A 288358-nucleotide genomic window follows, 5' to 3' on the forward strand; every position below is an offset into this window, starting at 1 on the left:
ATTTGCAAAGCAGCGCGTTGACCAATCAGCTATCTGTGACAGCAATGTTTGTGAAAAATAATGTAACAATTAGAAGTCGCTGAAAAGGTAATTTAATTAAATTTCAATAAACGATTGCTGTATGACACAAGTTGTAACTTTCCTCCAAAATTTCGTAATTGTATTTTATTGAATACTCTTTCACAGTCAACTGCTTTATTTTAGAAGTTGTTATATTGCTGAAGTTAGTTTTTGGTGTATTTAATATTGGGATATTTATAGAGCTTTTTATTACACATGATGTAGCCAATATTTTTAATAATTAAGGAGAATTTTGTAAGGCAGAAACTTTGATTTTGTAGAAACTGTAATTTATTTAGGTTCCTATTACTTACGGTGTTATAAATAGGTGAAGCATATGGATATACTGGTCGGATCATTGCTTTATAAATATACAGTTTTCCCCTTTAATAAGAATTTTTAATTTATACCAATATATACGGTTTGAGAAATCTGAAGAAGGCGTGAACAATGCTGATAATTTTATTGCTGTATACAGTTATGATATTTCTAAGCAAAACCTCATCTCTGTGTGGTTCTGACGCCATAATGAAACGGGTAAGCAAGGTTTTCTGATTATGACACGTGATAAGAACTCGGTCGGCTATTGGCTATACGCGCGCGTCACGGGCGAAAAAGGCTGAACAGGAGCGTACTCAGTTTTACGTCTTCTGCGTCACGCGAATTTACGCCGGCGTCAAAAAAGTTGCGTCAACTACGTCGCGAGCGTCCTCGTGTGGACGGGCCTTAAAGTTTCTCCCTGCTCTCGTGAAGTACATTATTTTGTTCATGGTCCTGGTATTTGGATAGAATGCAGAGGCAGAATTAGAGAAGATGCAGCATCGCATGACTAGTTTTGTCTTGCATTTATCATTCTAAATAAAACCAATGCAATGCAAAGTTTCATGTATTAATGCGAATTTTACTTTAACGTTGCCATACGAGGTTCATAGATTACCGGTGCAGACGGAACCTCGCTCCCTACCGATCTGATCTGATCGACGTGCCGACGCAGTAAAGTTCCTTGAACTTCAATGGTATAATGCAGCGCTCCATCCTTATTTGTCACTCTGCCAATTTTCCATCGGGAATTTGCCGATCTATAATCCCGAATGGCAACCTTTTCTCCGATCTCAAAATTTCTGTCTTTGAAATCATAAGTATTCCTTCGGATGCGTTCTTCCACTCTTATTTTAAGATTTGGAACAACTAAATCAATTCGGTAAAATTTTTATCTGAAAGATTATCCGGAGAGAGTAAATTTTTCAACAAATTATACAATTTCGCATTCAAACTTGAGATCAGAACTTTCCCACGTTTTGCCTCTGGAACATTTTGAATGTCCAAAAAAGCCTCAAATCGTTCTATGAACAGATCAAAATTTTCTACCATTCCATCGAACTTATCAAAAGAAACAGAAATTTTGTCTTGTTTATGTTCCGATTTCTCTTGCAATGCGACCATTAAAGCTTCATTCTGCTTTATAAATTCTTCAATTAACTTCTCCATCCTTTCAAAATAAAAATCAAATAACTTTCCTACCTTTTGAAGTTTTCGGGGAATACTCTAATGCAAGTTTCGGTTTTGCTACTACTTACGCATGTAACCGAGTGCGCCGAGTCGGGGACGATTTTCTTCTCACACACCTTCGTAGCCAATATGCTGTGTCTTGCGGTGTGGGTCAGTGAAGTGCATGACGCAACCAAACAGACTAGTTCACGGCACAAACATTTATTTCTAACTAAATCATAAGACTTGTGTCGAATGGAAAGAGGTGACAGCGCGCTTTTACTCTGCATCAGATAAAAGAATGTCTGGAACAACAAAAGAAAAATATGAAGAATAAAGATGGTAAAATGGGATATTTCACTTAGCCGCCATCAGTCGGCAAAGAAAGATGAAATGAATGAAAATAGACCAGCAATGTGAAAAAAAAGTTGGATCAGTAAGGTAGTAGGTACTTCAAATAAGTAACAAAATGTTAGGTTAGAATATCCGAAGGATATTTGTGCGTTTTTTTCTCTAGGAAAAGGTGAGCATCGCAAAGAGCTGATACAGCTGTTTCGATGTAATAGTACAGAAAGGAAAAAATTTGCTGCAAGTTTTTTTTATATAATTTTGTATATTATCAATTTGAAGATCTCTGTGAATATATGAATTTGGGATGAAACAGGGTGCATGAATAATTTCACGAAGGGTTTTATTTTGAATAATTTGGATTTTTTTTATGTGGGTTTTAGCGGCATGTCCCCATACCGGACTGGCTTAAAGTAAAGTAGGTCTAAGGATGGACTTGTTGCTTAAGCTTATATTGATTAAACTTATATTGAATAAGCTTATTGTTGATAGTCAGATTGCTATGTCTGCCGAGGAGAGGACGCATAGTAGCTATTGAGATATTGAATTTCCTGACAGTTTCGTGTAAATGTTGCCGAAAAATGAGTTTTTTGTCAAGTGTGACTCGAAGATACTTCACTTGATCCGTCCACTGAATTTCGTCGTCAAAGATGGGATTAGGCAGAAGGAAGTTTGCTTGTCCTTTTCTGAAAATAATGGCTTTGGTTTTGTCAGTGTTAACGGCAATTCTCCAAAGCGTCATCCAGTTTTCAAGAAGCTCCAGTTAGTTTTGTACAAAAATTTGTATAGTATTGATGGTTGAAGCTTGAGATAGGATAACGGTATCATCGCCAAATAAGACGATAGTAACAGGAGATTCTTTTGGAATGTCTTGAGTATAAATATTGTAAAAAAGGGAGAGAGAACGGAGCCTTAAGGGACACCTGCAGTGATATTTCTAGTAGTTGAGAGGGTATTTCCAACTTTGACATCAAAAGTGCGATTTCTGAGGTAAGAGGCAATAAGTCGAATAAAGTGGTTCGGAAAATTGAGCTGAATTAGTTTGAATATAAGTCCCTGGTGCCACACTCTGTCAAAGGCTTTGGCAATATCTAAGAAAATTGCGCCGGTAGAAAATTTTCAATTGAATCCATCAGTAATGTAATTGATAACGAGGAGAAGCTGATGATTGGTGCTGCGCAGATGTTTGAATCCAAATTGTTCATCAGGAGTATAAGAGCTAGGAGGCATGATTCGATTAATATAAAACAGAATAATTTTTTCAGCAGTTTTAGAAATTTGACTAAGTAAACTGATAGGCCGATAATTTTGAGGAAAGGTAGAACTTTGATGAGGCTTAGGGAAGACAACAACAACTGCATGTTTCCATACTTTTGGGAAGTAAGAGAGCTTGATAACTGAGTTAATTATTATAGTTAAGTACGTAATTGCATTAATTGGAAGATGCTTGAGTTCTTTGGAAGAAATGCCATCACATCCAGCAGCTTTTTTAGTTTTTATTTAAAGAGCTAATAAAATCCGCAACAATTCTCGGAGAAGCAGGAAAAGGGAAATTAGGTGGTCCAGGGCTATTCAGGAAAGAATATATTGTGCTATTGACTTTGGTGATATGATCATTATCATATTAGGAAGCATTGGGAGTAAAGGTATCTTCTAGAATGTCAGCGAAAGTATTGGCTTTATCTTCATCAGAATAAACAAGTCCATTGCGACCATGAAGTGGAGTAATCTGCTTGAAAGGCTTTTTGAATTTACGAGCAATGTAATAGTGGGAATTGTCTTCAGTAGCAAGAGTGTTTAAGAAGTTGCTCCATCGTTGAGATTTAAATTCCCTGATATGTTTTTAATGGTCCTTTGAAGAGCGTTTAAGTGAGCTTTAATTCTTGGGTCTCTAGTAGACTGCCATAATTTCCGGTTGCGATTTTTATATTTAATATTTCGCCTGATGTTATTCGGAAGAGGAAGAAAAGGATGATTACTGATGAATTTATTGGTAGCAGAACTTAAAGCTTGTTCAACACTATTGGTAAAATTTTGACTTTCCGTGTCTAAGGCTTCTTTACTGCTAATGCAAAGATTTCCTGGTATAGTTCCTGTCAGAATTTGAGAATATTTATTCCAGTTGGTAATTCCAATGCTGCGACCTAATGCAGGAAGGAAGCAGTTGATATTAATTTCAAGGTATGATTATGATCAGAAGATAAAGCAGGAATAACAGAAGTTTGACTATTGTAACTGAGGTTATTTGAAAGAAAAAAGTTAATGATGGAGGAGCTATGGTAACCAAAATGTGTTGGTTTATCAGGAGCATGTATAACATAATTTTTATCCTGGATCAAATTGAAAATTTCAGTACTTTTACCTTCAGTAAAATTTCAGTACCAGGATTCTAACATTGATGTTTCGCATTAAAATCGCCACCTACCAAGAGAGGGATAATTAGAGTCCAAAAGATGTTCAATTTCAGCCATAATTGGTCTATGATTTGGAGGAATGTAAATATTGGAGATTATGAATTTGTTAGATTCAATTTCAATTTCAATAGAATTACTCTCAAAAGAAGTAGATTGGTTTTGTTTACGTTTGTGCTGTATACTCCTTTTAACGAATGTAATAATTCTACCTCCTCGCCCTGTAGTTCAGTCAGATCTGAAAGTAGCATAATTTGCATATAGTACTTTGTTTGCAGGTTGTAAGTGAGACTCTTGTATTAACAGAACATCCGGTTCTAATTCAAGAACAAGATCACCCAATTCATCCTTTTTGTTATTTAAGCCACTTCCATTCCAAGAAATAATTTTAAAGCTTCTCATATTGACGTTTTTAGGCATATTAAATGTAACTGCAGATTTTATCAATGGTGTTAACTATGATGCTGATTTTGTCAATAGCAGATTTTTTTTTCATTTCTTTTAGGCCTTCGGTCTTTTCTTTCAGTCCATATAGTTTTTAAAGATCCAAGATTGAAAATTTCTGAGAGCGAATTATTTGCTTCTTGGGGTTCAGCGATGTGCGCATTCTGATTATTTTCTAGATATGTACTGAGAGGAGGGAAATCTTTTTTATGCAGAATCGATGGATTTCTGATAGGAGGTTTGCTGGGAGTAAATTTTGATCTATTTTGTTGAGGTCTTGCTGGGCACTGAGAGAAATTTGCCGGATCTGGCCCTTTGCAGTGATAACACGTTGCAGGTTTATTCCTGTCAACAGCACAGTTATTGGGTTCATGTTTATCTCCAAAACGTACGCAAACCCAGTCTCTAGTGCACAGAAGCGAACTATGAAAAAATTGCTGACATCGGTAGCACTGGGGTGGGCAGGGCTTCCGTTTCAAGTATTCAGCAGAAATATTCATATGTCCGATGTGTTTTAACTCAAAGATTTTCGTGGAAGAGTCCGTTTTTTGAATGTGAATTAAAAAGAGCGGCATTGGTTTATTTTCTTTTCTATTACGCATTAAAGTTATATAGCTAACTTTAAATCCTTGGTTATTTAATTCTTGGATGATATAGTTAGTGTTCATCGTAGTTGGTAAACCTCGGATAACGACTTTAAGCACTTTGTCATCTGGTAGTTTTAAAGTGTGAGCTTTTAGTTTAGTTTTATTCAATTATTTTTCGGACGTAGCGCTGAGTATAAATATGAGGGAGCTCAATATGTAATTTTTCACCTTTAAGTGTTTCCATAATCTTTTTGCCAGTTTATTTGCTTAAATTAGAAAGAAACTCGTCAGCTTTAGTCACGTTATCCACTATAATGGGTGGGACTTTATTGCTATTACGAGATTGTCCTTCTGTTGATTGTTTGTTCTCTGATGATTTCTTTTTATTTATTTTAGATGTAGAAGCACTTTTACCTTGCTGACTGATAGTTGGTTCCACATTATCCGCAGATTCTTCAAGTTGCATGGTATCATCGTTTGATTGCAAGGGTTGAAATTTATTTTTAATTTTTAAATTACTGTCTTCATTTTCACTACATGAAGAGTCGGTAGATCGTTTATGATGTATTTTTCTTTGTTTAGAAAAAGCTCCTCCATTTTGTATGGATTCGCAGAATTGTTTTAAGTCTTGAATTTGTTTCTGAAGTTGATCATTATTAGTTTTAAGCTCGTTGATAGTTTGAGCAGCTTGTGCATTGTTCTTGTTCACATCTTGTTCACGAAGTTGATTAATTGCTTTTGCAAATAAAAGATGAAGTTCGTTTGTAATCTCTGTTGGAGGTTCAGAATGGGTTTGATTCAGAGCATTACAGCAGCGATACGTTGTTTACGCAGTTACATTACATTCTCCTCTACTCTCGTTCACAGAGGTTCTCAGGTATAAGAGTACTGATACTCTCGAAATTAGATGCTACAGCATTCCCGTCACGTCAAATTTTTGACGTGTAGCATTCATTCATTCATTTTTGACGTGTAGCATAGTAGAAATCAGATGCTACACCATGCTTATATAAGCATGGGCCAAATGCAACGCATGCCATAAGAAGACGCTGCTGCACACGACGATGAAAGTGGTACTTATCCGCGTGGCAGTTATAGTTTTGAAGATGCTTGTGATGACATCTGCCAGATAAATTGGAAAAAAAGTTTCGTATTGGCTAAGCTTTAAGTGCATTTAGAATCCTTGTATTTCTGATATAATACGGACTATTTTTAATTTGTGCAGCACTTAGTTAAAGCAGTTTCTGTGCGATCATTTTTCAGATAAACTATCTTTTGTCTTCTTCTCGGGTTTCCACCAGCGGCTGAGAGGTTAAAGCCGCTAAATACAGTAGATCAAGCTGAGTTCGAACCCAGGTGAATGGGCTGGCTGCATGATTGGTTTTCGTCATTTTGCCCATATGTAAAATGAGTATGAGCTAGGTCCCTTAAGAAGGCATTCCTCAGCAAACAGGTAGGTCCCCATATACTTTGCCATAATCAAAATAACCTAACTTAGACTTTTTCTCTATAATGACGTGACCGTAGACTTATCCACGTGTGTCATCATCTTCCATTCAGAAATATGACTTCATGCACATTTAATACCAGACAGATCTTCTTGAGATGATCTTCTCTTCGTAACACACTTTAAGAAAGGATCGCAATATAGACTGCACACATGACCAGTACAAGAAATCATGTTTGACTAGATCGCACAAATGTAAATTATAATCACGAAACGACAAACTGACATGCTTACACGTAGCGAAGAGAAACTGTGCGCAACTTATATGACAAGCTAAAAACTATCTTTTAATCGTAGTTTCCACATCATCGATATAGAAAATTATCTCATCGATTTTGAATGCATGTTCTTAGAAATCTCGAAGCTCAGTCAGCGATACTGTGTTGTGGTTCGTCTGGTTATTAAAATCTTGATGGACTGAACTATTTAATGGATCTGTCTATGTTTTACTGCGTGATTATGCTTCGCAGTCAATAGTAGAAAGATCCATTTAAAGAATGATCGATCATGATATTTTCCTGCCTAATAGTTTCTTACTTAATTAGTAGCGTTGAAAGAAGTGGTAACTTGGTCAGCTGTTTATAGTAATTGGCTACATTAGATAAACAGAAAATTAAATTTACCTCTCTTAAGTTAAACCTTATGGCGCCATTGCTAGAAAAATGCCTTTTGCATATGCTATTACTTGAGATGATCTTAAACGTTAATTATATTTACATGTTGATTCATAATTTATAATAAAATACAGAGGGATTCTTTTAAAAATAAATTTCAACTGATTTGGAATGTGAGTAGAAGCTGCATCTTCTGGAATATCAGCTCTAAAGAGTTTTGGGTAGAACAAGTAAGACACGTTTCAAGTTTAATTTTAAAGTGCATTTGACTGTCATCAGTTCTCTTTTTATGCCTCTATGTGTGATGCTATCTAATATTTCTCCATCTCCTAAAGGGAACTTATTGTGTGTTTAAGATGCATAATAAGCATTATTTTTCTAAACTTTATTAACTATAAAGTCACTAGATGCTGTCATGGAAAAAAAAAAAAAAAAAAAAGTCATAAAAATTTAAGGCATGAAAGCTTCCTGCTATGTAATAATTGAGTTAATGTGAAATTTTTAAAGAAAATGGATGACTGCTAATTTTTTCCCATCCTTTTCCTCCCTCTTTCTTTCATTTACTTTAAGGTTTGTTAAATGTCCTATTTCTGTCTTATTTCTTCAAACTCGTGTGCTCCTAGTGAATAATTTACTTAGGATTCATGGGATTTGATCATTGAGTTTCGAAAACAGAACTTATGCTGTTATTGTAGATGTTTTTATGAAAGAAAGAGTTTTTAATTTGCTGAATAACATCAAATGCTTTCCATTACGTCTTAAAATTCTGAGATTTGCATTTTTGAATAACTCAAGTATAAGTGTAAAATTAAGGAAAAAGAAAATTATAAATTTTTTTTTTTTTTTTTTTTTTGTGGAATATATTATAAAATTTACACCAGTGTGAATTTAACACCCATACTGGAATAGAAATAAGAAGACCAAGAATGTAAAATCAATAAAATGGGGATTAAATTTTCAGGTATACTATTTCATTTCGACAATTGCCGTTATGAATATTACCACTGCATGATTCCTTACAGTGTACTTCATCTTTTCTGTAACCTGTTAGAAGGTACTATTTTGTCACAGGAAAATCTTATTCAACTCAAATGATAGGAAAAAATTAACTTTGAAGTAGTTATTCTGTAAAGCTTTATTTTTGAATCTGCTTTCATTGTTTTATTGATTTAGAGGTAAATAGTCGTTTTATTATGAAAGCAAGTGACTTCATTTGAAAAAAAAGCTTAAAAGATCACCAGTCTTTACTTTAAGAAATAGATATATAAATGTATTGTAATACTTTTGCATAATAATCTTAAATGTGTTCGGTTTTTGTTTGTTTCAATTCAAATGTCTTAAGATTTTAATTATTATTTCCTAAATTTAACTACAGTAGAAGACCAACTATATAGCATTAAACTAACCAGAAAGCTCAAGTAACCAAAATTTTTTTTTTTTTTTTTTTTTTTTGGTGTGTGTGTGTGTGTGTACAAAAAATTAAGCAAATAAGAAATTTGTAAAACAATCATGAAACAACTGTAGGATTTGGAAAACAAAAACTGTCACTGAATACTGTGATTTAGCTCCAGTAACAGATAAGCATAATGCCAAAATACTGGACTGTTACAAGATCACTTTGGTTTTATGTAAATACAATTAACTTTTAGTTTCATGGTTTTTTTTAGTGAAGAAGGATGTAAGTTCACTGCTGTTTTATCTGTAAAAAAAAGTTAAAAAATTTGAGACTTGCTCAAAACCGAATAGCATGCAATGGAATACTTATAAAGTATTGCAATTATGTAATCGTAGCATCAATAAAGTATGTGTGTTAATGGGCACGATACGCAACTTTATTGGAAAATTGGGTAAAAGTTTCCAATTGGGTGCCCCTTGTTTTTTTGGCGATTCTTTTTTGATGCCAGGAATCCATAATTTCAAGATGGCTGCTACACAAAACCAAAATAAGAATTAGAAAAATTGCACAAACTCTCTGGCCATGTACACATCGATCTATTTTCACTTAAAAAACGTCAGAGAATTGCACAAACTAGGCATTGCACACTGTCATAACTTAGTCCATGTACACATCAATCTATTTTCATTAAAAAAAAGTCATGAAGTTAAAACTATCATGGTAACCAGAAGTGAGGTTTCATCGCCACAATTTGTCGCTAATCGAAGGGGCACCCAATTCTACACTAGAGCCGAAAAATTTGTATACAAAACATGACAAACTATGATAACTGATTTAAGTTTTTTTCCTCCCACGCTTTTCTTGTAACCTCTGTTTCTTGATTATCTGACTAAAGAGCGATCAGTTCTTTCAAATTTCTACTGAAATGACTGGCACAAATTTGCCTGGATCTTCACCAAGTGTCATGGTCATTGGGATTTCAAAATGGGATTTGTTTTACTTTCATGTTTAAGGCCTATGAAAGTATATTAGTTTTTACATCTGAAATGTACATTTTTCCAAAATCTTACATAATGTTAAATGTAAGCATTTGATATTCAAGCTGATAACAAATAATGTGATTGTTTTTATAATTTTAGTCTGGAAATTTTGTTTCCTATTATTTGTCTTTTTTACCATAAATTACATTTTTTTATGTATTAACTGTTTAAAATTTTCACATATGTGGCATTTGGCCTTCTTTAACTTTGTGGATAACCAAGCTTTTACTGTATTTAATTTCATGATTGTTATTTGAATTTAATTTTGAAAACTGCATAATTGACCCTTTTTGAAGCTTTGGACGCAAATTTAATGATATTAAAAGTTTTGTATGTATCGGAAGTAAAGAGAAGTTTAGAATTCATATACAAAAACAGAGTTTAGTTTTTAAGAATTTTCGGCTAATCTTTAGAACATGGTAACAGGTAGTTTGGGGACATTTTGGTAAGGCGATAAAGGTTACTAGCTAGGACTTTAGCAGTGTACATGGATAAAGTCAAGAATGTGCGCAATGCCATTTTTGTGCAATTCTGAGATGTTTTTTTAAGTGAAAATAGGTCGACATGTACATGGATACCGTGTATGTGCAATTCTTAAAAACACAGCCAGCAGTGGACGATTCTGCACTTTCTCCCAATTTCGCACCTAATCTTCGTCATGATTAAGCACTTTTGTTCCATAAAAGTTCTAGCATAAGTGTAATTCGGCTAGCAGATTGTTGGAAAAAAATGTTGAGTTAAAAAAAAAATGCCTTTACTTCGTGAAAACAAAATTGCGTCCAAAAAAAAAAAAAAAAACTAGCAGGTTGCTGTAGCAGGGTTGGTCGCCAAATTTTCGCCAAAAAATCGCCAAGTTACCATAATCTGAAGATAACCGAATTTTCTTGGGTGTTGCAAATTAATTTGACGTTTATGCTTCATTTGGATACAAACAGAAAGTTTTATATTGAAATTTCTCAGTCTTTGATGAATGTTTAATAAGTATAATGAAAGAAAAAGAAAATATTCTGTTGTCATTTTCTTTCTGTGTCAGAATACAAAATCAGTGTTGGGTGAGAATGATTTTTGCACCTAAAGAAGAACATCATGGAACATTCATCAGGACAAATATGTTTCAGAGTCCCCTTAGCAAAAATTGTCAAATTTTATTGCCATTCCTGTTTACTTTCAATGCCCTTTCAAGTAAAATGGTGTCCAAAACATAGTAAAAACATAAATAAATTAAAATCTCAATAAATCTCAATAAACTGCTTTTTAAATCAAATAAAACAAGGAAATAACACAAAAATGGAAATATGTGTTATCTAATATTGCACAGTACAAAAGTGAAATATCATCTTACCTTATTCAAAAATTTCTGTGTCTTCGGTGTGTCGGACACAGAATTCCTTAACAGCATTCAAAAACTGTTTAAAATTATCTGAACTAGAATCTATATACTGCCGTCTGTATATAAATTGACAAAAGTAAGAATCAAAAATGCCCTCGGTGATGCCAAGCTGTCAGTGGCATTTCTTTCAAAACTCCCTTTTTATTACATCCTGCATACCTTCAGTAGTGTTGACATGAGCTCTGGCTTCTGGATTCTTAAATGTCATTGTGTGACTTACTGAGAGGTCAGCAAAGCCATTTAAACCTTCATTTACACAGCTGTCAATCAGTGCTTTCTTTTCCATTCGTTCCAAATAGTACAGACACTTCAGCTTAATCTTACCAACTTACTACCAACAGCCACTTTGTGCACAAGATAAGCAAAGTACTTCCTAACAGACATCCAATACAGAAATAAGCCTTAAGAAATATTCTCCCAACAATCAAAATCAGCATGATCATGTATTACAACCAATCACACCATAATAGGGTTTCCAAAACATACACCATAATATACTCATGTTACCATAAATGAAACAGCAACCTGATCCTTGGCTAAATCCAAGGGATACCCCAAAATATAGACTACCCCAGTCATTCTCTTCATATATGCCTAATTTTCCTTTATAAGTTCAAATTTAAACATTCAGCTCTGAAGTAGCTTAAAACATAAGTTCAATATTTGGTGGGACAGATAGCTAGCAAATGGATCAGCTCTAGAGTGAGTGTAGTTGTACCAGGTAGCAGAAATTAGGGACAACAAATTTCATAGAATTTAGGCAGATACTGCATGACAAAATTTATAAGTCGTAGAGATTGCACAGGGCAGCAAAAAGCCTAGTGTTGTTTCTCATCATGCCATTGGTTTACAAAATTTTGTTCAGGTGATAAATAATCAAAATTAATCCTTTGGAGACTATTTTTCATCTATTACTATTGTTCCATATCACCAGTTTAGATTCAGGTAAAGAGTATGAGAAATAGGACTAAACTATGTCTTCTGCTAATTAACAGTCTTTTGACATCTTGCTATAACAAGGCTATGAGGCTTGTAGGCTGCTTCTGTTTACAGGAAAATGTGAGGCACATTATTATGTATTGTCCTATCTAAAGAGCTCAGCAGTGTACTGATTAGTGATGCATATTAAAGTTTTTAGGGCAGTTATAGATAGTCTCTTAAGTGCCTTGATGATGGTACTCCAGAAATATGATAGAGTAAGCCTCATGTCCAAAGGAACTGATGTCAACTGTATGTGGTATATGTTGGCATTATCTCTTTCTTTATAAAGAGGTGACTGGTATGATGGAATCATAACAAATTATCAGTGCTCTAGATATGTAGCAAATGCAATCAAAATTGCATGTAGGATATCACTACTAGCCAACAGCCATGACATTGTGCTTTTTAGTGTAATTCTGAGATACATATCTTATAAATGCATTTAAAATTAATTTGTTCTAGGATAAATGTATATTAGCCCTCCGACTGGTAAAGGCCATATATGTATATATATATATGTATCTTAGAATATTTTTGTACCATTTTTAAATAAGTATATATATCTTGAAACATGTTGAAGCAATTAAAGCAGTATTTTAAAACAAAGATTCTAGGCATAAAATACAACTGGCATTTTGGTATTTTAATCAAGTAAGTACTGTTACAAAATGTCCAGGCACCGGGAGATAGCTTCTCCGCAAAGCAGATTTAGAGTTGCCAGAAAATGGCAAGAAAATTGGTGATATGCCATTGACAGATGGAGAACCTCCTGCAGTGGAATTCTTACTGGTTTAGCCCAAAATGTTCTCGAACGCAAGCCAAAAGCTATATAAACCCTGCTGGTACATGGAGAGTCAGTGTCTCGTCTAGCAAGTTGAAAGTCAGAGACTGCCTAGTCGAGTCAGTTAAGAGTTAGCGAGCAAATGTCTCATTGTCTGGTGCCGAGTACATCGAGAGAGTCTCTTAGTGTATCGCAAGTTTGTGCATCATTGAGTTTGATCTAAGAGTGTGTTGAGCTCCGAGAACGACCAAACCAAGTCGGGACCTGTACTCTAGTGTATCGTCAAGTGCATTGCGAGTTGTAACATGGAGAGTCTCAGGAGTACGTAGAGTTCTGAGAACGACCGAGCAGAGTCACTCTGGTGCTTTGCCGTGAAGCTGTCTCCACCGTTATTGCCTGACAGCCTGTAGGTTGTGTCAGCGTGTTTATAGTAGTTCTTCGATGACTGTGTTATTGGAGCCATCTTGAATAATACTGGCCAATAAAGTGTGTTTTGATACTTCACCAAGTGTCTCCAAGTGTCAAATCCACGAACCTGTACGTACGTGAAGAAAGAAAAACGTAACAATTGGTGTCGCAAATAGGATTTGAGGATGAATACCAGTGACAAGAACGATGGAAGAACTATTAAGACAGCTCGTGACTGCCTTTGCTGTATTCCAAGAAGAGATAAAGGCTGAAAGGAAAGCCGGCTGAGATAAAAGCTGGGTGAGAAGAAATGAAAGCTGAGATGGGAAGGCTGGACGAGAAGAGATGAAAGCCAGCCAAGAAAAGGTGCAAGAGCAACTCCAACAGATGAAAATGGAGCTTGCAGAAGAAACTGGAGCCATAAAAGAAGATGTGGAAATGACATTAGTAGCATCTGAAGAATCAAGAAATGATGGATGAAACATCTAACAAGATTAAAGACGGAGATCGAAGAAATGAAAGACGGGAAAGAAGTTCCTGATTCTCGTGGGCCTGAAGTAGAAATAACAAGAACTTGAAAGTGCGTCTATTAAGTTGATAGAAACTGATAGTGAAGTTGCGATAGTCACAGACAGCAAGTGTTGAACCATCTGAAAATGCATGTGATACAAAAATCAAAACTGGTTTTCAAGAAAAAGAGGAAAATAAGAATGTACCAACTGCTAAAAATATCGAGATGAACTGTACACATGATGTGAATAAACTACAGAGTAATGAATAAACTCTTTCAGATCTTTCTGTGAATGAAAAGTCTGAAAGGACCATCTTCAGACTGTGATATGCAAAACAGAAATACATCTGAGAACGGCTGTGAAAAAGTATTTGCCCGGGGTATAACTTGATGAAAAACCTGAGACTGAAATTCATTCTGAACTTTAATTTTATAAAAATTTTAAATTGTTACGTGGTTAATTTGTGTATATAACTTATACATAGTTATATTGTAAGTGTAAATATTTGTTTCTGTAGTTATGTTATTTATTTGTTTCATTATGTTGTGTTTCTATCAAATTTTGCTTCTGACCAAAGATTGTACTGCCCGGGACATGCAGTCCTTGGAAGGGGGCAGTGTTACAAAGTGTCTAGATGCGGTGAGATAGCTTCCCCCGCAATGCAGGTTTAAGGTTGCCAGAAAATGGCAAGGGAAGGCAAGGTTGGATCATTTAGCGAAAAATCGCCCATTTGGTGACATTTGACAACAAAATTGGCGATATGCCATAGATGGATGGAGAACCTTCTGGAACAAATTCTTAATGGTTTAGTCCAGAATGTTCACAAACACAAGCCAAAAGCTATATAAATGCTGCTAGTACACGAAGATTCAGTTAGTGTCTCGTCTAGCGAGTTGATAGTCAGTTAGAAACTGCCTAGTCGAATCAGTTAAGAGTCAATGAGCAAGTGTCTCGTTGGTTGTCTAGTGCATCAAGAGAGTCTCTTAGTGTATCATGAGTTAGTGCATCGTCGAGTTTGATCTTAGAGTGTGTTGAGCTCCAAGAACGACCGAACCGAATTGGTAGCTGTACTCTATTGTATCGTCGAGTGCATTGCGAGTTGTAGCGTCGAGAGTCTCGGGAGTACGTGGAGCTGTACTCTGGTACTTTGCTGTGAAGCTGTCTCTACTGTTATAGCCTGTAGGCTGTGTCGCTGATTGTTTCAGTGTATTTATAGTAGTTCTTCGACAATTGTAAACTTGTTAGAACCGTCTTGAATAATACTGACCAATAAAGTGTGTTTTGATACTTCATCAAGTGTTGTCGTTATTTACCCCAAATCCACGAACCCATATGTACGTGAAGGAAAAAAAACGTAACAATACCTCATTCTTACTGCAGTTTTAGGGAATTTAGGATTTTGGAAGGAAGCCCTTGGTTGGTCGGAGGGTTAATCTAAATGATAATATTTCATCTCTCTAATAGCATTTCTTTCAACATGTGGACCAGTTTTTCCTCCTGAGAGGATCTTTGTTAACCCTCCAAGAAACCATATGTTTTGCCTAAAAAGGCAATGAATGCATGCATTTTCTGGACTACAACACCAAAGTGACATTCCTACTCGTTTTCTTCCTATATGTATTCTACTTTGTCTAGACACATATCAAGATGTGTGTTTGTGTAACAAAAGAAATCATGATTAATATTTTTCACCTAGATATGTATGGTTTGTCCACATGGAGGATTACTAATTAAATTTTTGCTTAATAATTGAGAATTTTATAACTGATTAAACTCTGATTTTCCAAAATGAATTTGGGTGCTCACCAAAGGCTGCTAATTCAACCTAGCTTCAAAGTCCAGTCAACAGGCTGTCTGCATGGCCCTTTTCATGTTTTTCCCCATGTGTAATGTGGATATGAGCCAGTTTCCCATAGAAAATACTCTGCAAAGGCAGGTTTGCAGGCTTTGGCATGATGAAATAAACTAAACCAAAATTAACATGAATAGATTGACAGAAATGTGTTGATGCCCATGACAATTTTGGATTGATTAGCTCCATTTTTTTTTTTTTTTTTTTTTTTTTTTTCTGTTTTATGCTTGCTATCCAGACTTCTATAAAATTAGTACCTTAAATTGCCATAATTGAAAATCTATCTTATGATTAATTTCCTGTATAGTGATTCAAATTATAATCTACAAATATTAATAATTATATGCATCTGAACTATGAGCTTTATTTCAGTAAAACTAGAAAATGTACCTTAACATTATTTTCAGCATAGTTCTCCCCCCCCCTTATAGTCCATTGTTGCATAAACTCCTTTCGCTTTCAGAAAAGAACATTACGTGCTAACCTACCAATTTCTTTGTTTTTTAGGTCTGAGATGAATGTATGGTCCGTTAATGTCTTTTCAGACGGTTGGACAAATGATAGTTTGAAAGGGTGAGATCAGAATTCTTTGAAAAATGAGCCATTATGTCAAACATTAGTTTCATAAATATTTTAGCAGTATATCTGTGGCTGTCATCATATAACTATGCAACGTCTTTCAAATATAATTCCTAGTCTTTGCTTTGAATCGCAGGATTTTGAATGTTAGTAATCATCTGATTGTGAAGAGTGCAGATTTGATCAAACTTGCTGTGAAATATCTTATAGTTAGAGCTATAACTAATTTCACCTGAATTTCATTTAATCAGTAGTTACTAGAAGTGCTTTTCTTTTCTTTTCTGGGGGGGAGGTGCAAATACTCACTACATATACACTATTCCAGCAGTTTCAATACTTTTCACATGTTCTCTTCCAGCATATCCTCATCATTTCTGCATTGCTTTTGATTTCCGTTGCAGAATGAAAATTTCGGAGTAGTCATGAGTCCACATATTTGCTAGGATTAAACTATATAAAAGGCAGCCCTACTATCCTTATAAACATCAGTGCAGACGCCTCTACACGCATAAATAACCTAGATGACATTGCTGTGAACTCATGTGTGAGAATCCCTTTTTGCATTTGCGGGGAGATATTGCAGTTGGATCCAAAGTGCCCTTTAGGAAAAGTAATTTGTCTGAGACTTAAAAGTGCATTTTTCTTGCAAATACACATGGAAACTACAAACTGCTTTCCCTCCCCCCATCAAAATTTCCTTTCTATATTTATAATGTCAGCCCAGAATTTTCTGGCCAGTGTATTTCTAATCTAAAATTTTGCCACATTAAACTAAATCAGTATCATTTCCATCAAGCAGATGCTTTCAAACAGCTTTTTTCTTTTGACTTCTGTAAACAACAGAAGAACTGATTGCAGGACTACCTTTTTCGTTGTTATAGAGTTCATACTTTTTGAATTTTGTATCTTTCTGACTATGGAGAGCCTTGCCCTATCAAGATTTTTAGTTTTCATCCAAAAGCTCAACTGTATTGCGTAGTTTCTTATCTGCTTTGTACAAGTCATTATTTCTGTCTAGTAAATCTAAGCCTACTTTACTAAGTTTTTATAAAGACTCAAGAATAAATATGATGTTAGTTCTCGTAAAAGGCTGTTAAAAATACAGTAACCTGTTTTAGTTCTTCTGCTATCTTCTTTTGCCTTCTAGTATTTACGAATGAGGGCTTGAAGTCTTGTCACAGTACAGAAACAGTGCGAAAGGTAGAGGCAACCCAGCAGGTGCTCTAAATTGTGCTTTAAGTAACCTTCACTCAGTTTAAATATTCAAGATGATTAATTAAGGAGTTTCAACTCGTCTAGCAGTTCAAATTGAGGAAAAGACTCACTGGAACCAAAAATTCAAGTAGTATTCAGATAATGAATCACTGTTGGTCTGTTATTAATAATATTTGATGATTAAACCAGTTTGCTGACAGTTATTTTTAAAAAAAAAGTAATTTCACTCCTGAGGCTGAAGAAGAAGGTTTTTTTTTTTAAACTTTGAAAACTAGTCCTGCAAGTTTATGTAACTTGTTCTGATTCTTGTTGCTTTAGTATCTCTGACATTTGAACAAGTAGAAGAAACTAACCGGCACAGCCATCTGTTACAGATGCATGTAATATATTTGTGTTGTAGTTTTCAGATTTATTTTAACTGAAAAATTGGCTTCATTGGTACAAAAAAAAAAAAAAAAAAAAAAAAAAAAAAAGAGCTGGTAAACTCACAGTTTTTCAAAAATTTCAGGGGAAAAAACCTGTTACCACTTGCTGGGCAGGTCCTCATTAGTACTTTGTTTAGCAAAAGTGTGTCACATGCACATTCAGCATTGTCGGGGTTTATAACCATACATAGGGGTCTGCAATCCATTCTCTTGTGTAACATTGGAAAAACTGTTATTGAGTTTTCAGTGGTGTATTTTTAAATATTCTACAGCAATAAAACCTTATTCCTGCAATGATTTTAACCCTTTCCAGATCAACCCAATCTCCTAGCCTGTCATTGTGAGACAGAGCACTCGTCTTCCGTGATGTCTCCCCAGCTAGCACCAGTCATCCTGCTAGCCTTAAAACACATTTTTATTCCAATTAACTCAATTTCTTTTCAAATATTTCAGAAAATGTGTTTGTCTTTATCTTTGGTGAATTATAGAATTTAATATGTATAACTTTTGCAACTGTTAAAATATAGATGATAAGAGAGGAATTTTAAAATAAATACTCAGCATTTGTTAAACTACAATTAAAATATTGTGTAAAGCACTAAACCTACACAGTCACATCCACACATAAATACATATATTTACAATGAACTTTAAAATTTGTTTCCTATGTGATATATTCTGAAGCATGGGTCCACATTGAGTCTGTAGAGACATTAGGTTATTTTGAAGCAGGAGACAAAAAAAATTAGCAATGCACTCACTGGGACTCGAATCTTGAACCTCTCGAATATGTGCCGAGCATGCTGACCATTACACTACGAAGGTGGAAGAAATACATGTATACTCCCCTTTCTAAAGGGCAACTGGAGATAAGGGGACCCAGTCGCCAAATACTGGTGGTGAAGAATCATCATCCACCACCTTTTTTAGTTCAGGTGGGAATGTAGAGACATTAGGTTATTTCAAAGCAGGAGATATGAAAAATTAGCAATGCCCTTGCCAGGACTTGAACCTCAGACCTCTCAAATACACGCTGAGCGTGCTGACCATTACACCACGAAGGCATGCTAAGAAGGTGGGAGAAATACTTTGTAAGTCCTTACATTACAATCTTTGTACTCAAAGAAAGATGTTTTTTCTGAAGCTCGCTTCCTTTGCCTAGTCTGAGAGCAAACAGTACATCTTCTCATTCAGAATTAGAGATGGAAAATGCCTTCTTAAAAAGCAAAATGTCATCGGTGCAGCTAATGCCCGAAATTCACATTCACCATTTTTTACATCATATAAAAAAACATGAGCATTATAGATCATAATGTCAAGGAGCCTGAAGTCTTGCCACAGTACAGAAACAGTGCGAAAAGTAGAGGCAACCCAGCAGGTGCTCTAAATTGTGCTTTAAGTAATCTTCACTCAGTTTAAATATTCAAGATGATTAATTAAAGAGTTTCAACTTGTCTAGCAGTTCAAATTGAGGAAAAGACTCGCTGGAACCAAAAATTCAAGTAGTATTCAGATAATAAATCACTGTTGGTCTGTTATTAATAGTATTTGATGATTAAACCTGTTTGCTGACAGTTGTTTAAAAAAAAAAGTAATTTCACTCCTGAGGCTGAAGAAGAAGGTTCTTTTCAAACTTTGGAAACTAGTCCTGCAAGTTTATGTAACTTGTTATGATTCATGTTGCTTTAGTATCTCTGACATCTGAACAAGTAGAAGAAACTAACCGGCACAGCCATCTGTTACAGATGCATGTAATATATTTGTGTTGTAGTTTTCAGATTTATTTTAACTGAAAAATTGGCTTCATTGGTACAAAAAAAAAAAAAAAAAAAAAAAAAAAAGAGCTGGTAAACTCACAATTTTTCAAAAATTTCAGGGGAAAAAAACCTGTTACCACATGCTGGGCAGGTCATCATTAGTACTTTGTGTAGCAAAAGTGTGTCACATGCACATTCAGCATTGTCAATTGCATATTTCAAAGCAGGAGACATGAAAAATTAGCAATGCCCTCGCTGGAACTCGAACCTCAGACCACTCAAATACATGCTGAGCATGCTGACCATTACACCATGAAGGCATGCTAAGAAGGTGGGAGAAATACCTTATAAGTCCTTCTTACATTACAATCTTTGTACTCAAAGTAAGATGTTTTTCCTGAAGCTTGCTTCCTTTGCCTAATCTGAGTGCAAATAGTGCATCTTCTCATTCAGAATTAGCGATGGAAAATGCCTTCCTGAAAAGCGAAATGTCATCGGTGCAGCTAATGCAAAAAATTCACATTCCCCGTTTTGTACATCATATAAAAAAACATGAGCATTATAGATCATAATGTCGAGGAGCCCGAAAAATAATTTTTTTATACCATTTGAAAGATTTTCGGTAAGATGGATAATGAGTAGTGACTGCATCACTAATACTCACTCCTTATATATTTTTATTGTACTGCAATATACTGTTGGTTTCTTAATACTTTATCCCATTTTGTTTATCAGAATTATCTTGTTGGTATCCATGCATAGTAATTAAAAGCAATAATTCCTTTTTGTTATCCTTAAATGTAACCGGATATATATTTTTACTATGCATCATCTCGTCTCATCAATTTTCAGAGTTGCCAACTCTCCCAATTTCCGAGGGCCCACCAGCAGCTGAGCGGTAAAGTCGCCGAACACTGGTAGTTCGGTCCGAGGTTCGAATCCCGCAAACGGGCTAGCATAGAAAACCAAAGTAGTTTTATCAGTGAGAAATTATGATGCGCCTTGTGAGTGAAAGCACATGTTTGAAAATGTCATGTTCCACTTCTCCAATGAGCATCGAGTGCCACTACGTGTCATCTGGCACATATTACCCAATGAGCACAAACAAGATCGAGGTTGTTATTTTGTTCATCTTGTTGCTAACCTGTGTGAATGTACGTGCTTTCGAGAAATAGCTTAAGAAATTACGAAATTTCGTATTAGTTATGTCTGCAAAAAAGGTAAAATACTCATGTACATTTCAAGAATCTTGCACAGAGGGCTTTCTTTCTAATATTTCCTCAAGGAAAGGCATTTGCGATGTGTAGTGTTTTTCACTGCGATTTTTCGATTTCGCACAGTGGAGGGTGACGATGTTCTCAAACATGTTCTTACACAAAAAACACAGGGACAACATGAGTTCTCTTGAAGAAAACGAAATTTTTTTCTGTGGAAACAAAGGACCAAAAGGTTGTTAATGCAGAATGTTCTGTTTGTATTTAAGAATTAGTGACTGAACGTTTAGATATTAATTATTAAAAAGTGTATTTTTATCATTTAAAAATCTTTTTGTCGGTGAAAAAATAAATCTCCTGATTTCTAAAAAAATTCTCCTCCTTTTTGAGTGTTTTAGGTTGGCAAGTATGGATTTTGTTGAGAAATTTTTTTAGCAGAATAGAACTAACTTATTGTGTAAAAACAGCCTGCCATTCCACATAAACAAGATTTATCAACAGACACATTCCTTTTTGGTTTGTACACTTTTAAAATGTTTATACAAGCAGATCAATAATTGGTTTCTGTCAATCCAATTTTTTTAGTACTAATGTCTGGTGTAAAGTGAAGATATTGCAATATCTTGAAAAATCTGTCTCTTAACATCATTTTGTTAAAATTGGAGTACCGCTTATCTAATTTGTAGTAAAGTACAGTTTTAGATCTGGTTTTTTGTTATACCTATTAGCATATTTAATGCTAAAAAAATGTTCATTTCTTCATGTGACACGGGACTGAAATGAGAAGGACCAGGAAAATGTCAAGATGACAAACTGAGGTTTGGAGCTTGCTGCAAAATTATTTGTTTTTTCCATAATTAAATTTATAAAGTCATTATCAAAAAATATGTGGAAAAAATCTTTATCGTACTCACCATCTTTTGCATTGTTAATTTATACCATGTGTCCCAATGTGAGCATATGGCTGTAAATCTCTTAATGTATGAGACCAGTTATCATTTACAGATGGAGCAGATATTGAGGTAAAAGGGTTGCAGTTCTGAATCTGATTAAATATCTGTATCAGAATTGGATAATTCACTGTTAAAAGCACTGCTACTCTCAGATCTTCTAGTAAAGCTGTATACTCAGCTTACTTATATATCTAAATATTGCTTTTGTTTTGCAATCTTAATTGGGGGGGGGGGACTTCACTCAAACAAAAGAACACTGTACTCTACATACGAAAAGAAGAAACAATAAAAACTGCACTAATGCAAGATACTCTTCCCTCAAAAAGGCCACTCAAAAGAAGCATAAACTTCTGAGATGCAGATGTTACACATGCCATTGATGAACCAGATGCTACCGTGGCATATATGATACATCCGTACAGAAAAGGTTTTGGGGTCTAATTAATGGCTAGACACATATTTAGAAAAATAAACTCTTTTAATAAATCAAAATATATACATAGTGTTAGGATAACATAAATCTCAGTGATGGCTATAGTGTGTGCATGGACTCGTAAAAAACAGAAAACAAAAGTCCTCTTTTTTGCAGTCACGCAGAGATGAAATTCTTATTGTGCATGCGTGAGGAGAACTCGAGGTGCTAAAGAAATGGGGGGGGGAGGAGGTAGACCCACAAGGTTAATGGATTGTGGCTCCTGATATGCATTCTAAGTACAGAATCCAGATTGCTGTACATTGCTTTCTTCTTGATGCAAACTGAAAGCTGAAAACCCAAGATTAACTATATGGTCAGCCCAATTACTTTCTTCCATCTGATTAAGAATAAAAAAGTACGTAGATAAACTCTGCAGACGATGTGGAATTCCACTTACAAGAAATTTCAAAATTTATTAAATATCTTCTGAATAATAAAGCTCCGGGGACCTGATGGATTAGACAATGGAATTATTAAGATAATTCACCACACAATGCCTTTTCTGTTCCACAAACTACTAAACCTTTGCATCAAATTTTATGTCTTCCCGAATTGTCTCAAAGAGGGACAAACAGTACTGTTCAAGAAAAATAATAAAGATCCAACGGATCCGGAAGCCTTCAGACCAATTAACCTCTTACCTGCAATAGGTAAACTTCTGGAACGTGCAATTGTGGGCAGAATACACCACCACTTATAGAAAAACGGTACCATAAGCCTCAACCAATATGGATTCGGACCTCTCAAATCTATATCACATGCGATAGCAAAACTTCAAGAGTAGATCCATAGGAATAAATCTACCGTTCTCCATACAGCAGTACTTTGTGTGGATCCCAAAAATGCGTTTGACTCCGTATGGTGGCCTGGTATCCTTGAAGCCTTGTGCAACATTAAATGCCCTTAGAACATATTCAAGCTAATGAATAGTTTCCTAACAAATAGAGCAACAATAATCATCAGCAACAACCGCATAATAGAAAGAAGAATAACAAGGGGGTGTCCACAGAACTCTTAGCTAAGTGCAGACCTGTGGAACATCACCTTCAGTTATGTCACCTTCTAACAAGTAGCCGGACCATACAAATCTCATCACCTTTGCTGACGATGTGGCATTTATAACAAATGGGCATTCAAGAGACATACTAGAAAAGAATACTAATGAGACTCTCTCCATTTTCCATTCTCTCTGCGTCAATCAAAAACTAATAATTTCAGAGACCAAATCACATATTATGTTACTTCTAAAGCCGGGCAAATTGCTACAAAGCCTACCTTGCATTAAAATCACTAATAGAAGAATCAAGATCTCAAAAGATATAAAATTTCTTGGATTGAAAATGGGCCAAAAGTTTTCTTGGATCCCACACCTCATGGACATTCGGAAGAAGACCCAGACTGTTTCTAGTGCCCTTGCAAGGATGCAAGGCACAACGCGGGGCCTCAAGTCGAGGATGCAAAACATTCTTTATAAAACTGTGATGGAAAAAGTAATCCTCTGCAGGGCAACAGCATGGGCTCACCCCATGACAGTGAGAAAGAAAAGACTCTTTAGCTTCGATTCAGTGCCCCTTCCTCTTACAAATAGCAAAAGCATACAAAACTCCCTCTGGCAGCACTCTGTGTATTAAAAAGCATCCCACCCCTCAATCTGAAAGCAAAAGAAGATGCAGACTTAGCCACATTATTCCACCACAAGAAAACATAGAGGTAGAAGATCAAGACCTATGCCTCTTGATTTCGAACAGCCTTGAAATCCTTACCTAAGACACCCTGCAGTGCAAGTAAAACTCAGAATATCCACAAAAGAAGAAACCCTCAGTGTACCTATATTTTCAGTTGTGTACACAGATGGGTCAAAGATAAATGAAGAAGTAGTATGTGCGTTCTTAGCACTCCTCTCAGAACAAGAAATAACAAAATGGAAGGGACCCCTAAGAAACAACAGCGTTTTCCCAAGCTGAGCTTTCAGCCATAAAACATGTTATTCTGTGGGCTCATCAAAGGCATTTAACATAAGTTACCATCTGCAGTAATAGCTGAGAGACTGTTGATGCAGTCAAATCATCAATAGTACAAGATATCTACGATTTAATGTCACAGCACAAAAGGACGTCTATAAAAATAAAGTAGGTAAAAGCGCATGCAGGACAAGCCCAGAATGAAAGGGCAGATGCGTTTGCTAAGAATGCAGCTCAAGACCCATCTCTACCTTCAATCAACGTCCCATTCTCAAAATTGTATGCGAAACATATGTTGAAAAAACTACATTAAGAAATGGCGAGCTGAATGGGAAAAGGCAGAAGGCTTTTTAACTTCTACAAAAAAAACCCACATATGATCCAATCTCATATAACTTCTTTATCAATATCTTTTTATCTGGTCCTATCCCCACGTACTACTTTACATGAAATCTGAGCGACTCAGACAAGTGTGTATGTGGGGAAAAAGGAGAGCCATTGCATTGTTTCTTCAAGTTCCAGTTCACAAAAGAGCTACACTGTAAAGAAAGGTCACAAATTTCACCTGAGAACATTAAGTGCTTACTAACGATCCCTCAGTTACAACAAAATATTTCCTTGATTATGAAACTTTTCTCATATAAAAGAGAAGACATGTCAAGATGCTATCGCGTCTGTACAAATACCACTTATTCCATAACTTTTAGAAATATTGCAAATGCCTGAAACAGGCTAAATATGGTATTAATTGTTTTTACAAAATAATTACATTAAGAATTTGTACTGTATTAGGAGATGAGGGGGAAAAATCTTGTAATAATTAAATCATTAATTAAAAAAATTAATATGTGACATAATTAGACATATTAATGTAAATGTAAGCATTATGTAATTTTTCAAATGTATATTTTCTGTAATTATGATACATTAATTTACAAAAATAATGTAAGACTTCAATAATGTTGCAATTGTCTGTAACATGAAAAAAAATTAAAGGAAATGTGTCAACAAGATATTTGCCTTAGGAATACGACAATGTACTAGGAGATGCATGAAAAAAAATGTGTAATGTAATTCGATATACTAAAGTAAATGGGTTGTTTGTATGAAGTACAATGTACAATGAATGTTTGTATTATGTATATTTGAAGTAATTATATTATTCTCCCATAATCCAACTTTTGTTAATCCATTAATTTCTTTGTAATAATTGTATATGCCATACATAAGTCTAGAATTAATGTAAAGTTTCTATGTAAATGCCCTGTTAGGCTGGCATCTGATGAAGGCCAACCAAACGCCCAACGAGTACAGTAGTGCGGCCTTTGACAATACCTGTAAAAGTCACTGATGAAGTTCTGGTGCTCTGTCCACTTTTCCCTGTCCCTGACCAAAAGGGATGCAATAGTATAAAACTTATGCAGAAATGATAAGATGAAAACTGCATGTAGGGATATTGCCACCCATGTGTATTGATATTTATTTTGGTTATTGATATTTTTGTATCATGCATGTGTATCATAACTTCATATGCATAGTGATAAATTAAAATTGTAAAATTTTACATATATTTGTGTAAGAAGCTAAATATGCTTGTATATAAAGAAAAATGTTAATGTTTTCATTTTATTCGTAGTTCTATGAAACATGGGATTTGCCACTGACCTGCAAGGAAAATCATCACATGAAGCTCTGATGTCTTTACAAGATGCTGAATTGAGGCTTCTAGAGAATATGAAGCGATGTATGTCCTTAAGGGTAAAATGTGATAGGGAGTATGCTATTGCTCTAAATTCTGTTTGCATTCAAACATTGAAAATTGACCAAACAGAGTTGAAGGGAAGTATGGTAGCTCGAGTAAGTTTCTTTTATAATATGTTTCTGGGTTTTTGTGATCTATGTGTAGTAAAATGTACGTACGAATTATTGAATGAAAACTTTATGTAATTTTCAACATTCCCTTTCTATTCAAAATTTTTTTTTCTAAAATTATTTGTTTACATTTTAAAGCTGCTTTATGTAAAATTCTTTAAAAGCAAAAAATGTAGCCATGCATTTAAAAAGGGCATAAAATTTTTGAACTTGCAATATGTAAGTAATGTACATAAAAAACTCTTATTCACATGTGTAAGAAAACAGTTTTGGAAAAATAAAAATATCCTAAAGTTTTGTTTTATGCATCTTAAACGGTTTGCATTTGCAAGCCTTAAATAGGCACAAAAGTGATAAAAATGAATTGGTTAAGTATTTCATATCTTTGCATATACAGAATGGCACATGAAATGACATACTCTTTGCTTTGTTTATTACACATTTATTTACATTAAAATATTACAAAATGAATGCCTTGCTAACTGCCCAAAAGTAAGTTAAGGGCAGCAAATGTTCATTGAGCCCACCATTTTGTTTCACAGTTTCTTGCAAGCACACTTTGCCTTTTTCTCAACTCTCTGGCAGTCTTCCAAAACTGCACTGTGTGACACAAACCTTGAATTTTGATGCATTTACAGGCTTCCTTGTGAATAACTTACATTTCAAAACATCCTGTGAAAAGAAAATGCATGAATTAATATCTGGGCTATATGGGGGGGATCAGCGTCTCCCACCTCTATAACATTTAGGAACTTTATGTGTCACTACATGTACACTAAGATCTCAAACAGGAATTCAAAAACAACATGCAGTATGTGCGTAGGTTCCATCGTGTATGAACTACTGAATGTGGTAAGGGCCATTCTGATTGGCAAGGGAGTACTCCTTGCTGCTGTATCATTAGGCTTGGATTTGAATCCTAGACGAGGCATGGCGGTTTGTAAATGTGTAATATCTGTGTGTTATGGAGACACCCAAAGTACACATCAAGCCAAAAGTCCTGTTGTGTGGTTTGGTGGTAGGGGAAAAGGGTGGGAGACCCTTGGAACATCCCTTACAATGTTCTCCATCAAAATTGGCATGGAGCTCAACACTTGTATGATGAATTTCAGATGTCTTGCCTCACTTATACCTGTAGTTGTACCTGAATATATGTATTGCTATTTCCAGGTGTGTGACACTTGATGGGCACGATCAATTCATGTTCCTCCATACTATGACAGGCTTTTTATACGTTTCTTCATGTCATGACAGGCTGTTCAACTATTATGCATGCTACATAAAGAGCAACATTTTGTTAGGAGAGTGGTCATTAATGCTTTGGCTGACCAGCATATGAACAAAATGTGATTTATTCTTTATTTTAGCACTTAACGTTTTGGGTAGGGGGTGAGAGAGACTAATTGGTATGTTGAAGATATATAGTTTCATGTTTATGTAAGTTTCATTATATCACATGTATTGTTATTTTATTATTCCCTGAACTAGACCTTCATGTGAAGACATAAGAGTACAGAAATAATCCAGGCCTCTTAATATGTATACTCTTTGTATGAATACAAAATGAAGGTTTATTTTCATATTGGTATTTACACAGAATAAAGAAAGTTACAGTTCATTATCTTCTGTGTGTTACATCATTAAGAAAGAAGGTCAGAGTCGATTACTCAGCAATAAGTCCAGCTTGCTCTACCATCAGCAGCAAAGAAAAAAGGACTTCTTCGAGTGGAAGCCATGTTAAGAATATATTTTACTTCCATGCTTACCATATTTTTTAATGGATCTATATAACAATGAGAAGAATGGGAAATGTGCTCAGTTCCATTAATAATGTTTTCAGTGGAAGTGTGGCATGGTTTTTATTTCTTTCTTAAAATATAATGAATTTTAATTTTAAAAAAAATTGGGAAAACTATAGATTGTACTGTACAAAGTCTGAGATTCAGATGTCCAATATCTGGAATGATCTAAAATCTGGACTTCAAAACCACCAACAACTTTTTCTTAATGCTTTGCACATGCACATTTGATTTTTCCCACATAAATAAAACATGTGGAGAGTTAGATTCTTAATTTTCCTTCAGCGCTAAATAAATGCCTCCATTATTGAAGCGACAATAATTTAGCATAAATTTGTGTGATCAATAATTTGGCTGTGTAGCTGCATATCTGCTTGGCATACATCTCAAACTGAAACATTCTAGATAAAAACGTTGATTTTACACCTACTAATATTTTATATCCCTGATGCCAACCTGGCAAATCATTATTTATTATGTTTTGCTTTCATCACTCCATGTTTATCAACACATGACAACTTGAGTAATGACTCATGCAGTGATAACCAAAAAAATTTTATATTTATACTTTAATAATGAAGAGTATGATAACCTTTTGTGTTGACATTATACTTGGCAATGATTACAGATTTAAGCTAAATGCACTACAAAATATTGATGAGAAAAAATTTAACAAAAATTTCTTTCCATATGCTGAAAATAGATTTTGTTAATGATACTCATAGGCCAAAAGATAGATTACATTTAGTACTATTTGAATTAAGAATAACTGATTTGTTTTTCACGTAAACCCAGAACCGGCACCAGAACTCATATGGCTGCACCGTGTGGCAGAATTTAGGCAAAACAAGATTTATGGAGTATAGAGAAGCACCAAGCAAAAAAATTAAGGGATGAAAATATTTTTTGGAATTTTGGAAGCACTGGGATCCAAAATTTAGAACTTAGGCACTTGGTGACAGAATTTAGGACCCACAGAGACTGCATCAGGTGGTAAGGTATCTAGTGCCAGCCCTCGAGAAGCCTTAAGTATATGTGGGAATGTATTTATTCATTCAAGACTAAGATAAGTCTTAAGCATGTGCAAGAAATAGATGTAAGTATAATAGATAACTAATACAATCAGGTCTCGGTGCATGATAGAAGCAAGGCAAAATTTAGTGGATGCTATTATGCTAGGCTAAAATTATGCGTTACTGATTCCAAGGAATTTCAGTCAATATAGCAGATTGCACTATTCCTTAACTTTCTGATTTGATCCCGCTTAATTATTTTTGGCAGGCTGTTTTTATTATAGCAATTTTATGAAAATTAAAGTTCAGCTTTGGATTGTGTTGAAAAGAGTTTCTAATTCTGGAGCTGCAACCTGATCTACAAAGCGAAAGCATATTTCGATGTCCATTAAACAAAAAGTGGAATTGCTGCAAAAAATGAGTAAAGATATACCCGACTCTGAATTATGCGAGGAGTGTAGCATTGGAAAGTCAACTGTATATGACATAAGAAAACAGAGAAGGCAACTTTTTGAATTTTTTTCTAGATTCCATCACCACACTCGAAATGAATAACAGAAAAATTATTCATTATGCTAAACATGAAGATCATGACAAAATGATGACTGAATGTGTCAGAAGCATCCGAGTGAGCGTGTGCCATTGACGGGTCAAATGCTAATGGCTCTAGCTAAAATATTTCACTAAGAAATGAACTTATAAACAGAGTGCACATATTCAACAGGTTAGTTAACCAAATTTAAAAATCACCATGGTATAAGGCATTTAAGAATTTCAGGTGTAAAAGCTTCAGCTGATACTTGCTGCTGAATTATTTTTAGTCGAATTCATTGAACTCATTAATAGTTAAAAATTATCTCCATAACAAATTGACAATGCTGATGAAACTGGTCTTTTCTGGCAATGTGTTCTGCAGAATACCTTGGCAACCTCTATAGGAAAGGCTCCAACTCATGCCAAAGATTCCAAAGTGACACTAACAATTTCAGCATGCACAAATGGCTGCAGGAACACGTAAGTGTAAACCCTTCATAATCGGAAAAAAATACACGACCTCAAGCATTTAAAGGAGTAAAGATTTTCCCTGTTATATGTCATGCAAATAAAAGAGCATGGATGGCACAATTGTTAATGATTGTTAATGTTTATGCTGAATGATTGGTTCGGAAATCATTTCATACCAGAGGCTTGGCAACATTTGAATTCAGTTGGTTTACATGATGACACAAAAACTGTCCTGACTGTAGACGACTGTTTGGCTCATACTTAAAGTTTTAAGTGAAAGATAATGTGTCCGTATTATTCTTTCTTCCAAACTGTATGTCCATCATTCAGTCTATGGATATCGGAGTAGTGCACGCGCTGAAATGCAAATATAAAGTAGCATTTTAAAAATCTGTGTTTAAATTTCTTGAATGATGGCAAGCCTATTAAAGAATTTTTGAAATATTTTAGCTTAAAATCTGCTATGTGGAGTATCGCAAGATCGTGAAAGGGTGCGTCTCCAGATACTTTAAAAAATGCTTGGTATAATTTATGGTTAGCTAGCATATTTCATGGCTAGGAGGATGAAAATAATAGCCACGAATGGGGAGGTTTTCGGATATCATTGGCCAAACATTAAATTTTCCAATTAATAATTTTTTTAAAGAAATGTAGAGAAGCTGTAATAAATGAAGATGATATGACAGAAGTTTTTCATTTCAATGACAATGCCCCAATTATCACTAAATTAATGGGTGGCAAAATCCATGGTATGGTTGTAGATCCTGAAAATACTGCTACAAATAGTGAAGAAAGTGACAAAGAAGTTATTTAAAACTATAACATTTTGTTTGACAAGTTAGTTGGAATTCTCAACAGATATAACAAGACTTGAACAATGGAACTTTGTAACTGAATAAGAAATTATGTCTGTCTAACAAAATTAAAGAGAAAATATCAGCACAAAAAAAGCAATATTTTTTTTTTTTTTTTTTTTTTTTTTTTTTTTTTGTAAATTGTGTTACTGTTTAGATCATAAATGCTTCATTATTTCATAAATCATGATTTAATACTTTTAATTTTATAATTTCTACATACCATCTTACAAGTTTTAAACTGATGATCTCCTGTACAAAGTCTTTAATCCAGTCTTTAATCACTAATTTAAATCTGGTAAGATGGCATGCAGAAATTATAAAATTAAAAATATTAAACCGTAATTTATGAAATAAAGAGCAGTTATGATCTAAAGGGTATCAAAATTTATAAAAAAAAAGCTTAATATTTATTTGTTTACTTTATTAAACATTTTTTTCAATGTAAGTTGTTTAAGTTGCTTCATTATATGTGCTAATACTTTCTCTTTAATTCTATAAACAGAATCATTTCTTGTTCAGTTCCAAAGTTCCACTGTTCAAGTCCTGTAATTGTTGTGCCGAGAATACCGACTAACTTGTCAATCAAATTTTTTTCATTTTCACTAACCTCTCTGTCACTTTCTTCATGCCTTTATCCATTTTTTGCAGCAATTCCACTTTTTGTGGGATGGACATCGAAACATGCTTTTGCTTTATAGATCCTTTGGCAGCTCCAGAATCGGAAACTCTTTTTGACATAATCAAAAGTTCAAGCTTACTTTTTATAAAATTGCTCTATCAGTCTGCAAAAAATAATAAACCGGATCCAATTAGAAGATTAAGAAACAACGCAATCTGCAACATTAACTGAAATAGATAATTAGATAATTTTAGCCTAGCTTATACCGTCCGTTATACATTAAACGTGCATGCGTAAATGTATTATGTGCATGTGTAAAGGTATTATGCACAGAAAGTTTGTAGCTTTGAGGTCTGGATTATGGATGTCCGAATTAAAGACTTTGTACTGTATTTATAAAAATCCCAAAACCGGAATCGCTGAAGTCCCAATGAGTCCAGATCTCAGACTTTGTACGCTATTTAGTTTCCAAATGTTCAGAGTGAGAGAATTGTGTGAGAGGAAATTAAATGTAACAAATAATAAATGTATGTGAAGGTTATGTAGTTAATACATTGACCATATTGTAATGTCAGGTAGATAAAATACCACATTATGCAGAACCTTATTGTGGACCTAAAAACAATTGTATTTTGACTTGTTAATAAACTTGTATGAACCTGTAAGCAAAAAGTATAGGGTGTGTATAATTTTCTCATTTTTAGGCATGGAGTGTAATTGCGGAAGAGACTGAAGCTATGGGTCGAGTTGTTAAACAAAATGCTGATTACCTTGCATCTCATACTATCGATGACATGAATGCCTTAATATTAGAAAAGAGAGCTCTGCGTAAACTTTATACAGATGAACACAACAGAATTCATGGTGAACTATTGCGTGTATGGTTATCACATTAATAAGTATATGACATTAATATTTTTTAATGATTTCATTTTTATTTTAATTATATGTATCAAGTAATGTTGTGTTATCTTAGCTTCAAGATGCTGTGAACAAAACTAGGAACCTGTATGAAAAATATTTAGAACTGTGGAGAGTTTCGAAAGCAAAGTATGAAGATCAGTATGTTAAAGGTATATTTTAAATGCTTCATTCCCTGATAAGTCTCATATAATTTTTATTGATATTTCATGTAAAAATGAAGGATTAAATAATGTACTAAATGAAGGACATGTTAATAAGTTAAGTTGGTAAGGTAAAAGTAACTATTTCTCTTTCAGAATAATTAGCACTTTCAGCATGGTATGACTGTTGCCCTCTTAGAAAGTTAATGCTAGAGTGATGATAACAGCCAGTTTCAGCTTTTACAATGGAATGTTTGTATGTTTGAATGTTTTATCATTTGGGTAGTATTTCATTGGTTGATATCTATAGCTTTCTGAATCTTAACTCAAAGAGAAACACACCAATGTAAAATTTAATACAAGACAAATTATACAAATAATGAGTTTGAATAAAACTATTAATTTCAAGCGCAATTCAGATGTAGGTTAATCTTCTTCAGAAGCAAACTGTTTTGGCTGAGGTGGGAGGAGTAAACACCATAATTATATGGAAATCAGTGGCTGGAGAAAAGTGAAGATCAACATTGTGCCATCTGTCGAAGAAAATAATAATGAAACATGAACAAGTTAAATATTAGAATTTGAAAACATTGAGAAGAAAAGGCTTGAAATCAATGCAATTAATTAAAGAAAATACATTTTGTAAATGTAAAAGGCATCAAAGAAATCTATTTGACAAACTAAGTGAAGCTTTGTTGTAGGTTATTTTCAGTGGGCTAAGTTGTGATTAAGTACTTTATTATAGTTAGCTGTCAATGATTATTTATTTCCCCTTTTTGAATAATAGGACTGTGTTTTTTCATGTGAAATTTAACTTTTAGTTTGCCTTTTATATGTGTACCAAAATGACAAGATGTGCAATAAATTCCCCAAGAAATGAACCCAGATGAGATCTTTCAGAAACAGACATAGTATTTTGCTAATGACCTGAAGCTGAGTGAACTGAAAAATGAACTGAGAGTTAAGTTCTTTAAAATCTGAGCAATTTTGTGACTAAGAAGGATATGGGATAACTATACGGTGGTTGTTGTTATTTAGGTGTTATTAGGTGGTTAGTTTCTTGCTACTTGATAACTAGAAAGGTATTGATCTATAAGATCCACACTGCCCATTGTATTATTGTAGTCGATTACTGTATTTGGTTTTGTTTTCATTTTTACTTTGGGTCATTACTTCAACAGTTTCAGAATCATTTCCTTCTTGTCCTTCCATTTGAGAGCAAGGATTTTGCCATGTCTGATATAACTTTGTGAATTTTTAATTTCTAATTTTTCAGTGCTGAAGTTAAATTCTTTTTGTTGTGTCTAACAGTTCCGACCACGTCTGTTTGATAAGTCAAAAGGATATCACATAATTCTGGTGAAGTATGATAATTATCTAATGTAATGCTGTAAACTTGTTTCAATAATGGTATCATCAGAGTCATAACAACTTGTGAAGTTACCGAGAGAGATCAGAATTGAGGATGAAACAAAGTACCTTTCCCGGTATATATAATAAATGATCATATATAATCAGAACTAAATTCACTTAGCCTGTATGATAGCAAATTTTGCTTTTTTCAAGTGTATGTAGTGGTGCCAGGATAAACGTCCTTTGTACAACATCAACGTTTCATGAATGGTAATATCTCTTTCTAGAATAATTGTTTTTTGATATACTTTATTCAGATGCTCACAGATAGGCCAAATTTTGTAGCGTTTTGGGTTAGGATGATTTTCTTGATCATAAGAATCATTATTCCTAAAATGCAAGTATTTTTTTATTTCACAGTATCAATTATATGACATAATCTTACAGAAAAAAGGCATTTCTATTGTATTTTCTTAGTTAAATACACACTTTCTTCAGGTTTTTTTTGTAATACCTTGTAAAACTGAAAGCACAAAGAACAAATGCATTTCCATTCTCTACTACCTTTCAGTTTCCTTTTCCCAACAAATTATACCATTTTATCATTTATAAAATGCTCATAAAATTGTAAAATGCCTGTACTGGCTTGAAATGAAATATTAACTTTAGGCTATAATTTGAACTGAAAACATGGAGCACAAATCTCTGGGACATCCAGCATAATTTGGTTTCATTGGTGACCTAGTAAAAGTTGTGCAGGATCGTCACTATTGTCACTGCCTTAAGAACCTGATACTTGAGAATCAAAAGCATCTGAAAAGAGCTGCCTTCTGAATCACTCCCCGATTCTTCAAGACTTAAATCCTCTTGTTCACCTGAACAACTCATTTTACAAACATTAAACACAAAAAAGCGAAGAACACTGAAACTACATCCTTTCGAAATATGTTCTAACCGAAAGAATATTCTGAATCTACATACTACTGTTATCTAATCAACTTACAAGTACTGTGCTACAATCTGTAAGCTGTCTGTGTAAATAGAATTGATAGTGATGTGATAAAAATTGGTATTCCCTTAACCTTTTGTTACAAATGCAAAGCCCGCAACAAAATTTATTCAGCACTTTGAGATACAGGCGCAACAAAATTTGTTCGTATTGGTTGCCCGTATGAGAGACAGGCGTGACGAGTAAGGGGCTAACAAATAAGAATCTTAAGTTCAGAAAAAGAGTAGTGACAATTCAGTCATTGATGCTATATCCATAATATTCCTCCTGAATGAATAACTATGGTTTTGGGTGAGTTTTCAGGTTTCTTAGTTTAGAAATCGCATATTAATTAGGTTGATTGGTTATTTAAATATCTGTATGACAAAGAACATGGAAGCTATCTGCCTAATGGAAGGAATTTCTTCATGGAGGACATTTCTACAGAAAAGTGGCTTACATTCAGTTTACACATAGGGAAAATCATGAAAAGATCTGGGTTGGACTTAAGGACAAACTGCCAATATTCTGCAGTCTGTTGCTAAAGGATTTAAATTACTAAGCTAAAGTTTTTAAATTACTAAGCCATATTGCTAATGAACGTTGAGTTATATTTGGTATTATTCTATTCATATTCTTGGAATCTAAGCTAGGGCGTGACGATTATCTCCCTGTATTATTCACCCTGGAAAGATTATACAAGTGTTTAGACAAAGTGACATTAGATTTTTCTTAGAAGCTGAACAGTCAAAACAATGCTGAAGTTTTGAATATTAGGCTGAGTAGTGGATTTTAAAAGCTGAAAATTAAGCAGGCACTTTTTAATCTTGTGTTATTTAGTCAGAATTGGTTCTGTTGCATGAGAGCACATTTTCCCACAGACCAATAACCACTTTACCGAGCTGCCTTGTCATAAAAATAAGTATGTGTACTTAGTCATCTTGTGTGTTCTACAGATTTGTCTCATTCAGATTATTTTTGCTTCCTAAACACTGAAGTGTGCTTTCAAATGAATTTTTTTATCTGACATGGAAGAGATAAAAGAAATGCAGACATTCTACTCTTACAGCTGCGCTGAACGTAGTCATCTACAAGCCTTCTCTTATTTGAACTAAGACTGGAAGTTGCATCAATGTAAACTCTGCCACTTTCCTATTTTTTTAAAGCACTCTGATTATTTAATTGCCATGCTATGAATGTACTACAAAACATGATAACTTGAACCAAACTCCAAAACAGTCAAAATTTTTGATGAAGTTCAACTATTCATGATGGAACTAGAAATTAAAATGTAAATCAAAGTGAATATTGAAACTATTGGAAATTAATACTAAATCAAATTGCTTAAACTTGCTTTTTAAGGAACTTGATTATATTTGGATTGATTCTTCACTTTTTTCCAGAAAAACAAAAATCTTATGCTCTGGATATCTATATATAAGTGCATAGTTTCAAACTAAGTATTTAACAACATAAACTATGTTTAAGAGTTCAAGGGTTTTGATCATATCTCATCTTTTAGTAAAAGTACATGAAATATAAATTTTATATTTACACTCTTAAAAGTAATGCTTCAAATTGCTAGTTTTTCCTCATATTATTATAGATAATTTTTTAAAAATTATGCTCTTTAATATGTAATTTAGTGGGCTTTAAAATTATCAAATTTATCAAAATTATGAGAATCTCATACTTTAAGCAAAATTATAATATCTACACTTAGTATTAATAATCGATCAATAAGTGGGGCAGAATAAATGCTAGATTCTGTTGACCAAGAAACTTGAGGAGGTGCTTTATTCCTCTATCATTTGATAAGCGCATTTTAACTCGATTACATCTCCTCCAGTTTGCTTTAAATTTGATTCCCAGTTAACCTATTAGTCGCTGGTGTTGCGTTGACGCAGCGGTCAAAGTAAATGCGTATATAAATATAACTACCTAAGCTATTTTATACCAGCAGATGATTTTGTGTAGGGAATATTATGAAGATTATTTCTGTAAAAAAATATATGCATTCAACAATAATTTTGTTTATAATAATATCTCATACTTTAAGCAAAATTTTCGACCGGGTATTTTTGCTGAAAATATGTAACGAAAGAATCTTTATGAGTGATCTATTTTTAGTCAAGGTCACCATTTATCAGACCATTACATCAGCCAGATGTTTATATTTGTGTTGGGAAGCAAGGAAAAACAGGTGTTGCGCTGACACTCAATCTCCTTTTTCACTCATTCCTTTCAATGTTTTGGTTGTTTAAAAATGCCTAGAATGAGGAATCTTACATTAGGCGAAGCCCTTCAAAGTTTTTTTGATGAAGAACCAGATGATGATAATGTGAATAATGATCAGAATGAAACTGATGTTGTTCCCCCAGAAATTGCAGAAACTACAAGGAATGTTTCTTTTCTCATGAAAATAATAACAAATATTAAATAAAGGGTTATTTTACACTTTTATCTTGTTGAAGATAGTGACGAAAAAGAAACGAATGGCAATGTTTTAAATAATGATAATGATAATGATATTTTACCAAATGATACTGTTGGGGGAAGCTGAAATTCACGTAAGAATTAAATTTCAGCCATCTAAAAGCAGTTATAGTCATACTAAAAAGTTTAAAAAGCAGAAGACTGAAATCTTGAAATGGATAAAAAAAGGAACTGTTAGTTATGTCTCGGGAAGAACATGAAAAAAGCAATAGAAGAGAAATTGTAAAAGACAAAATACAAGGTAAAACTAGCGCACAGATTTTCGATTTTCGTTTTGGTTTAGACATTTACTCTCTTCTCGTTAAACAGACAAATATATACGCTCGACAAAAAAAAAAAAAAAAAAGAAAAAAGAAAAGAAAAAAGAAAAAAAACCAGAATTTATTGCATTTGAAGCCTATATGAGAAGATTGATTGGAATATTATTGCTTACAGGATATCATTCTTTACCTCAAGAAAAAATGTATTTTGATAAGGACATTTTCATTGTATGAGAATCAATATCACGTTTGTAGTACAGGAATATGAGAATATGAAGCAGAATTTGCATTTGACAATAGTCAAATTGACTATACTGATAAATTATATGAGGTGAGACCGTATCTAAACTTACTAAATATCACCACTTTTTACTACTGGAAATATAAAATCTCTGTTAAATTTCAGACGTGAGAATGGATTATTCCTTTTGCAAACTCTTATTGAGAGTGTAGAATTAGCCAGAAATAGATCAGCAACTGGAAGACCTAGTAAATTCAGCTTTCAAAAACCGTTGCATGGAGATGGTAGACATTTTATCGTAAAGTCCGTTGATAACAAAAGACTGTGTTGTAAAGAGTACCATAGCCAGACTGTTTATAGATGCAAAGTATGTAATGGAGCTTTACATCATGATTGTAATCAAGCTTTTCATGCTTGAATCTTTCAATTGAAATAATCTGTATTTGTAAAAGAAATACAATATATATTTTAATATTAAATTAATTACAAGTAAAGTGATTTGTAGATTTATAAAACGTTATACAGCTAAAAGGTAATCCTGCGCTCCACTCAAAAGAAACATCACACAAGTACAATCCTACTCACTAAACATCCGTAGTCTTATTCCGCTGACGTTGCACGAACGCAACACTCGCTTTTTCCACAGGTAAGAGCATTTTTTTTTAAATTTTCAATGTAAATTTATGTTATAAATGCTTAATTTAATATTTGTTATTATTTTCATGAGAAAAGAAACATTCCTTGTAGTTTTGGCGGTTAATGGGTTAAACAGTTAAAATGTCAGAAATTAAAATCCCCCAGAAAGGTACAACTAAAGTTTTAAATATCAATAAAATGCACCGAAAATTGCAATGCATGTGCTCGCCATTGGTCAACAGAAAGTGGCCAGTTCTTCTCCATGACTATGCTCGGCCGCACATCGTGCAACTGCTCCTATAGAAATTGAACGAATTGGGATACGAGACTGTCCCTCTTCCCCATATTCTCCTGACCTCTTGCCGACCAATTACAACTTTTTCAAACATCTGGATAACATTCTGCAGAAGGAATGCTTCAGAAACCAAGACGAGGTCAAAAACGCCTTTGACAACTTTATCGCATCCAGAACTCCAGAATTTTATTCTACCAGCATAAATAAACTTATATCTTGTTGCAAAAATGCATTGATTCGGCTGGTGCTTATTTTGATTAATAAAATTGTTTTTAGTTGAGTTATTTTAGCAATTAATTAGTTCCTTTATTCAAAACATTTCCTTCAAACATTAATTGTTATATACTTGCTTTATTCAGAAACATTACCGTCACCATTACTGCTCAAAAACATTACAGTACAAATTATTACTGTTCTAAAAATAAATGTTGTTGCCAACCGTGAAAATACATTTTAAATAAAATTAATACATTGCGTTTACATTCGGGCATCCTGACTTGGTTACGACCTCGGAACATTAAGAACTTATACTTAAAAAATTAAATCTGTAATATTAATGTTTATAGTTCGAAAGTCTTTAACTGTCATATAGATTCACTATCATTTTCTATTCTTTTTCCGTGTCCTAGTTTTAGTAATATGTGGCGTGTTGTTATCATTATCCCCAGTAACACTAATGTCATCATCGTCTTCTTCTGATTCAGCTTGACACTGAAATGACTTTAATTGGCTCACATGAGCTGTCGTACTAATGAAATGTCCTTTCACCTTCTCTTCTAAATGAGTCACTCTATAGGTATCACTTGGTAAAACTTCTGTAACTACCAAAGGTACTCGATACTTTTGTTGTGTTTTGGTTGATTCTCCAGTTGATTTAGGTACTCTTCTCATAACTACTATTTCTCCTCGTTCGAATGTTAAAGAATTGCTTTTCTTCTTGTCATAATTTGCTTTCATTTTCATCTGCAAATCTTCAATTCTCTTTCTAGCTCCATTCTGTAAGATTACTGGATTCTCCCATTCATTTGCGTCTTCATCTGTAATCATCCTCATCAAACCGTCATTAAATTTTGGTGAATAACCGTGAAGCATTTTGAAAGGAGTTTTATTTGTAGTCTTATTTATCGTATTGTTTAGATTTCTTTCGCATTCCTTAATCTTTTTGTCCCAGTCTCTCTGATTCGGATTTTCCATACTCATTTTAATCATAGCCAAAATTGTTCGATTTGCTCTTTCCACCATTCCATTACCACTTGGATGTTGAGTTGAATTGAGTGTATGACTGATTTCATTATTTTGACAGTACTCTCAAAATTCCTTCACTGTGAAACATGTTCCTCTATCACTGATAATTTTTTCTGGTAACCCAAAATCATCTACAAAACTCTTCAATGCAACTAAACACATACTTGGTTGCAGTACTTTTCATAGGATATAAGCTTGTAAATCTTGTAAAATTATCAATTATTACAAATAATTCTGTATTTCCTCTTGAACTTTTTACGAATGGTCCTAAATGATCTATATGTATGATTGCAAAAGGTCTTCTACCAGGTCTAATTGGATGCAGTACTCCTTGTTTCTTACCACTAGGCACTTTATTTACTAGGCATTCGAAACACATCAAAATTGACGCATAACATATCGTTTCATTCCTTTAAACCAGTATGATTCCTTGATTTTGGCAACAGTTCTGTCTGCTGAAAAATGTGCCAAAAGATGTGAAATTTTACAATACCTTTTCTCATCGATTTAGGTATGGCATATAACAATTTCTCCTTTTCCTGATCTTTTACTTTACGAAACAATTGATTATTCTTCAAGACGTAATTTTCAGTTACATATTTCTCTGCATTCATTCTATCATTTATCTTTTTCTTTAAAATGTCTATTAATTTACGTAATTCTGGATCTGAATGCTGAATCTTATGAATTTGTTCATCTATCGTTAGCATTAAACAAACTTCCAAGTTGTTTTCAATTATAGAGTTTCTTCTGGCTGATCAACTGGCGATCGGCTCAATGCATCTATGTTACTTATTTTTTTACCTTGTCTGTGCTTTATTTCAAGATTGTATTCCTGGATCAGATTACTCCACCTTGCTATCTGAGGATTTGAAGTTTTCTACGCGTTTAAATAAACTAAAGCTTAGCAGTCTGTAATTACCGTAAGTTGGATTCCAGTTAAAAATTGTCGAAGTCGTGTCAGATTCCAAACTATAGCCATTAATTCTAATTTGCTTGAATGATAATTATTTTCTATTTCTTTTGTTCCTTTACTTACACAATAAACTAAATGGCACTTTCTATCTTCACCTTTTTGCAACAGCATTCCTGCCAGCCCTTTGCTGCTCGCGTCTGTGTGCACTTCAGTCTCTGCTTCCGGATTGTATAACGCTAGTATTGGTTCGTTAGTTAAATGATCTTTTAAAGTACTGAATACTTCTTGCTGATCTTCGTTCCAACGAAATATTTCATCCTTCCTCATCAGTCTCGTTAGCGGCTCAGCTTTCTCTGCATATTTCGATACAAACCTTCTAAAGAAACTTGCAAGACCTAAAAATTGTTTAACTTCATGTTCATTTGTTGATTTAGGAAAGTTTAATATGGCTTGTACTTTTTTTGGTCCAGGTTGCATACCATTTGATTTTATTAGAAATCCCAAATACTCAGCTTCATCTTTTCCAAATTTGCATTTTGTCCATCGTTTCTTCCCAAGATTTAGCCAGAATTAATATGTTGTCCAAGTAGCACTATCAGGTTCAATGTTTCTTCTAACCTTCTTCGGAAACATACAATGACCTGACTAGAACAGAGAGCTTACTAAAGCTATGTTCACTAATTGTAGTAAGTAGACAGGATACAGACGAAGGGTATACAAAACCCTTTATTTTTTTCTTTATATACAATGACTTCCGTACTTCGGAATACAATGACCCTCCACTCGGGGTCTAACTTAAAAGATATCAAAATAAAACTAAACTCTAATTTAACTTTAGAATAAGATTGGCCTTATAATAACAGAAAGCGTATGTAGCACAGAGACTGTGAACACTACAATACGTTTAATTTATCAAGAGGATTAAAACCTCTGGCCTGGAAGGCAAAGTAGCAACTGCGTAACTTCTAAGGTAAGCGGCCTGCTTCGAACTCACGGCTTCCTCTCCTCTGCTTGGCAAAAAGGCCACACTTAAATACTTGGCGTTCGCCAGACAACTTTGCATAAACTCCTTCACGCTTATAATTCTGGCCGGAAGTAGAAAATAAGAAGTGATAGTAAAGATTTAAAATAAAATAAACGTTAGTAAAACTTAAGATCCTTACATACTTCCCGCCAGAGTTAATTAGTTTGAAACTGAGGTCTAAAACGACCTTGTTGAAAACTTTTAGCTCTAGAAACTAACGCGAGGCCAAACTTTTACAAACATAACTTAGCTAGAAACTAGAAAATTTTAAAAGAAAGAAATTTGTTACAATAGCAGCTCCCGGAATATACAACAATCTTTTTTCTTTTTCATCTGTACTGCATCAAAACAGGAGCTTTATTCAATTCTGGTTCCTTCCAGAGATCTGGAACCAGAATCTGGAATCCAGAGATCTGGAAGGAAAACTAGTTTAATGAAATGTTACAGAATGACATTGCAAATAACATATAGAATATACTTTTCTTAACATTCTTATTTCATTCATGACTATTTTAATTATCTCTCCCCGTGCTCTCTGACATGTGTTGTAAAAACACCAAACACGAATGTGTTTCTGTCTATGTGTTCAACACTTCCTCCTACAATCAAAACACTAACGTGTTAAAATTCAACATACGAGACCTCTTAACACACCCTAATTTCAACTCTAGACCCTGAGGTACTATTCTGAAAGTGGCTAACTCTAAAGTGTAGCGTCAGAGAGCCTAACTACATCATTCAACCTTTAACACATATTCAGCATGATTTAATCTTTACAGTCACACGAATAACAAATTTTTTAACATTACTTTCACTTTTACCATATCACGGTATTTCTAAACATTCAAAATAACAGTTCACATGTATACAAGAACATATCAGGATGCCGTTAATTTTACACATTTGAAAACATACATTAGTAGTACATTGTTAACTTCTATTCTTTTCAAAGCAAGTGCCAATTCTTTCTACATTGAAATAATACTACATTTCAAAAAGTCTTTCAGACTAAAACGTCTTTCTCGTTAGAATGTTTTAAATAAAATTTATACAATAACTTTTTACAATATTTAAGTCTTTATACAACGCTATTATACATCAACTTTAGTTTTACGCGCGAGTAATTGAAAAACATAATAAGAAAATCGGTCAGAACTCATTTCTCGCCCTTTTGGCGATAAAGGTAGACCTCGCATGAGGTAAAACTTCTTCAAATCTGCCACTTGCAGTAAGAATGAAAGATTAACTTAAGTTTGTAAAGTAACACAAAATTTTACTTATCTTTGTAATATTCAGACATCCTTTTCTGGGCCCAGTCTTTAAAGGTGCTGCAGACCGTAGCTTGGTTGATCCTCCTTCTTGTACGGGCTCGCCCTTCAGTGCTTTCCTCTGGAAGCTTCCGTTTTTCACCACTACGGCCACCCTTGAACATCTTCCTTCTGTCCTCTGCTTGTGGTCTTGGCCGTTTGAAGGCAGCTGGTCTTGGTGGAACCGGGAAACTTCTGTCGTGATCCTGCTTGGACCTCGTTGTTGGCCGTTCAAATTTTTCTTGTACTTTTTCCTCCGCCGCTGATGGCCCTTCCGCAGTTCGGCGACTTTTGCTGCGGAGAGTTCTGTCGGATGAGTCAATCTTCCGTTTCACAGCCGGGTTATAGTTGCCGTCCTTTCTCCCGGTCTTTTCCACATACGTCGTCCTTCTCCCTTCTTCATTCTGGGGGTGTTCGTGAACTCTGTTTTTTGGACGGTGGAACGGCTTCTTTTTCTTTGTACCTTCAATTTTTCCGCGGGGCAATTTTCTTTTCACTTGCTTCTGTCTCTCATTGGCTTGCCCTTGTACTTGTCGTTTTCCCACCTCTGGAACTTGTACCTGCGGTGTCTGCCGTACCGGATCCTGCAAAAGATCTGAAAAGATTTGCATTTTATTACGGTCATAGAATGGTTTTATCTGGTCAATGTTTGCGGAACAGGTTTCACCATTTCTTGCCTTTAATACTACAACAGCGTGAGTTATTTTTTCTATAACATATGGTCCTTCAAAGCGTGGGAAAAATTTGGCAGTTTTATCTTCTGGTGCTGAAGAAAGTGAATGCTTAATTTTTAGTACTTCATCCCCTACTTTATAAGTTACTCCCCGTCGTTTCAAGTCATAATACAATTTTTGTTTTCTTTGTGCTACTTCTGTATTCTTTTTTTGCTTCTTTTATTAGTTTTTCTAATTTAATTCGTGACAGGGCATCTGCTACGATATTTTCCTTTCCGGGGGTATGCTTGATTACCAGATTATATTCTTGCAGCTTGAGTGCCCATCTTATTAACCTTGGGGATAAATTTTTCCCAGAGTACAATCTAGTTACCGCCGCATGATCAGAATATACTGTTATCGGCGCCTTTCCAAAATAGACTCGGAACTTTTGCACTGCTAACAGAACTGCAAGTGCCTCTCTCTCGGTCGCGGAATAGTTTCTTTGTGTTTGATTTAAAGTTCGGCTAAAAAATGCTACTGGCTGCTGATTTTGCGAAAGTACCGCTCCTACCGCATAATCCGAAGCATCCGCTGAAATTTCTAAATTTTCATCCTTTTCAGGAAATTTCAACACAGGGGCTTGCGTTAATGCTTGTTTTAATTTTTCGAAAGCACTATTGGCTTCGGCCGTCCACGAGAATCTTGCCTTTTTCCTTTTTAATTTTAACAATGGCTCAGCGATAGCCGCAAAATCTTTTATAAAGGACCTATAATATGAACAAAGTCCTAGAAAAGAAGAGAGCTTCTTTGCCGTGTTTGGAGTCGGATACTTTTGTACAGCGATTATTTTTGATTCATCTGTCTCGATCCCTTTTTGCGATATTTTGTAACCTAAATATTTTAATTCAGGGGCTGCAAATTTGCATTTTTCGACATTAACTTTTAGACCGGCCTCATTTAATAAAGAAAACACCTGTCTTAAATCCTGTACATGTTGGTCTAGATTATCACTAGTAATAATGATATCGTCTAAATAGATAAATGTGGACTTTCCGAGAACAGGTCTTAACACAATGTCCATGCATCGCTGAAATGTTGCTGGGGCGCCTGAAAGGCCAAACGGCATACGCAAAAATGCATAAGTGCCAGACTTGGTTATAAAAGCAGTCTTAGGCACGTCCTCAGGCCTGACCCCTATTTGAAAATAACCATTCGTTAAGTCTAAAGTCGTCATAAATTTGGTTGATTTTATGTTCCTTAAAATTTCTTCTATAATCGGTAACGGATATACCGGATATTTCGTTATGGAATTTAATTTACGGTAATCAATAGCGAATCTCCACCTTTTTGGATGCTCCAAAGGATAATCATTATTTTTCTTACATAAAACCACCGGACTAGCATAACTACTTGAGATAGGCGTTACGATCTTTTTACGTAGCATATCGGTAATATGCCATTCTATAATTTTTTCCTTATTCTTATCATACCGGTATGGTTTTTGACGAACCGGCAATGCATCTCCGGTGTCAATACTATGGTTAGTAACCTGGGTAAATCCTGGAATATCACTAAATAAGGAAGCAAATTCACTTACCACTTGTCGGATTCTATCTTGCTCGTCATTAGGCAGGTGGTCGAGATTTACCCTTGGCGGTTCAACCTTTTCTACACGCACTGGTTTCATCGTCAACTTAAGAGACGCTTCATTAAAATCCAGTGTAGCTTGTGCGTCTGAAAGAAAGTCTATTCCTAGTATTAAGTGTGCTTGCAAATTCTTTACTATAAAAAACATCACCTTTACTTGTTCGTCCTTGATACGGATGTACAAAGGTACTTTACCTATGCACTTACATTGTTCTCCTTGCGCCGCTAATACTGTTGTATTATCCGCATTATATATGCGGTATTTGCGAAAATACTTTCTAAAAAAGACTTCTGCCACACAGGAACACTGTGCGCCGGTATCCAGGAGTGCGGTGGCCGGGATATTATTTACCAAGACTTCAATCTTCGGAAGAGTTAAATTTTTCACCATTACTGTATTTAACTTGTAGGAAGAGGGGTTTTCGTGGCCTTCGGATTTCCGCACCCTCTCGTCAGCAGAAATCCGTTTTAGTTTAAATTATTTTTTCTTTCGGTGCTTTCCTTCTTTCTCCACTGGCCTTGAGACTTTTTTCCTGGGTTGCTATTGAACTGTCGACGTTCGCCGGCTGTTTTTGAATGCTCGGGTTTCCTTGCCCACTGATTCGCTTTTTCTCCGTAGCCATGTGCTTGAGTTTGCTGTAGTCTTGGCGTACCAAATTGGTTTCGCTGTTGATATTGGCGTCTTCTTTCGACGTCCGCCGTTCTTCTACTTTCAAACTGGATTGCTAGCTCAAATAATTTTTCCAGTGTAGTCGGATTTCTCAATTCAATAAAGTCTTGCACTTGGGGTAGTAACCTCGGCAAAATCACTTGAATTATTTCAGGATCCGGACGGTTTCCATACAAGAGCTTGAAAACGTGAATTTTTCTTAAAATAAACCTGGAGAGGTTTTCCATTCTTTGTTGATATATACTGAAAAGTTCTGTTTCTAATTTCGCACGATCCCTTACAACAGGGAAGGCTTTTAGTAGGGCAGTCTTGAAATTTTCGTAGGTATAGGTGGGACTTCCTGCTTGACCCAAGAGACTTCTGCCGATACATTTGAACCAGTTAAGCGCTTGGCCCCTCAAAGCGCTGGTAGCTAAGGTAACTTTTTGAAACTCGTGCACGGGGTAGAGCATGAAGTGGTCATCCAATTTTTCCAAAAAACTGGTTACCTGTGAGTTTCCATTAAACGTTGCTTCTGGTTTCATCGAAGCGCGCATGGTCTGGACAATATACCCAAATCCTTCCAGGGCGGCAGCTGGCATTTCTGGATTCTGAGCTGTTTCTGCAGGCAGCACAGGTTCTTCTTGAAACTCGGCCATGGTTATTCTTCGTCGGGCGCCACTATCAGGTTCAATGTTTCTTCTAACCTTCTTCGGAAACATACAATGACCTGACTAGAACAGAGAGCTTACTAAAGCTATGTTCACTAATTGTAGTAAGTAGACAGGATACAGACGAAGGGTATACAAAACCCTTTATTTTTTTCTTTATATACAATGACTTCCGTACTTCGGAATACAATGACCCTCCACTCGGGGTCTAACTTAAAAGATATCAAAATAAAACTAAACTCTAATTTAACTTTAGAATAAGATTGGCCTTATAATAACAGAAAGCGTATGTAGCACAGAGACTGTGAACACTACAATACGTTTAATTTATCAAGAGGATTAAAACCTCTGGCCTGGAAGGCAAAGTAGCAACTGCGTAACTTCTAAGGTAAGCGGCCTGCTTCGAACTCACGGCTTCCTCTCCTCTGCTTGGCAAAAAGGCCACACTTAAATACTTGGCGTTCGCCAGACAACTTTGCATAAACTCCTTCACGCTTATAATTCTGGCCGGAAGTAGAAAATAAGAAGTGATAGTAAAGATTTAAAATAAAATAAACGTTAGTAAAACTTAAGATCCTTACAGCACAATACTTCTTTATTAAGCAATGGACCTAAAACTTGATTCATAAATCTCTGAAATTCTGCAGGAGCATTAGCTAACCCAAAGATCATACCTTCAAATCGACCTGGAGTGATGAAAGCTGTTTTCAGTTTCGCTTCTTTAGTTAAAGGAATCTGTAAATATCCATGAGCTAAGTCCAATGTAGTGAAAACTTTACACTCACTAAGACATTCAAGAAGATCATCTATCCTAGGGAGTAGAAATTTATCTTTTAACAGTTTGCAAATTTAACTTTCTATAATCTATCACTAATCGTAATTCACTTGTCTTTTTCCTTACGAGTAAAACTGGACTAGCATACGGAGATCTTGTTTCAGTAACAATTCCATATTTCTTCCATTCATTTATTATCTTCTTTATAGAAACACGCTCTTCGGCATTGGTTTTATACGACTTCATGCAAATAATCTTACTCTCTTCAATTTCTTTAATATCCATTTTTGTTAAGTTTGTACACCCTAATTCCTCCATATATAATGCAAAACAATGTCGGTACTCATTTATCAAATGTAAAACTTCCTGTTTTCTCTCTGGCATAATAGTGTTATTGACTTTAATTTCTTCTAAAGTAATCGGTCTCTTAAACTTCTGAATTTCATTTATTATCATTATTTCCTTTTGACTTCAATTTTCAGTTTTCTGATCTGAACTTGGTTCAACTAATTCTGCTACTTCCACTCTACCGATACATTGATCCTCTTTCAAAATTAGTTTTTGATCACTGTAGTTAGTGACTGGTATCACTGTTTCTCCCTGTATTACTTCCAATAATGAGCCCAACTCATGTTCCGATCCACTTTTCAAAAACATAGCCGTTATTTATTTCATCAGTTTTAACTTTCACGAAATTAACCATATTACTTTCGATGAGTTTCTTGTGAAGCCTTCAGTTTAATTCGTGGAGTGTTGCTATAATTTTGAAATCAATCCATGTTTGACCAACTAATAAGTCACATGGTTGCGTTTCATCTCCTACAATTAGAACTGTAACGTCCTTTCCTTCCACATTATCAATCTCTAAGTTAACAGTTTCTTTTCCCACTGTTTTAGCGGCTGGTTTACTCTGATTCCCAAAGCCAAACAATTCCTCCACATCAGGTTTTATAATAAGATTCAGTTTCTTAGCCGCAGACTGTTTCAATAAACACGAACTAGAACCCGTATTTATGATTGCAGTAATTTCATCTCCGTTATTGATGCGAGCATACTTTAAATATACAGCTGGTGAAACACCTGAATTCTGGTCCACTGATAAATTATTTTTAACATTTGTCAAGTCTGAACTCTTAGACATACACTTTTTAAAAGTATGACCCTTTTCATTACATTTCCTGCAAATAATTTCTTTTTTAGGTTGAGGACAATCCGTCGCTATATGTTCATAATCATTACAATTGAAACAATTCAGCTCACCCTTTTCATTGCGGATGCCAGAATTATATTCCCGTTTCCTTTCGTCTATTTTATAAAATTTATCTCTCAGATTGTATTTATTATCAAAACTGTTTTTAAAACCCACTTTGAAATTACCATCTGTCTGCATAGAATCGTTAACATTTCTGTGTCTTTGAATACTGATTATAGGATCCTTCATAAAATTTAGAACCAAATTTAGGCTTAGAATTATGCCTAAAAGTTTTATTTTCTACTTGAAGTACTTTTATCCCTGCCCGAATATTTTCATATTCATCTAGTTTTTCAGCCAACTCTTCAGGATTAATGAATTTAGACCAATCATCAATGAAATGGTCTCGAATAGCAGCGGGGACCCTTTTCTTTACTAAACGATCATTTATAATTCTATCTAGCATTTGTTTAGTAAAGTCTTCGTTATAGTTCTTACTATTCAAAATCATATCCCTTAAGCCTACAATTTTAATATCAGAAGGGGCATCTACATCAAGTTCCAAAGCAAGTTCTTTTAAGTCACATTTCTTGCCTCTTGCCAAATAAGCCATCTTCAATTTTCAAATAATACAATAATTATACTTAAGTTCTTTCTGTTTAGTACTTAGACATAACATAAACAATTTATAAATTCACATACCTTTCCCCTTTCAGTTTAGGCTTAACGTACATTAAGGCAATACGTTGTTAAATCCTAGATAATAATTCTAGTTAATCCCACTTCTGAAATGTTAGCAATTAATTAGTTCCTTTATTCAAAACATTTCCGTCAAACATTACCGTTCAAACATTAATTGTTAGATACTTGTGTTGTGGTGATCCACGGTTTGAAAATGGTTTCTGAATCAGAAGAGATTCGTGCACTAACCTAGTGCTTCGCATTAGAGAGTAAAGAACATCTATGATATAAAAATATACTTTTATTTACACAGCGAAAACGCGCAGCAACATTATTTACGAAAGCTCATTCTCCTAATAACATACTTCTTTTTTCCACTCCACTTGCGCATGCGCATTGACAATTACCAAAGGAGCTTGTCAGATACTGCCATCTGTTGGATAAACTATTCGCTATATATTCCTCCCACCTGAATTTACTGGGAGGTAAATTCACACATCTGTTAAGTATAATATATGCATAATAGTACAGTATACAATATTGAAGTATAAAATTATGCCTACCAAGATGTTCTAATTAAATTGAAATACAAATTTACCTGGAGATGCAGCATTCCATAATTTTCTAGACATATTAACAGATAATACTAAACCTAGAAAAATAAAAATAAATCAAATTATTAAAAAGTATTCAAACAAGTACAAAACATTTCACAGACGTATCACTGGTTTCACAGTTCTACCACTGCCGGTAGTCATAGGAATATTTTCAGTCATATCCTTTTGGACTGGGTTATTCAGCTCAAGTCTGTACAGTCTTTGCACTGGTCTCAGAAACTCAGAAGTCTCTGTTTTTATGACAGCAAGTCTTATTTGTCCATCACGACCAGGTAGCAGCTTTATGACACGCGCCAGGTTCCAAAAAGCACGTTTTTTGTTGTTATCTTCAAGTAGAACAATTTCACCCACCTGGAGAGGTTTAGCTATAGAGTTTTTAATGGACTGCTGGCGTAACTGTCCTAGATATTCCACACGGAATCTTGCTCTAAGATGTTCTCTCACCTTTTGTAGATACTTAGCTCGTTTACTCAGTTTTTCCTTATCCACTGTATCGATATCAGGTACTCCTGATTTGGAAATCTCCTGCAGGAACATTTCTGGAGTTAATGGGGATGAATCTTCAATGTCTTCCGACACGTAGGTAAGTGGCCTAGTATTGATTACTCTCTCACAGTCGCATAGTACTGTAAGCAACTCCTCGTAATCCAGGGCAGCACGACCTAGAACTTTTCTCAGAATCTGTTTCACCATTTGAACTAAACGTTCCCACCAACCGCCCCACCAAGGTGCGGAAGGAGGAATAAATTTCCACTGAATTCTTTGCTCAGCGGCCTTTGATCGCAGACTCTCCCAATCAATTGTATGCAGAAGGCTCTCCGCTCCTTTAAAATTACTGCCATTGTCTGAGTATATTATAGATGGTCTTCCGCGACGAGAAATGAAACGTCTCAATGACTGGAAAAAAGCTTCAGTTGTCAAGGATGTTACTGACTCCAGATGAATGGCCCTATAGACCACACATGTGTAAAGAACAATATAAGCTTTTCGACCATCTTTAAGGTAGAGGGGTCCTGCCAGATCGACACCCACTATCTCAAAAACATTTGCATCACGTACTCTAATTTTCGGCAAAATTCCTGAAGTTACATCACAACTTTTGGATTTAAATCTTTGACATTTAACACATTTTCTAATGCAGTTTTGTACTGTCTTACGAGTTTTGAGGATCCAATACTTTTCCCGCAAATGAGACATCACCATAGAAGTACCAACATGCAGCAGCTCATTATGTGCATTCATTATTAGTAATTTTACTACTGCATGATCAGATGGCAAAATGACAGGAAACTTAAAGTCATCAGTATCGTCGCGATAAGAAATATTGGTTTTAGCTCTGATCAAACCATCACGATCAACTATAGGTCTGAGGTCTTTAATTTTATCATCGTTCACACTCTTAAATGATTCTCTTTGAACCAATAACATAAGAGTTATCTCAGCTCTTTCAATTTCCGAAACTGACAAAATTTTGGAGGTTTCGTTTGTAATTCTTCGTAATTTAAAGTAAAACCTAAGAATCCAACCTAACATGCGTACAATTTTCTTTATGGATGAAAAGTACTTGTAATACCAATTGTCAGGTTTAGAATCTTTGTTAAGAGTTGTCAATACTGATTTACGCCTTTCTGAATTTATGATCTCTTCGTCCGGCAAATCGGTGCCTCTTGACCATGACGATTCTGGTTCTAACAGCCATGATGGGCCCTCCCACCATTTCGACAGCAAAAACTGTTTAACTGAACAGCCTCTAGAAGGGAGATCGGCGGCATTCAGCTCCGAAGGGATGTAATGCCAATCTTCTATTTTTGTAAGTGTTCTGATTTCTTGGACACGATTCCAAACGAAAGTTCCCCACCGTACGTCTCGCTGGATCCAGCACAAAGCGGTTGTTGAGTCAGTCCAGAAGAATGTTCTTAAATTTGGCATGTTCAAATCTGAAAAGACCATACGTCCCAAGCGTGCTCCGATTAAGCAGGATAATAATTCCAAACGAGGAATGGATATACTCTTTAAAGGCTTAACTCTAGTGCGTGCTTGCACAAAATTTAAATAAACCTTATTTTCGGTCTTCACTCTTAAGAAAATACAGGTAGCATAGGCATGCTTGCTGGCATCGCTGAAAACATGAAGACTTACATCTTCGTTAACCGATCTGTCAATATTAAGCCATCTAGGAATTTTGACATCAGACAGCAGTTTCATTTCCTTTACCCATTGTATGGACTTCTTTTCTAAATGTTCTGGCAACTTTTGATCCCAATTTAATCGTAATTTCCAACACTCTTGCAATATCACCTTTGGAAACAGGGTAACGGGAGAAAGGAAGCCTACTGGGTCAAATAACTTATGCACGCAAGAAAGGAGTGTTCGTTTACTCGCGACAATCTCCTCTTTCTTTAGTGACTCAATTTTACAGGAAAGAGTATCATCCTTCAAATCCCAGTTTAACCCTAAAACGCAAACGAATGTATCTAATTTAGAGTCGGGAATTATTTCGGTTTCACAATTCGACTGCCATCCTCTAAGATTAAACTTTCCCAGTGACAATAACATTCTCGATTCTAGTACAAATCTATTCAATTCTTCAACATTCTTAAAACTAGTCAGGCAATTATCAACATAGAAGGACTCCTTCAAAATGTTGGCTGTAACTGCAAACTGATCTGGGGCACGATTTAAATGATAGTTCAACGTAGCGGCTAACAAAAATGGACTACAGTTAAGCCCAAAAACCACGCAACAATGTCTGTAAATTTTAGTATTCTCTTCTTTTGCACCTTTCCAAAAGAAACGCAAATAATCTCTATCCTTCTCTCTTATACCAATCTGCAAGAAGGCTTTCTCAATGTCTGAAATTACTGCAACAGGATATTTCCGAAAACGATTCAACAATGTTGGAATTATTTCTATTAGGTTGGGACCTTTCTCAAGACAACCATTTAAGGAAAGTTCTCCTTTGGCGTGTGCCGAAGAATCAAAAACTGGCCTTACTCGTGTAGTTTCGCTAGATTCTTTAAAAACCGGCCTATGAGGCAAATAGTGCTCTCTATCTACTTCGCCTTCATTTACCTCTTCAATAATTCGTTCCTTCAACCAAGTATCAAATACTTCCTGATAAACTTTAATTTGATTCGAATCTAATAATTTCCTTCGCGTATTAGTCAGGCGTTTTTCTGCCAACGTTTTATTATTAGACAAGCGAGAGGGGTCCAGTACCCAAGGTAATGCAGTTTCATATCTCCCGTCTGAATCCAAATTCAAATTTTCCTCAAAATATTGCATGGTCTCCTCATGAATTTCAGCTTTCTTTTTAGACTCAACTGGGTCATTTATACCAATAACGTCTAACTTCCACAAGTTTTCTGCTGATCTTTCGTTTAGCAATAAAGAAACACATGCAAGAGAATCATTTATACCCGAAGATTCCTTCGCTGGAATTTCACCCATTAAAATCCGTCCCAAACTTGTTTCCATCGCGACCGGACCACTTTGTAAACATTTAATATTTCCGGTGAATAATTTTCCAGCAATATCAGAACCTATCAACAATTTAATGTCACTTTCGTTTTCGGGAGCATTACCCTCTACATCTGACACTTGAATATTTAATTTACGAAGTTCTTTCAACCAAGGACCTTTAGGTATTTTCTTAACATCAGAACAGATAACAGATTCACTTAAACAATGCACACTACATACATATTTATTATCAAGGCTACTTAAATTAACTATATATTTAGAATGCAATTTTTCTTTTGTTTCTACACCTCCAAATAATTTATGAACTAATGTCACTTCACCAACACTGTTACATTTCAAAGAATCTGTAATATCTTTCGTTAAATAACTTCTCTCGCAACCCGTATCTATAATCCCTCTGACTATCCTTTCCCTGTTGCCATTTTTTACCCTTATGATTAATGTTTGTAGTAACACATCGGAGCTCGCGGATCTGCTAGCCAAAACATTGACCTCATTTTTCGCCACAGGCTCTACTTGTTTAGTCTCTTTCAATTGAGAAGGAACTTGTTGACACATTACTGCCAAATGCCTTTTCTGGCAAATTAAACACTTAACCTTGGACTTACAGTTACGAGAAATATGGTTTTTCTTCAAGCATAATAGACATAAACCCTTCTTAAATATTAAATCTTTTTTATCCTGATATGTAAGCGTACTAGCTTTAAAACATTTTTCTGTTAAATGTGGCTTATCACAAAATAAACACGATTCCTCAACTTTTTTAATAGGAGCATTTTCTTTAAATTTGTCTCCTGTATACAAATCATTACAAGTAGGAATATTAGACTCATCATTAATGTAACTTTTAGATTTTCTACTTTTATCAAAAGAAAAACGCGCTAATTTAATTCTCTCTTCAGATATCACTTCATTTTTCAAAAACAGAAGAATAGATTCAAGATCGCTCTTACCTTGTTGTGACGAGCTCTCCCGTTCCCTCTCCCACACGCGTAAGATGTCAGGGGGCAGGCAAGATTCAACTAACGGAAAAATAACACTAGCGTATTTATCTTCAGTCACACCGAGAGATTCCAGAGCACGCAGTTTTGTTTCTAAACTGTCGTACAACGATGATAGCGCAAAGTCCTTTTTGGTTGCATTATTATTTATCAACACAAGATTCAATAAATCCTGAACGTACACTTGTATAAGAATATCTTCACGTCCAAAACGATTCTTTAAATGTTCGATGACTTTCGGATAATTTTTTTTAGTTGTCGGGAAACTCTGCACTATTTCCCGTGCTTTCGATTTGGCAGCAGTAGCCTGGATCAGATATACGAATTTCAAATGATCATCTAGCACTGGATCTTCGTGTATCTTACTAAAGGTATTCCAGAAATTCAACCATTGTCGTGGATCACCTGTAAATTCAATCAAATTTATTTTCGGAAGCTTCAAATTCGTTGCCGTTGTTCTTGAATCAACAGTTCTGGTTTCATTTACCGATGCATGAGTCAGCAAATTTTTCTCTAGTTTCACAGTGATTTGCTTCACTTTCATCCTGGCTGCTATTAATTTCTCCTTGTAAGTCTCACATGACTCAAATTCTTTAGTATATTCTTCTTGCGAGACTTCTTTCGATTTTGATAGGAGATCCAATATTTCTTCATCCAACTGTTGTAGTCGAATTCCTTTATCTTCCAGAATTTCCAGGGACGATAATAGAACATCACTGTTCAATTCTGACTCCTTCAAATGTCCATGTAGGCTATTATATGCTTTCGTGAAGGCTGCACGCAGTGGTATTCTTACTTTCAAGGCTTCCATTTCTGCTGTTAAACCATCAAAAGTGTCCTTTACCTAACTAATGCGTCCTGTTAGACGGATGCCACTTTTTGTTGTGGTGATCCACGGTTTGAAAATGGTTTCTGAATCAGAAGAGATTCGTGCACTAACCTAGTGCTTCGCATTAGAGAGTAAAGAACATCTATGATATAAAAATATACTTTTATTTACACAGCGAAAACGCGCAGCAACATTATTTACGAAAGCTCATTCTCCTAATAACATACTTCTTTTTTCCACTCCACTTGCGCATGCGCATTGACAATTACCAAAGGAGCTTGTCAGATACTGCCATCTGTTGGATAAACAATTCGCTATAACTTGCTTTATTCAGAAACATTAACATCAACATTACTGCTGAAAAACATTACAGTTCAAATTATTACTGTTCTAAAAATAAATGTTGTTGCCAACCGGGAAAATACATTTTAAATAAAATTAATACGTTGTGTTTATAGTTATGATACTTTAAAGATGTAAGTTGAAAACCTGCATTATTTTCCGGACAACCTAATATCTTTTAATTTAGTTTTCTATATCTTGTATTTTAAGAAAAAAATTACTTTGAGAAAAAGGAGGGTTGGATTAATCATTTAAAAATCATTAAAGAACTGCAAAGAATGCAATGTATAAACTATGCAGTTGAATTATGTGTGTAAAGAGAGTGGGTGAGATGGAAATATTCAAGGGCAGTGGTCTTCAAACTTTGTCAACTCATGGAACCCTTAGAACTATAAGGTTTTTCAGGGAACTCCACCTTCAGAAAAGTATATCTTAAAATAATATTTAAAGCAGATCAATATGTTATATAAAGAAGAGTATAGTATTATTTATTTAAAAAATTTTTTAATATAAAATTAATGTTGTTTACTCATTAGTAGCATTGACTTGTGCTTCAGGTGTCACCTACCCTTGTACAGTACTTGACACGGACGTCCTTGCATTTTTTTACACAAACTGTCAAACTCTAGCTCTGTTAAAGTTGTCTACTGTTGCATTTCATATTCTTCATTTAATTTGTTTTTGTTGCCACATATGGTTGAGAAATACATTACTCTGACTGGCAATAAAATGTTTATAGCTGTGTGAGAAACATTTTTGCAGACACATCGACTGAACAGTTGGAAAACCATAGCTACTTTTGCATGTATGTAGCTGCTGACATCACGTCATGGACTTCGGCAGCCCACACACAAGGCATCTGATTAGTTTTCAAAGATAATCAGTATTCAGTGTATGTGTAATCAGGTTTCAGTATATGTGCTTTCTACAACCATCCATACCTTATTTAACTCATAAACCTTGTTTTTGAAGATTTTTGTTCATAATGCTTGCAAGTTTCTTTTCATCCATATTAATGTCTTCACTCTTATAATGGGCGTAACTGTGTTTTGATTATTTTAGCATCTCAAGAATCCAATAATGGAAATTTTGTCTGTTTTTTCACAAAAATTTTTGTTTCTTTCACTCACTAATTCATTCATAAAATTACTCTTATTCATATTGTATGCCAGTTTAAATAGTTGTCTTGTGGAGTTATAATAATTGGTTTTCAGTCATCAAAAATCTATGGAAATGTTCTAAATTTGAGACAAAAGTATGCCAAGCAAATGAGACAAATCATTGGCGGGATTACATTTTATGATGACTGTTTGCTAAATAGCTGGTGGAACCTGTTACAGTATTGCTCATACGGCATTTGACATCTCTGGCAGTTATTATTAACTGGCTAAGCCATATTTCGAGTGAAATCATACACATCCATTGAAAGGAGAAAGATATCATTTCTCTTCATGGACTGTGAAATGTGCACTTATAGTGTTTGAAACAAATCTGTTTTGAATGCATGAACACAAAATAAGTGTATGGTTTTTCATGAGGTTTTATCACTCAGGTTGATTGTTCATACTCTTCTATTTCATGAATATAGAATATGTTGAATTCATTTTTAAAGGTACTTTAATTTTTTGGGTTTCACAAAGATCTAAAATATAATACTTTTCTACAATATACTAATTTTTTAAAAATTAAATTTTTATTATAAATATGTATTTCTAAAGTGTAAAGCTGTACAAATATTGTTATGAGCTGTGGAATCATTGATGTTTCTTTGAATAAGTCTTTACAAGCAGAAAGAAATAAATAATTTATTAGGAAAATAGGCAAAATATGAAGTATACACTGCATAATAATGGCTAAAAATAATTCAAGGAGAGTACCTCCCCTTAACTCATGAAATAAACTGTAAAATTGCTCAGATCATTTTCGGGGTAAACCCTAACTCATAGTTCAGCCAACTGCTAAGTCTCACAGCCAATTTGCAACTGTTTTACAATTCCCAGCTTCCTCACCCATATTAATACTGTGCAGCAGGGACTCTTAATGCTTCTGGAAGAATCAGTCATAGGGCTGTAAAAATGTGTTTTCACATATCTTCCCAAAAGTTGCCAAGTTAGCAAAAAATTGCAAAATGTTGTCATTGTGGTGATTGTTGCCCAGGCACCTTAGGAATGAAATTTTCTATTTCTGAAGTTGTAATTGAGCTATTTGTACGATTTCGAAACTGCTGCGGTATTAAAAGATGTATAATTCTCTGCAACAAATAAGCATTTAAATACAAAAGATATAAACAAAAATTACATTAAATATAAAATAAATCATAAAATTACTATTATAAAAGGAATAAATAAGTAAAATGTATAAGTAAAACAATATAAAATATTACAACAATATGGACAATCAAAAATCCAATAAAAATGTTTAAATTTACAAATGTTTGCTATATTATTATTTAGTAGGGAGGACTGATGTTGTTAAAATATCTGTTTAAAAAAAGCAAGTTAACTGATTAAACCTAGCTTCTTGGGGGTCTAGTGGCAGGGCTTACGCTTAAAAATTCAATAATGGGACTTAAGAGGTTAATGGCAGGAAAGTGCGATATCAGATGTTCATTATTTTAAATAACTGGTGATATTTGATACTGATTATTCAATAATTAACTTAGCAGTTAATTCAAATAACTGGACAGGTAAAAAATTAATTGTATAACTCAAATGAGTTGCAGTTCATGAATTTGTTGCATAAGCAAAGTGATATCTGAATTTTTTCAGAAAAAAATTTTATAGAGCTTTATGTATGCATTTTAAGAGTTTCCATTCTTATATTATTTGAATTTTTTCATGTAGTATACTTTTGATATCAAAGAAATAACTGTTTTATAAAATGAGGTGTTTATTAATTTGTATTTTCATAAGGTAAGCTGTTCCTTAATTTTACATGCTGCATTTAAGAAATAAGGTAAGTTTCTAAAATGCTGATTTTAATTATTATTTAACCTTAATTTGTATGAAAAATAGATGTAAAGTAATCATACAAAATGCTTATGAATCTTTAGGAATTAATACCAAAAAATGTTTTCACTGGGATAGTTTATTTTTGTAACAAATTGGGTTTAAAATGTGAAGTTATATGTAATGTAATTTAGGAAACATCATTTGCTGTATTTCTCATATGTGTTCAATATTAAATTCATGTTTTTTCTTCTAATTGCTTCTTTCTCTAATGGTTACATTAAAATTTGAGAATTATAGATTTGTTTAAATACTAGAAATGAAACAATTAGACTGTTCCAGATTGTGATTAATTTTGCTATATATCCAGATTTATGCCTTAGACTTCAAATTTTTATATTTATCTCTCTTTCATATTATATGGGATTCATATCTTTGGATCACTACATAAGTGGGTTGGTTAGAGTAAAACTTAAATTCAGAGATCTATCAGAGCAGCTCTAGTCATCCGATTCAAAAATAATGACTTATTTAAAAGCTGTGAAATAATTTGAGAACTGAATCTACAATTGGAATTCGCACTTGTAAATTTTAAGTTTAAACAGCTGTTTCCCAATCAAATTTTTACCTGTGGTGAGAAATGAATCTTTTACAAACAGCTAAAAATGTGAAAGATATTGAACTGATATCTGAGCATATTACTGAACTCATATATTAAAGAGAAGACATTACAGCAATGTTCATGTAGTGGCTAAAAGCAAGTGTAATTTTTTAACAAGGCAACCTCATGCAGCTCAAGAAACATCGTGAAAGCTAACAAAGCTTGAATCGGAAATATTGACTAATTCGTCATATTTTCTTGACCTAGCATGGTCAGATTTTGTGGTTACATTATTGCCTTAAATTACCTAATCACTTTAGAGTAACCATAGAATCAATCTGACAACTTTTTGTTTGTTTGCATTCTAACTAAAAGTATCACAATTCAAGTTAAAGTATAAAATAAAGCTTATTTGTTAGCATCTCAATTTGATGGTCTCAAAAATTCAAATGTTTAACAGAAACTAATCTCCATTAATTTTCAGATAACGGAAACACATGTTTAAATTGGCTCATCCCTAAATGTTTGCAAAGCAGTTGTAGCATAAGCAGATAAGTGTAAGAGCTGGAAACTAAGTAGAGCAAGGTTCAGCCTATGCAGCCAACTGTTGTCTGAAAACTGAAAAACTCTTTGTACTTTAACTGAATTTGCATTTTAGCTGAAACTGATAAAAGTTAAAGTAAAGCAAAAATAATATTAAACTGGGTTAATTAACATTAAACCTTGCAAGATTATCAACTTTGTTGAAACATTCAAAATTACCCAATGAAAACTTTTGAATTCGGAGCATGATGTCAAAAAAAGCCATTTGTACAAAAATACAAGAACTTTCGTTATCAGAATGCTAAGAATTAAAATTTAAGTTGGAAATATGTGACTAATAATGGTAAGTAACCTTAAGCTAAAGGTGATTTTTTTGTTTCATTTGCATGTGTTATAATGAAACCTCATTATAAAAACCTCATTACTTATGAGGATAACCCAGTTAATATAGATTCTAAGTCAGTCATGCAAATATTATTCTGATTTGATGTTTATTATCTTATAAAAGTTCTAGTTACCATTTTCAGAAGCAGAAACTTTTCTGTGTTGAAATATCCAGTTGCATGTATATTTGCATGATTTCCACTGAAGTCCTTTTGGGGGTAGGGAAATGGTACTGTATATTACTTCAGATCAATTTTTTTAAATCAGATGTTTTCCATAATTCAATATAAAGTCCAAGATCCAGACTCATCGAGACTGGTGAATCTGGATTTCGGAATTTTTCTAAATTTTGATCAACAGTTTAAATCTTTTCCTTGGTTTCAGCAATTTAATAAATGATCAGTTTAAATCTAGTAAGATGAGATATATAAATTATGAAATTAAAAATATGAAATAGTTGTTTCCGAAATATTGAAGCATTTATGACCTTATGGGAATCAAAATTTACCAAAAATAAAAAAAGAGCTCAGTACTTATTTATTTCTTTTATTAATCATTTTTTTTTTTTCAATGTAAGTCGTTACAGTTGCTTCATTTTCTTGTGCTACTACTTACTCTCTTCTGAATTTTATAGATAGACATAATTTCTTGTCCAATTACAAAGTTCTATTATTCAAGTCCTCTAATTACCATGTCAAGAATTTGCACTAAATTGTAAAATAAAATGTTTTCATTCTCAGCGGTTTCTATGTCACATTTTTCATTATCAGTAGTGATATTTTCTGCATTTATAGGTATAGTACAGAATTTGCTGTCCGGTAGTTGATTAATGATTAGGGCATTATTGCCATCGAATACTTCTGTTATGTAACCTGCATTTATTACCACTCCATATTTTTTTCACAAGTTCTGTTAATTTTAAAATTTCGCTTTTCGAATGTAATATCTGAAAACGTCAAATTTGCGTCTATAAATGAAGTGAGAATATGCTGTACTCTATTGTTATTGTTTCATAAGATTGAAACTGATGCATCGATAATGATTGGAGGGAAAACTCGCAGCTGGCATGATAGTTAAAATGTCATTTTTATTTTCAACAGGAGCAATTCTTCAGAAATACATTTTTGCTTAATTGGAACAATGCTAGGGATGCTAATGTGAAACTTACGTTTTAGGTAATAGAGGCATAGCAAAGAGACGGAACTTTCTTAGACAGAGTAAGCAGCAAAAAGAGCTGTGCATCCAATTCCAATTGCTTTCGCTCGCACTTTTTCAACTACACAGAGTTATTACCAAAAGTTCAGCGTTGCCAAAGGCCAATCACGGTAGTAAAATAAAAGAGATGTACTTTAGGTACATCTGTCACCCGGAGGCACAAAAACTTTCAGAGCTTGGGTCTTGCATTCCTGGTCGTGGTGGCAAATGTTGCATTCAAAAATAACAAAAGTCATAATTATAAAACGTAGAAAAAAGCTGAAAACTATTTATCTACCAAGACGGGTTGTGATGTATGGTGCGGGGAATTTTGACCACATATTCAACAGTAGAGTATAATCGCACAGGCTTCTAATAGAAGAGTAGGAAGAGATTCTAAGGCTTTCAAAGAAATTATGTGAAGTGATCAAAGTTTGTTCATGCATGGCCTTTACATTCAGATCCTCCTGAATTTAAGAGTTCCTCACAAACCACGGTGAGTTCACAATCGCTCTAAGTATTTTATTTTGTATTATGTCTAGTTTAGCACGCTCAGTCTTGTAGGCTGTCACCCATGCTGGCACTGAGTATAACATAATCGGTCTGATTAAGGAAAGATACAGTGTTCTTTTGATTTTTATCGGTAAGTTAGACTTCCCGCCGATCAAGCTGTAAAGGGCACAGAACGCAGCATTTGCTTTTTCCGCTACGGCTGTAACATGGTATTTAAAGGTGAGCTTGCTATCTAAAATAACTCCTAAATACTTATAGGAGTCAGCCATCGGAATTGCATCGTTTTTAATTTAAATATCCATATTAACAATTACATTCTTCCTGTAGCGTTTGTAAAGCACAACACAGCATTTACTAGAATTTAAATTGATTTTCCAGTCCTCGCACCATTTCGTAATGATATTTACTTTGAATTGCAGTTTTTCCATTGCAAGAGGCGGGCTGACAGAATCCGTAAGTATGACCGTGTCATCGGCGTATTTTAGAACCTTGGAATCCAAGGGATTTGGGAGGTCATTTATAAATATATTGAAAAGACAGGGAGCAAGGACTGCTCCTTGTGGGACACCACTGTAAATTATCTTTTTCATGGAAATTGCATTTCCACACTTTACTAGAAATGTTCTACGGTAAAGATACGAAATCATAAGTTGAATAAAGCTGACCATTAGCAGGAAATTGCTGAACTTATGGATAAGTCCTGCGTGCCACACTCGATCGAATGCCTTTTCGAAATCGAGGAAGCACGCAGCGACTGCCTTCTTTATTTGAAAGTTACCTGCAATATATTCAACCAGATTTAAAATTTGATGTGTAGTAGAATGACTGCTTCGAAATCCAAATTGCAAACTGTCAATGAGGTCAAGTCTCTCAAGGTGATTGGTAAGTCTGATTTTTATATAATATAGTCTGATTTTTAGAACTCTTTCAAAGACCTTTCCCAAAGCAGGAAGCAGACGAATTGGCCTGTAACTAGTTATTAATTTCGGGTCTTTACCCGGCTTCGGAATTGTAATGATGATGTTGTGCTTCCATTGCTGGGGGAAATATCTAAGTCGTATGCAGGCATTAAAGATTTAGCTGTGCATAATAGTTGCAGTAGTATTTATGAGTTCAGAAATTCTTTGTTTTAATCCTGAACAGTGATTGGGCAAAAGTCTACAGCTATGCAGATGTTGCAGGAAAAGCATAATGTAACGTGGTGCTATAGGGAGCTTTGAAAAGGGGATGTATGCAATTAAAATTAAAAATTTTTAAAGTTTAAAATGTTGTTCTGCATTCCTTCTTCAAGGCTCCATATTTCACCATGTTACACCATGCATTCCCTGCAGTAAATGTAGTGCAAAATATTTTGCCCAGTCATTGCTCAAGATTAAAACAAAGACTTGTACTACATCAATTATTATACTTCACACTTTCGCCACTTTGCTTTCCTGCTGGCAACATGTTGCTTAGCCTCTCCTAGTTAATTTCAGTTAGTTAAAATGTAATTGTGTATCTAAAATTGTGGGTCATGTTTAATCCCCCTAGATATGCACTAAGAAATTCATCATAAAAAATAAATGTTTAAATACCAACCTGTTGTGCTTCTTCCGAAATTCTATCCACTACTCCGCAATTTCCATTCATCTGTGCAGCAGTTTTTCTGACTAAAAAGTGACTGGTTTCAAAGTTCTAGCATTGGACCAAAGAATTATTGCATATATGTATATATGATTTTAGTCTGTGCAAATCTTTGATCATGCTTGTGGCTTGATCTAAACTGCCTTTCATGCTATAAAGTCATTCACACTTTTGATTCAAATTTTTTTCTTTGTTTTTTACTTTAGTTCAGCAAAGTGCATCATCATTTTATTATATATAAACGCAGAAACAAAATCAGTTGTTCAGGAACATATCTCGTAATTTTATGTTTAGAAACACTGTTCAAAATGATTATTTAAACATCTTTTCATTAGAAATGTATACATTATAAGTTAAATCATTATTCAGTGTATAAAGTTGACTTCATGATATTTCCCATGAAAAGTAACACAAACAGTGATGGAACAAACTGTAAAGGAGTGTTAAAAAGTGCAATAATGTGACTGTGGAAGAATGTTACAAAACATTTCTATGCTTAAAATTTTATCAGGTAATATACATTTTCTGTATAAACGTGACTACAAATTTTGTGTAGTATAACAGTTATATATTATTTTTGTATAAGGCCGTACTTTAATATGTTTTGTGAGTTTTTGCTCAATAACTTTTATTATAACTTTTATTTTTTGCTAGGCAAAGCTGGAAAGAAACTTGATGAAGCAAAGGAACGATATGTAAAAATTACAAACAAACTTCACCGTCTGCACAATGATTATGTTATTTTGGTACACGAAGGAAAAGAATATGAAAAGCATTTACGTACAACCCTTTTACCATCCCTTCTAGAGTATCACCAAAATGTTCTCCAAGAAACTGTAGATAGATGGTTAGTTTAGTTTATGTAAAATTTTTATCAACGTATCATTACTGTATAATATTTGTAAGTGAAATGTTTAATTTGAGAAACAAATTTGAATTAAAAGTTATTCAAACATGTTTTATGCATTATTCTTAAAATAGTACTTGTTTGGTAGATAGAGCTTGGAAAATGGCTTTTGTTGAAGATATTATTTTTATTTAATTTTGTTGCCTAGTTAGTGTTTAACAGGATTTTCTTTCCTTTGTTCTAAAGGAAAAAAAAAATAAATACACAGTTCTAGTGAATAATTGGTTGTATTACAATTGTTTCATTAGTTTTCCAGTGGATTGTGGGTATTTTAAACACAATATTATGTAAAATTTTTCTTGGATTTAAATCTTATTGATGTATTGCATATTTTGTTATCATTAACAAATTTTTATGTTTTTCTTAACTTCATGTGATTCTGTTTTTTAATCTTTTAATTAGATTAATCAGCAATAAAAATAATATGCATCTTGTTTTTTTTTTTTTTTTTTTCTTTTTTTGTTATAAAAAATGCAATAGTATCCTGTGTATTTTATACAGCTGTTTAAATTTTAATTTTCAGTCTTGTAAAGTCCTAGTTGGAAAAATAATTTTCATACTTTTATAATTTATGATAAATCAATCCATTACATTAATTCTTAATAAAAAAGATACAAGATAGCCTTTTGTGTCATATTTTATTTTATGTCCCTATGTCTATTTCATGGTATGCTTAATTTGCCTTTTTTTCATTTTGGCATAAGGAAAGAAGACTCATAACTATATTATATGTCCACAGCTGGTGTATTCTACAAGAAACGTTATCAACCCTCGAGTATTTGATAACTTTAAAACAAATACATTGGATTCTACAAATTTGGAAAGAAAGTTACGATTTAAATTTATGAATTCCTATGTTTAAAGTTATGGCAAGATTTGTCCTATTTTACATTGCTTTACTTTCTGTGGCATGACAGCTTCATAAGAAACATTTTGTCAGTATTTCATGAAATTTCCACGTGTTTAAAAGTTATCTGATAATTTTATGCTTTGCTCATGATATTGATTGTATATTAGGTGCTTGCAGTACATTTATGTCAGTTGTATATTGCCGTATATGCTTTTTATTACCATATATTTTACACATATACAAAAGTTGTTTTAAACTTGCTTTTACAGGAAAACTCTAATGTTACAGTTTGCTGCTTACACCGACTTTTCAAATGACACATTTCGTTCTTTGAATATAAAAATAAAAAAGAGTATCGAGTCAGTTGCTGGGGAAGATGAATACAAGGATTTTACTGACAAACACAGGTAAACTTTGCTTCTTATGTTATGTTTTCTCGATAAAGGTTTGCTCATTGTTAATTAATTCTTTTCATTGTATGCTTTCTGTTTAGATCAAATCCACCTCAACCTCTTGATTTTAAATTTGATGAAACTCTTTTATATGACTACAGTGGTTCTTTGAAACCAAATCAGTTGGCTCTAGATGATATGACATTTGATGCTTTAAAAGAAAAGTAAGTTAAGGAATTAATTGCTTTAAAAGAAAAGTAAGATTGGATTCATAAATTACTGAACTCAGAAACTAACTGAACTATATGAAAAAGTTCAATTTTCTGAATTATTGGCGCATTTCTTACATGCATCCTTTTTATCTTATTTCGGTGATGACTGATGCAGGGAGTTAGTTTTGTGGATTTTTTAGAGATTATATGTTTTATGGAATAAAAGCTTTAAAATCTACATGTATTTAATTTTAGGTTGCAAGATTTGAAAGAAAAATTGTTCCAGTGTCAGACATTAGTAAAAGAAAAAGAGCTGGAAATAGGCCAGTGTGAAAATGAAATAAGATCTGTACGAAAAACATCGGAAACAGAAAACATGTAACGTTTAATTTTAATCTTTTTAATTCATTAAATCATTTTGGTGATTTAATTTTCTTATCTCATAATTTCTCTTTAGGCATTCTGTGAAGCGACGTGCCATTGGTATATTGCGTAAAGAACTTGGTGAAATCAAGTGCCAAGAGCAAAGGCACCAGCAGCTGTACAATCTTATATCAAGTTGGGTTAACAATGTTGATCCTAAAGACCTTCCTCCTGGTCTTGAACTGCCTGATGTTTCGTCAAGTGACACAGTAAATTTTGATTTTTTATGTGCATAAACAATGTTTTATAAATGGGTCTAATTACAGCGGACAAACTTTATTTTTAACCATATTCTTTAGAAAGAAGATGATGCCTCTAGTCTGAATGCTTTGGGAAGGAGATCTGCACGAATAATAATGTCAAAGTTGCGGCAGCCATTTCATGCCTTTCATAAAAAAGTAAATGTAAGCTCTCATAATAATATTTACTTCTTAGCCTAAATATTATGTGGTTTTCTCTTCTTGTTAAAGTTGTATGTTTTATTGTGTACATGCTTTGTTAATGCTGAGTAAATTATCTCTAAGTAAGCTTACTGTGTTTGAGAATCTGATATCTGTTCTCTCAGCAGTGGAGCATTCTATGTTTGTGAAGAAATCTTCTAATTGCTCAAATTTTGTTTAAATTCCATTACACTTAGATTAATTAATTTTTTAACCAAAATTTGGCTGTGATATAGTATTTCTTATTCTTAGCAGTCACACAAGTTTTGTTGTAGGAACCTGTATGAATAGCTTATCACTGTTTTATATGTTATGAAGAATCTCTAGAAGTACTGTTCTGAAGATGTTTCTGCTATTTGAACTCCATCTTAGAAGCTCAAGAACTTTCTTTAAAGTCATAACTCCATTAAATTCTATCTTTCATGTTGGTCAGTTCTTCATATATTTTTAGAATTTAGTCATTGGAATTTTAAGCAAGTGTTTGCAGAACTTATTTTACTATTCAAACTGACATGTTAGTTAATCTAGTAAGTTTATTGGGTTCTGTTATAGTTTTCTTTATTGCATTTATTATTATAATCACTCAAAGTAGTACTTTCTGATGCAAGTTCTAAAAGAGATTGTCTAAGAGTAGTGAATTTTCATTAGTGTATCATTTGTCACTTCTACCTTTCAGGATTATCTGCTAAGCCAGTGGCTCACAAACTTTTCTGAGTCATGTTAAACTCATGTTATTATTTAACATTTTTTGTTTTACTTAATTAACATTAAATTAGTAAATAATATTACGGATTAGCCAGCAAATCACTGCACATTTTCTCAAGTCATGGAATTAAACTGGAGATGTCCACCCTAATTTCCGTTTCCATGTTGATTTTTGTTCTACATTTGCTTGCTAAGCCAGTGGCTCACAAACTTTTCTGAGTCATGTTAAACTCATGCTATTATTTAACATTTTTTGTTTTACTTAATTAACATTAAATTAGTAAATAATATTACGGATTAGCCAGCAAATCACTCCACATTTTCTCAAGTCATGGAATTAAACTGGAGATGTCCACCCTAATTTCCGTTTCCATGTTGATTTTTGTTCTATATTTGCTTTTTATTACAGCCACCACCGAAAACCCAGCCTCACACAAATCTGATATCAAAAGTGACATTAACATCCACTGATTATTTGTTGATCCATTTATTGAAATCCAAAATTATGTCAATTCCATGTTGCCAAATTTTTCTTTCAAACTGATGAGATTCTTCTTCTGCAGAAGTAAATTCAGATGGAGCACCAATGTTAAATAGATCTTGAGTCCATATAAACCTATTAAAATTTTCATTTTGGTAATATTTCTCAAGCCAGATAATTAGCTGTGATAATTGTATTTCAAACATGATTTTTTTATCCTGAAAAAGAGCAACTTCTAGTGACATCAAAAATTGGTGCAGTATTTAAAAAACGGTGTTTGCCTGCATCTTTATTGAATTTTCTTCTTAAGAATTTGATGTTTCCCCCCCGCCAAAAAGCTGATATTTTTACCATTTGCCTTGTAGAGAATATTATTTTTACTATATATATAACTTGTGGCAATTCCTAAATTAGACTTATAAGCAACTTATTGCTATATCTAAGATGAAACATAAACTTCAGATTTCTTGAAAAAGACCGTTTAATTTAAAACTAACGAAGTTGGAAGAGAAGTCACACCTGGTACTTGCAGTTCAGCCAGCAATTATGGCAAGAACTCAAAAGGAGAATTTTAAAATTTAAAACTAAAATGTAAGCATCTGTTAGCCAAGTCTACACACATAAATTGAAGTGCTAAAGTTGACTCAGGCTTACACTGGTGTGAAAGTATTATTAGCTATAATAAAGCAGTGCTGTCAACAGAAATTTTTATCTTTGAATGACAACTAGTAATGTCGTCTTCGACAGGCAGAACAAGTTCTGTCTAAACAATCTCAAACCCTCACTTAAGTAGACAAAAGCTAATTTGCATTCTGGCAGGAAAACAGAGAGAGGTGACGGTAAATATTCGGAACGTAAAATAACTGGTTAATTAACATTAATAAACCTTGCAAACTTCAAAAGGTGCATGTCTTTTTCCCTGCAGAGAAAGATTAAGGGAATTCTGTTTTTCAGAATTGTCATATAAATATGCCAGTTTTATTAAACAAACGGCTTCAGCAAAGTCCTCTGCATCTTTGTATCCTTTTTTAAGGAAAATAAAAATTTCTTGCCCCAGTTAATGTAAGTGATAAAACATTACCTCGACACAGCCATCATGCTCTGCTGTAATACAACAAAGTCAAGTGTTTGATTCCCATATCCTTCCACAGTTTTATTTTTTTTTTAAAAAAAAAAAACCTTGTTTTCAATGAACAGAATTTTATAAAATTCACAATATTCATCATACACTCCAACACCTGACTGCAGGACTTATATACTTTGATGCAAATGCTTCACTGTTAATAATTCAATACATCCACATTGCATTTGCTGATTTGCTTCAATTAAATGCATGTAATCTTCCATAACAGCCAGACACGGAGTGAGCTCCATCAGTACAGACACCAACACACTTAGGCCAAATCAAATTATTTTCAGGTATGAATGTATCAAGAATTTTGAACAGGTCCTGAGCCTTTGCTCCTGATATTTTTACAAAACAAGTCTTGTGTAATATTATCATCTATAAACCGGCATAGCATATTGAATAAGCATTCTTATTATTATCCGTAGTCTCATCTAGCTGCAATCCAAAATTCACTCATCACACTTAATTTTTTTCAGTTAATTATCCTTGATATCTTCCACCATCTATTGTATTTTCCAACTGTGTTATTGGACAAAGATACTTTTAAAAGCAGCTTCCCTGCAGACTCATCAACCATGATGTTCACCATAGCTGCAGCAGCCTGTAGAATAAATTCTTTTGCGATGGTGTGAGAGTTCTTATATTCCATGATTCTGTAAACTACATTGTTAAGATGATAGCAAAGATTTGTGTGGTATTCATGCAGTTTTTAAAAATATTTTTTTGTTGTTTCTGTTCTTTTTACTTCCTGGCAGAAAAATCATGAATTTTGCCAACCATGCTGTGGTAATTAGCATCTAAATGACACTTCAGTTTACTTAGAAACATACATTCTGCTGCCAACACTTTCATGCACATAGTGGTCTCTTTTCAAAATTCTTTTCTGTTGACATAAAACCAAACTCTTAAATAACCATCCTCATGTTTACAATATTTTTATTTCTTCTCAGTCCTACCACTGGTTGAAGACACTTTCTTTATCTGTACCATTACATTTATTTCTGTTCAAAAATCAGTCCATCATCAAAGATACAAGAGCAAAAAATCACAAAATTATTTATCAAAGACAACAAACAAATTGTAATATAGTGAACTAATTTATATCAATTTTTATTGATATGAAGCACTGAGTTCAATTTAATTGGATTTAGATTATAAACCATCTGACTGAATCGATTGGATAATGCTTTCCGCAAGGTCTTTAAGAGTGGTCCAAATTTGTCAATAAGGATCCATGCATCTCGATATGGCTATATTACTGATCAATCTAATTTGAGGACACTGAATAAAGTAGAAAGTTTATGCGTCCAATGTAGAATAAAGCTCTACCATTTCAAGATGTCATATTGTAAAAATTACACTCTAAATATGAGTATTGTTAAGAAAAGAGAATGGAATGAAAATGTGTGAAATGATAGATTATGTTGTATCCAGCTTTGTATTCAAAAATTTGCTAATATCATGTCAGTCATTCGACCAGTCGGAAGACATCTCTAATTTTTACAATCATAGCATTCCTGATGTGCCAATAAATAAAGACAGTACACTAAGGAGAAGGGGCTCCCAGACTTGGCTTTCATTAAAAATGCATTGCATGTTTGCATGTTTGTTTATAATGCTCTAACCTATAGATAAGATCCAAGGAAGTATAACCTCTTCCATTCAGCCCAGGGGGACAGATATGCTCAAAGTCCGGGAATAAGAACGCTAGTCAATAACACAATCACCAACAGAGAGAACGTAACACAACATGGTCTCTCCCAGTGTTGACCAAGGGGAGCCAAACCCCCAAAGACAACCTTCGATATCTAATCGTGTAACATCTCTGCAACCAAAGGGCAAACAAGACAGTACCAGTAGTCCCTGCCAATAAAAAAAAAAAAGATGGCTCTAGTCACCGTGAAGACTGATTATTTAGCCCAGGAGTCAAGTCTGTCTAGGTACAGGTCCTAACCAGGATACCAGTAGCTGTCTCCCAGATGACCTGGGGGTGGGAAGTAGGTAAAGACAGTTCAGATACTTCTGTCCTGTATGTATTGCCAAAGAAAATAACTTAACAAGATGAGCGTTAGCAGAAAATCAAGTTTTTACCATTGCATTAGATTCACTTGCTTGCAAGAATTCCATTCAACTAGCTACAAATGAGTGGAAGATGATGAGAGAGTTAGTTCTATTTGGTTGCAGAACAAAGCCTTCTATCTCTGTGTAACTTAAGGAAGAATCAGTCTGTAACATATCAGGTTGGTAGTTCTCTGTCAAAGTTGTTTCATTGAAAAAAAAGTGGTCCTTAAGCTTTCATTCCTCGTTGGATACAAATACTGTTGGTTTTTGTAGAATCTCCTTTCATTTGCTCTCCTTTTTATTCCTGACCCAAAAAAATATGGGCATTATGCTTCTACTCTTTGCTTATTAAGCAGAATTATTGCCTCATTGCTAAACATTGAAAACTTTTTAAAAATCATATTTTTCAGTTGATGCAGAAGTTATTATATTACTCATAGTTTGTAGATATTAAAAACTGCAGCAACTGAAGTGAGTGAGATTGCATTTGCTAGAGCCTTCATAACATCATCAGCATCTCTAAATCAGTACTTTCATTTACTGATTCTGCTTTTTCTTCTATTTCAAATGGATGTCCTGAATGTTTTGCTTTGTAGGGTATCCCTATTAACCCCAATCTTTTCTTACAATTGTCTAATACTATTGTGAGATGGGAAAGTCAGTTTAAATATTTTTAATTAGGGTGGATTGAACAAAAATAATTCATTTGCACTTTGTAAAATATAATGCATGAATTGTTTCTTGCTCTGATATCACCAGTTTCCATAGTGCTGTCAGAAAGCAAGTAGAAAGAGAGTAATTGTGCTGGGTGCATTAAAAAAAATTTGCACATGTTCTTTCATAGCATGTGATGCACATGAATTTGCTAGACATATGATATGCCTTATGAAAACCCAGAAGCCATTTTAATACATGTTGTGTGTAGCTTTGTGCAAATTCTAAGGCCTAATTAATATTTTTAAAGACGTTTTGCATTGTAAGTTGTAGATGAAATTAAGTCAAAATTTCCATGCTTTCTGACAGTAAAAAAAAAAAAAAAAATTTGGTTAAAAAAATTTTATTGTTCAAGAAGTGATAAAATTTAAATATAAAATTATATGTTATTCTTTGGGATTCTGAAAGTTTATCAGGATCAGATCAAAAAATAGTTAAAACATTGGAAAAGATGATCATAGTGGAATTGAAGAATTAACTGGAAGTTCATACTTCAAAATACATTATTAAGGAATTTTAGCTTTTGTATACAAGGTATCTGGTATAGCTAAGTGTTTGTCTAGGGAAACATTTTATGCCTACAGGAATCAAGAATTAGGAGCAGAGTGCACACAGAACAATCTTAATAGTTGTTCTGAAATGGAAGTAAAAGGCCATTCTGTACTGCCATCACTTCTTAAATAGCTGCGGGAAAATTCCTTAGCAATGTTAATTAACAGATCAGCTCATACATACATTTCGTTGTGTGAATAATTTAACTGATCTATCACCTAAAGTAAATTTGAAAAAAAAAGTTAACATATTATAATAGATGACAAAAATCATTGAAGTTATTGAAAATAAATTGTTATTTTTTGTCTAAACATTTGTCTGAGTTATTTTTTCAGAAAAACAGTAAGTAAAAATATGTAGTTTGAGATTTAGTATGAGGAAAGAGAATATGAGAGACTAATTTTTTCTTTTCGCAAGAAGACCCACTCATTTTTTAATGCTTTAACTTCCTCCTGAACAACTGTAAGTGTTTTGGCAGAATGCCAAACAGGCTTGTTTATGCATTGTCAGACTATAACCATGCAGAGATATGAGTATACTTAACAAAAAAGAAACTCTGCATATTCCTTTTTTGATCGATTATTGAAATTTTAGCAGCTGTATGATGTGGCCATGTTAAGTCAAAAATTACTATATATTGTTACTTTTATGCCTTATTTTCTGTATAATTTGGAGAAACAGCTTGATATATTTTATATCATATATATATAAAGAATTATGTATATAAGAATACATCAGTACATAATGCATATAAGTATATACAACAGTTTCCAGGTTGATATATTTAAAAAGGAAGAACATTTTAATAATGTTTCTTTCAGTATGATCTCTTTTTACCCTAATATACTTTTTATATCATTGAATGAGGAAATCTGTCCACCTGAAAAAATGGTCTGAAGTTGTGTGCTGAAAATGTTCCGTAACTCTTGTTCTTATGCTACCGTCAAGTCGCTTTGTATGAAGGTGAGATTGCAATTTACAGGCCTCATTTCAATGGATAAGTGGTTAAGTCCTGTGAACGTTGGTAGTTCAGTCTAGATGGGTAAAGCTGGCTACATGGGTGCTTTTTGTGGTTTTCGTCATGTATAAATGGAATTTCCTTCCTCCACAAAGCTATTCTTTCTATTAGGCAAATAGTCATTTTGTGTTTTGCTGTATTCAACTAACCAAGCATTCAATTTTGATCACAGATATAATTACTTAGAAGTAAATATGAGCTGTAAGGGAGGTGGTTAAAACCTTGAACCCACATTATGCATATATTGGTGTTTTTGAATTGCTGAAAGTCAGGCTATCCATCTTGCAGAAACTTTGTTCATGTAGAATATATAAAACAGTTATTTAGACAGATGTAATCTACTTATGATTTTGACTGAATCTCCTATTCCTTAGCATTTCCTTCTGGATAATAAGAGCACTGAGTACTGATAATTTGACCAGACATAAGTTATAACCTAGGCAAACAGATTGGCTACATGGCCAGTGTTCATGGTTTTCCTCATGTGTCTGCATTACATTATAAATAGTATATAAATATCAAAAATTGAATTTAAGACAAGTATTTCATATAATTTTGCACAGTCAATAGTGGATTCTTCATTAATATAGTCCAGGGCTTTTATGGCTAAACAACAAACCCATGATGTAAATCCAATTCAAATTGCATTTTAAACAAATCTAAACTAGCTAAATGTGAGAAGCAATAATGAACAAAATGTTGCTACGGAAGTAAATCAATTAAAAGCAGAAATTGGAATATAATGAGATAAAAATCGCTAGATTTGAAAACTTCATTATAGAAATTATTCAAATTACAAGTAACAATCATAATAAAATACAAAATTCAAAAATGAATTAAATATGTGTATTGCAAATGGTAAATTGAAAATTATAGTAATAATTTCTGAAGCATTTGTTAATTACAGCAAAGTGGCCAAAAGGTGAAAACCAATTCTAATAATCTAAAAAATTCTAATAATCTAAAATCAGTGTATTTACAAATAAATGTAACTTCTATTAATTTGGAGGAAAAATAGAACAAAAAAATAGTAATAATAGACATCATATATACCAGTGGCAAGCTCTACAGATAAGTAAAATTATACATGCATCCGTAGCAAGCATCTAAGACAAGTTACAGTTATTAAAGAAGCAGAAAGTGAAATAAGTAGTCAAGGTGAAAGAACAGAATTCACCTTATATGCATTCCAATATCTTGAAATAAAATTAGCAAGTAGGATATTTTTAAATTATCCTTGCAAAATCCTATTCTTTAATAATAATGGTAACAGTTTTTGAAAAATCCTTAAATAATTGCATAAATTATTCCACTTCACAATTCCATTTAAGGTTCAAGTTTAAACAATCATACGTATCAGTGATTTAATAATTAATTTTAAGTTGACAAGTGTAATTTGGAAAGCTGTTTTTTAATAAAGCTTACAAGAATTTTAATGTCTTTGAGAATATTAATTGATAATTTTAATTCTTTGATAAGTTCATGAAAATCTGTGCAAATATTTTCATCCTCATTATTTTATTAATAACTGAATATGGAATTTTGTTATTAAACATGTAATGATGTAATAGTTTTAAAATAGAAAAGTTTTTTATTTGTTTATTTTCAAAATTTCGATGTAGTTTTAGTTGTAGATTTAATTATCCGAACAGTCCACCACTTTACTCGTTGTTTCAATTAAGTCAGAATTTTTTCTTTCTTTCCCATTTCATTTTATGTATTGAAAGCAGCAATGCAGCAAGTGTAGATGTATGTTTGAGAAAATTTAAGACAATCAAAATTGTATTTTTTTAATCAAAAGAAATAAATTACATAAGATAGTAGAATAATTAGTCTCCATTGGAATCCTACTTTTTATATTTTATGATGAACCTTAATACAGTTACTGTTAAGTATGCAGTTGAGGTAGGTAGCCCAGTCTTCTAATAACACTTTCATTTCCTGGAAATAATTTACATGTCAATGAGGCTGTTCAGTACTTCTTTACGTGGTAAGATCAAGGTTTAAATGTTATTGTTATGATTGTCATATTTAAACCTTGATTTTTGGTGATTTCTCTAATACTTTTTTTTTTCTGTTCTTTTTTTAATACAGTGGTTATGATTGATTAAACTGGCATTTTTTTTAAGAAATCTACAAATGATCTGCAAAAGAATATGAAATATGTTTTTCTGTTTTGTATTTATTCCTAATAAATTGACTGCAGCTCACTTATTATTACATGGGTTTATTTGAATTTGTTTCATTTTTTAATTATTTTACTGCATATGTATGCATCTTTAATGAAAGTAATATATGTACAATCTACTTTTAGAATACATTTGATGAATCTTTTACTTCACAAGGGATTAATCAAAGTTACTCTCTTACAAATCCTGGCCATGATAATGTAAGTTTTATTCACATTTGCTTACAAAAAATTAATATGTAGCTTGCATTTTATTTACATTTAACATTGAATTTTTAAGCTACTGGTGTATTTTTCATCTGCTGCTAAGAATGTTAATACTGTGTCAGTGGATACTGTTATGTGTTGTGAAACTGAATTCCACTCTGTATTGCAAATGGTCCCAAAAGCTGTCGAACAAGTATCATTCTGATCTTAACAAATTCAAGTAATTAAGGTATGATCTAGTCCAGGGATGGGCAAACTATGGCCCGTGGGCCAACACCAACCCGCGGATAGAATTTTAATTTGTCGGTCTGAGGCAAATTAGAAGAACTACAGGGTGTTTCGTAGATCATGGGACAAACTTGGAGGGGTGGTGGAGCGTACTAAAACATGCATTTTTTATAAGAATGTAGGGTCTAAAGTAACGGGTTAAGGCAGGAACGAAAAAAAAAAAAAAAAGACACGAAAGGAAAATGTGTTTATGTACAAAATCAACGCAAAGTGCTTCTTTGTAGCAATGCAATATTCACAATAAATGTTCGAAATTGCGACCACCAGCAGTAATACATGCTTGGTAACATCGCAGAAGGGATTGCCGAACATTTTGAAAACAGGCATTTTGCTCACGTTTGCAGCCGCAATGGACAGTCGTGAAACAAGGTTCTCCAGTGAGTCAACAGGAGTCTCGTAAATGATGCTCTTCAGATGGCCCCATTAAAAAAATCCAAGCTGGAAAAATCTGGCGAACAGGATGGCCATCGAACGAATCTACCATGGCCAATCCATTGGCCCGGAAATGTCCCATCCAAGTAATTGTGGACAAGCACATGGTTATGGGCTGGTGCACCATCATGCTGGAACCACATGCAATCACGAACAATAGCTAGAACATCCTGCAGCAATTCCGGTAGCACCTCTTGCAGAAAAATAATGACATAAGCCATTTGTACATGCAGGTAAAAGATAATAGGCCTATGTAATGAAGTAAATGAAGAGAAGCTTAAGAATTATGAAGATGGCTTGAAAAAACTGCATTTTGAGTTCAAACGCAGAGTTCAAGATTTCAGAACAAATTTCAAAATGAATTGGATATTTTTACCATGCCTTTCAACGTAAATTGCGAAGCAGTGAAGTCAGATTTGCAGCCTGAATTAATGGAGTTGCAATCTATAAATAATTTTAAGCAGTTGGTTTCTAAATATGACAAATTGAAAGTTTTACAAATCATTATCAAAAGCAAGTTTCCCAAATTTATTATCTCACGCCCAGAAAAATCAGTGCTATATTTGCTTCATCTTATATATGTGAACAAGTGTTTTCAATTATGAACCTTAGAAAGAATTATTTCAGAAGTAGACTGACAGATGAGCATTTAGCCTTGTTCTTTAGAAGCAGTACGTCTCACTTCGAACCTCAGTATAAGGAACTTTCAAAAATGAAATTGCAATTTCATTCATCTCATTAATATATTAAAATTGTAATCCTTTTTTATTGTTTTTCAAATTTCAGAAAAATTTTATCTTGGCCCGCCAAACTTTTTTTTTTTCGATTTTTGGCCCGCGACTGAAAAGGTTTGCCCATCCCTGATCTAGTCAGTTAAGATAAGTCTGTATGTATTCTTTGGTATAATCTTTTATATAACTAGTGCCAAACATAGTATTTATATTTTATAGCTTCTTTTAGATAGTTAAGGTATTAGAAAGACTTGCTTTCCATCTTACGTGGTAATACTTTTATATCCATATACTGCTGTGAATTAGTCTTACATTAATGGTAAAGAAACCATATTTTATGTGTGATACAGTAAATGTATGTTGAGCTTAAAAGTTTCAGTAAAAAATTCTGTTTGTTATTACCAGGTTTTCTAAATTATCCACACTAATTTATTACTGTGGATGATTTAAAATACTATGAAGTAAATATGATGACCCCTTCTTAATCAGTATTCCATGTCACGTGTTTGGCGTTTTTGTGCCCCTATGGTTGGCATCGAATGTCATGCGATGAAGAAAAAATTGCACTTTTGGAAGTGAATTCATTGCTACTTACCCATCTCATTGTATTTCATGATTATTTTTTGTGTTTCTGAATATTTTTAAGAGTTGGTGCAACTACTTCTACTCCCTTCACATTTTTTCAGTGAAATTTTCTGCTTCGAATGGCAAACAGAATCATTTCGTAGTTTCTGGAAGTTTGCTTTCTTCAGTTATTGTTGCGTGTCTGAATAGATATTATGATGGATTCAGAGCGAGTCCAAGAGCACTGAATAAAATAGTCAAGTTTTTTTTTTTTTTTTTTTTTTTTTTTTTTTGTCAAAACGAGCAATAAAATAATCTACAATAAATGATTTCAGTGTGTTTTTTACACTCTGATGTTCAAGAAAGCTTAAAGCTGTTTTTACAGTAATGTTGTAAGATCATTTTCATTGTAAAACATACTGTTGCATGCATACGGGTACATAATGAATTAAATGCACAAGTCTGATGAAAAGTGAATAAAATTTATTCTTATCACAACAAATAAAACAAAGTGCTGAAATTTCCTCAGAGATATTCGTACAGTATCGCAATATCTCACAGTAGTTATATTTTAAACTGCTAAAATGTTGAATAGAACTCAATTCAAAACACTGAGAAAGCCAATCAGATTTCACCGTAAATTCGCTACAATCAATAACAGCACTAAGTAAATAACTGATAAACAACTGAATTGAGATGTTTTCCTCCAGCTTTTGTAAACTTTTTAATCATGCACAAGATCATTCCTGTGTTTTCTCGATTTTTCTGGTTAGTAAAAGATTATAATTACGAGATACGTATTAAAATGTGATATGCAAATGCTCCTATATTTTAATTTTTCTGATGTACTTTCTTTTCAAATAAGTCTTGTGCTGCATTGCACAAGAATATGAAACAATTTTAATTACAAATTCTACTAAAAATAGCTAAATAAATACAAAATCTATAACACTGCTCCCTTCCCAAATACTGCACATCCCGGGCAGTACATTTCCTGGACAGGAAGCCAAACTTACAACTAGGACAAAAATGTAATAACAAACAATATAAATGCAATAAATAACTTTAAACAAATCAAATACTAAATACAAATCAAATCAAATACACATTTAGAAACAAAAAGGACCATGGTCTTATACTATCTACAATTATATACCCTACGTACTACGGCCATAGTAAGGAGCTAACCTGACCTAATGAACGACTTTTGGTTTAGAGTTTGATGACTTACGGATTCAAACCACGATGTCATACAGTCTGTTTAGGACTGTGTAAGGACCATTCCAAAGTGACTTTAATTTAGGATTGAGTTCTTTCCGTCGAATCGGGTTCCACAACCACACCTTGTCTCCTTCGTTGAATTGATGTCCAGACGCTCTCATGTCTTATCGGGTTTGGTCTTCACCTTTTGTGTCGCAAAGTTGGCTCGCTCTTCCATCACTTCAAACCAGGCCTGGAGATCTTGGATGTATTCTTCAGGCGATGAAGGTGCATCTGGGGGGGGTTACCAAACAGATGAAGATCACGACCAAAGAGCATCTGAGTTGGAGAATGGCTGGTAGTCTTGCGTTCCTCTTTGACCCTAGTATGGTTTCGGCAGCTTTTGGACAAAGTGTTGGCGTTTCCAGGTGAGGATCCCTTCTGATGATGGATAGTTATGTCCTGTGATTCTGAAAGCAGTCTGTTGCTTTTGAAGTCCAAGGGAAAATTGTATCCTTAAATTCCTTAAAATGTCCAATCCGAATATGCAAGGATCTGTAATCTCTGCCACATATGCCATGTAACGGAAGGCAGCATTTCTAAACATGATGTTCACGTTAAACTTCTCATCTATGTCGATTTTATCACCAGACACATTCTGGAGGGCAACACAGGATTGCATCCAAATGAGTTTATTTTTAAACTATTGAGCTAAATCTTTCCGAATGATTGTAACATTAACTCCTGTGTCAATGATCATATTGCAAGGAACTCCATCGATATGCCCATTGATGGATAGTCCATTACTGTTGCCACTCACTGCAGGAATCTTGAGTGCTTTAAACTTTCGTTCAAACTCCGCTCTGTGATGTTTTCATTAATTTGTTTCCTGCGTCGTTGCTAGGAAATGATCTTATTTTCCATATCCTGGGGCGTTCTGCAGTTCCTTTGTACGTGGTTTTCAGCTCCACAGTTCCAGCACTTTGGTTTCTGTCACTCCTTTTCTATGCCATGGCATTTAATTCTCTGTTTAAATCGTTTGCCTTATTTTCTGTGCTCTGGGGTGTTCTGCAGTTCCTTTGTAGGTGGCCTTCAACACCGTAGTTCCAGCACTTTAGAATGGTTTCTTTTCACTCCTTTTCCATCTCGAGGCACTGACTGGTCTTGTCAAATCATCCTTTTATTTTCCATGCCCTGGGGTGTTCACAGTGCCGTCGTATGTAGCCTTCAGTACCATATTTCCAACTCTTTACAGCCAGCTTCTTCTCATACTTTTCCATATCAAAGCATTGTCTGGATAAATCATCTAAACAAGCCATCAATTGATCCACTGGCTGAGGGCTTCGCACAGCTCTGATTGGGTAGCGATCTCTACGAGTTGCTTGCTGGGCTGCCTGGAATTTCATGGTGTACACCAGAGCACTTTTTTAAGTTTTTTACATCTGCCATTTGCGGTGCTTTCTGCATTTCAGTATCCCGGATGCCGTTGATGAAATATTGCAGTGACAGGATTCCCCTTGTTTCTGTTGGGCAATCCAAGAAGGCGAGGTGGGACAGCCTTTCAACATCCAAGGCAAGCTCCTGGAGTGTTTCGGTGGGCTTCTATTGACAGGATTGTTATTGAAGCCTGCTGTAATCTTTCAACACCTTAAGGACCAGCGCAGGGAGAACGACGTGCAGTCATGGGACTGGACCTGCTGAAATGGATCGTTGCCACTGGCCTGCGCATTTTCAGAAGTTAAGCCTAATTTTACAAAAAAAAATGTATAAAATTACATATTTAATGTACTTGTTTTTATTGTGTACTAATATAAAGAATATCGCATTAATAGAAATAATTATTAAACAGGATAAATAATTAAACAGGCAAAATACTAAAATCATGCATATGCACACAGAAAATAAATACAGTCAAAAGTCGTTAATTCGGACACCCATAATCTGGAATGATCTATAATCCGGACGTCAAAGCTACAAACTTTTTGCGCATGCATCCCATTCACGCATGCACACAGGCATTTACGAGTGCGCGTAAGGCCTTTACGGGTGCGAATATGCGTGTGCGCATGCGCGTTTAATGTGTAACGGACGGTATAAGCTAAGCTAAAGTTATCTAATTCAGTTAATGTTGCAGATTGCATTGTTCCGTAATCTTCGAATTTGATCCGGCTTATTATTTTTTCCAGAGCAATTTCATAAAAGTAAGCTTGAACTTCCGATTATGTCAAATAGAATTTCCGATATATATTTAGTAATATGTAAAGGATCTACAAAGCGAAAGTATGTTTCGAAATCCGAAATCTGTTTATCAATTTCACGCCGCGGCGCGCAATGAATTGGAAGTTGATCTGTCAGCACTATCCTTATCTTCAGGGCAGATATTTTTATTTTGTTTGGCTTATAATTCCTTACTAAATGTAGTATTTAATCTCGATGTACTCTGTCTTTGATATGATTTAAATCAAGTTCCTCGTCATCATAATTCGCTTCCGATAGTGAAGAAAGTGACCCAGAGGTTATTGAAAACGAAAAAATTTTGATTGACAAATTAGTCGGTATTCTCAACACAGCAATTATAGGACTTGAACAGCGGAACTTTGTAACTGAACAAGAAATTATGTCTGTTTAATAGAATTAAAGAGAAAGTATTATCACATGAAACGAAGCAACTTAAACAACTTACATTGAAAGAAATGTTTAATAAAGTAAAGAAATAAATATTAAGCTTTTTCTTTGATTTCCTTTAGATCATAATTGTTCTTTATTTCATAAATTACGGTTTCATATTTTTAATTTTGTAATTTCTGCATGCCATCTTACTAGATTTAAACTGATGATCTATAATCCGGAATCGCCGAAGTCCCGACGAGTCTGGATTAACGACTTTTGACTGTACTATAAACATGAAAAAAATTTACAAATACGAAATTAAAAAAAAAAGAAAAACTTAACAAGACTTACCTGTAGGTAATTAAATTTTAATTTTAAAATTCTGCTGTATGGGAAATGATTCAAAACAAGGATCGAGACACAGTCCTACAGTGCATATTTCGCACTCAAAATACGTTTTTTGCTTTTCCTTGGTTTTAGCGCACACAACACATCTTCTCCTACCTTTATTATCTTTTCCGTCAACGTAAATTTTTGGAAACTGTATTCCAGTTAGATGGAAAGGTGGAGTGTCGAGTGATTTTGGACAAATTTTTAAGTAAGGTCTCTTAGCCATGGCCAATGGAATGAAACTGAATATAACCCCAACACATCTCCCAAAACTTCTTCAAAAGACACTCAGAAATATTTCATCCTCAAACACTCTGTGACATCAGATTTTTATTGGAAAACTTCCTGTTTTTCTAAATCAAAAACAGCGTCCACGATGACCGGAAAGTGATCAAGAAAGACCCCCCACTGGCGGGATATCCATTACTGATCATGTCTCTCTATATATATATTATACGTAAAGTAAATACATTATATACCTAAATATAATGACTGTGTCATTATACATAATGACCATTCAAGGCATTATATATAATGACCTGTTAAATCAAGTAAGAAAAACAAAAACGCTGGCTCTTTCCAGAGAAATGAGTGCGAGAAAGCTGATAGTCTTTTGATGAAATAATGTTGTAATGTTACTTTTTAATTAACCAAGAAAGCTTATGTTAAGTTTCAAAATAAATAGAAAAAAAAATCCTAACGCAATAAATAAAAATGCCTGTTACCTTTTAATTCTGGGGTACACTTATAAACAGACATGATTTCCAGTTTGTTTATTCAATAAATCTGTCAAAACTAGAAGCACAAAACAGAAACTAATGCCAGTCAAATGCCGTATGAATCAATCCATGTGAAAACAGTTACCACTTAGCTCCATTTACTGGCTTTAAAAATTCAAATAAATCTTTCTGTTTTAATGTCACATATACGTGACGCTGGGCTGGTAGGAGTGGAATCATTGCATTGCATATACATGACGTTGGTCCTGATCGGGTTAAACACTTCTCTCCAAAGCTCAGCTCTAACGTGCCAGATAGAAGTCTAGTCTCTGGTTTTCAGGAAGAATCTTAAAGCATATTTGCTGTATCTGCTCTCAGATAAGTGGCAAAATGAAAGGCATTAGCTTGGCTTTAGCTCCATTCACTTCTGCCACTATAAAAAATTGTGTTTTATGCAGTTGTCAAGAGGTGCTTACATCATAGATAGTTTCAGAGAGGGACAAGCAGGCATCAGTAAAAATTTAAAACCATCACTACTGCTCCCTGCTGTCAATACAAATTTCATCAAGGTATCAACTTTGGTGATCATAGTAACCCAGTCATCAATTTGTTATTCCACGGCAGAAACTCTATGTTCTGTTTCTCCAACTCTGTTTTCAACTGTGGTAATTCTGTCTTCTATAACTTAAAATTTGTTTTCTATTGTGCGTGTGATTTCTCTCTTAATTTCCTCTTGGCCCACATTAATTTCTTCTTTAACAACTTCCATCTTTCTTGAACGGCGTAGGTTTCTTCATTAACAGATACTTGACCACTTCCACCATTTTTGAACCACCTCCATCTCTTCTTTAACCCATTCTTGGCCAACTGTCATCTCTCCCTTAACAGATTCTTAGCCAGCTTTCACCTTTCTTTGAACCCAACAAAGGCTGCCAGTAATTTCTTTAATTGTTCTTTCATCACTCTTGTCATTGGCATTCAAATCCCACTTCTGACACCAAAAAGTGTTGCGTGCATACGAGTTCGTAATGTGTGTGTGTGTGTGTGATTATGGCAAAGCCTCGAGGGCTATCTGCCTAAGGAGAGGGATGCCTTCATAGAGGGCTTTCTAAGGGAAACTGGCTCGTATACACGTTACACATGGGGAAAACTATGAAAACGCCCATGCAGCCAGCCCGTTGGTGGGATTCGAACCTCGGACCGAACTACCAGTGTTCAGCGACTTTACCACTCGGCCGCTGTTGGGCCCGAGTTCGTAATGAATTGAATGCACAAATCCAGTGAAAAGTAAATAAAATTTATTCTTATCATAACAAATGGAACAAAATGCTGAAATTTCCTCAGAGATATTCATACAGTACCGCAATATCTCAGAGTAGTTATCTCTTAAACTACTAAAACGTTGAATAGAACTCAATTCAAAACACTGAGAAGGTTAATCCGATCTCACTGCAAATTTGCTACAATCAATAACAGCACTAAGTAAACAACTGAATTGAGATTTTTTCCTCCAGCTTTTATAAGCTTTTTAATCATGCACGAGATCATTCTGGTATTTTCTCGATTTTTCTGGATAGCAAAGTAGTACAATTGCGAGGTATCTATTTATTAAAATGTTAAATGTGCGTGCTCCTGTATTTTAATTTTTCCAGCATAATTTGCTCTTCAAATAAGTCTCGTGCTGCATTGCTCAGGAACGTAAAACAATTGTAATTGCAAATTCTACTAAAAAGTAGCTAAACAAATAGAAAATCCATTAAAATATTTTAACAATAACCAAAATGCTGTAAAGCATATTTTACGTACTTTTAATAGCTGTTTTATGCAGATACTTATTTTAAATACCATAAAGCAATAAATTTGATATATGTGATATCACAAAGTACTTTTTTAATTTAAAATTTGGGTGCATAGCAGGGAACACTGAAGATCAGTAAATATCAATGTATAAACCACCAGTAGATCAAGTAAAGTACTGCTCACAAACAAAAATGTTTTACATTTTTTGATTCAGGATAGAACATATATTAATTTTCAGCAATTAAAAAATGCTTTATTTGGATTGGAAATTTAAAAAAAATCGGAGCTAGAAACGGTTAAGAAACTGAAATTCCATAGTTACTATTTTTCTGCATTGGAACACAAGCAAAGAATTGAGTCAGATTGCATAGAATACACTTGTTGCTTGAAAAAATAAGTTTTGTTCTTTTTTCAGGGACTCAAGTTAGTTTAAAAGCATGAGTATTTGTATCATAATACATGAAAAAAGTTTCTTCTTTCTTTCTTCCTCCCCCCCCCATATTCAATTGATTGCATTACCATTATTGCCATTTAAAGAATTTAAGTTTTTTTCATCATTTCTTTACTTTTCTTCCATTAAGCTTTGCCACATTATAACTTTACAAACATTTTTTTAATATATTCTTTTCCTGTATTCATAAATACTGTTTCATTTTTAAGATATATTTTTTGCTTTGGAATTTCACTTTCATTATAACTTCTGCAGACTAACTTCAGCATTTCTGAGAATTTTTAAATACATCTTAACAAGCATATCGGTGTTTTCATTTCACCCACCCACGTTCTGAACATCCTCTCTGCAGACTAATTCCATTCTGCTAGATAATTAAATAAGCATTGGTGAGAATGGTTAAGAAACTGAAATTCCATAGTTACTATTTTTCTGCATTGGAACACAAGCAAAGAATTGAGTCAGATTGCATAGAATACACTTGTTGCTTGAAAAAATAAGTTTTGTTCTTTTTTCAGGGACTCAAGTTAGTTTAAAAGCATGAGTATTTGTATCATAATACATGAAAAAAGTTTCTTCTTTCTTTCTTCCTCCCCCTCCCATATTCAATTGATTGCATTACCATTATTGCCATTTAAAGAATTTAAGTTTTTTTCATCATTTCTTTACTTTTCTTCCATTAAACTTTGCCACATTATAACTTTACAAACATTTTTTAATATATTCTTTTCCTGTATTCATAAATACTGTTTCATTTTTAAGATATATTTTTTGCTTTGGAATTTCACTTTCATTATTATAACTTCTGCAGACTAACTTCAGCATTTCTGAGAATTTTTAAATACATCTTAACAAGCATATCGGTGTTTTCATTTCACCCTCCCACGTTCTGAACATCCTCTGCAGACTAATTCCATTCTGCTAGATAATTAAATAAGCATTGGTGAGAATGTGTAGAAGGAAACAGTAGAATTCCAGAAATCCACAACACATGGAAACCGAGGTTGTGCGGATTTTAGGATTTTGCGGATGTCAAGACAGAAAAGATTCTGACTAAAAGGACAAAATAAATAAGACTTATTAGATACATTTAATTAAATTATTATATACATTAATACAATAATTAATTATATGCATTAAATTATTATTACATATATAAACTGATTATATTATATTGTTAATTTACATTAGGCTCCTCTATTTTTAAATCAGCATGAATCTGCTTCCCCATTTTTTCACAGGAGTAGTCCTGAAATAGGTACCCCATCACTCCGCCGCTGCCGGAACCACTCGTACGAGACAGTATGAAGGTTTGCCGATTTCGCCTCGTAAAGATTTCCGGTTTCGTATTTCGGTGTTAGAATTACTGTTGCTGTAAAATTTCAATAGCTTTTCTTTATTGTTCCATATATCATACACAATCCGTGTGGCAATTCCATACGATTCTACTATAAAACAAGCCGTAGCACCTACCTCCATCTTTAGCAGAATTTCCACTTTTTTTCATTACCGTCAATGCAGTGTGTTTATGTTTCTCAACATTGCAAGCAGTAAAATCACGAGCACGTTTCTTATCTGTCATTGTATTAAGAAGTGTTGAAATTTAAAATGTTATTAATTTATCCACAAAATATCTGGATTAAAAAAAAACAATATCTCTAAACAATCTTGTGAAATAACAAAGCTCAGAAAGTACAACAACGTGAAGTGTAAACTTGAAAGAAGAGTTGAGTTAATCGTCTGCTTTTTTACCTCGATGCAGATTGGAGGGGGAAAAACTCTTGATGTCAATAATTTGGTATTTCCGTTATGACGCGTCATTATTCGGTAATTATGATGTCATTATCCAGTCAGTATTTTTTCTTCGATATTTCATACTCCATGTTATGGTTTCCGGAACCTATAAAACTAAATGTTTATATTTTGAGAGGCAACCCGGATTTCAGCTCGGCAGATTTTCGGTATTTGACTGTATTTTCGTAATATTTCTTTCATGGTAAGAGCACATTTTCCTTACATAAAATATTTTAGTCCATAAAAACATTACTGTCAGCAATTTGTTGTCTGATTTCTTTCACTGCAACATGAAATTTAACCCTATACTAATGCCTCTAAATAGGGGAAGTGTTTTTAAATTAATGGCATCTTAGAACTCCAGGATCCCCCTTTACTTCTTGGTACAAAGTAAAGGAAGTATTGTAATGAAAAAAATATTTGGGTATCATATGTCAATAGAAACATCCATTTTTGCCATTCGTACATCCATTTGGATCATTTATTTGCATGGCATCTGTACGTACATGCAGAGTAAAGGATTTTTTTTCTTCGAAAGAGATTGTAATATTGATTCAAAAAGAATTTTTTTCATGGCATTTGTACGTTTGTACACACATATATATGTATCTTATATAACTCAAAACTGATTAGCCATAGAGCACTGAAATTTTTAATATGGGAGTGCTATAACATCTATGCAATCGGCAATGTCAAATGTGTTCATATATATGTAAAATATAAAAAAATACGATGGCTTTGCTCTACGCAAACACTTAACCTCCAATTAACTTTCTGCAATTTAGGATCTTCCCCCTAGACCAGTACCTTCTAGAATATCTAGCCTATTATGTAATCGCTACTATAAATACTGAGTATGCGCCATTTTTTAGTCAGACTGCTTCTTACTATCGCTGCTACAAGCCTCTGCGCTGCTCTGTCCATCTTTCTTTCATTTTTAGAGATAGTGATGACGCAAAAAGTTTAAATTCAATTATACTTAGTTAAAATCACTATGGATATGTAATTTAGAGAGTTTCATCTAAAAGGAAAATGATCTGCTAATTGGATTAAATAAAAATGTGCAATTAAAAAGCTAAATCATCTTGTCTCGTCATTTGAATTTCGCCTTACTCTGCAAAAGCAATGCCTGAATTTTTGATGCCAAGCTTTGTCACGACTGCTGAAAAATATAATGTGTATATATATATAATAGAGACACACACACACACATATGTATTGTACATTGGAGTACTGTAACATCTATTCAATTTGCAAAACCAGGCGTGTATATATAAATATATATATGTATGGGTATTCACCCCTTTCCCAACCTTTATTTTTGCAATCATTAGTCATAGTCGTATACTTCTAGTTACAGAAGTGTTTTAAATGATAAAAATATTCATATTTTATCTTACATAACTCAAAACATGTGATTTCTCTCTTAATTTCCTCTTGGCCCACATTTTATGGCTTCTTTAACAGCTTCCATCCTCCTTGAAAAGCCTGCATTACTTCTTTAACAGTGTTGCATTACTGCTTTAACAGCATTACGTTACTGCTTTAACAGATACTTGACCACTTTCATCTTTTTTGAACCACCTGCATCTCTTTAACCAATTCTTGGCCAGCTGTCATCTCACCTTTAACGGATTCTTGGCCAGTTTTCACCTCTCTTTGAACCCAGCAAAGGCTGCTAGTACTTACCTTAATTGTTCTTCCATTGCTCTTGTCATTGTCATTCAAATCCCACTTCTGACACCAAAATTGTTGCGTGCATACGAGTTTGTAATGATGCACAAGTCTAGTGAAAAGTAAATAAAATTTATTCTTATCACAACAAATAAAACAAAATGCTGAAATTTCCTCATAGATATTCGTATTCTTATAAAATATTCATATTTTATCAATTTCAAAATTTAAAAAGAGGAATTTTTGACAAATAACAAAAATCTAACTTTTAATGCAGTCTCCCACTTTGGATTGGATTGGATTAGATTAGTGTTTATATGGCGCACAACCTGGAAGGGTTATTAGCGCCAGACACATGTTCAGTAATAAAACACACAAAACAACTAAAAATCAGCACAAATTTAACACAACATATAAAATCAGAAGTAATAAAATGATGAAATTTGAAATGAAGTTACTTTACTGATTTATATAAAAATATGAAATGTGAAGCAGGCATAAAATCTTAAAACATGAGATATTAAAGTAAATTACATTAAAATACAAGGGTATTGTCAAATTAGATGATAAAAACCTATTAGTATTGACCTCTTTCTCGATAATTCGGTGAAGAGGCAAGTCACAGTTATTAAAATACTTTAAACAAAGTGTGTTAAAATATAAGCAGTCAATTAAAAAGTGGCGCACTGCAGAACACTCCCACAGTAAGAACAAACAGGTTCACTCTTGGCCTTCAAAAGGCACTATGTGTGACACGAGAGTGACTAATCCTTTGACGTGTTGACAACACTTCCTCCCTCAGGTTTCTAGTGCTTTTCCAGTATTCCACCTTAGGCTTCACTTTTCTTAGTTTATTCAGCAGCTGATCATTCCGGAAGAGTTGCCATGTGTTTAGAATCCTGCCAGAGATTGCTTTTTTGATGTCGCTGTAGAGGACAGGCAAGTTTAATAACACGGATGCAGACTTTGCTGTTCTGTCCACTGGCTCATTTCCCTCTATACCTGTATGGCCAGGGATCCAGCAATAGAGAATTTCACAGCCATGTCTCTTTTAACTTTTGATTTAAATTTAAGATGTCATTTATTTGCTCTGTAGATTTTTCGGATTTTGTAAAATCTGGCAAGTACTTTGAAATTTATTATAGCATTATAAACAACATATCAAAACAGCTGCTTTCTAATACTCAGATTATCTCTGCATCAGAAATTGTAACCTTTTCTTGTAACACTCCCCTTTAAGAAATCTGCATCAGAAAAACTTTTTAAGACTTTTAGAGCACTTGATGAATCTGTGTAAATAATAAACTTTTTCTACTGTAACTTAGATATGAAAGTGAGGGCAAGATAAATGGCAGTTAATTCAGCACTATATACAGAGAAAGCATCGTGCAGTCGTTTGCTCTCAGTATGGTCTCCAATTACAAAGGATGTTCCTACATGATCAACTTTCTTGAAACCATCTGTATATACAGGAGTAAAAGTGCTATATTCTTGTCTGTTCTCACGAAAAAGCTGTCAATATACAATCTCGCTAGTATTTTCCTTATGAAATATATTCTTGTCTGTTCTCATGAAAAAGCTGTCCATATACAAACTCACTAGTATTTTCCTTATGAAAATGGTGGAAAATATCCTCTCCCACTTTGTATTATTCGGAAACTTTTTTTTTTTTTATACTTGTAAAAAAATAAAATTATAAAAAGTTTGACTTCCATATCATAAAAACTGGCCAGGATATTTAACCTCAAAATTTGCAATTTTTTGCCATTTTCAACTTCCCCTGAGGGATTGGTTATTCAATTTAGAATAATTTGAGGAAATAAGTTTAAATGAAGTGGAGCAAAAAATGTGTGTAATTTAATTGGCCATGCAAGGATGTTATGTGATGTCCACATTATATTTTTTAATTAATAAAAGGAAAAAATGCCATAGCTTGTAAGGCAGTTAATCCAAAATAAGTTTAGTGTTTATTTAAAATTTTTTCATTACCAGTACTTTTGGTTAGTTAAAAAATAATAATAATAATAATATGGAATGAGATGGCTGTGACGAACTGAACTCTGTGAGGTGACTTATATTCAGATGGAAGTGATGAATAACATCCCTGCTGATTAATAGGTAGTAATGTCATTTAATCAATGCTGTTATAATAATAATTTTTAATTAGGTATATTAGCATTTCACTTATTTGGTTTCATTTGAATCAGAATGTCTTATGCTGTGTTGTTGGTACTAAGGTTTAAAGTTGCAGCATATAATTGAATAAGTCATTAAATCCTAGAAATATGATAAATTGGCTTTCCTTGGCTATGGTAGATCATTTTCAGCCTTTTTATGACTGCTTAATTTGTTTTTAAACTAACCAGATTTTGTTAAAGCAATTTTCAAAAATATGTACATATATTTAGCATGTATGAAATTTTGTTTATTAGTGCCAACAAATCAACCAGGTTTATTAGCTTTATTGATAGGTTTATAATTTCCTGAAGTATTCATAAAACAGTTATGCATGATTCATGATAATTGTTTGAGAAAAATATAAGAGTTTCTATGAAAGCAGGGGTACTAAAAATGGTTGAAAAAGCTGTGAGCTTTTAATGGAAGGACTATCAGAATATTATGGGTCCATCTAATCTTTTATAATTTATCAGAAAGTTGTCACCAATGTGTTTTTGTTTGGCAAGTTTAGGTGTAGATTCTCCTCTGGTAACTTTTCTTTTATCCCAAACTTTTATTTTAGAGGAGTTCTTACTAATTTCCCATATGAATAGTATGAAAAGTTTATACTGTTCATTAGAAAGTAATCAGAAAAATGTGAAGAACTTCAAGGAAATTTCATCAGCTCATTCTTTTGCATTGGTACAAGCTTTTCATTTCATTATCTAGGTATGGATTTGTGTATGTGCTAAATTTCTAATTTGTGCAGTTTGATGAAATTTAACTGCTTTTGGCTTTTAAAGAACGTAATAGGTCTAGATTTATTTCAGAAATTGAATTCCAGTAACTTCTAGTATCGTATTTCATTCTGCATGACAGAAATAATCAGTGTTTTTCCTTTGAATATCATTAAATCTGGAATCTTGAAAGAAAAGGTATTTGTTTTCTGCGTAAAAACAGATTTGAGAATTCAGTTTTGGGATAGAAAGGCAGACATGTTTTTATGCATGACTACAAAATTTAAGGTTAAGTGTTTAGAAATATGCATCTTTGGAGTGTCTTAAATTAAAAAGAATAAAGGGAGCTATTGCAAATTAAAGTTAATATTTTATCTTGCCTGTTTTTTATCTTATATTATATATATATATGTATTATTTTTATTGTAATATAAAATTAACTCTCATTTGTTACTGTTCTGCAAAATAAATATAACGATGTTTAAATTTTTGACATAAATTACCTTATTTTTGTGGAAATGTTTCAAAATAATAATAATTCATCTAAAAGAAGAGATTATTGTTTTTCAGAGATTATAATATTGATTTTCAAGCACTAATATCGAAATGACATGACTGCTGTTCAGGGGTATCAGATAAGTTACTCATTTTAGTGTTAAAGAAATATGGAAATAAATGTTCATGCCATGCAAGAATTTACTTCAGTGTGGCCTGAGTAGTCATTTATACTTAACCGTTTGACTGCTACGTGGTGCAAAAGCGCTGCGAGTTTCAGTGTGTCTTTGGTGCTCCGTGGAAGTGAACATACGTAGTCTGGCCTTACACGTACTTTGTAACACGAGTGCATTCTAAAGTAACTAACTGCATCACGGTTTTCGAGACAAATGAACGCATCGCTTTTGCACGTGTAGCAGTCAAACGGTTAATACTCATGTCATGATTATGCCCATGGTTTTAAACTGAAATAAAAAATTTATGTAGTAAAAATCTGAGTTCAGAATTTAAATTATATGTTATAACTATTGAATATTATTATATAGTAGATTAACAAGAATTTGGCAAAACTGCAGTACATAGTGCATATACTTTACCTGCATCTGAAGATGATAGAAGTAAACAAATAAAATAACTTGTCTCTGTCCTTATATGGTAAATATTAAGTGAGCTCTATGCGTAACCTATTCATTCATGCTAATCTGAAATGGGAAAGTAAATAAACAGATACTAAAGCTCTTGTTAATAATTTGTAATTGAACACTAATTTGTTTAGTATTGGTATTCTTTGCACCATTTGTGTAATTTTTAAGTTACTTTACATTATCTTATATTCTTTCAATTTCAGGTGATTTTAAATCCCTCATATACTAGTCTTCAGGATGAAGATTGGTTTCATGGAGTTCTTCCACGAGAAGAAGTAGTTCGTCTTTTAGTAAATGAGGGTGATTATTTAGTTCGAGAAACATACAGAAATGATAGCAAGCAGATTGTCCTTTCTGTTTGTTGGGAAGGTCACAAACATTTTATCATACAAACCACACCAGATGTATGTATCTAGAAATTTGGTATTTTCTGAAATTAAAGCATGTGCATAAACTGTGGACTATGCATATGTGTTTTAGAATCATAGTTAAGATGTTTTTGTTTTTACAGCTAAGCTAATTTTATTTGTTTTTTTCCTTTTTATATTTTAATTAACAAAAGTGTTTTATTCTTAAAGATGGTATTCGTGTAACCTATGTATAATACGAGAACCTCAGTTTCTCATAATGTGTATTTAATAATTGATAAGTTGTTACGGGGGCATGGTTATAACAGATCTAAATTATGAACCACAAAATTAAAATATAATCAGCCCTAATTAATGAAGTTACTAGTTAATCAGGAGGAAATTTAAAGAATAATTCCCTGTTTGATAGAAGTGATGAGGTTTCTTTCATTCGGCTAAAATAACTTTTTAATTCAGATTGAAAAATGCCTTATTTCGAATATTTATTGTATGTGTAAAAAAGTTATACAATTTAAAATTAGATGCAGGGCAATCATTTTTTGGAAGTTTTTTCCTTTTTTTTTTTTTTTTTTTTTTTTTTTTGTTTAATTCTAATCTTTCATTTTAGTAATTTTTAGTCTACAACAGTGAATGATGATAATATATTTGAATGAATAAATTCAGAGGTTCCAGTAAATTCTTTTTTCAAGCGGACAGTGATTTTCTGCATTAGGGATCTAATTCGGTTTGCATATAGTAGTTTAAATATCAGTACTTCCTCAGAATATCCATTTACCTCTAAGGGGATTAGACTAGAGTTATTTTATGAGAAACAGGTATATAATGTAATCAGTATGATCCATGTTGTGATTAATTAAAAAAAATAATTAGTGTATCGGTATTTAAATGAAAAATGAAGTGGAAAACTTAATATCAATTTGAATGTGTATTTTTTAAGTTTACAAAGTGTGAAAATGGCCTTTTACTTTTTTAAATATTAAAAATAAAACTTACAGGAGAGTTACTTAATTGGGTAACAATATTATTCTCCTAATGTAACCCAATAAACTGTAATCGAGTTTATTTAACACTTTCATTTATCAGTGCAAGACGCTATAAGAATTTTTTCCAAGAAATGTTTTTTTAGTACTTGTTTAAATGGGATTTTTCCAGCTAAAACTGTTGCACATACATACCTAGGAGATTTTATGAGGTTGACGAAAATGTTTTGCCTGCAGTTCTGAGGGAGTATAGAATTACTCCACATAGGTCAACTAATAAGATTTGTTGGAAGCTAAGATCCCCAAAAATGTGTTTTTCAACTAGCAGTTGAGGATATCCAGCAGGTCTCATAGCAGTTTATTAATAGGAGACTTTACCACATTGCATAATGTTTCTAATAAAAGATAGCTCTTAACTCTGAGTACGTACACTGCCGACATTGAAAATGCTACACCAAGAACAAGTGGCCCGAAAATTATGCAAATTTCAGGATAGATAGATGCATGTCACTGAGTTATGCGAATGATGTGAAATGCGCAGCTCTCTAGCGCTCGTTGAAGAAGATATAAGGAAGGAACCAGCGGAGTGTTTAATTTTCATGCTGTTATTTCTGCTAGGGAAATCATCATAGAAAATTTGTTCTTGTCTCAGAGGATGTGTGTAATAGCAAAGAATGCCAGTCCATCATCAACGGAGGCAGTTGGTCAAGTTGAAAAGGGCAGATTTGTCCATACAGCAAATCTCAGCTGACACACACCTGGATGTGTCCACAGTGCACTGGCTGTGGGGACAAAGGCTGGAACAAGTAAATGTGGTAAGTTCGAGGGGTGCCAGAATGATGTCAGTACCCATGAACGGATGCATCTGCCGACAAGCAGTGCCGTACCCGCAAGCCACTTGTACCTCCATTCTGCAGCATGCTCAAGACACCTTGAATGTTCCCACATCAACTAGAACTATTTCCCGTTGATTGGTGGCTAGTGGCCTGCATTCATTGCATCCTTTAAGACAGCCGTAGACCCCACATCATAGATGCCAGTGTTGCAATGGTGCCATGCTCGAGCAGTGTGAATAACAGAAAGCCACTGGGTCATATTCTGAGATAAATCATGCTTCTGTTTCTCTAATGATAATTGCCCTGTATGAGTATTGGAGATACGTCCATTTCGGCAGCACATTGCATGACATCATCTTTTAAGGTGCAAGTGTGTGCGATTCCAGGTTACCTCTAGTTTGTATACAGGGCATTATGACAGCCCAGTGATATGTGGATGATGTGCTGCTGCCAGTGACCCTCCCCTACCTTCAGGAAGTATCCAGTGTCTTTTAACAGCAGGATAATGCCCAACCACATACTGCTCGCATCAGCCAATGTGCTCTGCAAGGACTACAGATGCTTCCGTGGATACCGTTCTCTCCTGATTTCTCACCAATCGGACACATTTGGGATGTGATTGGACGCCATTTGCAGACCCTGTCATTGCAGTGTTCAGAAGACGAACTGTGGCCAATAGTGAACAGGGAATGGAGAGCCATTCCTCAGGATACCATATGTGGTCTCATAGACTCTGTACCTAGATGTGTTGCTTCATGTACCTCTGTCCAAAGTGGTCCTAGAAGCTACTGAGCCAAAGCTGTTCTCACTCTGTATTATGCAAAGCATTTTGAAATAACGATCACTTATTGTTTGTTGCTGTCTCTCTGTTTGTCGAGTTTCATCACTTTCTTGCTACTTCTTCTTGGTGTTGCATTTTCAGGGGTTGGTTAGTGTATTTTTATCTGATGTATTTCTTTTAATATTGATCTTTATTACATTAGATTTGATTTTTAATTGTATAAGAGAATTACAGCCACCTTTCCCAAAGTGATTAATGTTACAGCCAGGTAAAAGTAAGTTTTTAATCAGAGATAATGCTATGAAATATGTAGTACTTCTAATTTATTAATTTTTAATTTCTTTTAATGAAGGGAAAGTTCTAAGCTCCATCAGAAAGATTTAGAAACAAATTTCATTTAATTTATCAATTTTTATGTGAGATGAAAGCAGCAGTTTTCCATCTAAATGCTGTTGGTAAAAATGCCATTACTGCTATTATTACATTGGGGGGCTAGTTATATTTCGTAGTAATTTCAGTGGCAGTGAATGTATTAAAATGCACATTTCAAAGCAGCACTTACTATTTAAAAGAAAATGGTTAAAATAGACTTTAAAAATTTCAGTTACAGAATAATATAAGTATTTACCAAATAGGTCTCCAGAGTTGCCAAATCTCCCGATTTAGGCGGGAGACTCCCGATTTTCAACCGCTCTCCCGCCAACCCGATTTACAATATATTTCTCCCGACTTTTTCTTATTCTTAAAATTTCTCACGATTTTTATGGAACTTGGCTTAATGCTTTGTTATTTGAACAACAAAAAAAAAGTGATTTTGGACGTCTGAAAACAATTGAATTTTCTCTAGCTTATATCTAAAACAAAACCTTGCGAATTAGATAACTTCTGCTTTGTGAGTGAGAGCATATATGTATCCAGAAAGGTCGTTCTCCAGTTCTCCAATGGGCATCGTGCTCCACTGCGTGTCATCTGGCATATGTTAGCCAGTATGGACAAAGCAAACTGTTATTTGGATGTTCTTTAGTCATTTCGGTCATTTTGTCCTGAGTTGTGTGAGTACACATGCCTTCGGGAAATAGTTTTAGAAATTATCATCTTTTGTTATGTCTGTGAGAAAGGTGAAATAATCGTGTACGTTTCAAAAATCCTACACAGTTGACTTTCCTTCCATTATTTCCTCAAGGAAATGTAATAAATTTGCAATGTGTACCGCCTGTCGTTGCGATTTTTTTATTTCGCATGGTAGAAGGGCAGATGTTCTCAAACATCTGCGTACACAAAAACACAAGGACAACATGAGTTGTTTTGAAAAAAAACGGAAAATTAAATTTTTCTTCAGAAACAGAGGACCAAAAAGTTATTAATGCAGAATGTCTGTTCTCTGCATTTTTGCTGGAGTACAACCTGCCACTGAATGCATCGGATCACGCTGCAGCTTTATTTAGAAAAATGTTTCCCGATAGTGAGATCGCTAAGAAATATTCAAGTGCAAGAACCAAAACAGGTGCAATTGTTAAAGAAATTGGAATTTTGAAATATAGTCAACTGTCTAGAATTATGTTGGCCATCTTGACAGTTCCCCATAGTAATGCAGAGTGTGAGAGGATTTTCAGTGTTGTTGCGAAAACGAGGACTAAATTTAGATCTAATATTCGTGATGACACATTAGAAAAACTTTTATTAGCGAAAGCAGGCCTACGTGGCAATTGCTATGAACAAAATTATGACGTTTCTTTCTTAAAGAAAGCAAAATCTGCCACTGTTTATAACATTTGTACGAAAACTGATTAAAGTTTTATTTTTCGTTTTCTTAACCGATTGCAAGTAATAAAAATGTTTTTTATGTGTAAGGTATTTTTTTTTGCTTGCATTTAAGAATTAGTTACTATTTGAAATTAATTCATTATTAAAAACTATATTTTCATCATTTAAAGTCTTTTTAACATTGTGAAAAATCTCTTGAATTTTGAGTGTCATAGGTTGGCAAGTATGAGTCTCAGTCACTTTATAGAGGATTTATAAATTCTCTTATTTCTGTAGTTTTATATATTTGCAACATCATTCTCTTAATAAAAGAATTTGCAAGCAGAATATGTATTGAAATATGCTTCCCCCCCCCTCTCTCTCTCTCTCTTTTTCTCTCTTTTTTTTTTTTTTTATGAAGTATTGTAGTCGCAAAAAAATTCAAGTCTCATATTTCAATGAAAATATCCACTCGGATGATTTTTTTGCATGATCTCTGTACATATAAACAGAATGAAGAACTTTTCTACAAAAGGGATTCTTCATGATGTCTATGCATATGTATGTACCATATGTGTATATTTATGTTGTATAACTCAAAAACGATTAGCCGTAGAAGGTTGAAATTTTGTATATGGGACTGCTCTAACATTTAGTTTGACCAGTACCGGTCCATGGATCAAATGATACTGGGCCACCCAAAAATATTGTAAGGAGCCCAAGGAACAAGGGTTTTCTGCATTGACAGCAACCAAAACAAAACAACAGAACTGGACATAAGCAACACACTTTCATTGTCATTGTCTCCTGTCCTCCCCCCCGGCAAATGGAACCATCTCATTTGCAAAGAAAGAAGCTCAGGTTTCTCATTGATTTAGCATTCTAGTGAGTTAAAATGTTAAATCATTTTGTATTCATTTCTTGGCATAACTGTATTTTATTTTGAAGGCATGTTTAAATACAATTAAATTTATTAAATCAAAATTATATAAAAAATAAACAATCAGCATCCTCCATCAGCAGGCCATGGTAAAATCATCAAACATTGATCAGTGCACGACGATAAAAAGTTTGGGGAGTAATGCTCTAATGCATTGAAGGATATTATTCTGTTACATTTTTGGTAAATATATTGGGATGTTTCAATTTCCAGCATGTTTTAGTGCTGAACTAAAAAAGTCTTGGCACTTTTCTAGATAGTGTGGAATATTGTAAGGAGATATTTTTATATTTGAATGCAAAAGTAAGGCAAGGTCAGTTGTCCAGTGCCATGTGTCTTCTTGTAGCATTTCACTTTTGTGCTTTTACTTATTTCCCTGTTTGTAGCAACTGAGGCTGTTTGCGATTCAGTTTTTTTTTTTTTTTTTCTAAAGTTTGTTTTCTTATTTGATATACAGTAGAAGTCCAGAAATCTGCAACGCTTGGGACGAGAGGTTGTGCAGATTTCAGATTCAGACTAAAAGTGCAAAATAAATAAGGATATTGGATATATTTACTTAAATTAATATATACATTAATACAATAATTAATTATATGCATTAAATTATTATTACATATATAAACTGATTATATTATATTGTTCATTTACATTAGGCTCCTCTATTTTTAAATCAGCATGAATCTGCTTCCCCTTTTCTCACAGGAGTAGTCCTGAAATAGGTACCCCATCACTCCGCCACTGTCGGAACCACTCGTATGAGACAGCATCAAGGTTTGCCGATTTCATCTCATGTAAAGATTTCTGGTTTCGGATTCCGGTGTTAGAATCACTGTTGCTGTAAAATTTCAACAGCTTTTCTTTATTGTTCTGTATATCATACACAGTTCGTGTGGCAATTCCATACAATTCTGCCATAAACCGAGCAGATGCATCTACCTCCATCTTTAGCAGAATTTCCACTTTTTTCATTACCGTCAACGCAACGTGTTAACGTTTTTCAACATTGCAAGCAGTAAAATCACGAGTGCGTTTCTCATCTGTCATTGTATTAAAAAGCGCTGATTTAATAATAAAAACCTAAAAGTGTACTACTTTTATATTATGAAGGGTTTAAATAAGAAATCAAGCTGTTCATGCTACTCCTCTTGGAAACTGAGGTTTGCAGTTTTATAGTGCTGTTAAAGTGTGAGGGTTGTACTGAAACTTGAATTGCATTATTTGTATATCATTATTTGTATAAATCATAAGCACTAGAAAAAAGCTGTCTGAAAGAAATTTGTTTGAAGTGCATTGATAGCTGATTCTTTCAAATGAATTGCCCACCAGCGGCCAAGCGGTAAAGTCGCTGAACACTGGTAGTTCGGTCCGAGGTTCGAATCCCGCAAACGGGCTGGCTGCATGGGCGTTTTCGTGGTTTTCCTCATGTGTAACGTGTATACGAGCCAGTTTCCCTTAGAAAGTCCTCCACGAAGGCATCCCTCCCCTTAGGCAGATAGCCCTCGAGGCTTTGCCATAATCACACACACACACTTTCAAATGAATTTAGAAAGTTCTTCATTTCGCGATAGTTTTCCATTTTGTGTTGGGGGAGAGAGAATTGTAGACATGCATTAAGTTTTAAAATCTATTCCAAGATTATATAATGGAAAGTAACACTGACATCTTCTCTTGTGTAATAAATGTGCACTATACAAATTTTTATGTGACTTCAGTATTTTATTGAACCATTCTAATGATATGGGCTAATATATAAAATGGTAAAGCAGAAAGCTTTCTAGTTTACTGCACAGAATGCTACGTGTCTTTAAAAACTGCATTTTATATTTTGTTTAATTTGAAGTAATCTTGCAATTTAATGAGCACCTATATTTGTCATGCAAAAAGGCAGTAATTTTCTGCATTAGATATCTGGCTGGTTTTGCATAAACAAGTTATTTAAATGTCAGTATTTTCTCAAAATTGCCATTTTCCTTTAAGGGTTGTTTAGTTCGAATGGAGTTATTTTATGTGAAAAATATATGTAATAGAATCCCAGCGATCCATGCTGTGTTTAATTGATTAAAGCATTATCATTGTGATTCTGTTGTATATAATTTTTGGACAAAAATATGTGTAATACTAAAATTTAGACTTATTTTTTTTTAACATCTTCTGAATGTTGCAAATTATATTTTACCTAAACTATTGCTAAATACTGTTTCTTGATATTGTAGGGTAAATTTCGATTTGAAGGACCAGCATTTCCTTCTGTGCAGGAATTAATACTTTATCAGTTTCACTCTGGACAACCTGTTACGAGTCGCTCTGGTGCTGTTTTGAAGTCGCCTGTCATGCGAGAAAGGTGGGAGCTCAATAATGATGATGTGGAACTTGTTGAAAAAATTGGACGGGTTAGTATTCTTACATTTTTAATTATGTGAAAATGAATATGTAACTGTAATCACTTCTAAGTGTGGCAACATGGAAACAGTGAAATCATTTCTTCTCTGTGCAAGTATACATATTCTGTATCCTAATGAAAGCTTCAACTTTGAATAATAATTTATATGTATATGGTGATGTTTTTCATTGAAGAAACATGAAAAATATCTTTCCTACTTCGTGATTACTTCTATTTTCTTGTAATCTTAATGATAACTTTTGTTCTATACCATAAATTTAATTAAAGTTGATTCAGTTACTACAAGATCCGAACATATGTGGCTGAGTTGTGGTATAAGAATGCTCGGAGTGTTTAAAAAAAAGAATGAAAGAAATTATTCAAAAACTGCTAAATGTTGAAACAATTTTCAAATATTAAAATGCTAAGAAATATTTGATTTCCTTTGTAGATATCATCCAAATAGATTTTGATTTCTGCTGTGTTAGGTTGCTCGGATCTCAGAGTTGTTTTCAGTTTCATTCCAAGGTCTGCTGAATAATGGATTTAGCGTTGTAGACCTTGACTCCTAGTCTCTGAAAACTCGAATATCTTCATCATACAAACTGTTCTTGGTATTGTTGTATCATTATTTTTGTAAAATAAGACCATCTGAGGACTAAGACCATGCACTGAATTGTGTCCAACTAAAAACTGAGAGTTTCCATCAAAGCATAAATAGACAAATCCACGCTGAGGTTAACTTTCTGAGCATTAAGGGTTTGGCCCTGAAATTTCAGAGTTCCTCCCCGAACGTCACAAGTAAGGATATATTTTTAATTATAATTCCAAAATGACCCTATGTATTTGACTGCTTTTCTTCCAATGCATGACCAAGCAGGAATTTGATATATCAGGAGCTGGAAGAAATTTTCATGTGTAACAAATTGGAAAGCCTTGCTTTCTATGCAGAATCTTGCATAGCCTTGAAGGGCTAAGGAATTTCACTCTTGACATCTATCGAAACATTATTTAGCCACACTTTAATATTTGAATCACATGAATGTGACAGGTTTGAAGCGATGCAGTTTTATAATCTAGGTATTTCTTTACATTGGCTCTCTCATTTTCCAATAGTATTGTAGAAAAATCAGAAAATCGTTGGTTAGAATAAATTGAAAAATAATTACAGCAAAGTGATATGAGTAATTTAAAGAGGTGCTGTTCAATTAAGATTTTTATGTAGATTCAGATTTTTAATGCCATTTAGTTTAACTCTTTGCGGCACAGTGTGTCCAGTCTGGACACACCTAAAAATTTCCTTCTGTACGCACGGAAAAATTGAATAAAAAAGGATTTATAGGTTACTCTGAACCTTCTTTATTTATAGTAGATGGCAGCTCAACACAAACCAGTCCATATATCTTAGCCATGTTTAGTTTTTTAAGACCCTCATTTTTAAAAGAAATCTCCTAGATTTTTTAGGGTATAAAAAGAATTGTTTGAAACGAAATTTCTATGTTATTTTTTTTTTTTTTGGCTATATGCTAATCTCCTTATTCTATATTAGTTTCAAATTTTTACCTTGAAATCTTGCCTAAAATCAAACGGCCAACCCTAGGTGCGCCCAGACCAGGCTCACCGATAATCTAGGACAACTGAGAGTGTATTCTTTGTTTTTCCGCATCTCATCAATCAGTTCATTGACAACAATGCTCATTTCAGCACTCTTTCTAAGCTCTATTCAATCAGTGTGCCACTTTGGGCACATCCACTGAATTAAAACGATAAGTGCTTCACAAAATTTTACTTGTGTACTCCTCTAGGCGTAATTAGACTGCCTACCTTTTTTTTTTTTTTTTTGTCAAAACTCCGACTTTAAAAGGTGGCGTGCCAGAAACGGTTAATGGATTATTAGCTCATAAATTACATCAATTAAAAAGGCATACACTGTATGTAAATCATTCAGGATCATGAAATATTTTCGACTTTCAGTGTTATGGTAATGATTATCAGACTCCAGCTCACAAAAATTTGAGGAGTTTAATATTTGATCTGATTATTTATATAATTTTAATGACTGTGAGAATTTATTGCAAATAATATTTATTCAGTTATACAGTACAGTGTCCGTAATGTCGATGTCCATTATCCGGACTTCTAAGGCCACGAACTTTTTTTTTTTTTTTTTTTTTTTGTATTCTTTACGCGCATGTGTAAAGAATACAAAATATGCATGCATATGCATGCATACATTATGTGGCTCTACGCATGCGCACGTTGAAAGAAATGTTTAATAAAGTAAACGAATAAATATTAAGCTTTTTTTTTGTAAAATTTGATAGCCTTTAGTTCATAATTGCTCTTTATTTCATAAATTACGGTTTCATATTTTTAATTTTATAATTTCTGCATGCCATGTTACCAGATTTAAATTGATGATCTATAATCTGGATAAATCCCTAATCCGGAATAAGTCCCGGCAAGTCTGGATTATGAACTTTGTACTGTATTTCATATTAAAAATTATCAAGTGTGTGTAAAAAAACTAAGTGAAATTTTATTACAGAACATTTTGGGGAAATATTCAAGTAGAAAACAAATGTATGTCTCTTTGTTGCTGATCCATTAAATTTGGCTTTATCTTTCTGTATGTTGGAAGCTTTCTGTCTCATTTTTGAGAAGTCTCAAAACATACTGGAGATATGTTTGGAAATTTTTACAGAGAGAAAGGAAGGGGAAAAAATTAAACATAACTAATAATTTTAAAATATATGTTTTAGTAATAAAGGACAATAGATTTTATGTGCATATGTGTGATGGCCAGAAGTTGAATAAAAATTGTGAATTTGGATGAATGGATTATTAGTGAATTAATTTTCTTAATCTCTTTTCTGTCTTAATTTTGTTCCCATTAGTCATGTCTCATCATTTTTCATGCTACCTGACAGATGTAAACCCAGATTGATTTTCTTGTCTATGAGTTTAACTTGTAATTTTAAGTATTTTGGCATTTTCTTTATTCTGTTTGAGCTGTATCTGTAATTACTACATATTTGTTTCTATGTCAAAGGGATGAGCCAGGCATGCTAACTCTTCAAAATTAATGTTTTTAGAAAAAAGGCAGTGTGATCTTATTAATTAGATATATATCTCTTCATAAATTTCATAAACATGGGCAACTGTTTTAAGTACTTACGGGTTCCCTCAATTCTATCAAGAGATTTTACTTTTTTATTTAAATTTTTGTAATACTAATACTCTTAAAATTGTTGCAAACTAAGCCAATGAGATGCAGAATTTCCTCAAAGTGTAAAAAAAAGATCTTATTTTTACCTGTAGGGAAACTTTGGTGATGTTTATCGAGCTGTTTTAAAAGCAAGTGGTATGGAAGTAGCAGTAAAGACATGTCGTATGAACCTTCCTGATGAGCAGAAAAAGAGATTTCTACAAGAAGGGCGTATTTTAAAGCAGTACGATCACCCTAATATTGTTAAATTAATAGGAATATGTGTTCAGAAACAACCAATTATGATAGTGATGGAACTTGTACCAGGTTGGCTTTTTTTATATAATAATTACCTTAAGTGCACATAATTAACATTTGAGACTTTTAATTTTGTTCCTTAATTTATATTACTGTAAATCTAGGTGGTTCCCTTCTCAATTTTTTGAGAAATCATAAGCATTCTCTGATCATTACTGATTTACTGACAATGTGTTTGGAAGCTGCTCGGGGAATGGAGTATCTAGAAAGTAAAAACTGTATTCATAGGTAAGAAACCGAATAATTATTAATTATATGAATCTTGTGATTTATGTCCATGTGTAAGCTATTTAAAATAGCATACAAATTAAATTGAAAAAATTATTCTATGTATTATATACATTTAATTTAAATATAATGCAAGTGCCTACTGGTGGCTGAATATTGGTAGCTTCAACCAAGTTTAAATACCTGCAGACAGACTGTCTGCATGGGAGCTTTTTTACTTTCCACATGAGTAGCATAAATACAAGTCATTTCTGCTTAAAATGTCCTATAGGAAGGATTTCTTTCTTTAGGCATATATTACTTCTGTACTTAATCTGTTAACCTAGCCTGCCTATAATCCAAAGACTTCTGTATGTAAATATTTTTCTTCTTTGTTTACTGTATTGGGTATTTCCCCCCCCCCTTCTGTCTGCATTTTAAATAGCACACTGGAATTTTATGATTTTTCAAGATATTTTTCATGTATCATATTGTGTCTGAACTTCTATGCAAAGTTTTATTAAGTTTTCCAGTTATATAAAAGAACAGGCAGAATTAAATGTAATATCATGGCTTTGCTAGTCCAACAAAAACTTAGCGTTATTTTCATCTCATAAAATGCAGGAAATTCAAAAGCGTTATTTTCATCTCATAAAATGCAGGAAATTGAAATACAGCCAACAATACAATTATAAGTATCATTGGAGAATATTTTTAGAATAGGAAAATATAAATAAATGCCCTTTCTTCCTTTGATGTCCCAGCTATTATTTCCATTATAAATGACTCAAAGTTCTCTGAATTCCTTGTTGTTGTTTAAAAGAAGTTGAATTTTTGTAATCTTTGCAAATGTGAAATGTCAGGTTTTTTCCTTAAAGTATTTTTTGTTTCAGAGATTTGGCTGCCAGGAATTGTTTGGTGGGTCATAACAATGTGGTAAAAATATCAGACTTTGGCATGTCTAGGGAAGAAGAAGAATATACTGTGTCTGATGGAATGAAACAAATACCTATTAAATGGACTGCACCAGAAGCTCTTAACTATGGTATGACATTTATATTCTTGCTTCAATACAGATTTATGCATCTTTTTAATGAATAATATTAAAATATATCCCCTTCGTAGGGAGGTATACTAGTCTTTGTGATGTTTGGAGTTATGGTGTTCTTATGTGGGAGATTTTCTCCTTGGGTAGTACACCTTATGCAGGCTGGTCAAACAGCAAAGCCAGAGAAATGATTGATTCTGGTAAGCAATTCCTATCATATATCCAAATTGATTAAAATTAATTTTCTTAAATAACTATAAACTGCTACTTCTGGTTTGTATGCAACTGTGTCATGCAAATATAATTTAACATTATTTTTATTCATGTTAAATTTTTTACACAAAATCTTGCATCTTTGAATGCAATAAATTACCTGTTATTTATGCCTTCTTTGTATTCTTGTTAAACTAAATTTATTTTTACAGTCTAGAATGAGTTGAACGATTGACTATGATCATTTATCCTAATTACTGAACAAATTGTTAATTAAGGTCCTTTTTCTTTTTTGTTATGTATGGCTGAATACAAAGTTATACAGGGCTAAAAATGGAGTTTAAGTAATATATCTTTCATTACAGTATGAAATAATGTTGTTATTTAATAAACCTTAAGTGTTGTTTTGCTTGCATGTGTTGCTATGTGTATTGAGAAGGTCAGGTCTTTTAACACCTTGATTTATGATTTAATTTGCTTCTGTATATTGCTTGAAAAAAAAAGACTTCTTTCACTTTTTTTAGCATAATTTAATAAAATGAAAAGTATATTTCTAAAGTTTTAAAATTAAAAATTCTGGAGGTGTAGGGAAAGCTGTCAGGGGCAATGAGTGAAAATAAATAAGTAGAATTATAATATATAAAACAGTAACTAAGTAATTAAAATAAGGTATTAAAAAATATAAGAGAATAAAAGTGCTAGTGAATTAAGTTACATTAATGAGGAGTAAATTTAAATATCATAAAGCTTAAATAAAAGTGAGAGAATTAATAATAAATTTTAAAAAGTCATAATTTAAGTGAAATAATAAAGCAAACATAAGTAAATTAATAAGAAAAACATGATACTGAAAATAAAAGGAAGTATTAGGTAAGTATTTTGATTAGTATTCGTTGAGAAGGGAAAGAAGGCAAAAGAATTTCCTTTTGCCCATGTAAAATATTTCGTCAATCAATGCTGTAACTGGAAAACATATACAGTCTGTGGACAGGGGAAAAAAAAAAAAAGATATGACAGCATGCAGTTTGTTTTGTTTTAAATGTCTGATTCTAATTAAAATATATGATTGATTGCAAAGCTATATATTTAAAACAATAAGAATTTTGCTATACAGTTCAATTAAAAAAAATAGCTCCTTTTTTTTCAGGATTTTACTTTAAGGCAATGCCCCAGATCCAATTAAATTTTTCACTTACATTTGTGCTACTCATCAACCAAATTTCATTTGATTTTGTCTAATGTAATTAATGTTATACTAATTTTGAATATCCCTTAATTTCTCTTACCCACATATTTTGAGATAAAATTCTATATTGTTCACCAGTAAGTTAATATATCACATGTAGCATTCTGTATGATGTATTAATCTGCAAATGCCTGTAATCCATACTGAGTTTTGGATGTAAAGAAGCAAGATTGTGATTTTAAAAAGAGTATGACAAATTCAAAAGTGATTATTTTCTTCTTTGAAGTGATTATGTCATATTCAAAAGTGATTATATCAGCAAGTAAACTTTCTAACAAAGGTAAACTATATTTATTAACGTATTTTTGATTGAAAAAGGCAAAGTAATTTTATTACTGATGTTGTTTATAATTTTCTGTGGGTGCACCAGTGCTGTTTTTTAATAGCAAACAAAGATCATGAATCTCTGCAACTTTTTCCATTTTGGACAAATCCTTAATTTTGGGTGTGTAGTCAGTCCACTGTGTTTAAAATTTATTTTGAGGTTATGCGATTAAGGTAGAGAATTTATTTTTGCTCAACTTTTCAGGTACTGGGTTCTAACTTAAATGTTTATATTCCACACAACATGTAAGCTTACATCAGCAGCAAAGAGGGATAGATTCTTAACAATAATATTTTTAGAGATTTTTCTGGTATTAAAATGAAAAACATGATAAGGGAAAAGATGCTTCACCTAAATTTTAGCTTTAGCACTAGTAGTATTACTGATAGAAGTGCATATGCATGAAATATAACCAAAGAATTTGAAAGGGAGAAGTAAAACTTCAACAAACTGGCAACTCTGTAAAAAAAAAATGAATTAGAAATGCGTATTGCATACAACAAGCTTTATAAGCTTAAATATAGATCTTGAAGTTAATATATATATGTGCATCAAAACTGCCATCACTGGAGAAGCTATTAGAGAACTATATCAAATTATTTTAAAAAATGAATTCTTGGCTTATATTAAAGTGCCACAACTTCTTGTGTAGTTTCACAGAAATATATAGTCCGAAATCCGGACTCGTTGTGACTTTGACGATTCCAGATTTGGGATTTTTCCACATATTAGATCATCAGTTTAAAGCTCGGAAGTTTTACATGTAGAAATTATAAAGTTAAAAATATGAAATCGTGATTTAAGAAATAATGAAGTATTTATGATCTAAAGGATATCAAAATTTACAAAAAAAAAGCTTCATATTTATTTGTTTACCTTATTAAACATTTCTTTTAATGTAAGTTGTTTAAGTTGTTTCATTTTTGGTGCTAATACTTTCTCTTTAATTCTGTAGACAGATGTAATCTCTTGTGTAGTTACATTGTTGAAGTCCTGTTACTGCTGTTTTGAGAATTCCAACTAAGTAGTCAATAAAAATTTTCTCGTTTTCAGTAACTTCTCTGTCACTTTCTTCACTATCAGTAGCGCTATTTTCTGGATCTAGAATCATACTACAGATTTCGCCATTTATTAATTGATTGTTGATTGAAAAGCATTGTCATCACAATGAAAAATTTCTTTTATATCATCTTCATTTATTACCGATTCTTCACATGTCTTTACAAAATCTATTTACTGGAAAGTTTCACCTTTGTTTTGCAATATCTGAAAACCTTTAAAATTAGTGGCTATCATCATCAGATTTAGCTATCCTTCACTGCACAGATTTGGCTGTGCATCATGAGCCTGGCAACTAACGACAAGTTGTTCTGTTAAATTATGTCTTGCTTCTATCACGTGCCAAGACAATTAAGCTTGAATTCTATTAGTTATTTATTATGTCTATTTCTTGCACATGCTTAAGGCTTATCAGAGCTCTGAATAAATAAATTCATATATATACTTAAGCCTTATCGAGGGCCTGCTCTAGCTATCTTAAAGCGTCTGTGGGTCCTAAATTCTGCGACTCGATGCGGCCATACAAGCTCTGGCGCTGGTTCTGGGTTTATGTGAATAACAAATCCGTTATTCTTAATTCAAGTAGCCCTAAATGTCATCTTTTGGTCTTTGAGTATCATCAATAAAATCTATTTTTAGCATATGGAAAGAAATTTTTGTTAAATTTTTCCTCGTCAACATTTACTTAAAATCTGTAATCATCGCCAAGTGTAATGTCAACATAAAAGGTTACCATACTCCTTTATTATTCAATTACTAACATAAAAAAAATTGTTAAGCATCGCTACATGAGTCCTTACTCAAGTTGTCATGTTTTGATAAACATGGTGATGAAAAGAAAGTATAATAAATAATAATTCGCCAGTTTGGCGTCATATCAATGATGTATCTATGTGGAATGTTTCGGTTTGAAATGTGTGCCAAAACAGATATGCAGCAACGGAGCCAAATTACTGATCGTACAAATTTATGCTAAAATGATTGTTTCTTCAATAACGAGGTATTTTATTTAGTGTTGAAGTGAAATTAAGAATCAGGACTCTCCAGATGTTTTATTATGCACGGAGGGGGGAATTAAAATGCGCATGCTTAAAGCCTACGAGAAAATGTTGGTGGTGGTTTTGAGGTCCGGATTTTAGATCATTCCGGATAAAGGACGTCCAGATTTCGGACTTTGTACTGTAATAGGCAGAGTGGGAGAAAATATTGAATTTTGCTCCAGTTGTCCTGGGTGTGAAAGGTACATAAAACTTTTAATTCTTATTCCTTTTGATATAAGAAATAACTTTTAAGTTGATAGTGTACATTAAAATCCATTTGATAACATTAGACTGTAAACAAAAATTGCATGCAGTGGAAAACTGGTTTTTTGAATGAAAACTTAGTTCACATTTGAACATCTTAAAATTATAATTCAAGCTACCAAAAAAAATCAGATATATTTTCAAGTATCTCAATAGCAAATTTTCTTAAGCAGTGCAGATTTTCTGTCATACTTTAGGAATCAATGACTGTTCAAAATATGCAAAGACCAAAGTTCATCAAAACTGCTCCCCAAAGCCGTCAGTATTCAATATAATAGTAATTCTAGCAACAAAATAAATAATCCTAGAAAGCCTTTTCCTGACTAGGGCAAACTAACATCTAACAAAATCCAGATTTATTCTAACCTTAATCCCATTCCGAACAGCACTTATCCAAATAAAAATTTCTGGCCAGTTCACTTTCTCTAAGATAATATTGTTATAGACTCATTCTCTAAAATGGACTGTAAATAAAACTGACACTCAAGGTAAACATACTCATTTATTAAATTTACTCCATCTCGTACTCTTGTCAACTGACTTGCCAGTAACAATTTTTTCTAACCGGGGGCGCTGTGCTCGTGGGCCTGAACATACCGCCCAGCGTTGACATGGTTGCATTCAACAATTTAAAATTTTCACAAGTATAGCATTACAGCACAATCTAATTACAATATAATAATATGAATCTTATGGATATACATCTTGTAATTACTTTAATTTTACTCATTTAGGTAAAGGTAAAATGCAAGTTTTAGAAATTGACCTTGTAAAAGTTCCATTTTTTGTTTTTACTTTTACGATCTTACTTTATTATCTTTACCTGCCAACGTTTCTATAATTCTGCCTAATGGCCATTTACAAACAGGTGCATTATCTTCTCGTAAAATGACCATAGTACCAACTTCTACATTATTTTTTTCCATAATACTATTTATTTCATTGTTAAAGTGTACTTAAATAATTGTTTCAACAACATTTCCAGATGGACTGAATTACTTTTGTTAATTTTTTCCAGTTGTTTAACATGTTATTATTTACATTTAAAATGTGGGGTCCTACTAATGCAGTTATTGGTCTTCTAATCAAAAAATGACCAGGCGTCAAGATGTGAAAGTCATCTAACTCAGCTGACATAGGATACAGTAGGTGTGAACTAAGTATCCCCTCAATTTGGGTAATTATAGTTAAAAATTACTCCAATGTTAATTTTAAATTTCCCACCACATGTTTGAAATGATGTTTGATGGACTTGACGGCTGCCTCCCAGAGTCCTCTGTAATTAGGACCACGTGGAGGAATGAAAGTCCAATTGATGCCCTTGATGGATAAATAATTACCCAACTTCTCCTCTGCTTTGTTGATCAATTTGTTCAGTTTTTTTTTTTTTTTTTTTTTTTTCAATTCTAAATTACTTCTAACAAAATTTCTCGCGTTGTCGGAAAAGATACGTCCACACTTACCACTTCTGCTAACAAATCTTTTTAATGCTGTGACGGACTTGACGGCTGCCTCCCAGAGTCCTCTGTAATTAGGACCACGTGGAGGAATGAAAGTCCAATTGATGCCCTCGATGGATAAATAATTACCCAACTTCTCCTCTGTTGATCAATTTGTTCAGTTTTTTTTTTTTTTTTCTATTCTAAATTACTTCTAACAAAATTTCTCGCATTGTCAGAAAAGATACGTCCACACTTACCACTTCTGCTAACAAATCTTTTTAATGCTGTGATAAAGGCCTCACTAGAGAGGTCTGTAACAAGCTCTAAATGACAAGCCTTTGTTACAAAACAAACAAAAATGCATAAATATATTTTATTATGATTTCCTTTCCTCTGATTTTTGTACGTTATCATAAATGGGCAAAAAAATCAACTGTACACATTTGAATGGGAATTTTTGTGTAACTCTTGTGGTAAATGGGCCTTGAGCTGGTTTTGCTTTAAAGCAAATTGGACTAATTTCCTACAAAGATTACGAGCACCTAAAGCCAAAATTTTTGTCTAATATTACACAATAATACTTGATGTCCACTGTGCATGTATTTTTTATGGACTATCTCTGTTATTAAGATCATTAATCTATGATTTTTTAGCAATATGATAGGAAATTTTCTTACAAAGTTAAATTTACTATTGGGTAGTCTACCGCTTATTCGCAAAATAGTTTCCTTATCTAAACAGAGGTACAAACTTTTTAACTTACTATTTAGAACTACTTTACCATCTTTCTGGAGACTAGGTAATTCTTTTTTAAACTCTTCTTCTTGAACGATTTTGATTAGTTTTAACTCTGCATGTTTAATTTCCTCACTGCTAAGAGGACCCTTAATCTTGTTCTTAGCCTTGCAGTTATTGTAGAACCTGTAAATACAACTTAAAATACGCAAAATTTTAACATAGTTATTACTCAAATTTAAGAATTCACTTAGCAAATAATTGACTTTTATAATAAGTGAAATTTTAGAGTCATTACGTTTTTTGAATTCATCAGGAGTCTTTCACAATAACTTCCGTGGCAATCACTTTACATGGATACTCATCCTTCATTAGGAAACTAGGACCTTTCCACCATAGTTCACTTCGGACATGCTTGATTGAGTCAAGTCCCCTGGAGATAATATCAGCCAGATGGAACGTGCCGCCACTGTTGCACATCCGTCATTTCTTGAACCACCGCAACTTGATTAGCAAACAAGTTTTCATACAGCAGGGCTCGTTTTGCAGTCAAGACAAGACTATCATAGAGTCACTCCAGAAAAATACATTATTCACATTAAGTTTCAGAGCAGATATTACTCGAGTCATTAACTTCACGAGCAGTACAGCTGCGCATAACTCTAATCTTGGTATGGCAACTTGCTTTATAGGAGAAATTCTTGATTTACTTGTTACAAGCCTTATCACCACTTTACCATATTGGGAGATTGATTTACAATAAACTGCAGCTCCATAAGCTAACTCAGAGGCGTCACAAAATCCGTGTAATTCAATAACAATTGCTTCTGCGATTAGAATGCATCTGTTAATTTCTAAATTACATATATGTGGCAGCTCAGAGAGAAGATCATCCCAATTGAGCTTCAAAAACCATAGTCTCTGAAGAAATATTTTAGCTTTAGCTGTCACGGGACCCAATAAACCAAGTGGGTCAAAGATTCTCGCTACTGTTGACAAAACTTGCCTTTTAGTAATATCACACTCATTTTCTAGTTTCACTTTAAAATTAAAACAAGCTTTCCAGGAAACACGAAAAGCTGAAACTTCATTCGCGCACCGAAATGAGTATTCATCATCAACGTTAACTGCAAGCTCCGGATTGTTGCTACACCATTTGTGCAGAGTTATAGTTGAACTTTTTAAAATCTAAATTAATTCATGCTGTATCTTTTTTCCCGAACTCAATGGCCTGGACCCTGTTAGCACATCATCCATCTTTCTGTAGAACTGCAGCTGCTAATGGAAAATTTGTGAACTCGTGTATAGCAAGCTCATGTTATGTTCTCATGGCTAAAAAAGGTGCACTTACTCTGCCATAGGTGACCATGTTCAACTCAAAAGTTTTAACTGGACCATTAATTAACTCTTTCCACAAATTCTCTCTAGCTCCCGTTGAGTAGGATGAATCTATATCATTACATCTTTCCGATATCCGCTGTAAAAGCATAAATATGTTTTCAGAAACGTACCATAATTGAAAAACAAGTCCTCTTGAATTACACCACCATTACACTGAATTGAATTCAGCGAATTACCTTTTGATGTTGCAGTCGAAGCATTGAACACTACTCTCAAAGGTCTCAAACATTTCTCAGGGCGATAAATCCCAAGGTGTGGAATATAATATGTCCCCATCTACTCATCTTCATCCTTCACTTCAGTCACGTGACCAAGTTCGCTATATTCATGTAGAAAATCTGAGTACAATAATAAGTAATTTTCATCCTTACTTTAAACGAGTTCAACCTTTTAAGTGCGATTTGTTTCGAATTCCCTAAACACATTGGATCTTCCCTAAATGGCATCTTAACAACGTATTTCCCATTCTCTTCACGGGTATAGTTGTTTTTAACCCTTAGCGCTCCGCACGTTCTTGTACCACTACCTACCAGCAACTCCGGCACATTTTCGCAGCGGAATGCAGCATCCAGAATATCTGCATAAATCTTTTTCTTGTAAATATTTTACCAAAGAAAGGGTTGTGACTATTCTCCTTAATTGACCAATAATCCTCCATATTCACCAGAGTTAAAGCCCAAAACTCATCCTCTTCCACCACACGTCATGTTTTCCAAATAGAATTACTAGATATTTCTTTATTCTCTAGAACATTTTCTGCGTAATTAATTGTTGGTTTCTTTTATAATTTCATTTAACAATTCGTTTGTGAAAAATAATTTGAAATATTGTGTCGGCTGTACGATATTTGTAGGAATTTGTGGTCCAATGACCTTTGGCAATACACTAAAATGTATTCTATCCGGAATATCTAATTCTTCCGTGACATCACGCCATTCATCTAAGTCTTCTGGCGACTCACTTTCACTTTGCTTTCACTTTCAATAACTACCATTCATCGTCTCTTTGGTAGTATAATTTCGGAACCACTACTTGAAGTGTCAGAATTATAATCAACATTGTCTTGCACAATGAATCTTCTAACAATGAAAAATCAAACACATCTTCACTATCACTCAACTCTATGTTCTCATCACAATAATTATTTTTCTCCATGTTGCTAACCATAAAATGGGTCAAATAATGTTTCAGTCGTAACAGTAGTGAGACTGAGCATGTTTTAACTACAGATAACAATTGCCAACGCCGACGATTCCGTAACATCTTAAGCCTAATCATGCTAAAAACATTGGGCTCAGCAGTGGAGCCTACGGAGTTGTGGAACAAATGACGGATGGCTCCGCAGCAGAGCCAACAGAGTTATGGAACAAATGACAGACAGCTCCGTAGTGGGGCCAACGGAGCACTAAGGGTTAAAATGTTCTTCACAGAATTCTGATTCTTTATTTCCCATTTTTGCAGCCTCAACGTTTTTGAGTTTCCAAAATTGCTTGAGTATTTGATCTAAATCTGTTTCTTCTTTTATCATTCCACAATGAACCACACTCTATTTTTCTGTTACATAACTCCGAGACACAAAAAATCCAAACACACTGTTTTGTAGAATAATGTTAGAATTATCAGATCGAATTGACCTGGTTGTAGTAACTGTAAATATACCTCTGCACCAAGCAAACAGTCAATATGTTTGGGAATATTAAACTTGTCATCTGCTACTTTTATACGTCCAAAATTCTCAAGAGAAATGCTTACTCTCTGTGAGGGTATAAAGTCTGTCCTTATTTTCAGAAATACCAAGAAATCTATATTTTTAACATAACTCTTATTTTCGTTACGAATATTCACATTAACTCTTGTTTTTATTCTTAGAGATGAATCATTTAAACAGGGTTGCCACGCTATATGGAAAACCGGGAGAACCAGAAAAAGTAAGGGAATTCGAAAATTGACCAAAAAATTCAGGGAAAAGTCAGGGAAGTTCATACAATGATCTCGCCAAAAAAAAAAAAGCGAATTTTGTGCCGACGTCGGAAGAGATAACTTTTTTGGCGAATTGTGTATCATTCGGGCAGCTGGCATAGAGCCAATTTTCACAGCTCCAATTTGATTGTCTTTAGAAAGGCAAAGCAAGTTGCCCGCAACTTTTGGTTTCCAGTTTGGTTTCTGGCCGCCAGGTTCCGTCGCCAAATCCCTTGGCAAATTTTCCCTCCGCATTCTAGCGGCGTAAGAGCATTTTACTTGTATGGAACCTTTTCTTCTTTGCATAGACCAAAGAATTAGAGATTCTTTGCATAGACGTTCTTTGGTTAGAATAATCCCCATGTATGGTACAATGGGATTTGGCGACATGACGATGCATAGTAAGCGGGTCATTTTGGTCTTGGCGACAATTTTCAAAATCGTACCAAAGCCTTACCGTATACTAGAATTTTACCGCAAAATCTTTTTAAACCTTTTTTTTTTTTTTTTTTTTTTTTTTTTTTTTTTTTAATAAATACCTTGCCATTTTGCAGTAAAAGAAAAAATAGTAATCAGTCATCTATGCTAACCATGTAATATAACTATATTCGCTAAAATATCGTCGATTATTTTAATTCAATTTTTAAGTAATTATCTTTATTTTTATGTTATTCGTATAATTTAATGATGCTTCTTCCCTCTAAGTTTATTTATTATTAGTAAATAATATTTCCAAATTTCGGGAAATTTTCTCTGGCATAATCTTGAAATTAATTCTAGCAGTATGATGACATACCATCACGAAATTTAATGCACATATTTTTTCCTTGTGTTCCTTATGTATGATGCTGCGAAATAAATACAAAATACCTCAATTTATTAAAATAGATTTCTTTCTTTCATTTAGCTGCAGAATGTCTGCAAAAAAGCCTTATTTTATTCCAGATTGGGAAGATTCTAATCTCAATCTTCAATGGAGAAAACAACAACTATTATAATTATATTTGTGTTTTCAAGTGTTAAGGTGCCTTTTAAGAACATACCTCACACAAATTAAATTTACCTAAAATGTAACCTAACTATTTAGCATTGCATTGTGATTTATAAGGACCAGATTAGCCTCGCGTTGAACTAATGACGTAATAATTAAATAAAACATACATTTGTTATCCAATGTATATATCTTAAATTTTATTAAGTTTCTTAAGTGGAAAAGTAAACAAAATTATCAAACAAAGTATAACAAGAATAATTAAGAATAAATGTCCTCTGGGATTTATTGAATAATTAAGTGAATTTGCTGCACAATACAAGTAATACCATAATTAATTTACCTCTTAGCACAGTCAACATACATTACGCGGATAGACTGAAATTTTCTTGAAACACACCTGGAAAAATCAGGGAATTTCATTCTCCTGTTTGAGTGGCAACCCTGTTTAAACCACAAACTACTATATCTACTTGTTCTTTTTTTAATTGCATGATATCAACGATTTGTTTACTTAACGAAGACAGGATTCACTTCCCCTATCCAAAAGGCATAGTAATTTATATTCATTTCCGTTTGCGTCTGTCAAAATATAAATTGCAATACTTAGTAACACTTTATTTTTCTTTTTATTCGAATGATTACTCAAGAATGTTAAGCTTTGTACAAACTCTTGGGCTTCTACATTAGGAAACTAATGGTTATCACACACCGGGGTTGTCGATGGCCTTGAACTTTGAACAGTATTTGTTGACTCACTTTTAATTCCAAGTTCCTTTCTTCTACATGCATTACGGTTTTCATTTGAATTTCGGTTTGGAAAATGCAATGTTTTATGATGCTTCCTTTTACAAAAAGAAGACATTTTTGAAGAGCAATTTAATACAGAGTGTTTATTTGACATGCAGTTAAAGCAAAGATGATTTTTTTTAACAACTTCCATTTTATCATTCATTGATAATTTTAGATAATTTGGACATTTAGATAAATGGTGATGTTCAGTTTTACATAACACACAATTAGAAGAAATATCTGAAAGAAATAATTTCGAAACAATTCTCGAAGAACTGTTATAACCATTAGAATTTACAGCAAATAATTTTCCATTAGATGAAAAAAATAAATCCACCTCTTTACCGAGCTCACTGGGTTTAAACCACTTGTCTCCTTGTCTCACACTAATATGAGTTGCTGTTTCTTTATCAAGAGTTTGATAAATTTTATCAGATATTATAAGTCTTTTATATGTCATCAGATATTATGACTCAAAATCCTTTATGTCTCTTAATTTTAAATAATAGTTGCAACTAGTAGTTAAAAACAAAGCAAACCATAGTTAAAAGAAAAGCATGAGTTTCATTTTGTAGTCTGGATGCTTTTCTAAATTGCTCCAAACATGAATGCAGTGTTGGTTGAAATTCTCGTAATACTATTTCTTTTACTTTTGTGTAATTAATTAAATCTTTCTCCTCTATGTAAGTGATAATACAGTCAAAAGTCATTAATCCGGACTCGTCGGGACTTCGGCGATTCCAGATTATCGATTTTTCCGGATTATAGATCATCAGTTTAAATCTGGTAAGATGGCATGCAGAAATTATAAAATTAAAAATATGAAACTGTAATTTATGAAATAAAGAACAACTATGATCTAAAGGGTATCAAAATTTACAAAAAAAAAAAAAAAAAAAAAAAAAAAAAAAAAAAAAAAAAAGCTTAACCCTCTGGCTGATCTTCCCGTGATTTCCACGGGCCACTCAAATGTAGCAAAATTTGCTCATCCCCCGATTTCCGCGGGCATATGTTTTTCTTCCTTTATTGAGGAGCGAACCCCATTTTTTCCCTGTTTAACCACTGAAATAAATTATATACAGTATTAGGTGTTTAGTTTACGTTTTGGCCAACATATATCGTTAATTGTCCACTAAATTGCGGCATTTGAAGGCATGTGATATTAGCGCTCAAACTTCACTTTTTGCTTACAGAAATAGATGCTAGAAAACGTTCAGCGATTATCTTGATTATTTAATTAAATTATTGAATTATTGATTAGATTAATAATTAGATTGATTATTCATTAGATTTATTGAATCTGGTGCAAAGACTGTGAAGTTTGAACTCTATCATACTAAACTGCATTTTTAAGGTATTTTTTCCTCAGAGCTTTATATTTTCTTAAATTTTACATTTTTATATTATGCAATAAATAGAAATTAACTGTAATGCGACTGAAATTTATTTAAAAAAAAGATTTTTTTTTGTGATAACATCTGAAATTTGTTTTTCTGGCAACGTAGTTTCTCATTATAAAACTCTATATAAAAATATTTTCTAGAAAGAAAAAGTGCATTTTTCAATTCTCCTATATATATATACATTTAAAATATAAAAAAAATAAATAAAAAATAAATAAAAATTACGCAATTTCGGAAGCGATTTTGGTCCACAAATTGAGCGGTCAGAGGGTTAATATTTATTTGTTTACCTTATTAAACATTTCTTTTAGTGTAAGTTGTTCAAGTTGCTTCGTTTTATGTGATAATACTTTCTCTTTAATTCTATAAACAGACATAATTTCTTATTCAGTTACAAAGTTCCGCTGTTCAAGTCCTATAATTGCTGAGTCGAGAATACCGACTAATTTGTCAATTGAAATAACCTCTGGGTCACTTTCTTCACTATCAGAAGCGAATTATAATGACAAGGAATTTGATTTAAATCATATCAAAGACGGAGTACATCGAGATGAAGTACTACATTTAGTAAGAAATGATGAGGCAAATAAAATAAAAGCATCTGCCCTGAAGATAAGGATAGTGCTGACAGATCAACTTCCAATTCATTGCGCGCCGCGGCATTTCCCCCCGCTGCAGAGCAGCGTGAAATTGATAAACAGATTTTGGAATGGTTAGATAAACAAAGGATATGCCTTTATCCATTTTTTGCAGCAATTCCACTTTTTGTTTAATGGACTTCAAAACATACTTTCGCTTTGTAGATCCTTTACATATTAGTAAATATATATCGGAAATACTATTTGACATAATCGAAAGTTCAAGCTTACTTTTATAAAATTGCTCTAACAGTCTGCAAAAAATAATAAGCCGGATCCAATTCGAAGATTAAGGAACAACACAGTCTGCAACATTAACTGAATTAGATAATTTTAGCTTAGCTTATACCGTCCGTTATGCATTAAACGCGCATGCGTAAACGTATTATGCGCATGCGCACACGCATATTCGCAGCCGTAAAGGTCAATGCGACGCATGTGCAGAATATTTGTAGCTTTGATGTCCGGATTATGGGTGTCTGAATTAATGACTTTTGACTGTATTAGATGCCTTATCACGTAGCAAATTCAACAAAATTTCCACGTTATATTTTTCCGGTATTTCCTTAGAGACATATGCTCTCTCCAAAGAGGAAAAGAAAAACCCCAAACTTCTGTACTGTAGGTATTTTCTTAGTTAAAGTACAAATGCTTTTTATAACTGTGTCCAGTGATTCATTATTACTTTCGATTTTAGGAATATCTGATTTTATTTCCACGCGCATTTTAAACCAACTCTAACTCTGCTTTAGAACATTCTAATGTAATTTTCTCAAGCGCTGTTTAGATTCCTCAGATTTTCTCCTCTCATTAATCATTTTTGCAATTTCATTCACAGAATCTGGATCAGATTTATACGCATCACTGTTTGTGTGTTTAATTCAAACTGTCATTTTATCTATTTCAAAAGCCATAAGCCTTAAATCCTCTTTAATTTAATCCAGTACTTTTAGATATAAGCTCAAATTAAACCTCAAATAATTCAAACAGTAAATTATCATCTACTTGACTGCTGAATATACTTCTCTTGGATCCAGAAGTAGCCATACCTTTCAAATCCACATACACTTTGAAGATGATTCTCATTTATAATTATCTCCTGCTTAAGGACCAATATGTTGGCCAGTTCGTTTTCTTAAAGATAATATTGTTATAGACTCATTCTTTGAAATGGACTGTAAATAAAACTGGCACTCAAGGTAAACACACTCATTTATTAAACCTACTCCATCTTGTACTCTTTTCGACTGACTCGCCAGTAAAAAGTTTTTCTAACCAGAGGCGCTGTGGTCGCAGGCGTGAAGAATTTCATTGAATTCTTTCATGCAGTGAGGGAATATAATTACATCTGCGGAAACCTAAATTATCCCAGTTCATGTTTCTGTCTAATAATAACTTCCAACAGCTAAGAAGTGCTGAAATGCGAATGGAGTGAAAGTACATGTTATTCCTAATCTTTGAAGAAATAAGTGCATACTATAAACCAGCAATTCTTAACCGGTGGTACACAAAGTATTTTTAGCCCAAAGGGAGAGTTAGCTCAGAAGGGCTACTAATTTTGTTTTGGCATTTTGCGTTGATTCACTTTTAAAACTGTTTCCATCAAATTTTACAGCCCTGTATTATATTAGAAATTAAATAATGAAGAATCTGCATAAATGTATGTTTCTCGCATTGTGATAAAACAATGGTACCCGGAGCCATAAAATTTTCAATAATATAATCCTCCACCAAATATGGACATCTGGAACCCATAATTTATAATTTGTTTTATTATCTATTTCATATTTTGTAGAACTTTAACAAATTTTTGATTAATATACTCAATGATTTCAAAGCGAGAAATGGTAAAACTATACGAAAAAGAACATTTTATCTCCAGCGTGCAAGACTGTGTATCGAAAATTCTACTGATATGCTTATTTTAAAAATGTTTTGCCGTACTACTGTTGAATTGAATTTTATGGTTTAAGTACGAAGACCATAATATTTAATAAATAAAGGTAACACAGAAAACGTTAAAAAAAAGGCCTTTTGGGCGTAATGTAAAATCTGAAGGCTTTCAGATTTTTATTTTTATTAACTACTAAATTCAAAAATCTCTTGAAGGAAAAGAACAATTGATGGACATTTCCTATGATTAAATCGTATTTGAAGATTTCAAAAATAGCACACTTGTTAACTTTTGGCTGAACTGAAAAAAGAATTTAATGACATTTCAAATAAAGCTATTAATTTTTTATTGCGTTTTTGCATAACCTATTTGTGTGAACAAGGATTTTTGTCCATGTTATATTTGATAAATAAATACAGAACAAAATTAAACATGGATCCTAATGTACGGTTTAAACTAAGTGAAATTAAGACCAGACAAACATAAAGAAACTGATCTCTCTTAAACAGACCCAAATTTCACACTTAATTTTAGAATTAAATTATTATAACTTACATTTTGATATTTTAATCTAATATTTTTAATGTGTTCACATTTAATATAAATAGCCAGTATGTTGTGCAAATGGCAAAATCTTTTTTTTAAATATTTCTATTGAGAATCTGAAAAATAATCCTTGCAAAATGTATTAGTGGTACTAAAGTTTTTCAGTTTTTGTTTAGATGGTATGTGAGAACTGCTGCTACAGACTAATATTTAAATGAAATTTAGTATGTTTTGTTTATGTTAGTTATTTATGCTATGTTGCATTTATTAGTTTATGAAAATATATAGTACAGTCATTTAAAATTAAAATGTAATTTAAAACAGCAATAACATTAGAGATAGTATAATGATAGAGACAATTCATGAAATATTCAAGTACAAAAATGAATAATTATGAAACAAAAAATATTTCTATAGAATTAAAAAGTCACATGTAAAGTATACTGCAGAACAAAAATTTCAAGAAATAAACAACAACAAAAACTAAATCTCAAATAGAAGTTTTACACATTGTACTTAGCCAGCATTAAATTACGACTGATTCTTCATGAATGAATTTTGCCTGCACCCTGCATGCTTGCTTCAATGCATATTGGATCAGATTTGAAAGTCATCTGAGGTGTTTGGACTGGTTTAGGCTATGTGAATGAGAGCTTGCCATTTCACATTCTTTGGTGTAAAGAGCAAGATTAGCATATAGAAATTCTTACTGCTCTGGTTTCAGTAAATAATGCAATTATTTATTTATTCTCTTGTTTAAGAGTATAAAGATTACTTTAAAAGTAATTTTATTTATGGGAATATTTTTTATACATGAAATACTTCAATGTATTTTTACAAAAGAATTTTTAATTTTCCTATCCATTATCCCTTTTATCTGCATCATGTTTTGGCCTTTTTCCAACATTATCTTCTTTGTGAATTTCATTATAATTTTTATATTAAGTAAAACTTATTTAAATAATTAAGATTTGAGTATGTTTTTTTTATGTTAGTTATTATGTCCAAATGATAAAAATTAAATGCAAGAATTGGAAAAAGTCAAATACAACCTGTAATCTGCACAACTGTCAGTTCAGAATCGGATGTCAGAATTCTGTTATAATAATTTGTCTTGAAATTTTGGACTTTTACCTGACGATGTTTCGTAAATTCTTGCATTTACTAATGCAATTTGGCCAAGCATTTAGAAGCATTTTTGTGACTTAACCCTACCTTGTTGTGGTAAACTAGGATTTGTCAGTTTTCAGGCTTTAGCAATAAAATTTTCATATTGTCGTGCATTAATAATATTTCAAGTTATTTATTTCCACCATATAAAAGTTACTGCTTAATTTACGTACTACTTTTTGATGCTATTATGGCCAATATATATACTAAATTTTTATATTATATTGTATTTTACTTATTTGTGCCTTTTAATAGGTTATCGACTTGAATCGCCACCTAATACTCCTGAATATATATATGAATTAATGATCAGAACATGGGACTATAATCCTGACAGAAGGCCTCATTTTGCTGAGATTAGAGAAACATTAGAAAGCATTGCATCAAGTTTCATTTAGATTTTTCAAGTTAATAGCATGATGATACAGGTTTTCACAGTATCATGTATCAGTTATTAGTATTTAATGTTATAAAATTTGCTATCTAAATATCAGTTATCCCTCCCATTTGTACTTGGGATTAGCTCTACAGTATTATTTCCATGTCTGTATTCATTTTTTTATCACTTTCTGGTATGTTTTTATATAAAAATTAGTATTTTGTTTCTGACATATGCATAATCTGCATGCTTAGGGCAAATATTTATTTGATGAAATAGATATTAATTTTAAAAGAATGTATACTTTTCATATTTATGTACTTCATTTCATTATTTATCTGAAAATAAGAAATTTAGCTTATCATTCCAATATGTTCAGTGCTCAAAATACATAACCATTATCCTATGTACATCTTTAAATTAGCTTTTTATTAAACATTTGTTAATAATTGCTTTTGATTGTTATAGTTAAAACAGCTCCTAAAATTATTTCATGTACTTTCCTTTTTACATTGCATTAATTTAAAGAAAGGTTCCAAGTCCTTTTTTTAATCGTAATAAAAAATGCATGAACTGCATAATTTCTCATTTAGATGTTTTATGGTAATTGAAATATATTTTAATAATATTTTTTTCTTTGTGTAATGTTAACAGCTAAAAGAAAGATTTTACTTTTGTTAAATGAAATAATTAGATTTGTTTTCCTGTTTAGGAGGAAGGTAACTGAAGCAAATATTTTTTTTTTTTTCCTTCGTGTAATGTTTACAGCTAAAAGAAAGATTTGACTTTTGTTAAATTAAATAATTAGGAGATTTGTTTTAAGCAAATGTTAGGTCCAAATTATAGTGCTGGAGTTATTTTATTACTATTACAAGCATGATGTCTATTTCACGCAGCATAATTTTTGTTATATATTAGCAGTTAGAATGCTTTAATTTATCGGTATATTGCAGCTATTAAATATGAAAGCAAGGAACAAAATGTAACCAGGGATTTTAGTGTCTGTACAATAACAGAATTAAGTTTTAAAGCGCATTATCTCTCTAAATTGTCCATAAAAAAGATTCATTTCTCTGCTTTTGCATATTTCATGTAATGCATTAAATATAGATACATTGTTGTGTGTTGTGCATATATTGTAATACTGGTAATGTGGAATTCTTTTTGTGCGTCATTAGGCCAGTTATACAGAGATATGGAGCAAAATTTTAAAAGGAGTATCTAGCAAGTTTTTATGTGTGTGGAAGTATTTAATATTAAAATTTACATTTTAAAATATACAGCTATGGCACTAAAAAAACTTTTATTCATTTGCAGGTTTAAGAATGATGACATTTTTAACCTCCTTAATTTAGTACTAATCTATGTTTCCGGAGTCCTAATGATATAATTTATTGATTCTATAAGTATTGTCACTGAGTTTGGGGGTTTGGATTCTCTTTGCGGTAAAAAAAACCTGGTTATTGAGAATAGAAGCTTTGTTTGTTACAAAAATTTTAACATCTTCGTTAATATTTAGTTGTAAAAACTTTCTTTTATGAAGACTGCAATAATTGTGTTTGTTATGGAGTCAACAAGTTAGACATTCTTCAACAACAACAACAGAAAAAATTACATGTATCTTGCACAATTCTTTAAGGTTCCTTCAAATGTTATCTTTTAGATTATACCATACATTCTCATTTGGATTTAGATCTAATGACTGAAAGGGCCATGGCAGAATATCAATTTTGTTTTGTTCAAACTGACATTTTGTGAGCTTTGCTAAAAATGTTGAACCATTATCTTGTTTATAATGCTATTTCAGTGGCACATTCGCTTTTGTCCATTGTGGCATTGTGTTCTCTAATGTGTCCTCATATATTTCTTTGGCAGTGATGCCATCAATATAAAAAATCAGGTGCCCATTATTCCACAGACACACAAAACTTTAGATTGCCACCTGCAGCTTTAACAGTTTTCCTTGCCTATTTTGCCTGAAGTCGGCAAATTGTTTCCAATCCATTTCAAATTAATTTTTGCTTCATTGGTGTCCATTTTTCCGGGCCTGCATTTGATATGGTGCAATTTGGGAAACTGCGTGCGTTTTGGTGCTTTCTTTAAAATGGAAATTTGGAGTTTGAGAATGCACCTTTTGATATTCACGTGTGAGTGTAAAATTATTCAGGCTTAAGACCAGCTTCACCTTGAAGCACTTTAGTGGACAAAAGTAGTTTCTCTTGTGATTTTCATAGACTTCTTTTCTCTGTTGAAGTTATTTTAGAAGGTCTAACCCTAAGTTTATCATATTTTTTGCTGGTATTGCTGTAAAATCTTTCTTTTGCGGACCACAAACCAATGTGACATTTGTTTTAATTTACTGCTGTATATTGTTAAAATGGTTTTAATTCTGTGCTTTTACATGTTTTCATGTATCCATTTTTTTTAAATATAAATTCATGCAAGTAAAGTAAACATTTAGTAAGTAATTTGAGAGTTGACTAAAAAGAATGACACAGTTTATAACTTTTTTTGAGTGGTAAGTGTTATTTCTTGTTAATGCCCCCTTCTGTCATATGCATTCTGAAGATAGTTCAAGGGCAAAAAACATAATGATACACAAACATCACAGTAATCAGCAATGATACAGAATCTGTGAATTCTGTTATTAAGAACCAAACAATACCCATTAACTGTAAATTTAAAATATTAAAATGACCTTATTCTTAAATTTTCGAAAAAAATGAAAGGTGTTTCTTTCTTTTTTTGGAAGGGAGGGGGCATAACTTATTTTATGGTTGTATTTATGGCCAAGTGCTCAAGAGCTATCTTCCTTAACTCGATTTCAAAACTGTGATACTCAGGCTTTTAGTGTAATAACAGAAATATTTTATGGAAATGTTAAATTATTGCTTGTATTAAATTTACTATGGTAATTTTGTAAGAGGAAAACTATAATGACATGTAAAAACAAATTTATTTTTATTATGTAAACCTGTTTATTATTATTATTATTATTTTCCTTTTCATGTCAAGTATTTGTCAACAATTTTGACATATTTATGTGCCAAAGTGGATTTTGTCTAGTAGTGTATAATGTAGTTTGATGTCCATGATGTTATTTGCCTTAAATCTTGAAAACTAATCTGTTGACAATATGTACTGATATCATTCTAAGCTATATTTTTGAATGATATATATTGCACTTTGTGCAGTTTATAAATAAGACAGTAATTTTTTAAGAAAATTATTTTATTTATTTTTAAATAGATTGAAACCCTTGTCTACAATAAAAGGGTTTTGAAAGACATTCATGACTAACTGGCTTGTTAGAACACAGTTTTTATTTCACTATAAAGCAGATTTATGCTAAAAATATTTCAAAACGTTTTTAAATACTCATATTTTTGTTGCTTTAATGTTATCTTTTTGTTGAGAGTTATTAATGACCGGTTAATGTACCCCTTCCAAAAACAAGATTATACCGTAAGGTATTCATAAAAAAAGTTTTAGGCTGCATTGTTATTACCTTGAAAAACAAACCTAATTGTAGTTTTGTTCTAATTAATTTTTTAATGATACTTCCTGGGATTGTGAATCCTCAAAGTTTTCCTGCCGGGGGAATGCTGTGCTGTTTGACCTAATTTTGCATGTTATTATTATTCAACTGAAGCTTTAAAGACATGATCTAGTTCCAAATGTAGCCTGTTACTGCACTTGTTTGATTTTTTTTTAATGCATGGTGTGCCTATTCTAAATAGATGCACTGTTCACAAGCACACACACACATGTATATATACAGTACAAAGTCCAAATCCGGACTCGTCGGGACTTCAGCGATTCCGAATTAGGGGTTTCTCCAGATTATAGATCATCAATTTAAATCTGGTAAGATGGCATGCAGAAATTATACAATTAAAAATATGAAACTGCAATTTATGAAATAAAGAGCAATTACGATCTAAAGGGTATCAAATTTTACAAAAAAAAAAAAGAAGCTGAATATTTATTTGTTTATTAAACATTTTTTTCAATGTAATTCTGTTTCTCTTAAAACACATTCATATTTTGAATATGTTTATGTTCAAACTTGTTGAAAACCTTTCATTACTTTAATGAAAGTAGTACAGTAGTATGTACAGTAACTTAAGTCATAGTTTAGTATGTACAGTAACTTTTATTAAAACTTTTAAAAAACCACAGCCACAGATTTTTAGTAATATGTCCAGAGAACACTTAAAGCAAGTTCTAATATGTACACATTGGTAACTGCATAGCAACAAAACATTTTTTTTTATGAGTTTGAAGGGGGAATGTGCATGCCTTTATATAGATATTATATATATATATATATATATATATATTGAGTTTATGTAGTAATGTAGGTTAATATTCCATAAATGTCAATTTTTTGATAAATTATTTTGATCTCAGAATACATTTTGGGAAATGCAAATCTCATCTGGGTTCTTCAGATCCTTAAAAATTTAGAAACAGTCACTTTAATATATTCCTTAAAAAAGAAATATAAAAACCCAGTGACTACTAATCATATACTTATGAACAAATCATGTCTTGTTTTTAACATGTTGCTTTCATCTGTCTTATTGAAATTTTCCACACCTATAATTTCTGTGCAGTTTTTCCAGGGAAACATTAAATTTGTAGGTAAGCAAAAAGAAAATTTTAATCAGCTTGTAGCCTGTTAAATATTTTCTCTAGTTCAGATTAAATTTCACATGGTATTTTGAAATAAACATACAAAAAAAGTTACGGAAATAATATGCATTTCTGTTTCATATGAATTTGCAAGAAGTAATTAACAGTGCTATACATACATGCCAACTGTAAAACAAATATTTTGTGAATTAGGAAAGTAACATTTTTTTAAAGTGTATCATCTTTCATTGAGTTGTTGGGTAGTTTTAATTTTGCGTGATCTCGTGCTATGTTCCCAGGAGTGAAACATTTTAGTGCCAAATATATGCTTTATTTTTTTAATAGATTATGTTAAGTGATCTGGGATATGCTATGCCATTGTTGTTTGTATCATCAAAATATGTTTTCCTTTTACATTGCTAAAATAAACTTTTTTGTTGTTGTTTGTATTATCAAAATATGTTTTCTTTATACACTACTGAAATAAACATTATTTCAGTGTTTTCTTTTTAGTTGTTTCCATTATCTTTTCCTTTCTATGTTGAAATAAATTTTAAATTTGCTTTTGAGACACTGCCAGTTTTGGATAAATATCAATTTACTGTATATTCCAATTTAACTACTTATCTCTAGATAAATTCAATGTTAAGATGCATTCACATGACAATGCTAGCAACATAAACCAGAAAATGAAATACATGTCGCTGCCAAAAATTTGCCTAAAGGAAAACTCCAGCAAAGTCTGCATTTAGCCAATAAAATTATTAAAGTGAAAAAAATTTATGTAACACTTACAGAATGCTGCCAGTGCAAAGTATTTCATCTGCTGTTTCATTGTCTGCTCAAAAGAGTGCCACACTCAGTTAATTTTATTACAAATGTTGTCACATGTTACACTCTGATCATTTTATTACAAATGTTTATTTATTAAAGAGTTTAACAAAATAGCGAAATTTAATTAAATAGTTATATGAGCATAAATAAGTTTTAATGCAAATTACGATTTATAAAATTTTTGTTAAGTACATTGTATATAGGAGAATTGAAAGGCTTGAAAAGCCACCCACCACATAGTAAAATTACCTTATTATATTTTTGAAGTTTTCCCCTATCCGCTTGGCTTACCGGTTTATGTGGTGTGTAAAAGCACTGTAAAGGAATCTGTGTAAAATGTTCTAAAATTTGATCATTTTCTTAATATTACACACATAAATTAGAAGATAAAGTTCATCCAATAAAATTTATTTACTTCAAACTTAAATTTAATGGATTATAGAGAAAATTATATTCATACCAAAGACAAAAATGAAGTATTTTTTTAGTAAAAAAAATTAAATATGCCTTTTTTATGTAAAGATACTTTGCAGTGCTTCTGAGTTTTCACTCATTTCTATGAACTGACATGCCACCTATTTCTGCTTCCAAAAAAATTTATATTTTTGGAGCAAGTGCTCTTAATTAAAGTAAAACACAAATCTGCTGAAATATTTATGTTCTTTGAATATCGAATGTGAATAACAGCTCTCATTTACATTCATTCTATGAGTTTTCTCTGTGTACTCCCAATTATTATTGAAAGCTTAAAAAACAAAAGGAGGTTATATTTTTTAAATATTTTTCTATTCATTGAATATCTTGTATAATGACTGAAAAATTCATGTAATATTTAAGTTTTCTGACTATTCTAATCATAATATTCATTACTTGCCTTCTCAAACCACTTTTTTTATCATCTCTTATTGTCTGCAAGATTAAAACAGAATACTTATGATCAGTTGGGAATTGATGGCTTTGATGCTTCTTAATTAATATGTAAATAATACTTGTGTTTGTTTTTCATTTTGCTATTTAGGTCGAAGTTCAAACTTTGAAGATATTATGTACAGAATTAAGTATGCAACAAGATAAAAAAATAGATAATTTACACAAGAGGCAGAGATAAAAACTTCTTGAATAAGTCTTTGTAGCAGTAGTTTAACTAATATTCAATAGTCATATGGGAGGATTATCATTGCCAATGGAAATATACTAGCTGTGTTTTATAGGATACTATTTCAAAGTCAACTGCTTTATTATGTCAAGTTATTTGATGACATTTTTTAACTTCTTTGATGCTGAGATTCTTATAGACGTTGTTACACATAAAATAGTGAGCATTTGCAATAATGAAGGAGCATTTTGTAAAGCAAAGAATCTTATTTTGTAGAAGTTGTAATTTATTTAGGTTCATATTGTGTATGGTGATACAGGCGAAGCATATGAATATATTGGTTGAATGATTGCTTTTTAAATATGCAGTTTATTTTTTTAACCCCTGAGTGGCATGACTGGCTTTATCCAGTCGTGAGATTTTTTTGTGACTTGGTGCGTATAATTTTAAATATTTTGCTTTCTTACTTTCTTTAATAATGTAAATGTCATTTTGAAGAATGTAAGTTTATGAAAATAAGTAATTATACAAATAGATGCTGTTTAAATACAGGTTTTCATGACAGATCAAAGAACCCGCACTGTTCAGAGGATTAAGGCGAGTTTGAAATTTAATCCAATATGTGGTTTGAGGGAAATAAGGAGGTTGTAAATAGTGTTAATGATTTTACTAATGGTGAGTTTTTATCGCTTTAAATAAACACTTTTTGTTGTGCGGTTCCAGTCATACTCAAAAGTGTAAACCGGAAGTTCTTTCAGATTATGACATGTGATAGTAGTTCAGTCAGCTACTGATTGCTCCTTCACATCAGGACCAAAATGCTAAACACAAGTGAATTCAGGTTTATGTCTTCTGTATAATGCAAATTTACATCGGCCAAAAAAAAATAATGGCAAATATGCCGTGAGTGTCCTCATGTGAATGGGCCTTTAGTAATCAAACTACTTTATCCTCTCTACTCATCTGTGTAGGTTATATAAAAAGTGGTTTCTTTTAATTGCTTAAGTTTCAGAAATAAAATCTAGTATTTCATTCAGCTTATAAAATTCTACTGCAAGGTCTGTCCATAAAGTAATCAGGCAGATTAAAAGACTTAAAATAAAACAAAGTGAAAGATGGCTTTATTTTTATCATTTTTGTATTATTTTGTCATATGCATATCAAAATGCTAGTAATTTTCATTTACTGAGAAGACAATGTACACAAAATTTGCTTTGAGATGGAACAACATTATAGCATTAAATTTTTCTACAAATTAGGCAAGTCAACTACCAAAATATTAGAGATAATTTAAATAGTATATGTTAATGGGAACACAAGTGTATAAATCGTAAAACTGCTTTAACTTTTTAAAGCTGGTGGTACAACTGTTGTACTGGGAAAATTATTTCTTTTAATGTTATTTCCTTTCCTTAGTTACGGTACAGCTGTTACATCAGCATTCTCTTCTCCATTTAAGAATCGCCTATCTTTAGATCTATCTTAAGAGTAATCGCCTATTTTTAGATCTCTGGGTGGTCCACCATCACTGATCAGAGTAGCTACTGGCTGTTGTAATTGTTTCTTGTTTAGTTGATGTGTTTGTTATTTTCCGCTGGCTGTTGTTGTAATTGTTTACTGTTGCTTGTCAGTATAGCTACGTTTTGCTGAAAACCATAGGTTTCGTCCCACGTGAATACACTTGAATATATATGAATATATACGGATGTGTGATAGGTTTTCTATTATTTTATGTTATGTTTTGGTATTAATATTTGTAATACAATAGAAGTCCAGAAATTTACAAAGCTTGGGACCAGAGGTTGCGCGGATTTTAGGATTTTGTGGATTTCAGGACAGAAAAGATAAATCATAATATTCAGACTAAAAGTGCAAAATACAGAGTCGTAGCTAGGGTTTTCAGCACCCAGGGACAACTGAAGATTTCGCGCCACCTACTGCTTGCCAAGGATTGAAAACATTTAATTCTAAAGTGTCGTAACATCAGTTTGGTGCCCCTTGGATCCTGCGCCCGGGGACAGATGCCCCCTTGCCCCCCTCTAGCTACGCCCCTGGCAAAATACATAAGGCATATTAGATACATTTAAACTTTTTGGGATGGGTGTCCACTATATTGCCAGTTGTGTTCCCTGTTTGAAAGGACGGGGTTGTCCACTTTAATGGTCATGTTCCCCCCCCCCCATTTCCTGGCTGAAAGATTGGCATGAAATGTCAAAGTTGACATCCCTGGATTCTTAACCTCTTATCTCTTTCAAAGTATTTCTTTGTATTACATAAATTTTGCCTCATTGAGGAAAAGCATCTAAAAGCCTAGCATCTTAAATCTGCCAACCAACTGCTGAAGTTGCATGGCTTCTCTATTTTTAAGTCAGCATGAATCTGCTTTACCTTTTCTCTCAGAAGTGGTACTGAAATTGGTACCCCATCACTCTGCCGCTACTGGAACCACTCGTACAAGACAGCATCGAGGTTTGCCGATTTCGCCTCATGCAAAGATTTCCGGTTTCAGATTCCAGTGTTAGAATCACTGTTCCTGCAAAATTTCAACAGCTTTATTTATTTTTCCGTATATCATACACGGTCCCTGTCGCAATTTCATACGATTCTGCTATAAACCTAGAAGTAGTATCTGCTTATATCTTTTGCAGAATTTCCACTTTTTGCATTACCATCAATGCAAAGTGTTTACGTATTTCAACACAGCAAACAGTAAAAACACGAGTGCATTTCTTATCTGTCATTGTACACTGAAATTTAAAATACTTTTAATGTATCCACAAAATATCCAAATTTAAAAAAAAAAAAAAAAAAAAAAAAAAACAGCAGTCATTAAACTATCTTATGAAATAACAAAGCTCAGAATGTAAGCAACAACGTGAATAGTGGACTTGAAAGAAAAGTTGAGTGAATCATCTGCTTTTCTATCTAGATACAGATTGGAGGACAAAAAACTTTTGCCATGATGTCAATAATTTGGTATTTCTGTTATGACTTATTATTATTCGGTAAGTACTTTTATCTTCAGTATTTTGTTCTCTATGTTGTGGTTTCTCGAACATGTTTATATTTTAAGGAGCAATGCAGATTTCAGGTCGGTGGATTTTCGGTATTTGACTGTACTTAGTTGTAGAAAGTTGATTATGTCACATAATGAAAATTCTGGTGAAAGTGCAGCAGCTACACGTGTCGCATGTTTCGGTAAAATTATTGCCTTTTTAGAAAACAAGCCCTGCCTTATGGTTTGTCAGATTGGAATCGCAGTTTTTCTTTTCCAACATAACTTCAGATTTCACAAAATTTAACCATTATGTTGCTGCTGTAGACATTGATATACAGCAGCAATGATGGCTAAAGACTTCTGTTGGCGATATCATTTTAAAACCTCCCACTACTGGAAAATATGATGTCCTAATATAAAGATTGATTTTAATGCATTCTAAAAGTAAAGCGACGAAAATCTGTACTCCATTACAAGGTTTAGAGCTTGGCGACCGTTGCCCTTCTAAGTTATTGAGTCATACGTGCACTTTCGCAGGTTTTACCATAGGTGGACCCTTAGTAAGATCTTGTGGCTTACAAGGCATCCTAATAGTACACAATCGATTTTAGCTTCCCTTGGTGAAGATGATTTGAGTAAATTGGCTATGGTTGCTTATAAGATTACTCCCGCGTAATTACTCCACCTTTAGGTAGCCAAAAAGCAAATCTGGCAACAAGTGTAACAAAATAATTTTCTTAATGCAATTGGTATCATTGTTTATGTTGAGTATTTTTTTCATTGTTGTTTTAAACAGTAAGTTCGTTATAAAATTCTAAGAAGAAAGATTGATAATCTATCCATTCTGAGCATTGTGGTGATGTAGGGACATGATGCTTTAAAGATAAAGGTCAGTGTGTTTGTTAATATCGACTTTATACATTTAAATTTTATTAATATGGAAAATATTATTAAAAAAAGAATACCTGTTAGAGCAACATTCACGAAACGTTACAATTCTTTAATAGCATCTTTAAATGAAACGGATTTTGAAACATGAGGAAATTGAAATTTTCTTCTTTTGAGCGAATTGCTAAAGATCTTGCTGAGTTGGATGATGACATTTGTACTGCTTTAATGGATGCCAAATCTCAAGATTTTGATGTTGAATATGAGAAAACTGAAGAATATCGAGAAAAATTAGATGCAGTTCGCACTGGTACTAAAGCACGTCTAGAGAAATTTTCAAATTTTTGTGAATCAATATTGAAGATTATAAGTGAATAAACAAAATTAAAGCTCCCCAAAATAGAATTCGTTAAATTTAACGAGGAAGTGTGACTGGCTCACGTTTTGGAGTTAGTTCAATAGAATTCATGATGATGAGGCTATTGTTTATGAAGATAAAGTTCATTATCTCATCCAGTGCATGACAGCAGTAGAGCTCGAGAAATTGTAAATAGCTATCTGCCAAATGCTGATAACTATGCTTAAGCTATTTATAGCCTAAAAACAAGGTTTAGCCATGAAGAGCTACTTGTTGAGTATTATGTTCGCAAACTGCTACGAACGTGAAAACAAAGATGCAGCTGTATGATAGATTGGGGTTACATTTGAGGTCTTTAGAGTTGATTGGCATAATTACTGCCAAGTTATTCCCACTGGTAAAACCATGCATTCCCGAAAATTTGTTAAGGGTTTGGTTACATAATCCATTAATCAATAAAGAAGAAAAATACTCTTATGGGGATAAGCTATCCCAGTTAGTGTTATTTCTTTGCTGGAAGTTGAAAGTGAAGAATGAATTTCTTTATCCAAAGCTATTTTCAAATAAAAATCAAAAGTATGCAAAAGACGAAATTTCTGTCCCGATGGCTAAATGATCTAGTTTCGGATATTAAAGTTATAAAACCTGCTTGTGTGTTTTGAGGCAAAACACACAAGCAGGTTTTTAAAGGCCAGAAAATTTCTTTTGAGGCGGAAAAATGATATTTTAAGGAAAAATAAAGCTTGTTTTGCATGTTTGAGAATCGGGAATAGTTTGAAAAAGTGTAAAGCTAACTTTCAATGCATAATTTGTGAAAAGAAACATTGGACTATAGTATGTTCTGAATTGCCTAATGTTGATAAGAAATAAATTCTGAGAACTTTAATGTTTTCTAACCAAAGCCAAACAGAAGTTATACAAACTCTGCTTGTGTCCACTGAAGCAAATGAGAAGAGAAGAATTGTTAAGAGCTTTATTTCACATGGGATCACAGAGGTCATATAGTTTTAAATCTACCATGAACCAAATGGCGCAACTGCTTAGCGAAGTGAAAATTTAACATATGTTGTGTTTGAGAGGTAATAGCTCTAGAAAGTAACATAAATGCTACAAAGTATCGGTGAGTAATTTAAAGCAGAATTACTCTTGTGAAATCCAAGTTATTCGTGGGGACATTCCTAGTGTTCAAGAAGGACCCTGGATGGTTGAATTACAAGGTAATGACATTAGTCTTACTGATGTAGGAAAAGACTCACTACCTATAGAACTTTTAATTGGAGCTGACTATGCTGGAAGTTTTTACATCGGGAATATTTTTAACTTATCACCTAGTCTTGTTGCAGTACAGACACTACTCGGCTGAATTGTTATGAGCAACATAAACAATTGAATTTCATCACAAAATACTTCATCTTTGATAACCGTATGCTAATTCAAAGCAATAATTTAGAGAATTTATGGAAATTAGATGCTTTAAGAATAAATGATCTCAGTCAAAGCAAGTCTAGCATAGAAATGGAAACGGCTGTATTGGTTTACTTTCATAGAACTTTGAGAAAAAATAATAATGATAGATATGAAGTCAGTTTGCCATGGGTTGATGCAATGAATAAGTTCATAATACAATTCTAAGGAGAAGGTAAATTGGATCCATTCTCAACAATTAGTAAGTTTGCATCTCTTTCTGATGTGAATATGGCTGTTCTGACCCTTGAGACAAGAGAATCTGATACTACTTGTTTGGAACTCCAGGGAACACAACTGACTAAACAAGTTAGTGAGTTAATCTCTACCTTACAATGTAATTCTCACAGTCCTAAATGTAATTTTCGGCATTCGTACTGGAAGAGCATGTCACACGAACATACGAACCTTTATATAGAGTGAACAAACAAGCTTTGCTTTTATCATGTAAATTTTATGAAAGAAGCAAAGAAATGTCAATCTCCGTGTTCCTTTTGCCAAAAGGGAAATGAATAGGGTGATCACTTTCTGGCCAAAATAGCGACCGCCAGGTGAATTGTATATTCTTGGCCAACCCTCTTCAAAAATAAAATATTTATTTGATAGTGGTGTGGATGTGTCGGTATTACCAAAAAAAAGTATGATGTGTGTTCTATGCCTTCCAAGAATTTGGTTTTATCTGCCGAGAATGGAACTAAAATTCCCACATTTGGCACTAAACGCCTTACTTTGAACTTAAATTCCCGTCATACGTTTACTCGGTTATTTGACGTTGCAGATGCAAATCAAATTATAGGTGTAGATTTCCTTAAGAAATACGGATTACCTGATGTTGCTAATAATTGCCTTATTGATTCTGAAATTAATGTCATCGCATGGTAAATTGTTTAGGAATTTTTTTGATTCAGGCATATCTGTACTTCTTGGTGATTCTAAATTTGATAGATTACTGAGTATCTTGAATTCACTAATCCTTCTAATGTAACCAACAATAATCACAATTCAACAATTTTCCATTGTATTGAGACTAAAGGTCCTTCTGTGTTTTCTACAGCTCGTTGTTTGTCGCCGGATTAATTCCAAGCAGCAAGACAAGAGTTTGAGTTCCTTATGTCACATGGAATCATTCACCTGCCCAAAAGTCTTTGAGCCAGCCTTCTTCTCATAGTCTGTAAAACTAATGGTGACTGGCACCCTTGTGGTGATAATCACCATCTGAATACTATGACTATTCCTGACTGGTATCCTGTACCACATATTCAAGACTGTACACAGATATTAAAAACATTTTTTTTTCAACACTCGAATTGTCTAAGGCATACCATCAAATTCCTGTTAATCCACAGAACATGTCCAAAACAACTGTGATCAGGCCATTTGGATTATTTCTTAAAATGCAGTTTGGTTTATGAAATGGAGGTCAAACATTCCAAAGATTTATTCATAAATTACTAAATTTTTGCAATCCCTACTTTGATGATCTATTTGTGGCTTCAGTAGATGAAAACGAGCATGAAAACCATATTTGTTTAATTGTTGATAGACTGAGGAAATATGGGTTAAAATTTAATCCTTCTAAAAGTGTTCTTGGAAAGTCATTGTTATCATTTCTTGGTTGTTTAATCTTCTGGTATTCAGCTGCTTCCTGAAAAAAATGCACTAATTTCTATGTCCAAACTAAAGATTTTGGCAATGTTGAATTTTGATCAGCGATTTTTGCCTAAGGCTGCAACTACTCGTGCACTGCTTCATTCTCTTTTGAGAGATTCTAAGAAAAATGATAAACATTCTATTCTCTGGACAGTGGAAACAACTACAGCCTTTAAAAAATGTAAAACTGATCTAGCAAATGCTGTGACACATCATTATCACGCCCCTGGTAAATGGGTATCATTAATGGTTGACGCCTCAGATGTGGCTATTGGAGCTGTTTTGCACTTGTTATGCAATAGGCATCTTCAACCACTAGCTTTCCTATCTCAAAAACTAACTCCAGCTGAAACTAAGTACATCACATATAGAGAATTACTCACTATCAATTCCGCTGTAAAGCATTTTCAACAGGGACAGCATTTTACAACATACACAGATTATTGCCTTCTAATATTTTTATTCAGAAAAAGTTCAGATTCTGCATCTCCCAGGCAGGTAAAAATTATGAATTATATTGCATAGTTCAGTACTGATACACAACACATTCCTGGACCAGAAAATATTGTTGCAGGTGGCATTCATTGTTATGAATTGCTGCTATCAGTAAGCTGGATAAAACAAGCTTTCCACATATTGCTGAGTCTCAACAAAATGATTACTAACCGAGTCAATTCCTGTCTACAGAAGTAGCTCATTAAAACTGCAAAAGATGAAGCTATCCCCTGTTTTCAATATATACTGTGCCATAAGTAGTGATAATTTGGGGCTTGAGTAGCTATCTACCAGGCACATCAGCAGGTGGTAGATAGCCGAATGTCCCGTATTATCTGACAGGATAGCTTCGAATAATAAATAAGAAGCCATGAACCCTCTCCTGTAACCCCGGTGTTCTGCAGCCTGTGCCTAGGGTGAATGACACTACGGTTATAATGCCTTAACAGAACCTCTAGAATGCCTGGTAACTTTTAGAGTATTTTGCCTTGGGCAGATACTGGGTGAACCTTTTTTATCCTGTACTTTCGTTCCTAGTTATATGTAGCTAAAAATGGCAATATAACAAAAAATTCTGCTTTTGCAGGCAAAACCACTGAGGCACACCTTTCTTATCAAAACAAAGAAACCCACAGGAAATTAGTTGAAAGAGCAGAAATGAATCCTTCATTGAGTGAAGTAGAAATGACCTCTACTTCAAGTTACTCAGTCAACATATGGAGGACAAGAAAAGGCTATTAAAAGTATGACTGCCTCTCTAGATAAAATCAAAAAGAGAATGTCCGGAGCATTAAAAAAATGTGGCCGAGAATTGAAAACTGACAGGTACTTGGGTTGAAAACCCAAGGGGAAAGAGAAAATAGGCAATTTCAAAGGATGGAGCTGAATACAGCCGTAAAGAGTGCCAAGAGAGACGGACATGAAGGTTATAACTTCAGGGAGGCTCTTATGGTGGGCAAGATGGCTGTACTCATTGAGGGACATCCTGAAAAAATTTTTATCAGAGGAACAGGCTACTGACCTTGAACTTCTGATAACAAATAAAATAAGAAAAAAATGTATGCTTTCCCCTACTTTCCTTTCCACCTGAGCTCTATTCAGGGGCTGTCAGACTTTGAAGTTTAAAACAAAAAGGGTGACCCAAACAAATGGAGCTAGGAAGCATTGGGTTTGCTGCGTTTGGCACAAAATGCTATTTAGCAGAGGTCCCTGATACCTGCCAAACCCAAATTAAAAAAGAAATGGTGACAAGATCCGTCCTTTTGTTCCTAACCGTGAAAGACAGTATTTTTCTCCATGAACTTTCTCATTCAAGTATATTATTATTATTTACTATTATTCTCCCTGCTTCGCCTCTCAATGGGCACTACAGGTCAGTCATGTTAACTTGATCGTTCCAACAGCAACCTTTTTTTTGTTTATAGTGTATTACTTTTGTTGGGTTCTCCAACATCCAGGTATATATATGATAGTCAAAAGACTGTTGCTTAGACTCGTACTTGCATTGACTGCCAGAGGTGCAAAGTCATACAGCATGCTCACAGTCCGTTGCAGTCTTTCGCTGTACTCGGTCAACGTTTTGAACATACGCATTTGGATATAGTCGGGACATTGCCACTTTCGGAAAGATACTCTTACCTTTTAACCCTCATTGACTGATTTTCCTAATGCCCGGAAGCAATACCAATGAAGGATATTTGGCAGAAACTGTCGCTCAAGCATTTTTTATCCCTTTGAATGCTAGGTTTAGAGTTCCCACTACCATAAGTACCGATGGCTGATAATTCGAGTAGCGCTTGTTCATTATTCTTAATAAAATTCTTGATATTTACCTAATTCAGACTTCTCCATACCACCCTGAAGCTAATGTATTACTTGAGAATTCTATCATTCACTAAAGCAAGCCTTAATATGCCATAATAATGTCCAATGGATAATGAGCCTTCCAATCGTACTTCTTGGTCTTCAAGCAACATAGAAAGGAGATCTGGGACAAACTTACTCAGAAATAGTTCATGGAACATCTATTCGTCTCCCTGCAGAATTTTTGCAACCCACCCAAGTTTCGAATTCTTCTGATCCAATTTCATTTTTACAAAAGTTGTCAGAGGCAATAAGAGAGACAGCACTGATACTTGCACCAGCTCATGTTAATAAGTATTTCATACACCCAGCTTTTTAGAATCATGCACTCATGTATTTGTAAAACATGATGCAGTAAAACCACCACTGACTCGCCTGCATGATCAACCATTTAAAGTAATATAAAAAAACTCATGAAAATTTTACTTTCTTATTAAAAAGAAAGAGTCTGTGATCAGCATTGATCATCTAAAACCAGCATTTTTAGTTTCAGATACTGTAGCATCTCTTGAGCAGACCTCCTACAGTAAAACCAAATGGCACTATACCTTCAACGCGGATTACTCGTTCCAGGAGAACAGTCAAGTTTAACCCTAGGTATCTCTGGTCCCTCATGTGTGTATGTGGGGGGGGGGAAGTATATTGGTGGTGTATTTGCATTCTGATGAGAATACTTGTATTTTAACATTTGCATGCAGTATCCATGCTTGCTGTACTGTACAACCCAAAGTTTTACCTGTAGACCAAAACAAGCCACCCAGCTGCAATAGTGGTTAATGACACTAACTGCCATATTAAAGGGTTTGGATCCTGAAGAAAGCATAGACAAATGTAAGCATATAGTCTCTATGTGACAAGATGGCATTTTAAATATATGGCAAACCAAAATCATCATGAGAGGTTGGTGATAGCGGAATAACAGTGGGAGAAACTCAGATGCTCCCCAGAGTTTTCTCTCTCAGGGTTCCAAACTGGGGCAGAATCAAAAAATTAGCTAGGTACAGCAATACCTCAATCATCTATTTTATTACAGAGGTGCCAAAATAGCTTCTACCTGTACCTGAAGAAAAAAGGAAAATTTTCATAGCTAGAACAGAAACTTTGTGAGCATATCAATAACAATTTATTTTGTTGACTGAAATGTATAAAAAAAAGCTTTAATATTGTGAAGAAGCTTGGCATTGAACATTTTAAGATCAGCTGGGAATGATTAACATGTTTCAAAAATTCTTAAGGGTTAGAAGACAAAATAATAGTTTTCTTCATCCCCTTTTTCCCCACATTATTCACTAATCTTTGGAGGGAGATAAATGCCTAAAAACATGCAAATTATAAAATATGACAATTTTTTTCTTTCTGACAGAAACCAACTATCTTTTTGATATTTTAATTTTGTATAGAAATTCCTATTAATATCAGTTAACATTTTAAGATCAAAGATGTGGTAGATATTAGAATGATGAAATCTTTTAATTCAAATGGGAAATCCAGTACATTGAAAAAATAAAGTTGCAGCAATATATCTTTACTGTACTTATACACACGCGTCTGTGAAAAATAATAAATGTAATGGAACAACATGCACAGCAGAGAAACTGCAATTGAGATACAAATGTAATTTTAAATACTCTTCCAAATGACCATTGTTTTGCTATTTAAATAGCTTTGTTTTTCAAACACCATAATACCATACCATATGAAAACCAGCATAAAGCGATATGCTTAGCATTAAATTTAGTTTGCTAGATACAAATTGTTTGTTTTATTAGTAGAAGTTACAATTATTCATCCTTGTGATATCATCCTGTAAGATTCAAGGCACTGTATATCATTAACATAGCATTTTCTGATATACTTGTTTTTTCTGTTATCCCGATGGCAATTATTGTTTCTAAACAAAGTATAACCATGGGCAGTATCTGATAAAGACATTTCCAAATCTAAGCACAACACTCTTCCAAGGTTCACTGATTATTTATTTTTCATGAAGAGGAAAGTCTTGTCTTTTTCTGAATTATTGGTAAATTCTGCAATCTCCTAAACTGACTATAAGGGCTTGAGACTATGAAACTAAGGACCAATTACTGTCATGTGCATAATTAGGCTTTAGTCTAATAAAACTGAAGAGAATAATCAAGGCTTGTACATGGCAGTGTCACAGAAATAGGATTATTTGCCTTATTGTTAAATTATTGCATTAAGTATTAATGACCTGACACATATTTCATAGTTATTATAGCATAATAAAATTTTAAAAAACTAAATTATTGACCATACAAAATTTCATATTATAATGCAACATCTATTTTTAAAAAGCTAGTACATGTTACGTTGAAAGTCTCATTCAACAAAAATATTAAAAAAATATGTACATAGTTTGATTATGTGTTTAACTGAAAACTGCATATTTCTATGCTATGTATTTACGTTATAAACTAAGTAAGAATCAGTCTAAGTTCACATTTTTCCTTCATAAAGAAACTTTATATGGCAACTTGCACAGTACTTCTATTTTATTATCAAAATTGTTCCATTTCTCTGATTCTAAAATAAAATATATTTACATAATTATATTTATGATTTATGTTAAATTATCAACAGGAAATTGATAAAAATTTCATTCAGTTTCATGTAAATTTTATAGCCATAAATAAATAAGAAGTGTTTTCCATTAGAAACTGATTACAAAAACTAACTGATAACTTTTGCTTTAAGCATTGTTATGCCAGATGGATTTACAGTTACAGTTATATTATCAGAAGGACAAAATTTGTTCACGTCTTCAACAAGAAAAACATCATATATAAGATAGCACTTTGAGTTGTCAAGTCCCATTGATTCTAAATTAGCAGTGACTTTTGTCGGTCCTCCTAGTGTTCTGCGATTAAAAAAAACTAGAGCATAAGAATATTTCCCATTACTGCTGATGGGACTTATTGGCCTCCTCCATATTTCTATGTCGCTTTTCTAGAAAATATAAAATATCACATTAGTTAAAATGTAAAATATCACATTAGTTAAAATGTATTTTACTTTATACAACAAATATACAAAACGCTAAAACAAATAATACAGTAAACAATGGCTAGATATTCCCATTTAGAACAGAAATATAAAATCTGGAATAAAGTCTACACTTTTACTATCTTTCCTCACAATAAATACATGATTCCACCTTCATTTTCATTTTACATTTTTTGAGTGTAATATGTTCATTCATTGACTGAACTAACAAAGGATAAAAATGCTAAATTCAGAGCTGAAGAACAGGGTATTGTCAATGATCAATTACAACAAATTGCCAATATAAATATAAATTATAATGTCAGTAAATCATTGCTTTATATTTTGCATAATATAGAAAATTTACCCTGGCAGTAAAAATTCTGAACATTTATAATTGTGATCAAAGTAGAAAAAGATTACATAAATTCAGTCTTCTCTAAACAAGTGGAAAACATCCGGAGAAAGAAAAAATGTAGGTATTAAATCTAGTATCAAAATAAGTAACTTTTACCCCTCTTGCCAACCGACTGCAAGCAATTTAATATCTTCGTTTCTTAAAAAGGTAATTCTCTATTAAATTGATGTAAATGGTTTATTTCTTTATTGCAGTTGATCTAGCACAGTGCTGGTGGTCCGAGAATGAATTGAAATCACCAAAACAAGTGGAGGCAAAGCATTTTAACATGATTCTGATGGGATTTATCTGTGATGGATTGAAGTCCCACCAGTATCTATGGTTTAGTTTGTTAATTCTACAACATCTTTAAACAGAATCCTCAACTACAACTTAAAGATTCATAACAGATCCCCTGTCTATCATATATTGTGAAATGGATGCATCTATCATATTACCATTATTTTATGAGTTGAATCTTTCCAGGAACCATTTGGGTGTAACAACAATAAAAATGAACTTTGGTGGCATCTGTTCTCAGTGGCACGTGACAAGTACTATATTTAGGATTTTTCACAACAGCAGTGTAACTGCATGACTATTGCCTCATAGCAATTTTTGAATGTCCATTGTGGGGTTTGCCCTTCAATGATCCAGTTTCACTTACTCTTTCTTAATAGCTTGGCTTTGAGGTGTGGACGTGAATACTGTTAACCTCATTAACAATAATACAGTATCTTCTGTCTTGTAATAATAATATGAATTTGTTTCTAGACAGTCGCTGTCAATGCTGTGTCACCTAGAATGACAGCATAGCATAAACAGCGTATTTAGATTACCTTCATAGGTTGCTATCTCCTTAATGAATAAAGATATAAAATCTAAATGAACCATTGCAGTTTTGAGAAAATTCTAGCTCAGATTAATGTATCGTATGCTCCTTTTCCCACATGAACATTTCAAGCAAAATCCATTCATTATGCTGATACCTTTCAACAGGTAGCACTTCTTAAAAGTCACCCATATTTAAGGCTGCAGAAATAAGACAAAATTCATGGGCAGTCATATGGTAAATCAGGAAAAAACTACGAAATACAATTTGAACAAATGATTTCACCAATTTCAGCTAACATTCCCACAACAGGATTACAGAGACAGTTTTGCAAATATCCTGCATCTGAGAATTTAGACTGACATCTCTAAGAAATTCATCCCAGATATGAAACAATGACATGAATAACTATCATATAACATATGTTTTCAAATTGATATATTTATAAATCTAACAAATTCTGGCAATGTCATAATGTAATCAAAATAAAAAAATTTGTTGATCCACTGCATTATACCAACACATTTTCTCTGATATAATTTCTGCTATTTTGTAACTTCTGTATTCCTGTCACCATTCTTTAGTAAAGATACCTTGGCAAAAATATTAAAATTATTTTAATATGAAAAAAAATCCAATTACAATAAAAGAAATAAGCCTGAAATTTGCATATTTTTTTATATATGCAGAATATGTGAAATTCTTAATAATATCAAAAAAATAATCACAAAAATTCATGCTGCAATAAATTTATTACTGTACCCATGCTAACCATTTAGTTGTGATTCCTATAACAGTTCAGAGAGCTAAGTATTTGCAGATTGCTGAAGCACCTTATATACAGAAAAACAGAAATTTGAGGATGAATATAGGACTATCATAAAATTGAATTCTTTTTCCTTTAAATAAATTTATAAAGGAGCTGAAAAGTTCTTCAAATTGGATACCATTTATTCCTAAAAAGACCTATAATTTTCGGTTGCTTCATGTTTTTTATAAAACTTCAAATGTTTTGCAATTCGCCAGCATACATTTCTTAACTTTTTTCAAATTCAGATTCCTCTCAATAAAGAAATGTTTATGAAATATTAATATTAAGATTCTGGCATACTGATGCTTTCTCATGTATATTTTAGTATACATTAATGAAATATTTACAGAAACCGATTCCTGATATCATTAGTATACTCTATTCAATTCCATAAATTAACATACATAATTACTTTTAAACATTATGTGATTTTTCTAAATCATATTGGATTTTTAGAGATGTTCTGGGGGGGAAAGCATTATCATGGATTTTGATTCTGAATAAAACCAAAAGCTGATCGATGCAAATATAGTCACTGTTCATATCAACAACTTTCCGTCAACATTCAGGCAGACTATGATTTTGTCCCTTGAGAAGTGAAGATGTGTGGCAATCCATTCATGTATCTCATTTTTGGTGAAGGTCTTTTCTTCAAAGGCACAGATGTCTGACCAGAAAATGAGACCATCTGTTAGTGAAAAATCTGGACTAAACAAAAACAAAAAAAAAAAAAAAAGGAAAAATTCCAACCCCAGCTTCACTAGCTTTTGGCTGTTTGCTCAAAACTAGTGGATATACTACTATAAGGAAACTGAATAACATCTAGCTCAGACTTCACCAAGTTTGTCAATGGCTCTAGTTGCTAATGATAGAGATTTGCAGTGATCCTTATACCTAGCAGGAAAGGTTCTTAAAGGAATATCCATATGAATGACACCAATGCATATTACCACTTTATGCAGGTAGATCCTTGCTTCAGCTCATGTCTAGGTAGTTCATTCTTCTTTATCCAAGTTCATATGCACATTGTACTGATATACCTCCTATCTTCTGTATCCTGCATTGATGAAACTGAACCATTTGTGAGGCAGTAAAACAAAGAATAGATGGATTAGTAATGTATAAAGAAGGATAGTTGTGTTGAAAAAAAGTAAAATAATGGCGATGATGCAAGATAGCAAAAGCAATGATTTTTTAGATAGTGATTATGAAGAGGTGGACATTTTCCAGATGTTATTCCTGCTACTGAAAAAAATTAAATCCAACGAAATAGTGTACTCTGTGCTGCCATAAAAGAGATTCCAGAGGTAAGCCAGTAAGAAAAGAAACCAGATTGCCAGTGTATAGAATGCCAGGTATCACTTTCTGTTGTCCCTTGTTTCAAAAACTATCATACAAAGACTAATATTTAACATTTTTTCATTTGCCCGAGATAACTCGGGATAGTAAACTAATATTAAAACTAAATGCTTTTACACATGTAAAAAATTTTAAATTCAACATAAAAACCTACATATTTTGTTTTGTTTCGCTTCTTTGTATTTAATAATAAAATTAAAAAATGTGATGATTTTTTGCAATTTTTTTCAAAGCATTTGTAAGGAAAGCGGTTCATGTACTGTTAGACTTTAAAAACTCATAAATTACTTGTTTAAAAATGCGTTTGGCACACCAAGTGTAAAAAAATTATAAATGAAGAATTTTATTCAGTTTTAATATAATAAAGAATTTTATTTATTTATAAACAAAGAATTTTATTTACTTTTAGCATTACTAATATAGCACAAAAGAATATCATTGAATGATATTTAAGGGAAGGAAATCAATCTTCAATTATCCATACCTATTTATTTACTGACCTCACAAACGCAAATTCAAAATGACATCAAATATCACAAGTTTTGAAATTCGATATAATGGTCAATTTTTGTCATACAGGAGTTAAACAACTTGTACTTAAGTTTTTTAGGATGAGTATAAAATTTCCCTAAATATATGCTTAGCAACAGGAGGAATGTGTAAAAAGTTAGATTTAATATTTTACACTGTTTTTGTTTACTTTAAAAATATGAAAACATGAATGTTTCATATTTAAGGCACTTTTGCAATTACAAATACACTAGAAGTCCCAAAATCCGCAATGCTTGGAACCAGAGGTTTTGGGGATTTTAGAATTTTGCAGATTTCAGGACAGAAAAGATAAATCATGATATTTAGACTAAAAGTGCAAAATAAATAAGGGCATATGTAACAAAGACATATTACAATAAGGAACATAAGGGATAATATATTTCATTTTTTTAACAGGTTTCAAATATTTTTCTGACAGAGGTTTGTTTTAAATCTTTAGGGTGCTCCAGTAAAAATTTATTTTGTAAATTATGCAGAGTCATCATCTCTTGCTCTAAGTCACAGGTCTGTTGTTCTAATTATTTTAGGTATTTTTCACCATGTTCAAAACATTCATTAAAAGACATTTTCTCACTCCTATCAAATTCACTATCTGTGGCAGCGTCAGAATCGTCTTGCTGTGATGAGTTCAAAACACAGCCATTAATTTCATCATTGGTCACCTGATATGCTATTTCTGACTTAACTGGACACATCGTCCATTTGACTATATCTTCTTGCAAAGCCTCCTCATTTGTCCATCCTTTCAAATACAGGAGCAATTCTCTTGCTTTAGCCTTGCTTACACTGACCCTATAACCAGAAAATTCACTGTCATTGCTCTCAGTTTCAATTAACACAGAAAATGGTCACACATTACAGTAGCCATTTACAAATGTTATTTAGGAAACAGAATTCCATGATTCTGCTAACAAACGGATGCAGTCTTTGATGGTGAAATTCTTTTTATAATCACAAAGTGAAATAGACTGATTTCTTGAAAAAAAAATTTTTCTAGAAACTCCGATTAGTGGCACTTAATGCTGTGTATTAGGCACTAGTCCACTCGTTGGATCAATATAGTATTTGGGACAAAACACGGGCCATGACATTATCTTATGTTAAAATGGTTGCATGTGGAAGTGCAGAAAAGTTTTCTAACAGTAAAATCTTGTAATTTAATGGCAACCCCACACTCTTACAGTGCCTTTTAGCCTTTTCAACAAAATGTTCCATGAACCATTTGGACAAGTTGTTTTGTGAAAGAGGAATTTTTATTATTCCTATAAATCCCTAAAGATTTTACTTCTTTCAGAGCTCTAGGATAGGTGCTCTTGCCCACTACGACTAGTTTACATTTGTAAGTTCCAGCTGTATTGCTGCATACTAAAATAGTAATTCTTTCTTTGGCTTCTTTCACCCCATGATGGTGCATTTTCTTTGCGTCTTTCTTGGCAAACATTGCCAAAAAAGTCCAGTCTCCTCCATATTAACCCTTTCCGGCTTGCTACCTTTTAAAGTTGGAGTTTTGATTTAAAAAGAAAGAGGTAGGCAGTCTGATTAGGTCTTGAGGAATACATAAGTAAAACTTTGTGAAGATTGCACTTATCGTTTTAATTCTGTGGGTGAGTCCAAAGTGGGCACACTGCTTGAATAGAGCTTCAAAAAGAGTGCTGAAATGAGCAATTGTCAATAAATTGACCGATGAGATGCGGAGAAACAAATAATACAGACTCTCAGTTGTCCTAGATTATCGGTGAGCCCGGTCTGGGCAAAATTTCAAGGTAAAAATTTAAAACTAATATAGAATAAAGAGATTAGCATACAGCCAAAAAATAACATAGAAATTTCTTTTCAAACAATTCTTTTTATAGCCTAAAAAGAATCTGGAAGATTTCTTTGAAAAATGAGTGTCTTAAAAAACTAAACATGGCTAAAATATATGGACTGGTTTGTGTTGAGCTGCCATCTACTATAAATAAAGAAGGTTCAGAGTAACCTATAAATCCTTTTTCATTCAATTTTTCTGTGCGTACAGAAGGAAATTTTTAGGTGTGTCCAGACTGGATACACTGTGCCGCAAAGAGTTAAAAATCTGTTTTGGGATAAGATTTTATTTTGCCACCAGCACAGAAAATTCATCAATAAATTCCTCTACAGCATATTTATCTACTGAAAATTTTCCCCACAGGCTTTCAGATAATGTACACCGTGTGTCTGCTTAAATCTGTTCAGCCAATCACTGCTGAAATCTCATGTCTCCTCTATTTTTAAATCAGCATGAATCTGTTTTCCCTTTTCTCTCAGGAGGGATACTAAAATTAGTACTCCATCACTCCGCAACTGCCAGAACAACTCGTACACGACGGCATCTGGGTTTGCCGATTTCGCCTTGTGCAAAGCTTTCCAGTTTGGGATTCCAGTGTTAGCATCATTGTTGCTGTAAAATTTCAACAGCTTTTCTTTGTTTTTCCGTATATCATATGCAGTCTGTGTCACAATTACATACGATTCTGCTATAAACTCAGGAGTAACTCCATCTTTTCTAAAATTTCCACTTTTTACATTACCATCTATGCAATGGCTTTACATTTCTTAATACTGCAAGCAGTAAAATCATGACAATTGCATTAATAAGCCCTGAAATTAAAAGTTTATTTTTTTAATATTATGTACAAAAATTCAGATTAAATAACAAAACAGGAGCACTAAACGACTTCATGAAATAAAAGCTCAAAAAATACAACCACGTGCATCATGAACTCTAAACAGAAGTTGAGTGAAATCGTCTGCTTCTTTACCTGGAGGCACACTGGAGGAAAGGAAACTTTTACCATGACGTAAATGATTTGGTAAGTATTTCTCTTATCTTCGAGATTTCATTTTCCATCTTGCAATTCCCTGAACCTATAAATTAATTTTTTACATTTTACAAGGTTGTTGACGATTTCAGGTCTGTGTTTTCTATATTTGAATGTATATGTTTATGAACAACAGTTGTGAAAATAAACACCAGATAAAAACTTTTGAAGACATAGTGTATAATATGGTATAATGTAGTCATTTCCTTAATGTACCTGCTTCAAATTCATAAAACACTTTGCAAGTTATAATGATAGATGAATACTGTGCTCTCTAAAACATTTCAATTCTAAATAATTGATTTCTAGAATATTTCCATGTCTTTCCAATATGTAAACAGTTCAACATATTTTCAGGTGAGCAGTTCCATTCACTTAAACAGCTATACTGAAGTTAAAAGATCACTGCTTGGTATGTTAAAATGTAGTTAAAATATTTAATATACTGTTGAAGTCTGAATTTTTGTCTCACTCCTTTCTATCTAACAGCTACAGGTGAGACAGTATTTAGAAATACTCTCATTATTACAATATGCCACATTGTCTCTTGTTCGAATTTTTATCTCTTTTACTCAGAATTCCTATTAAGAACTTTGAAGCTGATTTCTGGAATTCACTTTTTCTACTCCAAACCAAAACTTTCAAGCAGCTACTTAATTTTTCTTATGTACTGTAGCAAAACTATTTTTCTTCAAAACAGATTATTAGTATGAATTTTATAGCTAAATCTCAATGAATATGCAAAGCATATATAATTCAGATGAGATGCCATAAGTTTGTTGTAATCCAAACACTTATAAAGACTCAATTATGATCATTTTCATCTTTTTTTCTTTTTATTAAAATACTTAATCTCATTTTTCTTCTCTTTAGCCCATATAACTTGAGGCTATAGAGAAAGACAGACATGTAGAAGGTTCTGAACCTCATAAACCTCAGGCAATCTGCAATTACAGAACTCTGGTATACTTAAGGTCATCATCTCTGACATTTTTAAAATCTGAAAAGTCTCCCATCTTTAAAAGAAATGTTTTCTGCATATTATTTTTCTAAAATTGTAGTCTTCTCGGTTGATAATACATTCAAAGGTGAAAACTTTCCCAATTCAAAAATGTTAAAAAGTTTGAATGAACAGTGCTAGACAAACATATACACCTCGTCAGAAATACTCATTCTAAGCAAAGCTTTCATTCCCCTTTTTATTGAAAACCCTCTTTTTTGAAAGAGCATACAATTTCAAAAGTGGCTTCACTGTTTGTTGCATTAAGCCAATGAAAGAAATGCTTTGCTAATAAATATTGCAGTTTAATTCTTTAACTGCAAATTGTGAAAACACATGTTGCTTTTGAACAACCATGCAAAATAAAGGATAAAGTATTATTCGTTTATGATTTAACTTCAATCCTGACTCTTGTGGCTCTCTAAACTTTTCTTTCGGGAAAGTAATGTCTTCAAATCTCTTAACTGTTTCCAATCCTTTGTAATATATCTTAAAGTAGATTAATGAAAATATAAACAAAAGAATGAAAGCGTGTACCTCCCGTGGTACCGTCTACCATCTCACGTCATTTGTCTGAGGCTCGGTTATGCTCACAAAGGCCTTTAAGACATTTGCCTTTGACCCCAGAACATCGGCAGAGTCGTCTGGAGTAGTGCCGCAGCTGATCAGCATGGCTGCCGTCAGACTGGCATTGTATAATGTTCAGTGATGAATCCTGCCTTCACTCTTGAAGCAGATGACCACTGTGTTCATGTCTGGAGAGGATGGGGTTTCAACCAGCCTTTGTTTTACAAAGGCATACGGCCATAATTCCTGGTGTGGGGTGCTATTTCTTATGACAGCAGGTCATATTTAGTCATCCTCCATACATCTTTAACAGCTCAATGATATGTTGATACCATCCTGCGGCCGGTTGCATTAACCTTCATGGCACACCATCCTGGGACCTTTTCCAACAAGATAATGCCAGACCACATACCGCTTGCATATCTCTGGACTGTCTCCGTGTGGTTGATACTCTTGCTTGTACAGCAAGGTCACCAGACCTTTCACCAATCGAGCATTTCCGGGACATAGTAGGCCACCAGATTTGGGCACCACAAAATATTGCAGATCTGGAGCAATAACTGATGAATGCCTGGCAGAATGTGTCGCAGGATGACATTAGTAACCTCTACCACTCCTTGTCTTGACAAATCCAAACATGCATTGCTGCCAGGGGTAGTTCGAAAAACTACTAATTTAAACACTCAATGGGTGAAAGTGAGCCGCGAACAAGTACTATGACCTTTAATTTTTAATCTTTTTTTTATCTGGGTATGAGCTATTATACACATATTCAATTTCATCAAAAACAACCACTTCCTTCATGGTGTTTTGATTTTTTTTTTTTTTTTTTTTTTTTTTTTTTGAAAAAGAGTGTATTTGACGTAAGTATTAGTATAAATTTTGCCCTAACAAATTACATTCTCAGAGTGATTAATTTGTGCACATAGTCTTTAATCATTGTTATTTAATAGGCTTCTAATTGTTTCATGAAAGTTTTGCAAAATAAAAATAAAATTCTATTATTTGTGCAAGACCTGGCTTTTGCTAGTTTTGCTGCCATCTTGTAGCACAATCTCTTAGTATGGTTAATAATTGTGTCATATAGCATCCATGAACGTACAGCTGTGTTAGTGACCTTGTGAATCAGAACAAGGTCTGGGCCGTAGAAAGTGCATATTGTATCACCAAACCAATAATGCACAGCCATGAAACCACTACATCAGTCTGTTTTTCAGTGCAAGTGCTGGTTGACTGTTAAGCTGTCAAAAAGTTTTACATAAATATTTTGTGTCCCTATGCATAATATGCATATACATAATATGCACACTTACTAATTATCAATTATCTAATCATGTGTTATCACCTATACAAATTACATATCTGAACGTAATTGGCAAATAAAGAATACTGCTTACTGCATGAAGCTGAAGGTAGGAAAACTTCAGTATTTCATCAGTTTATATTTCATTGAAGAGTATATTTCACAGTGAGTGTCCAGCATCAAGAAATTTTTGTTGAATAAAGAACATGAAATTTAAGAAGTTAATATATTTGAGTTATGATAACTGTATATGGTTATAATTATTTTCCTTCTCTATAATAATATAATTGCATCACACTGTGAACTTTCCTTCTTCTCCTTACTGTAGACAGCAGCATTGATAATTTTTCATTAATGATGAGGAACTCATTTTCAGTTCCTTTTTTAATGATGTAACATGTAAAATATAAGTTTTTATTCTTTGTAAATATATGCATGCATGTTAATTTTAATTTTACAAAAGATTAAGATATTTTGGTATTTTCAAGTTCTAATTTAAAGTGTACAGAAATAATAAATTATACAATCTATGAATCAAAACAGGCATTAAAATCTCATCATGATGTCAAGTACTCAGCTCACATAAAAATAAGGAAATTAAATTCTCAAACAGGTAACTCCCAAGAAAAGATTAAATCACACTTTCTTTGTATCTGTTGCTTATGCATATTATAATCATTATGTTTCTAACATTTAAATTTCAAAATGTTTATATTATATTACATATTATATAAGTTATTCTGTAATATTTTAATATTAGCTTAAATAGAATGAATATATGCTCAGTGATGCTTTATAAATGCAAACCATATAAAGATTAGTCTGAAAACATTCTTACATTATAAATTCTTTTTCCCATAATTCCTAAACTATCTTGATTAACAGCAATGATCTCCTTGTTAGTGAGTAGTTCTCTTATGGTAGGAGAAAGAGATCTTAAATCATTTGAAACCAGTAAAGGACTAGCCATGATAGCCCACAATGCAAATTGTGCTTTTGCTTCTTCAAAGCTAAGACCAAAATTACCAGCCAATATCTGATGAGAGAAAGATCGCATTAATAATTACATAAATTGCAACAAACAACATATAAATAACTGTACATCACAATAAAGAACAGCATATTGCAACATATAAACAATAACATATTATACTTCATACAGTGAAATAATTACTATATTCAAATGATTTTCACAAATATTCTATTTCATTAGTTTAATTTTGCTTCTCATCATTTTATTAGTTCCAAAAAATTAATAAACATAAAATGAACATATGAAAGACTCTTTTTTAATTGCTGCATTAAGTCTACAATATTAAGAAATTTGTTTTGTAAATTTGTTTCCTAAGATTTGTTTCCTAAGAAAAACTTTTTATAACCTGACCACAAAAAAATTAGATAATTTGGAAATTTTCTGGAATCTATGCATGTCCCAATGTCTGACAGTATAAATCAGTTATGGTGTTTCTGCTTTACAAAATTCAGCACAAAAATATCAGAATAATTCATGTAAATCTTTTGTTATTTTTTATTTTCATTTTATTTTGTCACAAATAGTTGTTTGCAAAAAAAAATTCTGAAAGGAACAAAGTGAAAACTTAACTGGTATGGTGAAAAGTTTGAACCAAACAGTATGACTAGTTCCTCACAAAACCACACATAAAATTTTTACGTATGCAAACACTTTTAAAAATATAATCAGTTACATATAGAAATAATTACAAACAGATGATGTTTGGAAAATTGTACAGAGAACAATTTAGGTTCTCACAGGCCATTATTTGCTCAAAGTGTATAATGCAAAATTACAATGCATAACTGCAAAAAATATCAATATTAACTGTATATAAAAAAAAACATGAAAATGCAATAAATTAGACAAAAAAAATTCACTCTTCTTGAAATTTTTATATTACATTTTGTGCTCTTCGTTTAAAAACAGATTTTTATTAATAAATTTCCACATAAAATAAAACAGAGAAAATTAGCAGAACAATGAAGAATTTCAGATGCAAGGCTTCAAACTGTGGACCTCCTATCTCAAATTCAAATATGGTATGTTCAAGACACCTATGGAATGACAATCACAAAAATTTAAATAATATATAGGGAATTTCTAAAAGGTTATATAACTAAGCTTCTCTTGAACGAATAGTCATAGAATAAGGATACTAATTTAAGAAATTAATCAATAAAGTACACTTTCTGACTATGAGAATTTTGTTCTTGTGAAACTTTTTAATAAATATATATAGAATTTATGAAGAAAAAGAAACAATATCAATGAAATAAATGAAAGCATGAAGCGATGAAACCATGAAATAAAATAATGAAAAAAATTATCCTCATACTATCAAATCTTCCCAAAATTTGGATATATCATTTGATTAAATTTGGCAAAACCTGCACAGACCTTGATAAAGACAGCTATATATGTAAGTTTTTTAATACAAATTTCGAAACACACTTTTCACATCAGGCAAACCTAAAAGGACATGTATGGTTTTAAATGTTCAATGGCAGGAATGCTAATATTCAAAATTTATCAAGCATACTTCAAATTTTATACAGCTCCTGAAATTGAGAGCTTTTGTTTTCAGTGGGTCAAAATTGGTTTGATCCAGGAGCATGTGCACTGTTTCGAGTTTCACATGCATGCACACCGTGTCCAAAAGACCCGGCTTGTGCTTTTTGAAGGAAAAAATTGTAAATTTTCAGGCAAAAGTATTACAGCTGTACCAATAGTACATTTTATGATTAAACATAAAAATAATGCACATTGAAGTTTTTAATTTCTAAATATATTATCATAAAACAAAATTTCTTAAGGAAATAGAAAAGGATACTATACATTAACATAGAAAAAAATAGTATACCTAAACTCTGCATGATTAGCAACATAAACATAGAGAAAAAGTGCAACAAATGGTAACAGCACATTGAACAAAGTGCTGTCGTGTTTTAAACATTTTTCTGCCTTTCTGTCCTTTTCCACGGAACTCTGCACACTTTTCAGTTGCTTCCCTGTCTGTTGTTCACCCTATAATTTGTATTTTTAAAATCCTTCAAAGATCTGCACAAGTTTAAGAATGCTATGATTTACTGTTATTAGAAGTTGCAGGTTCCCCCTCCCATACATTGATTGTTAAATCATGAACGAAAAAACTATGTCATTCATTACCTTTTCTTCATCTGGCTCACAGTAACTAAAGAGAATTACTTAATCTTTCAAATGAGAGGCAAAGGAGGAAGTTCTTTTTTGTATGAAATTACTTTCACATTATATATGATTATAAATTACCTAAAATGCTGATCTGGCTTTGTTTTTTACAAGTTATCAAAATGTATTCTTGTTATTTTTACAGTTATGGCATTCAGCAGTATTTACATCATCATTTGTGAGTTCTATTTTAAAATCATTTGCATCTGATTTATTATTTCTATCATTATTTTCGGTACGGCCTCAAAATGAATTTTCTTCAAACTTAATTCGCGTGGTCTTCAAAAGCTCTCTGTATTATTTTTCTTTTCTTTGCACAGTATTGGATTTTAAGTTTCTTTTGCCCCAATCCAAGCATAAGATTTTTCATATCATCTTTATAATCACTGCATAGAAAATTTTCACTGCAAATTCTTGGCTTTGTTCAGCGTAATAGAAACCTGTCTTCGACACGGTTCCATTTTTTTCACCAAAAGCAAATTGTCCTTAGGAAATATATGAAATACAATGTCCCTATCTTTCCCTTTGCCATGAATTTTTATGGCCCATTCCTATAATGCAAGTTAATGTATTACAAAAATGATACTTTACAATAGTTGCCTCAAACTTATATTCCACAAGGGCCAATGCATAATTTGAAACTAGCTGATGTGCAGCAATTACAAAAAAAGGGGGCGGGATTTTGATGGCAAGGGCAGATGAAGATCATAAACAATCAATAAGAAATTTTTGGAGAAACTATAATATCATGGATGCTATAGAAAACATAAATCTTGCTTGGAATGAGGTAATGGAAAAATGTTTGAAAGGGGTATGGAAAAACATTTGGTCTGATTTAAAGAAGGACGATGACACTAGAGATTCTGTTGTTGATATGAACAAAATAGTGGAATTAGCGAAACAAATAGGTTTAGATGAAGTAAATGTGGAAGATCTCGAAGAAGTTTTAAAGGAAAAGCAGGAAGTCTTTCTAATGATGAGCTCAAGAAAGCAGCAAATCAAGAAGAACACAAAAATATTAAAAATAGAGATTCTGAAGAAGAGCAAAAATAACTTTCAATAGCATTTCTAAAAACCAGTTTAGCTTCCATAACAGAAATTATGGACTTATTTATTGAAAATGATGCAGATTTTGATAAGTGTTCAAAGGCAAGACAGGGTGGAGTGTCTTGGATGCCTTGTCCCCTTATCTATAATTTTTTTACTGAGTGCAAAAGAAAAATGCAAATGACACCTTCTTGATAAAAAGACAGGAAACTGGAAATACAGAAAAAATCTGAATGATCTAAGATATTAAACTTAACATTTTATTTATTAATTCATATTCATTTGTTATATTTCAATATTTGCAAGGATTATATTTAATGAACTTAAATAACAAAATCTAACATTTTTTTATTTTTTATTTTATACCTGTTTTGCCCTAACCTCATTATTTAAATGATCAGATGGCCTTGTTTAATGCTATTTCATACAGTGCTCTACTTTGTTGGAACATAATCCCTGCACTAAGTGGCATTTTACTGTATATCATTTTCATTAAAGCACTAATGTATCTTAACACTACAATTTGAGTTAAAGTATTTGAAAATCTAATTAGTATTTTCATATCATCCTGTGTATAATAACATATTTTTGCATTATATATGGCACGTTTTGACCTGTATATTATGCAACTTTTAGAGGCTAAAACATAACTAAGGGAAATACAGTCAAAAGTATTTAATCCGGACGTCCATAATCCGGACCTCAAAGCTACAAACTTCTGCACATGCGTCAACGCATAACGCATTCCCGCATGCGCATAATACGTTTACGCATGCGCGTTTAATGTATAATGGACGGTATAAGCTAAGTTAAAATTATCTAATTATCTATTTCAGTTAATGTTGCAGATTGCGTTGTTCCTTAATCTTCTAATTGAATTCGGCTTATTATTTTTTGCAGACTGTTAGAGCAATTTTATAAAAGTAAGCTTGAACTTGTCATTTGATTATGTCAAAAAGAATTTCCGATTCTGGAGCTACCAAAGGATCTACAAAGCGAAAGCATGTTTCGATGTCTATCAAACAAAAAGTGGAATTGCTGCAAAAATTGGATAAAGGCATATCCTTTGATTCTCTAACCATTCCGAAATATGTTTATCAATTTCACGCTGCTCTGCGGGGGGAGGGGGGAACGACGCGGCACGCAATGAACTGGAAGTTGATCTGTCAGCACTATCTTTATCTTCAGGGCAGATGTTTTTATTTTATTCGGCTTATAATTCCTTACTAAATGTAGTATAGTCAAAAGTCGTTAATCCGGACTCGTCGGGACTTCCGCGATTCCAGATTATAGATCATCAGTTTAAATCTCGTAAGATGGCATGCAGAAATTCTAAAATTAAAAATATGAAACTGTAATTTATGAAACAAAGAACAATTATGATCTAAAGGGTATCAAAATTTACAAAAAAAAAAAAAAGCTTAATATTTATTTGTTTACTTTATTAAACATTTCTTTCAATGTAAGTTGTTTAAGTTGCTTCGTTTTATGTGATAATATTTTCTCTTCAATTCTATAAACAGACATAATTTCTTGTTCAGTTACAAAGTTCCGCTGTTCAAGTCTCGTAATTGCTGTGACGAGAATACCGACTAACTTGTCAATCCAAATTTTTTCGTTTTCACTAACCTCTCTGTCACCTTCTTCATGTCTTTATCCATTTTTTGCAGCAATTCCACTTTTTGTTTGATGGACATCGAAACATACTTTCGTTTTGTAGATCCTTTGGGAGCTCCAGCATCAGAAATTCTATTTGACATAATCGAAAATTCAAGTTTACTTTTATAAAATTGCTCTTACAGTATGCAAAAAATAATAACCCGAATCCAATTCGAAGATTAAGGAACAAAGCAATCATCAACATTAACTGAAATAGATAATTAGATAATTTTACCTTACACCATCCGTTATACATAAAACGCGCATGCGAAAACGTATTCTGCGCTTGCGCACACACATATGCGCAGTCGTAAAGGTCTTACGCGCACGCGTAAACACCTATGCGCATGCGCAGAAAGTTTTTAGCTTTGAGGTCCGGATTATAGATCATTCCGGATTATGGGTGTCCGAATTAACAACTTTTGACTGTATTTCATCCCGATGTACTCCGTCTTTGATATGATTTAAATCAAATTCCTCATCATTATAAATATCACGAACACACATCAAATAGTTTTCTGGTTGCAATTTTCTAATTTCGACTATGCGTAATGTATGCTTTACGCATGCACGCATTGAAAGAAATGTTTAATAAAGTAAACAAATAAATATTAAGCTTTTTTTTTTTTGTAAATTTTGATACCCTTTAGATCAAAATTGCTATTTATTACATAAATTATGGTTTCATATTTTTAATTTTATAATTTCTGCATGCCATCTTACCAGATTTAAACTGATGATCTATAACCCGGAAAAACCGATAATCCGGAATCGCCGAAGTCCCGACAAGTTCGTATTAAAGACTTTTTGACTGTAGTTACTTTCAAGAATAGGTATTTCCACATCCTAAAAATATCAAATAAAACAAATGTCTTTATTACATGTTTCAGGTATGGATTAACTGTAAGAATATATAAAAATACTTATTGTATTACCATATCAGGGTCATTCCAGTGTCCTGGTCCTGCAGCTGCTGCAAATTCATTTTGGCGACTGGCATAAAAATCCACAATGGAAAGAACACTTTTCCACGAGTCTTCAATATCATCATAATTTCGCCACAAATTACAGTGCTTTGCAATTTCTGAATAATTTGGCTTAAAAGATAAAAGCAGAATATATTTTAAAAATTGAGTTGAATTATTTGCATAACTCAAAATCATTGTTTTCAGACAAATTAAGCTGTTAAAAAAATCAAAGCAACAATATGTGAAAACAGTGATAAGAATTCTCCAAAGGTTATTTTAAAGGAATTCATTGAACTATTTTCAGTTGCTGAGTCTTTTTATTATCTTCAGGATTCTAACTTGCATAACATACTTAATTTTACACTATTTTATTAATATACACTGAAAACTAAATGCAAAAAGCTTACACCCTGGCATGATTATTTTTTTATCATATATTATGGAATTCCAATTAATTGCACATCTGCATCATCCAAGAGTAGCCCATAAAATATTACTTTTCTTACAAATCATAGAGCTTTGCAATGTGTGTTATAAAAACAAAACCCTAAAATGCTGTAAATGTGCAAAAAAATTCTGAAGATGTTTCATACAGATGGCATAAATGCCACTGAAATACAGTTTTATGCATAATGAAGAAGATACTACATATGCCAACAATTTATGAACTGCAATCACATTAAACAATGTCTACTCAAGTAAGGTAGGTTTTCAGTTTAAGACAGTTTTGGTGTATGAGCCTTTTATTAAAAATATGTAAGACTCTTTTTAATACCTTTATTTTTATTAATATTTAATTTAAAAAGAAGAAAAATTATTATTCATGGAAGCATCAGCCAAATGTTGCAGCAAAAAAGCATAGAACTGCTCTAATAGGACAATGTTAAAAATTGGAAATCTAATTGGACAATATTAAGAAAAGTCAAAAATAAAATTTATAACTTCAATGTGGAATAAACTATTTAAATGCAACTACTAAAATATCCAATTTTGTTCTTACAACAAAATTAAGCATCAAATGTATAAATAACAATAACATGTTTAACTATAAAAAAAGAATAAAAATTTATTCTGCTTTGTAATTAAATTTTAATAAAAATGGCAAAACTGTCTTAAGCTGAAAAGCTACCATATTTGACTAGACACTGCTTAACCCCTTCCTTCTCACTCCCGTCAAAATGAAGGGGTGAGGTTTTGCCCTCTATTTATCATGCCTGTGATTTTTCCAGGCTGAAGAGTTCAAAAACAACGTGCTAAAAGGATTAAAACCTATTCATTTTATTTGCCCGGAAAAAAATTTATTTCTCATTTTACACACCAGATGGCAGTACTAGAATAATATTTTATGCAATTAGAGAAAGTTTATTTTAAACTAGATGTCAGCACTAATCAAACGTGTATTTATGCTATGTGTTTTGTAATTTTATCGTTAGCTCAGTTAGTCTCAATATGAATGCACATGGTTTTTGTTCTGTGATAAAATATACTTATATTTTTATTCCATACATTATGGAGTCAGAGTCAGATAGTGAATTGGATTCTGATATTATTATAAATGGATCTGAAAGTGATTCTGAAGTAACTGATTTTTATGAAAGTTCAGTTAGAGAATCTGAGAGCAGTGATGATGGATCTGTACTGTTGCCTGGAAGATCATGGAATAAAATTGTGTCTACTTCAGCAGTTCATGCACCCCCACGTTTTAAATTTTGGAGAACCCAAAGGTAAATATAAATTTTGATCCATGTTCTGATTATCTTACAATATTTTAATCCATCTTACAATAATTTGATCCATCTTACAATATTTAAGTATTTTGTGAATGACAATTTAGTGGATCTGATTGTTTCGGAAACAAATAGATACGCCGAACAATGCCAAAATTCTCCAGGATTCTGCCTATCCAAAAATAAAAAACCTTGGATACCTGTCACAAAGGAAGAAAGTCTTAAATTTCTCAGTATAGTTATTTTACAAGGTATTTAAAAAAAACCAGATACGAAAATGTATTGGAGAAAAAAACATTCAATTTCAACACCTTATTTCAGAAGCATAATGCCTTGTAATAGATTTTACGAAATACACAAGTTTCTGCATTTTGTAGATGAAGATTTTGATTGTAATACACATCCAAATCCCAAGCTGCATGAAATCTGGCCAGTGTTACAGCACCTGAATGAATTGTTTCAAAGAGCTCTAACTCCTGGACGTGATATTGTAATTGATGAAACCCTCATGCTTTACAAAGGTCGTATAGGATGGCAACAATATAGGCCGATAAAGAGATCCCGTTTTGGAGTAAAATCGTAATTGTTATGTGAATCAAGTTCAGGGTATATATGGTCACAAATTATATATACTGGGAAAGGTATGGTTTTTGATGCAAAATATAAAGAACTGCCCCAACTAGTTCAAGTTGTGATGTCACTTATCAAGCCTCTGCTAGCTTTTAAAGCCTCTGCTACCTTTCTGCTAGCTCTTTAGCTTTTCTCTGCTAGACAAGCTTTTAAAATTTCAAACAGACACTTATGGAACTGTAAAACTAACCGAAAAGAAATGCCTCAAGAAACAGTAAAAAAGAGAACCGCAATAGGTGAAAATGTTGCTTTTCATCGAGGTAAAGTTCTTGCCATGGAGTGGAAAAATGTTACCATGCTATCTACAGTTCACACAAATGACATGGTAGATGCACAGTGTCATAACAAAGTTGTCAAAAAACCTACAATTGTCACAGATTACAATAAAAATATGGGAGCGGTAGATATTGTATCTTGGAGATTATTGCTTGAAAAAGAGGAAAGAAATATTATAAGAAAATATTTTTTCATTTGTTAGACCAAACTATTTTGAACTTGTATCTTATTTACAAAAAAAGGGCGGGAAAAAATCCCATTTGATGTTTTGTTTTCATTAATAGATGAACTTATTGAAATGTATCAGTCATCAGACACCATTTCAAAAAGAGGCTGGCCAAGCTTGGAGGATAATCCAAACCGTTTGATTGAAAAACATTTTTTTAGACAGATACCCCCAACTGATAAGAAACGGCAACTATCAAGAGAATGCAAAGTTTGTTGTTCCAGAAGAGATGAAAACAATAAGAGACGTAGGAAGGAAACTCTGTACTACCATCCAGATTGTGATGTTTGCCTTTGCATCTCATGCTTTGAAATTTATCACACAAGAAAAAATTACTTTGTTTATATTATGTGTAAGTTTAATAAAATTCTCTTTTAATGTTTAAAACACTTATTTCTGAAACTTTCCTGGCTTACTGGAAAACCAACATTCAGTCAAAATAAACCTGAATGTTGGCTTTTCCTAAAAACTTATATTTTAAAAATTTCAAGCTAAAAAAAATCCAGAAATTGAAAATGAATGCATATATTGTACATACATTTATTTCATGCAATTTTCTTCAATAAAAAAAAAACAGGCACTTTTATGACCGTTTTCTTGAAAATTATCCGATCGTTAAGGGGTTAATGTGATTGTGGTTCATGTCATGATCTGGATACTGTTATTGATTTGCCAAAGTCCCTTCTGTTTGTATACAAAAACACAGAAAATACATCACTCATTGTGATCAGTTAATATAATCAAACTATTATTGAAATAAATCTTTAACTGAACTCACCAAATAAAAGATAAATTCACCAGATAAGGTCAAAATAGATTACATAAATTGCCAGCCACAGAAATGTTGCCAAGTTGGGGGTTAAGTAGCCAGGCAGCTTGGTTTCAATTTTAGCCAACCATTTAAAATTAGGCAAAAAAAAAAAATTTAGTGTGACACAGTTTTGAATAATTCTATCAATTTTGACGGCGATCACACACAAGTCTTTCTTCAGAAGCAAAACAAATTCTGCAGAACTTCTTCTATTCCCTTGAATTAAAAAATATTCCATAAAAAAATTTACAACAAACTAAAGTTACTATATTGTTTAAATTTTACAATGGCCTTTCAAATATTAAAATTAGACATACATCAGTCAAATTATTTCCAGAAACATCATGAACAGTTCATAAACAAACATTTTCATTTTCTTAATTAAAATGTTGTGAAAATACTTACTTATATGTGTCTAAATATTTTTATAAAAAATCAGTTAAATTCCATAACTATTTTAAAGGAATTTTTTTCTTAGTGCTTAATGTTATCAAAATAGCTATGGAAAAATATGATCACAATTCCTGTATTTGTGATCCGCCTCCTGTATTTGTTAAACCAAAATCGTGGGTCTACAACCAACCATGCAAAAGGGACTTAGTCATACAATTTTCTCTACACATCTTTGTATCCATGTATTTATGTTAATGTACATACAAATGAAGTATCAAATCAGTTCATAAAATAAGTGTAACAAAGCTTAATCACATTTAAAAACTACAATCTAATTTTGATGCAATTTCATTCAAAAAATTTAATTTCTCATTGGCCTACACTGGTGAAATAAATTAAGAGAATTTGCATATTTTATCGAATTGCGTGAAAAGAACTGAACTGAAGGAAAAACCACTGCTTCTAGATAAATATGCAAATGTTTTAAGGTAAATATGTAAGCGTACATGTATGTGTAGGCGGAGCCAGCAGAAAAACAGGCTTTATAAGCACATGAAGGGTAAGATGAATTGCGTTCGCTAGCACACCTCGGCGAATTTCTTGGTGTTATCTTGCAGCAATCGATTAACTTCACATCAGAACAGTAAAAATGAGTAACCACCAATGTTTAGATGCTGGAAGGAGGTGGCGAATTGTGGGGAGGCTAGAGGCTGGCTAATTGCAAGTCCACATATCCAGAGAGTTTAACGCCCAGCTTCGTGTGTAACCTATGGAAACAGTTCCAGGATACTGGATCCATCACACATGTGTAGAATATGCACACATGCAGGTGTAAATTTACATGCGTACAAGATGAAGATGTGTAGAAGATTATATGTGTAGAAGATGTGTAGATTTAAGATTTTATCTAATAAGACAGATTTTTCCTTAACCAGAGGCAAGAACATTTGAAATGGTTTTTAACTGAAGCAAAATTCTACATGCTTTTAAAGTATATTGGGGGTTCTCAAACGGTGGTACGCATACCACTGGTTGCACACGTAGTAGTGCACACATAGAAGGTAGTTGTTTCTATGTGTGGATTATTATCTACTTCTACATGGTTGCACATGTAAAAGTTGATAATAATCCACACATAGAAACATGAAGTGGGACAAATTCCTACTACTTAAAATGCTACAGCATGAGATTTACATTACTATACACCTAGTGTGAAAAGTGATTTGTAAATGGAATGCTCGCTACATAAAAATAGGCAATAAAAGGAGAAGGATTATGTTAACTCTGATACACTAAAAAATGGTGGATTTCCTTTTGTTTTTCCCCTTCTGAAGAGAGAATCACTTTACTGTTATTGGTTATTGAAATTTGATACGAATACTATTGGATAAAAGAATTTTGTTTCATTCTTTTGTAAATATGAAAGTGACATACATATGTGAGTTACTGGAGTATTACATAAGAATCATGACAGCTATTTAATTAAGTTCCACCTATTACTTAGATTTATGAAAGTATATTTATGAAAGTATGCCTCAACTTAAATTATCATTACAGAATTTCTGCCATTCTTAATGGTGAACTCTGAATTAACATCAGAAAAGTACAGTCCTGAACACAAGGTTAAGTCAGAAATATGGCTACAGGTTTGATTGCATCTAAAGATAAGGTCACAGTAGCAAATAACAGTATTATGGGTACAGGAAGTGAGATAGTGAGACAGAAATATTAGTTCATCAAATTGAAGAATAACATAAACAAAGTCAACCAGACTTATTTTATTGCTCTTTTCCATGTGTTATTAGCAAAAACTTCCACAAACATTACCAAGAGTGATCTACTGGTGCCCTACTGTAAATCCTTTCAGGAGGTTTTCTTGCTGGATTTAAAATAAATAAATGAAGTTTCAAGTCTAACATACCATTCAGCTTTTCCTCTATAATACACAGTAATGCAATGCATATACATCCAACATGCAGCCATATTTCTAATACTGTAAAAACACATAATCATTGTTTCTAATTTGTATTTATGTCAATGTAAAGGATCGGGATCCATCTTGAAATCGGGATTTTCGGTAAATTTCTAAAACACTTAATTTTATTAGAATGCAGATACATACCATAAAATACACCCTTTCATGTTTTGAATTTTTCATCAACTAAAAAATATTGCATTTATTGAAAGAAATGGTAATATATATCACCTATATCTGTGGTATAAGGTGGATGATGAAGGAGCTTTCGATCAAAATCCTATTATTCTGTGTTGGTGTGAATAATGATGCTGTGCCAGGCCATGAAATAGCAAGACTCTTTCTTTTGGCTACTGCAAGCAGCCGTAATGTAACGTTTGCACCTAGACAAGTGAATAGGTATGAGAATCTATTATTTCAGGAAATGTGAAGTGTTTACTTGGCACTACAACTCTTCATCCCCATCTAATGTGCAATATTTTTTTCCAATTTTTTCTTCGATATTTCTTTTTTGTGTGCATGTCCCTGTTAGAGATGGTCAAACTAGCTGTTTTATGAGGCTGGATCTCAATCATTTACTCACTTAAATGGATTGAATCATTTTTATGACTAACTTACCATAGCTCAATGAGAAATATCACGAGTAAGGGGTGAATCAAGACCAATTAGCAAAGATGGAATGAAGAGTGTAAAGAATCAAACGAGCTATGGGATTAGAAGAATCAACTCAATCAGATGCTAAATCCCTGAACTGATTTCTTTCGACTGTAGTTTTGAGATTCCCTAAAATCTTTCTACACTGAATCTCACTAAAATTATCCTCAGGGACAAAAAGTTCCCTTGACAGCTTACACACATGTGCCATGAACAATGAAGATATTTCCTACAAGAAGTAGGCACTATTCCCTCTGGATTTCAGCATAATTCAGCACACCTTGTGAAACATATTGCTTAGAAACATCTTATGAAACATATTACAGCTTCTCAGTTACTGCAAGGAGCTTTAAGAAGTTATAAATGTTCACAGTGAATGCTGGATAACACACAGTACTAGCACACACTGCTCCATGAAATAGATAAAATTTATTAATTATTTTTTCTCATAATATAATAAATAAAAGGTATTTTGCAGTGTTCATTCTTACTCGATTAGAAATTTTAGTTTTGGAACTAATTATGAAACAGTTTCATCTTAGGAAATTTTCACTCTACTTATGGAATCAAGTTAGTATATTTTCTCTATATATTACTTTAGCAGCAATGTTTCCATTAAAATCTTGTGGAAGTCTTTATGTTCAGCTATGCGTGCCACCAGATGACATCATGTGGTTTTCATAATAACAGCAGGTGTGACTAGCAAACTCGCATACATTGCCCTTATCTTGAGCACGAGAAGGTTTGAGTATTCACGCAGAAGTTTGACTGTTTTAACGAATAGTTTTGTTAATAAAGTTGTTTTAGTGATGTGGAGTCATGTCTACGAATATTCACCAAACCATATGCATCACACCTACAATGGCGATCATTCTACACACATGAAGTTTCATATTGGTTGTTCGTTTAGGGCTTAGTTGTTTCAAGACTTTCATTTTCTTTTCATGCAGCCACTAAGATGGAAGAAACCGCAGTCATAAAAATACCAATTTACAATCCTATTGACCTAGCACTGTGGTTCCCTATGTGCAAATTAACTTTTGCTTTAGCTGCACCCAAGCTTGTTACAGATCACAAGGCAAAATTTAACTATTGCCTTGCTAATTTGCCGCCAGAGATTGCCTATTTGGTTTGAGGTATCATACTTCAGGAATGAGAACAAACGAATGAAGATTCTTCTTATGAAATGAAAGCTGCATTATTGATCGATGTGGGGGAAAGCAGCACCAAGGAAATTTGAAAATTACTCGCTGGGAAGCAGCTTGGAGACAGGAAACCATCCAAACTGCTTTGTGTCATGAAAAGGTGTACTGAAAAACATGATACATCTGACTCATTGTTACTTGAGTTTTTCATTCACCAAATGTTCAGTCTACCCTCACATCGGTTGAAACGCTTGGTTCTTTGAAAGGTGCCAGCATTGCTGATCAAATATTGGAAGTTACACCCGCTCAGGTAAGCGCAGTTTCTTCATCTGCATCTGTCAACGTATCTAATAATTCTAAATTGGATTCCCCACTGGATGAGGTTTGCAAATTGCATGGTGAGGTATTGTCTCTATAATGATCATGCAGTTTTTCCAAAAACCACTTTAACAGAAAGCGAAGCCCTTCAGCTAAAGCTGCTTTGAATTCTTCCTATTGCTGGTATCGTCACAAATTTAATGAGAAGGTGAAAAAGTGTGCTCCTTCATGTACGTTCCAGGGAAACGAACCAGGGAAGGTGTAATGATGACTTGTGCTTTACCCTACGAATCTTGTCGCCTTTTTATTAGAGACAGAAAGCCATTGCTCAGATGTCAGGCTTCTTTCAGCAACCAAAGACAAAATGCATCAGACACCTATTATAACGTTTTGTGCTGCCAACAGTACTCCAATTCCAGTTTACGGACAAAAAACTTAAAGTCTTTAACTCAGTCTTCATCAAAATTTTAATTTTGCTTTTTATGCACATATTGCTTATTACTGGATCTGATTTTTTGCATTATTTTGATTTAATACCTGATTTAAAGAATAAAAAGCTTGTTGATTTAAAGATGATTTTAAAAATTAATTGCAGTGTAATTAACACATATTTTTATTCTATAAAAGCAATTATTGAAAATAGTGTTTAAGAATAATAATACTATGCACTTCGTTGAAACGATTAATCCTCCTGTTTCATGTAACTCTAAGAGCTTAGCCCCAGATAGATTAAAAATTGCTAAGAATGAAATCCAAAAAATTATCAATTTAGGCCAAATGCGAACCTCCAAAATTAATAACGCCTCTCCTCTCCACATGGTATCAAAGAAAGGCGCAAACGAATGGAGACCTGTGGGAGATTTTAAGGTTAAATGCTCAGACAGTGCGAGGTAAATATCCTAATCCCAATATTCGCAATTTTGCAACAGAGCTGCATGGAGCAAAGGTATTTTCTCGAATAGACTTGGTAAAAGCCTATCATCAAATTCCAATTAATCCATCTGATATCCATCAAACGGCTACTGTCACTCCTTTCGAAATTTTTGAGAGCACAAGAATGCAGTTTGGGCTATGCAACGCGGCTGCAACCTTTCAACACTTTATTGATGAAGTAATTCATGAGCTGGCAGGGGTATTCAAGCTTTTGTTGACGATATATTGATTGTATCAAAGGACGAAACTGAGCATTATCAAATGCTCAGTTTCAAGTTATCAAACTTGAAAGCTCTTTTTGAAATATAAAGTAATTACGGGTTAAGCGTTATTCTATCTAAATGCAATTTCGGTGTAATATCTTTGGAGTTTTTAGGATTTCACATACCTGAATAGGGTTTAAAACCTTTGCCTGACAGAGTAGAAGCTATTAAAAATTTTCCTAAACCAAACTTCTTAAGTCAGTTAAGGAAATTTCTCAGCATATTTAATTTTTACAGACGCTTTATCCCAAGAGCTTTGCATGTTTTAGCTCCCTTGAATAGGTTATTGGAAGGCTGCATTAATAAGAAAAAACCCTCACAGCCAAGCCAAACAAAAGAATACCCTCTCGAATGGGACTACAAAGCTGAGAAAACATTCACTAATGCGAAAAAAAGGCAATTGCTGAGGCAACCCTTCTCAGACACCCAGTTCCTGGTACCTTGAAGCTTTGTACTGATGCATCGGACGTTGCAGCTGGTAGCTCACTAATGCAGTTGCATAATTCAATTTGGAAACCCATTGTGTTTCTATATGTTAAACTCCAAAAGTCAATGCAAATGGTCAACTTATGATCAAGAACTATTGGCTATATATTTATCGATTAGGAAATTTTGACATGTGCTTGAAGGCAGGGCCTTTACAATCTACCCAGATCAAAAGCCCTTAATGTATGCATTTAAGAAAAAGCCCGAAAAATGCTCTCCCTGACAACTTCATCATCTTGATTTTATTGACGAATTTTCTACTGTTATATGATGCATCAAAAGGTTGTGACAAATCGTTGCTGATGCCCTATTCAAGGTAGAAAGAGATTCAGTATCTGATAATCAACACATTAATTATAAACAATTATCCAAAACACAACATTAGGACTCCGAAATTCAAAATTCTTTATCTTCCGCAATTTTTAAACCAGAGAAACATTATTTTCCTTCAAATGATGTTACTCTTTTACTGCAATATGGACACAGGTATAACTCGTCTGTTTATTTCGGAATCTTTTCGCTCTAACATTTTTCAGCAGATTCATTGTCTTTCTCATGCCGGTATTTCAGCCTCAACAAACCTAACCACTAAGTGATACTTTTGGCCTGATGTGAAGAAATTTATTAAAAACCACAGTTCAAACTTGCTTACAATGCCAACATTCTAAAATTCAACATTCAAAATCACCTTTGGATACCTTTTCCTTGCCTGATGCAAAATTTGCAAATTTCCATATTGATCTCATACGTCCTCTTCCACCATCTGAAGGTAACTGTTATTCCATGACAATTATTGACCGCTTTACCAGATGGCCAGAAGTTACATCTACTGCCGACACGTCACCTCAGACTATTTGCAAAGTGTTAGTGCATAACTGGATAGCTAGATTTGGCTGCCTGGTATCAATAACAACTGATCAAAGATGAACTTTTGAAGCTCACTTATTTAAGGATTTAATGAAGGTTTTGGGTACACATCGCATTCGAACTACTGCTTATCATCCTCAGTCTAATGGGCTAATTGAGGGATTTCATAGGCAACTTAAAAGTGCAACAATGGCTCATAACAATCCAAAATGAATTGAAATTCTGCCTATAGTTCTGTTGGGTATCAGATTATTATTAAACATTAAGAAAGATATAAACATTAACATTAAGAAAGATATAAATGCTACTTGTGCCAAATTTATTTACAGTACCACACTTACATTACCCTCAGATATGCTGAATGCTATTAATTTCGTACCTCCTTCTGAATCTTATGTGTCACAGTTTCAATCAGTCATGCATTCAGTTAAACCAATCTCTAAGCATTTTCAACCATTAATATATGCATGCCCAGGCACTTCAAAATGTTCTCGTGTATTTCTACAGAACGATTATGTTAAACCTCCTCTAACTGCACCTTATACTGGTCATCACACCATTGTTCATTGAATGGACAAAAATTTTATTAATGAGGTAAATAACAAAAATATTACAGTTTCAATCGATCACTTAACACCAGCGTATATGTTTTCAGAACGTATAGATACACCTGTAAATCCTCAGATTCCACATCAAAAAGTCTGTGAAGACAAAAGGATTGCTAAAAAACAAGCAATTACTCACAGTGGGACATGTTCATTTTCCCAAAAACTGATCACTGTAATATAATTCAATGCTTTTTCTCTTGTGGTCTGCTGCAAAAGTTATAGTACATAGATTTAATAATTAATCTAGTACTATAACTTTTGTTATAGTACTAGATTAATTTCTATCGTATACGTTTGGCAATTGCTAAAAATTCTTGTTTTAGTAACTTTTCATTATTTTTATTTAATTACTATATGTGTTGTATTGTTATATATTTCAATTAGAATTTAAGTATATTACTACTTGTATATTACTATTCATATATTTTATTTTTCTTGTTTTTTGTACATACATTTTAAAGTATAACTTTTATTCGAATGTGCATTTCTTAAATTGAATTTGCAATCAACCCCTTTTGTGTCGGTCGTGACTGTGTCACTGGGGGGCTGCTCTGTGGCAGTCTTATGTTCGATAGTCTTATGTTCATAATAATCACAGGCATGACCAGCGAACTCACACACATTGCCCTTATCTCGAGTATGAGAAGGTTCGAGTATTCATCTAGAAGTTTGACTGTTTTAATGAACAGTTGTGTTAATAAAGTTGTGTTTTAGAGTTGTGGAGTCATGTCTAAGAGTATTCACCAAGCCATATCCGTCACACCTATAATCTAAACATAAGTAAAACTTCAGGATTTCAAAACAAATAGCATCTACAAAATCAAAATTTCTGAACTCATTCTAAGTTTTGGAACATACAAATGAACATATTGCTAAGGATAAACTACTGAACTACTCAGTGATTTGTGGCACAACTGCTAGACTTTCAAAGGGAAACTGGCTCGTATACATGTTACACATGGGAAAAGCCATGAAAATGCCCATGCAGCCAGCCTGTTCATGAGATTCAAAAATCGGACTGAACTACCAGTGTTGAGTGACTTTATCGCTCAGCCGCTGGTGGGCTGGACACTTGTGATTTTCCTTGTGTGTAACATGTATACAAGCTAGTTTCCCTTGAAGTCCTCCATGAAGACTTTCTTCCCTTTAGGTAATTTAGCCCTCCAGTGCTTTGTCATAATTAAATGAACCACACCATTACTGTATAACATGCTTCAAATGTTTTTCTGTTGAAAAGTGTATGTACCAAAGTTGGTCTCCGTTAAATTATTATTATTATTATTATTTGTCTTTTATTACAGCTTTCTTGTTTCAAAATCTGATTCAAAAATAAAATATTTTTCATAATGTGTCATTCTATTTCGTTTTCTGTTTAAAATTAATTTAAGCGACAAATTTCTTATATTTAGAAAAATTTTACCATCATCGAAATGAGCTGCTGTCAAAAATGCATTTTCTCGCTGATACATATTTGTTTAGAGAAAATTGTTTGGTCTGTGTTTTATTATAACAGAAAAATCCAGAGAATTTTCAATAGTGAAATAAGGTTGTTAATTTTGTTGAAATTTGTGTTTTGAAGTTAAAGAGTCAAAACAGCAGATATGTGATGAATTTAAAATAACGACATAGACAATAAGGATTTTGCTGCCAGATAGTCCCAGTGAAATATGTTAAACATTTTTCTCTAAATAGAAGTACTGCATGTTCTGTTTCATATTTGAATTTATCAGTGTTATTACCCTTCAGTTTATCGGTGTAATTATGTGCTATATCGAGAGTTAGTTGTATCATATATAAGCATTTTATTTTGTTTTTATAAATCTCATTCATTTATTAATATTAGATTTAAATACTATTTGTCAGGTTTTCAAATCTAACAAACCCCACCAATGGTCTCCTGACTAAGACCACTGTTTACTTCTAGCTTGATTCTCATTCAAACCCAAATGAACAAATTGGGTTTCATGGTTTCCCCATGTGTAACATGAATATGAATAAGTTTTACTAAGAAAGTCCTCCATGCAGATATCCCTTTCCTTTAGACAGACAGATCTTGTTTGCTTTGCCACATACAAATAATCTAACAAAAATTGTCAAAAAAGACTAACAAATGCATATAACAAAATATAATCAAGTAAAATGCATATAAAAAACTAAAATAAGCACCTATAAGAAAACAAAAACCCAATGAAATCACAACAAAGTTTTAATTACTTTTTAATACAATAGTTCTTAAATTTCATTATTTTTAAATTTTATTTCATTTTTCTGTATGTACTACTATATATTATATGTGTGAATGTATGCTTGCTTGGCATATCTATATATATTAATTAAACAAATCTGATTTGAAAACAAATGCATTTACAGGTAATTCTCAAAACGTTTTTTGTATAAAGTGTCTTGTAAAGTGAATAAAGTCTTATGAAATGAATATATGATGACGACACAACAGAATTCATAACAGTACATCTCAGAATTCCGTCGTGGAAGAATCATAGTTTATAGGGATGCATATTATCATACCATACAATTGCTGCTTGCATTGGTTGGACAATGACTAAGTCCTCATTCCAAATTAGGGATTGTACAACCATATCACATACTCCAAGTCAGGAAACTGGATGTGTTGTACAGTGGCAAGTATCCAGATGTACAGTGCAATGACATCAGCAACACCATCAACTGTCATCAAGGCAAATCGCTACTTTGGTTTCCTTAGATGTTACAGCACAAGAATCAGTAATCATAATGCACAGTCAACAACAAACAATGCATCAATCATGTGACATCAACTTTTCTAACAAGTCCAGCTTTTGCTTACAGCTTCATGATGGCCATATCCAACTGTAGAGGCACTGAAGGAAACACATGTCGGAAACTTGCATTTTCATCATTGTACTTTATCCTCACCCAACCACGGGACTGATGTTATAGGGTGTTATTAAATTCATTCTCTAGGCCTCATGTTTAACACTTTCACCATCCAGTGTTACATTGCTGGGCATTTAAAGCCTGCAGCTGCACTATATCATTGGACCTTCTATTGCTCAGCCTTTCAACAGGCAATTGAGACTGCATGTTTCCCATGCTCTCCTATGTTCTCTCAATACACAGTATCTTCAGCTCCATACTTTGGTTAAGATGTTCTCCAGATCTCTCACAAATTAGTCATATCAAATAAAGTCTAATTAATTAAGGCTTGCACAGGGAGACTGAAGCAACAATGTATGCCACCCAGTAGGACAAACAAACTTTGACTTACAATTGTAGTTGGACAGACTGCAATATCCCAAAATGTCAGACAAAGTCTGTTTGACCTCACGTGCAGCCATATAACAGCTGCTATTATTTACAGGCAGATACTCAGGAACTGATTTCTTCATATTCCATATCTCAATTTTACCTGAAATTTTAATCATTTCATTCATCCAATATGATGTAATTGCAAAATAAATATTATTTTACCAATGGCTTTCCTATATTACGTAGCAATTTTAGTGACCAGTGACATAATTTACACTAAAATGTAAGTTATACAAATAAGTGATATAATAATAAAAGTATTTTTTCAAAAACTTTTATAGATAACTCACATGTAATCCTGAACCTTCTTGATAAGCTGGCCAACTACATGAGAAAACAATAGGTCGACCCGTTTTATTGAGTGCCAAGGTTATCATAGGATATACTAAAAACAATAAAATGATAAATTTAGCTTTTAAATATATTAATTATTTCAAGATAAAATATTATAAAAATTTTAGAAATGTAAAACTATCTCCATGCATAACAAACCCTCTCTGTCATTATAGAATTGGCAGTGTGTAATAATGATACTATTCTTCAGTACAAAGTCTGAAACCCAGACTCATCTGGACTTTGCCAATTCCGAATTTCAGATATTTCCAGCTATTAGATCTAAAACTAGTAAGATGACCCATAAAATTTAAAAAATTAAAAATATGAAACAGTGATTTATGAAATAATGAAGCATTTGGCTAATCTTTAGAATATGGTAACAGGTACTTTGGCGACATTTTGGTAAGGCGATAAAGGTTAGCTAGGACTTTAACAATAATGTGAGAAGTACACAATTTGAATCACAGATTATTTTGTCTCAGAGAAATGAGAGATTATGAGACATGTAATGTGACATTTTCCGGAAAATTCCGATCGTGATTTTAGATAATAAGCACTTAGAAATAATTTCGCTGCTAAATTGCAGAACCGCCCACTTATTTGTTTGGCACTTTTTACAAGAGTAAGAAGAATTGGATTTTTGTCAATTTTCTTTGATTTTTTTACGTGAAAATAGGTCAATGTGTACATACATAAAGTCACGAGTGTGCGCAATGCCATTTTTGTGCAATTCTGGGATGTTTTTTTAAGTGAAAATAGGTCGACGTGTACATGGATACCGTGTATGTGCAATTCTTAAAAACGCGGCAAGCAGTTTGCGATTCTGCACTTTCTCCCAATTTTGCACCTAATCTTCGTCATGATTAAGCATTTTTGTTTCATAAAAGTTCTAGTATAAGCGTAATTAGGCTAGCAGATTGTTGGAAAAAATTTTGAATACAAAAAAAAAAAAAAAAAAAAAAAAAAAAAAAACATGCCTTTACTTCTTGAAAACAAAATGACGTCCAAAACAAAACTAGCAGGTTGCTGTAGCAGGGTTGGTCGCCAAATTTTCGCCAAAAAATCGCCAAGTTACCATAATGTCAAGATTGACCAAGCATTTATAATCTTAAGAGAATGAAAATTTACAAAACACCTCTGTATTTACTTTTTTGTTTTATTGAATATTTTTTCAAGTTGTTTAATTTGCTTCATTTTTTGTCCTAATACTTTCTCTTTAATTTTATAGACAGAAAATGTCTTGTTCAGTTCCATTATTTAAGCCCTGTAATACCACATTGAAAATTCAAACTAAACTATCAATCATAATTTTTTTTATTCCTAAAAATCTCTGCCACTTTCTTTACTATCTGTGGCAAATTTTTCTGAATTTAAAACCATGCTACAGATTTTGCTCTCCATTAGTTGATTGGGGCTCTGTCATCGCAATGAAGAACTTCTGTTATATCACCACTTCTCCACATTTCTTCATAAAATCCACTGATTGGAAAATTTCGCTTTTGGTTTGTAATACCTGAAAGCCTTAAAATTTGTGGCTATCATCATAAAGCTTAGCTAATGTCCACTATACAGTATTGGTGATGTATCATGAAATTGGTAACTAAACACTTTTTCTGATAAATTTTATCTTGCTTTTGTCGCCCACTGATGAAGTTAAGCTTTAATTATATTAGTTATTATATTTACATCTATTTTCTGCACATGCCTAAAGCTTAGTTGAGTCCTGAATAAATAAAGTCTCAAATATACTTAATACTTATTCAGGGTCAGTGCTAGACATTTTGCAGCCCAGTGCAGTCTCTGTGGGTCAAACATTCTGCTGCCAAGTACCTCCTTAAATTCTAAAAATTTTGATGCTTCTAAATTTTGTATCCCAAAGCCTTCAGTAAATTTTAAAGACCTTGCCAACCCTTAATTTGTTGCTTAGTGCTTCTGTAAATTCTAAAAATTTTGCTCCCCTTAAAATTCTTCTGCCCGGTGTGGACACACCAGGTCTGGTACCAGTCTTGGGCTTCCTGAATAATAAATCAGTTATTCTCAATACAAACTTGTGACATATGTAAATGTAATCTTGTGAATCTAAATGTAATCTTGTGACATATGAGTATCATTTACAAAATTTATTTTTTGCACATTGAAAGAAATTTTTGCTGAATTTCTTCTCATCAACACACTCTACATTTCATAGTTGAAGACTTCATCAAAGGAAGTCTGCAATCATTGCCAAGTGTAATGTCAACATAAAAAGGTTAGCATACTCTTTGGTACTCAGTCACTATTAAAATCAAAGTAATCAGTGCCCCTCCTGGGTTTGCATACACCAGCTTAGTAGTATACTATAGCAGTAGCAGCTCAGGGGCGGATCAACACCAACCTGATTCCTACAGCCAAAAAGGACAGTTTATGCTGTCCTGGATGGTCATGGAGTCAGCCATCTAAGTGGGCTAGCGTGACAGCCAGAAACACAGTCTATAGTTTGGCTCTGCCTCTTAGTGATCTCCAAGACCCATTGTTTGACAAGCACCTGGTACCTGGTTCAGTCTTGGGGAATGAAAGAGAAAGTTCTAAAAAGTGTGCATTGTGGATTTGAGGTCCCCATGGTTATAGCAAGTGATTTTGTTAAAATCCCTCTTTTGAGGCTTTTCTGCAAACATTGTCCTACACTTCCACCTAATAGCTTGTTCATGGGAGCTCCCCTTAGTTGCAGGGAAAAGGTTTCACAATATTTTATTGATAGACATCACTGCTGCAGTAGGTTATATCTCATAGTCGTTGATAGTCATGCAGTAATGAAAACAAAAAATAATAAAGATTGATTTGCCAGGTTGGCATCAGTGCTGAAGTGAAATTAAGAACTGGTATTCTTGTTTTATTCATACACCTATTATATACTAGACCGAGCATAGCCATTCAAAACAGGGTGAAAAAGCGATACGGGAATGAGCTGCAGGAGTTTGGGCATGAAATGGAACTGAACCCAGACTTTGGCACACTATCGCCACGGCTGGCGATTTTTTTCCCTTCTTTTCTCTCAGTTCGAAATGCAAACTTAGAAAGATGTCATTTCACAGAAGCTGCCATTGAATTTGTAGAAGTTAAATCGATAAACTCCAGCTAAAATTAATAATTTCCCTAAAATTGGACACTTTATTTCAAAATTTAACAGGATAATTTTCATGCTGTAGAATAACATTTTGTAATATAATGTCCATCGGCATCTACAAAATTAAAAATAAAATTAAAAAAACTGGAAAGAAAAAACTAAATTATTAATAATCTGAAATTAAAAATAAAAAAATTTCAGTGATAGATTCAAATGAAGAACGATTCTTGACAAATTTAGTATCGTAAAATATAAATTTTATACAAGAAAAACATTTTATTGTAATTAACGTTAAGTTAACTATAAGGAATTTTATTTCAATCACAATGCATATATTATACTGAATATAACTAAAAAAACTTGCACTTTCCAAATAAATAACGTCTAATGACATCTAATCATAATTACATATAGCTTTCTTTACAACACAATAAATGCATAAAAATAATTTTTGGGTAAGATTTTAAGGTAATTTTAATAAGAAGGTAAAATTTAAATAATGTTCATTATTTTTAAAAGAGAAACTTAAAAGTATTAAAGTTTTAAAATTTAACTGTTATATAATGACTATTTTCTTAATACTTAACAAATTCTTAATATTAAAATAAATGCCAGAAACATGATATAAGAAAAAAAATACATGATTGAAAGTAAACATGTTTGTTATATTTGGATGAAAGAAAAGGGGATAAAATAAGGTCATTCATGTTAAAAAAAAAGCATAATTTTATGCAGTTCTTACACAGTGTATTACATTGATATTACTAAGTATTAAATACATACATTACTACTTCGTATATGTCCGCATAAGCAAACGTATACAAAGAATATATAAACAAACGCATTTAAAGCAAAGTCTGTTGGCCTATAAAAAATATCGCCAAAGCAGAATACTAATTAAAATTATATCAGATTACTAAAATTTTAAATTTTTTTTCAGAACACAGTTATTAAAAACATACATATATATTAAGATACTTTTATTTAAATGTTATTTCAAGTATGCATATATTATATAAAATTAGAAAATCTATTTTTATTAGAAAACAGCAAGTAAAGTGGATAAAACCTCTACAGTTTATAAAAAATAAGTTTTAAAACTTTAGAAAAAGCTCCCCTGTGAAATGTTACTCCTCCACCTTTCACGTATCTAGAATTACATCCATATGCGGAGCACGAAAGTACCATTTTTGAAGTCCGAAACAATGCGCGTTCTCGCAAAACACTTGCTTCTCACAAATTCTCCATAGAACTGTAATGGTGAGGAAGATTTGCGGGAAATACTATTTGGGAAATGTTCCATATGCCACGTGGTTCACATTCCTGTTCCTCCTCAGGGTTGCCGTTTCTCTCTGTAGTACATTACAGCTCTATGGTTTTATTATGAAAAAATACCAAATGTGCAAGTGATAAGCAGAAAAAAAAGGTTGCTGGTGATCCAGAGGTCTCGATTTTAGATCATTCCAGATATTGGATATCTGGATTTCGGATTTTGAACTGCATAAATAATAGAATATGAATTTAAATGTAAAACTCTCGAGGGTCTCTTACCTTCCAAAGGAATGTCTTTCATAGAATTTTGAAGGCAAAGTGAATACGAATGTAGCCAATGTAATTCCTCCAAAATCAAATTCAATTTTAAATAACAGTCATTTAGCTATTTTACATGCTTAGTTACTGCTGGGTTCTGTATTTTGCCTAAACTACGTAGTAAGATAAATATTATGAATTTTTTTTTTAAGATACTGTTACACTCTACTAAAAAATACAACGTGAAATTAATTTAAAATGCACAATCAGATAACATAAAGCAGCTATACTTTACGGCATTGCATTAATTAGATTATGTCAAAGCGCACTATGGTCTGCTTCAAGGATAGGATCCCTTGATAAAGACATTTATAAGCGAAACTGGCTCATATTCACACTACTCATAGGGAAAAACCACAAAAACAGCTAAGCAGCTACTCCATTTTGAACTTTGTCAGGATTTGAATTGTTCAGCAGTCTCTTCTCTTCAGTTGGTGCCAGTAAGTACAACAATAATACAGCAACAATAATACAGCGATGCGTATGTAACTAGTAAACAGGGCCAGCACCACAGCTGGTGCAACCATATCAGGTGCCAGAATTTAGAGGCAGCAAAGAATTTTAGAATTCAGAGGTACCAGGCAGGAAATTTTAGGGATGGCAAAATTTGGAAAACTTAGAAGCAGAACTTAAAAGTAGCAAAGAATTTTAGAATTCAGAGGTACAAGGCAGGAAATTTTAGGGATGGCAAAATTTGGAACAAAATGCATAGCGCCGGCCCTGGTGAAAAAAAAGTACAAATTATTGTATGCATAATGCAGTAACTTAGTGGCAACTGGATAAGACAAAAAAAAAACTTTTTTTACAATATTACAAATCAAGGGGGAAAATAATATGTTAGACTGTTCACTAACTTCAATAAGAAATACCTAGTTACACAGGTAATAAGATAGGATAATACACATTTAAATTTATTCAAATTCCACATGTACACTGCACAAAAAAAAGGTGGGACAGTTCTATATCTCCGGTTCAACTGGGCCAATTGACGAAATTCACCTTGCGTTTTTCAAGTCTTGAAAGCACAACTTAGGGTATGTATTAGGTTTATATACAGCATTGTTTTAACATAGGTACTTTGATACTAAATTGGACTTTCTCTGAAATGACATGCCAATTTTGTCAATCGGCCCAGTAGAATGGGAGATATAGAACTGTTTCATTTTTTTTGGCGGGAGGGGGGGGGGACTCAGTGCACCTATTTGTAAACGAATTATAAGCAACATTTATTTTCAGTGAACTTCATTAAAATAGATAAACAAGTAAAAGAAAATTTTTCGTTGAATAGTTCAAATAAATATAGCCCGAGTTATTGTTCTAAAAGTTCATGTCAACTAAAATTTAAAGTAAACATACTCTAATCAGATTAAATCAGTCTATACTCACATGTATCCATATCTTTTGGTTCTGCATAACAACCATCAACTTTTAACATATCAATACCCCACTCAGCAAATGTTAAAGCATCTATATCATAATATCCATAGCTTCCTGGATAACCAGCACATGTTTTTACCCCACAGTCTGTATAAATTCCCAACTTCAAACCTTTAGAATGTACCTAGAAAAGAAAAGGAGGGAAAAAAACTTGTCTTCAATCAAATATATTTCTTGAAATATAAAGAGATTGGCAGCAATGAGAAAATATAAATTCCTGAATTTTTAATGCTTATTACACAGCAGATTATTTAAGCCCTAACATATTCTATCCATAGACTGGCTAGCCAATGTATGGAACTCTGACCTATTGGGACTTGGTCAGTCACACTCACTTGAAGTCTCGAGAAGCTTCAGCTTCTGATATCCAATAAGCGAGATGGAGACTGCCACTTTTTCTTGTTTATGCTTCGTTTCAGACAGTTAATTGTGAAATCTGCTGTGTGCATTCTGTTGCATTGTATCATATTGAATTATTACATAAAACAACATCTGCTATATTACATATGTTCAATTATTATACAATACAAGAACACGGTATAATATTTATAACATGACCATAGCAAATTACGAGCCTGCTGATTACTAGTGCTACCATTTTTTAATTATATTACGATGTACTTTATATAAAATTCTGTATGTCTAATATTTTCAGTATGATTTAAGATTCAATTCATTTTGAAAAACTTAAAAGAATTAGAAGTATTATAATCATTCATTAATGTATACTTTGCTTAATTTTTTAATATATTTTACAGCAGGTTTTATCATATTTATGTGCATACTTTTTTTTTTTTTTTTTTTACTTCCATTGAATTTCAGTTAAGAGAGATAATATCAGTTATTCAATTCACTTACCATTTTATAATGTAAACACAGAGCTAACAATAATGGGAAAAGAAAAGAGTTCAACATTTGGATGAAGGTTTAAAAGAAGAATCCAAATGTTGTCCCTCTCTATCCACTATAGCTGGTTATCCCACAGAATGGCTGTTGCTGTCAACAGGTAAATTGAAATTATCACTTAGATCAGCAGTTTTTTTTTTTTTTTTTTTTTTTTTTTTTTCCAGCCCAAAGAACGTTAGCCCAGAAGGGCTATTAATTTTGTTTTGGCATTTTGTGTCGAAAACTTTAAATGTCCATTTCATATATCTGATTGTTGCCCCTAAATATTGTTGCCCTGTGTTATATTTAAAGAAATTAAATGATGAAGAATCTGCATAAATATATGTATGTTTCTTGCATTGTGATAAAACAATGGTACCCAGAACCATCAAATTTTCAATAACGTAATCCTCCACCGAATATGGGCATTTGGTACCGCTAACTTGGAATATGTTTTATTATTGATTTCATATTTTGTAAGACTTTAACGAATTTTTGATTAACAAACTCGACAATTTTAAAGCGAGCAATGGCAACACCGTACCGGGAGGGCAAACATTTTTATCTCCAAGAAAATGTACTACTAATTTATTTAAGTTTCTATATATTAATATAAGTTTCAACATTTCAGTTTATTTATGTTTTCATTGTTTTGCTAGAAAAGAAAAAATGATATATGTATACCAGTGGTGTGCTGTAGTTTTTACCATAAAGGTATGAAGAAAAATTATAATCTTTTCCAAGACAACCACACACAGAAAATGATGGCGATCATCTTAGAGAAGTTAAATTCAGTACTATAGTTTATTTATGTTCTCCACAATGCTGATCACTTTCAGAAGTGATCATTTTAAAGAGGTGGTTATTATTACTGTTTACTGTATTTTGAGTATGAAGACTAATGAGTATAATAATGGTTAAAATACACTGATAAATTTATGAAAATTGCATGAAGGTAAAGTGATACCATACCATAATAAATAAATATTTTTTTCAATCAGATGGATTTCATGATAAATAATTAGTTAAAAACATTCTATATCAAAAAGAGTATTTTTATTAATACATATTCTGAAATTATATAAATATTCTATTTTGAATGATAGCTATAATGTTTCATGCTTGTATAAATGACAGCATGTGGAGCAGATCTACATTTTAACATTATTTTTGAGTCTTTTAAAAATATATTATCCCAAAGAATACTGCAGATAAGCGATCAAAACCATAGGGTTGTGACACTAACACTGAATGCTAAAGTAAAAATGAATTTCTTTTACACTCATTTTAAAGTTTTGTGATGCTTAAAAGAATAATGAGCCAGATCTTTTTTATTCTCTATAAGAATGAAAAACTTTCCAAGTTGTAGATTTTAACTGCTGATATATATATCCGTTTTGAATAATAAAATTGATAGATTAATGACATACATAAAACTGATACATAATCAACTTATCAAATATCGGATTTGCAGAGCACCTTAAATAAATTTTCTTGTCTAGAAAAATATTAACAAATCCTCTTAGATAGCAGAATGGTTTTAAAACAGTTCTAATTTAATTAAAAAAATTCTCTTTATTAAATCTAAAAATTGGATTTCTTAAGTGGTTCAAAATTCACACTAATATTAATGTAATATATGCCTTATTAAGCTTTCTGTTTTTAATCATTGAAGTTATTTTAAAGTTATTTAACTTTCTTACAAATTATTAGAAACGTTTTAATATTTTTTCTGTTTTCCAGTTACCCTACCTGATGTACTTTGGCATACATTTAATTTCTAATACACATTTAATTAATAAGTTCATAATTATCAGCATCTGCAGAATTTTCATAATTAACCGAAAAACTCCCTTATATTCATATCATGGGATTTTTCAGTTCCCATTTAATCCATTCCTTTTTCACATTTTGTTGCATTGTATTCAAGTTTTCATGCATGTAGAATTCATATATTTTGTACTGTATTTATGCCAATTTATATTTAAATGATAATTTTTATAAATTCTTGCATCATAACTCTAGTGAACAGAAGGTGTTTCTAACATTTTGGTAAATCTTCAGTATAATCAATCCTCAGCATGCAGCTTATTTTCTAATCTAGTTTAAGGCTGAATTATTTGTAAACAAAGAGGATCATTAAATCACGCTAATAATATTTCTAACTGTTGTAATTTATAATGCAACGAGTTCATGTGATTTATAACATAATTCATCTTTAATTTTTTTGCAGTATTGACATTAACAGCAGATACTGATAATGCTACACATTTAGATTACAATGGTTTAGATTGTCATTGCCTTCTTCATTAATGCTTTTATGCTACATTTCTAATATTTCATAATGGCATACAGATTTTATCACAGTTTAATTCATACACCAAACACGTAAACCTATAATTCAGCCCACTTTTGTTCTTATATGTGTTGTATCTTCTATTTTCTTTAATATATTGTTCATTCTAATTTCAGAAGGTCTTACGATCAAGTAGAAAAGTCACTAAACATTGGTAGTTCGACCCGAGTTTCTAATCCCAGAGATACCACAGCTTTTTCTTTCTTTGTATGTATTTACTGTGGAAAAATGTATTGTAAAAATTTCAGTTCATGAAGTAAAAATACTTTTTAAATTTATTCTTTAAAAATACTGCAAAAATTTTCACCTTTGCCTTAGCATATCTCTTTACAAATCCCTTTAATAAGAAAAAATAAGCAAATAAATTAACTCGGTTTCTGTGATTGATACCTCAGTGTAAATTATATGTAACTTTTCCTAAAGCATAGAGTTTATATGGATATCAATAAATTATGGATTATTTCTCCATCTAATTTTCTTAACATGTTTACTCCAGAATATTCCTTTCATACTGTAGCGTTTAACTTTATGAGTGTTCTATAATCATTCAGTTTCTCTAGCTATGACAACGTTGCATACCTTCTGACAAGTAGTCATATTTTTAATTACTGTATTTTAATTCCTGTTGACTATCTGTACATTATTCACTTGTGAAACAAGAGCAACTTTTATTTTATATGCAGATCTACGTAAAATAGCAATAAAACTTCAGTTATGCGAAGATTCTGATCGATTATTTGTTTTAGATTGAATGAAATTAAGCTTAATGTTGCTGTTAATTAGCTTGTTATTAATTTAATTATATGCTTCTAATTAATTATATGTTTAGATATTTCCAAGTATATTAAACAAACTTTTGCATCCCAATTTTTAATTTTTGGTTAAAAAAATAAGCTTTTATTTATTGAGAGACCTGATTGATTATATTAAATTTGCAGTTCTGTTTATCTAATTCTTTTATTCTAGATAAATGTTAGAAAAATCTTCTTAACATAATAATTTAAATTTATACGTCAGTATTCTAAACATATACACAGCACCAATTTCCTAGGTGTGAGATCTTAAATTTTGGAAACTTGCTTTTGATAAAGATCTGTAAAACTCTAATTTTGGAGCACTGAAAAATAACTGCTTGAGATGATTGTTTGATTGTAACTTAATTAATTCAAGCTGCAAATCCCCCTAATTGCCTCACAGTTTAGGTTGAATGTGAAAGGTGATGGCATATTGAAAATATCCAAGTCTGTTTGAATGGCACTGAAATTTTGAAATCAGAATTCAACAACAAGAAATTTTGGATATTCCCTGATCCGTGAACTTAATCGCACTAAAGGTTCCCCCCCCCACACTCCTCAGAACCAGGTGCGGAAGTTCAATGTCTGCTCTAACCCCTCAGAGAGAGAGGAAAAATCACCCATATGGAACTGGTTGTTAATTTGCTACCTACCAGTGGCTGCCTGTCACAGTGAGACATTTTCCAGGCATACCCGGGGATGCTACCACCCAGGGCTACTAGCATCACGCCACGTTAGGACATACCAGACCCCGAGGCCGGCCAATAAGTGACCTTCCCCAGGGCCTTCAGAACCACCAAATTTATAAATTTTATACCTCCCGTAACCGAAACAGCATAGGTACAGATCCTAGCCCGTAGCTTCACAGAGTTCTCTATATCGACCCTCAGGGGGGGGAATCAGAATTCAAAGTGCAGTTTTCTCAGGCCATCTACATAACTCTTAAGCTTAGCTCCATTTAACTGAGTGCACTAAGTTCAATTTAAAGCAATAAGATAAGTCATTCTTAGTTAGTTGCCCAGCAAACAGGCCAAGTTTTAGTTTAAAACCTTTGAGATGAACCCAGATATTGTCAATAAATTGATTTCTTTCCTGCATCTTGACACTTAAATTGTTCATGTAATGAAGATGATCTGAAAAAAAAATGTGAAGTTCAAAATTCATGCTGTATCTTCCAACATTTCCCACTCCATAGAACAGTTTCTCATGGAAGAAAGATATGTCATCTTTCAGCAGCCAAACTCGCACGAAAACACATTCTGTACTATGTCACTTTACTTTCATGTAATGCAGCGTATTGGGGTATTCGAATTGCAGAGACTGAAGAAAATCCCAAAACTGCTTGTGGACAAATCATGATATTAAATAGTATTTACGAACCTCATAATTACATCAAGCATATGTCTCATATTCAATGCAGATTTACAGAGTGCATATAGATGTATAACACAATGTGAAAGAAAATATTGTTCCTAGGATAGATTTGACTAAAGAGTCCAAGAAATCCACATTTTTTCCCTCTTATATTGGGTGCTCCATCGGGCATGATATTTACATATATTTGTCACAGGTACTTTCAAAACTGGAAGTACTTCCAGAATTCAGGAAAAATATCAAATCCCATTGTAGTTCCCTACCACATGCATACCAGTTCCTCAGTTATTTCAAAATTTTCATGAACACCTCTTATAAATAATATTAATTGAGCAGTATCATTTAAATTAGTGCTTTCATCCATAGCCATACAGCAGAATTTAAACTGGCCAATCTTTGACTCTAAATGTAATATCAAATTTTTACTGATGGCTTCAACTTTAGAAGTTTACTGTTTTTCGACATAAGCTTACAATCTCAAAATCATTTTTCTTATCACTTTTCTATCTTCAGTAACTGAAACAAGCAACAAACGACATTAGACTTTTTAATAATTTTATCACTATTCACAATGACAATATCTGTCCACTATCTTTCCATTCAACAACAGACATAATCACTAATATTAGAACTTATACACACAGACAAGTATAGAGACATTAATCTATTCAATAAAAGGCACCATTAGCCATCCTTCTTCATCAATATTTGCTTAGAACTAGTAAAGGTTACTTTATTGTGAAATTAAAATTTCCACATTTATTAAAAAAGAAAAGAGAGAAAGAAGAAAAGGCAAGACAGAGAAAAAGAGTACTTTATTCCTTTACAAACATTATCAATAAATATCAATATCAGGGAAATTTTCAAGGCTAGCTATATGTTATACGTGTCTGTGCTCATGCCAGAACAGAAAAGTACTTAACAAATACAGTGTAAAAGGTCAGTGCAATTAAATAATACACTGCTTTTACAAAAACTCACTTTCTGTGCTGAATACATGGCATCCCTTTCTGTTTTGGCATGAAATATATATATATGCTATATAGTAATACGGTTGAACCTCGAGTTATGAGCATCTCTTTAAACGAGAAATTCGAGACACGAGGAAAGTATGAGCGAAAAATTAATCTCTAAATAGGAGCATCGACTCAAGTAATGAGCAAGGAGCCAGGCTGTTGGTATGAGTGGTGCCATTTTCAAATCCAGCTTGACTAGGGAAATCTTGTCAGATCACCCAGTGTTCTTTGATCTACGTGTTTGTGCACTTGTGAGATAATTGTTTTTTTTTACATTTAACGTGAAAATAATTATTTTTCGATGCCTTCCAAGAAAATTGTTGCCTCATATAGTGCTGCAAAGAAAAAGAAGGAAGCCATGGCCATTAAAATTAAGAAAGAAATTATAGATACATATAAACATAGTGTAAGAGTGACAGAATTAGCAAAGATTTATGGCCATTCAACATTGACGATCTGTACTATTCTAAAGAAGGAAAAAATTTAAAAACTTGATGTGTCCAAAGGAGTTACCGTTACTGCCAAGCGCCACATAAAATTCCTAGAAGATGTTGAGAAGCTGTTGTTGGTGTGGATTAACGAGAAGCAGTTAAAAGGCGATTCGATGTCGGAAGCTATATAAAGATAAACTACGGTGATATTATTTACCAGTGTTATTCATTAGAAAAATTTATTTTTATGTTGATATTTTTGGGGATGTGGAATGGATAAACTGAATTTCCATTGTTTTCAATGGAGAAGTTTGTTTCTAGATACGAGAAATTTGCTAGACGAGGTCAATGCTGGAACGAATTAAACTCATATCTCGAGGTTCCACTGTATTTAACACATAATGTTATATATTATTGTACTATACAATAATAATATAAGAAATATATTCTACAAATACAATGCATTTCTTAAATTTCTGATGGGTCAGACAGAATCTTCAGGTGGTCTCGAGTTGGCCCACAAGCTGTAGTTTGCCTATCTGTAGTTTAAAGGTATCTGATATAAAGTACAGTACAAAGTCTAAGATCCAGATTTTGGATTTTTCCAGATATTAGATCATCAGTTTAAATTTGAGCTTTGAATGTGTGTAGAAAGATGGTGTGTAGAAATTAAAAAAATTAAATGCATGAAATCATGATTTATGAAATAATGAAGCATAATAATTATCTAAAGGGTATCAAAATTTACAAAAAAAAAAAAAAAAAAAAAAAAGAAAAGCTTAAAATTTCTTTGTTTACTTTATTACATATTTCTTTCAATGTAAGTTGTTTAAACTGCTTCATTTTTATGCTAATACTTTCTCTTTAATTCTGTAGACAGACGTAATTTCTTGTTCAGTTACAAAGTTCCATTGTTGAAGTCCTGTAATTCGAGAATGTCAAGAATTCTGACTAACTTGTCAATCGAAATTTTTTCATTTTCAGTAACCTCTCTGTCACTTTTTTCACTATTGGTAGTGGCATTTTCTGGATCTAGAATCCATACTACAGATTTCACCATCAGTTAATTGATTGATGATTGAGGAGCATTGTCATTGCAATGAAAATCTTCTTTTACATTATCTTCATTTATTCGCACTTGTTCATATTCTGTTACAAAGCTTATTAACTGGAAAGTTTCACCTTTGGTTTGCAATATCCGAACACCTTTGAATTTGTGGCTATCATCATAAAATTTTAGCTATCGTTCACTATACAAATTTGGCTATGTATTATGAGATTGGAGATTAAAGACAAGCTGTTCTGCTAAATTTTATCTTGCTTCTATCGCACAATGAGACAGTGAAGCCTGAATTGTATTAGTTATTTATTATATATACAAGTGGTGATCAAATGAAAAGGTACGAAACGACACGGTGGGTACAAATGTAGACTTTATTCAAAATATACACCATAGGCCTGAGCACAACGATCCCCCTGATGAACAAGCTGCAGGATTCCTTGTTCCCAGAATTCCTGTGGCTGTGACAAGACCCAATCCTTCACAGCGTCCTTGAGTATGTCGTCCAAGTTGAAGCGCTTCCCTTTCAGGTGTTTCTTCAGTGAATCAAACACATGGAAATCGCAGGGCGACATGTCCGGACTGTAGGGCGGATGGTCCAGTCTCCCACTTGAACTTGGCCACTTCCATGTGTGAGACTCTGGAGACGTGTGGATGTGCGTTATCATGGAGCAGAACCACACCCTCAGTGAGCAGCCCCGGTCTTTTGTTCTTGATGGACCTGCGTAGACGTCGAAGTGTCTCACAATACACATTGGAGTTAATGGTTTTTCTGTGATCCAGGAATTTCACAAGTAGCGGACCTTGAACGTCGAAAAAGACGGTGAGCAACACCTTACCTGCTGACGGCACGGCTTTGAACTTTTTAAGGGGAGGTGACGACGCATGCTTCCACTGCATGCTGTCTCGCTTTGTCTCTGGCTCGTAGTGATGGCATCAGGTTTCATCACCTGTGACGATCCGCTCCATGAAAGCGGGGTCTTCCTGATTACCGAAACAAATGTTGCAGTGCTAGCCCCATACGCAGTTCCTTTTGCTGGTCGGTGAGCTGCTTCGGAACCCAAGCACACACACCTTCCGATATCGCAACCTGTTGTGAACAATTGTCCACACGGTTCCATAGCTGACATCCACCTTCACCATTCGCAATGTGACACGCCGATCACTTCTCACTAGGTCGTCCACCTTGTCGAGATCGCTCGTGATGACAGTGTTTGCCTGGCCTGGTCTCGGATCATCACCCACACTCTCACAACCTGCGCGAAAACAGGCACTTCATTTTCTGACAGACTTGTCAGAGACACATTTCTCCCCATAAACTGTCGCCATCTGGCGATGAATAGCTGCCGGTTTCTCACCTTCCGCTGTCAGAAATCGGATAATATCTCGCTGCTCTTCAGTCGTCGAATTTTGCAACGCGAATGCCATCCTGTCCTCATACGCACTGCCGCATCATTATTTGGACGCCGCTTTTGATAAGAGCTCTGCTCTCTCCTGCGCATGCAGGCGACCTCGCATGCTTCGATCCCAGTCAGGGATTCCAATCGCATCCCAAGATGTCTCGCTACGTTCTCCCATGGCAGAATATGCAAATATTTAACTGTTATGTTTTTATGTCATTTCGCACCTTTTCATTTGATCACCCCTTGTATGTCAGCTTCTTGCACATGCTTAAGGCTGAGTCCTGAATACAAATTTATATATATATAAATTATCTAATTCGCAAGGTTTTGTTTTAGATATAATCTAGAGAAAATTCAATTGCTTTCAGACGTCCAAAATCACTTTTTTTTTTTTTTTTTTTTTTTTTTTGTTCATATAACAAAGTATTAAGCCAAGTTATATAAAAATTGCGAGAAATTTTAAGAATAAGAAAATATCGGGAGAAATATATTGTAAATCGGGTTGGCGGGAGAGCGGTGGAAAATCGAGAGGCTCCCGCCTAAATCGGGAGAGTTGGCAACTCTGCCTATGAATATCATTAACAAAGTCTATTTTTAGCATATGGAAAGACATTTTTGTTGAATTTTCCCTTGTCAACGTTTCTTAGCGCATTTAACTTAAATCTGTAATCATCACCAAGCATAATGTCAATGTAAAAGGTTACCATACTCTTAGTTATTCAATTACTAATATAAAAAAAAAATTAGGCATCGCTACGTAAGTCATTACTCAAGTTCTCATGTGTTGATAAACATACAATGATGAAAGCAAAATTCAGGGTATTTATAAAATCCCGGACCCATTTTGATGTTTAATAACTCATAAAATAATAAAGATAGATTAAAATTAATAACATAAATGGTTAGATAGACTCAAAAAGTTTCATGACCCTTGTCAATGAACTTCCATGTGTGCCCCTTCGTCGCACTTTCACGACAGGTACCGGCAAGCATGTCGGCATCCACAGAGGCTATTGCGGTTGTAATTCTGGCTTTTAGGTTATCAATGTTCGACACTCTCCTCCTGTAAAGGTTGTCCTTTACAAATACCCAAAGGAAAAAGTCAATAACATTGCAATAGTTGCCAAAAACAAAAGAGAGAAAAATGCAATTAATAAGCAGACGATATTTTGAAAAGTACAGATATTTAGACTGGAAAATGAAATTATCTGAAATTAACCACACATTCAGACGATATTTACAAAAGTAAAGATATTCAAATCTGAAAAGGAAAATATATGAGTTATTTCATCAAATAAATGCCCTGTTTGTTTATATCTTCATTATTTTACGAGTTATTAAACATTAGAATGGGTCCAGGACTTTATAAACAGCCTGTATAATAAATAATGATTCGCCAGGTTCTGGCATCAGGGTTATAAATATTAGTACAGGTGTAAAATCAAACATAGAATGTTTCAGTTTGAGGATGTATGCCAAGCAGATATGCAGCTATGGAGCCAAATTATTGACCATACAAATTTATGCTAAAATAATTGTTTCTGTAATAACGAAGTATTTTACTTAGTGCCGAAGTGAAATTAAGAATAGAGACTCTCCACATGTTTTATTATGCGTGGAGGGAGACTTAATGCTCATGGGTAAAGCATACCAAAAAATAATAAATAAAACTAAAAGTTATTGGTGGCTCTGAGGTCCGATTTTAGGTCATGCCGGATATTGGACGTCCAGATCTCGGACTTTATACTGCATTTAATTTTTCTTTTAAATTTAATCTGCCTCTTAATGCTTAACAAACTGAGCGATTTAAAAGCAATAAATGCAGTTCTTTGTTTCTTTTATTTATTGCCAGCTGTAACCACAAAATGACACTAGCTAGATTTATTATAAGCATTACATATTTATTTTTTTTCATGGTAACTATTTCAGGGGGATGGCTACACCAGCATCCAGTTACATGAAAAGTAAAATGGACAACAAAAGTGAGGTTTGAGAACAATAGCCCCTCCAGGCTAAAAAAACATATGGCAAAACTTGACACTACATCAGAAATTATAAAGATAGACTGTTTTTTAAAATATTGTAATTTTGTTATTGAAATTCATGTGGCACAAATGCGAAGAAAATTATGGGTTAATCTTTGAATTATGGTAACTCGGCAATTTTGTTTTTGGCGAAAATTTGGCGACCAACTCTGCTACAGCAACCCTCTATTTTTTTTTCGCCACCATTTTGTCTTCACGAAGTAAAGACATGTTTCTTTTCTTTTTATTTACTGAACACTTTTTCCAACAATCTGCTATCCGAATTACACTTATGCTAGAAATTTTATGGAACAAAACTGCTTAATCATGACACATATTAACTGCAAATTTGGGAAAAAGTGCAGAATCGCAAACTCCTTGCCGCGTTTTTCAGAATCGCACATACCCATAAACCATGTACACGTTGACTTATTTTTACTTAAAAAAACATCCCAGAATTGCACAAAAATGGCATTGCACACACTCTTAACTTTATCCATCTACACTGCTATTTTCTCATAAATTACAAAAATTTGCACGAAAATGCAGGAAAATTTTGTGAATCTTTAAACTCTGTAAAAAGCACATATATGAAATTACCTGATCGCAAAAAAGTATATACCCTTTCCAAGGATGAACATTTCCACGTATAAAATAAATAAAATATCCCAAAACTTTTACCTCTAAATTATCTATTATATTATAAACGTCACCAATGAATTTATACCGCAAACATTAAAAATGGTTACAAATACTTAGTGACAAATATTTAAATTATTTCCATGCACGTTTACTTCAATTGAAACGTATACCAAATCCCTACAAACATAAAATTCACAAAATAACTATCATTTAATTAAAATATAACTAAACCATGTACACGTCGACTTATTTTTACTTAAAAAAACATCCCAGAATTGCACAAAAAATGGCATTGCGCACACTCTTCACTATATCCATGTACACTGCTTTTTTCTCATAAATTAGAAAAATTTCACGAAAATGCATGAAAATTTTGTGAATCTTTAAATCCGATAAAAAGGACATATATGAAATTACCTGATTGCGAAAAAGTATATACCCTTTCCAAGGATGAACATTTGCACATATAAAATAAATAAAATATCCAAAAACTTTTACCTCTAAATTATCTATTATAAACGTCACCAACAAATTCATAACGCAAACATTAAAAATGGTTGCAAATACTTAGTGTCAAATACTTAAATTATTTCCATGCACGTTTACTTCCACTGAAACGTATACCAAATTGCTACAAACATATAATTCACAAAATAACTATCATTTAATTAAAATATAATTAAATAAAAAAACACTATTTAAAATATAAATAAGCACATACATTAAATTAATAAAAATTAGCTTACGATCCTAATTACTTTAAACTAAATCATTGCTACTAACAATTTTCCAATAATACCATATTACTTTATTTACTCCTTACATTTAGAACAATGCATAAAAATAATATCCTCAAATAATTAAAAATACTAACTTACCTAATCTTCTTCAGAATCTTGATTACGTGGTGGATAAACTTTTCTTATTTCCTCCGCTAAATAAAAAGCAATCGTATGTGCGCCTGTTTCAGGATCTTTAAAATCATACTTATGTTTCACAGCAAGATGTTGAAAACCTTCATCCTCCAAACAGACATATGACTTCCAGCAATCAGATATTATTGTACCAGGTAGAATATACTGCTTAATAAAACTTAATAAGCAATCTTTACTTCTATCTCGCACAACCTTAAAAAAACACTTATTACTACCCCTTTCAATCCCACTAAATACCCATTTCGAATTCACTTTAGATAGGGCCATGGGATCCAAAAATTAACCAACACTGTTTCACACAACACAGAATGAAGCTAAATAAAAAATTTCCAGATTCTCCCCCTTTTCCGATTAAAGAACTGTAATTCGTCCATTAATGTCACATGACATATCTCATGATCTCTCATTTCCCTCACACAAAATAATGCGTAATCGGAACTGAGTACTTCTCACATTATTCCCAAAGTCCTAAGTAGTAACCTTTATCGCCTACCAAAATGTCGCTAAACTACCTGTTACCATATTCCAAAGATTAACCAAATTATGTTTAATAATAAAGTTAAAAACACATAAAAAGTTGTGTCAGAAAGACTAAGTGACAGTAGAACTGTGCCAGCAGACAGATAGACTAAGAGCTCAACAAGAGCACAAAAGTCCTTAACAAACCTTCTGGTGCAAACTTAAAATCTGAATCCTCTTAGTTTTTTTTTTTTTTTTTTTTTTTTTTATCACTTTCTAAAATGATGATTTTTTAACAAAAAAAAATCTATATTTCTGTAAATGATACTACATTTGAAAAAAATATAAAATTATTTACTATTATTATAAAACTCTATATTTTTAGCAAATTAACTATTCATGGTAATGCAGAAGCTTGCACTTTGTGGAATAATAGAATGACAATGAGAAAATTTATCACCTAACACTTTTATTTACTTCTGTTGATGGGTAGGTCACTGAACAAAAAAAGGAAAATTTACATTCATTAAGTATTTTAAGGAATTTCCCCCAGAATATTTTTAAATACTGCTCTAATTATATACATATGTCATAATTTTGAAGTACAGTCATGATGGCTGGAACTCTAAACAACTTTCGATAACAGTCATGGCTGAGCAGACAGTAATGGTTGAAAGTAAAAACTATGATGATGCAGTTAACACACTTGAGCTTGAAGAATTTCCAGTCTTTATTTTCGCACATATAAAATCATCTCAGTACATATTTATCCAATCATAATGAAATCGGATACTTTTCTACGATTCAATCATAATGAAATATGATAAATTTCTATGTACATTGGTTTTTAATAAGAAATGACGCAGGCATTTTTAAAGAGGCGAAGCAGGGAGTTATTAGCAATGTAGAAGCTAGCAGAAGAGTGCAGCAGAATAATGACGTAACTAGCTTGCCAGAAGTATTTATACTAAAATAGGTGTGATTCTAGAGACAAGCTATGATCGGCTAATATTTGTTTAAGTTGCCTTTTTCCAGTAGTGTTACATAACATACAAAGATCTTGAATTTGGAAGAACACCAAGGAAGAGCACCAAATCTAGAATGTTAATTTTGAGATCACCAATTATTTTTAAATCAGCTATCGTACTTTGTTATATCTTACATACATATATATATATATTAGCTAAAATGAACTAATGTCTTTCTGTTGATTTAAACTGTACATAGCTTATGATCTGGCTCTGCAAAATATTAATTGGATCCTTACTTGGAAGAATGACCAAACACTCTCATTTATTTAGTTGTTGTTAATTGATAGTAGATTGGTTTGTTCCTCTTGACAAATCAATTAATCTGCAGTCAATGACAATAACTACTTTTTCAATACTTAAAATGTTTACTTTCGATTTTGGTATTTTTGCAATTCAGAATTTTCCTTTTTACTTTTTTATGGTTTTTATTGCAGAAGAAGTCTAGAAATACAAATTAAACTGTTGCATAAAAAATTTATTTATTATAATAATTTATGATTTTGATTGAATTTCTATTCCTTGGAGATCGTATTAAAATGTTTTCTAATGACAAATTATATACATATATATTTAATTTATATATTTATATATATATAATTCATATATTTAAAATAAATATACTTAAGATGATATATTTTTCGGGTAAAGTGCAGAATTGCCCACTTATTTGTTTGGTGCTTTTTACTACAGTAAGAAGAATTGGATGTTTGTCAATTTTCTTTGACTTTTTAAGTGAAAATAGGTCGATGTATACATGGATAAAGTCAAGGGAGTGCACAATGCCATTTTTGTGCAATTCTGGGATTTTTTTTGAGTGAAAATAGGTCTATGTATACATGGATACCGAGTATGTGCAATTCTTAAAAACGCGCTAAGCAGTGGGTGGTTCTGCACTTTTCCCTATTTTTCTCAGTAAAACAAACATATTACACACTTGTTTTACTAACAAAGATTTATTTCACTTATTTTATACTTTTATATTTTCATTAATTTCTATAGAAGACATTTAGAAATATCAGTGGCTAAATATTTTGCCAATGATATCCCTAACTTACATATAAATCTATCCCTATATAATATCCCGAAAGAACATCAAGCTAGCTACGTCCGACTGCATGTGTCAAACACAAACATATATAAATGACTTTCCTTTTGAAACAGTGACACAAACATAATACTTTTTATAACTTACAAAGCTATTTTTAAAAAATAAATAATCTACTCACATAGTCTGCAATTGATTTAATTCCATTCGGAAATCTAACAGGATCAGGTTGTAGTCTACCAGAGCTGTCTCTGACTTTATCCATCCAGCAGTCATCTATATTTATATATTCATAACCTGCATCTTTAAAGCCATCGGCTACAAGGCGATCAGCCATGTCCATATATAACCTTTCACTAGATATACAACAAAATATGCAGAAATATTCCTGGATTAATAAATCATCTTAAAGTTAATAAATGAAGACATTTTGAATAACCTCAAAATTACAGTAGAATACAATTAGAATGCTTTTACTGTGAACTTGAACATAATTGTATGAAAATTAGGAACTTAATTTAGAAGTATTTACCCTTTTCTTTTCTTTTTTTCCTTAATGTAAGAAAATGATTATTCACATTTCTTACCTTATGCAATTTTCAGGATCATCTTTACAATTTATATTGCAAACAAAACGTGCCCAGGATAACCAGCCCATTGGTGGAGTTAAAGCTAATCCATTATCTAACGCACAGACATGAGACGATATCACACATAAAAGTATGAAAAACAGAATCTTCATGGTTTACCTATATAAAAGAGAAATTGGAACAACTCATAACACTGAAAATAAAACTTTCTAAAGTTAAAATTAATTGGTGGTTTTTAAATGCCAAATTTTCTTATGTTAAATTAATCGGTAGTTCTTAAATGCTTAAATGAACTATAACATTATAATAATCCAAATTTCTCACAAATTAAATATATATACATATATGAATAATTATTTCAAACTTCAGCAGCACTAAAGAATCCTGTATGATATTTTGAACAAAATTTGGTTAAAATAGTTATTTATAACTGATGGCAATACTATAAACTTACTTGTACTGTACACCTAAGCTATCTCTTATTCAAAACAAATATTTAATTTGTAATCAGGATTTAGCAACTTAAGTGATGTTAATTTTTAAATTAAAATCTTTCGTTTGCTTTACAATAATACTGCATAAATGAAAGAAAATCTTTAAACAGTTTAATACTTCTTAGAAAGATTTCCACAGTGTATGAGAAAAGAAACATTTATGGAACGTGATCATGGAGAACAAGCGAAATTTCCAAATCTTAGATATCACGAGTTTTTATCCGTAACTATAATCTGATAACGTCTCTTACCGATAAAATTTAAGTAGCCGTCTGATCGGTTTTAAAGTCCACTTCTCTAAAATACGAAAAGTTCTGTACAGTTCAGATACTGCTCTTATACACAATTCATTTTAAAATTCAACAGAAAATTATATCATAGTATACACATTCATATAATGTAGCTATAAAAAAGGAAATCCAAAACTGTAATATACGCATATTAACTGTATAAATGACTGTCATTGCTTATTTCTTAAGAATAATACGGAGGAGGAGGAAAAATTTTTAAAAGATTTAAGAGTAACCGCTACAACCAATTATTGCCCGCCAGACGTTCAAACATTATTTATTTACTACTTAAACACCTACGCAAGACTTCAGGAAGTTATTACTGATGCCAGATATTTAAATGCTTTGATTGACTACTCTGCAACAAACAGTTGTCAGAAAAATTCTTATTTTCTTTTATTCCATTGGTTCCATTGATTCCATTTCCATGGTTTTATTCCATTTGTTTGTCTTACTTTGCATTCAGTTGTCTGGTTATGCATTACTTTTGGAAACACACTATATAAAAATAAAATGCTGCTTAGTCATTCCTATACAACACAAGGACAAAAAAAAAAAAAAAAGCTTTGATTATTAATAATTGTCATCCTAGAGCTTATAATCTTATTGAAAAGCAAATCAGCGTTTCTAAATATTGGAAATGAAATTTACTAAATCTACAGAAGGCAATGAGTGACTAGAAAGTATTAATTCATTACAGCGCTTATTGCACAACTGAAAGACGATCACTGAATGTATATCCTTTCTGCTTTGAAAAAGACCCCCTACGAAGTCTTTTCCATTCTCCAGTATTCCAGGTGGTGTTCATAGCTTAAGGGGTTGTGTTATTTAACCCTAAAGCGGTGTTGTTATGGTTACCCGGGCCATTAGCGTCAACTCTCTTTGGAAAAAAATTTCATTTTCACCTTGGAGAGAATCCTGACAAAGGTAGCAACCGGTTATTCTGACGTCAGAAAAGCAGTGCAACGGTCAACGCCATCTATTGCCAAAAGGCTACATTCATGTTTCTCAAAATTCGCTCTTAACGGAATCGTTTGTCTTAGGACCTAGGTTCGAATTCCGCAGAAGCGTTCTCAGCAGGAACCAAGCAGAAAAATCGTTGATCACGGATAGTTCGACTCGCACTCAAATGCTCGTGAAAGTGCTGACTGCATGGGCGTTTTCGCTGCTTTCTCTACGTGTATGTAGTTACGAATCGGTATCCTAAGATAGCCCTTCGAAAAGGTATCCCTCTTTTAGACAGAGAGGCTTTGAGTGTTTTTCCATAATCAAACCAGTCCTGCAGAAGCAGTACTCTTGAATCCATGAAGGCCATAATGTGTATTTAAAGAATTTGTGTTCTTTTTTTTAATAGGAGTAGAGTTTGGCCAGGAATCTGCTGCATAATAGAGAAATGCAAAGCAAGTGTCTAGATTTGGGCTCCATGGTCAACTGTTCATTGCTCATTTGCCCCAAGGTACACATTTGTTTGGTTTCATTGTTTCCGATTTTGCATATTTTCAGATTTGAATAAACATTTATTTCTAGAAGCAACCAAAAAAAGAGAGGTATTTGTAAGCATACATTAAGCTAGTACGTTACAGTTCCTAGACACCTGGGTACCCGGACTTAAGGTTCTACCCTAAATCGAATGCACTTAAAATTTTGAAAACTCAAGATGTACCAGAACTTGTTAAAAAAAATTAAGTGGAGCCGTAGTTGTGACGATAATTTTGACTTTAGAAAGCTGTCGAACTGATGATCAACAAAAATAGGTAGATGTTAATCATATGGGGCTAGCATTAATATATATATATATATAACAGAGAATATAAGCACACATATGCTTATATTCTCTGTTATATATAGAGATATATATACAGAGAGAGAGAGAGTTAGAAAGAGGTACTGAGAAAGTAAGAAAACATATGATTAAACTATAAAGATACCTAAGTTGGATACCTATTTGGGACTATAAAGATACCTAAGTTGCTTTCTGTTGCTTGGATTATTATAAGCATAGTTGCAGATTTTGATTTCAGAAGTAGTAATTTTCTTCTGATTTTTCAAAGTATTTTTTTGCTAGGCTATGCTAATATGCTATACGTTGGGCAAATTTCATTTCCTGATGGATCCTACTTTGTACCAAGGGGAATTCGACATTAGCCTCAGAAACTGTTCTAGGCAGTTTGTAGTTTGTAGATTGGCAGAAATATGTCCAGATTGACTGGCATAGCACAACAGGTGATGCAAAATGGATTCCTAAATAAATTACTTATTATCAATAAATAGAAAGCTGTTTCTGGCATTTAAGGAATAGAATTTAGCTTCACATACTCAAAACTTCCGGATGATAGATGCGATGCGTGGAGTCCATGAGAAAGAATTGTTAAGGATCGCCCCGAGATACGTAACATGCTTAGGGCAAAGTAGTTTCATAAAATGTGATATTTATTGTAATTCTCTTCGTGAATAAAGTAGCCACAGTTTTTTTCAATGTTGAACTGAATTTTCCATTTTTCTAGCCAGGTCTTTAACGCTTTTACCTGGTTCTGTAAGGGGTGGATAACTAGATTAAGGAATGCACTAGCATAGACTGAAATTATAAATTTCTGAATGAAATCGTTTATAAAGTACCAAACAGAAAACTGGGATATTAAAATAATTAGCAAAAATTATGAAATACACTAACGTAGAAAACAGGCAAGCCATGTAAGGAACAAGACTATACTCATTTATAAACTGCCTTGTAAGGATAAGGATAAGGAAAGGGGGACGTGGGCACTATGCCTCTACCATACGGTTAATTAGTATAGCACCACGTCCACCATGATCTAGAGAACCCTTAAGACAACACTAATTCAAATACGTGAGTACATTATTGAAAATGAATGATTGATTACAAACAATTGTGGTATACCTTGGCAGTAAAATTGTTGCATTTGTGTAAATAACAAGTTACGATTAAGGATTATGTTAATTTTATTAAGAGTTAAATTTTGAGTTAAACTTGCTTTCCTATTTTCTTTCTTAATTTCAACTTACCACTTCCAGCCAGAACGTAGTGTTAGAATCATGTCTGAATGTAAATTGAGGAAGAGTGGTATTTAACCGCGAAGTTCTACTGTCTTAGTCAGAGAGAACCAGAGATTCAGGTTAGCACCCGTCCGCCTTTTTAGGCTACTCTCTCTTAAGCTTTTATTATGCTCGGCCGTACTTTAGGCCCTTGATAGCTTCGCAGTCAATTAGCGTTAAGGATCCAACTACGGTAGAAAATTGTTAGCTTCGACTATATCTCTTTAGTTAAGATTAGTTTGATTTAGTTCTTAGTCTCTTAAGTTCAAGCCCGAGTGTCGGCTTTATTGTACAACTCCAAGACGGAGTTCTGTTAAATCTTATTTGAATAATAAAGGGTCTTTTAACAAGTTTTAACAAGTTCATTTACTGTCTCACGAATTCAAGCGATTATTCGCTTACTAGTTCTTAAGATTCTTCACATTCAACTGTAACTTAAAGTAAACAGTACAGAATCTTTATATTGGCGCCCGAAAATTTTTCAACGGGCTATGTCGTTAGACAGCTGGAAGTTTACGTTGACTCCTCCGACCTTTCAGGTCCCTCAGACGTCCACCATTCCAATGGAAGGATTAGGATTTATCATCGAAACGATGCGTGCCGCTGTGAAGCCAGACGCAATATTTGACGGCAAAGGCTCAGTGATGACCTTCCTGAAGCAACTGGACCTGCATTTCACTTTCCATCCTCTGAACCATCTGTAGAAAGTTATCGCAGCTACAAACCTAAGAGGTCAAGCCCTCAGATGGTACAAATGAATTAGCAAATTTTTTGGGGAGAACCCAGGTTCGAAATCATACAGCGGGGAAAATTTCAAGTCTGCATTATCAAAAGCATTTCTAGTTGTTAAAGACCTTGCGAAGCTAGGGTCGGAATTGTATAGTAAATACCAAAGCAATTTTGATGAGTTGAAGGAGTTCATTCTAAGAAAAATCCAAGTATTTAATTTATTATAGGAGAAGAGGCCCGATAGTGAACTTATCGAGGTGATTCTACCGAGTCTACTACCGTCAGCTCAAGATTTCCGCAAACATTAGAAAATCTCTTCCAGCTTGCGGTGAAGTTCCAATGCAGAAGAAACTCGGAGAAAGCGCGTGCGAACCAGTTTGGCCAAAATTCAAGGTTTACTCCGCAGAAGAAACCGCAAGTTCAGCAGAGTGCGCATCGACAGACGGGAAAAGGTGGAAATTCCAATAACAAAAAGGTAAAAGTACTATCATTTATCTCGATGATATAATTACCTGCAAAATGATAGACGAACATGTGAATCACTTGGAAGAAGTTTTTGCCTTGCTTAACGAGGCCGGTTTCAAAATAAATGAGAAAAAATGCAAGTTCGCTGCCAAGGAGTTGCGGTACCTTGGGTACAAGATTTCGAATAAGGGCATCGAGACCGATAATTCCAAAGTATTGGCGATTAAAAGTTACCGTTCCACAAACACGGTTAAGAAATTATCTTTGTTTTTGGGTTTATGTTCCTATTACAGAATGTTCATAAAAGACTTCGCCAAAATTGTTGAACCCCTTTTAGTGCTGAAAAGAAAGAAAACTAGATTTTCTTGGACAGCCGAGGCGAACACCGCTTTTGAACAACTAAAAAATGCCCTAATTAATGCCCCAGTCCTCAAATTCCCAGAAGGCGAACAAGATCTAGAGATTGCTGCAGATACATCCGATTACGCAATCGGTGCTATGCTTTCCCAGAAAGGGCAACCGATAGCTTTATTTTCGTAAACGCTGAATTCCACCCAAAGGAAATATTCAGCAACAGAGCAAGAAACGCTAGCTGTTTTATTAGCGGTTCAGAAGTTTCGCGTCTACTTCGGAAGTTCGCCGATAACAGTATATGCTTGTATTCGGGGGAAAATTTATTGCCTTGCTTGATACGGTGGACATTAAAACTACAAGAATTTAATTTAATTATAAAACATATGCCGGGAAAAGAAAATTTAGTTGTCGATGCCCTTTCAAAAATAAAAATCGATGAGGAGGGGAATACAGTTAAATGTATTATGCTCACTTCAAAAGTTATTGAGTCCTGTGAATCCATAATTGAAGAATTAAGAAGAATCCGGAATTTAAAGACATTTACGCATATCTTGAAGACACCGAAAAGTTTGAACATATAGATTTAACAGCTGTTTTGTATTAGCTGAGAAATACTTGGCGACAGAGCAGAATCTTGGCTAATAGCGCATGCGCCACCAGAATTGGCGCTGAAATATATTCTGTGAGAAACTTGATTTCTGTGGTACATTCGAAGTTGCGATTCATATGTTACACTCTGAGGTGAAACTTAGCGTCAGAGAGTCGCTATGGAAAATAAATGTATTGAAAATTAGAGCGTGTTATTTCTGTGTAATGTGTGTGGTGTTATTTTATTATGACAAGAAACTCTCAAGAAATTCCGAAGCACGAAAAGGAGGGCCTCCGAAGGGTGTGACTTGCTGATAAGAACAAATTACTGATAAGGAATGCAGCGTCTCTATGGAATAGTTACGAAAAAAAGAACCACATGACTTAAAGCAATTACTAACTATTGTATAATGATAGAATCTTATGAAAATACTAAATAAAGAAATTTAATGGCACTTTAGTGATAGAGAATAAGATATTTTTTAGAGAACAGAATGTTACTTATCTGAATATTCCTTGTCAGGGTTTCTTTTGGATTTCTCGTGTTGATAGTGAACAGCGTACAAGATACTTGAAATTTCGAAGAAGGGAAGTTTCTTTTTTCAATTTGATTGATGATACTTTGCAAAGGAAAGGGGGATTAAACTTTTTTAGAGAATTGAAAACATTTACTGAAACACTTATTTAAAAATTTCGGAGCTATGTCTAGACGCTGGCTCCAGCTTGCGTGATCGCAGCGCCAGTCCGCTGATCAGAACAAATCTGAAAGGCCTGATGTAGGCACGGTAGGCAGGTTCTGAAAATTCAAATCACAGACCAGTTTTTCTGCATTTAAAAATACGGAAGAGGCTCCAGTGCAGTCTAATTCAAAGCTAAGCTACAATGAGAAACTCAAAACCCCTCCCAGAAGAATTCCTAAGACGATGGATGATGCTATGAGATGGATTCTTGACGAAAACATTCAGAAGCTCCTGGAAACTATCGTTGATTTCATGGAAAAAATTCAGAATGCGAAAACTCCAGCTGAAAAACTTAAAGCTGGTTTCAGAGCCGCTCAGCGTCTCATGGACTTCGCCGAGAATGGAAATTAGTCACGTGATGGAGAAATTGCACTTCAAGTACTTCCTACACGAGCAATTGTAGCGCAGCGGTTATTTTTGCTTGGACCTTCAACTACGGCCTGCAGCCTAGGTGTTGTATCGGTTGTTCTCGTTTTGTACTACTCCCTGCATTAAGAACGCAGTGGCTAATCGCACCGAAGGTGCAAATAGCTAAGAGGCTATTCGCGCATGCGCCCAACAGCTCAGGTACCAGCATTTTACGCCGATTTCCGTAAGGAAGGCGGTAGTGAGAGCGAAGGTTGTTAACCCTAACTCAACAATAGAAAGGGTTGTTAATAGTTCACCAGCAAGATAATGATTTGCAAGTAATAATTATCAGTTACAAAGACGAGGTCAATCTATATACATGAGAATGTTCAGGAAATTATTAGATAAAATAGGGATTTAATGATGGTTCTAATTGCAAGCGAGAACATGTAATAAAAAATTAGTTAGTTAAAAAATCTTTAATGTATTGACAAAAAGGCTACAGAAATTACTTAAATTCTTTTATTTAACTGATGAAATTTTATGCAAACTTAGACCCTAGTCTTATAGCATAAGACTGACAGAATTTATTATTCAATAAGAAAACTTACTGAACATTATAATATTCTTATATATTCATCACTTTTTCAGTATCCATACATGTTTATAGGATTAAATGCCATATTTCAAAGTTATTTATGAAATAAAACCTTATAAAATCTGATAAATCATTTGTGTGTGCAAATTTTTAAATCTAAATCTCTTACATTAAATTATTTCTGTCTTTTAAATTACATCTCATTATTTATTTCAATTTAATTTATTAATATTTTTGTACTAATACTTCAGACTTCTTTGAAATACATTTTGTGTCATGAAAATGCCAAGTATTCCCATAAAAAAATAAGCAGGCATACAAAATTGTTAATAATCAGTATTATATGATTAATTGCTCATTTAATAGGTGATTTAATCGCTTTTAATATATTTCATGTCTAAATTTTCTACACAGAAATCCTCTGTCTAATTTTTATTATCTTTTCTCAGACAATTTTCATAGAGCAATGAACTAAAGTCTTGATTGTGCAAAACACATCTTTTAAGCTAAATGTATTCTAAGAAGTACAAAAAATGTAAAAAAGATTTTATCCCCCCCCAAAAAAAATCAGTCATTTAAACTATTCCAACCGTTCAGGGAAACCATAAACATTGTGAACATAAAAATCTGGCCTTTTTTATATATACTTTAATAAAAGGAAATGTGTTCCTTTTAATATATATAAGAAAAGGAACCCATTTTCCTTTCTAAACTTTTGAAAGTCGCCAACGCTTAAAAAATGATAAACTACGCCAAGGTAGTAAGCCGCCTTAAAAAAAATTCACTACAACACTTAGGCAGTTCGAGTACGTAGAATCCGTTCTTTTCGATTGGGTTCAGATAACGGATCCGACAACTCAATGCGCATGTGTGGTTAATGTTGGTGCGAACAGCATCGGCCCATTTAGAATACTTTATTTTTTGAGTCATCCTTAGGACTTTGATTACGCCGTATCTTCTGATACATTTATTAGTATCATGTGTTCGAAAATTGGCCATCTAGATTACTCAGGGGTAGCGCTGTTGCGCGGAAACCCAAACTGCAAAGAACTACTGTTTTACCTGAGTCGAAGAATACAATACTACAGCACATTCTGTGACAAAATTCCTACCACCTTATTTAATGTACAGAAGATTACCATGGGATTCCTTATTCGAAAATCAAGATCTGTATCCATCAACTGAAGAAGCTAAGAAAATTGCTCAGAAATCATCTGATGATTACCATAATGTAAACAAAGGTAGAAATGACACACATTTTTAAAGCAAGTAATTTTAAACCTGGTGAATTAGTAATGCATGATGAATTTCAGTATCCTAATACCAGAAAACTCTCTCCTCCTTTTTCAGGCCCTTATAAAATTTTAAAATAATATTCTGATGCTACTTTTCAAATAGATAAACCGAATTCTCTTACGAAAAAGAAATCAGATACAGTCCCAAATTCTCTTACGAAAAAGAATTCAGATACAGTCCATTCTACTTGGTCAGAAATTTAAACCCAGCAAAGGAGTATTAACTATTAAATTCACAAGCTATGTTAGCTAGCAAAAGACAAAACATAAAAGAGATAATGGACATAGCATTTAAAATTGTTAATTCAATAGGAAGTTCCCTCAAACGGCGTCTGTTCCAACTGCAGCTCGATGAAGGCCAACCAGAATTATTACTACATACGGATGTCAGATGGCTAGGCAGAGGTAAATTTTTGCAGCGATTTCGTGATTTATTGCCTGAAATTATAGATTTTCTTCACGAACAAGATGAAAACTGAAAATTTAAATGATGAAACTTGGCTTAGTGATGTAGCATTTCTTACTGATTTCATTCAATATTAAGTCATTTAAATTTAGAATTACAAGGTAAAAATAAAACAGTAATTGATATGATCAGATGCATAGACGCATATAAAACAAAATTTATTTTGCTTATAGAAGATTTGCAACAAAATAATCTGAATCATTTTCCAAATAGGGCGAATAACCTACAAAAACATAAAAATATTAATTATACGATCGACAACTATATCGCGGAAATCCAAAAAGTAATTGAAGATTTTGAAATAAGATTCCAGGATTTTGAAAAAATTAAAGAAATTGTGGAATTCGTATGTATTTCTTTTAAAAAATATTTAAATGTGAAACGCATTAGCCAAAAAGTTTCAGACATATTTCATATGGATCAAAAGGCATTAGGAATGGAAATCATAATTTTACAAACTGACTTAATCTTACACGCCCGAAAATTTGAAGAAGAATTTTCGAAATATGTCAACAGAGAAAAATATCCCAGTATCACCAAATGTAGCGAATATATCTAATCCTGTTTCGGATCTACATACCTATGCGAATCGGCATTTTCATACTTGAAACTCACGAAGACTAAACAACGTTCTATTCTGACTAATTGATATACTGAAGACTCATTATTATTATCTTTGCCAGGATATACACCTAGTTATGATGCCTTGGTTAGGAACATGCAAACACAGTCTTCCCATTGATGTTAAGGCAACAAAGTAAATTATAAAACTGTCTTTATCTGTAGCTACTTTGAATTAATAAATATTGTTAATAATTATCCATGTTCTTTTTTTAACTTTGACATGAGTTTTTAGGATCTTTAAATAATTATTGTTGTGGTTTTTTACGTAGGTAGATAATACTTATATCTATATTTCAGTACGAGGTATGCTCAGCGAGCTATTGATAGATTAGCAAAAAGTAAACCATGTTATTTATACAGGCAGGACACCTGGCCCCCCAAAATATCAAAGTGAAATATTGAAATCAAATTATCAGCCATACTGTGCATTTTTATAAAACTTTTTAATATTAACGAACAAATAGTACAGCAACTTATAAATGGCAGTAGATTAAAAAAATAAATTGCATTTTAAGTTAGTAAAAATCTATCTTGAAAAAGTGTAGGAAAATCGAATTTTTTAGGTACCGCAAGTACGGAATGCTTCTATTAAAAGTTAGTGGTTTTCCCCATGTGTAACGTGTATACGAGCCAGTTACCCTTAGAAAGTCTTCCCATCCCTCCCCTTAGACAGATAGACCTCGAGTCTTTGCCATAATCACACACACACTATTAAAAGTTGGGTCTGGAAATTTATTTATTTATTTTTTTTTTTTCATGAGCCTATATCTCGAAAACTTAATAAGTGATTTAAAAATTAGTTTTTAACATATATTACACTTATCTAACCATACCTCGCTGGAATGCACCTTATACTGAAATACAGTATATAAACATTGAATGTTATTTTACACCATGCCCCCCCTTAGAGTACACCTATGATAACAAGTCGATCGCGACACACTTTTAAGATAAAAAGTAGATCATATATACAAAAAAGTTGGCCACCCCTGCTCTAGAGAAGGACTGTGGGTTCTGATTTCAACATTTGAAAACCTTTTATATGGCTGCTTTTGAAAATCCAGTGAGATCTGCTATCTTAAATCGAGGCCCTTGATAAACGGGCACCAAAAATAAACACTTTTTCAAATGGTGAAAGATGTGTTGTTTCTTTTATTTCATTCATCGTGAAAAGCACTCTTACATCCAGGTCATAAAAAAAATATGCATACTTTCATCCCCAGCACGCATTCAAATGAAAACATCAAAGGTTTTATATATATTTCGTTACAGATTTAAAATAATTTTTGTTAAAACAGATCTAGATAACCCTAGATACTAATTTGCTTAGAAAGTTACTTAAAAATACTTACTGTTCATAGCTTTAATTAAATTTCTTTTTCTTGGAGATAATATATGAATGCATTTTCTAATAATAAATTATATATATACATATTATGCATATATTAGTTAAGGAAATATTTTTAATTAAAATTTTTTTATTAAATTACTTTCGGTAAATAAAAAAATGCAGTAGTCGTTTTCTTCATACAAAATGATTTGTAATACTGCAGGAATCAGGTATTTTGTTTTTATGATTGTATTACGCAGCTTTTCGATGATATGTATTATTTTTTACTTTTAGTAATTTCACATATCATCAATTTGTACATTCATTATCTTACTTTCACAGCTACACTAATACGATATTTTCGAATGAACATATTTAACAGCTACATCGAACTATAAAGCAATTTCTGTTATCAAAATAACAGCTGAAGAAGATTTAGTAGTGATAAAAGAATCTCAACCTGTCTATTGTTTCACGGAATAGAATGATTTTGTCTATAACAATAAAGCAATAATCGTATAAAATATATTTATCTCAGAAATCGCGCCTTTTAGGGTTTAATGGACAACCGATGTCGGGAAAAATAGTTTCGAAGGTCAAAACATTAATACTTGTAATAATATTCAGTTTATAAAATGCTTCGGCTGAAACACCACGACTGTTTATTAATTCTACACTCAGCTGGAAAGACTTCAGATAAATGTGTATTCTTAGTTTTTAAAAGATTATAATTTTAAACGTGCAACACTGCCAAAAGGAGGATTTATAAAAGGTGAGTAAAGAACATTCATCTTTTAGAATTGCTTACTTGCTCTTATTTTGAATAATGAGCCGGTGTGTTAACAGTTTGGCGAATTTTATGCAATGGGAGTTCTTTTATCAAATGAATGTTTTTTTTTTTTTTTTTTTTTTTTTTTTTTTTTTTTTTTTATGATGCAAATTTTCCCCAGTTTCTCAATACTCTCACGCGTAGATACTGTTGATATTTTAGCCGAGTAAATTACTGAGCAAAGCATTGCACCATTATTTTAATTTGACTCCAAAGCATTAAATTTACGATTTCATCCATTGCGTTTACTGAGGAATTATGAAAACTGCTGAAATATACTTACCAGTTCTTTTCACGGGAGTTTACACACAACCAGCGCTAAGCTTTATGTTGCTCGGTATCGATAGAGGTTTGCTGCCAGTGAGGTGAGTGTGCTAGAAATTCAAAAAGTAACTAAAAGTAGCACGTGAAGTTAAAAATCATGTGACTTTTGCAACATCCTAGGTTTGTAAAAGCTCACATGACTTCTGACGTCATCACAAAGTCACTCTCCGAACGTTCCGTAGGTTACGGATTGCAATTCTATTGTTTAGCCATGTATTATGTATATTAATTTTGACGAAAATCTTGAAACGGTTAAAACTTGGTTACAAATTTTTCTTTGTTTAAATCTTCATTTTTTTCAATAAATTCTCATCCAATTTAGGCTGTTATTTAATGTATTCATATCCGTTGTTAGGTGTTTTCTCACGTTTGAATTGTTAACATTCTGATTCTTTCTGTTGTGTTAATTCTTTTGAACGGTTTCTTTTTTTAATTCATCGCTTCTTTAGTTTAATATTTAATCCTTTACTTTAATTGTTTATAAGGTATTTTCTCCCTCCTTCCAGCATGCCTTCGTGGTGTAACGGTAGCACACTCGGCGCATATTCGAGAGATCCAGGTTCGAGTCTTGGCAAGGGCATTGCACATTTTTCGAGTCTTCTGTTCCAAAATATCCTAATTACTCTACTTGTTAATTCCGTTCTGATTGTTAAACTTATTTCCCATCATCAGATCCTGATTACTAATAAGAAACTATCTTTTTTCACTGTTAAATTTGCTTATTTAGATATCTGGTGTTGCTTTATTTTTCAAGTCAATTCAAATATTTAGACCTTAACAACACTATACTCAGGAAAACGAATTTCAAGTATATGAAACATGGGCCATAAACCGATACATGATCACTCACTTTAAAACTGAGACAAAATCTACTTTTTTTAAGGATAGATCAATAAAATCGCAAATGTTAGTTTTAACTTGTATAACCTTACGCTTGTTTTGAAATATTTTCCCTTTTACTACAATTATTTTTACGGCGTTAGCCCATCTAATATTAATACAATACGATGCGAGGGAAGTGAAAATAGAGAAATTTTTTTTAATCGCTTTTTGCACAAAAGTGAGGCAACTTCAATGCAAAGTTGTTTAAGTCACCTAAGTAGAAATTATTAGCATGGGAAAGAGAAAAACTACTAACGCATATATTAGATAAGTGAGTAAAAGTGATCCTGAGAACTTAAAACTGAATATTTGTACGCAATTTTAGTAAAGCAAAAAGCATGAATAATGTCTTGGAATCTAGAAGATAATTTTAATTGTGAACAGACATTCACATCTTAGGTTCACATCATAGATCAGAAATTTTGACTCTCTTTTGTTTAAATTATATATATATATCAGTTTTAAACATTTTTCAGTATAAAAATATATTATAGAATAAACACAATGTACCCAATTTAAGATAATCATCCATTTTCAGACACAAAATATTGTTTATGCATTAAAGATTTTCTCTGCTTCATTAAATCAGCTTTATGTGCCCTCAGTTCACATTTATGTAATTTGCAATTAGCTTTTGTGTTTGTTTTCATTTCTTCTAGTTATTCTCAATCAAGTGCATTTTAAAGTGTATTTTAAATTAAGCACTTTAAAAGATGGCAATAAATTTTTTCATGTTATTCATAATTTACGTTTTAGTTAATACAGCATCAATTCCAGGTAATTTTGAGATACAGAGTATGCAGAAACTTCTGACAATAATCCACCTCTGACAATCTCAGTATCCACCTCTGATAATAATAGCAGCGGATACATGCTTGGGAAAGGAATCGAAAAAACTTTAAATAATATTTTGGGACATTCATTTCCTTGCCAGCGTTCATCTACTGCGACTCGCGGATGTTGTTGCCCTTGCCTTGCTGTAACTAACGGCCATAATTTTTCAACTGGTGAGAGATCTGGAGAACACGGCAGTGATGGCAAGAGTTGAACACCCTGTATGTTGAGGATCGTTGTAAATTTGTAAGCATATCTTGACACATTGATAAGGAGAAAAACTCCAAAATATAATTAACAATATGTAAGAACTTTGTATGTACTTCGTGGTGTAACTAGAGAGCACGACCGACGCGTAATCGGGAGGTCTGGACTTCGAATCCAGGCGAGGGCATTGCGGATTTCTTTAGTTTTTCTCACATCGAAAAATTCTGACTCTGCAGTACGTCTATCGATACTGTACTTTTTGTGTTGTTGCGGAGTTTCATCCCAAATATGAACTTTCGATCTTAATGCAATCGATAGTATACAGGTGAGGGAATTTCGTAAATACTACGTATGGTAGATATGATGCAGCACTTTGCATATGCCAGCTTCAGCGCAAAATGAGAGGAACTGCTTTCTATCTAAAATATTTACGAGTAAACATAGGCTCAATTGATACATTAGTATACGTCTTTTGCCCAATGACAAGCTAATTATAAAAGCTTTCGCTAATTTTGAAATAAGTGCTATTATTTGTTTCAGATACAATTAGAAGATAAAAATAATAAAAAATAAATAAATAAAAATAAATAAAAAGCGCAGATGAAACAAACCAATATTTTTCCCCTCCGTTTTGTACATGGCCTCCATGGTTTTGTAAGATTTTATTCTGAATTTTCCCTCGTTTAGCAAGAGAATCTCTTTTCAACTAAACATTTTCTTATGAATCTTGAATGCCAAGAAATAAATTCATTGCAGATTAAGGTATATTCGAGTTACGAGAAAGCAAAATGTTTCGGGAGAATACAATCACTTTTCAAGATTATGAGTTATATCAAGGAAATATCACTTGAAATCTATCGTAGTTTTATCCTCGGGTTGTAAAAATAAATATTGATCGCATCGTAATATACAATTTGCTCAGAAAACATCTGGTGAAAATATAAAAGCAGACAGAAGAGATCGTAATAAGCAGATTTTGTATTGGAATGTGTGTGCTAAAATGGCGCGGTGGGGTTGCAGGGAGTGCTGTTGAGCGGAGGATAAAAGCGTTCAGCTGGGTAAATTGCCCGTCCAATGTGCGAACTGCAAGCGGTGTGTATCGTTACACAAACACGAAGCTTGTACAATGAAGGATTTTTCCATGCATATTCTTTGAGCAGCTGCCTCATTTCCATCTGCAACCCTAGAGGCAAAATGCATTTCTAAGAGCTCTGCTTTCTTGTAACGATTCATATCACTCGAAACGGCACGGGGGATGACAACTCGTGCAAGCTTTATCTTCCACTCAATAGGCATTAGCCAATTTTTTTAATTTTTAATTCTATTTTTAGCCTAACACCTTTTTCACCAATATTTCTTTCTCAATGAAATTCATTTTACACTCATGTCCATAAATTAAGGATAATGCAAAATCAGGCAAAGGAAGAGTTAGAAGCAAAACAAATTTGACTTATTTGTAAAGCTTATTTATTAAACAAAAGGTAAAGAGCAAAAAATGATGCTATATGTTTGATATTATTAAAACAATTAGCGATATTTTCTCCCTGGAGCAAATTACAAAAGAAAAAAAAAACCTATTTACAAAAATCCAATATTACATGGTTGGTATGATTGTTAATACATTGTATGTCTCCCAGACGATGCAATACAGTCCGTACAACTCCTAGGCATGCTGAGTATCAAATTATCGATCTGATCTTAGGGGATATTACACCACTCAAAAAGCAATGCTCTGCGAAGTTCCGGTAGACATGTAGGAGGAGGTTGACGGGCTGCAACTCGTAGGCCAAGCATGTCCCACACGTGCTCTACTGGATTCAAGTCAGGTGAGAATGCTGGCAGTCCATACGGGTGATATCCTCCGATTGAAGGCATTCGCTTACGATGTTTGCACGGTGAGAACGGACGTTGTCATCCATAAACACAAATTGTGCGCCCAGGGCGCCCCGAAACAAACGTACATGTTGTTCCAGAATGACGTCCCGATAGATTTGGCTTGTCATGGTTCCAATTTGAACATGCAGGTCAGTTCTGGAACCCAGAATAATTCCACCCCAAACGAGCACTCCTGCACCACCGTAACGGTGTCGTTCAATGATGTTTTCTTGGTGGTAACGGGTACCTGGAGCTCTCCATATGAATGTCCGGCGAGAATCAGACTGCAAGCTAAACTTGGACTATTCGAAAAACGTCACACAAGCCCACTGTTGCGGTGTCCATAATGCATGCTCTCTACTCCAGGCTAACCGCAGGCGACAGTGAGTTGCAGTAAGTGGAACGCATCTGACAGGTCTACGAGCATATAGACCAATCTGCCCTAAGCGTCTGTATACGGTCTGCCTTGAAATTGTCGTACCAGTGGCTGAAGAGAGCTGACGAGAGAGGTCGAAGGCTGTGCTCCGCCTGTTTCTTTTGGCAGTAACTGCCAAATACCGGTCCTCATTCGGCGTTGTAACTCTGTGCTGTAACGTCTACTCACATTACCATCATCATGGAATCGTTGCCAAAGCCTGGAGATGACACTCTGGGCAATTCCAAGTTCGTCTGATACTTCCAGTTGGGTACGCCCACATTCCTGACGGCCGATAATTCTACCACGTAAAAAATCATCCAAATGCGTCCTTTGTGTCATAACTATTCGGTTATTGCAGTGAAATGCTTATAAAGCGCCTGCGAATAATTTTACTTCTTTGCCTGTATTCCTTATATATCACTCTCTTACACTCTCGTCATTGTGACGCACCATCGGTGTCATCTGGTTACTTCTTGAAATTTGCATAAGATTCTTGAAGATATGTGTAGTGATTCTACAAGTGATATATTTATTTTAGAGTACGATTTCCGCGTGACTCCGAATTATCCTTAATTAATTGGACATGAGTGTATTTCTAGTCGTTTAATCTTAGTTTTAAATCAATCTTGAGTAATTAAAAAAAATATTCCTATAGGTAGTGAATTACCGTACACGCTCACGCAATGTCCGAACTTTTTTTAATAAAATTACATCACTAAAATGCAGGTGCGGACATTACAAGGGTCGTTCAAATGTCGCGCTTTTACTCGTGAGTAATTTTGGGTGTATATTTCATTTCAAGCAGCCAAGCTAAGTTCTAAGCGGAAGAAATTGGCATATATAATAAAAGTATCAAATTTAAAGTTGTCTAAAAGCTAACTAAAATTTACAAACTCCCTTTCTCCCATCCACATACATAATATAAATTACCCCGTTTACGTTATCAACACTCGGCGCGTGTTAGTTCGCACAGAAGCACAATATAGAGGCACAAATTAACCAACACTTGCAATTTTAATATTATTTGTACGCAAATTAAGTATATAAGGTATTTCTCCCGCCTTTTTGCATGCCTTCGTGGTGTGCTGGTCTGCACGCTGGACGCGTATTCCAGAAGTCCGCGGTTCGATTCCCGGCGAAGGATTCTTTGATTCAACCAAGTTCTACCTCCAATTCGGCGAGACAGTTAATGGTTGTTCCCATATGAATGGGACACGTTGTAAGAACCGGTTTTCGCTACCGATCGAATCTGCTCTTGTGAACGGAGCTTTTGAGACTAAATGGGGGGGGGAGTCAGCTTTGAATTATTTTAATTGATTTAACCGGTAACTCAAGAAGGGAGATAAGGCCCTATAAAATCTACAAAACTCCCTTACTTTAAAATTAAATATTGTGTCAATTTATTTTCTTGTGGGAGTCTAATGGTTATGCCTTTTTTTTTTTTTTTTTTCTTTTTTTTAAGAATGTGTATAAACTTTATTAAACATTTATTAAACAACTATAAGAATCATATAAAATTAAGATTTTGTAATTTTTACAAACTTAACTTTTAAAGTTTAAAAATGCCTTATTCTGAATGTTTGGGTAGTTTAAAATATTTTTATTATTGTAGGTATATGCTTATATATTTTAGGTATATGTTTATATATTTTAGGTATATGTTTATATATTTTACTTATATGTTTACATACATACACTACGTATATATGTTGGATGAACGGTTGCCAAAATAGAAATAGCAAAACGACTTAAATGGACATGGTGTATACGTTGTATAATAGTGGCTTAGCCAGTAGTAAGTAAATTTAATTTGAAAAGATTAGAAAAGAACATATTCGCAATCGTTTTTTTAAACTTTTGAAGATAATTAAGAATAAATAGGATCTCTTTACATCTTTCATCTTTATTCTTTTTATCTTCATGTTATAATTATTACTAGCCTAGATTTAAAACAAATCCATTTAAAGGAGCATAAGATTTCTTCAAACGTTTTCTTTTCTGAAAAATTACATGTTTCCTCCTCATTTATGTTTAAATAGCCTTCCAGGAGATTTTTTAAAACTTATTTTGTAAATATGCGTTATGCTTTATGTATACTAATGTCAGCACATTTTAATTTTAATGTAAGAAAAGCTTTTTTGAGAAACTCAGCAGTTTCCTGAGGCTAATATGCACTGATATTATAAACTTAATATCGTCATTCGATTTTCAGGTCTAATATTTTGAAGCATTATGAAAATCATGAAATCATCAAATGGGCTGTATCAGTTAATGTAGAGCAATCACATTATGAGAAATATCTAAAAATTTAGGTATGATTTTTAATTAAAACTGGAATTAAATGGTTATACATGGCATTAAATGTCTTACAAAAGAACGAGAAAAAATTGAACTGAAAACATATCTACTGACTACGTTTAATGCATTTATTTTTCAAAATTAATGAATTGAATTTGCGTTAATGAATGTGACCATCATATCTTTTTCATTTTATTGCTTCTTTCTGTGTTTCAAAAACAAAATAACTCCACAGAATTGACAAAATGATTAGTCTGATTAAAATAGAAAAGAGATGCATTTATTATAGTCACACTGGAACTTCTGAACTGAATTTATTCTTCATTGTCTGATTGAGTTGTAGAAAAAGAATCAGATGTTGTCCTGCGATTTCCATTCCGCCTTCGACTTGAATTTCGACTTCCTCTGTTTTGATTGGAACCTCCACCATTTCCATCTTCACTCCCATTCCGATTTCCATTTCCACCTCTTCCTCCTCCTCCATCCCTTCCATTTGAATTAGTTGAATTTCGGTTATTAGAATTGCGATTTTGTCTTCTGCCATTATTGCGGTCCATAGAGCGCTTTTCTCTTATCAGAGAAAATTCTCCAATATCAGCCTTGTCATCTGAAAAAAGACACACATTTTTTTAGTTACTAGGTCTTTGCTACTTTAGTACGCATGTAGCTCGAAGTCATATTAGCCGTAATGAAGTAGTTGAAAAACAAAATTTTTAAAAGATTATTCATAATCCTGGCAATATTAATTTTGCTTTGCAATGTTATTTTGGGGGTTTATTTATGTATATATATATATATATATATATATATATATATATAAAATATAACAAGCAAGGTAGTTAGTACAATACTGTATGACCAATGTGGTCTAGATAACTTTTTGCGCAATATGCTGCAAAATTAAGTAAATTAGAAATTGTAGTAAGCTCGCCTAAAAGTTACCAGGAGCTGTGGCTCCAAAAAGTTCAACACATTTTAAAAAAATGTTATTGAAGGGTGAGAAATTATGCTACACGAGAAAAGAAAATAAACACAGTAAAATACTTAGCGTTGGAAACTAGTAATGGCAAAAAATACAGTAAAATACCTATGGATGTGACACTTGAAAAATTAAAACATATGAAAATCAAACCAAGGAACAAGTTAAAACATAAAACAAACAAAATCAGATAAAAAATAGAAAGCGGAAAATGGTAAATTAGCTGAATTCGAGGTCCAATCTGGCTTTTCAAGGGAAATATCTAATTGAACGTCGAATCAAGCTAACTCCATTACGCGTTTCGCCGAAACAGACAATTGAAACTTTTTCGCTACAAAATTTTTTTAATTAGACAAAGTGTCTTGGAAAATTTATTAGTCTCAATTCTCTGTTCCTATTTCCCGACGCGCCCGCACAAAATGACACATTAAGGTGTTAAAATATGTAAAAACTATTCTGATTACATCAAAAATCAAGACAAAAATAAAAATAAAAATAAAAATAAAAATAAATAGCGGTCTGCTATTAGTCCTAAATATACAACAACATACGGGCTGGACCTGCAAGCAAGATTTATTCCTTTATAAAATTTAGAAGTCTGTAATTAAATTTAAATGCAAATTTAAATGAAAACAATCACAGTGGGTCTTGGTAAGACCAAGAAAAAGTTGTAGTAAAAGAAACAGAAAAAACTGACCTGTGGCGATGCAGAACTCTCCCTCTAAAAACTAAGTTGAATAGGGGTTGTAATTCCCTTCTGTGGACTTCAGCGTCATCCCACTCGTCGTGTGACGTAAGTAGGGGGGAGCGATGTCTTTTGGGCATCAGCCAATACGAAAAAACTGTCCGTTAGCTGTAACTCGTCTCTAATTTTCGAAGGGGGTCGGAAAGCTCGGAAAAACGTGTAAAGATTTCAAAATGGCGTCAGTCAAGTTGTTGGAAGAACAAATTGTTACTGAAAGTGAAAATGGCTAATTCAGCTAAAACTACTAATCTTGGCCACTAAAGTAAGAGTAAAAAGAAAAAACAGTCATTTTGTTAATAAAAAGTCGTAATTCTTCAAGCTAGCGGGCGATCAAGCTACTATGAAAAACGAAAAGGCCCAATTTGTTAATAAAAGTAGTAAAATTGGCCATCAAAGAAATTTAAAACTATTTAAACAATAGTATTAAAAGTATTGTGCCAAAATTTTTTGGAGGAAAGAAAATGTAGTAACAAGAATTATCTGTACACTTTTTACATTAGATTCTCTGAATCAGCCATCCATTTTATACCTTCCCATTAGGCTTTCAGCTTAAAATATCACTATCTAACTCAAAAAATCTAAAAATAGGGTAAGGCTAATGCCAGCTTTTTTTTAAGGTATTTTAAATTATTTTATGAGGAATTAGGTTACTTTTCAATATAGTTACGAAGTATAGTATTTCTTTTTGTAGGTGTTTTGCAGTATTGCAAATTCTTTTTATTCTGAGTAGCTGTGAATAAATTGTGTTAAGGATGACTCTTTTGGAAATATTTGAATTCCAGTTGGTTAATTTTAGTGTGGAAAAATTAACTTCTCTTCTTTTGTCGTAAACTTTTATAAAATTGTAATCAATAATATGTAAATCAAGGTAGACTACATTATGCTGCTCTGTATTTGTTTTATTTAGTTTTAAGCATGTAGGGTAGATATTAGCAACTTCTATTTTGTTGTAGTTATTAAATGCAATGACATCATCAATATATCTATAGATGTGTTGGTAAAATTTATGTTCTTCTGTACTGAGTGAACGGACAAAGGTAAATTCTTTTGTAAAAAGGAATAATTCACAGACAGAGCTTGAAAAATTACCACCCATTGGTATTCCCTTCACTTATTTAAAGATGCTATTGTTAAATTGAATAAAATTATTGAAGAGCACGCTGGAGAGGAAAAGTTGCCATTTTTCGTTGCTAATAATGGTAGAAATTTGCGGAAATAAATCTGGAAGAGCAAGTAAACTTGTAAATATTTCTTCAAGTGGTAGAGAAGTATAGAGGTTTTCAAAGTCGTAGCTTTGGATATGGTCTATTTTAAGTGAATTTACAGTTTTAAGAACTAGTTCGTTACTAGAGATCATCCAGTTGTAATGCGTATTCTTAAAATCATAGTTATTAATTAGGTCACGTATCATACGAAGTTTTTGTGCAAAAAGATAATCTATTTCTTTAAGATAATTTTTGGTACTATTAGCTATGAACCTGAATTTTATTGGAGACTTATGAAATTTTGGTAAGGCATAGAGATTGGCAAACCTGTTGTTATATTTCTGGGGATGTATTTTAAGCCTTTTATGTAGTGCGTTAAATTTATTGATAAGAACCTTAGTACTGGTAGTGATTTTTTGGTAAGTGCAGGTATTATTTAACTCTTTATGCAGAAGGTTGAAGTAAAATTGTTTTCAAATAACACTAAAATTGTTGTTGGCTTTGTCAATCTTCGTGATGATAAAGTTATCTTGCAGTTTTTGAATAAGATCCTCTAGACGTTTTTTATTGTGTAAAGAGTTGAAAAAAGGTGACTTGAATAGCAAATGTTGAAATTCTTTAATTAGTGCAGCTTTCCATTCAAGAAAAGTTGTAGTAGGTAAATTGGATCTATTACTAGCTAATATGATAAATTTATCAAGATCATTATTGAATTGTTTGAGGCAAACGTGCTTATTAATACCGAAAGTAGGACGAAATTTGGTGCCAAGTTGCATAAGGGTTCGTAATTCTGTATCTTCAATGATATTAAGATCTCCAGTAATAACATGTTGGTGGAAAGGATCGACATATTTTTTGAAGACAGGCATTAGGCAATTACATTTGCTATAATCTTGTATAACGTGGTGGTTGATAACAAGTTGACCTAAGGTTTTTTCAAATTTATATATATATATACTTAATATTTAATTTTGGTTTTGGTATTTTTGCGATTAAAGAATTTTTTTAGCAGATTTTTAAACCAGAAGTTGATATTACTATTTAAAATACTATTTAAATTCTGACTAAATTTTTTTTCATTCATGCATTTAAACTGAATTTGTGTTCCTTGGAGATGGTATATGGAAAGTTTTCTTATTATAAATTATTATCAATTTATATATATATATAAATTATTATCAATTTATATATATATATAAATTATTATCAATTTATATATATATATATATATATATATATATATAATACATCCTTTGTATAATATTAAATACTTTTAGTTGAAAGTGAAATAAAGAAATAAATTGACGCATTTAGCATTTAAAATCAATGGACTGACTAAATCTTAATTTAAAATATAGAATAATGAGGATTCATGTTCACATTCCATACAGATTATAAAGAAACCTATCTGAAAAATTTCCTGTAAAGCGCAGCTTGAAATCTGAATAAGAATAATATAAGAATTTAATGTGCTGATGCAGGATTTAGCCATGAAATGTTTCACTCGTTTTATTTTTGAATAAAGTACCAGAAATATCAATGATTTTTTTAGCTGATTTTAAATTATACTATACTAAAAAAAGAAAGGCCTCAGTATAACTTGGATAATGGTAAGATCAGTGGTGGTAAACAATGCGTACCCAACTCAAAAAATCCTTTTTTTAATTTTTTTTAATTTATTGAAGTTTTCTGTAATAATTATTTACTTCACATATAAATTTTACGCAATGATTTCTTTTCACATAGAGGGTTTAAATCAACCTCACAAGTAGTCAAGTAATGAGGTGAACTCAGGTTTTATTACGAGTATGAATGAATTTTTGGTCAGAAGAATAATCATCATATTCTTATACTGTTACTTATACTAAGTAACTAATACTTAAGCTATCCATAATCTTCCAACTATACAATAACAATAATAATAATTTAAATTTTCCCTTGCAAAGATTTCATGAAACAGTCACAAGTATTCAGATGAATAACAAAGAAAGAAGAAATTATTTCATTTATAAAAAGTATTAAGTAAATATATTTGAATAGACACTTATTTTTACATTAAATAACATTTATTATTATGTATTGCAAACAGAATGCCAATTTTGAAGAATTAAATAGTAAATTTATAAATAAGACAGAAATCACAAACAATACGTAATCGTATCGAAATTATATGAAACTCAGGTATAGAATACTTAGGAATGCTCCAGAATATTTATCACTTTTAGCAAAACAGGTTTTATTCTCCTATTTACCTAAAAATATCACATTTTACTTCGCTTTTCTACACAGTGCTCACCTGGACATACACAAAATATGACAAAATAATAACAAGAACTGGGCATTTTATGAACGAACCGAAGTCCGTGAAACTTAAGCTAACAAAAAAGGTTACAGACAAGAAAATTTTAAGCTGTGATAAATATCGGAACATGGAAACACTATAATCTTCTCCAAATTACAATCATCTGGACCCAAACGACGTTTTGAAATGCACAATACATTACTCTAAACACAAAAATGCTTCTTAGTTTGGCTCTTTGCTTTTCACAAGCACATAATAAATATTTGCCCACTTCCCATAGATTCTTGTGTTGCAGATCTGTGAAGCTTAGTTAATACTGCAGTTCTGTTTCCATGGTGGTAGAAGAGTCAGCAATGTTAAAACTGCATTAAAAAAAACACATTATTTTGCTAAGTGATATGAAGTCGTTCATTTAGGTACCTCTCCCTCTCTTTCACACGCAAAATATATATATTTATTTCAAATACATATATTTATTTATATGTATGACATTTTTCATGTTTTAAGAGAAAGTCATTCCCACATGAAGTCAGTAGAGCTGCCTTTGAAAAACTATAAAAACTATATGTATCTAATTTTTAACTGGCATAGTTTTCGGTTACTGATAAATAGTTAGGATTTCTAAAAGATACATTTCATGATCAAAATAATAAAATTTGGGCACATAGAAATGTATTGTACTCTAGAATACTCGAAGATAACAACTCATTTCAAAATACGTATGCAATTACGATGCACCTGTATACATGATGCTGCTTTGCAGTAGCTGATATCAATTTTTTTAATTAATGAAATTATACCGATATATGTTTTAAGACAAATACAAGTATTGCAAAGAAACATAAATTTTTGAATCATTTTTATAAGTTATGAACATAGATCTTTTCTCATTATTTATGTCTAGATGTAGAAGACAATTAATTAATATTATTGAAGGCCCCAAGATTTTTCTTTGTTTCCTGAGATTTTTCTACACGTAAAACACGCCAGACTCCTTTACACAGATTTTTCAAGAAATAGTTTCAGAGCAGTCTCTGCATTAAATAATCTATTCGAAATCCCGTACAAGTAATAATAAGATTTCATGTTAAATCAAAATTGAGTAGATTTACTCTTCTGTTATTTTACATTTTGCACAAGTAGCTTTTTACTTATATTATGCACTTTTATTAATTTAGAAAAGCTTTCATGCCTTTATAACATTTTACAGAAGCATACCGGAGAAGATCATGTTTCAATCAAAATTATTCAATGTATATGCACTTTATTATTATTATTATTGCTTCATTGGCTTTTAGCTCCTACTTAATAAATAGTAAAATAGTACAAAATAAGTTTTTGTGGTTATAATAAGTTAGGTTCTTTGAATATGTCAAAGCACACGAGGGCTATCTGCTTATGGGACAAAGGATGCCTTCGTGGAGGGAAACTTTAAGAAAAACTAGCTATACTGCAGTTCTGTTTCCATGGTGGTAGAAGGGTCAGCACCATAGAAACAGAACTGCCTTGAATTACAAGTGTATAGCCTTGGGCCTGGGTTTGAATCTCGGAAAAGGAATGGAAGCTTATAAGTGTTTGTTTTTGCGGCTTGGAGGCACTAAAAATACTGTCTTCTTAAGAGGTTGCTGGTAGGGAGAGGAAACGAGAAAACTCTTAGATCAATCAGTCCTCCAGCTAGTTCTTCAAAATTAGGACTTAGCTTCACCTTCCTCGCAGGTGTAATTCGGTAGCGTTCTGTGATGAAACCTGAGCAACTTTATAGGTGATGAGACTGAAAATGCCGATGGATCTTCAGCTCTCACGACACATGCATTGAATTACAAGTGTATAGCCATTTTAAATAAGTATAAAATAAAATATGAAATAGCTAATGAAACAAATTCCAAATTCCAAATTTGGGCTTCCAGATGACTATATTCGGGTGGAAATGTACGTTAATCTAAACTGAATGGCTCTAAGTACCGCTGTTTTATCACAATGGGGAGAAACATACATACATTTATGCAGATTCTTCATTATTTAATTCCTGTAAATATAATACAGGTCTCTAATATTTGGTGGCAACAATTTGTAAAGTGAATCAACGCAAAATGCCAAAACAAAATTAACAGTCCTACTGGGAAAATTTCCCCTTTTGACTAAAAAATAGTAATAAATAATAAAGCGTTTGCTCATATCACAGATTGTCTAGAACAAGTTCATTAATCTACAGATACTTCCGGAAATGTGCACAGATTACTCTCTTACACCAAGGTACAGCTATAGAAAAGTGAGTCTTAAACGTTAGTGCTTTCTTTTACAGAGTAAATCTGCAGGAAAGAAATGCAATATTTTCGAAATTTAGCTGGTTGTCTCCTTAAGGAAAACTTAAGTATTGTAAACAAATCTAGAGATCTTCGGTATTTCATTAAATATAACCAAATTTTTGTTACTTTTTTCAACAACAGATGCGTTTATCTACTCTAACTGTTTATCTGTTATATTTCATTATATTGCGTAGTGTCTTCTGTTAAAAAAATCTGATGTGTACACCACATGACTTCCTTGTACGGAATATTAAATTATACGTATTTTTCTTGCATTTCATTCAAACTTATTGCATTGAATTAAATCTACTTCGTCGATAGCGCATAAACCACAATAGAATAAATGCATTCTTTAAAATTCACTATATTTGTTTACCATAGCGACACTCTGGCGCTAGGTTCACTTAACAGCGTTACATTTCGTTCATATTATAACTCAGAATGCACAAAATTTATATCATTTGAAGAATTATCTGATCGTTGCCACATGTTCTATTCGAAAACTATAATAAATCTAAAACGATATATAAAAGAATACGATATATAAACGATATATTTCTGCCCAGGCGACATACCATCGCCTGGACAGAAAGAGAGATCTGCTACCTCTCTTCCAATATCAGAGAAAGGGAGCAGTATGGCAACGGAAGTTTGATGATTATGGGCAGATATCATGTTGAAAGGACGCATTTATCTTCATATCTTTGAAGAGAGTATATGATTTCTGCGAAGTATAGGGAAGGGATTATATTGCCTTGTGTTTGTCTTTTTAATGCCATAATTGGCCTTCATTTAATTTTTGTGGACGGCAACGCTCGTCCATAGAGCGTTAATCTGGTGGATGACTTTCTCTCTATGTGTGTGTGATTATGGCAAAGCCTCGGGGGCTATCTGCCTAAGGGGAGGGATGCCTTCGGGGAAGACTTTCTAAGGGAAACTGGCTCGTATACACGCTACACATGGGGAAAACCACGAAAACGTCCATGCAGCCAGCCCGTTCGCGGGATTCAAACCTCGGACCGAACTACCAGTGTTCAGCGACTTTACCACTCGGCCGCTGATGGGCGGATGACTTTCTGAAAAGTGAGGATATTAACTGGATGGATTTGTCATTCAGATCTTGAGATTCTTATAAAACACTTCTGGCATGCATTTGTGAGGCAATTTCAATTCGCTTTCTCCATCCCAAAACTACACAAGACTTGAAATAAGCCTTGCTGTAGGAGTAGGACCGATTGCCACAAGGACTCAGATTACTTCCTTTCCAGTATGAAGTTATGGTGTGAGAATTTTAGGACTATTAACCTCTTTTTAACCTATACCTCCCATTAGCTTCCGTTTTAGTCCTCGCTGGGCAGGTGATCGTTACGCACGATCCTGCAAGTGTATCGCGACTTTTGCATGGCATAATTTTTGTATTATATCAACCCATTCTAGTATCAAATTTCTTTTTAAAATATTTTTCTTTACTTCTGCAAATTATTGACTCAATGTGAAAATTTTCTTAATTTTGAATATCAGTGTAATTGCGGGCAAAGAACTGTTATATACATAAATATTTTTAAGCTGCGATAACTGCTTTTTTGAAACACAGTAGTGAATAGAATAAATAGTATTAGACATTTAAATAATGACATGTTACCAGATTATTTAGGATTCTGAGCAATGAAAACATAAATTAGCAGCTAACAACAATAACTAATCAGTGGTCAGATTAAAATTTAATAAAGAAACAAAATAAAATACTATAATAGCCAAAGCGAGAAATGGTATTAAGCTTTATGTAATCCATATTGCTTAAAAGCAGTCTCCATTCTGTGAAATTTGTGCGTTATGTACAAAAGCAAATACTTCAAAAATAACAGTAAAGATGAAAGTAAGCGACCTCCACTTCCTTGACGAAATCGGTACAGTTGAAATATTTAGGTTTTCCGTATTTCGTTTGAAGGTTTTAATAACAATACGAATAAAAAAATTTCGTCACATCATTTGCATGATGTTTAAAGACTTCTGAATGCTGGTAGTTCGTCCTGAGTTCGAACTTTGGAGAACGGGCTGGCTGCACGATCGGTTTCCGTGATTTTCCCCATGTTAACGTTTAATTTCCCCATGTTAACGTTTTATAGTTTAACGTGAATGCGAGCTAGATTTTCTTAAAGTTTCCCTCCACGAAGGCATCCTTTGTCCCATAAGCAGATAGCCCTCGTGTGCTTTGACATATTCAAAGAACCTAACTTATTATAACCACAAAAACTTATTTTGTACTATTTTACTATTTATTAAGTAGGAGCTAAAAGTCAATGAAGCAATAATAATAATAATAAAGTGCATATACATTGAATAATTTTGATTGAAACATGATCTTCTCCGGTATGCTTCTGTAAAATGTTATAAAGGCATGAAAGCTTTTCTAAATTAATAAAAGTGCATAATATAAGTAAAAAGCTACTTGTGCAAAATGTAAAATAACAGAAGAGTAAATCTACTCAATTTTGATTTAACATGAAATCTTATTATCACTTGTACGGGATTTCGAATAGATTATTTAATGCAGAGACTGCTCTGAAACTATTTCTTGAAAAATCTGTGTAAAGGAGTCTGGCGTGTTTTACGTGTAGAAAAATCTCAGGAAACAAAGAAAAATCTTGGGGCCTTCAATAATATTAATTAATTGTCTTCTACATCTAGACATAAATAATGAGAAAAGATCTATGTTCATAACTTATAAAAATGATTCAAAAATTTATGTTTCTTTGCAATACTTGTATTTGTCTTAAAACATATATCGGTATAATTTCATTAATTAAAAAAATTGATATCAGCTACTGCAAAGCAGCATCATGTATACAGGTGCATCGTAATTGCATACGTATTTTGAAATGAGTTGTTATCTTCGAGTATTCTAGAGTACAATACATTTCTATGTGCCCAAATTTTATTATTTTGATCATGAAATGTATCTTTTAGAAATCCTAACTATTTATCAGTAACCGAAAACTATGCCAGTTAAAAATTAGATACATATAGTTTTTATAGTTTTTCAAAGGCAGCTCTACTGACTTCATGTGGGAATGACTTTCTCTTAAAACATGAAAAATGTTATACATATAAATAAATATATGTATTTATGCGTGCGTGTGAAAGAGAGGGAGAGGTACCTAAATGAACGACTTCATATCACTTAGCAAAATAATGTGTTTTTTTTAATGCAGTTTTAACATTCCCCCCCCCCAATGGCAGATTGTGAACAATTACAGATGTAACTCAGTCTATTAATCTAAACAAGGCCGGATGTGGTGGTCTCTTTATTATGGAGGCACCTAAATAGGGGGACCACCATCGCCTTTCCTATGAAGGGACGGACAGTTACAACCATGCTTTCTCCGGGACTCGAACCCAGGCCCTTCGGCATCGCAGTCACCTTCCCTGACCACTATACTGACTGGGCGGCTTCGGTTTTAACATTAGATCAGCTATATTTTGTACAAATTATTCAATTACAGTGGGATTCTCTGAATAATTTTCAAGTCTCATTTTGTAGACAGCTATCTTTGAATTTAGTCGACAGCACACTCCTATTTCAAAAGAATGACTATCACTATCGAATGCTACTACAAAAGGCAGTTTCAACAGCAATGATGCAACTTTTGCTGAGATAATGGATATCGCATTTCATTCCGCAACATTAAAATAGAAACAAAGACAGTACTTATTTTTTAAAAGATAAACTCTCTTATGATTACCCTGAAACTTATCGCTAAGTTTTCATACTAGAGACATTGAACTTATTGTTTTTTCTAAAGAATAAGGAGAATTGCAAGCAAACGATAACGAGCATAGGCCAAATAAACTGTTACGAAAGAACTTGATAAATCGCATGAAAGGAGAATTCTGCATGTTTGCATAAAGCTATATGTTACTACAAAGAAAATGACATATGTTTTCTTTTTCTTTAGATCGAGGAACCTTTTAGATGGCATTTACGCTACTCATATAATTAATGTTTAGCATTTATATTTTTACTTTGCTATTTATTTTTAAAAATTTATTTACTTACTTATTTGCATTCAAGATTTTCTAAGAACGAAGTTTATTGAACCAGAAATCCCTATTTTCTCAGCTGCAGTGAAACTACGCATTTTATTTTCAGAATATGACACCGGAAATTAGCTTGACTTCTCATTTGGAACACCAATGACCACGGTTGTCTAAGTTTGTTTGAAATACTATTGTTTGAGTAAATGCCTGGAATTCTGCATTTGTAAGTTTCTCAATAAAACTAAAAATAAATTTCTTCTTAAGTCAACAGTCAGTCGTCTTTTATTTTTGGGTAATTTTTACGAATTCCTTACTCTTCTAACTTGTTTTATAGAAGAGAGACTTGAATACTTCTCAGAATAACAAAATTAACACAGCAAGCTGAAAATCAGTTTAGATCTTTGGAACTACAGACAATGTTTTAGTAAATATTTTTACCTGTTAAAAACTGTTTCAAGTAAATATTACAAAGACAGTGAATTTATATATAATTAATGCAATTGATTCTTGAAGTAGTTAAACAAATATAAATTTAATGCAAAATTAGCTCATTCTTGAGAAACCTTAACTTTGTCATGCAATTTGGTTTGAACAACCGAATATTACTTTTTACAAAACTCTGTTTTAAGAACTCTTCCATTCAGTTTTGGAAAAATCGATATTCTGAACATTTTAACACATTTTGGATGCGTAAAAATGTAAAAAAAAAAATCTGGATATATAAGGGGATGAAATGGAATATTACAAGCAACTTCATATCAAATTTATATTAATTTTCCAGGTATATACTATATGCCAGTTTTATTGTTTCAAAAAAAAAAAAATTCCTACTTTTTGTTAAAATTACACTCGTGTGCAAAATTAAGAGAATTTGCACTTCATGTCGAATTTCTGAAAAACTAATGGACAATTTTAATGAATGGTATGAATATACATATATAACAGAAAAAGAGATGCATCACTCAAAAGTCATTTTGCGTACTTATGATTTTCGGTAAAGCTCATGTCCAAAATCCACTTTGCTATCTGGAACTCAAAATGAGTCTAATATGGTGTATGGTCCTCTCTGCCACTCAGGCAGGTAAGCAGTGAGATGGTATACTTACTGGTCAAGAGAGAGTTGAGACGTCTCTGCGGCAGTCGATTCCACTCCTACATTAGGCCAGTTTTTTAACTCGTATGGGATGGTTTTCGTATGGGGATGGCGACTACCGAATAACGTCCCAGAAGATCAGAAATCAGAAGGTCCTGAAGCCCCAAAAGATCATAAGATCTGGATTGCCAATTCATGCGGCAAATATCCTCACTTTCCATGTAATCGTCAACCAGCTGATCCCTCTGGGGACGATGCAGCTTTGCCATCCATTAGCAGGAATCAAAGACCAATTGTGCCTCTGAAAAGTCGAAAACATGGCTCTAAGATCAGCTCTCTGTACCTCATAGCAGTCAGGGAGAACGTGCAGGAAGACGTGGCCGTCCAACATAATGCCTACCCAAACCATTACATCTCCACCAGCGTAATGATCCTTTTCCCTGATGAGAAAGGGATGGTATTGTGTTCTAGGCTCTCTCCAAATATGCATACACCGAGAACTAATGTCCAAATTGAATCTGGACTTACTTGTAAAAAGCACGGTGCTGCACTGAAGTCTGGTCAAAGGCGCATGTTGTCCTAAACGCGTTCTCTTATGCACTGCAGTGAGCGGGACGCAAATAGCCGTTAGTTTAGCATGCAAGACTTATCTCACGAAGCCTTCGAATAACTGCAGACTGTGAAAGTCGGGTTCCAGTGGCAGCATACAGCTCACGTGAGAGCTGTCAATCTGTGTCATTGAGCTGAAATCCTGTGTCACCGTGCTGAAAGTGCCAAATAACGACCCTAATTTGTCGTTGTTGATCTTGGTCGACATTTTCCATGTTTTCTAGATATGAAACCAGAGTCCTGAAACTATTTCCGCAAATTGCAAACGACACTAAGGTTTCATTGAGCTTTGTGACCACCTGCGCTTTTGATTGGCCTACCTCCACACTAGCGACAATTCTCTATCTCATTCGTCATCCATATGTTTGCTGCTACTCATTTTACCTAATACCCTATAAAAAGCTACTCAACTCTTGCAAGAAGTACGGCGAATGTCGTGAAGGAATACGATCGCACAAATCTCTAAAAACTCGCTGAAATCACCCCCCCCAATCACGCGCACGTGTACTCTTAAGTATTCAACTCTGAATATTTGCATAATTCTTCCGCAGTATAATTAATACTTTTAGTTCGATACTTTCTGTAAAAATAGGCATAATTTGCAAATTCTCTTAATTTGGCACGAGTTCATTATCCTTTATTATTATGAAACAAAATGTTTTTTAAAAAGTGATTTCTGATAAATAAACATCTGTAAACATATGATTGAGCTTCCTAGATTTAAGTATTATTTTTATTCGATAATCACTCAAATAAGAAATGGAGGTAGAATTTTTATAAAAATAACAAGCTGCTGTGAGATTATATAAGAATATTATCTGTGGAAGAAAGCTCTCAATTATTAGAAATTTCAGTTTTGTGCTCCTTCTCACTGCAGTTTTATATAACATTGAAGTGTTTCAGAAGAATGAGTAATATTTAGCACAGTTCTTCCCAGCCAAATGAAAACTGCACTATGATAGAAAAAATGCAATGCAATTTAGATTCGAGTTAGAGATTTCTATTGACGAAATTGTTAATTTTACGAAAATCTTGTCTTTATATTGCCTGATGTTTTATGCATAAGATAGTAATAAACAAGATTAAATATCGTAGATCATGTTTAAATACTTTTTTGATAACAGTTATGTATAGATATGAGGCTCTTTTATTTCCCAATAGGAAATTTATGAGATTAAATTTTGAGTAATTTCAGCTGCTTAGATACTTACAAATAAAAATACCTTCAAAGCCACATGTTTTCTCTCCAGCATGGAAATTTTTGAAAATTACAAAACCGAGAAACTAGACTAAGGAAAGTAAATAAGAAGCAGATTTCTTTTCAAATTTTTATTTGCATTTCCTTTCATTTATGTGCAAGCTTATTAAAGGATCCGAGATCTTATAAAAGAAAAATATGTATTAAAGTAATAGGCAAATAAATGCAAACTATAACAGAAAATATTTTAAATTATTGTAATAGCTACAGCTAAAATTATTTTAGTTATTTTACATTCATTGAGTTAGTATTCAACGAATAAAAATTATTTAAGCTTCTCAAGATATAAAAAGTGAATAATACTACGAATATCTGTGGTTTGAAAGGCTGAAGGTTTATTTATCTATCTGCAACGAATGTTAAGTTTTTTTTCCCTATGGCGGGCACTTGCCTATGTCGGCATCGGCCGCTCCTAAGGCCATATGTGTTGGTCTCTTTATTAGGGAGGCACCTAATAGGTGGGCCACCATTGCCTCCTATGAAGGGACTGATAATTACACCCATGCCTTCTCCGGGATTCGAACCCGAACCTTTCGGTATCGCAATGAGGCTCCCCTACCGTCTGTGCGGCATGGTTTTCCTAAGTTAAATTTGCAAGATTTGAAATCATTTCATAATTCTATACTTACAAAATTTGACCTTAGTGATAAACATTATAAAAAGGTATTAGCCTTACCATCATGATGGAAAAGTCCCACACACATGTTAATAACAACTAACAAAGACATAAACTGGAGAGCATCCATTGCTTCGTACTCAAAGAGTTTCATTGAGAATATGAAATTGTTGGTAGGCAAATAAATAGGAAAATTTTCGCATTGAAAGGCATTCGCAGCTGCGCAGAAATGGCGCAGTTAAAAATTATAAGAGGTTTCAAGTGAAGCACTACAAAAAAGATTGAACAATGGGCTAGGAAAGGTATAATGGCTACGGAAATGAAAGCTATAGGTACTCGAGATGCGTTTTACAGTTCCAGCTGCGAAGCAGGAGAATCATATATTCATAACACCTTCCTGGTTCATCTATTTTTCCGGAACACCTGGTATAAGTTCTTTGACCACAAATAGAACAGCTCTCCACATTCCTTTTCAAAACTGTTATAATATATTTTTTCATCGCTTTCTCTTTTAACGATCTGAACTTATTTTGAGATATAAAACCAATGATTTTCTATCTAAAAATGCTAAATATATTCTGCAAATTCTATGAAAATCTTGAAAGCGAATTTCCTTACGAATATAGAAGAGGACGGTTTATCCTATTGTTAATATTTTTAATGAATGAAAATATACTTACGGATAGGATAAGGCCCTGCTAGATGTATTAAAATTCTTTGTTAGATATTGGGAAGCCTCTGAAATTTAAATTTCTTTTTATGTGGTTCTCTTATTCTAGTATGCCAAGTGTCTATATTTTCAAAACATTTGCAAATAATTTTCTCTCGTGTGTTTTTATACTTGGGCTGACTTCCTAACCTGCAATATTACTGTTAAAACATATGAATTATTCTGCTGACTAGTATTTTGACACGGTTTTCTGCCGTGGCTGAACGGATTGGCTGTATGGAATTTTCATGTTTTAGGAATTCAAATAGGGTCCAGTTTCCATTAGGATGTCCTTCTCAAAGGCATACTTTTCTTAACACAAATAACTTTCATATGTTTCACGATGGCTAACAAATCCGTTCCAACTTCCTTTTCGACTGAAAAAAAATTCACTTTTGAAGAAGCTAAAGCCGATGTCAGAAACTTTATTGAATTTCGCTTTTGGACTTATTCCTACTTCACGGGGAACAAAATATTAAATCTAGTAACTAAAATTTATTTCCAAATACTTAATGACGTAGTCGTAGTGAATGTCTAATCTAAATACATAATATAAATATAAGTGTTACTGTAATATATTCCACTAAGGGCATCATAGGAGGAGAGCTCCCAACTCAATTTTTTTTTTTTTTTTTTTTTTTTTTTTTTTTTTTTTTTTTTTTGTCGAGAGATTCTAGATATAGGCTTTACTTTTAGATATAGGCCTTATGAAAGGAAAAAAAAATTAATAATGGATTTCAAAGTTCATTAATAGCCCAGTGATTAAGACTTCAGAATCCAGAGAAACCTCTAACGTGATTTAGAATTAGATTGGGTAAAGCCTTTGAATCCAGTTAGCCTTCTATTCAATAAAGCACTTTAAAAACCGAGTAGATAAGACCACTCAAAAATGATTGTTTCCTCTAAAGTAATAGTCTGAGACCTTTTTGTTTTCGTAAATTTCGGTAAATGTAGAGTGACTACGAGCCACTCCTCTCAGAATGTTTATCTCGTAGATTTATAATTTTACGCACATAATTTTTCAGTGCGTTTCTCTAATAGATTTCCTTTCTACCTTAAAAATATTTTATTATAAGTTAATTTTTCTGTCAATTGTGCCATAGAAGTATTCAGCTTTTGCTAATTTTGCTTCAGTATTTGTCAATTTTTAAGTCCAATTTATAACTTTATAAGGTATTTCTCCCGCCTTCTTAGCGAGCCCTCGTGGTGTAGCGGTCTGCACGCTCAACGCGTAATTGAGAGGTCAAAACGTTGATAATTTTTCATCTCGCCTGCTTCCAAAAATACCTAATGTCTCTACAGTGGCGCCCAAACTAAAAGGGTGTTGGATGATGATTCTCCTCATTCAGGATTTGGCGATTGGGTTCCCTAAAAACCCCAGTCGTCCTTTAAAAGGGGAGTATATAAGGTATTTCTCCCGCCTTCTTAGCGAACCTTCGTGGTGTAGTGGTCTGCACACTCAGTGAGTAATTGAGAGGTCCGCGGTTCGATTTCCGGCGAAGGCGATGCTAATTTTTCATCTTGCCTGCTTCCAAAAATACCTAATGTCTACTACTTAAAGGCTAATATTATTTCAAATTTCAATGTTTTTAATAATTTTTCAAACTATAACTTATTCAAGAATTATGTATTTGTAATAGTAAATAATACTTTACTTAACATCTTCAAGATCAATTTATCTTTTACAAATATTCTTTGGTAACATTTTTATGACCAGTTTTTAGGACCTGCAAGTTGCGCCATATATTGACGTATCTTAATAAAGTCTCGAAGACTGGCCATTAACAGGCTCATATTCAAATCAATTTATTAGTCCAAAGGGGCTTTGTTCCTGAAGGACTATTGTTTTCGTTTTGCGATTTTGCGTCGGAACCCTATTAACGACACTTTTCAAATCGTTGCCACCAAATATTATCGCCCTGTATTATATTTGAAGAAATTAAATAATGAAGAATCTGAATAAATGTATGTATGTTTCTCGCATTGTAATAAAACAACGGCACTGAATATGGGCATCTGAAAAACGAAATTTGGAATTTGTTTTATTATCAATTTCATATTTTGTAAAATTTTAACGAATTTATGATTAACAAACGCAGCGATTTAAAAGCGAGCAATGGCAACATCCTATGGGGTAAAAACAACTTTTTTATCTCCAGCGCGGAACTGTGTATCAGAAATTCAAAGATATGCTCATTTTAAAACTTTTTTGCGACATTGCTGTTGAACTGAATTTTACGGTTTAAGTGCAAAGAACATGGTATTTAATAAATAAAGGTAACACAAAAAACGTTAAAAGAACGCCCATTTGGACGTAATTTAAATCTGAAACCTTTCAGATTTTTTTTATATTCAAATTATTATTCATATTCAAAATATTATTCATATTCAAAATATTATTCATATTCAAAGTAATTTATTTATTTTCAGAAATGCCTTTAGATTATGCTCTACACGAGAGGTATTCACTAATTTTGCACTTATTTATATGAATGTGCTCATCTGATTACCTATGCATCAACTTACAAAATCTCAATTTTAAAATCCAAATATTTACCATTAACCGGTTGTCTAAGTTATTTATGTATAGAAATGATAACATTCCATAACGTACTAAATCAATTTGACTTACGTTTTCTTAGAATGAGCAAAGCATAAATGTGATTAATATCATCCAATTTGATAAGTTTGTATCTAAAATGGCAAAATATCTTCCAAAGCCATAGCAAGCGCTTTGTGCAAAGTATGTTTTTCTACAAATTTTCCGTTGCTGGAAAATCATGATTTTCTTTTGTGTTAATCGAATCAAGTATGTTTTTTATAATGCCTAAGTATCATTATTTGGAAGAATTATGTGGTCGAAGATATTGCCCGAATAGAACTCTCGGTCTTAAAGCATAGCTCATAATTATGAGAGTTACAGGATGGCTGGCTGTTTAAAGATAGGTTGCTCTGCGCTCTAGGAACAAATTAAAGACTATGAAGCTGTTGTCAAAGAAAAGAGGTAAGGCCACAGGTGAAACGCAGCTGTTTTTCAAAATAGATTTCCGCTCGTAACAGCCCATTCCATTAAAACCGTAATAAAAGAAGCTAGTAATAAGCAACAAGAATCGGGACAACATGAGTAAATTTGAAGGGCTACAGTTTCGAAAGCTAAGTAGAAACATCTTCATCATAGAGAGGAATGAGAATGTTAAGCAGAATTTAGAGCTTGCAACAGCCACTGCTTTAGTATCAAGACAAACTGCACAAGAAATGCTGGATGTTTAGGCCTTTATTTCTGAAAGCTAATGATTCGTATTTTGCGGACCTCACAGCTAAAGAGAATCATCCTGATCTCTTTAGCTGTAAGGAACTTGAGGTCTAGAATCAACAACAATTGTGCGAAATTGTTGTAGATTCCAGAAGTTTTTTGTAGATTCCTTGTTTTATTTAGTTAGAAGTCGAGATTTAGTTTAATATCTAAGTATGTTTATATAAGGGTGGGGGCTTGGAACAGGAATTAGTTGCAGCAATCATAATGTGACCGTTACTGCGGTGCAGATATGTTGCTATGGATACAAATAAAATGATTAAGACACGTACCTATTCCGCATTTGCTCTGCTCTCTTTTGGGCAGAGGACCTATATTTGCTCCTAGACTGAAATCTTGAAAACCTACGTAAGGTTTCTTAAAGCTGTATAAATTTCTGACATTCTTCTTACGGCTTATAATATGATTAAATATAATCATATTTAAACAAACCCGATTGATCTGTTCCTTAAAACCGAAAGCATTACGTACGTGAAACAGGTAGCCAAAATTTCTGATCTGAGTCCCAAAGAGAACTTATGGGACACCTTAGAGCAGTTTATTTCAAAGAGAATTTTCCCTAAATATCTCAGTGACTGTATTGGTGAAGGAGTATAACTTACTCTCTCAAACTTTAATGCACGATCACACTGAAGGCATAAAATCTCGCTTGCGATTCGATATGTGTGTCAGACTCAGAGGCACATACACTAGCTAAAATCACTCAAAAGAGTGTGTTTGTTTCCGAAACAATTGTGTTGTTTTTTTCTAAAATTTCTTTACTGCGTATTATTTATTTTTTCCTCTTTCATAATATAGTTTTCGCAATGTGCATTTGTATTCGATTTTTTAGGTTGCATTCAAGTATTATAGTGCTAAATAAATTCATTTAAAAAATAAAATTAGCAAATTAACAACTTTGTGCTTGGCGTAGATTTAGTCAAGATCTCACCGATTTCCAGGGTAAACAGGTACAGGTCTCTATTCATCAGGAGCAAAGAAATCTGTTGAGAATATACTAGAGACAGGATGGAAGAAGTACTTTTAAGCTTTAGGATCGGTTACACTCGGCTTAATCTTGCTATCTTTTGAAGATTAGTGTGAGCCTGTCCGCCACTATAATGCTCTTATCAGTTCTCCTCTTTATAATTGAGTGTCCATCTCTAAAATGCTTCAACAGAAGTGTCTTAATTTCTGCTAAAGCATTTTAGAGACTGTGGCATGCCTTTTGACCGAATAATCGGTGAAGAAGTCAGTCGATATATTTCTGTATATGAAAGAGACAGGTCTTTATTATTTAATTTGATTTAATTTTTAAGTTGTCCCTTGATCTTTTAATATTGTATATTTTATCGTATTTCATATTTAATGATTTATTCTTTTCTCAGATCAGAAATCATCTGACTTTTATATACAGTTTCATCAGTTGCACTATTTTATTACTTCATTTAATTTTATAAATCTGCTGTGGTTTAAACTTGTGTTTGGCGCGTATAACCTTTTTAGGTTATGTGCCAGAAAATTCATCTCTTATATAACTGGAGCGCAGCAATTTGGAATATTTGTGGTAAGCATTTCTGGCACTTAATTGAAGAAATAAATACCAGTAAAATAAAAGAAAATCATTTTTATAATTACTGATCCTAAATTATGAAATATTTGTCTGTTTATCTCATATTTAAAGGTAAGTAAACCTTTTCAAATTTTTTCTCACAACGCTTACAAGTAGCTGTGCTCCAGAAGTTTCACGAGCAGTATATCAACTTGTGTTGATTTTCCTCTTTCTTCAGAGCAACTCGAAGACGTGAAATCTAAATTAAGGAATAGCAAAATCCTAGAAGCTGGATGCTTGCTATACTGTGTGGAATATGAGCTAGATATCTTTTGTTTTGTGCAATGGCAACATTTCGCGGGTCACTTGGATGATAGTAGCATGGTAGTTAGTGTAAGGAAGAATAAAATAACGACTTTAAAAAACTTCAAAGTACTCCTCGCAAGATTCTAAAGTCAAAATACGGTTTACTTGAAACCTGAGCTTGAAAAACTTCAAATCTGATAAAAGCTATTTCTAGCTATTTAAAAGTTGGAATTCACTGGTTTTTCAGGTCACTAATCTAAAGCAATTAATTATCTAATTTTATGGGTTTTGCCGTAATAGGGAAAATGATGAAAAGCACAAGATACGGACGTGAACTGCAACTACTGTAAATTACATATGTTTATCCTATTTGTAACTAACAAGCATTTACTAACAGTATCGAAAAACATCCGACTCAAGTCGGATCACAGGTAGACAGTTGTAGCCATAGGAAAGTGTCAGTATTTTAGTAACAGGCTTCACTTTCTGGCTGTTCCTGTACTGCATTATCAAAAGTGTATCAGAAGTGTAATAAATGTTCAACGAAAGGTATCACCAGTGTCGGTTCGTGAATATGGAACCCAAATTCCTGAGAAGTACGAAGTCCTGAGAAGGTTAAAAAAAAGTCTTTAAACAAAATTTAGAATATAAAGGCACTCTCTTGTGCTAAGCGACAACTCGTGGTGATGTAAATCAAAAAACAGTCCAGTTTAAAGAAAACTTCGACCAGTAATCAAGGACTACAGAATTAAGTACTACTAGAAGCTTCAGAATTAAAGTATCAGCAGGGAGAAATCGCAAAGCCGAATAATTAAAAATATTACAGCTGGCAGAAAACTAACCACGCAGCGCGCACGTGATGAAGCTAAGCAAAACTAATAAACGTATATTTAACAATTTAGCTTTTGTTTTTATATTTCCACTCCAAAATTTTTATGATAGTTTTTTTTTTTCATTTACAGATGTGAAAGCAAATATTTTTTATAAGCAATCGAATTAAACACTTATTTCTTTACATAAATGAGCTGAAATGCTGTTACTATATTTAATTTTCTTTTGTTCTTCGTATTTTATATTACAAATTTTCTCTTTTTTCATTTGTTTCTTTGATTATTTAATTTTAATAAGAATTTGCTATTTATCGTAACTTAATTAAAGGTACAGATTTCATTATTTAATTTTAATTACTCCTTATTTATTTGTTATTTATTGTTATTATTTTATTCACCTCTTTAGGCTATTAATGTAATTCATTCATTTATTTTATTAGAATTTGAGAAGCGAACTTTTTTATAGCAGCTATAGCTAAATGCATCTGTACAACACCTTCTTATACAGCAATGAAAAAAAATAAATTCAATGAATTAGTCATCATAGCTTTACAAAAAGGCGAAATTTGAATAGTAATAATAAATGAAGTGCGATCTTTAAAAATTTTCACTTTTAATTATATGTATAATTTATACTATGGTTCAAGCTTTTCTCTTTTTAAAGTTTAAATAAGTGTTTTTATGCTTTTATACGTACACGTATAGTTTTAAATGGCAACAGTATGACCAAATTGCACTGGGCAGAAAAAGACTTAACGGTTGCCTCGAAGCTACCTGCCTTAAGATCCACCCAAATTTTATTGATAGCTTTCCACTGAAGGAAATCCGAAGACGTTGTAAACTTCTTCCGTCGATCAACAACTTCTAGACAGAACTTTTGTATCAGTATATTTTAAATGCGAGATTCCTCAAAATGTTTCCTCTAGCAAAGATCCACGCCTTATCCTGGCTCTTCCTTTTTCTCTTTTCTCTCTTTCGGATGTCTTTTTTAAAGAGAGAGCATATGAAATTGCTCTGTATTCGCCAAACTTACTTTCACTTTTGCTATGAAGATGAAATCAGGCTAACTTTCGGTAAGATGTATATCAAAACTTGTAACACATTTATTTAGAATACACGATAAAAGAAATAATTGCATTATTCAACTCATGTTTTTTATTACAAGAGTTATATCCGAAAAAAAAGTAAAAGATATGTTGCTATGAATTAAAATTTACAATATATAAGTTTAATTTAAAATTTAAGGAGCGCACAAAAGTTATTCTTTTGTTTCTCTTATATTTACTTTTTAATGTAAGCGTGTGCAATTCAATAGTTTTCTAAAATTACGTTAGAACGTTAGACCAAAATATTACTCATATTTTTGTACTGCTGGTGTTTAAAATTGTTACAGGCTGAAGAAAGCAAAGAATCAACCTGATATTTGCATGAAGAACAGAACACGCTAAGATACGTAAATGATTAGCATTTCACTGCGTGAATACATTTCAAACAAGAGTAATAATATCTCGAATCAGTATAAAAAGCCAACACCTGTTGTTTCTTGTGTCGGAAGCTGGATATAGACAAATATTTCACAGAATTGGAGCGCAGGGGAATCGTAGTCTACCAGCATTGCGGATTATCATGCCACCCAATTTCTCCTCATATTGGTCGAGATTCAACGTCTATTATGTAAATTTGAAGTCCATAGGCCCATAAGGACTACACAGAATGACGTAGGATCTAAACGATTCCTACACCTCAATATTACAAATGATGGAATTTTGTTCGCATCGCTTTTAGGAATCATACCACCACATAAGATGGTATCAGAAAATCAAAATTATCCAAATCAGGAAACTGGTTGCCTTGAACAGCATCAAGTACCTGCACGTCCCATGTGAAGTCAGCTACAAAGCCATGGATTTTCAGCAACATGACCATTACTTCGGCTTGCCTTGAGATTATAGAACAGATATCAGTGCCTACAATAGCACGTTCACTGACGCTCATGGATGTGTTGTGCTATCTTTTCTGACGAATCGTGCTTTTGCTTACAGCATCCTAATGGTGTCCACCGAAAACATCGCTAACGTAAACGTCGCGGAGAAAACAACATAAGGCGAAAACGTCGTGGTACAAAACATTGCAGGAGAAAAGAAAACAAGGAGAGAACATAACAGTTCTAAAACATCGTTGTACAAAATATCGTCGACGAAAACAAAGCGGTTCAAAAAGTTGGCATTTTAAAATCATCGTCATTGAAAATATTGTCGGAGAAAGTAAAGCACCTTTAAGTCATCGCATGACGATAGCATTTCAGATATACGTTTTTCAAGCTTTAAATGTATGTGCGAATACTTGGTGCTGTGCAAGACAACCAGCTTCCTGGTTTTAGACGTTTTCGTCAGTGATGTTTCGGCTTTAACCCATCGTAATGGTCGTATGCGTGTGAGAATGTACCGAGAGGAACAAAGGGTGAAACCTTGCATTCTACCTCCTCATCCCAACTCAGCATTTGAATTTATGTTATACATGTGCGCCTGAGTACAGATTCCCTTCATTTCTAGAACACATATCCGGTATTTTGATCAGTCATTGTTACATTACCGAGATTTGGATATCTTGGTTATGCCGTACCTTCAGGGGTCTCCGCTAGCCCACTTTTCAGCCGAAAAATACGATGCCGTATTTGCCTAGGTTTCCTCAATAAACAGAATTATTTGTTCGGCGCATTCTCCAGGTTTCTCATCAGTTGAAAATGTTTGATCAATCACTGTAGCATACTGGCACGACAACGTTCACCCGCTAGCCCGATAGATGATATCTGGCTTATACAACTGAACAGCTGTACTTCTGTCTGCCACCTAAATTCAGAAGCGAATGCTTGGTATATGGATTGTTCTACCCTGTGTGCCTCAAAATTACCTAAAATTCTGATTTGTTGACCCTTAAATTATAATGCATTTGTAAAATAAATACAATTGTGCTCACAGTTTTCCTTCATGGTGTAATGGCAAGCCATGTAGAAACATGTGCTTGTTACGCTAATATTATTCTCTTGTTAAGTCTCCTACACATCGACATAGCACTTTTTACTATCATATATTTTGCTACAGATCATAATGATTTTTTACAATGCTATTGATGACATATTATTTCTTATTCCTTTAAAGCTGTTTTCATTGACAGAAGTTAAACAGAAAAAAATTCAGTTAGAATACTTCTTGTTAATTAAAACTGAATGTTTCAAATAAGTAGTAAAGGACAGAATTTATTTAAGCGTGTAAACACATATTTAACCTAAACTACGCATTCAAAATATATTTTATACTTAGTATTTAATATGCTCAATAACTGCGCAGAATATATGTCACAATTGAAAGAAATAATATAAGGACTTAATATGAAGTTGCTATAACATTTACTTTATTGCTTGTTATTTAGGTTTCACATGAAGCTTTCCTGCAGTAAAGTGTATGAAAAAGGAACGTATTATGAAAATATAAGCATATTAAGAAGTTGATAAGACATCCCATCGGATCCCATTTACGGATCTTCTTCAGGCTCAGCTGTAGTAGTAGTTCGTCCGCCATTACGACGACCTCCATTACGACGTCCATAGCACATCAAAATATCATGAACGATGCTGGGTACCGAAGCCAAACCTGTAAATCATGTTAAAAGCGATTTAAATTCACTGAATTATTTGTTACTTTTCTTATTAGTAAACTTAATACAAAGACATGTCACACTTATTTTATACTTTGTAGGGTTTATATTTATTTTAACTAACATTTATTTTAAGTTTAAGCTATCTTTCCTGTCAAGCCTTACTTTCCCCTGGAATTGCCAATGCCAGAGTATGTAAATTTTAGTAGAACGCGCAAAGTATTCAAATCTTTAGCAGAAGTAATTTTGAGTTAAATAGAAGGGAAACGAGTTTGTAGGTGTGCTTTCTTGATTCACGAGCGTGAAGGTTGCTAGGTATAAATTTAAGAACCACGCGTTTCGGCCTGTGTGCTTGCTTCGGCAGATAGTTGAATCTTTCAACTTAATATTCAGAAAGTTTGCTGAAATCTCAGCTGTATCTTAGAACGCGGTTAGGTTAGTTACGTTTAGAGAGCATCGTAGGTAGTGACCTGTTATTATTCATTTTTAGTTGTACTTTCTTATTTTTATTTTACCGCCGGGTCGGCGTAGTTTGTGAGCGTCAAGTGCACGCATCTGTAACTTCTAAAGTGGAATAAAAAGGGAGTTAAACCCTTCTTAAGAGTTTGTGTACTTTCCAGTTCATAGCAGTCACTATTGTTGCGTGCAGGTTGGGGCCGCGCAACACCACATTGGTCCCTGTTCGGGCGCCAATGTAGTGTTGCATTTTCTTTTCTTTAATTCTTTATCGAAATTGTCCTTAACATGTGTTAGCCCCTCTGTATGTATTGACAGCCAAAATACGTTTGCTTTAAATTTTTATCGCTTCATTCATTATTTCATATTTTTGCTGGGTGAATCAGTAAGCTTGGCGATTTTATAAGTTTTCAGATCTGCATTTTGAAAATTTTGAAATTCTCTAAACAGCGCTGTGCTACCAAATTTTGTTATTTTTTTACATTTAGGTTAGGTTAATCAATTAAGGCAAAGCTCTTCGAAGGCTGTCTGCCTATCGGATTGTACGCCTTAATGATCGTATCGTACGCATGGGAAAAACCACGAAAACATCCACTCAGCCAGCCGGCCTGCTGGAATTTGAGGCTAGATCGAACAATCAGTGTTTAGCGATTTTACTCCTCGGCCGTTGGTAAGCACGTTATTTTGCACAATTTTAACTACTTTTCTATGGAATATTAGCAGCTCATTTTTATTGGTATATATTTTTAGATGAGTAAATTCACTGATATTTCTTCAGAAAAATTGAGAGTTCAAGTTTGGAGATCTTTTGAGATTAAAATAAAAAATACTGATTTGCTAAAATTTCACCAAAAAATCGCATAATATTTCTTGTCTCTTCGTGAAATAGAAATTCCTCAAACTACAGGAAATCTCCTTCAAAAATCTATAAATAAGCTGATGGAAGCTTATTTTATTTTTCTGAAATCGCGGAGAATTCCGAATGAGTTTCGAATTTTCACCCATGAGAGATACCGTAGTTGTATGTTCAACAGAAGAAAGAGCACTTTGGAGAAGATACCAAAGACATGTTCCAAATGAATTTCAGAGATAATCTCAACTTTTCCCTTTAAACAGAAGAAAGAAAAAAGAAATACAAAAAGAATATTTTAGAGGCAAATTAGAAACACGGTTTCTGTACAGAGAGAAATCCTCAACTAACTCTCTTCTTGCCATAAAAGGCCAAATAATAAAAACAAACGATATTGCCTTTTTTAAAATTTTCGTAATGAGAAGTTTGGATGAGTTTTATACTAAAATAACGAAAAGTATTGTGAAGTATAAAATTAACTACCGTTTTCCGCAAGACTATCTAGAACAAAATACAAATGCGCGTACCACCATACATTTAACTACTTACAAGATATCCATTAACTAGAAAAAAAAAAAAAAAAAAAGCCACTGTGAATGAAATCAATCCCATTCTGACACTTCCGGACAGGGAAAAGAAAGTGCAAGTAAATTACCAAAGGATAAATTGTTTTTAAACATATTGAATTAATGCTTGGAATTGGGCTATTTCCTCAGTGTTTGGAAAGATGACCTTATTCATAAAAAGGATAAAGGTGAAGAAGTTACAACAACGTATCTCCGGATGTTTCTTTGTCCGTATGGGCAAAACAGTGGACAAATTTCTTGCACATAAATTTATGTTCTTTCTGCAGAGCACTTAACTTCGACAACCATCACAATATGGCTTTATACCAGAAGAAATGCCATAGATGCGGAGAATAACTTAACCAATACATCCTGCTTATCAAATTTAAAGGATAATCTGAAAAAAAAAATATGTTCAACTAATGTCCATTCGTGTAATTATTAACGTTAATTATCTGCAAATGAACGCAAAATTAAGCTTTGCATAGGTTAGCGCAGGAAATATGCAACTTCAGCGACTGACAATGTGTCGCACAGTGGACGCATGTACGAATTCGAGTGTCTAATCTATTTTAAAGTTAATGTGGCTTTTCAAAGTGATCTGTGCTCATAAGCTATGAGTCAAAGATATTATTTAAGTGGAAGCCAAAAGTGGCGGCTATTCAGTAGTTTTGAGGGGAAAAGCGAAAGCAAGGTGGTCCTCCAAGATTTGAATATATCCAATGGGTCATATCAAGAAAGTGGAACTGCTTTTTAAGCAGTAAATCAATTAGTAGCTTGAACAAGGGCGGCCAAGCAAAAGAATTGCATTTTAAGACCTTTTTTGTCATTGTTGGCTCTTAAAAAACAGTGAAGTGACTACGAAATAGTTGTTTTAGACATTTAAGTTTACACAGAAACTGCAACTAGCCATTCTACTGCTACACGAAGTCTTCACAGAGTTGGAATTTATTCAAAAAAAAAAAAAAAAAAAAACTAATGGTTTGTATCCCACTCACTTTATTTTCGAGAAAGGCCCGTTTAAGGAGACGTCATGTTCAATGCAGCCAAGAGGAATGGGACTGTGTACTGTTTGCTGATAAGTCCAGCCATAGCCTAAATTGTGACTTTTAAACATATTTTGACTTGGAAAGGACAAAGAACATGCAACTTGACTTCGCTACTTCATGAAAGATCCCGTTTAAGCGGAAGCGGTTTTATGGTTTGGAGTGGAATCATCGAAAACAACCGCGCCGAGCTACATTTCTTTGATTAAGGTTTCTGTAACCAGTCCCAGATATGGAAGCGATATCTTGGAATCCCATGTAACTAGAGAATATGATACATATTCTATTAGAGAATATGTAACATGATGCATACCTGGGGTGAGTGGTAAAGCGAAGAACTTATTTGAAATGCTGATACTATATGAATGTCCTACTTGGTGAAAAGGAAACGATACAATGAGGATCTCTAATAAATTGCTCCAGATTCAAAGAACTGTGTTAAAAAGCCTTAATAAAGCATTATGCTCAGCTCATGCAGCATTACAAGTTCTTACTGGCTTGTTACCACTCCATATTAAAGATATTCTGACATAAGAAATTTACAGATTTATACGCGAAGGAAGAAATTATAACATTATAACAAAAATACTTATGGAAAAAGAGTCATTCAGCATTAAGTTTTAATGTTCATTGGATTTCCAAGTAGTACTATTATGTTGCATTATGTTTTTTTACTGATGGCTCGAAGATCGAAAGTAAGGTTGGTGCAGTTTTTATTATATTAAAACATGGAACATAAGTTCACACTAAAAAGCTTCCTTTCAATGACACTGGTGCCGTGTTCCAGACGGAAACATTAGCCCTATATAAGGCTATAGTATGATTTAAGAGAAAAATAGTATAGTCAATACTTACTCCGATAGCCAACCTAAGTTTTACAGTAATTTTTCTTCAAAAGAAATAACAAGCTACGCCCAACGAAAAGTGAAACTTCAGCCTTTGGGTTTGAGGTCACTTTAATACATTAAAAAACGGGTCGGCTGACGAAGCAGCCAAAATACAGCATTAGAGCATTGAACCAGACTTACTAGTGTCGGAAAACGCTGTGTAAACTCATCTCAGAAAGCAAAGTTATACGCATGGCAAAAAAGCCTGGATTATAGTGAAGCGAAAATGTTCACTCATAAATCTTTCCAAAGTTAGCATCAAACGAATAAGGAAAGATTATTTCATGTCGTAATAAGCCATCAATCTTAAGAAATTCCCCTATATTTTCAGAGGTTCCTTGAGAAAAACGTTAAATCTTGTCGTTTATAGGCTGCTTTTGAAGCTGATGCTCTCCTTTATTACACATGACTCTTGTTTTGGAAGAAAAGAGAAGGCCACTGACAAATATAAATTTATACATGATTTTTCAAACTAAGTCTTCTATTGAAGGAATCAAAGAACCTCTGATATATAGCTTTGACAATGTATGCAAATTTATTGTTACTTTATAAATATACAGTAAAATTATTACTTGCATCACGTAGTGATGCTGCATTATGTGTTTTATACGTCTCTTTTGTTATGTATATTGCATATAATATTCCTATTACGTATTTATGCTACGTAGCTTTATTGTATATATATTTATACTGCAGTATTTATGATTGTTTATATCAGAATTAGAATAAATTATGTTCTATACACTCCTCAATATAATTATAAGGTATTTTCTCCCTCTTTTCTGCATGTGTTCTTGGTGTAATTGGAAGCATACTTGACGCCTATTCGGGAGGTCCGGAATTCGAATTCCTGACAGCACATTTTTTACACCTCCTTTAAAAAAATATAATGCTTCTACATAATTAGCCTTTGGGGGATAAGTGCAAGAGAATCTTATTTCTTTTTTTCACATGATATTTGGCATTAATCCGTAACGGGCTAAGAGAATATCATAGGTGTGTGTCCCTGTCAGTCCATTCCCATAATCTGAATTTTATTGATAATGTTTGATATTCTCTCTTATGATGTATTGGAAAATAGCAAAAACAATATACTCCTGAATATCTAAATTTTACATATTTTTTCTGAACTTAGGGTTGGCCTTTGCCTCAGCTGTTAGCCATATGAAGTTTTGATTCCAACCGGTGGATAGTATCTATATCTTCCTAGCAATATTACTTTATATTTCAAGTAAAAATGCAGCATAAAATCAAATAGTGAGCATAATAGTACAGCATATAGTCAGATAATTATGCTTAGTTGCAGAATGTCTATACATACTAATATTCTTATAATTTATTATACATGGTGGTTCAAAACCATATACACGATCCGCTGCTTATTAAACTTTTTAATATACTCATCCGCTTATTAAATTCAAATATCTATAAACCAAATCAACTACATATTAATCAATATAAAAGCCGCCGTTTATGCACTCATCTTTGTCGCTTATTTAAACTAAGATTGGCAAAAGATTGATTTTTCATCACTAGAATATCCTACTTTTACCCATCAAAGCTTTTCATGTTCATCTACACTCATGTCCATAAATTAAGGATAATTCGGAGTCACGCGGAAATAAAACTCTAAAATAAATATATCACCTGTAAAATCACTACACACATCTTCAAGAATCTTATGCAAATTTCAGGAAGTAACCAGATGATACCGATGGTACGTCACAATGACGAGAGTGCAAGAGAGTGATATATAGGGAATACAGGCAAATAAGTAAAATTGTTCGCAGGCGCTTTATAAGCATTTCAGTGCAATAACCGAATAGTTATGGCACAAAGGACGCATTTGGATGATTTTTTACGTGGTAGAATTATCGGCCGTCAGGAATATGGGCGTACCCAACTAGAAGTATCAGACGAACTTGGAATTGTCCAGAGTGTCATCTGCAGGCTTTTGCAACGATTCCAAGATGATGGTAATGTGAGTAGACGTTACAGCACAGGTCGCCCCAGAGTTACAATGCCGAATGAGGACCGATATTTGGCAGTTACTGCCAAAAGAAACAGGCGGAGCACAACCTCAGACCTGTCTCGTCAGCTCTCTTCAGCCACTGGTACGACAATTTCAAGGCAGACCGTGTACAGACGCTTAGGGCAGATTGGTCTATATGCTCGTAGACCTGTCCGACGCGTTCCACTTACTGCAACTCACTGTCGCTTGCGGCCTGGAGTAGAGAGCATGCATTGTGGACACCGCAACTGTGGGCTTGTGTGATGTTTTCCGACGAGTCTATGTTTAGCTTGCAGTCTGATTCTCGCCGAACTTTCATATGGAGAGTTCCAGGTACCCGTTACCACTAAGAAAACATCATTGAACGACACCGTTACGGTGGTGCAGGTGTGCTCGTTTGGGGTGGAATTATTCTGGGTTCCAGAACTGACCTGCATGTTCAAATTGGAACCATGACAAGCCAAATCTATCGAGACGTCATTCTGGAACAACATGTACGTTTGTTTCGGGGCGCAATGGGCGCACAATTTGTGTTTATGGATGACAAAGCCCGTCCTCACCGTGTAAACATCGTAAGCGAATGCCTTCAATCGGAGGATATCACCCGTATGGACTGGACAGCATTCTCACCGGACTTGAGTCCAGTAGAGCACGTGTGGGACATGCTTGGCCGACGAGTTGCAGCCCGTCAACCTCCTCCTACATGTCTACCGGAACTTCGGAGGGCATTGCTTTTTGAGTGGTGTAATATCCTCCAAGATCAGGTCAATAATTTTATACTCAACATGCCTAGGCGTTGTACGGACTGTATTGCATCGTCTGGGAGACATACAATGTATTAACAATCATACCAACCATGTAATATTGGTTTTTTGTAAATAGATTTTTTTTGGTAATTTTCTCCAGGGTGAAAATATCGCTAATTTTTTTAATAATATCAAATATATAGCATCTTCTTTTGCTCTTTACCTTTTGTTTAATAAATAAGCTTTACAAATAAGTCAAATTTGTTTTGCTTCTAACACTTCCTTTGCCTGATTTTGCATTATCCTTAATCTATGGACATGAGTGTATTTAACGGACTGTGGGCCGCGGCTTTATCTTTCAGCCATGCAGTGTTTATATAAAATGGGTTAGAGAGAAATTTTCCTATCCCCCGATCTCTCTACCTGTAAGACACTGCTTTAAGAGTTCTTTGTCCGAGCTGGACTTGAGAGAGGTAGAATTTCAGTACCTTTTTTTTTCCATACCGTAATTAACAAAAACAATCTTTAACATTGTAAATGAGTGACGGTTCCTTCTTGAATACCAGCTAATAAGGGGCAGAAGCGAAAATTCTGCATCCCATTTTTTAAGGTTTCCACATTCAAAATCTTCGCTTTGGGTTAAATTCATTATGTTTATAGAGAGTCATAAAAAAATCATCAAGTGCTTCTAAGCATATCGTACATTAAAAGTCTTTGAAAGGAAAGGAACTCATAATTAGACTGGGAAAAAAGCAAGGAAAGCATTAGTCATCCTTGTAATCATGGCATGGCAGATACACTAAACAGGTAAAGGGCAATCTTTCTGCTAGTGGGAAACGTAAATTTTGAAATTTGAATAAATAGATGGATGAATTTTTTAAATTCGTTGTAAAGCTACAGCAAATATTTCAGACGTCAGTTCGAGAAGAGGATTCATTTTTAGAATACGTGTCAATTCACAGCAATACTAAGACAGCGTGTATAAAAATTGACTGTGAAAGTGTTAAAAGAGCTGCGGAAACTGACAGCGAAAGTGATATTAGAAAAGAGTGATGATATGCTATTATCAATCGAATCTAGAAAAGCACTGCAAATTATGAGAAAAAAATTTTAAGTTGAAAAGTGGGAATAAAAAAGCTATCAGCTGCTTTACGAAATTGAGAATACAGTTGAAAAACTGTTGTTGAACAATATGAAACAAGTACAGAATAGTTGTTTGTAAGCGATAAAATTTCATCAAAAACTTAATTATAAAATTTTTAAAATGAATATAAAAAATTCCGTAAATAGTTTAATTTTAGTAATTAATTTTTAATTATTATTTTAGGATTAATTAATAAATTAATTGTGAGTTATTATTTTACCTGAAAAGTTTAAAACCGATATCACGATTTGCATAACATAAATCGCCATTTATTAAACTCGGGCGCTTAATAAACTAAGATATGTTTAGAACAGAAGGGATTTTATTAACCATGGGGTTCTGCATATATACTCTTTTGCAAAAAAATTGAAGCGCTAGGAAGGACTTTTGCGATCGTGACGAATTTTGGTAGGCAAGAACATCTTGATCGAACATGCAAATGATCAAAGTTTCAAGGTAAATAAAGAAAACGTCTTGAACAGGAATTGATCATAGCGCGCACTTCTAGCGCGTAATTCGCAAAAGTAAAACTCCAGTAACAGAGGCGGAAAATTTATCTTTTTTGTTGCCGCCATTATAATTCCGTAAAGAAGTAACTAAAGATGCCATTACGACGATATCGAAGACCTTACAGACAACTAAACGATTTCGAATGCGGTCGTATTGTAGGGTTGCGTGAAGCTCGGTGGTCATACAGAGCGAAAGGTCGTCACCTGGAGCGTACAGACACTGCTGTACAAAGAAGTTGACAGCAATGGTTGCTACAAGGAAACTGCCGACGAAATGAAGGCTCTGAAAGGCCAAGGAGCACAAATGCGAGGCAAGATAGGATGATTGTTCGCCAGACCCGAACCACCCCAACGGTATCATTGTCGACTATTCAACGCAATACAGCCACATCTATACCTCCCGTGGTACCGTCCACCATCTCACGGCGCTTGTCTTCGGCGGGGTTACGCTTACGGAGGCCTTTAAGACGTTTGCATTTGACCCCACAACATCGGCGGAGTCGTCTGGAGGGGTGTCACAACCGATCATCAAGGCTGCCACCAGACTGGCGATGTGTTCAGCGATGAATCCTGTTTCCCTCTTGAAGCAGATGACCCCAGTGTTCGTGTCTGGAGAGGACGGGGCCAGCGGTCCCAGTCAGCCTTTGTTTTACAAAGGCATACAGCCATAACCCCTGGTGTGATGGTATGGAGCGCTATTTCTTATGACAGCAGGTCAACTTTAGTCATCATCCGTACATCTTTAACAGCTCAACGATATATTGAAAACATCCTGCGGCCGGTTGCATTACCCTTCATGGCACGTCATCCTGGGGCCATTTTCCAACAAGATAATGCAGGGCCACATACCGCTCGCATATCTCTGGACTGTCTCCATGCGGTGTATACTCTTTCTTGGCCAGCAAGGACACCAGACCTTTCACCAATCGAGCATGGCTGGGACATGCTAGACCGCCAGATTCGGGCACCACAAAATATCGCAGATCTGGAGCGACAACTGATGAATGCCTGGCAGAATGTGTAGCAGGATGACATTAGTAACCTCTACCACTCCTTGCCTCGACGACTTCAAGCACGCATTGCCACCAGGGGCGGCTCGACCAACTACTAATTTGAACACTCAATGGGTGATTGTGAGCCGTGAACAGGTACTATGATCTTGATTTTTAAATCATTTTATTATTACTGTATGAGCTATACACATATTCAGTTTCATCAAAAACAACCACTTCCTTCATGGTGCTTCGATTTTTTTGCAAAAGAGTGTATATTATAGAGTTTGGTGTTCTTTGGTAACATAAACTAGATCCAAAACTGTAAAAGTCGAAACGCGAATTATTGCTAATATCGCTAAGTACTACAGAGACAAGAGAATGTTGTAAAGGACCCTTTTATCAACTCAAATTAAATTTAACAGACGGCACCAACTCGTGCTTACAAAAGCCGTGGCTTTAAATCAGAGATAATGGATTAACTAAAGTTAATGAAATTTAAGTCTAGCCTAACGGCTTCACAGTTTAACTAGCGCGGAAGTTCGCTCTGACCGAAATCGGCGTACACAAGCCTAATGGCAAGAATAACTCAACGCAGCAGAATTCTAATCGCTAGAGAATCAAAGTTAGCAGCGTGGCTTTCAGGCAGGCAGAGCACGTTCTTATTTCACCCTCCAAAGCCTTCTTCTGAGTAATTCCCTTTTTCTACTTAATTTGAATATCGCGCTAGCTGGAAATTTGCATTCTGACAGGGAAATGAAACGAGACTTCATAGGTAAGGGAATTAATTAACTTAAAAATAAAGGGTTATAAAATTAAAATAGTCCTTACAATCAATATATACAGATACAGACACAGAGAACAGAAACTAAATAATACTTGATTAACAAATGCGATTAACGTTACGAAAAATGCTGAGAAATAATAAATTTTGAAAGAAACAAAATGTATAGAATCAACATGGAACAAATTTGGCTAATTTTTTAGCAGGTACACACAAACTGAAAACAATTGAATCAAAAACTTTGAAAACAAAACTGAAATTAAAAGTATATTAGTATAAAATTAAATTTTTATTTCATATTTAAGTGAATATCATTTTATTTTGCGTTAATTTACTTTTAATTTCAATTGTATTTTACAGGCTTTTGATTCAATTGTTTTCAGTTTGTGACTTGCTGATAGAAAATTAACCAGATTTGATCGATGTTGATTCCATATATTTTGTCTCTTTATTACATATATGTGTCAATGCATACAAGATGCAATTTATACTGAACCATATTTACTAATATAAAATATAAATGGAGAATCTTGAATTACAAAATCCTACACTACATCTGAAAAGCGTTGAGAAGCTAAAGACTATGCAGTTTTACGGTAATACCTGCAGCGCACATTTTACATCTTACTTACAATACTTTAAGTTAAAATGGACAAAATAGAGATTTCTCATTCTCCATTTTCGCAAATACTCACTTTGTGACTTTTCCCCAAGCATGAAAGTACTATCAAAAGGTTAATATTTCTGTCATGATAATTCTATAAAAACGACTTGAATGATGTAGAAAGGATGGCAAACAAAGTTGTTGAAACAGGAGATGTCGAAATGGGTGACTGTGGGAAGGATAGTATTTTGACAGCAATTGTATTTAAAACACTTCCCTGTTGCAGGAAGTATGTATTATTAATTTTTGAATAATATTTAACAATTTTATATAATACTATAACTTTTTAAAGCTAATACAAAAATAATATGGTGAAGGTATAGCTATCAGGTAACCGATAGATCGCAACTGATTCGTCAATCGATTATCATGCAGTTTTTGGTCGATCGCGATTGTCAGGTAATAGCTATTACAGACGACAAATCACAACAGCATAGGCACCTTCATTGCTAATACAATTTGATATCGCTTAATACTTAATCTCTCCTTCCCGACATCCATTATTCAAGGGGCTCGCAAATGTTAAATGTCTCAAGTTTAACAGGTAGACCATAAATAATATCTTTTGTAATAGTCAGTCATGTTGTATTTAATAATACATTATAAGGTATTTCTCCCACTTCCCTAGCGTGCCTTCGTGGTGTAACGGTAGCACGCTGGGCCGGTATTCCAGAGGTCCGTGGTTCGATTCCCGGCGAAGGCGGTTGCTAATTTTTCATCTCTCTGGCTTCCAAAAATTAACCTAATGTCCCTACAGTGGCGCCCGAACTAAAAGGGTTGTGAATGATGATTCTCCGCACCCAGGATTTGGCGACTAGGTCCCCTAAAATCCTAGTCCCCTTTTAAAAAGGGGAGTATATAAGGTATTTCTCCCACTTCTCTAGCGTGCCTTCGTGGTGTAACGGTAACACGCTGGGCCGGTATTCCAGAGGTCCGTGGTTCGATTCCCGGCGAAAGCGATTGCATATTTTTCCTCTTTTCTGCTTCCAATAAACCTAATGACTCTACAACATAAAAGTTAATTTTAAATTTGAGATAAACTTATTTTCTTAGGCAATTTCCAGGAATAATGTTTTGTTGTTATTTATCATAACATAAATTGTTAATAAAATAACATTCCTGGAAATCTTGAGATATCATCTAGATCGTGTCCACTAATTAATCGTACCACGAGTAAGAAAGCGCCTACTTTCAGCATCTTTTGGCTGAACTTACTACTATTGCCCAATTCTGTTTCAGTTTTAGGGAACAACCAGGGGAAAAAAAACTTCTACTCTCCCTCCCCTATTTTCTTTACCACCAACATCTCAAGAGGTCATTCGGCTCAACGGAATTTTAAGTCTCCCATGCCGCAAATTTTAACGTACAGGGTGGTTATAATGGTTATAATTAAAGTTGCACTTTCAAATAGTCATAAAAGGAAAACGACTGGACAAATGTTATCAAACTTGGTAATCGTGTAGATTTATTTCCCAGAAAAAAGAGTTCAAAAACTTACCACCAGGGAGGAAATGGCGCTGTATGCAATATTGTTAAACGAAATAAGAGTCGGAATTTATCTTAAAATGTAACCCTTAAGAAATATTGACCTGAACAAAATTATCATTTAAAGGCGTTAAAGTTGAGTACGCCATCCGTGTAACGGAGAAATTCGTCCGTGAAAAACCACAAATTAGCTATTAGAAAATGTGAGAGAGCAAATCACTCTCAAAAGCGTGAGCATTGCCGAAATCGTTTTCTAACAGATCGCTAATTTGTGATTTTTGAAACCCGAATTCGGTTCTAAGACATGAAGATATCAGTTTAAAACGCTTTTAATCGTTTCCTAAAACGAAACTGTTTGTCGGGGTGAGGCAAAACCCTTAATGGCTTGTAATTCGCAGGAAGCAGCAAATGATTTGTGCAAATAATCTAAAAATTTGGAGTAATTGGAAGATGCCATACATCGACATGTCGGTAACATTCCTCCTGATATGCTAAGAGCTGCTGTTGAGAATGCAGTAATACGATTTAACTTGATTTCGGAAAATGACGGAAGCCACATTGAACATGCTTTGTAACACGTTTCAAAAACGATTAAACAAATTTTAAACCGATGTCTTCATGTCTTATTTCGCTTAACAATATTACACACAGCTCCATTAATCAGTTTGAGTTTTTGAACTTTTTTCCCGCGGAAAATAAATTCCTATGACCTCCTTTACAAGATTACCATGTTTGAAAACATTTCGTCCAGTATTTTTCCTTTTACGACCATTCCAAATTGGAACCTTATTTATAAACACCCTGTATATTACAAACATCCACAACATCTCTCGGTTTCCATTTTCGGACCCAATAATCTAGCAGCCGGAACCATTAACCAGCATAACATATCAAAGCGGCCTTTACGGAATATTGCTTTTCATATAATTATACAGCAACTAAGCTGGAAAAACATATCGGATTTTTCTAATCAGGTAAACATTTAAATTTCTCTAATTAGCTAAACATCAAACTCTCCTAACATTCTAGCAAGCCTTCTTTCGTCCATACCTTTTAGTTCCTAAAATTTGCAAATTAAATAAAATGAATTAAAAGGAAAGCATAAATGTATTAATTTTAAGATTGATTTCAACATTGAACAGCTGAGAGACATTCTGCAACATTCACTTGGCCAACTTGAACTGCTGAGAGAGCTTTAAATTTAATTTATGTGTAATAAGTTATAGTTCTGCCTGGATGGAAATGGTTTCTCAAGATAAATTAGCGTAAGTTAAAACTCTTCTAATTAATCATTAACTAAAACAGGAGGCAAGTCAAGTTTGTCAAGATTTTCAAGTCGTACTATTGATTGTTATTATGAATAACGTTATTTGAATGTCTATCTGATTGCATGCTGCTGTCATTTCTGTTTATTTTTTGTTTAAAAATTTCAGAAAAAAAGAAAAAGCATCGTTGAAAAATTAGGCAACGATATTGCATGGATTTAAAATCAGAATCTAATTATCTAATCAATGCTAAGGCCGGTACACGAAAAAGGCAATTGGGAGGAATGCCACATTTCTTTCATTTACCTTTCCTATATCACCTAGTGATAACTGGAGAGAGCTTAGAACGATGTTCCATGGCAGATTTAGATCACGTCTTTGCTTAGATTCAAACTATGAACCTTCGAATTACCAGATTTATTTGCTGAGAGTTGCACCATAGAAGACTTGGTAGGGCGGCCCTAAACATCATAAATAAAAAACTGGTTTAAAATAAATTCAAGCTTTCCGTTATATAAACTTATGTTGTTAAACTCTGATGTTTGAGACAGTAACTTACAAAGGAAGATAAACACTAAAGATAAAGAAAGAGTTAGGCGACGAAAGTAATCAAGGCTTTTATAGCTACACATAACTTCATTTGCAATGTTTCTCAGAATTTCAATTCATTCGGTATATAAATACTTACATTTGAGCATTAAAAAGCACACGAACTACTTAGACATAAAATAACATTAACAAAATTAGTAGGTTTGCTCTTTTGCTGTATGAAAATTTCTGGCCATAACTAGAGAAAACAGGCAAATTCATTTCATTTAAAATATCAAAGAATAGGTAAAACTATATATACTTAAAGTATATTTAGTACTTAAACTGTTGGATTGTTTGCATCGAACTTTAGAAATTCCTAATTTTAGAATCTCAGATTCCCTATAATATAAAGATTTATACTGTAATAAATGTAAATAAAAAAAAAAAGAAATTATAAAGCAAATTGTTGATTCTGTTTAGTTCGTGAATAAAATTACACAATTTTATGTTGTAAAAACAAACAGGCAAATTAATTTCATTTAAAATATCAACAGAAAACAGACAAATTAATTTCAATTAAAATAAAAATAGAAAACAGGAAACTAATTCATTTAAAATATCAAAGAATAGGTAAAACTATACTTAGCACTTTGTTAGATTTATCCTAAGTTTTTAACAGTTAATTTTTAGTTAAAGCCACTTTCCTGTCGCTTCTAATTTCAGCTTACAAATTTCCTGCCAGAATGTGTTTTCAGAATCGATGTTAAATGCAAATGAAGAAAGAGCAAGTATTTAAAGTCGAAGTTCTACTGACTTCGTTAGAGAGCCAGAGATTCTGACCAGCGCTCGTTCGCCTTTTGGCTGTATTCTCTGTAAGCTGTTACTACGCTCGGCCGTATTTCAGACCCTTGAATAGCTTCGCCGTTTAGTTAGCGTTTAAGGAGCCAATTAATGTAGAATTTTAATAACTTCGGCTATATCTTTTTAGTTAAGCTTATTTCTTAGTATTCTTGAGTTCAAGCCCAAGTAGAGGCTTTTCTGTACATCCTGAGAGAGGACCGAGTGTGAACTTTATTTTGAGCAATAAAGATAATCAACCCTTCTTGAATGTCTGTCTTCTGAACTAAAGCGATTATTCGCTGACCAGTTCTCAAGGTTCCCCACATTTAGCTGTAAATTACAGGCTGGAACATTGCAGATTGTTTGCATCGAATTTACAGAAATTCATAATGTTAGAATCTCAAATTTTCCAATACTATAAAGATTTATATGGTAATAAATTTAATTGAAAAAAAAATTGTAAACAAATTGTTTATTTTGTTTACTTTGCGGATCAAATTATTTCAGTGAATTCTAACCTAAAATTATACAATTTCGTGTTGAAAAACTAAAAGTTATGAATTGTTATCAAAATGAAACAAGATTACAAAACACCATATGCTTGCCTTTATGCTTCATATAACATTAGTTTTGCTAATCAAAGTAAGCATAACCTTCGCATGCCACCCAGACGGTATAGTGGTTAGGGGAGCCTACTGCGATACCGAAAGGCTCGCGTTCGTATCCCGGAGAAAGCATGCATATTTGTAAATGTATGGTGTCTTTTCGGCATGGGGGGAGGCATTCTAAACACATGGCGAGCTGAATGTCCTCTCGAGAGGTTGTTGGTAGGGAAACAGGGGGGGTGATAGACGCTCGGACCCATTTCTCGGGGTGCTCTCCATCAAAACTGGGGCGAAACTGAGCAGAGTCGTACTGTCATCTGTATGGTGATCAAGGCTCTTGCCGACGACAGGCGCAATCTTGCTTTCTTTGCCACGATGAATTTCGTGGGCTTGTTCCGATAAGTGAGGTAAGTCACATACACATAACATACAGATCTATTTTCAATACACTTAAGCCTATTTTTAATGTAACGATATTCGTCTTAACACAAGTTAAAAAAAGAGTTCATTTTTATTTGATATTTTTCAATATAGAAATTAACTGATGATATAACAGAACAAAAACACTTACTATGTTCATCATTTTCAAGTGCTTGAACAGAAGAGAGCAGGACACCCAGTAGCAGCAAAAGCATTACTTTATTCATATTGTAATCCTTCAGTCACTTATAAGTTGAGTTGTTTTCTGAAGTTAATATATACTATTATATAAGGAAATAGTATTTTACACAGCTGCATGTCCATTTCACATACATGAAAGGTATTTTAACTTAAATCAGAGGAATTAAATAGAAAAACGCTTCCTGCCTTCAAAATTCTTGCGTCATTATGTTGACACGGAGAATTCAATTCAAGGGTGTAGAACTGCAATAATGAACGAACCTTATTTGCATTTAGTTGATAGCTGACATTTCTATGAATAATTTCCTGAACGCTCATTTCACATACCATTGAAATATACATAAAAGAATAACTGAATAGACTATATATTGTATATTAAATACTTGCATGCATAACTAAACTAAAAGGTTACTTTCGCGACAAATTTAATTTTTTTTTTTTTTTTTTCACTATAATTTTGAAATCAATTGCAAATATTTAGATTAAAAACCGATTGTTTCCTCTTTTATTGAAGTATAAAAGGAATGCAATAAAGTATTTTAGGAGAATATTCATCAGATGAGGCTTTGACATCTCATTAAACATCACCTTAAAAGCAAAATATTTGCACTTTGTTTGTAAAATTTAAAATCAAATTCCAAAAGTTCACCTATAGCAGTTATTAAATTTCTTTCCTACAAATATCACTCATTCAAGGTCTACAAGTTTATTGTATTCTTGTTCTTCTTGTACTTCATGTACGTAGTTCACAATTTCTGTTAGTCTAGAATGCATTCTAACTGCTGCTCCAATAGCATAACATAGAAAAGCTCCAATTAGCACAAAAATAAAAGAAATGATACCTATAATCCAAGGAGCGAGTATATCAGTTGCTAGAAAATATAAAGTACCCTCACCATGCATTTTATTCTAAATGCACACTAATACGTGTATTAGAAGAACTTCACAAAAGCGTAAGGCTGTATGCATTTGACGACCCAAATTTTCAAAAAATCTGTTTTGGTAGTGACAATTCATTTTTATCTTATCTTATTCGGTCGACGTTATCATTTGCATGCATTTGAAACTATCTTATCGTCAAAATACTACCATTGGTTGTTCTTCTGTCACGTTTTTTAATATGTTGATAGCAGACAACCATTTTTTGAAGTTTTTGCTGCAAACAAAATTATATGTGCTAATGAGCACGTCAGTAGACTTGCAGAAATTAGTATAAGACTTTCATTGTGCTATCTAGTGATTAACGCTTCTCTTCTCAGCAATTCCCTAAGCGTCAGTCTACCAAATTTTTTAACTGTATGGGAAACAAATTTTTCAAACTACAACCGACTGCGTTGTGGCAACTTACGAATACGCATTACTAATTAACATTAATAAAACAAGAATACTTTGAGTAGAAAGAAAAATTTGAAACAACAAGTAGTGAAGGAATATGTATTTGAATTTAGCATGAAACGATAAAATTGCAGGAACCAAATTTATTATTACTACACTAATTATACTTTCAGAAATTATGTAAACTATCTTTTGTAACACCAAATGATTTGATTGACTGAACTTTTCTTTAGCCCACCAGCGGCCGAGCGGTAAAGACGCTGAACACTGGTAGTTCGGTCTGAGGTTCGAATCCCGCGAACGGGCTGGTTGCATGGACGTTTTCGTGGTTTTCCCCATGTGTAACGTGTATACGAGCCAGTTTCCCTTAGAAAGTCCTCCACGAAAGGCATCCCTCCCTTTAGGCAGATAGCCCTCGTGTGCTTTGCCATAACTGAGTATTCCAATATTCCAATTCATTAGCCTTTATGTAAGACAGCATTTTTGGCAATTCCAAGAATAAATTGAGATCTTATGACAATTTAAAAAATTTTAAATCTAACTTCATTTCAAAATATTCATTCAAAATATAACCATTTATATGTATGTATCTTTACTACTTTTCTTTACTATCGATATCTTTTTTTTTTCTAACATTGCAATACTATTTTTAAACGCCATTAATTTGTAAAGCGCAGAATAGATCTAAGAGGCTTCGCTAGAGGAGTTAATTCCATAAAGGGCTCTGTGAGTCAAAAGGTTTGGGAAACGCAGCATTAGATTACCTGTGGATTTTGATCAGGGTGGAAAACGAAGTATACCAGCAAAGAGTAATTCCAAACACTCGTTGTGAATCTATTTTTCATCCTTTTTTCTTTAGAATTAAGACTACAATAGGTTAAATGAGGACATGAAGTTCATACTTTGTGAGAAGTACCTCATTCACATATTATGTATGATGGTTGCGAAAAATTTAATGTCATATCTATTAGAAGAATCGCATGGATCAAGTATTAAATAAAATGATACCAGTTAGAAAGACCTTATATTTTAGACTTAGTCCTACACAAATGTGTTTCAATTCTTACAATTCTTAAGTTAACTACTAGGTTGGGTTCATGCATCATTTATATGCTAAGTACGATATTCACGAAAAATTAAATGTCAGATGTAATCTGAGGGATATAAGAATTCAGTGTTAAATAAAATAGTGTCAAATTGAAATTCGTATCTTTTAGTTTAAGATGGAATAAATGCATTAAAAAAGCTTAGAGACTTATACAAGTAATTGTGATAATAAGTGAAAAATTTAATAAGTTGGGAAACGTTTAAGGCGACAATGTTTCATTTCAATATGTTAAGTAAAGAAAAAATTCATTTCCATAACTAAGTATTAATTCCATGTGTAGTCTAAATTCTCCCTCACAGATATGATTGCAACATGAATCTAACTTAGAAAATGTGTTTCATACTTTGTGAAAAGTATCTCGTTTACCTAATACACATAATAGTTATGATAAATTCATGACATATATTCAAAGAGCTGAAAGAATTCTGCATTAAATTAAATAATGTATGTTTGAAATCTGGATCTTTTATTTTAAGTTAATGTGTTAGAAAAAATTTGAGACTTGTAAAAAATAATGACGATGATTAAAAAGTATTCTGAGATGGAAACTTTTTAAGTAGTTCAAATTTCATTTTCATGCCTGAACATTAATTCTACGTGTCTTTAAGAATTCTTGTCGAATTTTCCCTCACATGTCTGGTCAAACCTAGAATCCAAATAATAGATTACAGTGTCGATATTCTCTACATTTAAAATTTCTTTCGAGCTTTATGCAATAAAGCTCGAGTAGTTTTAGTTATTTGGGCTCTGCAATAGATGGTGGCCTCATGTTAACAATAGCAAATACAATTCCGTATGACGAACATCAAGTTTTAGAGTATTTTTAGTGGTTGAAGATACTATGTGTAAAACAAAATTCGAGGTATTTTGCAAAGTGTTTTGCAAAGTTAGTCGAATATGTGTTAGCAATAGAAATCAGTCAATCTACTAGACAAAAAAGTGTTCCGAGTTCATTCGCTGAAACATTAAAAGCCTAAAAAATCAAAAATACAATATATTTTCCTGTGTATTTAAGCTACACCTGAATAGAATACGCATGTATTGGGTTAAGCAGATTTTGTACCTTGAAATGTTTTCATTCCTGAATTATAAGAGTTGATTCAAAGTCAGTATATCTTCAATAAAGAAATCTACGTAGGTTTATTTACTACTGAAAAAAAAGAAATAAAAATGTAACACAAATATATTTTAAAAGCAAGGAAAAGGTCATCTGTATAGACAGTGAGAAGTGTATAAATAAAATTTATATTTGTTAGACTGTAAGCTTTATCCTAATTTGCTAACAGTTATCTTTTTAGTTAAAGCCACTTTCCTGTCGCTCCTAACTTTAGTGCTTCAAAAAGCTAATAGAATCTGTATCATACACTAGAAGAGAAAACTCTGAGTATTTCTGATGAATTAGTTCCATAAAAATGTAAAGAAATCTAATATTTTTCGTACGTACGCCAATTAAACTTTATAAAGTGACAATGTTAAAGTCGAATTTAAGTTATAAAAAACATTATCTATGAAGTCTACTATAATAAATTTATATTCATATAATTCCAACTTAATTTCGCAAGCAAAGAAATATATGTAAGTTTACTTTTGGAGAAAAGAAAATGTAATATCAGTAAGTATTTAAAACAAGAAAAAAATTTAAACATGAAATGAAAAAATATGGCAAGAAAAAATTAATAAGTGAAAAAAAAAACTTCCATTTGAAAAAATAAAAAAGTGAAAATAAGGAAAAAGTTATTTTGGGAGTAAGATGTAATAAGGAAAATAGTTAACCATTGCAAAAAAATATAAAAAGAAATAAAATAAAAAAAAATTTTTCAAAAGTTACATTTGGAACGAATAGACATAAAAAAATGAAAAGTTGTGTTTCGGAACAAAAAAAAAAAAAAAAAAAAAAAAAAAAAAAAAAAAAAAAAAAAAAAGGAGAGGAAGAAAATCCACCTTTGTGGAAATAATAATAATAAAAAAAAACCCTGTAAAAAGAAAGATTTTTTAAAATGAAAAAAGGAAAAAATCGGGAAATAAAGTAGATATCTAAATTTAAAAAGTCAAAATAAAATTAATATTTGTGCAAAAACAATTTAAAAAGCAAAAAGAACAATAAAAATATGAAAGTAAAACTTATTTTTGCCAAAAGGCAAAGCCAAAAACTGATAGGTTCTACTTTGTGTAAGAAAAGAATTCACAGAAAAGATTTAGAAAGATCTTGTATCTTCTTCCTACTGTTCTACTGTAAGAGTTATCCTAAGTTTCTAAAAGTTAATTTTAGTTAGAGTAAGGTTTGTAGAGACATTAAGTTAATTGAAAGCAGGAGCGATGAAAAATGAGCAACGCCTTAGCCGGAAATCGAACCACGGACCTCTGGAATACGCGCCCAGTGTGCAGACCACCACACTACGAAGGCATGCTAAGAAGGCGGGAGAAATACTTATAGGTTTATCCCAAGTTTCTAACGGTTAATTTTAGTTAAAGCTACTTTCCTGTCCTTCCGAATTTCAGCTTAAAATTTCCTACCAGAATGTGTTTTTAGAATCGCGTTAATGCAAATAAGTAAAAGTGCTATTTAAGACGAAGTTCCACTGACTTCGGGAGAGAGCCTCAGAGTTTCTGACTAGCGCGCTTTTGCCTTTCGGCTACGTCCCTCTCTAAGCTGTTACAACGCTCGGCCGCATTATACAGGCCCTTAATAGCTTCGCTAGCTTATTCGATATTTAGAGGCCACCTACTTAGGATTTTGATAGCTTCGGATATATCTTTTTAGTTAAGCATTAGTTAAGTCTTATTTCTTATTACTTTGAACTCAAGCCCAAGTCGAGGCTTGCTGTACGCCCTGAGAAAGGGGCGATTGTTTTAATTCTTATTTTGGGAAATAAAGGGTAATTAAACCTTCTTGAGTTTACGTCTCAGTTCCTGAGCTAAAGTGATTATTCACTTAACCGTTCACAAGGTTCCTACACATTTAGCAGTTTGATAAAAGGGTGCACCCTATACTATTATAGATTATTACTATAAATAATTACATACCTTTAGATCATTCGCTGAAGTAAAAATAAAATTAAACGTAAAAGAAGCATTTAAGTAGCTATGGGCGCTTTTCTTCCCCTACAGTTTTAAACTTGCTTCTAAAAAGAGTCACCTTCCCAAGGTGTTGACTAGTGAGAATACTGTATAAGTCTTGAATCTGAAGTTCTGTCTCACTCGCGAGTTTTAACAGACAGAAATAAACATTGAACATGAGTACTGCTGCGTTCTTCTTGTTAGCAACTTGACCATTTCCAATTATAAAAAATCTGATGTGTACACCCCATGACTTCCTTGTACGGAATATTAAATTATACTCATTTTTTCTTTCATTTCATTTAAACTTATTGGATTGAATTAAATCTACTTCGCCGACAGCGCAAAAACCACAATAGAATAATTGCATTCTTTAAAATTCACTCTAGTATTTGTTTACCATAGCGAAACTCTGGCGCTAGATTCACTTAACAGTATTAATAATTATATAACAGTTAACTTATATATAATAATTATATAACGGAAACTAAGTTAACTGTTATATAATCCAATAATTATATAACAGTTAACTTATATATTTCGTTCATATTATAACTCATAATGCAAAAAATTTATATCATTTAAAGAATAGAATTATCTAATCGTTGCCAAATGTTCTATTCAAATACTATAATAAAGCTAGAATGATGTATAAAAGAAATTAAGCAAACAAAACAAAAAAGAAACAGTTTTTCACAGACGATTGAGTATTTCTCATTTAATTAATTCAGTTCTCACTTCGCGAGAAGGCAAAAATACATAAAAACTCAAAATATCTATATTAAAAATTACGAAGTAAATCTTAAACACTTATTTCCTCGAAACAATTCCAGAAAGAATTATGCATGATTTAATTGGCAATAATAAATGAATGCGTTATCTTTGTTGTTGCGAAGCTAAGTTTCTCTAGATTGGCAACAAATCCACTAGTCTGCTGTTGCAAATGTAAACATCAATAGCCGCCATAAAAAAAAGGCTTAGCGGCACTTAGACAACTTTAAAATTGTTGATAATTCTAAAAATATTGCATACAGATTTACTAAAGGCATAAAAACCTTAACCGGAAGATAAAAACAACATAATACAATCATTTTTAAAGCAAAAAATGTACAATTTACAAACATATAAGAGTAAAGAAACTGAGATCACTGAGCCTGGTAACAGAGTGGATATATATATAAATATATTTATATACGTTTGGTGCGGCCGATTGCAACCAAAATACGAGGTGCACATCTACATGTTATAGCAGTCCTATATACAAAATTTCAACTTTCTGAGGCTACTCGTTTTTGAGTTATGCGAGATACGTACATACGTTCGTACAGACGCCACGAACAATTCTCTTCAGAATTAATTTTAAAGCAGTTTTATAATTGTTTTTGAAGGAAAAGAGTGTTTTATTCTGTCCTTACGTACAGATATCAAGCAAAAAACATCCTTAAATTGCATTCGATAGCGGTCAAAATGGATATTTTCGTTGAAATATGCTGCCTGAAACTTTTCGTGATTACAATACTTCCTTTTTACTTCGTACAAGGAAGTAAAAAAGCTTCTTCGTTTTTTATCCGAGTTTTCTATTCTCGGGTAAGTTTTTCTGTCTCTATTGTCGGATACGTTTTTCTGAACTTTCATTCAACTCATATATTATATATAAATATGTAATGTATGTATGTAAAAACTCATGTACCCATGTAAATATAAAATTTTCTATATGAAATTTTGTCACCTTTCTCTGTATGAAGTTATTAAGTTATCAGATTTTATGTCTTTCACTATTGCAACCAACCTTTTGACAGACGTTAAGTGACTTATCGCTATGTCTGAAATGTTTGAGAAGGGTGTAAAAGACCCTTTATTTAAAGCTTACTAAGATAAACAAAAGGCACACCTGGTGCTTACAAATCAGCCAGCATTTATGGTGAGAACTCAAAGTAAAAATTAAAATGTAAAGCTAAATTTAAATAACTAATAGCCTAAGGCTACGCAGAGTAACTTAACGAGGAATTGTCTCTGACTTCACCGGCATGAATTTAACTAACGGCAAGTATAATGCAAGGCCAAAGACTGGAACTCTCTTCTTAGAATAGCAAACCTAGAAACGTGACCTTCAAGAGAAAGAACGCACTCTAACTTTAACACACTCAAAACATCACTTTAATGCACGCGAACTCCTTTGCATTCTGGAGGGAAAATGGAAGTATGGAAGTGATAGTAAAGATACAAAACATAAAATAACTGGTTAAACCTCACGAAGTATAATTAATATCTCTCTTCCTGCTGATATTAGAAGGCAAAAAATGACTAACGGCGAAAAATGAGCGCCATTTGTGGAAGGATCTCAAATAAATTTTTAGCCGCTCAGTCCAGAAGTCATCTTGAGAGGTTGATGGAGAAGGGTTGTATTTTTTTTTTTTTTTTCTTTTTTTTTTTTAAATCTGATTCCGATATTTTAATGAAACAGCATGGAATGGTATTAAGTATAAAAATATAGTTTATTCCACATATAGAAAAGTAATTTGTGCCGGGAGCACTGTAGTAGTCTTTCTCTCTAAGTGGACCCGCCAGAAAGGACTCTGAGGGTAGATCATAGATCGTAGATTGTCACTTTGATGGGAGTCTTCGGCTTTTCATTTTCCTCTTATAATCTTGTAACCCCTAAGGCATGAAACAGATTCTTAAAATTCGCTCAGAACCATGGACCATGGAACCATCTTACTTCCTACCTCTATGGTCAGAACGGAAGGATATGACGCCAGATGTCCTGAGTCTCTAAAGTGAGGAGTCGACGGGGCGCTTTCTGTTGACGATAGCAATTCAATTAGCAATTTACATAGTAACTACAGATGCTGAAATAAGTATTTTAAAAACGAAGATGTTCTAAATGAAAATATAAGTAAATTAATAGAAGACCCAAAATCATTTTCACGTTCGCAATGTGGGGGGGGGGCGAGCAGTCAGTATCTTCATCAGTAAGACTGAGCAATTTCATCGTACACACCACAAAAAATAGTAAAAACTTAAATTCCTGGTAAAATAATATTGGATAAATAAAAAAGGTAAGATACCATAATATTTACAAGTCCCGGAAATTTTTTTGAAAATTCCGAGTTTACGTAGGATCGAATCATGATACAAAGTTAATGAGTACATTGTAGCGGTAAATTGCGGGAAGAGCCAAGTTTGTCTCCTAAAAACATGCACGTCCTGTACGGCTCTTGCTGATTGGCTGATGGGGCACATCTCTTGCATGAATGAGTATACCCCCCAGTGACGAAGTCACGACTATAAATGATAGTAAATATTTACAATATAATAGTATATAGAAAATGATAATATAATGCAAAATTAGAGAAATATGGAAAATGAAGTACAATGTAATAAACATATATAACGTGGTCATAGATCAGTAAGAGGAGGAGCATGTGCGTATTACAAAACGTTAAATATAATACAAGTTTAAAGTTTAAAGTTAAATATAATACAAGTTTAATGTTTAAAGTATCATGGGAAAGGAGCTGAAACCAGAAGAAATAAAGATGGGAAATGAGTAATATCATTTCGCGGTTGGTAAGCTGTTTTTATGCTATCAATTGCAACTGTAGTATGTTTTCAGTTTACATAAAATATAATTCTTATCACTTCTTTCAACGACTAAATGAGGTCCAGTATGAGGTGGTGTCAGTTGAGGATTAACTTTGTCAGATCTTAAAAATATATGAGAACAAGTTTTTAATGAGGAATTGATGAAAATTTTAGAACTACTGTGTAAGGCACTAAAAATAGGATTTAAAGACCTCATTGAAGTAAATTGTTGACATGCGGAATTGAAAGTCTGGTGTATGACGTCACCAGTTACTTAGATTGGAAGGTAATCTGAATGTTGTGCCATAAACAAGTTGAGCAGAATTTGTTTTCACATCCAACGATTTCAATGTGCTTTGAACTATTAGTGTGCGGAGATGATCAAAGCACGCCGTTTTTTTAACTCCAAAAGTTTTCTCCTTATCTAAAAAATTCAAAATTTTTTGAAAGTTATGTTTCATATGTAAAATTATGTTTCATATGTAAAATATCAAAGAATTAAACATTTAATGTTTTGTTAAAAATATTAGATTTTCATAAAATAGTTTGATGAACAATATACATTATATTTATGTTCAAGCATATCTAAATATTAATGATTATTGATTTAACCCCATATGTGGCTGAGTAGTTAAGACCGCTGAATGCTGGGAGTTCGATTCCAAGTGACCGGGCTGGCTGCATGATCAGGTTTCATGATTTTTCCTATGTGCAATGTGAATGCGAGCCAGTTTCCTTAGAAAGTTCCGCAGGAAGGCATACAAACAACATTTTTTAAATGCAACAAATAACGTAAAGTGAACAATGTTTCTGCTCATTACGTTTTCATCTCACAATGCACGACATTTTCCATATGAAGGTTTTTCACCTTTCTCTGCATAAAGTTATTAAGTTATCAGATTTTATGTCTTTTACTATTGTAACCAACCTTTTGGTAGACGTTGAGCGACTTATCGCTATGTCTGAAATGTTTGAGAATGGTGTAAAAGACCCTTTATTTAAAGCTTACTAAGATAAACAAAAGGCACATCTGGTGCTTACAAATCAGCCAGAATTTATGGTGCGAACTCAAAGTTGAAATTCAAATGTAAAGCTAAATTTAAATGACTAATAACCAAAGGCTACGCACAGCAATTTAACGAGGAGTTGGCTCTGATTTCACCGGCGTAAATTTAATTAACGGCAAGTATAATGCAAGGCCGAAGACTGGAACTCTCTTCTTAGAATAGCAAACGTTGAAACGGGACCTTCAAGAGAAAGAGCACTGAAAACGTATTTCGGAAAAAAGCTCTGTAAATACAAAAGAAATAATGCGTCATTTTAATATTAATAATACAATAAACTTTGATTTTTAATTTTTGCAATCGTTAACTGAATAAGATTAAATTACAATTAAATATCTTACTAATGTAATTAGAGAAAACTTGTGAAAATACTTTACTCAAATTAAAACTGTTCTGAGCATAGAAAAAGTATAGCACTTGATTCCGTTTAGCATGAAATATTTAAAAATCTGTTCTTTCACATACTTAAGACTCTGTAATATTGTAGAAAAAGAAAGTGTACAGGTTTCGTACCAACAACGGTACCAAAAGTTATGTAGAGAAATTAGATCTCGAGTTCAGACATTTTTAAATATATAAAAATTAAACAATAAATGATAAATGACTAATTCGTATAGTGGATAGATTTGTCTATTCTAATTTAAAAAGGCTGAAATTATAACGTAGAATGTTTGAAAACCCGGACAGTGGAACTGCGAATTAAAGACCATATTTAATTATTTTAACATATAGTTATTTAAGATACAATAAGACGCCGAACAAATATTAATTTAGAAGTCAAACAACAAAAATCAGCGTTATATTTTCAAACTTTCCCACGACTAGTTTCGATGGTTTTACCGAACCATCATCCTCAGCTGCAAAAGCGCAAATGAACGAGATAGGATATAATGATTAGATAAGATAAAATAAGAAAGCCTGGACAAGAGATAAGCTAGTGGCGTCATCTGTTGATGAAACCTGAACTAAAACATAATTTCTTTAAAGGCCGAAGGCAAAGATGGATTGGAATTAGTGTCGTTAACTAGAACAGAAAGATTTTTTTGAATGTGAAATGCCTCTAGAAAATCCAGTTCACCAATGGAAGATGTTTTTTGAATAATTTTAGCAGCAGAAAAATTGAAAGTGTGATTTTCGGACCAACAATGTTGGGCAACAGAAAACTTCTGTGTTTCCTTTTTTCTGACATATGCCTCATGTTCCTTGACGCGAAATTTTAAGGCTCTCTTAGTTTGGCCAATGTAAATTGACCCACACTGGCAAGGAATCCTATAAATACAACAGGAATTGGAGTCCTTGAGTATGGAGCTCGGAATTTTATTGATGGGAGAATAAAAGACCCGAAAGTTAAATTTCTGCAAAACATGTGCAACTTTATACCTACTTGATGAAAAGAAGAGAAATGACGACAGAATTTTTATATTCTCCTAAAACAATAGTGTGCCTTTTGGTGTGTTGAGATGACAATTTTTTTACTGCTTGATTAATAATGTTGGGTGAAAAGCCTCTGTCAATAGCTATTGCTTTTAAATAATTTAGTTCTTCATCAAGGGATAGTTTGGAGGAGCAAACTTGAAGAGCACGGAAAACATAGGAATAAAATTAAGGTAACTTTTGTTTAGTCGGATAACATGATTTAAAGTGTGGTGGAAGGCAAACCGATGAAGGTTTACGGTACTGAATTTGGATGCGTTACGTGTGACCAGAATGTCGAGAAACGGAAGAGGATTGCAAGTCTCAAGTTCAAAAGTGAACTGAATAGCAGGATCAATAGACTTCATTGTTGAAAGAACTTTATTTAAATCATCTTTATTACCTTCAAACAGGGTAAAAGTATCGTCTACGTAGCGTAACCATATTGGGAAGTTTAAAGTTTCAAACAATTTTGATTCATAATAATCCATGTAGATATCAGCCAGGATGGAACTGAGGAGGGCTTCCCATAGCTAATCCCTCAGTTTGCTTGTAATATTTATTTTGGAAAACAAAATGCGTTTGTTTCAAACAGAGTTGAGTCAGAGAAATTAGCTCATCAATTTTGATGCAAGAGAAATGAAATTCGCGAAGTCTGGTTTCTAGACATCTTAATGCACCCTCCACTGGAACATTGGTGAATAATGATTTTACATCAAAAGAAACCCTGAGTAAATTTCTAGGAGAAATGTTTTTAACCTTTTTTACAAACTCTATTGAATTTTTTACGGTGCAAATATTATTGTCTGATACAGTTCAAAATCTAGAAACTAAATAATTAGCTAACCGATTCGAGGCAATACCCAAATTTGATACAATAGGACGGAAAAGAATATCACTTTTATGAATTTTGGGAGGAGCATATAATCTGGCACAATTTCGCAACAGATGGGATAAGCGAATGTTTTAAGTTGCTTGAAAGGATTTGTGAATATTTGATCGCAGTTTTTATTTTTGACAGGTCCGAAGGTGAAGGATCTTTAGGGATCGGATTATATGGTCTTTCTTTTAAGAGTTAGTGACACCATCGATGTAAGTGTTCTTATCCATGAAGACTATCTGGCCACCTTTGTCGGCCTTTGAAATGATTTTCTTTCCATCAATTAGCTATAAAGTTGCAGGTATTTTGCAGAAATTTAACTTTCGGGTCTTTTATTCTCCCATCAATAAAATTCCGAGTTCCATACTTAAGGACCCCATTTCGGATATAAATTGCTGGGGTATTTACAGGATTCCTTGCCAGTGTGGTTTAATTTACATTGGCCAAACTAAGAGAGCCTTAAAATTTCGCGTCAAGGAACATGAGGCATATGTTAGAAAAAAGGAAACACAGAAGTCTTCTGTTGCCCAACATTGTTGGTCCGAAAATCACACTTTCAATTTTTCTGCTGCCAAAATTATTCAAAAAATATCTTCCATTGGAGAACTGGATCTTTAGAGGCATTTCATATTCGAAAAAATGTGTCTGTTTAGTTAACGACTCTAGTTCCAATCCATCTTTGCCTTCGGCCTTTAAAGCAATTATGTTTTAGTTCTGGTTTCATCAACAAATGGCGCCAGTAGCTTATCTCCCGTCCAGGCCTTCTTATCTTATCTAATCATTATATCCTATCTCGTTCATTTGCGCTTTTGCAGCTGAGGATGATTGTTCGGTGAAACCATCGAAACTAGTCGTGTGAAAATTTGAAAATATAACGCTGATTTTTGTTGTTTGACGTCTAAATTAAAACATTTATTTTCTCATTTTCAAGGAATTGTTATATTAAATGATACTCAGTATAATAAAATTAATTGAAGACCGGAGTAACATAGGTGTTTCACGTACAGGAATACAAACAAAAATTAAATCGCAAAAAATAACATACCTTGAAAAGGAGACCCCAGTTGTTGAACTATTACGAGAAAGGTCGTTTCGGTGATTCCGCGGTTCAAGTTGATGTCGTTATTTCGAAGAAGAAGGAACATACTTGATTATTGATATCTCTCTCACCGCCGAACATGTCATTTTCTTAATTGCAAGTCGCTGAATATTTTGGTGAATAAGAGGAGTGCGTTGCTGTTTCAAGAAAGTATGTGGTGAAATGTAATTCTGACCTCTCCTCTCTTTAACCCTCTGAACGTTATGACCGGGTTTAGGCGGTCAAGAAGACCTACGTCAAAAGCGTTAAAAACGCTTCTAGGCGGTCAATGGAAAAGTGTTCGAAAGGGTTACTGACGGTTCTAGGCAGTCAGTGGCGACGACCTCGACCGCGCTTAAAGCGGCTGTGCAGATGTCTCACGCCCCGCCCCTTATTTCTAGAACTCTGGAGTTCTCTAAATGACAATTGTCAGTAGGAGCCTAAGAAGGTTGCTCTTTTTCTGTTTAGACCGCTATGTTTAATCGCCAAGAAAATGTTTGAACATACTGTAAATTATAAACAACAAACAAACGTGGACATTCTTCGATAAATAAATAAGTAGCATGTAAGTATGTTTTCCCAATACTCTCTTTAAGCAGATAACATTTACATAAAATACCCTTTAGTTTTTAAACTAAATGTTCAGAAATATGCGAAATACTCGCGAACTCAATTAAAAAATAGCATCTGAAAATATTTAAATAAATTTACTTATGGATATATAGATGCATAATTAAAACCGGCAAGTTAAAACTTGAAATTATTCGCGCGAAACTAATAGTACTGCATTTAATTAACCTGAATTGCATATAATTACATGTAAAGAATAACATTATTTAAGCAATAATTCAAATAAAAATTAGCCATCAACAGTAAGTTATAATAAGCATAATCAAAATAGATTATGCTTATTATAACAGGTTTATGAACATAATCTAATTTAATAGTAAATATAATAATGGTAAATTATTTATTCTTTTTTTGAACAATATTCCTCGCTTATACTGGTTCATGAAGTTCTGTTCAAGTACCCTTTAAATGTCCCAAATCTTTTAATGTACATTGATTTGAATGCGATTTTTTTTAGAAAAAATTTCAATGAGTTGGATTTTCTTGTGTACTTATGCTTTAAATAATTGTAATTACTTTGTTCAACGCAATGCAACTGAAAGCAGAAAGGCGGCAAAGGTGAATTAAAATTTCTGTGATTTGTTATATAAATTATTAAAATAACCAACCTACATCGTAACAACTGAGTGCACGAAATATAACCCGCAACTTTTATAAAAGTCACAAATTTCAGTTGATAAAAAAGCCGCAGTAAATAAATAAATAAAACGAAATACCAATAAGAAAAGAAGCACAAGAGTTTACTTTTTTGTGTTTGCTTATTTTATTTTTAGTTCAAAGGGGCAGTTTGCCCTGAAGGACTATTAATTTCGTTATAGCATTTTGCGTTGAAAACTATAAACGGCGAATCACTTTTTAAATTGTTGCCTCCCAAATATTATCGCCCTGTCTATATTTAAATGATGAAGAATCTGCATGAATGTATATATGTTTCTCGTTTTCTCGTATTATGATAAAACAACGGTACCTAGAGCCATCAAAATATGAATAACGTAATCTTCCATAGAATACGGGCATGTGGAAGCCCTAATTTGTATTTGAAATTTGTTTTACTTTATATTTTGTGTTTTACTTTATATTCAACGAATTTTTGATTAAAAACTAAACGATTTCAAAGCGAGAAATGGCAACACTGTACCCCCCAAAAAAAACATGATATTTAATAAATAAAGGTAATACACAAAACGTTAAAAAAACGCCCCTTTGGACGTAATTTAAAATCTGAAACCTTTCAGATTTTTATTTATTTAATTATTTATTTTTATTGTTTTTGAATGCACGTTGTTGGCGAATGGTGCAGTAGTCGTGTAGAATACAGAAGAATGATCTACGCTATTTTTTTATTTGAAATGCATAGAATTCGTTAAAATAGTAGAATTCTTAGATTGAATGTTGTCTAAACAGTTGCAATGATGTTTTAACTTTATTAGCATATCAAATACATTTTCTTTTTAAATTAAACAACTTCATCAGCGATCTGAAGCGCATTTTCGAATCATAAGATGATTTTTAATAAAATTTGTAGTAGTCCAATTTTTATAAGTATTCAGGATTACCGAAATAATAAAAGCTAACCTTTGTAAAATTTATTTATCAAAGTATTAAATCTTTTGTCAGAAAGACCTGATTAATAAAGTCTGGGAAAGGGACCTGATTAATAAAGTCTGGGAAGGGATCTAAGATTCATTGGTCTAAGCAGTGAAAAAAAGCTTGTCCCTCTAGAGCAAATTGTCACATATGTTGGAAAAGATTTTGCAAGAGATTAATATTTTAGCCCAAAGATGATTTTCTAAATTTAATCTCTTGTATTGGAGATGGTTTTTCAAGTATTTTACCATAACTTTATTTTCACATATGCAGAATTTTTATACTTTTTATTGATCACTGTATTTTTAACTTCCATAGCATAAATTAAAGAAATACGCATAGCAACTTCAGCCATAAACAGATGACTTCAGAGAAATTTGTTTTGACATGTTATGCGAAAGAATAAATAAATATTAAATGATTTTGCATTTATGTTACATGACAGTAATTAGAAATGAATGACTGTAGATGTGTAAAAAACCTGTACCTTCTGTATTTCTAAAGGAAGGTACAAAATGGTTCAGAATAGCAGATGGCTTTGAGATCATTCAGTAATGTCATCGTAAGTACATTCTATTCACATTTCGGAAGAACTGCAGTAGTTCAGATTTGTTGCAAAAGAGTTATTACACCCCTGGGGATTGCCGTACTTAAGGCATGAAAAAACAAGCTTTGAAACAAACACATACAAAAGTCGTACCTTTTCTCGACAAATAAATGACAGATGGGATAATTTGAACACATGCTTTCAATCAGTTGTTTCCTTCTAACAAAGCGTTCTTGCGCTGCTAGAAGGTTCCTAGCAGTCTTGTAATAATCTTTCGCTTTAAATATGCTGTATTCGAACTTAAATTCAAAGATAAGCATTTAAAAATTTTATTAATGCTTTTTTTTACATTCCGGTATTCAATATTTGTTAAAAAAATAAATACATAAATAAACTTGCATAGCAGATCAAAATTATGTTGCTGTGGAAATGTTCCATCTACAGTTATTTCTTATAGTTATAACAGCACAACTAAATAAGCCCATTTCGAAATGTGAATGACAGTGCATTCATTATTTTTAATATGAAACAATATCAAGTTGTTATTACTAGCTAAAATGGATTAAAATAAACTGACACATTATACGAAACTTTTATACGAAACGAATTTTTTAATTAAAATTGGATTCACTTTCTTTCACATAATTTCTGACCAGTTCTTCCAAAATATTCTAAAGCTTACTTTACTACATGATAGAAATGTCTCCACGTTTGTTGTTTTTAGTTAGTAATTTTAATTGAGACTGTTATGTAAGAAGGCTCTTTATCGTTGTTGCTGTGTTACAGTACTTATTTTATTGTACAACGCAAATTTTACTCAAATGGTTAATATTATAATGTGTACAGAAACTTAAAAAAAGAACAAAAGTAATTTCCACCGTTATAATACATCCTTAAATGGTTTACAATGAAAACATAGCTAACTAATTAGTATACTACATTATATTAATTAATTTTATAGCCAAATAGCAAAAACATTTCAAATTCGAAATCCATCTTTTTACTAAGTACTTTTTGCAAATTAATAAAAATTCCAATACCTTAGTTGTTTAAATTAAATATAAATAAAAATGTTGGTTTTTCATGAAATGCTCATTTTAAGTTATTTGATAAAAACTGGGAAGTGCAAAATCAAACTCCTGGCGAAATACATATACTTATAAGTGAACACAGCACACAGACATATCTACACACTAAGCAAGAACACAAATAATATTTTAAACAGCTTAAAATGGATCTATATTCAAAGTATTTAATTTGTGATAAATAATGAAAGCTGAAAACATTTTCTGATCTTACCAGACAAAATGAGGTTATTTCTCAGATAGTTTCACAAATAAACTCACAAAATAAAAAATAAAAAAACACTTTTTTAATTTGCAATATGTTGTAGGGTTTATATTTATTTTAACTAATATTTATTTTAAGCTATCTTTTAATTATTTTTTTATTATTTAGCTTTTTATCTATTTATTTTAAGCCTGTCAAGCCTTTACTTTCCCCTGGAATTGCCAATGCCAGAGTATGTAAATTTTAGTAGAACGCGCAGAGTATTCAAATTTTTAGTAGAAGTAATTTGAGTTAAATAGAAGGGAAACGAGATTTGTAGGTGTGCTTCTTGATTCACGAGCGTGAAGGTTGCTTGGTAGAAGTTTAAAAACCGCGCGTTTCGGCCTGTGTGCCTACTTCGGCAGTTAGTTGAATCTTTCAACGGCTTAATCAGAAAGTTTGCTGAATCTCAGCTGTATCTTGGAACGCGGTTAAGATAGTTACAATTATAGAGCCTCGTAGATAGTGACTTCGTTAGTTATGCATCCTGTTATTTATTTTTAGTTGTACTTTTCAATTTTTTGTTACACCGCCGGGTCGGCGTAGTTTGTGAGCGTCAAGTGAACGCAACTGCAAGTTCTAAAGTGAAATAAAAAGGGATTAAACCCTTCTTACGAGTTTGTGTAACTTCCAGTTCATAGCAGTCACTACTACTGTTGCGGACAAGTTGGGGCCACGCAACATCACATTGGCGCCCGAACACTTTTCGAACTGAAATGGCCGAAAACTGGATGGATGCTCCTGTACAAGTCCAACAACAAGAAATGGGAACCAATTAGAAGGATTTTGATACCTGGTCCAGACGATGAGAGCATCGATCAAGCCAAACGTCAATTTCGACGGAAAAAATCCGGTGGCGATATTTTTAGAAGACCTAGAAAATCATTTCCAGCTATACCCTGTGCCTGAAAGACAAAAAGTTGCCATCGCTACGTCTGCACTAAGAGGACAGGCCTCACTATGGTGGAAGAATATAGGCAAATTTTTATTAGGGGAATTCGGAGGCCAAACATATACCTTTGAAAATTTCAAAAGATCATTATTAAAGGCCTTCCCCATAGTGAAAGACAGAGCAAAGCTAGAAGCCGAGCTATATAGTTTTTATCAACGAAATATAGAAGAGTTGACGGACTTTATTCTGCGAAAAATTAAGCTCACGGATATGCTGTATGGGAAGAAACCCGACGCGGAGATTATTGAAATAATCTTACCAAGATTGCTACCTGTTGCCCAAGATTACTTCGAAATTCGAAACCCAAGCACTTTGCAGGAACTCTTCGAGTTGGCGGTCAAGTTCCAAAATCGCAGAATAGCGGAAAAAGCTAGAGGGGCATAGTATTCTCAAGGTTTCCGAAGGCAATCCTCAAATCAACAGACCAGAAACACAAATCGCTCTTATGGGGGAAAGAGCTATCAAGCTAACTCATCGAAACTCGAAGGTCAAGGCCCAAAAAGGAAATTTGAAAACAACCGTGCGCGTACCCAGAAGACAGAAGATGAAAGGAAAGCTTTAAGCGAGTAGAGGGGCATGTAAAAGCGAGGGTCCAGACCCCGGAAGTTTCGAAAAAACCCTCAAGAAGATACCTAAATACGGTCGTGGTAAAGAACTCACAATTACCGATTATACAAGTCCTGGTTGACGATGTACCAGTAGAAGCCCTCATCGATACAGGGGCCGAAGGTAATTTTATGAGTGGTACAATTTTTAAGAAGAATTTTAATAGGTTACGATTATTTAAAAATAAAAACACAGAAATTATAGCAGCGCAAGGGAAAACTCGTCAATGCATTGAGAAATTATCATTACAAATACAGGTAAAAGATGAAAGCCTCAAAGTATTAATTTTTGTGGTCAAAAATTTGCAGAATCCAGTTATTTTAGGCATGGAGTTTTTAAAGGCCGCGAAGGCCAAACTGAATTTTCAGGAAAATTCTATTATGCTGGAAATGGATCGTAGGGTGGTGGAGCCAGAGAAACAACCGCAAGTGGACCTTAGCCATTTGAATGACCATGAAAGCCAAGCCATCCAACAAGTGGTGAGTACTTTTTCGAACTTGTTTTCAGAACGGCCTGGTAATTGTCAAATTGTTACGCATGATACTGCCGACATACAGTTAACTGCCGACAAACCCTGTAGGACTAAACCTTACCGGTATGATAAACAGAAAGAACAAATAATTGAAGAACACATTCAGGAAATGTTGAAGAACCAGATAATAACGCCCATAAATAGTGAGTACGCGAGTTCAGTCGTACTATGTAGGAAAAAGAATGAGTTCCCTCCCTCGGATAAAAGGGCTTGGATGTTTGCTATTGATTACACAAAGCTTAATAGTGTTACTAAATTCCCAGTTTACCCTTTGCCGGTTATAGAGGAAATTATTAGAAAGATTAAGTCTACGAGATACATGACTACGTTGGACTTAACGTCTGGCTACTATCAAATAGCTATGAGACCCGAAGACATACATAAAACTGCGTTTATCACAAAATCGGGCACTTATGCATTTTTACGCATGCCCTTTGGGTTGTGTGGGGCTCCTTCAACATTCCAGAGAGCTATGGACATTGTTCTAAAGCCTGTCCTAGGAAAATCGACTTTAATCTATCTAGATGATATAATTATAACGAGTAGTACGTTGGAACAACATATTAAAGATTTATAAGAGGTTTTTAAATTATTAAAAGAGGCCGGTCTTACAATTAACGCATCAAAATGCAAGTTCGCGACTAAAGAACTTAAACATCTGGGTTATAAAATTTCGCAAAAGGGTATAGAAACTCAGGATTCAAAAATAAAAGCCATCAAGAATTTCCCACCTCCCAACACCGCCAAGAAACTTTCTTCTTTCCTTGGGTTATGTTCTTATTATCGGTCGTTCATAAAAGAGTTCGCGAACATTGTTGAACCGCGGTTAGCAATTAAAAGAAAGAAAAGTAAGTTTACGTGGACAGCAGAAGCAAATACTGCATTTGAAAGGTTGAAAGAAGCACTCATCAATGCCCCTGTTTTGAAATTCCCGGAAGAGGACGAAAACCTAGAAATTGCAGCAGATGCGTCGGACTATGCCGTAGGTGCGGTTCTCATGCAGAATGGCCATCCTTTGGCATTTTTTAGTAAAACTTTAAACTCTACGCAAAGGAATTATACAGCTACAGATAGAGAAACATTAGCCGTATTAATGGCTGTACACAAATTTCGAGTTTATTTCGGCAAAGCGCCAGTAACAGTCTTTTTGGATCATGCGGCTGTTGGTAGACTTTACTCGGGGGAAAACCTAACGCCCAGCTTAACAAGATGGGCTTTAAAAGTTCAAGAGTATAACCTAATAATTAAATATAAACCGGGTAAGGAAAACAATGTTGCTGACGCACTATCTCGTATAAAACTGGACGATGAAGGCAATGAATTCAAATGCGCTGTGTTGACTTCAAAAATTTTAGATTCTAGAGAAACAATTATTACTGAATTGAAAGCTGATCCTGAATTTGGAATTATCTATGCGTATTTGAAAGCCCCCGAAAGCTTTGAACACACAGATATCGATGCAATAAGAAATAGAGCAGAAAACTATGAAATAATAGATAATTTATTGCTTTATACGAAAGCAACGAACGAAAATTTCGAATATAAACCAGTCATCCCAGCCTCGCTTCGATTAAGCATTTTGAAGGAATTACACGACGCGAAAACCGCGGGTCATTTAGGGGTCAGAAAGACTTTAAAAAGGGTACGCGAGGCGGTATATTTCCCGCAATTATACAAATTAGTAACTGCGTATGTCAGGTCCTGCAATCAATGTCAATTAATAAATGATATTAATTACAGCCCGGCCGGGTACTTAAATAGCATTCGCGCTACATTTCCGAATGAAATTTTAGGCATAGATCTTCTTGGTCCTTTCCCCCAGAGTGAGTTAAATAAAAATCGTTTTCTTTTAGTAATTGTAGATCATTTTTCAAAATGGACAGAAATTGTTCCACTTAAACGGGCGTCAGCCAAAACAGTCGCAGATGCATTCTTACACAGATACATTTTAAAATACGGTGCACCGATAAAAGCCATTAGCGATAACGGTAAACAAGCCCAATTTTTGAAAACATTTGCACTGGACTTAGCATACGCCATATCAAAATGGTTTCGTATAGACCACAGGCAAACATCGCAGAGTTAATAAAAATATTTTAAAAATAATTCGAAGTTATGTTAGCACACATCACAAGCTCTGGGATGGCTACATAAATGAGTTAGCTTATGCTTTAAGAACAGCAAATCATGATACTACGGGGAAAACTCCAGCAGAATTATTTTTAGAACGGAAGTTAATTACGCCACTAGATAAATTATTCTTTGTGCAACAAAGAGAGGAAGAATTCAAACAAAAAGATATACAAAAACTCATTGACCAGGCGGTTAAAAGTTCGGATACGGCAAGAAATAGACAGAAACTGTACTATGATCGAAAACGCCGTGAAGCAGATTTTAAAGTTGGGGATAAAGTGTTAAAGCGGAAATTTTCTTTATCAAGTGCCCCAGACAATTTCACTGCAAAGTTGGATCCAAAATTTGAAGGCCCCTATGTAATTCAGGAAATCAAGGGAGTCGTATTGTACCTTAAGAACGAGAAAGGGGAAATCTGTAAAGCAAGTCCCGACCAGGTGAAAAAATATTATAATCAAAATGATTTTGAAATCCTTGAAAGTTTCTTGCAGGGCTCAAGCGCAAAAGAAGTGGAAGGCCCAGAAGTAACGCCACCCGCTCCACCACCCAAGAAGCAGAGAACAGAAGAGGAACCTAGCCCTTCTACAAGTCATGCTATGGTGCCGAAAAGAAGAAAGGAAAAGGGTCAGACTCCAGCATTCAAGAAATGCAAGAAATCAACGCCGCCGCATAAAGAATCTTTGATAAATAGGAAAAGACCAGTTACAACGTCCCGCAGTAGAAATTCTGTGTCGAGGAAACCACTTCCAGTGCCAGATAGTCAGGAGCAAACAAGGCCGCCGTTCACGAGAACAAAAAGACAGAAGAAGGAACGAAAAGACTGCCACCAACAGAAGAAATTCAAGCAAGATTCCCGACCGGAGGCCACCAAGACCAGCCGTCCAGGGGCAAAAGATAGGAAACCGAAGACTACCACTCCAAGAGGCCGGCGTACAGAGGGCGAAAAAGAAAAGTCACCATGGACGAAACTCGAAGAACCCAAAGGCGAAGATTGACTTCTATGAATTCCATAACGTGGGATCAATTCTGCCAGAAGAGGATGTCGGAGTTCCAATCATCGAAAACTCAAAGATAAGTTAAAATCTTCTATAAATTTTTCTTTTGTTCTGAAATGTTATGCGCAAATACGAAGTTCTATGTTTTGACGGAAGTCAATTTGTCTCGGTTGAGACTTAGTTTTGTTTTACTTTATTTAGCTAAGGCAAAAGTATTATTTTCTTTAAGTGTAAAATCTAAGAGCAAGCAGTTCCTGTTGGTCGAAAGACTAATTCTGCTATGTTAAAGCCAAAATTTGGCCGCAAGTAAAATAACTTCGTATTCTTGTATTAATGAAAAATTAAGTTTCAGTGCCGCCAGCTTGGCGAAGAAAGCGTGAAGTAAAATTTTATTTTTATCTTATTCATTTTATGGTAAATTGTAAAAATCATATGTATTAGAATTTTGTAAATATACGTAAATACTTGAAAGTTATGTAAAAGTAGAATTTAGTCAAGAAGCATAAAATTTTAGATGCTAAAAGTAAATACTTGAAAGAAATGAATTCAAATTTAAGTATTAAACAGCAGATAAAATCATGCTTTAGAGCGAAAGCCTGCATGTCTAAAGATGAATGAGGGGGAATTTAGAATGAGTGTGTTTTGTAGGGTTCTCCACCTACACTTGAATTTTAAGAACATAATAAACATAGCTCATCGAGTTTCATAAACATAGCTCATCGAGTTTCATAAACATAGCTCATCGAGTTTCAGTATGTCGATTAAGGTGTGTCTATTTGGTTGTTGGAATTCTAACAAATCATTGTGGTTAGGGGAAGTGTTGTAATACAAAAACACGAATATTCCCGTTTGACACCACACATGGTGGAGAACCAGGGTAAAGTTAAATTCATGTTTGAATACTTGAATGAATGTGAATTAAGCAGTTAATTAAGGAAAATAAAACGATCGAAAACGAAAACTTTATCCAGTGTTAAGAAAGTGTAAATCATAATGTATTTAGAAGATACTGATACTTATTCCTTCCAGATGCTGGAAGGAAGAGAAAAGATTGATTGCTAAAGACCAGAAAAGGATCCTGTAAGAAGAGATGGTAATTTTATGTGTCTATAGAAATTATTCTAATCTTATACGAAACAGTTTGTTTTATGTAAACGGGGCTCTTGAGTTTTGGATCAGAATGTGGAAACTTTTTCAACAGGTCGTTTCTAGGACCTGCTTCCAAGTTTACCAAATTCTGGAAGCGGCAAATGTAGGGTTTATATTTATTTTCACTAACATTTATTTTAAGTTTAAGCTATCTTTCCTGTCAAGCCTTTACTTTCCCCTGGAATTGCCAATGCCAGAGTATGTAAATTTTAGTAGAACGCGCAGAGTATTCAAATTTTTAGTAGAAGTAATTTGAGTTAAATAGAGGGGAAACGAGATTTGTAGGTGTGCTTCTTGATTCACGAGCGTGAAGGTTGCTTGGTAGAAGTTTAAAAACCGCGCGTTTCGGCCTGTGTGCCTACTTCGGCAGTTAGTTGAATCTTTTAACGGCTTAATCAGAAAGTTTGCTGAATCTCAGCTGTATCTTGGAACGCGGTTAAGATAGTTACAATTATAGAGCCTCGTAGATAGTGACTTCGTTAGTTATGCATCCTGTTATTTATTTTTAGTTGTACTTTTCAATTTTTTGTTACACCGCCGGGTCGGCGTAGTTTGTGAGCGTCAAGTGAACGCAACTGTAAGTTCTAAAGTGAAATAAAAAGGGATTAAACCCTTCTTACGAGTTTGTGTAACTTTCAGTTCATAGCAGTCACTACTACTGTTGCGGACAAGTTGGGGCCACGCAACATCGCAATGTGTAGATCTTTTATTGAAGAATTTGCATTAATATCGTTCTGGTTTTCATTTTATCCAAGATTGCCATTATTTTCTCCCACTAACGAGCAACTTGCTAGTTATTAGCCCAATGTTGAGTCCTCCTTCTGTTTTCTCATAAAATCGCCTTTGTAAATTTAGAGTTTCTCGTTAATTTAGCAAAACATTTTCCACCTAAGTGGGAAAATGTCTTCGTAAAGGATTCCCTACGGAAATCTGCCTTGTATTTATGCTGCATTTAGGGATATTTTCAAAAACACACATGCTGCTAATGGGTAATTTTTAATAGGTGAACAAAAGAAATATTTCTTTCTTTTTAAGAAAAAATATAACTTAACTGCAAGCTATATTCCATCTCGAATTTAATTACAAGCTTCCTAGACAGTGAAGTTTGATTAAAAACTTAATTTTTAAAATACATTTAAATATCTTTATGCTTGAAGAGCAGAAAAAATGCATTGTCTTATATTTGTAATTGCATTAACTTTTTTAAACCGAGTGATCCACTGTAAGTTAAATAATTACAAGTATAATGTGAACGATTAATGAAGCTAGAACCGCCAGTTTATTCCTAAGTAATTAATCAAAATTTCATTGTTCCTACGTCCTAGTATCTTTCTTTTCCCATACTAAACCAAGCTCACACTTGAGCTTTAGAAAAGAATCATATTTCTTTCAATTCCTATCCCTCGATCGAAACTGATGAATAAGAGTTTTCGATTTAGAGTAAACTGCATAACAAAGACGTTTTTTCCGGTATTCGGACAGAAAACAATTCTCGAAAAATATGAGTTGTTAATATATTTTTGGATAACCTCCTGAGAGAAATTCATTGATAATAATAATATATAGAATCCATTAGGTTCTTAAAGCCATGAAATAGGTAAACTCAAAACGCTCTCGGCAGGATCAAATCATGATCGATTCAGTTATTTGAATACCGCAAAGCTACGAGGGCTACCTGCCTATGAGAAGGATGCCTTCGTGGAGGACAAACTAGCGTACTACATAGGGGGAAACATAAATAATTATAAATTTCTGTATTTCATTACATAAAAAATAAGAAAAAAATTTTGTTTATGATTTCTCATACGTAAATAATGCTTTTGCTAAAATTATTCAAGATAATTTGTTTTAGGTGGCATTTTGCTCTCCGATTTATCGCAGATTGGAAAGTAATTTTAGAAGGAAAATATTGTTTGAATTTTATTCTCCTTTGAAAAAAAATTTCAACACTTCAAATGCATTTGTTGCCTATTTTTATGTCATACATTCTCTGTGCATACATATCGTACTTCCTCGGAACGATATAAGTATATAGAGGACTGTCGTACTTTTACGTCGCACCTCCTAGGAAGCTCATTTGCTTTAACTGTAAACGATGAAAAATACTAAGGTTATGTGCCTAAAGAGTGTAATGCTTTCGTGGAGGATTTTGTAAGGAAACCTGCCTCACATTTGTACTCCACATGGAGAAATCCACGAAAATTCTTATGCAGCCAGCCATATGCCATGATTCGGGTCCAGGTCGAAAGATCAAATAAATTCTTTGGGCTTGTCCAATCAGTCACCAGAAGGCCCAGTTTTATAGAAAATTACTTGAATCGAGTCATTCCGAATTTAATAATTTGCTGTTACATAATAGCTGCTAAATAACTTGCAGATCACATAGATTTAAAATTCTAACATAGTATAGCAGTAATAATCTCTGAACACTAGCACTTCAAGCCAATGTCTAGTTCTGGCGAACAGACTGACTCCCTGGACGCTTTCGTGAATTTCCTTATGCGTTAACGTCAATACCAGCCAGTTTTCCTTGAGCAGTTCTCCACGAAGGCATCCCTTCATTAGGCAGATAGCACTTGCTTTGCCGTAATCAAATAAATAAAACTAAACCTAAAACACTTATGTATATTTGCCATATTTTAAAGGACATTTCACGCGCAACATCTGTAACAGCAATGAGATAATTTTACTTGATCGCATATTTCATATTGATATATTTTACCCGTTCCAATATTCAAGAGGATAATTATAGCGCTAATTTGGCTGATCTTAGGAGAGTTAGAAATAGATTATAGAACAAATGGAAATAGATGATAGAAATGGATCTTTACACAGAGCTTGTGCAATTGTTACATTGGGTTTGAACTGACTGCTTATAGTATTATACGAGGGCAATCCCAAAAAAAAAAGGTCTCCTATTTTTTGGGACCGTAGAGAAAGTTTTAATACGGTTGTTGGCAACACTGTTGTGAGTGGTGCTTTCTCCACTACAACATAAGCACGCAGGCGCTTCGCTCGGATGCTCAGTCTTGGCTTGGCAGCCATTCGAAATAGAGCTCCCGATAAGCGTTACCGCCAAGTGCGAAGTGCACGCAGTTATTCGATTATTGAATGCAAAAGGCGTTAAACTGGTTGAAATTCACCGCCTATTGACGGAAGTGTATGGACAGTCGTGATTGGATGTCAAAAAAGTTCGCAAGTGGTGTAGAGAGTTTACAGCTAGTCGTACTGAAATTCATAACGAAGAAAGGAGCGGGAGGCCGTCAATTGCCGATGAGACAATCGCGAAAGTTAAGGAACTTGTGCGTAAAGATCGGAGGATCACTCTGGATGCTGTCTGCATTTTGGTTCCTGAGGTTTTCAGAAGCACCATCCACAGGATTTTAACGGAAAAGTTGCAATATCGGAAGGTGTGTGCAAAATGGGTGCCGCGTATGTTGACAGAAGACAACAAACAGCAACGGGTTTATTCTTCCCGCGAATTTCTTCGCCGCTATGGAGACGAAAAGGACAACTTCTCGGACTTCTTGGAAAGATGAGGGTCAACACTTCCTGAAGGGCATGGCGGCAAGCTGGTATGACATGGGCATTGTAAAACTGCCACAGCGTCTACAAAAATGCATCGATTGAAATAGCGATTATGTTGAAAAATAAAGCATTCTTCAATCTTTAAAGAGATGTAGCAATTATAGAAAATAAATGTTTCTTTGTATATCTAAAAATATAGGAGACCTTTTTTTGGGGGGATTGCCCTCGTACAGGTAGATAACACACATTTAAGCATACCAAATTTATAAGTAAAAATATTACTTTAGAATGAATATTACACAAATATTTTTGAGAAAAAGAATTTAAGGGAGAAACATTGTGCAATATTCATTCTAAAACAATATTTTCCTCCTTAAATTGTCTTTCTGAAAACCATAACTCGTTTTATATGTAATATTTTACAAAAAGACTTGAAGAAAATTTAATCAATTATTCTTTAATTTTCTTCAAAAGAAAGTGTATTTAATGTGTTTCTTCTCAAGGTATGCTATTTAGATTATTTCTTGTCTTCCTTGTAGAATACTTCAAAAAAAAAAAAAATAAAGCTCATATATTTGAGATCATTTGATATATAAAGCATATATTTATTTATTAATTTGCAAACATTTTAAAAAATCTGATGTGGACTCCGCATAATTTCCTTGTACCCCTAACAAACTAATCGCATTTTTGCTGCACTTCATTTAAACTTATTTCCTTTTGAAAATGGGGCCCACCAGCGGCCGAGCGGCAAAGTCGCTGAACACTGGTAGTTCGGACCGAGGTCCGAATGCCGTGAACGGGCTGGCTGCATGGGCGTTTTCGTGGTTTTCCCTATGTGTGACGTGTATAGAAGCCAGTTTCCCTTAGAAAGTCCTCCACGAAGGTATCCCTCCCCTTAGGCAGATAGCCCTAGTGTGCTTTGCCATGATTAAATAAACCAAACCTTTGAAAATGGGATATGATCTTCCAATTCAAAGTGCCCTTTAGCACTGCCGATTGCAATATAAAAGGGAATTGCACAACTAGATATTATAACAATCCCACATAGAAAGTTTCAACATTCTATCAGGGTCAATGTTCCTTCTAACCTTCTTCGGGAACATGCAAGGACCTGACTCGGAACAGAGAGCTTACTAAAGCTATGTTCAAAACTGTGGGAAGTAAACAGGATACACAAGAAGGGTATACAAAACCCTTTATTTTTCTCTATTTACAAAAACTTCGGTACTTCGGAATACACAGACCCGCTACTCGGGGTCTAACGTAAAAATATAAAAATAGAACTAAACTCTAATTTAACTTTAAAATAATACACGTGGAAGATTGGCCTTATATTAACAGGAGGCGTATGTAGTACAGCGAACTGTGAACACTACAATACGTTTAAAATTTATCAAGAGGATTAAAACCTCTGGCCTGGAAGGCAACAAGCAACTGCGTAACTTCTAAGGTAAGCGGCCTGCTTCGACTCACTGCTTCCTCTCTCTCGCTTGGCAAAAAGCCACAACTTAAATACTTGGCGTTCGCCAGACAAACTTTGCATAAAAACCTTAACGCTTATAATTCTGGCCGGAAGTAGAAAATAAGAAGTGATAGTAAAGATTTAAAATAAAATAAACGTTAGTAAAACTTAAGATCCTTACATACTTCCCGCCAGAGTAAATTAGTTTGAAAGTGAGGTCTAAAACGACCTTGTTGAAAACTTTTAGCTCTAGAATCTAACGCGAGGCCAATCTTTTACAAATATTTTTCGCTAGAAACTAGAAATTTAAAAGAAAGAAATTTGTTTTTACAATAGCAGCTCCCAGGATACACAATGTTTTTCATCTGTACTGCATCCAAACAGGAGCTCTTATTCAAATCTGGCTCCTTCCAGAGATCTGGAAGGAAAACTAGTTTAATGAAATGTTACACAATGAAATGGCAAGTAACATGTATAATTATATTTCACTTAACATTCTTATTTCATTCATGACTATTTTAATTATCTCTTCCCGTGCTCTCTGACATGTGTTGTAAAAGAACACCAAACACGAATGTGTTTCTGTCTACGTGTGCCACACTTCCTCCTACAATCAAACACTAACGTGTTAAAATTCAACATGCCAAGACCTCGTAACACACCCTAACTTCAACTCTAAACCCTGAGGTACTATTCTGAAAGTGTCTAACTCTGAAGTGTAGCGTCAGAGAGCCTAACTACATCATTCAACCTTTAACACATATTCACCATGATCTAGACTTTTTACAGTCACACAAATAAAAAAAATTTTAACATTCACTTTTACCATATCACGGTATTTCTTAACATTTAAAATAACAGTTCATAGTGTACATAAGAACATATCAACATGCCGTTAATTTTACACATACATTAGTAGTACATTGTTAACTTCTATTCTTTTCAAAGCAAGTGCCAATTCTTTCTACATTGAAATAATACATTTCAAAAAGTCTTTCAGACTAAACTTTTTTCCTGCTAGAATGTTTTAAATAAAATTTATACAATAACTTTTTACAATATTTAAGTCTTTACACAACGCTATTATACATAGTTGTTTGATTTATCCTCCTTCTTGTACGGGCTCGCCCTTCAGTGCCTTCCTCTGGAAGCTTCCTTTTTTCACCAGTTCGGTCACCCTTGAATACCTTTTTTTTCTCCTCTGCTTGTGGTTTTGGCCGTTTGATGGCAGCTGGTCTTGGCGGAACCGGGAAACTTCTGTCGTGTTCCTGCTTGGACCTCGTTGCTGGCCGTTCAAATTTTCCTTGTAACTTTTCCTCCGCCGCTGATGGCCCTTCCGCAGTTCGGCGACTTTTGCTGCGGAGAGTCCTGTCGGATGAGTAGATCTTCCGTTTTAGAGCCGGGTTATAGATGCCGTCATTTCTCCTGGTTCTCTTCACATACGTCGTCCTTCTCCCTTCTTCATTCTGGGGGTGTTCGTGAACTCTTTTTCTGGACGGTGGAACGGCTTCTTTTTCTTGCTACCTTCAATTTTTCCGCGGGGAAATTTTCTTTTCACTTGCTCCTGCCTCTTAATGGCTTGCCCTTGTACTTGTCGTTTTTCCACCTCTGGAGCTTGTGCCTGCGGTGTCTGCCGTGCCGGATCCTGCAAAAGATCGCAAAATATTTGCATTTTATTACGATCAAAGTAAGGTTTGATTTGATCAATGTTTGCGGAGCAGGTTTCACCATTTCTGGCTTTTAACACTACTACAGCGTGAGTTATTTTTTCTATAACATATGGTCCTTCAAATCGTGGAAAAAATTTGTCAGTCTTATCTTCTGGTGCTGAAGAAAGTGAATGCTTAATTTTTAAAACTTCATCCCCTACTTTATAAGTTACTCCCCGTCGTTTCAAATCATAATAGAGCTTCTGTTTTCTTTGTGCTACTTCCGTATTCTTCTTTGCTTCCTTAATTAGTTTTTCTATATCACGCATTTTAAATTCTGGGGCTCTTTGTTGCACATAAAATAATTTATCTAACGGCGTTATAATCTTTCTGCCTAAAAATAACTCAGCAGGAGTTTTGCCCGTTGTATCATGTTTTGCGGTCCTAAGGGCGAAAGCAAATTCATTGACATAGTTATTCCAGCTTTTATGAAAATTTTTAACATAACTACGGATAATTTTCACTATATTTCTATTGACCCGTTCCGCTATATTTGATTGCGGCCGATACGGGACCATTTTTAAATGACGTATGCCCAGTTTTTGGCACATGTCTTCAAATACATTACTTACAAATTGAGGACCATTATCCGATATAACTTTTAGGGGCGCCCTGTATTTTAAAATATATTTATTTAAAATAGAATCAGTAACTAATTTCGCGGAGGCTCGTTTTAAGGGAACAATTTCGGTCCACTTACTAAAATGATCAACCATAACAAGGAGATAGCGACTTTTATTTAACTGACTTTTTGGGAAAGGGCCCAATAAATCGATGCCAATTATTTCATTTGGAAATTCGGATTTAATACTATTTAGAAACCCGGCCGGGCGGAAATTAATATAATTAACTGCTTGACATGTTGGGCAGGACTGGACATACGCCCTTGTTAACTTTTACAGTTCACGAAAATAGACTGCCTCGCGTACGCGTTGGATAGTTTTTCGAATACCAGCATGAGAAGCTAAAGGGCTGTCATGGAGCTCCTGCAGGATATTTAATCTAAGACTAGCTGGGATAACAGGTCGAAATTCGTTGTTGGAATTCGTAGTTTTTGTATAAAATAATAGACCATCTATTAGTTCGTAATGGGCCGCCCTATTTCTTATCGCCACAATATCTTGGTGGCTAAAATTTTCAGGATCCTTTAAATACTCAT

At 33.3% G+C, this 288358-nt stretch overlaps 3 protein-coding genes across 11 annotated transcripts; 1 reads left to right on the forward strand and 2 right to left on the reverse strand.

Annotated features, from left to right (window-relative positions):
- The first annotated feature begins 7199 nt into the window (after positions 1 to 7199).
- Positions 7200 to 128152, forward strand: LOC118185264 (tyrosine-protein kinase Fer-like). Of its 3 annotated transcripts, none has more exons than XM_085808283.1 (18): positions 7200 to 7689; positions 26035 to 26255; positions 32268 to 32441; positions 32540 to 32636; positions 64392 to 64584; positions 65764 to 65901; positions 65988 to 66110; positions 66354 to 66476; positions 66556 to 66730; positions 66821 to 66925; positions 75936 to 76010; positions 92906 to 93106; positions 100564 to 100740; positions 104052 to 104265; positions 104361 to 104484; positions 105357 to 105508; positions 105589 to 105711; positions 122885 to 128152. In XM_085808283.1, exons 2-18 carry the CDS (start codon positions 26046 to 26048, stop codon positions 123025 to 123027), a joined length of 2547 nt encoding a protein of 848 aa, XP_085664409.1. In that variant the 5' UTR covers positions 7200 to 7689; positions 26035 to 26045; the 3' UTR covers positions 123028 to 128152. The 3 variants fall into 3 exon arrangements, with proteins under 3 accessions (XP_085664409.1, XP_085664410.1, XP_085664411.1); XM_085808284.1 differs by having other exon boundaries at positions 66821 to 66919; XM_085808285.1 differs by lacking the exons at positions 7200 to 7689; positions 26035 to 26255 and having other exon boundaries at positions 32274 to 32427.
- Positions 128153 to 141787: 13635 nt separating this feature from the next.
- On the reverse strand, positions 141788 to 208620 carry LOC118202592 (alpha-N-acetylgalactosaminidase-like). 5 transcript variants are annotated; one of them, XR_015038721.1, is made up of 9 exons: positions 208467 to 208620; positions 195977 to 196138; positions 195571 to 195745; positions 179884 to 180058; positions 173759 to 173853; positions 158818 to 158979; positions 152795 to 152992; positions 149027 to 149132; positions 142121 to 142259 (listed from the first exon to the last, which is right to left on the reverse strand). XR_015038721.1 is itself a non-coding variant. In XM_035374761.2 (8 exons), exons 2-8 carry the CDS (start codon positions 196129 to 196131, stop codon positions 141984 to 141986), a joined length of 1236 nt encoding a protein of 411 aa, XP_035230652.1. In that variant the 5' UTR covers positions 196132 to 196138; positions 208467 to 208620; the 3' UTR covers positions 141788 to 141983. The 5 variants fall into 5 exon arrangements, 4 of the variants coding, with proteins under 4 accessions (XP_035230652.1, XP_035230653.1, XP_035230651.1 ...); XM_035374761.2 differs by lacking the exon at positions 149027 to 149132 and having other exon boundaries at positions 141788 to 142259; XM_035374762.2 differs by lacking the exons at positions 149027 to 149132; positions 208467 to 208620 and adding an exon at positions 196725 to 197036 and having other exon boundaries at positions 141788 to 142259.
- A 6502-nt stretch (positions 208621 to 215122) lies between these two features.
- On the reverse strand, positions 215123 to 257523 carry LOC118202594 (uncharacterized). 3 transcript variants are annotated; one of them, XM_035374763.2, is made up of 2 exons: positions 256468 to 257523; positions 215123 to 215628 (listed from the first exon to the last, which is right to left on the reverse strand). In XM_035374763.2, exons 1-2 carry the CDS (start codon positions 256541 to 256543, stop codon positions 215336 to 215338), a joined length of 369 nt encoding a protein of 122 aa, XP_035230654.1. In that variant the 5' UTR covers positions 256544 to 257523; the 3' UTR covers positions 215123 to 215335. The 3 variants fall into 3 exon arrangements, with proteins under 3 accessions (XP_035230654.1, XP_085663530.1, XP_035230656.1); XM_085807404.1 differs by lacking the exon at positions 256468 to 257523 and adding an exon at positions 230233 to 230387; XM_035374765.2 differs by lacking the exon at positions 256468 to 257523 and adding an exon at positions 226616 to 226763.
- Positions 257524 to 288358: the final 30835 nt, after the last annotated feature.

The sequence above is a fragment of the Stegodyphus dumicola genome, chromosome X1 (assembly GCF_044657685.1).
Source record: "Stegodyphus dumicola isolate Sdum_Otavi_A_Nest chromosome X1, ASM4465768v1".
Taxonomy (NCBI): Eukaryota; Metazoa; Arthropoda; class Arachnida; order Araneae; family Eresidae; genus Stegodyphus; species Stegodyphus dumicola.

Excerpts from the sequence above, each read along its gene's own strand:
- LOC118202592 (XM_035374761.2), bottom strand. The coding sequence starts at position 196,131 with ATGAAGATTCTGTTTTTCATACTTTTATGTGTGATATCGTCTCATGTC. Across the intron at positions 158,980-173,758 it reads AAGAAGGTTCAGGATTACAT|CCAAATTATTCAGAAATTGC; the intron begins GTGAGTTATCTA and ends TTATCTTTTAAG. Across the intron at positions 152,993-158,817 it reads ACTGGAATGACCCTGATATG|ATATTGGCTGGTAATTTTGG; the intron begins GTAATACAATAA and ends TTCTCTCATCAG.
- LOC118185264 (XM_085808283.1), top strand. The coding sequence starts at position 26,046 with ATGGGATTTGCCACTGACCTGCAAGGAAAATCATCACATGAAGCTCTG. Across the intron at positions 104,266-104,360 it reads AGTGATGGAACTTGTACCAG|GTGGTTCCCTTCTCAATTTT; the intron begins GTTGGCTTTTTT and ends CTGTAAATCTAG. Across the intron at positions 105,712-122,884 it reads CAGAGAAATGATTGATTCTG|GTTATCGACTTGAATCGCCA; the intron begins GTAAGCAATTCC and ends GCCTTTTAATAG.
- LOC118202594 (XM_085807404.1), bottom strand. The coding sequence starts at position 230,326 with ATGAAACTCTTTGAGTACGAAGCAATGGATGCTCTCCAGTTTATGTCT. Across the intron at positions 215,629-230,232 it reads GGGACTTTTCCATCATGATG|ATGACAAGGCTGATATTGGA; the intron begins GTAAGGCTAATA and ends GTCTTTTTTCAG.